Below are 243,175 nucleotides of genomic sequence, written 5' to 3' on the forward strand. Positions count from 1 at the left end.
ATCAAATGGAAGGACCTGCAGTGGTGTTTCCTTGGTAACAGCCATTGTTTTTTTTCTTTTTAGCTTAAGGCTCCTTGGCTGAATTCAGAGAGAACACTGTTATGTTCTTTTTTTCCTTGTCTGAAAACCCAATTGCTCCTTTGGCAGATCAGGGAGAATCTCAAGATCAAGGTAGACTTCCAAGATGGATCACAGCAATCAGTATGATGCCAGACAGAGGAAGTGAGCTTCCACTGAGTTTTGTATCAGTGCTCTGTGCTCTTGGTGGTGGTGTAGCCTAGTACTTGGCTTTTATCTCCTTCCCAACTGGCTCTATTTTCCCTCAGGCGCTTGTTCAGTGAAACCACATTTCCACTGATGTGTCATGAGGCCTATGTTTACACATACAGGAGGACCAGGTAGTACTCCTCAGATAGAGCTAAAATGAACACTGCTGCTTCAGTGCACTGATTGGGTGGAAGTAGGATACATTAGCTCCCTCTGGCTGTGTGGAATCTTTGCCCTCAGAACAGCCTCAATTTGACGGGGCATGGACTCTACAAGGTGTCGAAAGTGTTCCACAAGGATGCTGACTCCAATGCTTCCCACAGTTGTGTCAAGTTGGCTGGATGTCCTTTGGGTGGTGGACCATTCTTGATAGACACGGGAAACTGTTGAGCGTGAAAAACCCAGCAGCATTGCAGTTCTTGACACAAACCGGTGCACCTGGCACCTACTACCATACCCCATTCAAAGGCACTTAAATATTTTGTCTTGCCAATGTACCCTCTGAATGGCAAACATTCCCAATCCATGTCTCAACAGTCTCAAGGCATAAAAATACTTATTTAACCTGTTTCCTCCCTTTCATCTACACTGATTGATGTGGATTTAACAAGAGACATCGATAAGGGATCATAGCTTTCACCTGGATTTACCTGGTCAGTCTATGTCATGGAAAGGCCATATGTTCTCAGTCAGTGTGCTGTGGGACAATCTGGATGATTTCCTGCTGTTCACCAGCTGATAGACATTATTTATTTAGCCAGAAATTCCTTGTGAATGCAGTAGATTCTTACAGACATACAGCAGCTTACTCTCCAGTGAGGATGTGTTAAAGAGATAGATAATAATCTCTGATTTCCTCTGCTGTAATCATAATAATTTAGAGGAAGAAAGAATCTTGGAGGTGGCTTTATATTCTATTGTCTCCCAAGTGGAGGATGAATGAAAGATATTGTCTCTTTCTTGTTTACCTGTTTCCTTGCAGTGGGCAAAGAGATAAAGTAATGAATTTTGACTTGAAGCCAGTGGGCCAGGGCCCCTGCATGCCAATAGGAATCCTATGTAAATGAATGCTTCCTCCTAAGCACCTTCCCATGGGCTCGCTCTGTTGGAATACATTTGTTGATATCCAGAAGGATGCAAGGGTTGAACCCCCCCCCTCCTCCTCCTCCCCCCACCTCTCTTCCCCTGTCTCTTACCATCCCAAGTGACATGCTTTATCATGGCTCTGTGCTCCTGGGGGAAAATGAATCTGCATTGTGAAAATGTGGGCCGTGATTGTGCATACAAATGCGTGGCTCTGGGTCGTGAAAATTGAAAATCTGCTGGAGCCTCTTCAGAATGAGAAATGCTGTCGCAGCAGCTGTGCTGGCTTGGATAGAGTACTTTTGGCAAGTGTTAATAAAGCCTGAAGAGGCACTCGCTATCTGTTCCCAGTCCTTTCTTATAGATAGCAGCAGGAATAAGTGGAGAACAATGGGCATCCTCTGCAATGTTGGAGAACACTCCTCATACCTCAGGGAAAGGTTGTGCTGTTTTTCTGTGTTCTTCTGTTCTCTGTGGTTGCCTATGTGATTTCAGGGGTAAAAACAGGTCAGGGCCAGTTCTTTATATTTTGGGAAAGGATATCAAAGGATAACCTAAATAAATAAACCTTTATATAATATACACTGAGTATACCAAACATTAGGAACACCTCCTAATATTGAGTTGCACCCCCTTTTGCCCTCAGAACAGCCTCAATTTGTCAGGGCATGAACTCTACAAGGTGTCGAAAGCGTTCCACAAGGATGCTGACCCATGTTGACAATGCTTCCCACAGTTGTGTCAAGATGGCTGGATACACACAGGAAACTGTTGAGTTCTTGACACAAACCGGTGTGCCTGGTACCTACTACCATACCCTGTTCAAAGGCACTTACATTTTTTTTGTCTTACCCACTCACTCTCTGAATGGCACACATACACAATCCATGCCTCAATTGTCTTAAAACTTAAAAATCCTTCTTTAACCTGTCTCCTCCCCTTCATCTACACTGATTGAAGTGGATTTAACAAGTGAAATCAATAAGGGATCATAGCTTTCACCTGAATTGACATATATTCTATGTCATGGAAAGAGCATATGTTCTTAATGTTTTGTATACTCAGTGTGGAATAGGAATGTGTCATATTACCCAATTTCTTTAATAAATCTAAAGAAAATGTGTGCTCCGTTTGTGTTGTGCTTTGGCTTTAATGGAAAAATACACTGCATTTTGGGTAATGTCTGTATCAAGTCTTATAGTGGCTTTTTGTCAACATAATACATCCAGTGTATTTTCAACCTCTTGTCATTCCACTCCAGACAACACTGCCAGCATCGTGGCACGGAGGCGTCAGTTCAGCCAGGCGGAGCAGGATCTCTACCAGCTTCCTGTGGTTGTCAGGGATGGAGGGGAGCCCGTCCTGAGCAGCACCTCCACCCTGACCCTCCGGGTGTGTGTCTGCCAGAGAGGAGGTGGCAGCAGTAGCAGCAGCAACAGGGTGAGGGCCTGCCAAGTCCCAGCCTTCCTCTCCACAGCAGGCCTGAGCACCGGGGCCTTTATCGCCATTCTGCTCTGCATCATCATCCTGCTGGGTAAGAGACAAGTGAAGTGGAAGGAGGGGGGAGGTAGTGGCCACGTGGAGGAGAGAAGTTGGGAGAGAAGGGGGAGAGAGAAAGAGAGGGAGGGAGGGAAAGCTGGAGGAGTACCTCTGGCTGATTTGTTTCCAGCAGTAAAAGGCCACAAGTCCACCCTCAAATCACTTTGCAGGTCATTGCCATCAGAGAATCAGGTGTGTGTTTTGAACCTTTAGACTGGTGTAGTGTAATGACATATTGTAAGTCGCTGTGGTCAGTGGTGGAAAAAGTACTCAATTGTCATACTTGAGTAAAAGTAAAGATACCTTAAAAGAAAATGACTCAAGTACTTGAGTAAAAGTCTAAAAGTATTTGGTTTTAAATATACTTAAGTATCAAAAGTAAAAGTAAAAGTATAAACCATTTCAAATTCCTTATTTTAAGCAAACCAGACAGCACAAATACCCAGGGGAACATTCCATCACTCAGACATAATTTACAAACGAAGCATTTGTGTTTAGTGAGTCTACCAGATCAGAGGCAGTAGGGATGACCAGGGATGTTCTCTTGATGAGTGTGTGAATTGGACCATTTTCCTGTCAAAATGTAACGTGTACTTTTGGGTGTCAGGGAAATGTATGGGGAAAAAAGTACATTATTTTCTTTAGGAATGTAGTGATGTAAAAGTTGGCACAAATATGAATAGTAAAGTAAAGTACAAATACCCGAAAAAACTACTTAAGTAGAACTTTAAAGTATTTTTACTTAATTACTTTGCACCACTGGCTGTGGTCTTGTCCCCTCTCCTCTGACATGTCCTGTACTGTAGCCATCGTGGTGCTATTTGTCCTCCTGCGGAGCAAAAAGGGCAAGAAGGAGCCGTTGATCATCTCTGAGGAGGACATCCGGGAGAACGTGGTCACCTACGACGACGAGGGCGGGGGCGAGGAGGACACGGAGGCATTTGACATTGCAGCGCTGCGGAACCCCGCCGGGGCAGAACAGAGGAGGCTGCGGCGGGAGGTAAGGTCTGGGACGGAGGGGTGGCTGGTGGCCTGCGGGCCCCGGAGCCCGTCCCTCGTGCTGCTGGATACAGAGGACATGCACCACGTCATCAGACAGAGAGTGGTGGACGCTGACAAAGACACCAGCGGGCCGCCCTATGACTCCCTCCAGACGTACGCGTATGAGGGCTGCGGCTCTGCCACAGGGTCGGTCAGCTCTCTGGGGCTGGCCCAGGTCCTGCCCCCTGAACCCAGCTACAGTGACCTGGAGGACTGGGAGCTGGAGGGCCACATGCAGGCCAGACTGTTTGGGACAGAACTCTCTGAGACAGAACAGACCATAACCCCCTAATGTAAAAACATCTCTCCTCTTCTAACCGGTTTGTTAACCGAATGATACAAAGCTATTTGAGTTGTACAACTTGTTCCGTTTTGTTGTGGAATTGACTGTCATTTAACACTGGTCTCTGTCAAGTGGAGTGGAGGAAAGTATTAATTATTTTTGAGAAAAACAAATAAACAGAAAAAAATCATGAAGTTGGTATAAAAATAAAACGATTTTCCCAAGTGTATATTTTTATTGATAAATAAAGTGCAGTGATTTCAGATAAGTTAATTTATATGCAAGTCTTGTGTCATGTTGTGTAATGTGTCTGGTCCCATAGGACTCTCCTTAGTACCGTTGTGGTAAGTATCTGGGTCAGTATTCATAAAGCAACTGATCTTTGATCAGGTCCTCTCTGTCCATATGATCGTATTCATTATGATCTAAAAGGCTAAACTGACTCTAGATCAGCACTCCTACTCTGAGACGCTTTATGAATACGGGCCCTGGTCTTCTCATTGTGCTTGCTGACCCCAGTCTTGAAGTACAACAGTAACCTTCCAAGGTCTTTCAACTTTTTCTATAGTTAACCAATAGAAATGTATGTACAGCTCCCCAACAAGAGAGAAACTACATCACAGGAGCAGATCAACTTTTAATTGGGAAACAACACAATTCTATGGATGATAATTGGATCCAAATGCTTTGGTGTACAGCTTTTTATTTCTGCCCTGGGATTTATAAATCAGCTGTGAAAGGGTCTCGTTTCCCACTCAGACTTGATCTATTCCCACGAGAGCCCGGCTCTGTAAATAAAGGAACAATAAACCGTTCCTTAATGTCTTCATAATAACAGGTGATGAGGGGTAACTCACTTGAATTACAGGGCTATTTTTACAATACAATATTAATCAATGTTTAACTTTCTTATGATACACATAAAACAGGGATAATGATCATCAAGTCAGAGCTCATCCATTTACTCACACCATGTCTTATATATTATATTGAAATGATAATGTGTGACTCCCACATCTATCACTTCTTTGAATATGAGAATACAGTCCATAAGACCATTCCATACCCACCTACAATAATACATGTACAATAAATGCTGCATTGCAAACATTCCTATAGTGCCACTTATTCACAGCAAGGTAATTAGGGGATATTCCTTTGTAATGCATTATTTCTTTGAGAACAACTGTGACCCCAACAAAGATAATCATTATGTTGCCATAGTGGTGGTGAAATGATGAATAATGCATTACTATATAATTGCATTCTATCAGAGAAGGGTGTTTAAAGGCTATGGAGGGTAAATAGCATCTCTGCGGCCACCACCACAAATTTGATTACTTACGTCCAGTTCCTTTTACCTTTTACACACAAAGGAAAAAGGAAACCCACCCAATGAACTGTTTTGCTTTAAAGTTGTCGGATCAACAGAGCCAATGATAAAAGGAAAATCCCAGTGAATATATTCAAATACATCCCGTATCTCAGTGTTATCTGATGCTATATACTCCTTCATGACTTAATGATTGTATTTATTTGGCCATTAAAAATACATACAGCTGTTCCAGTATAGCATTTACATACAGGCTACATAATAGTTGTAATGGATTGGATGTTGGCGTGTTATCATTCAATATCGAGGAGAAACAAAACAAATACTGTAGCTACATGTAAAAGGCATACCTATGTTTTTATTTCAGTATGTCCATCCGTCCTAATGAAGATTGTAGAATGAAGCCCCCATAACAGTCAGCTACTGTACCCTCTCTCCATTTAACGTGAATGCAGACTGTGTGATTTGGACTTAACAACCAATGCTAATGCTAATCTTAATTAGCGTTCAAGATACTGACATTTAGGAAGTGAACATAATTATTGTAGGAAAGAATGTACTTTTGCTCTTTTTCATCTTGCACAATTCCATTTAGACTTGAGATCCAGCTTCGCTGCCATACTATAGCTCTAGTGGTGGTATTCATAAGCTCCAATCAGTAGAAAAGTATCCATTCTTTTAATAGGCCTTCTGTTAAATAATTAATGTAGAGTTACAAATCTTAAGCCAAAACAAATGTTTTGCTTGATAAAGTCAAGGTTTTATAAATCCTATAGAAATTCACTTCTGCATTGAACAGAACTTAAAATAGTCACGGTTTCTGAGTTTGTTTACCTAGGGGAATTTAGAAATGTATAGTGCTTTACAGCACCTGTCACTTTACCTCCCTCTCTCTCACAAGACTAGCTGCTGTTGCTCCTGAATCCTGTCTGGCTGAAAAAATATGAAGAATTTCTATCATTTTTCTTTCAGACTGCGCTGTACACTGTAGCTACACACCCTCCTACTGTGCAAAATTGATTAGAAGTGTGTGTAACTACAAAAGTAGACCATAGACGAATGCAGAATGTCACATGGCGTTTGATCCACCTCTGCATAAGTAGTTGGGGGAATCAAACAGTGATGAGCTGTTCTACTACACAGACCAGGGCCGGTGTGCTGTAATTTCCCATGCTGCATTTGACAGCTACAGCGGTGCAGGAGCTAAGGGAAAGACATACTCCATGCTCTGATAGACATGACTGCTGGTATTAGAACTAATTAACTACATAATTGGCCATCGTTATTGATGGATGAGAGGGAAACACTATCCTTCTCTGCAGATACAGGGTTATTACTTACAGGGCGGTCACTGTATCTTGGAGAATGTTGTGTTTCTCCATAATTTTGTTGAAACAACTAACAGAACCACCTGAAAATATATGGTATATCAAGCTATTATTCATGAAAATTAACATGTAAAATGATCATGGCTTTCTACGATCTAATAAGACACACCTACATGGAATGGTTGTGTTCCTAACCAAATACAGTGGTGGAAACTAGGCGGCAGGTAGCCTAGCGGTTAAGAGCGTTGGGCCAGTAACCAAAAGGTTGCTGGTCCAACTAGGTGAAAAATATTTCGATGTGCCCTTGAGCAAGGCACTTAACCCTAATTGTTCCTGTTCTGTCTGCTAAATGACTAAAATGTACAAATGTAAAATGTAATAATTGGGGCTGGCCCACCATTCCAGACACATTATGTTGCTGTTACATGTTGACTCAGCCATGCCATCAGTCTTCAGTGAGGTAATTCATCTGAGGATTGTTTGTATTCCAACCGTCATACTCAATCTGTGAACTCCATTCATCAACACCCACATTCCTTTCCCCATCATATGGAATACCCTGGGGTGGGCTGTTTGAAGCACAAATGGACCTCATAGTCTTGACAAGTTTGACACCGCAGTAAACCTTTGCATAATCCTCACGCATCCCTAAGGCACACCGGCTGAGGAAAACATCTATTAATACCATAAACACCATCTGGGTGAGCAGGATGTTTCTAATGTATACACCTTTTCAATGATCAAACTAGAATGTACAGAAGTGCAGAAAAGGATACGAGCCACTAAGATGTACTGTACGAGATTTGCACAATTTTATCTCACGTAATCTCCATATTTTTGCAGCAGCGTGTGCAGTCAGGCATCACATTAGTGCTATTTCTCATGCTCAACATCTCCAATGAAGTTGTTGCAGATCTAGGCGAGGGCAATAGTTCAAATTATCTGCACATTGTTGATTACAGGGAATCCTGGTGTGCACGGGCTCAGTGTCCAGCCCAAGACAGAGGACTTAGGTAGGAGTAGCCTTCTCTGAGGGGGCTTTGGTTCTTTGATATGGAAGCGTGTGCACTGTGCAGAGTATCCTGCTGCTTCGCCTGAACACAGACAGACACAGGTGCATCTGGGAGAGGAATCAGAAGGATTACTCACTGGCTTGTCTCCACAGCAGGTGAGAGGGATGGAGAGAGGGAGGCACAAGAGCAAGTCAGGTGGTTCAGACAAGATGGTGGTGGAGTCTTTGATGGAGACTGACGCTAGGACAAGAAGACAGCACCTGTCCGGCCCCAGTCCCATGTGGCTCAGTTGATAGAGCATGACACGCACAATGTCAGTGTTGTGGGTTTGATTCCCATGGGGGACCAGTACGAACAAATACAAAAATGTATGGACTCAATACTGTAAGTTGCTCTGGATAAGAGCATCTGCAAAATGATTATAATTAAATGTAAAAAAATACAATAATGGATAGATCACATGGGATACATCACAGTAGCAGGCTCAGGGATGTCAAAGGGTAAGGTAAAATGGTAAGGTAAAATGGTAAGGTAAAAGGGTTCTAAACCAGACTACAAATAGCCGAAGAATAGGTTTCTAACATGGGATGTTGTCTATCTGATGCAAATCTTAAAACATTGATTGGCCATTGCCTGAAAAGATTGATGATACCGGTATCTTTGGCTGATATGAGCTCATTGATGTTATATCAACCTCATTGATATCAAGGTGTACATACTACTAGCTAGAAAATAGCATTTCGCTGCACCTGCGATAACATCTGCAAATCTGTGTACTCAACCAATAAACGTTGATTTAATTTCATTTTGATTTGAGTTCTACCTTTACGTAGTTTACAGACTCTTTGCTCTAGTTTAACAATGTATAAACAGAAAATAACAAACATGAATTATCTTTTAATACAGTATTGTGGTGGCTCTCTGCTCATACCTAAACTAAAAGCTCCATTGTCGTTCAAATCAAATCAAATTGTATTTGTCACATGCGCCGAATACAACAGGTGTAGACCTTACCGTGAAATGCTTACAAGCCCTTACCCAACAATGCAGTTCAAGAAATAGAGTTAAGAAAATATTTACCAGATAAACTAAAGTAAAAAATTAAATAAAAAGTAACACAATAGAATAACAATAACAAGGCTATATACAGGGGGTACCGGTACCGAGTCAATGTGCGGGGGTACAGGTTAGTCGAGGTAATTTGTACATGTAGTTAGGGGTAAAGTGACTATGCATAGATAATAAACAGCGAGTAGCAGCAGTGTAAAAACAAAGGGGTGGGGGGGGTCAATGTAAATGGTCCGGGTGGCCATTTGATTAATTGTTCAGCAGTCTTATGGCTTGTTAAGGAGCCTTTTGGACCTAGACTTGGCACTCCAGTACCGCTTGCCGTGCGGTAGCAGAGAGAACAGCCTATGACTTCGGTGACTGGAGTCTTTGACAATTTTTTGGGCCTTCCTCTGACACCGCCTAGTACATAGGTCCTGGATGGCAGGAAGCTTGGCCCCAGTGATGTATTGGGCCGTACGCACTACCATTTGTAGCGCCTTACAGTCGGATGCCGAGCAGTTGCCACACTGTAGAGCTGTAGAACTTTTTGAGGATCTGGGGACCCATGCCAAATCTTTTCAGTCTCCTGAGGGGGAAAAGGTGTTGTCATGCCCTCTTCATGACTGTCTTGGTGTGTTTGGACCATGATAGTTTGTTGGTGATGTGGACACCAAGGAACTTGGAACTCTCGACCACTACAGCCCCGTCGATGTGAATAGGGGCGTGTTCGACCCTCCTTTTCCTGTAGTCCACGATCTGCTCCTTTGTCTTGCTCACGTTGAGGGAGAGGTTGTTATCCTGGCACCACACTGCCATGTCTCTGACCTCCTCCCTATAGGCTGTCTCATCGTGGTCTGTGATCAGGCCTACCACTGTTGTGTCGTCAGCAAACTTAATGATGGTGTTGGAGTCGTGCTTGGCCATGCAGTCGTGGGTGAATAGGGAGTACAGGAGGGAACTAAGCACGCACCCCTGAGGGGCCCCCGTGTTCAGATGTGTTGTTGCCTACCCTTACCACCTGGGGGTAGCCTGTCAGGAAGTCCAGGATCCAGTTGCAGAGGGAGGTGTTTAGTAGTCCCAGCGTCCTTAGCTTAGTGATGAGCTTTGTGGGCACTATTGTGTTGAACGCTGAGCTGTAGTCAATGAACAGCATTCTCACGTAGATGTTCCTTTTGTCCAAGTGGGAAAGGGCGTGCGATTGAGATTGTATCATCTGTGGATCTGTTTGGGCGGTAGGCGAATTGGAGCCATGACCAGCCTTTCAAAGCACTTCATGGCTACTGACGTGAGTGCTACGGGGCGGTAGCCATTTAGGCATCTTACCTTCGCTTTCTTGGGCACGGGGAATATAGTGGTCTGCTTGAAACATGTAGGTATTACAGACTCGGTCAGGGAGAGGTTGAAAATGTAATTCTGAGCCTATTGTATGTCTGACACAAAGCAAAGAAATCATCATTTTAGTTTTGTGCAAAATCAAAACATGATTCAAACCGTCTTCAAAGGATTCCAGATTTTGTTTTCACTCCATCCCCTGGGATTTTTTTATCATGTACATACCTCATTGAAGTCAAGGACAAATAACAGAATGGCTCTGGAAACTGAGTGGCAACAACTTCAAAGAGAAATGTCAAAGGAATCGATGGGGAACGGAAGGATGCAACGCAATGAAGCAACATAATTGATCTCATTATCATGGAAGTGTTGTAGTTTACACTTTTTTGAAACACAACTTTCACTCGATCTCTCTCTCTCTCTCTTCACTACTGTAACTTCCTGAAAGTTGATGAAAGCAACCGAGACTTTACGAAATCAATTCTGACAGGTGGTGCAGAATATGTATAAAATATGATTTTTTTCCCAATGCTAGATGTTAGAAACTTCACTATCTTTACACATGATATATTTTCCCCCTGTTGTCTCCTATGTCTGAGGAGGACTGATGGGTCTTCTAAGGGAACAAGAGCGGTCTGAATCGATATCAGAAGGAAACCAAATGATAAACTACACTAACTGTACTAAGAAGAATTTAGCTGGGATGTCTTGAGTGCTGGGAATAGAAAAATCCATAACAAGTTCTTAATTATGGAGGGTAATGGAAAGTATTGAATTGACATTTCAGAGAGTGGACCACTTTTGTACATGATTAACATTTCCGCCAGAAAAGAAAAAAAGGGGTTCCATTAGTATAAACAATTTAATCCTTGACTGTATCAAATGCACATCAGGGTGTCTTCCAAATGCCAGTTGTTCTATTGGAGCCTGCCATGACCACCTACAATGTCTCCACAGGAAATCTGGAGACACTGAAAGAACACTATTTGGAGCGATAGTCACATTAAAAGTCTCAAATGCTTAACTGCTGTAGCCTATGTGGTTTGATGTTCTACTTATGAGATTTTTGATTATATGTCTTTAAAGGAAATGGTATAAGTAGATGCACTTATATGTTAAAATAATAATAATATTAATATGCCATTTAGCAGACGCTTTTATCCAAAGCGACTTACAGTCATGCGTGCATACATATGTTCTGAAGCAACAGTCCAATGTGTATAATGGCAACGTATAAATGAAGTGCCTGAATTTTATACAGTGAGCAGTTTTGTTGTGACTTCATTATTGACTGTCGGATCCAGCAGTACTCTTCAACACTGTATAGGCTATTATAGTATAGGCTCCTCTGCTACTTACAGTAACCTACATATAGGTTGAGCAAAGATACTGCAGGGTGGAGGTGTTGTTTGATACTGCATTAAATACATTCAAGGCAATAAATACTGCAGAGAGCACCAGCTTCCAAATGCTGAGCACAGGAGGTGTCTGCATTGCACTGGGCCACGCATGCTGCTGTGCTGTAGCAGACTGCAAGGCAGTGAATTCTAATTCCCCACACTGATCAATAGAAATACTTACACTTTCACAGATGAGATGAGCAGTTAGGCTCCACAGGGGACTACCCGGATCCATTGCTTTGCATACAAATGCTGTCTACTCTGGCATCCACACTGACTGTGTAGGGGCAGTATCATGGAATCATTCAGACATTATTCCGTAAGGTTAAGAGGTGAAAAGAATATAAATTCATGAAACCTAGTTATGATGTTAAGATCCTACACTTTCAATATAAGCAACTTTCACAAGAAACATTTGAATAAATCCACAATATACCCATAGCAGAGAGAATATGGCCTTAAGATTTGATGGATGGGTGTAGTGCAGATATTGGATAGCCTAAGTTCACTGTTGACTGCACCATTTCGTCCTCATATGTAATATTCTCTTTCTGACACATCACATCTAACCCACCTTCCGTGACTTTCTTTTTTATCCATAATACATTTAGGATGAAGTCCTGATATCTGTGATTAACTTTTAAGCATGTCTCAGTTACATTTTAATTACTTTCAGCATGTGCTCAGACAGAAGCTCCATTAGGCCTCATGTAGGCATAATTAAATTCCATGGCCGATTTTGCGATTGGGAAATGAGAGTGAGACTATCATCACACTCAGCTATCTGTCTCAATGCTAATGACTAATTATTGGGCCCCCACTAGCCCTAAAGGACGACTGAAGAAAGTTTCACATCAGGGTTATTTCCTGGTGGCAAAGTCATATTACTAGTGGGGTTCTGTGTAGTGTGTAGTGAGAGCGAGTGCCTGCAGATTTTGGAGCGAGGCAGTTTTTCACCCCGACTGAACGTCTGGGAATGGAATTGGATTATATTATACAGCTAATCAGAGGCTAAATAGAAAAAGTTCCCTCATCAAACATAAAACCCAAAGTGCTCTTTTAACTTTTGCTATTCTAATGTGAATTAACCTAGCAGGAGGAAAATATTGGAATATGCTGATTAAATGTCTCTGCCCCGGATCCATCTGCTATCTTGAAGTTTGTCTCAGCTAGCTATGGCAGTCAAAATATCTGACATCTAGTTACAGTAACACTGTACAGTGCACTATCTTGGAGTTTGTGTCAGCTTGCTATAGTAGGGCAATAAAAAATAACAGACTACCCAATGTACTGAGCATATGAGATATAGTAAATGCATTGGGGGTTGGTGGTATGTCTATGTTCAAACGCTAAAGCTGTCTCTTCCAGAATGGTAAATATTGAATGTGTGGTTAGAGAATGTAGAGAGAGAGGTGGATGTAAAACATGCATCACAGCAAATCAAATCAAATCAAATTGTATTGGCCACATGCACCGAATACAACAGGTGCAGACATTACAGTGAAATGCTTACTTACAGCCCTTAACCAACAGTGCATTTATTTTTAATAAAAAAAGTAGAATAAAACAACAAAAAAGTGTTGAGAAAAAAAGAGCAGAAGTAAAATAAAATAACAGTAGGGAGGCTATATATACAGGGGGGTACCGGTGCAGAGTCAATGTGCGGGGGCACCGGCTAGTTGAGGTAGTTGAAGTAATATGTACATGTGGGTAGAGTTAAAGTGACTCTGCATAAATAATTAACAGAGTAGCAGCAGCGTAAAAAGATGGGGTGGGGGGGCAGTGCAAATAGTCCGGGTAGCCATGATTAGCTATTCAGGAGTCTTATGGCTTGTGGGTAGAAGCTGTTGAGAAGTCTTTTGGACCTAGACTTGGCACTCCGGTACCGCTTGCCGTGCGGTAGCAGAGAGAACAGTCTATGACTAGGGTGGCTGGAGTCTTTGACAATTTTCTCTGACACCGCCTGGTATAGAGGTCCTGGATGGCAGGAAGCTTGGCCCCAGTGATGTACTGGGCCGTACGCACTACCCTCTGTAGTGCCTTGCGGTCGGAGGCCAAGCAGTTGCCATACCAGTTGCCATGTTCCCTTAGTTCCCACTGCAGGTGACATCTCCAAGGGAACTACAGCCTATTTTAGAGGGTTCCTACCAGGGTTGGGGTCAATTCCATTTAGATTCCAGTCAATTCAGGAACTACACTGAAATTGCTTTTCAATTAGGAACATTTTGAATTGGAATTTTGTTTACTTTTCTGAATTGACAGGAATGTAAATTGAATCGACCCCAAACCTGGTTCCTACCTTCACCTTGTCGTCTGCATAGTGCTCAGGGTGCTTATGAAAGTTTAACTGAGGATACATGAATACTACTTGGTATTTGGAGGAAGAACAGAATTGTCTGTTGTTTGTAGAAATTGCTTTGCTGTTAGTTTTGTGGCCGTAGCTTTACCTTTTTCACTTTGTGTGCACAAATGGAAATACTGTAATACACCAGCACACCACAATGACTGAGCATACATAGAAGTGGAACTTTATCAAAGGCATTGTCCAGAATCCTTTTAGCACATTGAAGTAGCCATTTATTCAACCACTGTTAAAGAGAGATATTCAGGAAGGTGCTACCAGACAGACTTGTTAAAAGCAGTACACTTGTGTCACAATTATACAGAAACACACAGTCTAAAGACGTCACTGGAGGATTGTGCTGATGTTCAAGTGTTGTGTTAAATCCCAACACCTGATTCAATCTCCACAATGGATCAGCAGAGCTTGTTCAATCTGCCTCCCCAATCCCTCTGAATACAAAACCGTATCTAACTCAACCAGCAGGCTACCACACTGTGTTCTCAGGGTGGCTCAGAGCAAGAGGAGACAGATTTACAATAAATGTAACATAGACAACAGATCGGAATATTGTATATTGCATTTGTGTAATACTATATTGTGTGAATCATCCAAGTGGTTTTATGTGTAATCAATCAGAAACTAAAATGGATTTCAGAAAATTCGAAATTTGATGTTAAAAGTTAGTCTATCATTCACTCCATTATCACTTGTATAAAACTAAGTGATATCTCATATCACAAATTCTCTGATATCTCAAAATATGTATTAATATATTAGATTTCAAAACATGATCACCCATTGAGTTGTGCCACTCTGCTAAATCAATCAGTCTGTCTGTCACAATACAATCTCATCGTGACACAGACTGTCACCAACACCAGAGATGTACTGTACTCATTCTATTGGTGTGTTCTTCACAACCACCACTCAGATCAGGGTCCGTATCCACAAAGCATCTCAGAGTAGGAGAGCTGATCTAGGATGAGTTTTGCCTTCTAGATCATAATAAATAGGATTATATGGACAGATCCTATATCAGCACTCCTACTCTGAGATGCTTTGTGGATACAGGCCCTGGTCTCACCCGCTTTACATACTTAGGCAGAAAGATTCCACCATCTAGTGCATGATAGGAGCAACTGCATATGAGTATCGTGCATTTACATTTACATTTACGTCATTTAGCAGACGCTCTTATCCAGAGCGACTTACAAATTGGTGCATTCACCTTATAGCCAGAGGGATAACCACTTTACAATATGTTTTTTATTTGTATTTTTTGGGGGGGTGGGGGGGGGTAAGGGGGGGTAGAAGGATTACTTTATCCTATCCCAGGTATTGCTTAAAGAGGTGGGGTTTCAAGTGTCTCCGGAAGGTGGTGAGTGACTCCGCTGTCCTGGCGTCGTGAGGGAGCTTTTTCCACCATTGGGGTGCCAGAGCAGCGAACAGTTTTGACTGGGCTGAGCGGGAACTGTGCTTCCGCAGAGGTAGGGGGGCCAGCAGGCCAGAGGTGGATGAACGCATTGCCCTCGTTTAGGTGTAGGGACTGATCAGAGCCTGAAGGTACGGAGGTGCCGTTCCCCTCACAGCTCCGTAGGCAAGCACCATGGTCTTGTAGCAGATGCAGGCTTCAACTGGAAGCCAGTGGAGTGTGCGGAGGAGCGGGGTGACGTGAGAGAACTTGGGAAGGTTGAACACCAGACGGGCTGCAGCGTTCTGGATGAGTTGTAGGAGTTTAATGACCCAAGTTAAACAATTTAAAGGCAATGCTACCAAATACCAATTGAGTGTATGTAAACTTCTGACCCACTGGGAATGTGATGAAAGAAATAAAAGCTGAAAGAAATAATTCTCTCTACTATTATTCTGACATTTCACATTCTTAAAATAAAGTGGTGATCCTAACTGACCTAAGACAGGGAATTTTTACTAGGATTAAATGTCAGGAATTGTGAAAAACTGAGTTTAAATGTATATGGCTAAGGTGTATGTAAACTTCAGACTTCAACTGTATACTGAACAAAAATGTAAACACAACATGTAAAGTGTTGGTCCCATGTTTCATAAGCCGAAAGAAAATATCCCAGAAATGTTCCATACGCACAAAAAGCTTATTTCTCTAAAAAAGAATTGCACAAATTTGTTTACATCCCTGTTAGTGAGCATTTCTCCTCTGTCAAGATAATCCATCCATCTGACAGGTGTGGCATATCAAGAAGCTGATTAAACAGCATGATCATTACACAGGTGCAAGTTGTGCTGGGGACAATAAAAGGCCACTCTAAAATGTGCACTTTTGTCACACAACCCAATGCCACAGATGTCTCATGTTTTGAGGGAGCGTGCAATTGACATGCTGACTGCAGGATTGTCCACCAGAGCTGTTGCCAGATAATTTAATGTTCATTTATTTAATCCACCTCCAATGTCGTTTTAGAGAATTTGGCAGGACATCCAGCCGGCCTCACAAGCGCAGATCATGTGTAACCACGCCAGCCCAGGACCTCCACATCCGGCTTCTTCAACTGCGGAATCGTCTGAGACCAGCCACCCGGACAGCTGATGAAATTGTGGGTTTGCACAATCGAATAGTTTCTGCACAAACTGTCAGAAGTTGTCTCAGGGAAGCTCATCTGCATGCTCGTCGTCCTAACCAGGGTCTTGACCTGACTGCAGTTCGGCATCACAACCGATTCCATTGGGGAAATGCTCACCTTCGATAGCCACTGGCACGCGTGAGAAGTAGGAGACACTTGAAACCCCACCTCTTTAAGGAATAACTGGGATAGGATAAAGTAATCCTTCTACCCCCCCCTTACCCCACCCCAAAGAGAAAAAAATAAAGAAAAACATTTGTAAATTGGTTGTCCCACTGGCTATCATAAGGTGAATGCACCAATTTGTAAGTTGCTCTGGATAAGAGTGTCTGCTAAATGACGAAAATGTAAAAATGAGAAGTGTGCTCTTCACGGATTAATCCCAGTTTCAGCTGTATCGGGCAGATGGCCGCGTGTATGGTGCCCCATGGTGGCGGTGGGGTTATAGTATGGGCAGGCATAAGCTACGGACAACGAACACAATTGCATTTTATCGATGGCAATTTGAATGCACAGAGATACCGTGACAAGATCCTGAGGCCCATTGTCGTGCCATTCATCCGCCGCCATCACCTCAGCATTTTAATGCACGGCCCCATGTCGCAAGGATCTGTACAAAATTCCTGGAAGCTGAACATTTCCCAGTTCTTCCATGGCCTGGCATACTCAACAGACATGTCACCCATTAAGCACGTTTGGGATGCTCTGGATCGACGTGTACGACAGCGTGTTCCAGTTCCCGCCAATATCCAGCAACTTCACATAGCCATTGAAGAGGAGTGGAAAACATTCCACAGGCCACAATCAACAGCCTGATCAACTCTATGCGAAGGAGATGTGTCGCGCTGCATGAGGCAAATACCTTTTTTTGGGGGGTATCTGTGACCAACATACAGTATGCTAATCTGTATTTCCAGTCATGTGAAATACATAGATTAGGGCCTAACGAATATATTTCAATTGACTGATTTCCTTATATGAACTGTAACTCAGTAAAATCTTTGAAATTGTTGCATGTTGCGTTTATATTTTTGTTCAGTGTAATTTACTTCAGGCTGTGTGTGCAGAAAAATTTAAGAAAGCTCATGTTGTTCTGGAACAGAGTTCTGGCATCCTGCTTCCTGCTTCCTGCTTCCTATTTCACAGAATTGACATAAGTAGGTCCAAGAGTTTTTCCTCACCATGAAATCTAATCAGGAAAAACTCCCTTTAACTGCAGAAAGCCAAACTGTGTTGTCAGAATTGAACCACAAGAGGAACCTAGAGGCCTTCATAATGATCTATAAACGCTCATAAAACCAGTTCACAAAGTGGCCACAAGATGGGGACATTAGATACAAGCAGGAAACAAGAGTATACATTAAAATATACAGTTTTAGATTTTGATACCATCATCCATGGCCTCAACACATGGGAGAATCAGGTGTATGTACAAAACATCTACATCTCATAGTTTTGGACTGGATTGTAGGTAGGTTGTTCTTGAACTGTGGTGGCATTTGCATTCCTTGCCTTCACAACCATGAAAAACACTTTAAAATGACAAATAGTTACACATCATCAATTTTTTGGTATATATTTAACTGTTTATCAATGATAAAACATAATGCAAGTCATTTTGTAATGCAAAACTTTGTTTATACATTGTTTTAAGTACAGATGTATTTCATTTAATATTTTGTTGCTGAGAATTTTTCTGCACTGCAGGAAATGCAGATGAGCTTCCTGATTTACATAAATTCACTGAAAACCCACACGCAGTCTGAATACACAATCCACAGTGCCTTCGGAAAGTATTCAGACCCCTTGACTTTTTCCAAAGTTACAGCCTTATTCTAACATGGATTAAATAAATAAAAATCATCATCGGTCTACACACAATACCCCACAATGACAAAGAAAAAACTGGTTTTTAGACATTTTTGTAAATGTTTTAAAAATAAAAACAGAAATGCCTTATTTACATAAGTATTCAGACCCTTCAATCATCCTTGAGATGTTTCTACAACTTCATTGGAATCCACCTGTGGTAAATTCAATTGATTGGACATGATTTGGAAAGGCACACACCTGTCTACATAAGGTCCCACAATTGACTGTCCATGTCAGAGCAAAAGCCAAGCCATGAGATCGAAGGAATTGTCCATAGAGCTCCGAGACAGGATTGTGTCGAGGCACAGATCTGGGGAAGGGTACCAAAAAATGTCTGCAGCATTGAAGGTCCCCAAGAACATAGTGGCCTCCATCATTCTTAAATGGAAGAAGTTTGGAACCACCAAGACTCTTCCTAGAGCTGGCCACCCGGCCAAACTGAGCAATTGGGGGAGAAGGGCCTTGGTCAGGGAGGTGACCAAGAACCTGATGGTCACTCTGACAGAGCTCTACTTATGTAAATATGATATTTCAGTTTCTTATTTCTTTTAAATTAGAAAAAAAGTGTTTTTGCTTCGTCATTATGGGCTATTGTGTGTAGATTGATGAGGAGAAAAAAACAATTTAATCAATTTTAGAATAAGGCTTTAACCTACCAAAATGTGGAAAAAGTCAAGGGGTCTGAATACTTTCCGAAGGCACTGTATATTGTATAGATCTATACACACAAAGAAGGCTATTTAAAGAAATCCAAATGTACTAGTATAATGTGTGTGTCTCAGTTTTATGTCATTGGTGTTACCACCTTGAAAATCACTGATTAAATTTTCCGGATTGACTGACATTCATGTCTTAAAGTATTGATGGACTGTCGTTTCTCTTTGCTTATTTGAGCTGTTCTTGCCATAATATGGGCTTTGTCTTTTACCAAATAGGCCTATTTTCTGTGTACCACCCCTACCTTGTCACAACACAACTGATTGGCTCAAATGCATTAAGAAGGAAAGAAATTCCACAAATTAACTTTTAACAAGACACACATTGAAATGCATTCCAGGTGACTAACTCATGAAGCTGGTTTTGAGAATGCCAAGAATGTGCAAAGCTATCATCAAGGCAAAGGGTGGTTACTTTGAAAAATCTCAAATATAAAATACATTTAGATTTGTTTAAAACTTTTTTGGTTACTACATGATTCCATATGTGTTATTTCATAGTTTTGATGTCTTCACGATTATTCTACAATGTAGAAAATAGTAAAAAATAAAGAAAAACCCTTGAATGAGTAGGTGTGTCCAAACTTTTGACTGGTACTGTTCAAGGACCTTGAGAATTCTCTGTAGTGGCAAACTGTTATCGGAGTATGGGTCTATATTAAAGAAAATTATTAGCTAATGATTTAGTATGTCATCATTTTTGTATGTCATCAAAGTGTGAATTGGAATTACTTAATTTAATGAAGGGAAATAACATTGTGAGCAAAATTATTAATAATATCACTTCAGCAAATTATTTTTAAAGGGTTGACTACCTTAGATTTGAACATCGGTTGCCTCCATTTAATAAAATCACGAGGTGAGATCTTGCATGGAGCCCCAGACCGAGGGTGATTGACCATCATCTTGAACTTCTTCCATTTTCTAATAATTGCGCCAACAGTTGTTGCCTTCTCACCAAGCTGCTTGCCTATTGTCCAGTAGCCCATCCCAGCCTTGTGCAGGTCTACAATGTTATCCCTGATGTCCTTACACAGCTCTCTGGTCTTGGCCATTGTGGAGAGGTTGGAGTCTGTTTGATTGAGTGTGTGGACAGGTGTCTTTTATACAGGTAACGAGTTCAAACAGGTGCAGTTAATACAGGTAATGAGTGGAGAACAGGAGGGCTTCTTAAAGAAAAACTAACAGGTCTGTGAGAGCCGGAATTCTTACTGGTTGGTAGGTGATCAAATACTTATGTCATGCAATAAAATGCAAATTAATTACTTAAAAATCATACAATGTGATTTTCTGGATTTTTGTTTTAGATTCCGTCTCTCACAGTTGAAGTGTACCTATGATAAAAATTACAGACCTCTACATGCTTTGTGAGTAGGAAAACCTGCAAAATCGGCAGTGTATCAAATACTTGTTCTCCCCACTGTACACCTTAGCCAAATACATTTAAACTCAGTTTTTCACAAATCCTGACATTTAATCCTAGTAAAAATTCCATGTCTTAGGTCAGTTAGGATCATCACTTTATTTTAAGAATGTGAAATGTCAGCATAATAGTAGAGAGAATGATTTATTTCAGATTTTATTTCTTTCATCACATTACCAGTGGGTCAGAATTTTACATACACTCAATCAGTATTTGGTAGCATTGCTTTTAAATTGTTTAACTTGGGTCAAACGTTTCGGGTAGCCTTCCACAAGCTTCCCAAAATAAGTTGGGTGAATTATGGCCCATTCCTCCTGACAGAGCTGGTGTAACTGAGTCAGGTTTGTAGGCCTCCTTGCTCGCACACGCTTTTTCAGTTCTGCCCACAACTTTTCTATAGGATTGAGGTCAGGGCTTTGTGATGGCCACTCCAATACCTTGACTTTGTTGTCCTTAAGCCATTTTGCCACAACTTTGAAAGTATGCTTGGAGTCATTGTCCATTTGGAAGACCCATTTGCGACCAAGCTTTAACTTCCTGACTGATGTCTTGAGATGTTGCTTCAATATATCCACATAATTTTCCTTCCTCATGATGCAACCTATTTTGTGAAGTGCACCAGTCCCTCCTGCAGCAAAGCACCTCCACAGCATGACGCTGCCACCCCCGTGCTTCACGGTTGGGATGGTGTTCTTCGGCTTGCAAGCACCCCACTTTTTCCTCCAAACATAACAATGGTCATTACGTCTAAACAGTTCTATTTTTGTTTCATCAGACCAGAGGACATTTCTCCAAAAAGTACGATCTTTGTCCTCATGTGCAGTTGCAAACCGTAGTCTGGCTTTCTTATGGTGGTTTTGGAGCAGTGGTTTCTTCCTTGCTGAGCGGCCTTTCAGGTTATGTCGATATATGACTCGTTTTATTGTGGATATAGGTCCTTTGCTGTTGTTCTGGGATTGATTTGAACTTTTCCCACCAAAGTACGTTCATCTCTAGGAGACACAACGCGTCTCCTTCCTGAGCGGTATGACGGCTGCGTGGTCCCATGGTGTTTATACTTGCATACTATTGTTTGTACAGATGAACGTGGTACCTTCAGGCATTTGGAAATGGCTCCCAAGGATGAACCAGACTTGTGGAGGTCTACAATTGTTTTTCTGAGGTATTGGCCGGTTTCTTTTGATTTTCCCATGATGTCAAGCAAAGAAGCACCGAGTTTGAAGGTAGGCCTTGAAATACATCCACAGGTACACCTCCAATTGATTCAAATGATGTCAATTAGCCTATCAGAAGCTTCTAAAGCCATGACATAATTTTCTGGAATTTTCCAAGCTGTTTAAAGGCACAGTCAACTTAGTGTTAGTAAACTTCTGACCCACTGTAATTGTGATACAGTGAATTATAAGTGAAATAATCTGTCTGTAAACAATTGTTGAAAAAATCCTTGTGTCATGCACAAAGTAGATGTCCTAACCGACTTGTCAAAACTATAGTTTGTTAACAAGAAATTTGTGGAGTGGTTGAAAAACAAGTTTTAATGACTCCAACCTAAGTGTATGTAAACTTCCGACTTCAACTGTAAATGTAGTATTATGCATTAGTTTATTTTAAGACTGCTCTCACCTTAAAGTCTGGAATCTTGTGATATCTTAACCTGTTTGTATTTCTGCACCTGATTATCATACTGTCAATATTAGTACTGTAAACATTTCAGTGAGGTTATTTTTCTTTATCTTGATGTGAGGTTTCCTCGTGACACTGTACCATACACATACTCTAATGTTATTGTACGATAAATGACATAGCCTATATATTTGAAGAGTTTCATTCCAAAATGCTCTGTATCCATTTTTAGAAATGTTGGTAAATTAACTTTAATTGTTTAAAGAAATTATGAAAAAGATTGGTGTGTTTTTTCACTATCTAATCATGGCATGGGGTTGTTAAATGTATTTGTTTGAAACATATCACTTGATGGTTTCATTTCAGAGAGTCAAATAATCATGTTTTTTGCAAAATGTTATATATCTGCCTCACTCTCAGAGGAATAAGTAGTAGCGCCAGGTATTGGTGAACAGCAGGAAATCATCCAGATAGTACCACAGCACACTAAGTATACAAAACATTAAGAACACCTGCTCTTTCCATGACATAGACTGACCAGGTGAAAGCTATGATCCCTTATTGATGTCACTTGTTTTAATCCATTTCAATCAGCTTAGATGAAGGGGAAGAGACAGGTTAAATAATTATTTTTAAGCCTTGAGACATTTGAGACATGGATTGTGTATGTGTGCCATTCAGAGGGTAAATGGGCAAGACAAAAGATTTAAGTGTCTTTGAAGAGGGTTTGGTAGTAGGTGCCAGGTGCACCAGTTTGAGTGTATCAAGAACTGCAATGCTGCTGGGTTTTTCACGCTCAACAGTGTCCCATGTGTATCAAGAAAGGTTCACCACCCAAAGGACATCCAGCCAACTTGACACAACTGTGGGAAGCATTGGAGTCAACATGGGCCAGCATCCCTGTGGAACTCTTTTGACACCTTGTAGAGTCCATGCCCCCCTGACGAATTGAGGCTGTTCTGAGGGCAAAAGGGGGTACAACTAAATATCAGGAAGGTGTTCCTTATGTTTTGTACGCTAAGTGTATAGCATTTTGCACAAAAAAACAAATTTTCATACACATCTAAAATCAATGAATAAAAAATCTGAGAACAGTAATATTTTACACACACATGAAGGTACACATAAGCAATCATTTCTGATGAAAAAACACAAATGTGAAAAATTGGTGGATACAGCGTTTTGGAAATAAACTTTTCATTTACCGGTGGTGCATAATTAGTATTCAAGAAACAGATACATGAATACTGCATTATGTATAACACACTTCATAGACCTTGGTATTGACTTTTCTCTCCCAGGTGATTATACTAATTGCAGAATCACTCAAGTAAAGTAAAGACTGGAGTCTAACACTGTTCTGCATATCCCTTAGGCAAATGCAGCGATGGTGTTGCTAAGGAATGGGAATGATGTATTCTGCTCCTATTCATATTGTGATTGCACAGTTAGAAATGTACTGTATAGCAACTGTCTTTACACAATTTACCAGGGAAAGAGCACTGTCTGGGGAAGGACACAGAAGTGCAGTCCTATATGTAAGTAGATACCTCTTAAAAATGGATGCTCTGTGTACCAGACAGGTGCGCATGCCTCATTGATGACATGCATCGGCGTGAGCGAGAGAGGGATAAGTGAAAGAAAGAGAAGAGAGAAAGGAAGAGAAAGAGAGCGAAGGCCCAAGTCCACAATGTTTGATCTGTAGATAGTGTGCCACAGGGCTACAGTAGTCTGAATGGCCACTGCAGGATAACACACCCAACAATGGGGATGTGGGTGGAGTGTGTGTGTGTGTGGTGGTCTGTCTGGCTGAGGGAGACCTTACAGTCCACACGTAGCCCCTGTATCTTGAACTCACAGTCTGCTGACCTGCCCTTTGTGGCCTTGTCTTTGGGATCGGTGTATGTGACATGGATATCTCAACGTTTTCCTGAATTCACATACTAACATTAACCCACTCCCATGACCAGGGTTGCCACCCGTGGGGCATGAGTGGTGGTGTCACAATGAAACAATATATGTTTATCTTTGGCATATCTCTTAAAGTCATTGTGAAAGCATGTGTGCCACGTAGCAGGAAGATTTATCATGGAATAAATAGGACATGAATGCATTTTCTTAGAGTACATATCAAATTGACTCTATCTTTTACATTCAAAAGTAAAGTAAAATGCCTGACTAATCTTGAAAAAGTAAAACCTTTGAACACAGGATAAGAAATGCTATGTAACTGCTCTCTCCTCTGTTAATTCCATTTCTGATAGTAAAATACATAATACTCTTGAGACCTAGAGCTAACCTCTTTAAAGGCCAAGTGCAGTCAAAAATGTAATTTTCCTGTGTTTTATATATATTTCCACACTATGGAATAATACTGTGAAATTGTGAAAATGCAACTAGCTCTCACAGACTCACTTCAGAATTAGACGTTCATCCATGTTTCTAAAATGTCAAATTTCGAAGTTGTTGAAAACATCAAATTTGCTTAAGGTTAAGTTTAGGTAGGGTTAAGTTTAGGAATTAACTCCAAAATCTTAAGGTTAGGCATTAACTCAGAATGGTTAAGGTAAGGGTTAAGGTTTGGGATAGGCGTAAAACAAAATCTCAAAAACAACTTTCTATCGCTCGATTCGAACTTGCAACCTTTCGAATCAGAGGCAGACTGTTCACAGTAACTCCGAAGGGTTAAGGTTTGGGATAAGCTTAAAACATTTATTTAAAGAACCAACTTTCTTTCGCTCGATTCGAACTTGCAACCTTTAGAATCAGATACCTGAAGGTAACAGCGCTCACTGTTGCCCCTAGTGGCTGGTTTCAACGCCATCTCCCGACGTCCTCAGGCATGGATGGACGTCGAAAATTATGATAATGTAAAAGCTGTTTGGAAAGACCAACATTTCAGCCTGTTGTGGTGGGATGGAGTTTTGGCCTGCCTGGTTACATCATCAGGCGGTAAATTAGTGAATAGACAAATAAGAAAGACAGTTCCAAACCTCTGCCAATAACAGACGGTGTCACGCCCTGACTCTGCGGACTCTTATTTGTTGAGTCAGGGTGTGACTTTCTATGTTGTGATGTTCTATGTTGTATTTTCTAGGTTTAGATCTAGTACGTCTAGATCTATGTTGGCCGGTGTGGTTCCCAATCAGAGGCAGCTGTCGCTCGTTGTCTCTGATTGGGGACCATACTTAGGCAGCCTATTGGCACTAGTGGGTTGTGGGATCTTGTTCCGTGTTAGGTATGTTGTTTGTGTACCTTGGACTTCACGTTTCGCTTCGTCGTTGTGTTTATAAGTCAAATAAACATGTATGCATATCACGCTGCGCCTTGGTCTGACCCGTTCATGAACGAACGTGACAGACCACTCCCAGACAGTCCTAGCAAAAATTATTGCTTGAGAAATAGCTTTTTTATTTTTTATCTTTTTTATCATTTATTTTTATTTTTTAGGGGGTAGATCAACTATATATATATACAAATTGCTCTTTGCTAAGAAGCTATTTTTGTTTATTTTTGACCATTTTAATTGAAAACACTCACAGTACGGTACTTTATTGTTACCCAGAAATAAGTTGATATTGAAATAAAAACGGCTGCATTAGATCTTTAACTTTCTCTTAGAGGCTGCATAGTTATGTAATATGTAGAAGATGCTATTAATCTCTATCACCTTTTGGGCTCTAGATTAATTTCATAGTGAGAACCCCTAAACACATCTACTTTAGATACAGTATATCCCAAATTACAACTACTCCTATAGGAACGCTGACCTCTCACAATGATGGATGATATTCCCCTGTTTTCACTGTACTGTAACGTATTTTGGCTCCCTTGTTGAGGAGGTGCCTACAGTCAGTGCAAGGCTTTCATAACAGTTTATATTTCCAACATCATAAAAGTTACAGATCACACTACTGGGTCTAGGGGGACGTAGTTGAGATCAATTGTAAACCATCAACTGCCAGTCTGGAACAACAGTAAGGTCACTGAGAGGTCATTGAGAGGTTGTCTGCACATTGTTTTAGCTGGAGTACATCATCTCTGGACAGCCAAAGGAATGCATTTCCCAGAACACGGGGCAATTACAGTATGATCACACAGAAATGACTTGGCTTCTAAGTGTGAGCCCCATGTCACTAAATGGCCTCCAATTTAGGCCTTATTATGTTGATAAATCAGAACAATTACCAGATACGCTGCTTCATCTATTTCTGCATGGATGGATCCCTTGATGTGAAAGATAAGAAAGATTTATTCACAGTAATTCATTGTATCTGATCAATCCAACCCAGCACCACTCTTTTCCAGTTTTTGGCCGTGTACAGTAGCGTATGTGATCTTCCCAACCATACGAGTGGATCGACCTCTTGTATTAACATTGGTTGATTTATTGTCGTTACCTGCTAATGTCATCACCTTCACAAGCACTCAGAGCAGGTGATGATTTCCCCAAGGTTGTAGGGTTCGCCTCGACTAGCCTAATTAATTTCACAATTAATATCAGCATGAACAACTAGGATTAATACGGTTTATGGTGCATGTTGGAACTAGCCCCGTAAGCTTTTATAATGGGAAGAGGCAATGTTTATATTCTGTAAAGGTTGTTGATAGTAAGAATTACATCATATAAAGATGATAGAATAGAATAGAATAGAATGTTGAAGCCGATTGAGCTCTATAGAAAGGAGCATTATGGGTGACCACTGGCCAGAGGCAGTAAATCACAGGAAGTCTCCAGCTGCAGAGGCTCAGAGTACTATCCGGGTCTCATGATCTGGTGGGCGGGCTAACCAGGAACACATGTGTGCACCCTGACCCCTACCAAACCCCTACCTCACCCCCTCACCAGCTGCACACTGCAGCCTCTGCCACCAGTGTCACATTTATAGGGCACTGTGGGATTGCAGCACAACACTCCAATTTCCTGTGAAATCATAAGAGGATAATGGTTTAAAGGACTATATAGTAGGAACTGGGAAATGGTTGAAAAGAACAAAAAAGCACTTAATCAAGTTTAAAGTAGATAATATTCATTTTCAGTGAATTGATCATCTGTTCCGCATACACAGAGTGTATAATACAGCTCCAAGAGACAACTGGGATCCAAGGTAAACAGCCAGGCAGTTGGCAAAAACCACATGCAAAAACCACAGGCTGTTTGTGACTAACTGTACTCTTCAAGTCTCGCTACCCCGGTCTTCTTCAATGGGTCTGTAAATGATGATCATATTAGAATACATTTACTTTCCTTAACTGTTGCATGGAGATCTGATGCTGTGAAAATTGTAGTACTATTGTCTAGTAGGCCTACTATAGTCCCAGCTAACTGCTGTACTGTATAGCTATTTAAGTCTTGCCCTTAAACTGGTCAATGGTGCGTAGGCTCATCTGTAATCCAGGTCACAACCGTGCCTCTGGACAATGCCTGCCATATATCCCAGAATGAAGATAGAATGGATAGAAATGAACATACACATTCATAAAGATGTATGAAGTCATTAAGAATTGATGAGAAACACAGGAATATGATGAGGAGAGGAATGGGTGATTACTAGTCCACAACTGGGGATCTTGATAAGGATGAATGGTTGATTATAACTAGATATTGGATAGACATGTCTGTAAAATTAGGTTACAAAATCAGTGTTAAGTTCATAAATGACATTGCAGCTATACCAGCAAACTAAACCACAATCTCTTGTTTACAGTAGAACAATGATCCTGTTATTGCAGGTCCTGTGAAACGTGTTTTCCCCCTTTCTCTTCTTCGATTCATGATGAAATATGAACATGCAGTTGCCATGGCTACCATCTTCACTGAGCCATGGTGGTGAAAGTGTGGGATTGGTAGAGAGAGAGAGAGAGAGAGAGAGAGAGAGAGAGAGAGAGAGAGAGAGAGAGAGAGAGAGAGAGAGAGAGAGAGAGAGAGAGAGAGAGAGAGAGAGAGAGAGAGAGAGAGACAACAACAACACAATTAGACCCAACCAAATCATGAGAAAACAAAAAGATAATTACTTGACACATTGGAAAGAATTAACAAAAAAACAGAGCAAACTAGAATGCTATTTGGCTCTAAACAGAGAGTACACAGTGGCAGAATACCTGACCACTGTGACTGACCCAAACTTAAGGAAAGCTTTGACTATGTACAGACTCAGTGAGCATAGCCTTGCTATTGAGAAAGGCTCTCAAGAGAAGACAGGCTATGTGCACACTGCCCACAAAATGAGGTGGAAACTGAGCTGCACTTCCTAACCTCCTGCCAAATGTATGACCATATTAGAGACACATATTTCCCTAAGATTACAGAGATCCACAAAGAATTCAAAAACAAACCCAATTTTGATCAACTCCCTTATCTACTGGGTGAAAAATCACAGTGTGCCATCACAGCTGCAAGATTTGTGACCTGTTGCCACAAGAAAAGGGCAACCAGTGAAGAACAAACACCATTATAAATACAACCCATATTTATGATTATTTATTTTCCCATTTGTACTTTAACTATTTGCACATTGTTACAACACTGTATATATACATAATATGACATTTGAAATGTCTTTATTCTTTTGGATCTTCTGAGTGTAGTGTTTACTGTTAATATTTATTGTTTATTTCACTTTGTTTACTATCTACTTCACTTCCTTTGGCAATGTTAACATATGTTTCCCATGCCAATAAAGCCCTTAAATTGAATTGAATTGAATTGAGAGAGAGAGAGAGAGAGAGAGAGAGAGAGAGAGAGAGAGAGAGAGAGAGAGGAGAGAGAGAGAGAGAGAGAGAGAGAGAGAGAGAGAGAGAGAGAGAGAGAGAGAGAGAGAGAGAGAGAGAGAGAGAGAGAGAGAGAGAGAGAGAGAGAGAGAGAGAGAGAGAGAGAGAGAGAGAGAGAGAGAGAGAGGAGAATGAGAGAGAGAGAGAGAGAGAGACGAGAGAGAGAGAGAGAGAGAGAGAGAGAGAGAGAGAGAGAGAGAGAGAGAGAGAGAGAGAGAGATAGATAGTGTACATAGTGTGGAGGGATTATGGAATGTCCTTTTCGCCTGCCTTGCTCGGGGGTCTCTCTTGTCCATCCATCCATCCATCATGCTGAATGTGGTGAAGTGGGTTGATTCACAGTGACACTCTCAGGGCATCCCAGTGCCAGCCAGGCCTGGAGAGCAGAGCAGACAGACAGAATGACAGAGGCCCCATCAATGCTCCTTTTATTGTCTGACAAAGGCTCACACAACCACAGTGTTCCCCTAATGAGGGATCCTCTCCTTCTGGGCCATCCAAAGGGAATTCTTCCTGAGCACCCTGCCAACTCTGTTTGAAGAGAGAGAGACTGCACTTCACATACTGTAGAGCAAGGGAACTCTCTCAGCTCCCCACCAAAACTCCAAATGGTCTGCTATTCCAAATGGTCCCTATCATCTTTAAGATAATGCATCATTTGCATTATTAGGATAATACCTAAAGATATTATTGGATGGTGCTACAATAATGTGTGCTGTTGTGTAGGATAATATAATGATGATGCATCTACATGCATTACACAACAAGAAGTAGAATTCACGTCACTAAACCCTCCCCTGTCTGTATCCAGGGACAGAGGGATTTCAGTCTCAAGCCCCAGGGTAGCTCATTAGTTTAAACAGTCTTTTGCTTGTTGTCTATGTTGTTGATTTGGTATGTTTATTGGTAAATAAGAGACATGTTGTGGTTCATTAGAAGCTCATTTTGAGTACAGGACTAGGTGTAAAGTGATGTATGGCAGCTTTTCAAACACAGCTCTCTCAGGGGCATGCATGAAGTCATGGCTACAGTGTAGATAGAGGAAATGAAAGTTCCATTCCAATGGGCTAACTATGTGCCTGTTTCAGTGTAGTTACTTCTGATAATCTAACATTTTGACATGCAATCAGAGCTTGTTCATTTTGTTAAAAGGATATTCAAACCAGTTGCATCAAATCCATTTGGTAGAGTTAAAGTTCTATTCCCACTAGCCAAAATTACATATTCAATACTATTCCTACCTAGCTATGCTGGACTCCCCTATCAGCTGATAACACTGGCTTCTCTGTAATAATGTTCTGAGAACCTCCCTCTCTCTATGCCATGGCAGAGAGGAGATTAGAGTAGAGAGGAGACCCCACCCTCTGACCCAGCCAGACCTGATACACGACAGGCAGGCGGACTGAGGTCAGGTCTAAAGGGTCAGGGGAGGAGAGATGCCATCTTCACCATGTGATGAATGTTTCAAAAATATACACTTGTTGTCTCTGCATGGGAATGGAGGCAGGTATGTCCTTAGGTAGGCAGGAAATAGCAATGAACTTAAACTTAGATTATCGAGTCATGAGTTGTCACTTTTTAATGCATCTCGGACACAAAACTACTTTTTGGTTGAAACAGTTACATGCAGTACGTGCCTTTAGGAGGCTGTGCTCAAGAGAGTGACTGTGACCTCTAAATAAGAGAGTAAGCCCCTTTCAGTTATACACAAAACAGTAAGGTCCTGCATTTGTTTATTTTCTAAATATGGAATTTATATGACCCCTTTAGAGCTGCATTTTACTTCCCTTCAAAGTTGATGACATTCATCCAAAGGACACACAATACTGTAAAATCCTAAAGAAATCCTAAAGAAATTTAGAATAGGATTCCTTGTATTCCTCCAAGGATTATTTGTATTCCAAGCTCAGCACATTGGTGAGGCTTGAATAAGCTTATAAACTTAAGACAGGAAAACCTGTAATATATTGTCAATGTGTTCTGACTTATCCCACATATGGTCACTGGTGACTGGTGAAACAGACTGCAGTGGCAATATTTCTGTAACCAATTTGTGTAGTAGACATCTGCACCAGGGCCGCCAGCATACCTTTGGCAAGCAGGCATTTGCCCCAGCACTTTTCAATCAGGCAGCGCCCCATCCCTTAAAAATAATATGATTATATATGATTGTTTTTTACGCAAAAGCATTAAAAAGAGAATCAAATGACTGTTTTTTAGACTGACTTGCCTTGCCTCATGATTCGTCAACTTGCGCACAATTAGTGGCCTATGTCCTTCTCATCGGAGTGCTGCAGGGTTTTGGGTAGATGGAGTACAGTTACGGACAGTAGTGATTTTACGTAGTAGGTTAGGATAAGTAAAGCAGCAGTTTAGGATAATTCATGTAGTATATTAGGAGAATTAGGTTAAGGTTAGGAAAATGGTTAGGGTTAGGGTGGGCTAAAATTCCACATGCTAAAAAAGCAACCGCTTTTGCAACGCCCCAATGTAGCTCTTATGTCAGACAACTGGAATTCTTTGAAGTTTGGATGTTTTTATTTTCAAAAATCTCATGCCAAGTGGGGCAACCACAGAGGAGACTCAACTTGCCAGGCTGCCATAAATGCTATGAATTGTCTATCTTACATTTAAACAATGGGGGTGAAAAGGTTTTAGGCTTACTGGAATTCTTTACAGTTTTGTTGTTTTCAGTCAAAACAAACTTTAGAGCAGGCTCAGACTGCTCAGTTCACTTGCACCAGGCAATAGGTAAACTCTTAAAGTCCCTGCTACAACTAGGTTCCGGAGTTTTACCTGGTTACCATCAGGAGAGAAAAAAGTCGCCCCACCACTTTGGGACCTGTGGTTCCAGCCTGGTCTCATAGACTAGACGTAACATAGTAAATGTAAATCTGGGACACTCAAATTAGTATATGTTACGTTTGGTATGGTTACATAAGACAGATGGTTACTTAACCTTCTCACATGTGAGTTCCAAATATCTCTAACGATCGCCCCAGTGTGAGTTGTTTTATGCACGTGATGTCAGAATGCACTCACTGTTCCAAAATGTCACTGTTACGCAACAGGACAGTTAACAAGTGCTGCCTGCTAATTATCTATAGGCTATGTTTCAAATTATTTTCCAACAAGTTGTATTTTCTAACAGTTTGAATTGAGGTGTGTTCCGCCTCCTCGTTAATTCACATAGAAGTAGCCCATTTCAGTGTTGCAGGCAATGTATTTGAGGCTTTACTAAGCCGGACAAACTTCTCTCTTCAAAGAGAGGCCAAGCACTTCACCAATGTTTCCGCATATCAAGTATGCAGACATTTGCGCAGTCTGGCAAATGTTCTGGCTGGCGCTCGCATTGTCTTCCTTGTTATTTTCCTTAAAAATAATAACTTGTGGGCGTTCCTATCAAGGTAAGAGCATTATTTTCTGTATATCGTGTTGTCATTTCTACTGTAGCATACAGTACGTATGTATGTACACTACTGGTCAAACGTTTTAGAACACCTACTCATTCAAGGGTTTGTCTTTATTTTTACTATTTTCTACATTGTAGAATAATAGTGAAGACATCAAAACTATGAAATAACACATATGGAATCATGTAGTAACCAAAACAAGTGTTCAACAAATCAAAATATATTTCATATTTGAGATTCTTCAAATAGCCACCCTTTGCCTTGATGACAGCTTTGCACACTCTTGGCATTCTCTCAACCAGCTTCACCTGGAATGCTTTTTCAACAGCCTTGAAGGAGTTCCCACAAATGCTGAGCACTTGTTGGCTGCTTTTCCTTCACTCTGCGATCCGACTCATCCCAAACCATCTCAATTTGGTTGAGGTCGGGGGATTGTGCAGGCCAGGTCATCTGATGCAGCACTCCATAACTCTCCTTCTTGGTCAAATAGCCCTTACACAGCCTGGAGGTGTGTTGGGTCATTGTCCTGTTGAAAAACAAATGATGGTCCCACTAAGCCCAAACCACACTGGATGGCATATCACTGCCGCATGCTGTGGTAGCCATGCTGGTTAAGTGTGCCTTGAATTCTAAATAAATCACAGACAGTATCACCAGCAAAGCACCCCCACACCCTAACACCTCCTCCTCCATGTTTTACGGTGGGAATTACACATGCAGAGATTATCCGTTCACCCACACCGCGTCTCACAAAGACACTGCGTTTGGAACCAAAAATCTCAAATTTGGACTCCAGACCAAAGGACAGATTTCCACTGGTGCTTTTTTTGGCCCAAGCAAGTCTGTTCTTATTATTTGTGTCCTTAAGTAGTGGTTTCTTTGCAGCAATTCAACCATGAAGGCCTGATTCACACAGTCTCCTCTGAAAAGTTTATGTTGAGATGTGTCTGTTACTGGAACTCTGTGAAGCATTTATTTGGGCTGCAATTTCTGAGGCTGGTAACTCTTATGAACTTATCCTCTGCAGCAAAGGTAACTCTGGGTCTTTCATTCCTGAGAACCAGTTTCATCATAGCGCTTGATGGTTTTTGCGACTGCACTTCAAAATACTTTCAAAGTTCTTGACATTTTCTGTATTGACTGTCTTAAAGTAATGATGGACTGTCATTTCTCTTTGCTTATTTGAGCTGTTCTTGCCATAATATGGACTTGGTCTTTTACCACATAGGGCTATCTTCTGTATACCCCCCCTACCTTGGCACAACACAACTGATTGGCTCAAACGCATTAAGAAGGAAAGCAATTCCACAAATTAACTTTTAAGAAGGCACACCTGTTAACTGAAATGCATTCCAGGTGACTACCGCATGAAGCTGGTTGAGAGAATGCCAAGAGTGTGCAAAGCTGTCATCAAAGCAAAGGGTGGCTATTTGAAGAATCTCAAATATAAAATATATTTTGATTTGTTTAACACTTTTTTGGTTACTACATGAGTCCATATGTGTTGTTTCATAGTTTTGATGTCTTCACTATTAAAAAGTAATTAAAAGTAAAGAAAAACCCTTGAATGAGTAGGTGTTCTAAAACTTTTCAACGGTAGTGTATGTATGGAGCATAATGTATTTACAGTTTTATTCACATTTTCAAGTACTGGTGACAAATAATGCATTCCGTTTATTGCATAGATTGTAATGGACACCTATGATGTGTGTAAAATACTTTTTTGAAGGTTGTACTGATTACAATGAGCTAACGCTAAGCTATTTGCCAGCTATGTTTGGTGCCATGTTTGTTTACATTATCCAATGCATTCTGGGTGTCACGTAAACGTCTGTCAGACCAAAGATGTTATAATGAGATGAAGGGTAAACTTCTGGAAGTGAATGATCGTAGACGACACACCCCCTTCAACATGCATACTGCAAACAGACCAAACTCAACTTGTCTCCTCTTGTTATCTTTGGTTGATGCGAGAAAAAAAAAAAACATGGTGGCATGCACAAACTACCCATCGTCTGATTACTTTCAATTTCTGGAAAGTGTTTTACTCAATTATTTAGATCAATGGTGAGCTCACCCGATGTGATGAATTATAAATAGTAATTGCTATTAGCTAATTCATATTGTGGTTTCTGACAGCCAAGAGTTGTCTAAATGTGACCGCTTGTGTTATGTCAATCTTTCCTCAATTAGCGCTGGGACTAATGTAGCCTACATTTTCCGGTTTGGATGACTGTGTACAGTGCCTTGCAAAAGTATTCATCCCCCTTGACGTTTTTCCTATTTAGTTGCATTACAACCTGTAATTTAAATGGATTTTTATTTGGATTTCATGTAATGGACACACACAAAATAGTGCAAATTGGTGAAGTGAAATGAAAAAAATAACTTGTTTCAAAAAATTCGAAAGAATAAATTAACGGAAAAGTGGTGCGTGCATATGTATTCACCTCCTTTGCTATGAAGCCCCTAAATAAGATCTGGTGCAACCAATTACCTTCAGAAGTCACATAATTAGTTAAAGTCTGCAACACCACTAAACAAGGGGCACCACCAAGCAAGCGGCACCATGAAGACCAAGGAGCTCTCCAAACAGGTCAGGGACAAAGTTGTGGAGAAGTACAGATCAGGGTTGGGTTATAAAAAAATATCAGAAACTTTGAACATCCCACGGAGCACCATTAAATCCATTATTAAAAAATGGAAAGAATATGGCACCACAACAAACCTGCCAAGAGAGGGCCGCCCACCAAAACTCACGGTTCAGGCAAGGAGGGCATTAATCAGAGAGGCAACAAAGAGACCAAAGACCCTCAAAGGAGAACCCCCTGCAGGGACCACTGTAGAATGATCACACCTGTTTGTTGGCACGTGTGAATAGGTTAAGGCAAAAACAAAAGCAGGGTGGTTAGTTGGGGTGTATGGGTGGGTGTATGATGCAACGTCTAGCAATCCAAAGGTTGTGAGTTTGAATCTCATCACGGACAACTTTAGCATTTTAGCTAATTACCATCTTTTCAACTACTTACTACTTTGTAGCTACTTTGCAAATACTTAGCATGTTAGCTAACCCTTTCCCTAACCTTAACTCTAACCTTAACCCCTAGCCTAGCTAACGTTAGCCAGCTAGCTAACGTTAGCCACCTAGCCACCTAGCTGGAAATCGTAACATATCATATGTTTTTCAAATTCTTATCATATTGTACATTTTACAAATTCGTAACATATTGTAGGTTTTGCAAATTCGTAACATATAATGCGAAATGTAATTTGCAACATATCATTCGAAATGGCTGATGGACATCCACAAATTAATACCTACCATACGATACGTAACATATCATACTAAATGCGGTGCGATGTATTTACGTACAGAATAATATGAAACGCTCTGAGACCAGGTTGGTGGTGCCACCTCTGCTCTGGACAATGTATTTGTAGTTTGGAAACGTGCATGAACATTTCTGAATAAGTGTAGGCATATGTGCCATGTGACGATTAGTAAAAGTGAATACATTCCTTTCTTCTTCCATTTAATTTCAATCTACCTGTAAGAAACTGAATCTGATCTTTATCCTTAACTAAATCCCTTACGGAATTCAATGGTACATCTCTTCGGCGCTGGCTAGTGGCTATTGCTAGAAAAAAGCCCTGAATCAGACTACTTTTTATTTCATCAAGTTTGTGTCTTGGCAGCTCAAGTTTCAAGTATGTTGTCTTGCTCATTTGTATGTTTTAGTCAGCTTATTTGGCTCCATCTCATCTTCTTTTAGCTTTACAACTTTTTTGTTAATCAAACTCAACCTTATACAGTGTAATGATCACCATAAATCTTATAAAAACCCTGTTACAGTAGTATGGAATGCATCTCATATAGCTGATTACGGATTTGCTGAATGGCCACATACTGTACAGCAACCTGCAGTTAACATCTAACTATTAACATCAATTAACATCTAAACTGAGCCTCAAATTTGTGGGTAGGAATCACTGAAAGTTGAGATGGTATAGAGATTCCTCCTCTCAAGCTGTTTCTGTCTATATTGCCCTCATGAAATCAGGGTAGAGAGGAAAACCTTGAAATCTCTTTTTATCTGCCAATTCCTCTTTTCCTTCTGCATTCACCCTTCCCCCACATTCTCATTTTATCCATACTGTCTCACACTCTTCTATTTCTCTATTTCATATGTATTCTCTATGCTTTATTCTCTCTGTACATGCTCTCAATTATTCCATTTACTCTCTTCTCTCTCCTGTATTCTATTAATCCCCTCTCCTCCATTCCCTCCCCTTCTCCTCCCCTTCCCTACACCTCTCCTCTTATCTCTACATTTCTGTGCTCTGGGCAGCATGCTCATTCTCATTCCTCTACATAGAGACAGATTTAATTTCACCAGCTCTAACGTTGTAAACAAATGAGTGTGGAGACTGATACAGTACTAGTAATAAAACATTATGCAATTGGGGCACACACATAATTTACATTATGGACGGGCAAACATCATTTGCATTTTCATTGCATATATTATTTTGTTGTGGTTGTTTATACATATATACAGTGCATTCAGAAAGTATTCAGACCCCTTGACTTTTTCTACATTTTGTTAAGTTACAGCCATATTCTAAAATTGATTAAATACAATATTTTTCTCTTCCATCTACACACAATACCCCATAATGACAAAGCATAAACAGGTTTTTATCATTTTTTGCAAATGTATTACAAATACAAAACAGAAATGTTTAAAAAAGGTATAATCTTCGTAAATGATATCATCGGTAGGACTGGTGGAGTTATGTCGCACATGCAGCTAACAAAAACATATGGAAATATCTGCTCTACCCAAAATTACAACCAAATAATTGCAGCATTACCGCAAAAATGGAAGAGGAAAGTGGAAGGGGGAAAATGTAAAGGAACTTGTCTGTCGACCTTGCATTAAAGAACATAATTGGTTAAAGAAAACTGTGATAAATAACAAAGTATACCAGTTTCATTTAAGGACCAAAGGATTGACAGCCGTCCCATATAGATTGCAAAATAGTTGGGAAGAGATTTTTGACGTACCGATCCCATGGCATAGTGTTTATGAACTGATATGCAAAACGACGCCGGATTCAAAACTTAAATTATTATATAAAATTATTGCTACCAATGGAATGTTATTTATATGGGGGATATAATCTTCCCAGCTCTGCAGATTTTGCTGTGAAGAGACAGAATCATTAGATCATTTGTTTTGGTACTGTCCATTTGTAGCTTGCTTTTGGACACAGGTCCAGGAATGGCTAAAGGATTGCAATATATACCTGGAGCTAACCCTGCAGATAGCATTACTGGGTGATCTGAAAAGTCATAGTCAATCGATCAATAATATAATAATACTTTTAGCAAAAATGTTTATTTTCAATTTACAATCTGTAGAAACAATGAGAATAGAAAGGCTCAGAACTTTTGTAAAACCTTACAGTACAGTTGAAATATATATGGCAAATAGAAATCCAATATGGATGGTGTTAAGAGATAGATGGGTGGTGTTGAATGGAGTTGAAGGATGATACTAAGAACAACTACCAACAACTAATAACAACAAGATAACTAATAATGTAAGCATACTGTGTCCATAATAAGTATATAGGTTATAGGGTGAGAGCTTTTGTGAAAGAGCACAGTTAGAAAGATATGGCATATAGAAGCAAACCGGATGGACATCATGAAAATGATCGGAGAGGTTGAGGGTAGAGGAAGTTCAGGAGTAAAAGCAAACAAAATATAATTATTGTAAAATTGACTGTGTCCATAAAATGTATATACATTTTACATATTTAGCAGACGCTCTTATCCAGAGCGACTTACAGTTAGTGAGTGCGTACATTTTTCATACTGGCCCCCCGTGGGAATCGAACCCACAACCCTGGCGTTGCAAGTGCCATGCTCTACCAACTGAGCTACAGGATGCCTTATATAGTATGTATAAACTGGATGTAGAGGCCTAAGCATTGTTGTTCACTAGTTTACTCCAATTAGGGAAGGGGTGGTGGGGTTGGAAAGTAATAAAGGGAAATATATTTAAAAAAAGGAAATGTATATGTATGTATATATATTATATATATATATATATATATATACAGTGGGGGAAAAAAGTATTTAGTCAGCCACCAATTGTGCAAGTTCTCCCACTTAAAAAGATGAGAGAGGCCTGTAATTTTCATCATAGGTACACGTCAACTATGACAGACAAATTGAGATTTTTTTTCCAGAAAATCACATTGTAGGATTTTTTATGAATTTATTTGCAAATTATGGTGGAAAATAAGTATTTGGTCACCTACAAACAAGCAAGATTTCTGGCTCTCACAGACCTGTAACTTCTTCTTTAAGAGGCTCCTCTGTCCTCCACTCGTTACCTGTATTAATGGCACCTGTTTGAACTTGTTATCAGTATAAAAGACACCTGTCCACAACCTCAAACAGTCACACTCCAAACTCCACTATGGCCAAGACCAAAGAGCTGTCAAAGGACACCAGAAACAAAATTGTAGACCTGCACCAGGCTGGGAAGACTGAATCTGCAATAGGTAAGCAGCTTGGTTTGAAGAAATCAACTGTGGGAGCAATTATTAGGAAATGGAAGACATACAAGACCACTGATAATCTCCCTCGATCTGGGGCTCCACGCAAGATCTCACCCCGTGGGGTCAAAATGATCACAAGAACGGTGAGCAAAAATCCCAGAACCACACGGGGGGACCTAGTGAATGACCTGCAGAGAGCAGGGACCAAAGTAACAAAGCCTACCATCAGTAACACACTACGCCGCCAGGGACTCAAATCCTGCAGTGCCAGACGTGTCCCCCCTGCTTAAGCCAGTACATGTCCAGGCCCGTCTGAAGTTTGCTAGAGTGCATTTGGATGATCCAGAAGAGGATTGGGAGAATGTCATATGGTCAGATGAAACCAAAATATAACTTTTTGGTAAAAACTCAACTCGTCGTGTTTGGAGGACAAAGAATGCTGAGTTGCATCCAAAGAACACCATACCTACTGTGAAGCATGGGGGTGGAAACATCATGCTTTGGGGCTGTTTTTCTGCAAAGGGACCAGGACGACTGATCCGTGTAAAGGAAAGAATGAATGGGGCCATGTATCGTGAGATTTTGAGTGAAAACCTCCTTCCATCAGCAAGGGCATTGAAGATGAAACGTGGCTGGGTCTTTCAGCATGACAATGATCCCAAACACACAGCCCGGGCAACGAAGGAGTGGCTTCGTAAGACGCATTTCAAGGTCCTGGAGTGGCCTAGCCAGTCTCCAGATCTCAACCCCATAGAAAATCTTTGGAGGGAGTTGAAAGTCCGTGTTGCCCAGCAACAGCCCCAAAACATCACTGCTCTAGAGGAGATATGCATGGAGCAATGGGCCAAAGTACCAGCAACAGTGTGTGAAAACCTTGTGAAGACTTACAGAAAGCGTTTGACCTGTGTCATTGCCAACAAAGGGTATATAACAAAGTATTGAGAAACTTTTGTTATTGACCAAATACTTATTTTCCACCATAATTTACAAATCAATTCATTAAAAATCCTACAATGTGATTTTCTGGATTTCTTTTCTCATTTTGTCTGTCATAGTTGACGCGGACCTATGATGAAAATTACAGGCCTCTCTCATCTTTTTAAGTGGGAGAACTTGCACAATTGGTGGCTGACTAAATACTTTTTTTCCCCACTCTATATATATATATATATATATATATATATATATATATATATATTTGCGAGAGAAAAAAAAACATATGGGGGATTGGAAGTGATGCAGACAATTACATTGATGGAAGTTACAATCTATCTGCAATATTAAAGCTGATTTACCCCTTAAAAAATAAAAAATGTATAATAATAATAATACCTTATTTACATAAGTATTCAGACCCTTCTCTATGAGACTCGAAATTGAGCTCAGGTGCATCCTGTTTCCATTGATCATCCTTGAGATGTTTCTACAACTTGATTGAAGTCCACCTGTGGTAAATTCAATTGATTGGACATGATTTGGAAAGGCACACACCTGTCTATATAAGGTCCCACAGTTGACAGTGCATGTCAGAGCAAAAACCAAGCCATGAGGTCGAAGGAATTGTGCGGGAAGGGTACCAAAAAATGTCTGCGGCATTGAAGGTCCCCAAGAACACAGTGGCCTCCATCATTCTTAAATGAAAGACGTTTGGAACCACCAAGATTCTTCCTAGAGCTGGCCGCCCGGCCAAACTGAGTAATCAGGGGAGAAGGGCCTTGGTCAGGGAGGTGACCAAGAACCCGATGGTCACTCTGACAGATCTCCAGAGTTCCTCTGTGGAGATGGGAGAACCTTCCAGAAGGACAACCATTTCTGCAGCACTCCACCAATCAGGCCTTTATGGTAGAGTGGCCAGACGGAAGCCACTCCTCAGTAAAAGGCACATGACAGCCCACTTTGAGTTTGCAAAAGGCACCTAAAGAACTCTCAGACCATCAGAAACAAGATTCTCTGGTCTGATGAAACCAAGATTGAACTCTTTGGCCTGAATGCCAAGCATCACGTCTGGAAGAAACCTGGCACCATCCATACGGTGAAGCATGGTGGTGGCAGCATCATGCTGTGGGGATGTTTTTCAGCGGCAGGGACTGGGAGACTAGTCAGGATCGAGGGAAAGATGAACAAGCAAAGTACAGAGAGATCCTTGATGAAAATCTGCTCCAGAGCGCTCAGGTCCTCAGACTGGGGCGAAGGTTCACCTTCCAACAGGACAATGACCCTAAGCACACAGCCAGGACAACACAGGAGTGGCTTCGGGACAAATCTCTGAATGTCCTTGAGTGGCCCAGCCAGAGCCCGGACTTGAACCCAATTGAATATCTCTGGAGAGACCTGAAAATAGCTGTGCAGCGACACTCCCCATCCAACCTGACAGAGGTTGCGAGGATCTGCAGAGAAGAATGGAAGAAACTCCCCAAATACAGGTGTGACAAGCTTTATACCCAAGAAGACTCAAGGCTGTAATCGCTGCCAAAGGTGCTTCAACAGAGTACTGAGTAAAGGGTCTGAATACTTATTTAAATGTGATATTTCTGTTTTTTATTTTTAATAAATTTGCAAACATTTCAAAAAATCTGTTTTTGCTTTGTCGCTATGGGGTATTGTGTGTAGATTGATGAGAAAAAAACTGTTTCATACATTTTGGAATAAGGCTGTAACGTAACAAAATGTGGAAAAGGTCAAGGGGTCTGAATACTTTCCGAATGCACTGTACTAACTGATTGAATTACCAACCTGAAATGTGGTCTCAAATTATTTACAGAAATGGTATTACCAGAGCTCCACAGTCTTAAACTGGGCTGGTGTACCTTCCATCAGAGCATGGATGGGGTGATGTGCTGACTGTACCTATAATGATCCAGAGGAATTCACTGGCAAAGGCACCCGCAAACACAGAACGGCTTACGTAAGCATGAACATAGACAACAAGCAATCAGCCATGTCTCAAAGCTGTAATGAGATGTGAACTGGCATCCAACTCTTCTGTCATCGCTGAGGCAGTGGCAGACAAAGAGGTATTTACTTGTTTTCCTTTTTTGTTTCTTTCCTTCGAATTTGAGTTTGACGATAACCCTCACTCAAGACAGTGCTGACACAAATACAAAGCATTTCGCTACACCCGCAATAACATATGCTAAAAATGTATAACCAACTCTTAGTAAATATTGTTTTAGTTATATAGGTTTCTTATTGACATAAAGTCATTTATTTTGGAGTGAATGTTGTTTGTACCACACAACTTGATTGATGAACCAAAGGTAAATAGTCCCATGTTAAGGGCACATGACTGCAATATAGGCCTTCTATCTGTGCTTAAAATGGAGATGTCTGACCATCAACAGTGGGGTCTCTGTCTCCCTATCTGGGTAAGGCTGACCCCACACAGCCAAAAGGCAACTGACATTTCTATAGTGTGATCATTCAATATATCTAAAATATTGCAAATAAACACAGGATGTACATGTAGGTACAGTCATACCATTTATTTCACTGATAAAATTCCCATCCATCAAATTTGACATGAACGAATCACACAACAAACCTTCCATTTACTACCATTTTAAGGTTTAACAATAATTACCCGCAAGCCTTAAAAATCTATCCAGGTATTTCCAAAAACATTTGAAACATTCTTCAAGATTTCATTTTTCAAGATGACATTCAGAAAAAAACTATTATAACACACATTACTCTGGTCCCTCTGTCAGTGATTTCATTTCAATGGATGGACTTGGATGATATGACATATCACACAACATTTTATTTCACTCTCATGATTATAAGACACAATGATAATGCACTGGGGTGATAGTAGGTAGGTAGTAAATTATGAGTAGTAAAAAAAAGAATCACTTGAATTGCATCTCTTATTTTCAGTATAGACCTGTAATCTAAAGTAAAACACTGATGACGATGTAGATACACAATCCAAAAATGGAAGGCATGGAAAGCATTTAAGGATTACTGTAATTCAAGATTCCATCTCTCGGATAGGTACTGTTTGTGCTTATTGAGAGTAGAAGCCCGGTAGTATTATACTATAAAAGGCCTCTATCTCTGACTGACTGACTGACTGAGTCGGTCATCTGTTATTGCAGGGGCAGGCAGGCAGCTAAATGACATTAATCCGGGGTGATCCTGAGGTTTATCGTCAGGGATTACAGGAGGGGAAGGCAGGCCAGGGGTATAAAGTGTCCATCCATACCAGCGCAATAATCTCATCTACACTGGCTCTTGCTATTAAACTGCATTGGTTTAGATTTGTTTCCTTTCTGTATTCTAGAAATTACTGATTGTTTTGGTTATGGGGTTAACAATTAGCAGATTCTGACAGCAATGCATGGGCTAAAATGGCACACAATGTGTATATATAATCTAGGGGAAAGGTCGGGGATTGGCAATGATGGGGTGATGCATGGCTGTTTACTTGAAGGACCGGCGGACCTTGCGTCCCTTGAGAGGCTGAGGGGGCCGGTAGTTGTCCTGCATGCAGCAAGGTGCCTCTCCATCACCACTGAACATCAAGCTGCGGAATTTACCCATCTGTCGAGAGAGAGAGAGAGAGAGAGAGAGAGAGAGAGAGAGAGAGAGAGAGAGAGAGAGAGAGAGAGAGAGAGAGAGAGAGAGAGAGAGAGAGAGAGAGAGAGAGAGAGAGAGAGAGAGAGAGAGAGAGAGAGAGATAGACCAAAAATGAGAATGATTAGAATCATAGAGTGTCTCTGTGCTCTCAATGAGCAGGATGTGAAATGTAATCCCTGAAACAATACCAATGTAGTACCAATGTTATATCGAGGTCTAACTGATCACAATGAATGAGTATGGAGAGTACAGGACACAATCAGAGAGAGGAGAATCGAACGGTGTGTGCAACGACACCAGCGTGCAGCGGGTGCATCCCTCTCTGATGGAGAATTCAACTGAGCCTCGTGGTAAACCATGTGGGTCCTGCACAGCCACATGCAATAGCATAAACGCTACCCCCACAATACCCACAATTGGGAGCAACGTCATCATTGACATCGATGGATAGCCATAAGCAAGCATAGAGAGTATACATTTCTGTTGCTATAAGCATGACAATGTCTTCTCTAAATTGCTATTACTATGCATGACCAGCTGCATAATTTCAAGAGTCTGTACAGTCTCATTTCCAAGGTTCCAAATATACAGTTACATACACCTTAGTCAAGTACATTTAAACTCAGTTTTTCACAATTTCTGACATTTAATCCTAGTACAAATTCCCTGTCTTGGGTCAGTTAGGATCACCACTTTATTTTAAGAATGTGAAATGTCAGAATAATAGTACAGAGAATGATTTATTTCAGCTTTTATTTCTTTCATCACATTCCCAATGGGTAAAAAGTTAGTACACTCAATTAGTATTTGGTAGCATTGCCTTTAAATTGTTTAACTTGGGTCAAACATTTCGGGTAGCCTTCCACAAGCTTCCCACAATAAATTGGGTGAATTATGGCCCATACCTCCTGACAGAGCTGGTGTAACTGAGTCAGGTTTGTAGGCTTCCTTGCTCGCACATGCTTTTTCAGTTCTGCCCAGAACTTTTCAACTTTCCCTCCTGCAGCAATGCACCCCAACAGCCTGATGCTGCCACCCCCGTGCTTCACGGTTGGGATGGTGTTCTTCGGCTTGCAAGCAACCCCCTTTTTCCTCCAAACATAACGATGGTCATTATTGCCAAACAGTTCTATTTTTTTTTTATCAGACCAGAGGACATTTCTCCAAAAAGTACAATCTTTGTCCCCATGTGCAGTTGCAAACCGTAGTCTGGCTTTGTTATGGCGGTTTTGGAGCAGTGGCTTCTTCCTTGCTGAGCGGCCTTTCAGGTTATGTCAATATATGACTTGTTTGACTGTGGATATAGATACTTTTGTACCTGTTTCCTCCAGCATCTTCACAAGGTCCTTTGCTGTTGTTCTGGGATTGATTTGCACTTTTCGCACCAAAGTACGTTCATCTCTAGGAGACAGAACGCATGTCCTTCCTGAGCGGTATGACGGCTGCGTGGTCCCATGGTGTTTATACTTGCGTACTATTGTTTGTACAGATGAACGTGGTACCTTCAGGCATTTGGAAATTGCTCCCAAGGATGAAACAGACTTTTTTTCTGAGGTCTTGGCTGATTTATTTTTATTTTCACATGATGTCAAGCAAAGAGGCACTGAGTTTGAAGGTAGGCCTTGAAATACATCCACAGGTACACCTCCAATTGACTCAAATTATGTCAATTAGCCTATCAGAAGCTTCTAAAGCCATGACATCATTTTCTGGAATTTTCCAAGCTGTTTAAAGGCACAGTCAACTTAGTTTATGTAAACTTCTGACCCACTGGAATTGTGATACAGTGAATTATAAGTGAAATAATCTGTCTGTAAACAATTGTTGGAAAAATTACTTGTGTCATGCACAAAGTAGATGTCCTAACCAACTTGCCAAAACTATTGTTTGTTAACAAGACATTTGTGGAGTGGTTGAAAAACAAGTTTTAACGACTCCAACCTAAGTGTATGTAAACTTCCGACTTCAGCTGTAGGTGTAGAGCAACAGTATCAATTGACCAACTGTTCAACTTGTTCTCATTTACCGTGAGAACTGAAACCACCTAACACTTCTGAAAGTGCATTAATTTCCTTCATTCTGTGGTCTCAAACTCTGCAAAGATCAACTACAATGGCTTTCTGTGGTCGCTAACCCTCACAGATTTAGGCACGTAGGTGAAAGGCTTTATCCAACACAACATTGCATAAGTACTCTGTCAGAACTGTAAAACTCTCTCCACCCACTTTATTGCTGCCTTGCACTACTGCTTAACTTATCTCAGCAATGCATATGTTTGGAGGTAGCCCTCCCTAAAATTACATGTTATTTTCATCATGACATATGTGGGACAGTGCCTTCGACTGCAGCTTTCACTAAACAAGCCTCCTTGGGGATCCATTTAAATGCTGGCTGGTGAAATTGGACTTGGGGATTTGATATCCCCAAAGGCTCAGCATGGAGATTCAATAATAAGGGGAGGTGTCAGCTTTGTACAGTAGCTTACAATAGCTATGTACTGTAGTTTGTGTATGTTTGGTTGTTATTTTATGGTAGGAAGAACAATTTTCTGTGTAAATTATTTACAGACAGTCACAGAAACTTCTTAGACAACATGGAGAACTAAAAACTGATTTAGTCCATGACCTATACATTACAGGAAGAATTGTAATGGTATATTAATGTGGGTGTAGGCTGCTTTCGTTGGAAGAGGCAAGCTACCCAAACATGATACTAGCAGGAGTTACTAAATAAGCATTATGGGCCACTCAGATAATGTAATCTAAAGTGACAGGCAGCGGGCAAAAGTCTTGACCCTCCCTGTTTTGAGTGAATGGCTGAAACTCCTACTAAAAAGCTTGCTTGGTTAACACAAACTTTGTAGCAATGCTCACCAAGACAGAAAGCAGAAACCTACTGTACCCACAAACAAGTCCTTTAAACAGTATTCTACTGCCAAGAAAAATGTATATTTTTAGTACATTTTACTTTTTTTATTTTTTTACATTTTAGTCATTTAGCAGACGCTCTTATCCAGAGCAACTTACAGTTAGTGAGTGCATACATTATTATATATATAAATATATATATATTTATTTATTTTTTGTACCCGCACATACAGTACTTCTAGCTTCATAAAACATTTGATTATTTTCTAAAATATGTTCTATGACGTCTGACCTGAAACTGACCTCTTTCAATTAACTGAGGCTGATGACGCTGATTAGTGAAAGGAGAACACATTTCCTTGTTATGAAGATACTGTATAAAATTATTGTACCTGGGTAGGGCTGACACTGATCGGTTCCTTCAGGACGATCCAGGTGACACTCTCCAGCAGAGGGGGAGTGGTCAGGGAGCCATCGTATGTCCAGTAGTCCAGTGAGCCAGGCAGCAGAGTTTTGGCATCAAAGTTGGAAAATGTAGTTTGCTTTCCCTAAAGAATGCACAAATTGTGATTGAATACAAAATGATTAAACAAAGTCTTACTTCAACATTCCCAACCAATTCTAGTCATTCGAGACAAGATTCCTAAATTTGATTTCACCTTTGATTTGATGGCCCCCAGAGCATCGAGAACCTTCTGCAGTCTGGGGTTTGCAGCACCAATCTATAGGAAACAAGAATTCACACAGCTAAACAAGGGAATCAGGCTACTTTCAGAATGCAATTAGAAGGAAACAAATAAACAGTATATGAACAAACATATAAATCGTATTAGATCTTCACCTTCAGAAACACTCCAACCACAGCGAGTCCATCTGGTTCACTAGCGGCCTCACCAAAGCTAGGGTACTTGGTGTTCCAGTGCACCAGATGGAGCTTGAAAAACCAAAAGAAGAGATGTCAGGTTTAACTCAGGTAGCCAATGAAAAGACTGATCTGTAGCCATATGGCTTGTCCTGTTGTATAATCTAGGTCTAGGACTGCCTACCTCACAGGGGAACTTGATTCCATTGACGGTGTGCTCAGAGCCCCTGTCATCACTGGCGCCCCAGTGGAAGTGGAACTGCTTCAGCCTGTATGTGCCGGTGATGGGGCCTCCGGTCAGTGCTGTAGATAGGAACACACAAGCACGCACACACACACAAACTTTTAATGTTGCTTTTCAAAATGTTCGATGTTTATGAGCAACTGTGTGTGTCCAAATGCAGTCAAATGACATGATAACTGCCATCAAGTAATGATAGGGTAGGGTAGGAAACAAAAGACAACGACCTGACAACTAGGGTATTTCAGCCCAAAGATACTAAAACCTTTATAATGAACACTTGCCTGCCTGCTCTCACGTCACCTATCATCAATGTTATCTACTGTACAGCAGCCGACGCGCACAATGGACAAAGACAGTGCATCAAGGAAATGAATTCACCACTGTGATTTATATTTGTTTTATGCAAAGCCACTGAAGTTAACATGTAACCAGTTTGCCGCAACCCTCGTTCTCTTGTTGCCACTTCCCCTTTCTATTCCACTCCTCACCTTACTAAATTCCCACCTCAGAACCCATGTGAGAAATGGAGATAAGAATGTATTGACATATTAGCTTTATATAATTATATATTAATTCTAAGGCTTACTTGAACTGTCAGTATCATCCACAAAGCCAACTTGGAAGGAATGACCATTGTTCAGAATGTCTATGGAGTTGGATGGGTCATACTTCAGTTTGAGTGGCTTCAGGGCAGAATCGTAGGAGGTTTGACCAGGAATAATATCAATAGGAGATTGCCTGGGTCCATTAGCAATGGGAAAGCCATTGCACCAGTTGTCAGGTCCTATGATTGAAAATACAGAGGACAGAGTCAAACAGAAGAAAAATACACATGTATCATATTCACTCTATTCTAAACAGTCCAATGATATCTGTGTTCTCACATATACATTTATAAATAATGTAGGGATAATTATGCATTTATTAACACATCAGAAAATATTAACACTTATTTACAGAAGTTATTTCGTTCTGATAAGAAATGTACTGAGCCACTCATGCAACTGTTGAAATTTACAGTTTCAACTAATAGTTCCAAAAGTGGAGTCAGCATCAGATGATAATGTAGAATAGATTCTAGAATGCCTCACCATCAGATGGTCCATATCCCCAACCGTGAGACATGATTATTAACTTGTTCTCCTACGCCAATATAATCCCTTTCAATGGTAAAACCTCGATGCAAGGATCCAGTTTGTGATAACCTTGAAATAATAAGTGTCATGGTTTATATAGACTTCCCCTCCTGACAGTGGTACTGTAGGCCTACCTCAAGTGGGAGTGGGTGGGTTTGGCCTCATGGTTTTAGCGCAGGCTAGTCATCACAGCAGGAGGTGTTCAAGGACCCATCAATAGATGATCAGAGTCACACCTCCACGTTCCCTTGGAGCGCATCGCTCTATCGGTCGACCTTCTATCGGATGGTGAGAATGAAGCAGACCCTGTTGAGTGGGCACACTCACAACGTGTGCATTCCAGACAATATAGTCTTGCCAAAAGCTTTTGTGTTAGTAGACTAACATTACACACGTTATGTGCGGTTTCTTCACCATGGTTTGATTCAACGTTTTATAGTGATATCCCGAAATATATGTTTTTTTTCTTCTGAGAGCGAGGCATGCCAGATTCACTGACCTTGGGTTCTTCCAACGTAGCCTGCGTCTGTAGTAGAAGTAGCCTACTGTATTGCATGTGAGATGTGCAAATGGACACTGTGTTTCGTTCTAAGAACAGAATGAACAAGAAGGAAAGCGAGGTTGCAAATCAAAACGTGATGTATTGTAGGCTATATTTTTCCTTGAACTGCCTATGTCCCTTTGCAGCCTGCGTCAGCGTAAAAACCTAATATTATAAGCGCAATAGCCTCTTCCTCTCCAGTGCATAATTTTAAAGGGGCCACGACAATAGACTGCACTGTGCTGTCAGTCACAAGTAGGCTAGTACAGCTAACTAGATTTGCCCAGATCGCATGAATAAATGGCCAACATGTGTTATTATGCGCCGACCAGTTTATTGGTCACATTATCAAACATTAGGCTAATAAGAGATGTTGTTTATAAACATTAGGCTAATAAGAGATGTTGTTTGGAATGAGTTGATTTAAATGAAACACGTGCTGATGAATTATGGATTACATTTTGTTGGTAATGTGATACATGGTTTTTGGTCATCCAAAATATTCCTTAAAAATATATTTTTCAAGGTTTGGATATTTTATTCATTAATGGTTGTGGATAATGGCATAAAGCAAAATGCTAGAAGTCCAAGAAAATGTTATGTGCATTTGCTTCCATCTACTGGTACAACGATGAAGGCTACCGCAGACATTTGCTTTCTAGTACTATTTTCTTACAAATGACTACACCATGTGGCAGTTGCTGGGTATTGCTTCTTGATTTAGATAATTCCTCCCAAACATTAATGAGATGGTGCGGGTAAATTAAATAGTCGTGAAAATGCTATATGGGATACAGTTTGGGATTATACCAGTTGTGCAGTAAGCATATAGGTTGGAGATGTACATTTTCATGTCAATTCTATACCAGAAAAACTCAATCAGAAAATAAATAAACATTTCATATAATGTTTATAATAACCCAATTTCCTTGTGGTGAATGTAAATTAGCATTTTCATCATATTTTGACACAATCATACGTCTGCCCAGCTAGTTCTTTACAAAGAAACACATTGATGAGTTTGCATGTAAGCCCTGATTGGATCCCCTTATTTGACAGTTGCTTCTCAACATGAAGCTAGTGTTTTTATATCGTTTTTCATCACTGACACATACTCAATGCCTACATTTCCCTTTGTGCATTTTGATTTGCAAAGGCTGGATGAGATGATCCATGATTCACATAGTACAGAACATCTTGGAAGGAGGAAGTAGAATGTCTCTTTTAAGAAAATACTATTTTAATTATGCTTCAGTATTCTTTAACTGTTTCTTATATGGATTTTTTTTGCCACACTTTTTTCACTGCAAATGCACATAAGACAGACACTTCTGTTGGGGTGCGGCACAGAGGGGTAGAAGATTGAGGATTGTAGATATTTTTAATTGTACAATCAGTATCATGTACATCGTTAAGTCATATTAGTGCAAATCATACCGCGACTCATCTTATTCAGACAAATAAACAAAAGGCCTGCATAAGGCCTAACCTTCCATCCTAAGAAAGGCAGCAATAGTCAAAGGCTGTGTGAATACATTAACATAAAAGAGAGGCTCTCCTCTGTAATTAGTTGTACTTGTATTGATATGACCTCCACACAGCCCTCCATTTGAGTAAGTAGCCTAAAGCTACTCAGCACGATTAGACAAAGTCTCAGTGAATAGGAGATAACTCATTATGGCCACAGAAAGAAGGGGTTAATTTCGAACTATAGACTCCACATTGATTTAGAGAGGGGAGGTATTCACAACTGCAAGGAGTCAGATGACAATGCCTTATTGGCTTTATAGTGGGAGAGAGGATGGGGTAGTATTATGTATAAATCAGATAACTAAAATAAAATAAATATGATTTTCAGATGACTGGGACAAAGATCTTACTATTCAGGTGCCCATAGACTGTATAGACAACATAATAAACTAAACCTAGTTAAGGTAGAATAGAACGAAAAGAGAATGGCATTTGCAGAGTGAGTGCACCTAAAACTGCAAATACATTATTCAGTAGTGAGTATTTAGCCTACTTCTCGTTCCATTTTTCACACAGACATCTAATTATGAGATCTTACTTACACTGAATGAGCATGATTATAATTTAAGCATATCAAATACATATTTATCTTGATTTCATCCATTCAGCTCCTGCATGCCTCTTTTTCATCTTTCCAAAAAACACCCTATTTGAGGAACAAAATCAATCAGCAGGAATGTCAGTTCTGAAGGGGTGTGAATTAGCCTCTTTTCATGCCACGGATGTGTGTTTTTGTCCCCAGTTTAAGATGGAAGAGTAAGCCTGAGTATGGGACAATGGCGCAGGAGGCACGGCGGGGTGGGGTGGTGAGCTTTAGGGGGCCCCAAACCAATATAAATGTATTATTATTATTCAGATAGCATGTGAATAAGTCATAAGCCATGGAAACATGTTTAAAATTACACAAAACTAGCTTTAAAACAACATATTTTGCTCTCTGCACAATGGCAAAATGTGTAGAGCTGCAAGAAGTGAGCTGTTTTCCTTGACTCATTCATTTCTCCAAAGATACTTGATTCCTACTCTGATTTCTCTGACTGGCAAGAAATGGCATCAGCAGTCTAACAATAGATGAACAGTTTGACCTTCACAGACAGCCAAGTGGAACGCTTTCCCTCTCATGTTTTAAGGTTCTGTACAATGATCCAAATAAATACAGTGGGGAGAACAAGTATTTGATACACTGCCGATTTTGCAGGTTTTCCTACTTACAAAGCATGTAGAGGTCTGTAATTTTTATCATAGGTACACTTCAACTGTGAGAGACGGAATCTAAAACAGAAATCCAGAAAATCACATTGTATGATTTTTAAGTAATTAATTTGCATTTTATTGCATGACATAAGTATTTGATCACCTACCAACCAGTAAGAATTCCGGCTCTCACAGACCTGTTAGTTTTTCTTTGAGAAGCCCTCCTGTTCTCCACTCATTACCTGTATTAACTGCACCTGTTTGAACTCGTTACCTGTATAAAAGACACCTGTCCACACACTCAATCAAACAGACTCCAACCTCTCCACAATGGCCAAGACCAGAGAGCTGTGTAAGGACATCAGGGATAAAATTGTAGACCTGCACAAGGCTGGGATGGGCTACAAGACAATAGGCAAGCAGCTTGGTGAGAAGGCAACAACTGTTGGCGCAATTATTAGAAAATGGAAGAAGTTCAAGATGACAGTCAATCACCCTCGGTCTGGGGCTCCATGCAAAATCGTGGGGCATCAAAGATCATGAGGAAGGTGAGGGATCAGCCCAGAACTACACTGCAGGACCTGGTCAATGACCTGAAGAGAGCTGGGACCACAGTCTCAAAGAAAACCATTAGTAACACACTACGCCGTCATGGACTAAAATCCTGCAGCGCACGCAAGGTCCCCCTGCCCCCTGTCCAGGCCCGTCTGAAGTTTGCCAGTGACCATCTGGATGATCCAGAGGAGGAATGGGAAAAGGTCATGTGGTCTGATGAGACAAAAATAGAGCTTTTTGGTCTAAACTCCACTCGCCGTGTTTGGAGGAAGAAGAAGGATGAATACAACCCCAAGAACACCATCCCAACCGTGAAGCATGGAGGTGGAAACATCATTCTTTGGGGATGCTTTTCTGCAAAGGGGACAGGACGACTGCACCGTATTGAGGGGAGGATGGATGGGGCCATGTATCGCGAGATCTTGGCCAACAACCTCCTTCCCTCAGTAAGAGCATTGAAGATGGGTCGTGGCTGGGTCTTCCAGCATGACAACGACCCGAAACACACAGCCAGGGCAACTAAGGAGTGGCTCCGTAACTAGCATCTCAAGGTCCTGGAGTGGCCTAGCCAGTCTCCAGACCTGAACCCAATAGAAAATCTTTGGAGGGAGCTGAAAGTCCGTATTGCCCAGCGACAGCCCCGAAACCTGAAGGTTCTGGAGAAGGTCTGTATGGAGGAGTGGGCCAAAATCCCTGCTGCAGTGTGTGCAAACCTGGTCAAGACCTACAGGAAACGTATGATCTCTGTAATTGCAAACAAAGGTTTCTGTACCAAATATTAAGTTCTGCTTTTCTGATGTATCAAATACTTATGTCATGCAATAAAATGCAAATGAATTACTTAAAAATCATACAATGTGATTTTCTGGATTTTTGTTTTAGATTCCGTCTCTCACAGTTGAAGTGTACCTATAATAAAAATTACAGACCTCTACATGCTTTGTAAGTAGGAAAACCTGCAAAATCGGCAGTGTATCAAATACTTGTTCTCCCTACTGTACATCCATGTCATAAAAAAAAAGAAGGAAATATTTAGATCCAGAGTGTACTATAGCGTAATTCGTCAGTTCATACAAAATGAACGCCCATCTCTCCAAAAAGCAAGATTTCATTTCACTGTCTTCAGTCCCAAACTTAAAAACTTTATTACATCATCTTCACAAACTAATTTGCTGTCGTTGCTCACAGTTTTGGCTGATCAGCAGAATTTTTTGGCAAACTAAATTGCATCTGTCAAGGGTTTTCTTCATGTCCCCCTCTGTTTGTAGTGACAGCAGCGTAGCTAATGAGCCACAGTCGTGGACAAGCCCACTCTGTTTTCAAAGCAGATGCCAGTTCCCATTTGATCTCCACTGAATAACCTGCCTTCTCCTCTCCTCCTCTTTGCATGCAGAGTCCCTACATTACCTCACAGGATGGGATGGGAGCGTCTCTTATTGTGTAGTGCTATGATAAGCCGACCCACAGCATGTTGAGCTGTGTGAGCATAGTAAAGTTATAGTATGTGATGTTTCTTTATAAAAATGTGTGTGATATAAGACAGGTAAAGCTATAGCACAGATAGGACATTAACAGTAAATATTGTTTGTATGATGCTATTATGTAAGTATAGTTCTCTACTTTCAATACTGTACAATTTAGGGCTGGAGGACATTGAGTTTAGTATTCCTGAATAGTCCTGATAGTCTTGAAAGTAATCTCTCAGCATTTCACTTTAGCATGTAAAAATTACTTTCAATAATGCAATCATTGCCACATTAGTTACTAACACAGCTACACTGTGTGTAAGATAATTAAAATATTGATGCGAAAAATTGGACACAATCGTTTCCAATTATTTTATTTTCTAAGGGCCCCTAACGCGCAATACACTGCCCCACTATTTCCATAATGCTGGATTATTGGCAATGGAGGGAAACGATCAGCTGTTGCTTTTTAGGGATTATATTGGCTAAAACTCCAGGAAATGCTGTATAATTAGGCTATTAATAGCCCATACCCAATTGCATTTGTTATGTGTAGATGTATGCTGTACATAAACCTGTTTTAGCACAAGTATTTATATCTCTGACTTCAAATGCCTTTTTTTTTACCAGTTCAAAAATCAGGAAAAAAATTTAACAATACATGTTTAGTTGAAAATATGATAGAGCAAATAATTGTTATTAAGTCTGTATTATGTCTCTTGTTATGAACTGAAGGAAAGGGTGCATTTTATAATGAAATATTTTAATTGATAATAAAGAACTATATTCTATTCAATTATATTTTATTCTATTAAATTTGAGTCTATTCCCAACGCAATCGTCTCTATTGCAACAGAGCAGCAGCCTAATTCGTTGTCCTCAGTCATTCTCCATGCCGGGTCTTATTGGCATCCTCATTTTTCCACTATGTGGGTTTTCGTCCTCTCTGCGCTGCAGCAACAGAGCGAGCTGTCAGGTGCATGGAACAGAGGCTCGTGCGGTTTGATACCCAGCTATACAGCCACCACCAGTCGCTCTTTCTTATTATTTCTCATAAAAAACGGTCGTTTCATTTAGGATTTATCGAATGTCACTCCACTCATGAATTCTGATTTGAGAAGACTGAAGGTAAACGTTCAATATTTTCCCGATATGTTGCATGTTTTCATTCATAGCAATAGCGAGTGGTTGATTTGGTAAATTATCACAATACTGATGCTGAGGAATGAACCACATGATTAGCCTACAATTATCTGCCTTATTTGACAATTGTTTGTTGACCGAAATGAATGTTTTTAATGAGGCTACATTGTAACCACAAAGATGACGGTTGTATCAGACATAGTTGTATCACCCTAGCTATGAAATTCCATCATTCTAGCGCCGATACAGCAGCCCACATCAGTTGCACACAGTAGCGCACCATAGGACGCTTGATGAAGACAAAAGGCAATGCATACTTACTGCTCTTTCACATGTCGTGAATAGTCTGTGTGCTATTCGAGTTAAAGCTATCGGTGAATGCATTCATATTTTCCTTAATACAGTATTATATTATTCCCTGGTTTTGGAATTCGGTGCATGCTGCTGTCAATATCTCGTGAATCATTTAACTGTTCAAACAAGTTGTAACAGATTTAGCTATTGTCATCGTAGTGTTTTCAATTAAACCACAGTTTCTACCATTAGTGCATATCAAATAGCCTTCCATTCAAGGGACAAATATAGTATTAAATAGACGGATACTGTTGCTCAATGTCATGGACAGAGATAGACGTTTATCGTCATTCTGACAAAGAGATAAGAGAACATCAGTGTTGCAGATGTATCTATTTAACTAAGATGGTATAGGGAGGATTTTGCCCTCCTAATTTTACATTTTAGTAGTCACTCTTATCCAGAGCAACTTACAGGAGCAATTAGGGTTAAGTGCCTTGCTCAAAGGCACATTGGCAGATTTTTTCACCTATTCGGCTCAGGGATTCAAACCAGCAACTTCCCGGTTACTGGCCCAACACTCTTAAGTGCTAGGCTACCTGCGGTTACCTAAATATCTAGTACCTGAATAATAAATACTATTGATGTTTTCATGGAGCACAGCTGATAGTATTGGGATCATAGTTAGGCTATATGTTGTTACATACAGTACCAGTCAAAAGGTTGGACACACCTACTCATTCCAAAGTTTTTCTTTATTTTTTACTATTTTCTACATTGTAGTATAATAGTGAATACATCAAAACTATGAAATAACACATATGGAAGTAACATGTAGTAACCAAATAAGTGTTAAACATTGGCATTGGAGCAATATTTATAGTACAGTAACTGGAATGTATTGTCTGACATGGTCTTCTTCCAATCTTGGATTGGTGTTTGTTTGAGAGACGACATAAGGCACTAAATCTGATTAAAGGTCAAGAGACAGAGCGGGGGGTAATTTAGTCAAGAGTAAAATAATGAAATACTTAATATCGATGTTGACTTAACTGGCTTCTGTCTGGCACTGCCATTTTCTTTAGAGTTTGTCAATCTACCGAGATGTCACAATTATTTTATGTTGAAAGAAAGAGCTTGAACGTGTTAGGCTTGGCTAGTATCATCCTCGGCCACTTTTGAGCCCATTATCAATTTCACTGGATTAGTATGCCCATTTATGTCTTGTTATTTGACAGGAACAGTAGTAAACACTTGGTTAATGAACTTAGAGACATTTGGTTGTCAACTTCGTTATGCCACACACTCCGAGGGAAGATAGATATTGTATTTCAATTGAGTTAAGACCAAAAATATACTGTTTTTATTCCTAAACATTTGTTTTATATAGTTTGTAGATAAAGTAGCAGTGTCAAAGTTGTCTTAACGTCAAGGGCTGCAGTATCACAGTATCACACAGTGGAACCAATCGTCAAGCGTCAAGCATCCTCCGCATCACAGTCCCCCTCTCACTGTGTCAGAACTATAACAGGATTACAGAGATGTCATTTCTATATAAAAGATAGAGCATATGTACGTAGACACACTCTACCCCCCCACAACCAATATGCTCTTTTAGATGTTTCTTCATCCTACCACAGACTGCCACTGCTGAAAATGAGGTGTTTAGATGTTTCATTCAGATAAACTTGAAGGAAATCTGAAGTATAGATTAATAGTGAGATGTTAAACACAGATATGTTAAACTTGACGGAAATCTGACATCTATAAATATACTACATCCAACTTGAACTCTCTCTGATGACATCACAGTTGCGTACAAAAGAGAGGAGGTTTAGGCTAACATTTAGTCCGACTAGCACTCTGACGTCGTCACAGTGAGTAAAAGATAGAGGAGGCTTAACATTTGGTCTGGTTGCCTAATGCCTGTCAGTGTAGGCTGGTCAGTTTGTTTTAGCCAGTGGTTCGTCATCATCATGCAGTGGGATAGATGACAACCGAGTCCTGAGGAGGAGGGAGGAGAGAGGCCAGTCCAACTGCAGAGGAGGGTGCATAATCAGATTCATTAGAGCACAGCTAGTCCACTGTGTCAAATGAACTGCCGCTATTTCATTTCATCTCTGAACAGCATCAGCTCCACACAGCCAGAAATAGACTCCAGCCGTGGCTTTGCTTTTAGAACTGCAGCTAGCTCTGTCTCTACAACTATAAAATACATGGGATTCTATTATATAGGGCTGGAGCAGAAACGAAAAACAGTCTAGTCTAAATCAGGAGTTGAATCAATGTGGTGTTTTATGTTGTAATTTGTTATCGAGACAATACGTTTCCTCTGATTAAAGCTGTTAGTAAGGCTAAGGTTAAATTGGAATGAGATGTGAAAGCTAATAGGAGACATTTGAAACCCCACCTCTTTAAGGAATACCTGGGATAGGATAAAGTAATCCTTCTAACCCCCCCAAATTGTAAAGTGGTTATCCCACTGGCTATAGGGTGAACGTACCAATTTGTGAGTCGCTCTGGCTAAGAGCGTCTGCTAAATGACGTTAATGTGCCCTTGAGCAAGGCACTTGACCCTAATTGCTCCTGTAAGTCGCTCTGGTTAAGAGCGTCTGCTAAATGACTAAAATGTAAAATGTAAATGTAAGATGGGTACTCTGTAGTAGACTCTGTGATAGACCTTTCTCCGGGAGTGACTGACACTATCTGTGGTCTTCCAGACAGATTTCTGTATGGATCTAAAGGACAAACACTCCTGGAACACATACTGCTGTACACACTCAGTTTTGTATTCTTGTTACAATCACCTGACTGGAATCACTGACTGGTAGAGTCTTGAACAAACTCAATAGATAGGTAACAATAGTGGTTTATATCCTCATGATAGCTAGCCTTGGTTTATTGATCACCCCAACAATTGCCTATTCCTCTCAAACATCCTCCTGCTCCACTAGTCCCTAGAGAGTCCTTCCAATGGCTTCTCCTCTAAACCGTTCAACCACTCGGGAACATCATACAACATTAGATCAGGTGTAAACCACAATCTCTCAGGACAGTTTGACCCTTTTCACACTTCTAATCCAAGCCAAGCCAAAGCAAGCTGTACTGTGCTGTCCTGGTTACCCATCCACCATAGTTGCTGGAACCCTGCTGGAAAGGACCATGTGAAAAGAAAATAAGCAAGGAAGCACAGTGTTTCATATCTGCACTAAAAGGGTGTGAAAAGGGTATTTGATTGACTCCCACAAAGTGGTGTTTACCTGTCCCAGATTTGACCTTTAGATAGAGTGCATCTCTATAAATAGGAAATGGTTGTATAGAAGAAGAGCCATCTTTGCCATAATATTTGACTCTTTCATCAAGTATGTAACAACAAACAACATACAAATAATGTATGGCATAGTATGAAATGTTTTTGTGAAAAGTTTACCTGCAAAACATGTAGGAAAGTGTTTTCAATATTATTAATGATTTCCCTCTGCTTGTGTTGGACTAATATAATATTTGTGATATGCTGGCCTATCCACCCACGGAGGCATTCACTCTGTGCTGCTGAATCTTTGACACAGTTTTCTCTGAGGATGGGGTTTTAATCAATGCTGGGCCTGGTGGTCCGGTTAGTATAACTTTGGATTAAAAGAGACCAAGACGTGATGATGTTTATAAGTGTAGGGAATGCCGGTGTCAAAAAAACGAAGTCATTTTAATCTAACACTGGGAAAGAGGTTCCTGAAGTAAAAGTATCCTTTGATTTAAGTGGAAAAATCATAAAACCGGCTAAATAGCTTAAATGTACAGTATTTGCTTGAGGATTAAGAAAATATGTAAATACATTCAGAACGTTTTACAACAGACCTGCATTAACCTCAGCCATTTTGAATGTTGATTGTGAGATTGGTTGGTTTATGCATTCAAGGGTCTATCTGGAAATGCAAATGAGTTTCTACACATTGCACTGTACACTCTTAGAAAAAATTATTCCAAAAGGGTTTTTCGGCTGTCCCCATAGGAGAACCCTTTTCGGTTCCAGGTAGAACTCCTTTGGGTTCCATGTAGAACCTCTGTGGAAAGGGTTTTACATGGAAGCCAAAGGGGTTCTACCTGGAACCAAAAGGGTTCTACCTGGAACCAAAAAGGGTTCTTCAAAGGGTTCTCCTATGGGGACAGCCAAAGAACCGTTTTAGGCTCTAGATAGCACCTTTTTGTGTGTGGGGCAGTGTTTCCACGGTGACCAGGTGTACTGTTGACCCTATGTGGGAATAATAGACCATTGCATTGATTGCAGAAGTTCCAGGGAGTCTGGGAAAACATCATGGTATGTGGTATAGCAAGCTTTGCACCCCGTAGAGGATAGAAATTGAATAATATACTATTGCATTGAGTGCAGAAGGTCCATAGGGCTGTGAGGGAATCAGGGAAAACATCATGGTATGTGGTCTAACGTGCTTTGCATCGGTATCTCACCCCATAAGCAGTGGATCGAAATTGAACACCTTGTCATGTTTCACATTTAACAAACTGGATCTGCTATCATGAAATGGATCTGTTTGTGCATGGAAAATGTTGATGACCATTTCTATGTATTAAGTCACACTACTGCCTAGCTCTTAAAGACATGGATGAGTCATATTGCACTGAAAATAACTATTCAAGGCACTCCCCTGAGTATGATACAGTGAGGAAAAAAAGTATTTGATCCCCTGCTGATTTTGTACGTTTGCCCACTGACAAAGACATGATCAGTCTATAATTTTAATGGTAGGTTTATTTGAACAGTGAGAGACAGAATAACAACAAAACAATCCAGAAAAACGCATGTCAAAAATGTTATAAATTTATTTGCATTTTAATGAGGGAAATAAGTATTTGACCCCTCTGCAAAACATGACTTAGTACTTGGTGGCAAAATCCTTGTTGGCAATCACAGAGGTCAGACGTTTCTTGTAGTTGGCCACCAGGTTTGCACACATTTCAGGAGGGATTTTGTCCCACTCCTCTTTGCAGATCTTCTCCAAGTCATTAAGGTTTCGAGGCTGACGTTTGGCAACTCGAACCTTCAGCTCCCTCCACAGATTTTCTATGGGATTAAGGTCTGGAGACTGGCTAGGCCACTCCAGGACCTTAATGTGCTTATTCTTGAGCCACTCCTTTGGTTCCTTGGCCGTGTGTTTTGGGTCATTGTCATGCTGGAATACCCATCCACGACCCATTTTCAATGCCCTGGCTGAGGGAAGGAGGTTCTCACCCAAGATTTGACGGTACATGGCCCCGTCCATCGTCCCTTTGATGCGGTGAAGTTGTCCTGTCCTCGTAGCAGAAAAACACCCCCAAAGCATAATGTTTCCACCTCCATGTTTGACGGTGGGGATGGTGTTCTTGGGGTCATAGGCAGCATTCCTCCTCCTCCAAACACGGCGAGTTGAGTTGATGCCAAAGAGCTCCATTTTGGTCTCATCTGACCACAACACTTTCACCCAGTTCTCCTCTGAATCATTCAGATGTTCATTGGCAAACTTCAGACGGCCCTGTATATGTGCTTTCTTGAGCAGGGGGACCTTGCGGGCGCTGCAGGATTTCAGTCCTTCACGGCGTAGTGTGTTACCAATTGTTTTCTTGGTGACTGTGGTCCCAGCTGCCTTGAGATCATTGACAAGATCCTCCCGTGTAGTTCTGGGCTGATTCCTCACCGTTCTCATGATCATTGCAACTCTACGAGGTGAGATCTTGCATGGAGCCCCAGGCCGAGGGAGATTGACAGTTATTTTGTGTTTCTTCCATTTGCGAATAATCGCACCAACTGTTGTCACCTTCTCACCAAGCTGCTTGGCGATGGTCTTGTATCCCATTCCAGCCTTGTGTAGGTCTACAATCTTGTCCCTGACATCCTCTGAGAGCTCTTTGGTCTTGGCCATGGTGGAGAGTTTGGAATCTGATTGATTGATTGCTTCTGTGGACAGGTGTCTTTTATACAGGTAACAAGCTGAGATTAGGAGCATTCCCTTTAAGAGTGTTCTCCTAATCTCAGCTCGTTACCTGTATAAAAGACACCTGGGAGCCAGAAATCTTTGTGATTGAGAGGGGGTCAAATATTTATTTCCCTCATTAAAATGCAAATCAATTTATAACATTTTTGACATGCGTTTTTCTGGATTTTTTTGTTGTTATTCTGTCTCTCACTGTTCAAATAAACCTACCATTAAAATTATAGACTGATCTTTTCTTTGTCAGTGGGCAAACGTACAAAATCAGCAGGGGATCAAATACTTTTTTCCCTCACTTTATATTTAAGCAATAAGGCCCGAGGGGGTGTGGTATATGGCCAATATACCACGGCAAAGGGCTGTTTTTATGCACAACGCAACACAACCCCCGAGGTGCCTTATTGCTATCTTAAAATGGTTACCAACGTAATTAGAGCAGTATAAATAAATGTTTTGTCATACGCGTGGTATACGGTCTGATATACCACAGCTTTCAGCCAATCAGCATTCAGGGCTCGAACCACGCAGTTTATAATATAATGTAAGGAATGCTAAATATGTTATTACACTTCACAGCACCAATCGTGGTGATAATTTCAAGGAATTTCAATATTGAGCAAATTATTGATTTTTGGCTCATTAATAAATAGGCAATTTGAATTGAAATGACCAAAACCTGCATTCATTAAAAAAAAAACTTTTTGAGTCATAATTTATTCATGCCCAAATGTCTGAATCATAGTTTATTAATGTATCTTAGTAAAACGACTTTCCCCACTGTACTGCATGCCTTCATCTTTACTTTGTAATTGGATGTGCCAAAGGCATGGCCTGAATCCTTCCCCAGGTTCCTACACGCCACACTAGCGAGGCAGGAACCGACTGACCACTGGAGCTTGCTTTGCTTTTCATTAATAGCTGGACCTTTGCCAGTCCAGTCTATGACTTCACAATGTTCCTTGGCACCCTGCCAAGTCACCTTTCTCAATCAGATGTCTTGTTATTAAAAATATATATATATATTTTAACCTTTATTTAACTAGGCAAGTCAGTTAAGAACATATTCTTATTTACAATGACGGCCTACACCGGCCAAACCCGGACAACGCTGGGCCAATTGTGCGCCGCCCTATTGCAGATAGATTGTGGCTTCCATCAATGTAATTGTCTGCATCATTTCCAATTCCCCATATATATTTGTGTAAATATACAGTGCATTCGGAAAGTATTCAGACCCCTTCCCATTTTTCAAATTTTGTTACGTTACAGCCTTTTTGTAAAATGGATTAAATAAAAATGTTCCTCATCCATTTACACACAATACCCTATAATTACAAAGCGAAAACAGGTTTCTATGAAAGTTATTAAAAATGAAAAAAGAAATACCTTATTTACATAAGTATTCAGACCCTTTGTTATGAGACTCAAAAATGAGCTCAAGTGCATCCTGTTTCCATTGATCATCCTTGAGATGTTTCTACAACTTGATTGGAGTACATCTGTGGTAAATTCAATTGATTGGACATGATTTGGAAAGGCACACACCTGTCTATATAAGGTCCCACAGTTGACAGTGCATGTCAGAGCAGAAACCAAGCCATGAGGATGAAGGAATTGTCCGTAGAGCTCCGAGAAAGGATTGTGTCGAGGTACAGATCTGGGGAAGGGTACCAAAACATTTCTGCAGCATTGAAGGTCCCCAACAAGTGGCCTCCATCATTCTTAAATGGAAGAAGTTTGGAACCACCAAGACTCTTCCTAGAGCTGGCCGCCCGGCCAAACTGAGCAATCGGTTCTTCTTCTCATTGGTGTCCTTTAGTAGTGGTTTCTTTGCAGCAATTCAACCATGAAGGCCTGATTCACACTGTCCCCTCTGAACAGTTGATGTTGAGATGTGTCTGTTACTTGAACTCTGTGAAGCATTTATTTGGCCTGCAATTTCTGAGGCTGGTAACTCTAATGAACTTATCCTCTGCAGCAGAGGTAACTCTGGGTCTTCCTTTCCTGTGGCGGTCCTCATGAGAGCCAGTTTCATCATAGCGCTTGATGGTTTTTGCGACTGCACTTATCATTTCTCTTTGCTTATTTGAGCTGTTCTTGCCATAATATGGACTTGGTCTTTTACCAAATAGGGCTATCTTCTGTATACCACCCCTACCATGTCACAACACAACTGATTGGCTCAAATGCATTAAGAAGGAAAGAAATTCCACAAATGAACTTTTAACAAGGCACACCTGTTAATTGAAATGCATTCCAGGTGACTACCTCATGAAGCTGGTTAAGAGAATGCCAAGAGTGTGCAAAGCTGTCATCAAGGCAAATGGTGGCTACTTGAAGAAAGTCAAATATAATATAATATAATATATGATTTGTTTAACACTTTTTTGTTACTACATGATTCCATATGTGTTATTTCATAGTTTTGATGTCTTCGCTATTATTCTACAATGTAGAAAATAGTAAAAATAAAGAACAACCCTGGAATTAGTAGGTGTGTCCAAACTTTTCACTGGTACTGCATGAACATTTTATATTTCAGTGTTTTATTTTTAATACATTTCCAAAAATTACTAAAAATCTGTTTTTGCTTTGTCATTATTGGGTATTGTGTGTAGATTGATGAGCGGGGAAAAAAACGATTTAATCCATTTTAGAATAAGGCTGTAACATAACAAAATGCGGAAAAAGTAAAGTGTCTGAATACTTTCCGAATGCAATGTACATATTTCAAATATATTTTCCTCTCTTATTTTCCCCTACACTACCATCCCTCCCCTAATTGGAGTAAACTAATGGACAACAACTCTTAGGCTTCTACAGTGGGGAAAAAATGTATTTAGGCAGCCACCAATTGTGCAAGTTCTCCCACTTAAAAAGATGAGAGAGGCCTGTAATTTTCATCATAGGTACACGTCAAATCACATTGTAGGATTTTTTATGAATTTATTTGCAAATTATGGTGGAAAATAAGTATTTGGTCAATAACAAAAGTTTCTCAATACTTTGTTATATACCCTTTGTTGGCAATGACACAGGTCAAACGTTTTCTGTAAGTCTTCACAAGGTTTTCACACACTGTTGCTGGTATTTTGGCCCATTCCTCCATGCAGATCTCCTCTAGAGCAGTGATGTTTTGGGGCTGTCGCTGGACAACACGGACTTTCAACTCCCTCCAAAGATTTTCTATGGGGTTGAGATCTGGAGACTGGCTAGGCCACTCCAGGACCTTGAAATGCTTCTTACGAAGCCACTCCTTCGTTGCCCGGGCGGTGTGTTTGGGATCATTGTCATGCTGAAAGATCCAGCCACGTTTCATCTTCAATGCCCTTGCTGATGGAAGTAGGTTTTCACTCAAAATCTCACGATACATGGCCCCATTCATTCTTTCCTTTACACGGATCAGTCGTCCTGGTCCCTTTGCAGAAAAACAGCCCCAAAGCATGATGTTTCCACCCCCATGCTTCACAGTAGGTATGATGTTCTTTGGATGCAACAAAGCATTCTTTGTCCTCCAAACACGACGAGTTGAGTTTTTACCAAAAAGTTCTATTTTGGTTTCATCTGACCATATGACATTCTCCCAATCCTCTTCTGGATCATCCAAATGCACTCTAGCAAACTTCAGACGGGCCTGGACATGTACTGGCTTAAGCAGGGGGACACGTCTGGCACTGCAGGATTTGAGTCCCTGGCGGCGTAGTGTGTTACTGATGGTAGGCTTTGTTACTTTGGTCCCAGCTCTCTGCAGGTCATTCACTAGGTCCCCCCGTGTGGTTCTGGGATTTTTGCTCACCGTTCTTGTGATCTTTTTGACCCCACAGGGTGAGATCTTGCGTGGAGCCCCAGATCGAGGGAGCTTATCAGTGGTCTTGTATGTCTTCCATTTCCTAATAATTGCTCCCACAGTTGATTTCTTCAAACCAAGCTGCTTACCTATTGCAGATTCAGTCTTCCCAGCCTGGTGCAGGTCTACAATTTTGTTTCTGGTGTCCTTTGACAGCTCTTTGGTCTTGGCCATAGTGGAGTTTGGAGTGTGACTGTTTGAGGTTGTGGACAGGTGTCTTTTATACTGATAACAAGTTCAAACAGGTGCCATTAATACAGGTAATGAGTGGAGGACAGAGGAGCCTCTTAAAGAAGAAGTTACAGGTCTGTGAGAGCCAGAAATCTTGCTTGTTTGTAGGTGACCAAATACTTATTTTCCACCATAATTTGCTAATAAATTCATTAAAAATCCTACAATGTGATTTTCTGGAGAAAAAAAATCTCAATTTGTCTGTCATAGTTGACGTGTACCTATGATGAAAATTACAGGCCTCTCTCATCTTTTTAAGTGGGAGAACTTGCACAATTGGTGGCTGACTAAATACTTTTTTCCCCCACTGTACTTCCAGCCTATACACACTATATACATTTTAAGGACACTGTACATCTCAAATAGCTATCTTTTGTTTGTTTTTGGTCCCATCCTTCAGCTCCACTCAACCCCTCCCATCTATCTCTGAACACCATCCAGTTTTGATTTCTATTTGCCATATATTTTTCAACTGTGCTGTGATGTTTCACAAAAGTTCTGAACCTTTCTATTCTCATAGATTCTACATATTGTAAATTAAAGATAAACATTTTTGCTAAGAGTATTATTATATTATTGATCAATTGTCTGTGACTTTTTGAATCACCCAGCAGTGCTATTTGCAGAGTTAGCTCCAGGTAAATGTTGCAATTCTTCACCCATTCCTGAACCTGCGACCAAAAACAAGCTACATATGGACATTACCAAAACGAATGATCTAATGATTCTGTCACTTCGCAGCAAAATCTGCAGAGCTGGGATGGTTATATAACTAACATTCTATTGGTTGCAAGAATGTTGTATAATAATTTAAATAGAAAAACTTTTGAAAACAGTGTTGTTTTGTGTATCAGTTCATAAATCATGTGCCATGGAATTGGCACATCGAAAATCTCTTCCCAACTATTTTGCAAACTGTATGGCACAGCTTGGTCCTTAAATGAAACTGGTATACTTTTTTATTTATCACAATTTTCTTTAGCCAATTTTGGTCTTTAATGTAGGGCCGACAGACAAGTTCCTTACTTTCTCCCCCTTCCACTTGCCTCTTCCATTTTTGTGGTAATGCTGCAATTAGTTGGTTGTAATTTTGAGTAGAGCAAACATTTCCATATATTTTTGTTAGCTGCATGTGTGACATAACTCCACCAGTCCTATTTATGATATCATTTACAAAGTTTCTTTCTTTCTTTAAATTATCAAAAAATATTGTTTTTATATCAATTAGTATATTTGAGTTTAACCATAATATTTGTTTTTATATTTGTTCGGTCTTTTCTGGTGGATTAAACTGAAATTGCAACCAACTTTCTATGGCTTTATTTTAAAATAGTGATATTTTGGAGATTATTTAATTTTCAAGTAACCGAAAGTGAGGGGTTGTAATCTGAATAAAGGGAAAAAGGCCATTCTTGAACATGGAGTGAGACATTCTTACTAATCTGCTAGAGAACCATTTCGGATTTAAGTATAACTTTTGCATGACTGAAGCCTTTAGTGAGAGGTCTAATGCTTTAATATTTAATAATCATTTCTGCCCTCCGAATTCATATTCATTACATAAATAGGCCCGTTTAATTTTGTCTGGCTTGCCGTTCCAAGCAAATAGGAAAACTGGGATATGACTAAATATTTGATAATGGTAATTTTTCCACAAATATATAGGTATTTTCCTTTCCACAGTAGGTAATGTAAAAGTTTTAGTTTTTAGTAATCCAATACGTAACATAGTACACATCATAATTTGGTATTCCAGAGAGGTTAGAAAAAGTATCTAGACCATCTATGAGGCTGTGGAGGGATCCAAGTTGTGGATTTAAAAGAAAACAGGTATCCTTACCCAGTTTGAGTTTTATTTGATTTGTTCCAGCTTTGTGTCAAGTCACCTCGGGGTATGTTAACTCTTCCGACTACTTGGTGTTATTGTGAGAAGGCTAATTACATTCCAATTTCAGGCTGTTTTGGAGCATGTGAAAAAGACAAGAGGAGGTTCACTGTCTTGACTCTAATGTGTCATAGCTATTTGGCTATTTTTAAATCCTTTAGTTAAATTATGTGTATACTTTATTTTGTGAAAATCTTCATGCATAATTTCTCATACACTATTTTTCTCTCCCCAAACATATTTTGACCAGGCACTAATTTTCTTCAGAAAATAAAGCATGCAAGTGTGGCTGAGGTGGTTGGGTGAACATGATGAGTAATCCTACCTGAGACCAGAAGAGTCATGCTAGCCCCCATCTCATGCCTTAGCTCTACTGTAGCTCAGTGGGCTATCATTGTCTTGAGTCATACAGACAACGCAGGTTTGTATCTGTAAACCCCAGGACCCCAACCAAAAAGACAAAGCGAAAGAGCGCTGTAGGAAAGAGGTGGAGGGATTAGACCATCTTGTCATTCTCTTAGCATCAGCAGTGGTGACTGTAACCTGTTTATCAGAACTTGGGGAACTGTGTGCTCTGACACACAGAATCAACAGGACATGCTGAGGAACCCAAGGGACTAACTACTGTACCCTGGGTAGGGCTGGTTAAATACATATGTGGTGACACAACAGTAGCCTATGTAAGGAGCTGGAACCCAATCTCCAAATAAAACGTCAACCCGTGGCGTAACTGCAGTAACAGAATTACGCCATGGCTTGACGATTTAATTACAAAATGTGTTGCCGTATTTTAGCTGTCACCAAAAGTGAAACTAAAACGTATGTTCAGGCATTCATTCCAAATGGTTAAGGTTAGGGATAGGGTTAAATTTACGTTTAAGCATTAATTCTGAGTGGTTAAGTTAAGGGTTAATGTTTGGGAAAGGCCCCCCCAAAAACAACGAGTGCTTAGCACTTGGGTTGAACACGCAACCTTCAGAGCTGGAGTCTGTGGCTTAAATGCCCATCCCCCATCACCATCCACCATCCACAACACCCTAGCAAGTCGCAAGCCTACTAGAAAGTAATAGGCGCTCACGTTGCCCCTAGTGGATAGTATAGCTTCCACATTTCACCAGGTCCAAATGTAATCTGGTACCTGCAGAATCGGCACCTCCTGGCATATTCCATAAGAGAATAAACTGAGGAATTAGAAGATAGTCAAATTGATTGCTAACAGATGGTGGCAAATTGACTGGGCAGAATCTGTTCACTTTATTTAATATCCCTGTCATTCACTGTAACAGTCAATTTGCTATCTATTTCAACATTTTAGTGTATAATGTTTTTATGTGTAAACATCACAGAAATCAGTGGAGAGGAAAGGTTTTCCTCGTTTCAGGAGAAGCCAATAGTTCTGACACATTGAAGTGTTTCAGCATGCATTATTGATTCAAATGTACTGTAATGTAAACTTGGAAATTATCACAGTATAAATCAAAGGAAAAAATATTTTACAAATTGGGTCGCAATTCCCTGCAGTTGAATAGATTGATTCAATTATTTGATACGTGTACTTTGAGTTTGAGATGATAAACACATGTAGACTTTGAAATTATCAAATTTGCAAAAAGGTATTTCTGACATTGTTATTCTCTTTTATGTCTATATTAAATGATCATTTTATTGATCTACTTCTTTGACATTCTTTAATCTGTGTACTATGAGAGTTGTTCCATAATGGATTATTCATTTTTCAAATTTCTTGAATCCTCATCTCAACAAGTCCTCTGGGAGAGTGAATAGAGATTAAAATATACAGTGCATTCGGAAGTATTCAGACCCCTTGACTTTTTCCACATTTTGTTACGTTACAGCATTATTCTAAAATGGATTAAATTGTTTTTTTTCCTCCTCATCAATCTACACACAATACACCATAATGACAAAGCAAAAACTGGTTTTTATAATTTTGTACACATTTATAATAAATAAAAAACTGAAATATTACATTTACATAAGTATTCAGACCCTTTACTCAGTATTTTGTTGAATACCTTAGATTTACATTTACATCATTTAGCAGACGCTCTTATCCAGAGCGACTTACAAATTGGTGCATTCAACTTATAATAGCAAGTGGGACAACCACATTTTTTTTTGCGAATGTTGTAGAGCATGAACCTGCAGGATTGGGTCACCCAAGATTCATTGCACTCTGGGAGGAGGACACAATGGAGTTGTCAACCATGATGGCGAGATCATGGAGCGGGCAGTCCTTCCCCGGGAGGAAGAGCAGCTCTGTCTTGCCGAGGTTCAGCTTGAGGTGGTGATCTGACATCCACACTGATATGTCTGCCAGAGATGCGATTCGCCACCTGGTTATCAGAAGGGGGAAAGGAGAAAATTAATTGTGTGTTGTCTGCGTAGCAATGATAGGAGAGACCATGTGAGGATATGACAGAGCCAAGTGACTTGGTGTATAGAGAGAATAGGAGAGGGCCTAGAACTGAGCCCTAGGGGACACCAGTGGTGAGAGCACGTGGTGCGGAGACAGATACTCGCCACGCCACCTGGTAGGAGCGATCTGTCAGGTAGGACGCAATCCAAGAGTGAGCAGTGCCGGAGATGCCCAACTCGGAGAGGGTGGAGAGGAGGATCTGATGGTTCACAGTATCAAAGGCAGTGGATAGATCTAGAAGGATAAGAGCAGAGGAGAGAGAGTTAGCTTTAGCAGTGCGGAGAGCCTCCGTGACACAGAGAAGAGCAGTCTCAGTTGAATGACCAGTCTTGAAACCTGACTGGTTTGGATCAAGAAGGTCATTCTGAGAGAGATAGCAGGAGAGTTGGCTAGAGACGACACGCTCAAGAGTTTTGGAGAGAAAATAAAGAAGGGATACTGGTCTGTAGTTGTTGACATCGGAGGGATCGAGTGTAGGTTTTTTGAGGAGGGGTGCAACTCTCGCTCTCTTGAAGATGGAAGGGACATGGCCAGCGGTCAAGGATGAGTTGATGAGCGAGGTGAGGTAAGGGAGAAGGTCTCCGGAAATGGTCTGGAGAAGAGAGGAGGGAATAGGGTCAAGCGGGCAGGTTGTTGTGCGGCCGGCCATCACAAGTCGCAAGATTTCATCTGGAGAGAGGGGAGAAAGAAGTCAAAGGATAGGGTAGGGCAGTGTGAGCAGGACCAGCGGTTTCATTTGACTTGATAAATGAGGATCGGATGTCGTCAACCTTCTTTTCAAAATTGTTGACAAAGTCGTCCACAGAGAGGGATGAGGGAGGGGGAGGAGGAGGGGGATTCAGCAGGGAGGAGAAGGTGGCAAAGAGCTTCCTAGGGTTAGAGGCAGAGGCTTGAAATTTAGAGTGGTAGAAAGTGGCTTTAGCAGCGGAAACAGAGGAAGAGAATGTAGAGAGGAGGGAGTGAAAAGATGACAGGTCCGCAGGGAGTCTAGTTTTCCTCCATTTCCGCTCGGCTGCCCGGAGCCCTCTTCTGTGAGCTCGCAATGAGTCGTCAAGCCACGGAGCAGGAGGGGAGGACCGAGCCGGCCGGGAGGGTAGGGGACATAGAGAGTCAAAAGATGCAGAAAGGGAGGAGAGGAGGGTTAAGGAGGCAGAATCAGGAGATCGGAGGGAAAAGGATTTAGCAGAGGGAAGAGATGATAGGATGGAAGAGGAGAGAGTAGCGGGAGAGAGAGAGCGAAGGTTGCGATGGCACATTACCATCGGAGTAGGGGCAGAGTGAGTAGTGTTGGAGGAGAGCGAGAGAGAAAAGAATACAAAGTAGTGGTCGGAGACTTGGAGGGGAGTTGCAGTGAGATCAGTAGAAGAACTGCATCTAGTAAAGATGAGGTCAAGCGTATTGCCTGCCTTGTGAGTAGGGGGGGACGGTGAGAGGGTGAGGTCAAAAGAGGAAAGGAGTGGAAAGAAGGAGGCAGAGAGAAATGAGTCGAAGGCAGACGTAGGGAGGTTAAAGACACCCAGAACTGTGAGGGGTGAGCCATCCTCAGGAAAGGAACTTGTCAAGCTCATTGATGAACTCTCCAAGGGAACCTGGAGGGTGATAAATGACAAGGATGTTAAGCTTGAATGGGCTAGTGACTGTGACAGCATGGAATTCAAATGAGGAGATAGACAGATGGGTCCCCACAGCATGATGCTGCCACCACCATGCTTTCCTCCAGACGTGACGCTTGGCATTCAGGCCAAAGAGTTCAATCTTGGTTTCATCAGACCAGAGAATCTTGTTTCTCATGGACTGAGAGTCCTTTAGTGGCTTCCGTCTGGCCACTTTACCATAAAGGCCTGATTGGTGGAGTGCTGCAGCGATGGTTGTCCTTCTGGAAGGTTCTCCCATCTCCACAGAGGAACTCTGGAGCTCTGTTAGAGGGACCATCGGGTTCTTGGTCACCTCCCTGACCAAGGCCCTTCTCCCCCGATGCTCAGTTTGGCCGGGCGGCCAGCTCTAGGAAGAGTCTTGGTGGTTCCAAACTTCTTTCATTTAAGAATGATGGGGGCCACTGTGTTTTTGGGGACCGTCAATCCTGAAGAAATGTTTTGGTACCCTTTCCCAGATCTGTGCTTCGACACAACCTTGTGTCGGAGCTCTACGGACAACTCCTTCAACCTCATGGCTTGGTTTTTCCTCTGACATGCACTGTCAACTGCGGGACCTTATATAGACAGGTTTGTGCCTTTCTAAATCATGTCCAATCAATTGAATTTACCACAAGTGGACTCCAATCAAGTTGTAGAAACATCTCAAGGATGATCAATGAAAACAGGATGCACCTGAGCTCAATTTTGAGTCTCATAGCAAAGTGTCTGAATACTTATGTAAATAAGGTATTTCTGTTTTTTACATTTGCAAAAATGTCTAAAAAACGGTTTTTCGCTTTGTCATTATGGGGTATTGTGTGTAGATTGGTAAGGAATAAGGCTGTAACGTAACAAAATGTGGAAAAAGGGATGGGATCTGAATACTTTCCGAATGCACTTTATTTTCCAAATGAAATACAAATACAATAATTAACTTGGTTCTGCGGTACTAGATATTATTATTTATTTCATCACGTTAGGAATTTATCAAAAGCGCTATAGATCTTTGCCCAGTCCAAAAGTTGTATCAATCCCTGTCTGAAGCTATAAAAGTGCAGTACAAAAGAGAGCTTACTGTAATGTCAGTGAAGGACAAAGCTGGAACCGTTATTTATAGAAATCAGGAAATGGCGAAGAATCAGGTGCTAATTCAGGACCATAGACAGGACCAACCAGAGCGCACCGCTGAACTTGCCCAGTGCAGCGTTTCAAAGTAACTCACTGTTACATTGTTTATCGTTGTGAATGGCTCTCGATAATCAGAATTAAGTTTATATTCAGCTCTCAGTCAGACATTGGTTCCTATCATACTTACTGTAGCTGTTAGCTGTTATTTTCCTCTCTTTGCTCAGCACTCCTCTCCACTGTAGAAGGCTTTTAGAGAATGTTCACATAGTACCATGCTGTGTGAATTATGGATGGATGTACAGTTCAGTAGGTTAGTGTCCCAGCTCACAAGCTATTTCTATATATACTGTTAAGTGTTCAGATTTGTCATACTGGCCTGGTTTCTGTAGGATGTGGGTGGTGGTGTGGTTGTGGTAGTCTTACAGTGATAGATTGTACAACTAGGCTGTGAAAGTTCCACTTTTAGGGTGAACAGGATTTCCCCATGCACTCCCCGCTGTGTTTACGTCTATCCTCTGGAAGAGGAAAGTAGCAATTTTCATAAGTATTTGATACATTTTCACAATGCTTAGTACAAAACTAAAAACAGATCATCAAACAGATCAGCAGTTGTTAGTGTTTCATCTAGAAATACAAGTTTCACATTGCAATACATGTTCATATAAAGTAATTGCTTCTCACAATGCAATGCTCACATTATGTTTGATATGATTGTCATTTCACGCCAGCAGCATACCACCCTTTATCCCACTGCTGTCTTGCCTCTGAAGCTAAGCAGGGTTGGTCCCTGGATGGGAGACCAGATGCTGCTGGAAGTGGTGTTGGAGGGCCAGGAGGAGGCACTCTATCATCTGGTCTAAAAAAATATCCCAATTCCCCAGGGCAGTGATTGAGTACATTACCCTGTGTAGGGTGCTGTCTTCTGGATGGGATGTTAAATGGGTGTCCTAACTCTCTGTGGTTACTAAAGATCCCATGGCACTTATCATAAGAGTAGGGGTGTTAACCCCAGTGTCCTGGCTAAATTCCCAATCTGACCATCATGGCCACCTAATCATCCCCAGCCTCCAATTTGCTCATTCATCTCCCCTGTAACTATTCCCCAGGTTGTTGCTGTAAATGAGAATGTGTTTTCAGTCAACTTACCTGGTTAAATAAATCAAATAAAAATAAAAATTGCTGAAATATACAGTTCCAGTCAAAAGATTGGACACACCTACTCATTCAAGGGTTTTTCTTTATTTTTACTATTTTCTACATTGTAGAATAATAATGAAGAGATGAAAACTATGAAATAACAATACAATACTGTAAAATATACAGTGGCTTGCGAAGGTATTCACCCCCCTTGGCATTTTTCTTATTTTGTTGCCTTACAACCTGGAATTAAAATTGTTTTTTGGGGGGTTTGTATCATTTTATTTACACAACATGCCTACCACTTTGAAGATGTGAGTGAGCATGCATAACTATTCACCCCCCCAAATCAATACTTTTTAGAGCCACCTTTTGCAGCAATTACAGCTGCAAGTCTCTTTGGGTATGTCTCTATAAGCTTGGAACATCTAGCCACTGGGATTTTTGCCCATTCTTCAAGGCAAAACTGCTCCAGCTCCTTCAAGTTGGATGGGTTCCGCTGGTGTACAGTTGTCTTTAAGTCATACCACAGATTCTCAATTGGATTGCGGTCTGGGCTTTGACTAGGCCATTCCAAGACATTTAAATGTTTCCCCTTAAACCACTTAAGTGTTGCTTTAGCAGTATGCTTAGGGTCATTGTCCTGCTGGAAGGTGAACCTCCGTCCCAGTCTCAAATCTCTGGAAGACTGAAACAGGTTTCCCTCAAGAATTTCCCTGTATTTAGCGCCATCCATCCTTCCTTCAATTCTGACCAGTTTCCTAGTCCCTGCCGATGAAAAACATCCCCACAGCATGATGCTGCCACCACCATGCTTCACTGTGGGGATGGTGTTCTTGGGGTGATGAGAGGTGTTGGGTTTGTGCCAGACATAGCGTTTTCCTTGATGGCCAAAAAGCTAAATTTTAGTCTCATCTGACCAGAGTACCTTCTTCCATATGTTTGGGGAGTCTCCCACATGCCTTTTGGCAAACACCAAACGTGTTTGCTTATTTTTTTCTTTAAGCAATGGCTTTTTTATGGTCACTCTTCCATAAAGCCCAGCTCTGTGGAGTGTACAGCTTAAAGTGGTCCTATGGACAAGATACTCCAAGCTCCACTGTGGAGCTTTGCAGCTCCTTCAGGGTTATCTTTGGTCTCTTTGTTGCCTCTCTGATTAATGCCCTCCTTGCCTGGTCCGTGAGTTTTGGTAGGCGGCCCTCTTGTGGTGCCATATTCTTTCCATTTGTTAATAATGGATTTAATGGTGCTCCGTGGGATGTTCAATGTTTCGGATATTTTTTTATAACCCAACCCTGATCTGTACTTCTCCACAACTTTGTCCCTGACCTGTTTGGAGAGCTCCTTGCTTGGTGGTGCCCCTTGCTTAGTGGTGTTGCAGTCTCTGGGGCCTTTCAGAACAGGTGTATATATACTGAGATCATGTGACAGATCATGTGATTAGATTTTTTTCATTTCACTTCACCAATTTGGACTATTTTGTGTATGTCCATTACATGAAATCCAAATAAATATAAATTGCAGGTTGTAATGCAACAAAATAGGAAAAACGCCAAGGGGGATGAATACTTTTGCAAGGCACTGTATGATTACAATCCATGAGCGTCCCACCCTCCTTCAGGCCATGGATGAGTGTCACGCCCTATCTCTGGGGACTCTTATTTGTTGAGTCAGGGTGTGTGTTTTCTATGTGGTGATTGTCTATGTTGTATATTCTAGGATTTGTATTTCTATGTTGGCCGGTGTGGTTCCCAATCAGAGGCAGCTGTCGCTCGTTGTCTCTGTTTGGGGACCATACTTAGGCAGCCTATTGGCACTAGTGGGTTGTGGGATCTTGTTCCAGTTAAGGTATGTTGGGTTGTGCTGCCTTGGATTTCACGTTTCGTTTTGTTTGTTGTTTTGTCATTGTGTTTAATATTTAATAAATATGTACGCATATCACGCTGCGCCTTGGTCCGTCCCGTTCATCAACGAACGTGACAGAAGATCCTACCAAACGAGGACCAAGCAGCGTGTTCAGGAGCAAACGCCGGGAATTCAACAGGAGGTTACATTTGTAGATGTCCTCCTCGGTTGGGGGAAAATTACGGAGGAGGAGGCCGTCCGTTACCGGAAGGCGATGAAGGAGGATGCCCAGGTAGGAGAGGAGAAACGGCGCCAATAGTGCCGACGATGGAGACCCGAGAGGCAACCTCAAGAACATTTTGGGGGGGGCACACGGTGTGGACGACGAGGCAGCAGGAGGTCGTTAAAGGGCGGATCTGCAGGTTAGGAGAGGAGGCCACCATGTTACGGGGGCTATTGGTTCAGAGGGAGCAGGAGTTATTCGGTCAGAGGGAGGCGCTACAGGAGGCTATAAGGGAGAAGGAAAGTGTAGAGGCACGGCAAGAGGAGCTGGTTAGGCAGCAGAAGGAGCGGGGGTTAATAAAGGAACCCAGTCCCGTTCCTCGCACCAAGCAAGTGGTGCGTGTCGCCAGTCTGGTCCGGCCCGTTCCTGTCCCTCGCACCAAGACAGTGGTGCGCGTCGCCAGCCCGGTCCAGTCCTGTTCCTGCCCCTCGCACCAAGCCAGTGGTGCACGTCGCCAGCCCGGCCCGGCCTGTTCCTGCCCCTCGCACCAAGCCAGTGGTGCGCGTCGCCAGCCTGGCCCGGCCTGTTCCTGCCCCTCGCACCAAGCCAGTTGTGCGCGTCGCCAGCCCGGTCCGGCCTGTTCCTGCTCCTTGCACCAAGCTAGTGGTGCACGTCGCCAGCCCGGCCCGGCCTGTTCCTGCCCCTCGCACCAAGCCAGTGGTGCACATCGCCAGCCCGGTCTGGCCTGTTCCTGTCCCTCGCACCAAGGCAGTGGTGCGCGTCGCCAGCCCGGCCTGGCCTGTTCCTGCCCCTCGCTTCAAGCCAGTGGTGCGCGTCGCCAGCCCGGTCCGGCCTGTTCCTGCTCCTCGCACCAAGCCAGTGGTGCGTGTGTCCAGTCCGGCACGACCCGTGCCTGTTCCACCGGTGCCTGGTTCGGCACCGGTCAGCTGCTCTACTCCGGAGCCAGAGACAGTCCGCTCCACCGGTGCCCAGTTCAGCTCCGGTCAGCTGCTCCACTCCGGAGCCAGAGCAGTCCGCTCCACCGGGGTCCAGTCCAGCTCCGGTCAGCGGCTCCACTCCGGAGCCAGAGCAGTCCGCCCCACCGGTGCCTGATCCAGCTCCGGTCAGCGGCTCCAGTCCGGAGCCTGAGCAGTCCGCTCCACCGGTGCCTGGTCCAGCTCCGGTCAGCGGCTCCAGTCCAGACCCAGACATCAGCCCCTCTCCAGGTTCGGGGTCTCCCACACCAGGGTCCAGACAGGGCTTGGAGTATAATAATAATAATAGTAATAATAATAATAATATGCCATTTAGCAGACGCTTTTATCCAAAGCGACTTACAGTCATGCGTGCATACATTTTTTTTTGTGTATGGGTGGTCCCGGGGATCGAACCCACTACCTTGGCGTTACAAGCGCCGTGCTCTACCAGCTGAGCTACAGAGGACCATAGTGGGAGGAAGGAGAGGGAAAGCAACGCGCCGAGGTCTAGACCAGACCAGGGGCGCAACAGGGAGGCGAAGAGTGAGAGGTCGTCACGCCCTGAGCCGGATCCGCCTCCGAGGCGGAATGCCCACCCAGCCCCTACCCTGTTATGTTTATGTTGTGCGGTCGGAGTCCGCACCTTTGGGGGGGGTACTGTCACGCCCTGACTCTGGGGACTCTTATTTGTTGAGTCAGGGTGTGTATTTTCTATGTGGTGATTGTCTATGTTGTATATTCTAGGATTTGTATTTCTATGTTGGCCGGTGTGGTTCCCAATCAGAGGCAGCTGTCGCTCGTTGTCTCTGTTTGGGGACCATACTTAGGCAGCCTATTGGCACTAGTGGGTTGTGGGATCTTGTTCCAGTTAAGGTATGTTGTGTTGTGCTGCCTTGGACTTCACGTTTCGTTTTGTTTGTTGTTTTGTCATTGTGTTTAATATTTAATAAACATGTATGCATATCACGCTGCGCCTTGGTCCGTCCCGTTCATCAACGAACGTGACAATGAGGCATGCAATGACATCAATCCAGAGCTATATCAGGCTTGGATTCGCCATGCCAAAAGGTTTTTCCCCAGGTGCATGAACAATGACGACATTTACTGCGATATCGATGGGAAACTATGGCCAAATGCTCAAGACAGGCTTGATGCAAACTAGTGCCTGCTCAACATGATATTTATTTTATTAATTTAATTAGTTTCATTTGATTACAGTACACCTTTGTTGTAATTATATCTGATCAATTATTTTGGTATCAATGATTGTGAAAGATGTCTTCAACACCTTTGATCACACATGGGATAGAAATTATGGAAATTCGATTTTCAGTCAATTTTGATGTGTAGTGCAAGTGTATTGCCTGATGTGAAAACAGTGTAATGTACTGTCATTTCAAAGGGCAATTTTGAAACATGTATCTTGCATTTATTGCTATTGGAGTAAAACAACTAAAGGTATCATGATGTTGTGTTTTGGTGACTAAATCAATGTTCTCATGGTATTTCACAGTTAAGTTATATTTTGGATCAATGGTTGTGTGGTGAAAGATGTCTCCGAACAATATCAATGTACAAGAAAAGGTTTGGAATACAAGACTTGCTGCGTTACACGTGTTACCAGTTTGGAGTTTTTTACTAAGACTGACAATTCACCACATACCTGTGAAAATAGCACTTAAGCGATTGAAAAAAACTGTAATAAACTTGGAAGTGGGATCTGTTAAGACAAAACTGTGTATTGTTGGAGAGTAAGGTCCTGTGTGTAGTGTTAGAATAAAGTGTGTGTGTGTGTTTGTGTGCGCGTGAATGTGTGTGTGTATGTGTGTGTGTGTGTTTGGAGGCATGCATGTGCGTATGCTCTATGTATGTGGACTAGGGCTGTTATGGTGACCCATATTACCGCCACACCGGCGGTCACGAGTCATGACAGCAGTCAAATTCGACACGGTCACGGTAACTAGGCTTCTCCAAGCTCTGATGCTGCTGATGGTCATTAGTAGCCTACCAAACTTGCTAACTGCCTGGTACTCAGTACTCTATTGTCCCTCTAATCACTCTGGCATCAATGCAAATGTGATCGAAAATCTAATCAAACACTTCATGAGAGCCCATTTCTATTGGCTATGCAATTGCGTGAGAAAACAGTTCAATAGGCTAGGCCTACTATATTTATTTATCAAATTCCTAATATTAAGCACATTGCTTCTCTTTACAACAGGAGTATAGCCTACCTGGCTGACATGAAAATGAACCACGGGAAAAGCTCCTACATTCGCTATTTAAGTGCATAGATTACATGTATTTTTTCCACTGCACCTGTTTCGAGACAGGTGCATGATAATGGTCCATTCTAAATCAAAACAAATGTCACACATATATTATTTAGTATACTGTATGTAAAGACAAGATTAAATCAAGAATAGTCGGATGGGTGGCAATATTAGCCTATCACTTGTGAATTATATATTATCACTTGTGAATGATGCCCGGATTGTGTGCAGTAAGGCAAGAAACAGCGCATGCCTTTTTTTTGCGACTTTTTCAAATCATAGTCACACACCTCATGTAGCCTAGCCCATAGGCTTATATGTTTTGTTAAGGTTTGTATCACAACTAAAGTGGCCAAATAACTTCTTAAAATTAAGAACATTAATCCACTTTACAATCAGTGTAGAGCCTAACTGGCATGCATTGGTGGCACAGGAGTTTTAAGTTTGGGGAAGATCATTTTCACCATAAAAATGCACCTTTATAATAAAGCATTACATGCATAACCGCATTTGTGGTCACTTTTGAGAATGGTGTTTTCCTGCTAATTGATTGCATTTTGGAACATTCGCACTTATAGCCTACTGCCGTGTGCGCATTGTTGCGCTTATAATGTGAAGAAATAGCCTAATAGTTTATGACAATTTTTAGCTAAACTTTCTGATCTGTTGCATCAGCCTCATTGCTTTTAAAAGGTTATTTGATGTTAGTGGTTGTATTACTTGGGATCTATCACATCCCACAACTGTCCCAGACTATGTTTGGAATATTTATTTCACGCACAAAGGACAAGTTGACCAATAGAATAGGTCAACTTTTGTACTATGGGGGATAGTAGATTGACATAGGCTAGTGCTTTTGCTGTTCGTTAGGCCTACTCAGCTTGTTGGCTGACAAAAAGTAAATGTGGACAGTTCTTCCAACATCTTAAATATACGCCCCGGAATTCGATTAGGACTCGCACAGTTGCGTCCCCGATGTGTCTGTCTTCACTTGTAGCCTGTGAGAAGATCCTGAGATGCTGTGAGAAGGACACTATCATGTGACGGCTAAGATTTTTTTTTTTTTTTTTTTATATCTCAATTTTTGGCTAATAAAAATTGAGATATCTGAGAGAGCCATGTGAGTGAGAGTGGCTTCGGAGCACGCAGCCGGGAGAAGGGAATTGTAATGATTATATTCAGCTCAAGGGCACAACGGCCACTGGTCACAAAAGGCATGGATTTTTTTAGGGGGCATTACGGCCACACAAAGGGGATACCGCCGGGAAAATCAAGGCATTATCAAGTGCTTGTCGAATGAGAGATTGATTAAGTGTGTGCAGCCTGCGCAAAAAAACAAAGCAGAGCACATGCCTTTCATGCAACTTTTTTCATATCGTTATTAGAGTCGCATCATGCAGCCTTAGAATGTATTAAAAATCAAAACATATAGCCCAATGTTTGTATCACAACTAAAGTTGCATACAGTGCATTCAGAAAGTATTCAGACCCCTTGACTTTTTCCACATTTTGTTATGTTACAGCCTTATTCTAAAATTGATTAAATTGTTTTTTTTCTCTCATCAATCTACACACAATAATGACAAAGCAAAAACAGGTTTTTAGAAAATGTTTACACAAAAAAAAGGAAATATAACATTTACATAAGTATTCCATCCCTTTACTCAGTACTTTGTTGAAGCACTTTTGGCAGCGATAACAGCCTCAAGTCTTCTTGGGTATGACGCTACAAGCTTGGCACACCTGTATTTGGGGAGATTCTCCCATTCTTCTCTGCAGATCCTCTCAAGCTCTGCCAGGTTGGATGGGGAGCGTTGCTGCACAGCTATTTTCAGGTCTCTTCAGAGATGTTAGATCGCGTTCAAGTCCGGGCTCTGGCTGGGCCACTCAAGGACATTCAGAGACGTGTCCCGAAGCCACTCCTGCGTTGTCTTGGCTGTGTGCTTAGGGTCGTTGTCCTGTTGGAAGGGGAACCTTTGCCCCAGTCTGAGGTCCTGAGCTCTCTGGAGCAGGTCTTCATCAAGGATCTCTCTGTACTTTGCTCCGTTCATCTTTCCCTCGATCCTGACTAGTCTCCCAGTCCCTGCCGCTGAAATACATCCCCACAGCATGATGCTGCCACCACCATGCTTCACCGTAGGGATGGTGCCAGGTTTCCTCCAGATGTGACGCTTGGCATTCAGGCCAAAGAGTTCAATCTTGGTTTCATCAGACCAGAGAATCTTGTTTCTCATGGTTTGAGAGTCCTTTAGTTGCCTTTTGGCAAACTCCAAGTGGGCTGTCATGTGCCTTTAACTGAAGAGTTGCTTCTGTCTGGCCACTCTACCATAAAGGCCTGATTGGTGGAGAGCTGCAGAGATGGTTGTCCTTCTGGAAGGTTCTCCCATCTCCACAAAGGAACTCTGGAGCTCTGTCAGAGTGACCATCAGGTTCTTGGTCACCTATCTGACCAAGGCCCTTCTCCCCCGATTGCTCAGTTTGGCCGGGCGGCCAGCTCTTGGAAGAGTCTTGGTGGTTCCAAACTTCTTCCATTTAAGAATGATGGAGGCCACTGTGTTCTTGGGGACCTTCAATGCTGCAGACATTTTTTGGGACAATTCCTTCGACCTCATAGCTTGGTTTTTGTGGGACCTTATATAGACAGGTGTGTGCCTTTCCAAATCATGTCCAATCAATTGAATTTACCACAGGTGGACTCCAATCAAGTTGTAGAAACATCTCAAGAATGATCAGTGGAAACAGGATGCACCAGAGCTCAATTTTGAGTCTCATAGCAATGGGTCTGAATACTTATGTAAATACGTTTTTCTTTTTTTATTATTATTATTATTTGCAAAAATTTCTAAAAACCTGTTTTCGCTTTGTCATTATGGGGTATTGTGTGTAGATTGATGAGGGGAAAACATTATTTAATCAATTTTAGGATAAAGCTGTAACGTAACAAAATGTGGAAAAGGGGAAAGGGTCTGAATACTTTCCGAATGCACTAAATTAAGCATATAGGAATCAAATCATTTGATTAGCTGTTCAGCAGTCTTATGGCTTAGGGGTAGAATCTGAATCTGTTAAGACGCCTTTTGGACCTAGACTTGGTGCTCCGGTACCATTTGCTGTGCGGTAGCAGAGGGAACTGTCTATGACTAGGGTGGCTGGAGTCTTTGGCAATTTTTAGGGCCTTCCTCTGACACCTCCTGGTATAGAGGTCCTGGATGGCAGGAAGCTTGGCCCCATTGATGTACTGGGCCGTACGCACTACCCTCTGATTACGGTCGGAGGCCGAGCAGTTGCCATACCAGGCGGTGATACAACCAGTCAGTTCGAAAGCACTTCTGATGCCAATGTAATGACCCGGGCTGGGTCATAAAGGAAAAAGAGACGGACACCAGCTGTGCAGGGCAGAACACAGGTTTATTCCTAAACTGGGCTACTGTTCAGGCCACAGCCCACACCGCTAAATTCCAAACATACACAAATACACAATGTCAAGTTAAGTGGCAGATTCATAGGAGAAGATCAGGATCCCGAATAAAAAAAGAGAGAGAGATGAGATGACAACCCCTATTTATGCATTTCAAAACCATGCGGGATTACCCATCATACCCCCCAACCTTTCCGTCTGTCCTGGCATATTTAACCCCTGCTAGCACCCATGAGAACAATAACACACCCACAAACACAGAACACAATACCGGGTCGTTACAGTATATTATCCATGTCGTCGTTCAGCCACAACTCGGTGAAACATAAGATATTACAGTTTTTAAGGTCCCGTTGGTAGGATAGTCTTGAACGGAGCTCATCCAGTTTATTCTCCAATGATTGCACATTGGCCAATAGAACGGATGGTAGAGGCGGGTTACCCACTCGCCAACGAATTCTAACAAGGCAGCTGGACCTGCGTCTCCTGTATCAGTGTCTTTTCTTCATGCGAATGACGGGGATTTGGGTCTGGTCAGGTATCTGGAGTAAATCCTTCGCATCCGACTCGTTAAAGCAAATGTTTCCGTCCAGTTCGAGGTGAGTAATCGCTGTTCTGATATCCAGAAGCTCTTTTCGGTCATAAGAGACATTATGTACAAAATAAGTTATAAACAACGCGAAAAAAACACAAAAAAATAGCACAATTGGATAGGAGCCCGTAAAACGGCAGCCATCTCCTCCAGCGCCATTACTGTTTCTTTGTTAACAGCTCAACACAGAAGAGCCGCATGTGCGCACTCCCTCAAATTGTTTGGAGAAGATATCCTTTCTATTTTATTCAGCTATGTTCAATTGTATTCTTCATACTATAAAATAATATAAAATAATGCCATGGAATTCTAAGCAAATCTTGTCTGCTAAATGAACTAGTGTAGCCCACAGCCATATGGAATAGCCAGTTCCGGGCCTAACATACGGATAGCTCAGTGTATGCTATTCTGTTCCTCTGAAATAGACTACATTTTCTTCATATCATGTTTCTTTAGACATGTCTAAAATAAATAATGGATTTATTGTGATGGTGTAGGCTATGTTAAATGGATTTATTATACTTTTTAAAATGTAGATGTTCCAAAGGTCTGCATTAGTGGCTTGTAGGCTATGTGTGGAAACCAGGAAATGCTAAATGTGTTTATGTTAATTAACGGTCAATTACCGTGAGACCGGCAGTTATTTGCTTGACAATCACCGGCTGACAAAATGTAATGTCTGCCACAGCCCTAGTGTGGACAGTACAGCTTGTCCCCCCCTACTGTGAAGATGTAGCCAGTCAAGCCTCCTTGAAAGAGAAAGTGCAGTGACTGCAGTCAGACCACTTTTTGCAATGCCATGGGCTTAAGCACACACACAGATCAAGAGTGGTTACAGCCCTCACAAAACGCAGTGAAAAATGCATGGGAATGCAGTGATGTCAGAGGAATAATCCGCTAACCGTATCTGGGCCACTGCAGCTAGGGGTGGAGGAACAGAGGAACCTCAGCTACACAGGGAGCTAGGCTCTGTCACAATGGATGGCTGAGTGGGAAGGAAAAACTGAGAAGAGGAGTGTAAAGGGGGTATATGGGGGAGGAGAGGAAAGAGGAGAAGGGGGGGGGTGGATTGCCAGCACCACATTAGCTGTAGTTCTGACTGACAGAGAGTGGCAATGCCAACAGCAGCATTGACTTGAATCACTCCAGGTGACACTGAGAATGATTTGCATCCTATTCCCTATATATATTAATAGGGTGCCATTTGGGACACAACCTGAGACAATCATTAATCAGATCAGTCACCCTCCTAGTGGATATGAACAGGAAGTCAACCTGCAGTGAACAACCTGAGATGAGACAGGGAGAGGGTCTCAGTATGTACTGCAGACAGTAGCTGTTCACTCTCAGCCCAGCTACTTGTGAAAAGGGAGAGCGAGAAAGATCCCTAAAGCTCCTAATCTTATCAGTTTAGCGCAGAAAGGGAGGAAAGTTGGACGATTGCAGCATGCTTAGTACAGAACTTTGGAGAGTTCATAGGAATATGGATGGGTTGATCTGAGGAACAGGCAGACATAACAGAAGTAAATGTTAGATCCATGTTGATCTGGGTTTCAGATTTCTTGTAAAGATTAATTTGTATTGGGTGAAACCTTACTCTACTCAATTGACAGTAATTTACAAAAATTACTTTGCCCCAACAAGTGATCAAACATTATGTTTCTTTAATCTACTATAATTGCATTTGAAGGACTGACATGTGATATGGTTAAATGTTAAATAACAAACACATTTAACTTAATGAGAGTAATAAATCAACAGATTGCCAACAGAGGGCAAAGTAAATTCCTTAGGCCGAGTGATAAAATAGACAAATCTGCATCAATCAATAATGCATGATGTCATTTGATCTAATAAACTGTGATTGAGTAATACTGTTTTTACAAAGTAAAATGAGCAGTTTCTTGGTAAATTGACACGGGACACATTCCAATTTGCATGCTTAAGGAACTTTTAATCTTAATCTAGGATTAAATATGGGATTCTAGGATCAAAAGGAGTTTGAAACAATCAGTTTGGCTTTTACACATTTATTTTATAAAGCATGTGCTCCAGACATCGGCAGTTGTTGCAAATGACGGTGGGGAGCTTTCAGTTTTCAGATAGTGTAGAGTTTTCAGCTTTCCAAACCCTATGACATCACCTCGTCTAGAGAGTATTCATATAATATCAAGGGATCTGTGACATTTACTGATTCTATGCTCAAAGGTCATAGTCAGAGACTGGTAGCAGTCAGGGATTGGTAGCAGTCAGTGTTCTAGGAACAGAAGTCATACAGTATTATTACCTACAGTTGCACTAGGGTTTAGAATGGCTATCTAGGGTTTTGTTTTGAAAACCAACCTTGTCTTGCACTTTTTTTCATCACATAGGCCTATGCTTGTGGAAAATGGTCTATATTGACATTTAGCTCTTAAAAACGCCACATATTTACATTTCGAAATACCTTGACTCATGGCAATTATTCGGGATCAATGTCTAATAATCAGTTACATTGGTGCTGTGACTCTGATCATTCAAAGGAGATGTAGTGTAGGAAGACTTGTGTTAGCTCCCACTGCATTATCCCATCCGGCTACCATGGTCTTGAGTAATGCGGTTTGATAAAACCCTCTTCCTAACCCTAGACTAGTCTAGAGGGATGGCCACTCTACCGTCTGGTTGTGCAGTATTGTTAGGTCACTGCTGCGTTTTACACACTGAAATGATATCTACCGGTCAAGATAATTCGACTTAGTCAAAAACATGACCTTGTGAATAATTTCTCATTTACAGTGGGGAGAACAAGTATTTGATACACTGCCGATTTTGCAGGTTTTCCTACTTACAAAGCATGTAGAGGTCTGTAATTTTTATCATATGTACACTTCAACTGTGAGAGACGGAATCTAAAACAAAAATCCAGAAAATCACATTGTATGATTTTTAAGTAATTAATTTGCATTTTATTGCATGACATAAGTATTTGATCACCTAACAACCAGTAAGAATTCCGTCTCTCACAGACCTGTTAGTTTTTCTTTAAGAAGCCCTCCTGTTCTCCACTCATTACCTGTATTAACTGCACCTGTTTGAACTCGTTACCTGTATAAAAGACACCTGTCCACACACTCAATCAAACAGACTCCAACCTCTCCACAATGGCCAAGACCAGAGAGCTGTGTAAGGACATCAGAGATAAAATTGTAGACCTGCACAAGGCTGGGATGGGCTACAGGACACAATAGGCAAGCAGCTTGGTGAGAAGGCAACAACTGTTGGCGCAATTATTAGAAAATGGAAGAAGTTCAAGATGACGGTCAATCACCCTTGGTCTGGGGCTCCATGCAAGATCTCACCTCGTGGGGCATCAGTGATCATGAGGAAGGTGAGGGATCAGCTCAGAACTACACGGCAGGACCTGGTCAATGACCTGAAGAGAGCTGGGACCACAGTCTCAAAGAAAACCATTAGTAACACACTACGCTGTCATGGATTAATATCCTGCAGCACACACAAGGTCCCCCTGCTCAAGCCAGCGCATGTCCAGGCCCGTCTGAAGTTTGCCAATGACCATCTGGATGATCCAGAGGAGGAATGGGAGAAGGTCATGTGGTCTGATGAGACAAAAATAGAGCTTTTTGGTCTAAACTCCACTCGCCATGTTTGGAGGAAGAAGAAGGATGAGTACAACCCCAAGAACACCATCCCAACCGTGATGCACGGAGGTGGAAACATCATTCTTTGGGGATGCTTTTCTGCAAAGGGGACAGGACGACTGCACTGTATTGAGGGGAGGATGGATGGGGCCATGTATCGCGAGATCTTGGCCAACAACCTCCTTCCCTCAGTAAGAGCATTGAAGATGGGTCGTGGCTGGGTCTTCCAGCATGACAACGACCCGAAACACACAGCCAGGGCAACTAAGGAGTGGCTCCGTAAGAAGCATCTCAAGGTCCTTTAGTGGCCTAGCCAGTCTCCAGACCTGAACCAGTAGAAAATCTTTGGAGGGAGCTGAAAGTCCGTATTGCCCAGCGACATCCCCGAAACCTGAAGGATCTGGAGAAGGTCTGTATGGAGGAGTGGGCCAAAATCCCTGCTGCAGTGTGTGCAAACCTGGTCAAGACCTACAGGAAACATATGATCTCTGTAATTGCAAACAAAGGTTTCTGTACCAAATATTAAGTTCTGCTTTTCTGATGTATCAAATACTTATGTCATGCAATAAAATGCTAACTAATTACTTAAAAATCATACAATGTGATTTTCTGGATTTTTGTTTTAGATTCCGTCTCTCACAGTTGAAGTGTACCTACAATAAAAATTACAGACCTCTACATGCTTTGTAAGTAGGAAAACCTGCAAAATCGACAGTGTATCAAATACTTGTTCTCCCCACTGTATGTATGCACACTGTATACTGCTCTATTCTGGGTTTAATGTGGTGATACAAAGGAATAAAAAAGATTAATATCTGCAAAGCTTTTTTAAATCCCCCCATGGAAAAAAAGAAATGTAGTGTATTTAATCTTTCTGTGACGTCAGGCACTCCCATGCTGGGGACTGTTAATCATTTTAGGCTGCAAAGTGAGGCCCTGCCTAAATGTAACTGATGATACATGTTTTATTTACCTTAATAATACAGTATTGCCAGTGTGGGAGTAATGTCTCATTGTACATAGTCGAAGACTAGCTATTGTCACACCCTGATCTGTTTCACCTGTCTTTGTGAATGTCTCCACCCCGCTCCAGGTGTCGCCCATCTTCCCCATTATCCCCAGTGTATTTATGTTCTCTGTTTGTCTGTTGCCAGTTCGTTTTGTTTCGTCAAGCCTACCAGCGGTTTTCCCCTTGCTCCTGTCTTTCTCAAGTTTCTAGTTTTCCCAGTTTTGACCATTCTCCCTGCCCTGACCCTGAGCCTGTCTGCCGTTCTGTACCTTGTCACACCACCCTGGATTATTGACCTCTGCCTGCCCTGACCCTGAGACTGCCTGTCGTTCTGTACCTTTTGGACTCTGATCTGGATTACTGACCTCTGCCTGCCCTTGACCTGTCGTTTGCCTGCTCTGTGGTTTTGTAATAAACTTTTGTTACTTCGACACTGTCTGCATCTGGGTCTTCTCCTGAAACGTGATAGCTATACAGTTGAAGACCAGCTCAGTCCAAATCATGGACTACCCACAGGCCTTCATAGTCCTATAAGAGTCTATATCCTACATTTCAATTTTCAAGCTTTAATGTCACATGCACAGTGAAATGCCTTTCTTGCCAGCTCTAAACCCAACAATGCAGTAATCAATAATAATGTAATACTAAAAATAACATAAGGTAGAACAAAAACACCCGAGAAATAAAAATATCCTTGTATCGTGATGAAAGTTAATTATTCTACAAAGACCAAGAGATCACCTCTGTGGCCCACACAGAGAGATATTCTGCTCCTAAGAGTGTGACTCATCATTCGGTCTTTTTCTGTATCAGGAGTATGTGAGGTAATGGAGTGTCCCACATGTGGCAGCAGGCAGGCTCAAGTTAGAGCTAATGTGATTAATCAGTGTCTATTACAAGGGTGTGACTCTATGTCCAGTTTGTCTGGAGAGATAGGGGATAGTGGTGAGAATCCATTCAGATTTTAATTTAGGCTACACTCCATAGGATATAACCCTTTTGGGTTCCATGTAGAACTCTCTGTGGAAAGGGTTCTACATGGAACCCAAAAAGGTTCTACCTGTATCCAAACATTTTTCTTTAAAGGTTCTCCTATGGGGACAGCAGAATAACCCTTTTAGGGTCTAGATGGCATTGTTTTTTCTAAGCGTGTATGTTCTCTTATTATGCTATTGGGGAATAATATCACAACTATGAGATGCGAAGCTCTTCTAGTCCTAATTAAGAAGATTAATGTGTTTAAACTAATAGGTACTAAGGGAGTGAGAAGCATTAGGAATGAGTCTTTGGGGACTGGGGGGTCCTTAGTTTCCTTTGGAGTAGCTCTAACCACAACTGACTCTTTAAACTTGGAGAAGGCATTTTATTTGATGGTCGTGGCTTACGGAAAATTCCTTATGGAGGAGGGAAGTATGTCTGTGAGGAAGTGATAGAGTCGTCTGGCATAATTTCCTCAGTGCTTGTCTCTCTGTGGTGGATGAGAGAGAGAGAGCTGCTACCTCTCAGGGGAGCGTCTCAGTCACCATTCATGTTCTCTTCCTCTCCCTTATTTTTGGATACAGCGTGTTTACATAAAGTCAGAGAACCTGGCTACAGCTGCATCACGTCCTGTCTTTGTCATTATTGAACTGAATGAGTCTTCACCATGTAGCCTTGAGCTAGACAATGTTTTCAGGTGTTAAGTTTCGTTCTTGGTCCTGGAGTTGGTTGAAGGAAAGGAAGGATTATGGTATTAGCTGCTCAAGGGTCGAAGGAGCTATAGGCAAATTCTTCCTCAAAGTAAACCTGCTTTCAGATTCAGTTGTAAGGCTTTCTGACATTGGATATTGCATGGCAAATCTCTTCAATTTTCTGTTGATGTTGCGTGTCAATGTTTGGGAAATGTATGTCAGGGAGCGGCCACAGCATGGTCGGGCTGCTCAGTTTACAGACTCCCTAAAGGTAGTAAACTATTTATAGTCTGCCAGCCTGACTGCCTTTTGAGTGTCAAAGCCCACCCTCAGTTTCTAACAGTCACGGTGGTGAAACCATCCCCATCATCCAGACTGTAACATCCCCAGGAGAGGCACCTATTCTCTCTCACTCTTAGTCATCCAGCAGAGACTAAGAGACCTATTGATCCTGAAATCACATTGCACTTCCCCATGGGTCCTTGAGGGTCAGCTTTCTGACAGATCTTCTCCGGATGTTCAGTAAACACCCAACATAACGCCACATAAACTCCCCACTGAATAAACAGCCTTAGCTGTCAGAGAGAACGTGCATGGCTGTGTGTTCTCATTCCCCCATTCTTCTCCTGCTGCTGCTGAACCATATCATCAATGTGCAATGCACAACTCATCTAGCTAGCGGAAATGTGTTTTGTGTTTTGCCGCTGGATGTAACATTTTGTGTTTTTTTTTATTATGTGGTGGAACTTGTGGGGCAAGAATCCCTTTTCATTAGTTTCTATAGTTCACAGGTAGCTCACCTTGTGTCCTTCAAAGGCTAGCTTTCGCATTTTATATACTGACCTATTACATGTTACTACTGTCTGATATTGACTAATTGTATTGTTTATGGGATGATTAACAAACTAATGATGTAAGTGATGTCTTACCTCCATGAATTATGTTAATTGCATCAGTAATTGCTACATGAATCATGCACATTCATTAGCAAAGGGTGGTTAGAAATGCCTGCAGAGCAGAGTACGGGGAAAGGAATTAGAATCACTGATACAGGTTAATCAATAGAGAAGCAGCTAGGCCTACCTTTTCACCATTGTATTTCAACTATATCCGATAACCACATTCTACTATATCCGATAACCACCTATCCGTCTCTATTGTTCATTCACAACGCTTATCAAGGAAATTAATGTAAAATATGCAAATCGTTGTCAGGTAAATTATAGGCAGGAAGATGTGCGTTCGACATGCAAACTCATTGCTAGTGTGTGTTTGTCAGAGTGGTTGGATAAGCCAATTTCAAGTCAACAACTTTGACATTTCGCGTTCGGTTGCAAAAGACGATAGTTTGTTTTTTATTGCCAGTCAAGAGTGACGAATTAACTCTGACAAACAAATTAGTTTGTGAAACAATAGTGCCACAAATCACTTGTGTGCAGATGAAGTGCTGCCTGTAATATCAACCCTGAGGGGAGGGAGAGAGGGAGAGAGGGAGAGAGAGAGAGAGAGAGAGAGAGAGAGAGAGAGAGAGAGAGAGAGAGAGAGAGAGAGAGAGAGAGAGAGAGAGAGAGAGAGAGAGAGAGAGAGAGAGAGAGAGAGAGAGAGAGAGAGAGAGAGAGAGAGAGAGAGAGAGAGAGAGAGAGAGAGAGAGAGAGAGAGAGAGATCTGACTACTTTCAGCACAACGATCCCCGGCATCTGCTATATGCTTGCGTTCATTTCCGTTCTGCTTTTAAACTGCTCTGCCTGCCACATTGCTCTCTCGCTGCCTCCTTTCTCCTCGCCAGCTAATAGTCTAAAATTACATTTTAATTAACTTTGAATATTACCCACCTTATGCTTTCCTGAGGCCATTGCTAAACTGTTCTTTAAACCGCTGCCACGGGAGGTTTAATTTCAAACGCTTCCCACCAACCGACAAACCGAGGCCTCTGTGTGATTTCACATTCACTCATATTGTCACATAACACAAAAGTGAATGCACAGAGGATAAGTGTTACGAGACGGCCATATTGCAACAGCTTAAAGCAGAAGGGCATTAAGGGCAGAGAACAAGTGGATGAATCTCCTTCCGCTTCCATTCCCTTGCCGTCTTCTGACATGGCACACAACAAGAGCTTCTATTACTACTACCTGTAAAGTCTAGCGGAAGTTTGCTTTTGAACACAACCCCAATCTCTTCACTTTACAACACTGTCATCCATTCATTCCTATGCCATAGTAGCAGACCTTCCATCTCCCAGTGAAATGCAACCCGTGTCCCTTCAAATCTGAACATATTGCATTATCCACCCGCAGTCATTTGTTCCCCCTGCCCCTTAGGCAGTGGAATACATTAAGGGCCATGGCTGCTCTGCTCTACTCTGCTCCTCACCGATCCTCTGCTGTATCTTCTCATACTGGTTTAATATTCCCCAGCTTATTCCAGGGTCCTGGTGACTGAGGCTGGCGCTGCAGCAGAGGGAGACAGGGAGAGAGAGGAAGCTGCCTCATCGCATGAGGTAATTGATAGAGGCTCATAAATTATCCTCATCAATTATAGAGCCTTGAGGCTGGGGAACAGGCATAACAATAAGGTCTGCAAATGGCTGACAATTGAATTAGCCCTCTGCTCTATATGCATTCTGACAGCCATGTAACTCTCCACATATTAGTGAAAAGAGGGAGATAGGGAGTCTACTTCCCACCTTGTCAAACGTGATTTTACATTAAGTATGAATTGAATGAATTAAGTGTGATAGAATAGATCTGGTCAAAGCAGGACATGAGAGGGTAGGTTGGAGGTGTGAGGGGGGACTGTTGCAGAGTTACTGAGATAAAAGGTTTTATATACAGTACCAGTCAAAAGTTTGGACACACCTACTCATTCAAGGCTTTTCCTTTATTTTTCCTATTTTCTACATTGTAGAATAATAGTGAAGACATCAAAACTATGAAATAACACATATGGAATCATGTAGTAACCAAAAAAGTGTTAAACAAATCAAAATATATCTCTCAACCAGCTTCACCTGGAATGCTTTTCCAACAGTCTTGAAGGAGTTCCCACATATGCTTAGCACTTGTTGGCTGCTTGTCCTTCACTCTGCCGTCCGACTCATCCCAAACCATCTCAATTGGGTTGAGGTCGGGTGATTGTGGAGGCCAGGTCATCTGATGCAGACTCCATCACTCTCCTTCTTGGTAAAATAGCCCTTACACAGCCTGGAGGTGTGTTGGGTCATTGTCCTGTTGAAAAACAAATGATAGTCCCACTAAGCCCAAACCAGATGGGATGGTGTATCGTTGCAGAATGCTGTGGTAGCCATTCTGGTTAAGTGTGCCTTGAATTCTAAATAAATCACAGACAGTGTCACCAGCAAAGTACCCCCACACCATAACACCTCCTCCTCCATACTTTACGGTGGGAACTACACATGCGGAGATCATCCGTTCACCCACACCGCGTCTCACAAAGACACAGCGTTTGGAACCAAAATCTCCAATTTGGACTTCAGACCAATGGACACATTTCCACCGGTCTAATGTCCATTGCTCGTGTTTCTTGGCCCAAGCAGGTCTCTTCTTTTTATTGGTGTCCTTTGGTAGGGGTTTCTTTGTAGCAATTCGACCATGAAGGCCTGATTCACACAGTCCCCTCTGAACAGTTGATGTTGAGATGTGTCTGTGACTTGAACTCTGTGAAGCATTTATTTGGGCTGACATTTCTGAGGCTGGTAACTCTATTGAACTTATCCTCTGCAGCAGGGGTAACTCTGGGTCTTCCATTCCTGTGGTGGTCCTCATGAGAGCCCGTTTCATCATAGCGCTTGATGGTTTTTGCGACTGCACTTGAAAAAACGTTCAAATGTTCTTGTCACAACACAACTGATTGGAGCAAAGTAATTTATACTACCACACTCCACTGTATAATGCACTCAGTAAACCCATGATGGTAGTAGGTGTGATTACAATGATTTGACATGCCCTTATGCACGCATCCAAAACTATTTGCTATTTTACAAGATGCAGCTAGAATCTAAGTTGTCCTAAGTGTGTGCATGTACATGTACATTTGAGTGTGTGTGCGTGTGCGTGTGGTGTGTGTGTGTGGATAGTGATTCTGATCGTTACAAGCATTTGGGGACATTGAGGGAGATTGGGAATATAAAGAATCACAGCACACACAAGTTTGGCTCATCTGGGAAATTAAACTCATTACATCCTCTTTTTGCTGGCAGTTTACGAGTTTCTGTTATGGAGTCTCATCAAAGATAACATCTAATGATCAAAGCCAATGATGCTTGTGTGTGTGAATAACGATGTTGCCGGAACAGCTTGTGCTGTGTTATATCCTAGGGCTAGGGGGACTGGTGATGTGTAATCAGGGAAATGTTATTTTTTGACCTTGGGCGAAGCTGGAGCTTATCTCAAATTGTACTCATAGCTCCTTCTTCAGAACAAAGGGCTGTGAAGTACGGCTGAAAAAGCCATTTCGCTGTGGTATATCTGTCTGCCCTACTGTAATGTAGCTGGCCAAATGAGCGTGAAGGAATTCAAGTGTCAGTGCGTTTAGCTATGACTTCAGGATTTCTGATTGCACAACTTGCTCGGTGTGACCCCTGTGTCATCTGAACTGAAAATAACCTCAATTGATTTAACTTTTTAAAATGGAAAAATATACAGTGCATTGTTTAATGAGACAGCTCTAATACATCCTAATGAAATGACCCTTTCTGTTTGTTTTCTTTTGTCCTTACCAGTGGACTGTATTGGTGTGAAGGCTTTCCAGACAACAATCTAAGATGGGGAATTGAAGAAGGTGAGTAGGATTATGAACGGCTAATAAAGTGTTTGCTTTGCTTTTATCGACATGCCTACGGAAATCTATACTGCGCTACAAAGGCAAAATGCAGTAACTACGCCAACAGTGAAACTGAGAAATACGGCTTTAAAGTTTTTTTGATGGCCAGTCAAATATGTTGTAGGTAGATAAGTGATAATGGCCTGAATGCCAAGCGTCACATCTGGAGGAAACCTGACACCATCCCTACGGTGAAGCATGGTGGTGGCAGCATCCTGCTTTGGGGATGTTTTTCAGCGGCAGGGACTGGGAGACTAGTCGGGATTGAGGGAAAGATGAACGGAGCAAAGTACAGAGACATCCTTGATGAAAACCTGCTCCAGAGCGCTCAGTACCTCAGACTGGGGCGAAGGTTCACGTTCCAACAGGACAACGAGCCTAAGCACACAGCCAAGACAACACAGGAGTGGCTTCAGGACAAGTCTCTCAATGTCCTTGAGTGGCCCAGCCAGAGCCCGGACTTGAACCCGATCGAACATCTCTGGAGAGACCTGAAAATAGTTGTGCAGCGACACTCCCCATCCAACCTGACAGAGTTTGAGAGGATCTACAGAGAAGAATGGGAGAAACTCCCCAAATACAGGTGTGCTAAACTTGTAGTGTCATACCCAAGAAGACTCGAGGCAGTAATCGCTACCAAAGGTGCTTCAACAAAATACTGAGTAAGGGTCTGAATAATTATGTAAATGTCATATTTCATTTTTTAACATTTATATATTAGCAAAAATTTGTAAAAACCTGTTTTTGCTTTGTCATTATGGGGTATTGTGTGTAGATTGATGAGGGAAAAAACAATTTAATCAATTTTAGAATAATGCTGTAACGTAACAAAATGTGGAAAAAGTCAAGTGGTCTGAATACTTTCCGAATGCACTGTATATGGGTAATGCAATGGCAAAGTGCAGTATCTACAATCTAAATGTGTTTATCCAACTTTCTTGTTGTTTTTCTGTTTGATGGAAACAGTTTGAGAGTTCAAAATACATTCCAACTGTATTTAATGGTTTCATGTAGTAATGTTTTCATGTTTTGAATGTTGTATTGTAGTAACCCTCATACATTTCTTCACCATTAAGGTAAGGACTATTTCAATCACGCATAATGTTTATACTTAAAAAGTAATATTTGATTTTGTGAAGTATCTACAATCTATTAATGTGTTCATCCAACTTTCTTATTGTTTTTCTGTTTGACTTTGTATAGTCATTTATTTGACTTAGTGGTCAAAGGTCAAATCAGTGCTCATGGTTGATATGCATAAAAAAATGACATCATAATAAGATGATACATCAATGCATTCTCACTTGTCTGCCTACAACATATTCGGATGGACAGCAAATAACCTTTAAAGCAAATTTTCTCTGTTTCACTATTTGCATAGTTACTGCTCTTTGCCTTTGTATGGCAGAGCGGGTAACTGCAGTCAAAACATGGTGGAATAGCCAAAGTGCGTTACTGCTGTTTGCCTTGGTTTTTACTTAGATTTTTTAGTTACTGCAAATTTCACACTCCATTTTCTCTGAAACTGAAAATAATTGATGGTGATATTGAGTCGTTTCATCTTACTGTCCAAAAGCAGTGTATGCAGCCGGCAATACACTCGTATCCGCCGTGGACTGGTTCGTACCTAAAACATTCTCCATTTAGTCCCGGAGATTGCGTATCGCTTTTAGCCAATCAGGTTGCAGCAGTCTGTTGTTTACTCCTGGCTGAACGCGGGGCGCAACATCAGCATGGTGGTGGAAAATGGTGTTTCATTTTTAAAAATCCACTTTCTCGCCATTAAATCGAGTTAAGGAGGAAATCAACGCCTTTTCAGCCTGAATGGAGAATGTTTCATGTAAAAACCGGTCCATGGTGGATTGCCAGCTGTACAGTGAGGGAAAAAAGTATTTGATCCCCTGCTGATTTTATACGTTTGCCCACTGACAAAGAAATGATCAGTCTATAATTTTAATGGTAGGTTTATTTGAACAGTGAGAGACAGAATAACAACAACAAAATCCAGAAAAACGCATGTCAAAAATGTTATAAATTGATTTGCATTTTAATGAGGGAAATAAGTACACTGCTCAAAAAAATAAAGGGAACACTAAAATAACATCCTAGATCTGAATGAATGAAATAATCTTATTAAATACTTTTTTCTTTACATCGTTGAATGTGCTGACAACAAAATCACACAAAAATGATCAATGGAAATCAAATTTATCAACCCATGGAGGTCTGGATTTGGAGTCACCCTCAAAATTAAAGTGGAAAACCACACTACAGGCTGATCCAACTTTGATGTAATGTCCTTAAAACAAGTCAAAATGAGGCTCAGTAGTGTGTGTGGCCTCCACGTGCCTGTATGACCTCCCTACAACGCCTGGGCATGCTCCTGATGAGGTGGCGGATGGTCTCCTGAGGGATCTCCCTCCCAGACCTGGACTAAAGCATCCGCCAACTCCTGGACAGTCTGTGGTGCAACGTGGCGTTGGTGGATGGAGCGAGACATGATGTCCCAGATGTGCTCAATTGGATTCAGGTCTGGGAAACGGGCGGGCCAGTCCATAGCATCAATGCCTTCCTCTTGCAGGAACTGCTGACACACTCCAGCCACATGAGGTCTAGCATTGTCTTGCATTAGGAGGAACCCAGGGCCAACCGCACCAGCATATGGTCTCACAAGGGGTCTGAGAAGCTCATCTCGGTACCTAATGGCAGTCAGGCTACCTCTGGCGAGCACATGGAGGGCTGTGCGGCCCCCCAAAGAAATGCCACCCCACACCATGACTGACCCACCGCCAAACTGGTCATGCTGGAGGATGTTGCAGGCAGCAGAACATTCTCCACGGCGTCTCCAGACTCTGTCACGTCTGTCACATGTGCTCAGTGTGAACCTGCTTTCATCTGTGAAGAGCACAGTGCGCCAGTGCGAATTTGCCAATCTTGGTGTTCTCTGGCAAATGCCAAACGTCCTGCACGGTGTTGGGCTGTAAGCACAACCCCCACCTGTGGACGTCGGGCCCTCATACCACCCTCATGGAGTCTGTTTATGACCGTTTGAGCAGACACATGCACATTTGTGGCCTGCTGGAGGTCATTTTGCAGGGCTCTGGCAGTGCTCCTCCTGCTCCTCCTTGCACAAAGGCGGAGGTAGCAATCCTGCTGCTGGGTTGTTGCCCTCCTAAGGCCTCCTCCACGTCTCCTGATGTACTGGCCTGTCTCCTGGTAGCGCCTCCATGCTCTGGACACTACGCTGACAGACACAGCAAACCTTCTTGCCACAGCTCGCATTGATGTGCCATCCTGGATGAGCTGCACTACCTGAGCCACTTGTGTGGGTTGTAGACTTTATCTCATGCTGCCACTAGAGTGAAAGCACCGCCAGCATTCAAAAGTGACCAAAACATCAGCCAGGAAGCATAGGAACTGAGAAGTGGTCTGTGGTCACCACCTGCAAAACCAGTCCTTTATTGGAGTGTCTTGCTAATTGCCTATAATTTCCACCTGTTGTCTATTCCATTTGCACAACAGCATGTGACATTTATTGTCAATCAGTGTTGCTTCCTAAGTGGACAGTTTGATTTCACAGAAGTGTGATTGACTTGGAGTTACATTGTGTTGTTTAAGTGTTCCCTTAATTTTTTTGAGCAGTGTATTTGACCCCCTCTCAATCAGAAAGATTTCTGTCTCCCAGGTGTCTTTTATACAGGTAACGAGCTGAGATTAGGAGCACACACTTAAGGGAATGTTCCTAATCTCAGTTTGTTACCTGTATAAAAGACACCTGTCCACAGAAGCAATCAATCAATCAGATTCCAAACTCTCCACCATGGCCAAGACCAAAGAGCTCTCCAAGGATGTCAGGGACAAGATTGTAGACCTACACAAGGCTGGAATGTGCTACAAGACCATCGCCAAGCAGCTTGGTGAGAAGGTGACAACAGTTTGTGCGATTATTCGCAAATGGAAGAAACACAAAATAACTGTCAATCTCCCTCGGCCTGGGGCTCCATGCAAGATCTCACCTCGTGGAGTTGCAATGATCATGAGAACGGTGAGGAATCAGCACAGAACTACACGGGAGGATCTTGTCAATGATCTCAAGGCAGCTGGGACCATAGTCACCAAGAAAACAATTGGTAACACACTACGCCGTGAAGGACTGAAATCCTGCAGCGCCCACAAGGTCCCCATGCTCAAGAAAGCACATATACAGGCCCGTCTGAAGTCAATGAACATCGGAATAATTCAGAGGAGAACTGGGTGAATGTGTTGTGGTCAGATGAGACCAAAATAGAGCTCTTTGACATCAACTCAACTCGCCGTGTTTGGAGGAGGAGGAATGCTGCCTATGACCCCAAGAACACCATCCCCACCGTCAAACATGGAGGTGGAAACATTATGCTTTGGGGGTGTTTTTCTGCTAAGGGGACAGGACAACTTCACCGCATCAAAGGGACGATGGACGGAACCATGTACCGTCAAATCTTGGGTGAGAACCTCCTTCCCTCAGCCAGGGCATTGAAAATGGGTCGTGGATGGGTATTCCAGCATGACAATGACCCAAAACACACGGCCAAGGCAACAAAGGAGTGGCTCAAGAAGTAGCACATTAAGGTCCTGGAGTGGCATAGCCAGTCTCCAGACCTTAATCCCATAGAAAATCTGTGGAGGGAGCTGAAGGTTCGAGTTGCCAAACGTCAGCCTCAAAACCTTAATGACTTGGAGAAGATCTGGAAAGAGGAGTGGGACAAAATCCCTCCTGAAATGTGTGCAAACCTGGTGGCCAACTACAAGAAACGTCTGACCTCTGTGATTGCCAACAAGGGTTTTGCCACCAAGTACTAAGTCATGTTTTGCAGAGGGGTCAAATACTTATTTCCCTCATTAAAATGCAAATCAATTTATAACATTTTTGACATGCATTTTTCTGGATTTTTGTTTTGTTATTCTGTCTCTCACTGTTCAAATAAACCTACCATTAAAATTATAGACTGATCATGTCTTTGTCAGTGGGCAAACGTACAAAATCAGCAGGGGATCAAATACTTTTTTCCCTCACTGTATACCGTCGTGGTCAAAAGTTTTGAGAATGACACAATTATTGGTCTTCACAAAGTTTGCTGCTTCAGTGTTTTTAGATATTTTTGTCAGATGTTACTATGGTATACTGAAGTATAATTACAAGCATTCCATAAGTGTCAAAGGCTTTTATTGACAATTACATTAAGTTTATGCAAAGAGTCAATATTTGCAGTGTTGACCCTTCTTTTTTAAGACCTCTGCAATCCGCCCTGGCATGCCGTCAATTAACTTCTGGGCCACATCCTGACTGATGGCAGCCCATTCTTGCATAATCAGTGCTTGGAGTTGGTCAGAATTTGTGGTTTTTTGTTTGTCCACCCGCCTCTTGAGGATTGACCACAAGTTCTCAATGGGATTAAGGTCTGGGGAGTTTCCTGACCATGGACCCAAAATGTTGATGTTTTGTTCCCCGAGCCACTTAGTTATGACTTTTGCCTTATGGCAAGGTGCTCCATCATGCTGGAAAAGGCATTGTTCGTCACCAAACTGTTCTTGGATGGTTGGGAGAAGTTGCTCTCGGAGAATGTGTTGGTACCATTCTTTATTCATGGCTGTGTTCTTAGGCAAAATTGTGAGTGAGCCCACTCCCTTGGCTGAGAAGCAACCCCACACATGCTTTACTGTTGGCATGACACAGGACTGATTATAGCGCTCACCTTGTCTTCTCCGGACAAGCTTTTTCCCGGATGCCCCAAACAATCGGAAAGGGGATTCATCAGAGAAAATGACTTTACCCCAGTCCTCAGCAGTCCAATCCCTGTACCTTTTGCAGAATATCAGTCTATCCCTGATGTTTTTCCTGGAGAGAAGTGGCTTCCTCGCTGCCCTCCTTGACACCAGGCCATCCTCCAAAAGTATTCGCCTCACTGTGCGTGCAGATGCACTCACCTGCCTGCTGCCATTCCTGAGCAAGCTCTGCACTGGTGGTGCCCCGATCCCGCAGCTGAATCAACTTTAGGAGACGGTCCTGGCGCTTGCTGGACTTTCTTGGGCGCCCTGAAGCCTTCTTCACAACAATTGAACCTCTCTCCTTGAAGTTCTTGATGATCCGATAAATGGTTGATTTAGGTGCAATCTTACTAGCAGCAATATCCTTGCCTGTGAAGCCCTTTTTGTGCAAAGCAATGATGACGGCACGTGTTTCCTTGCAGGTAACCATGGTTAACAGAGGAAGAACAATGATTTCAAGCACCACCCTCCTTTTAAAGCTTCCAGTCTGTTATTCTAACTCAATCAGCATGACAAAGTGATCTCCAGCCTTGTCCTCGTCAACACTCTCACCTGTGTTAACGAGAGAATCACTGACATGATGTCAGCTGGTCCTTTTGTGGCTGAAATGCAGTGGAAATGTTTTTGGGGGATTAAATTCTCATGGCAAAGAGGGACTTTGCAATTAACTGCAATTCATCTGATCACTCTTCATAACATTCTGGAGTATATGCAAATTGCCATCATAAAAACTGAGGCAGCAGACTTTGTGAAAATTAATATTTGTTTCATTCTCAAAACTTTTGACCACGAATGTACACTGGTTTTGGACGGTAAAATGAAACAACTCAATATCGCCATCTGCCGGCCTTTGGGCTACTCTAGAGGGGAAGAGGGGTGATATTAAGAATCATGGCAGGGACCTATTAGGGCCTGAGGCAGAAATCAGAACTTCCAGTGGAGGTTTAAAGTAACACTTCAAAATGCTAGTAACAGAAAGATGAGGCCAAAGGGACAGGCAGATGGCTGACCTGGCAGTCTGAGCTGTCAGTTTGGCCCAGTGTAACACATGGGAGTGAGAGACAACAGACAGACAACAGGAGCAAAGTGACGCACAGAGGCTCTGCAGCAGCCTGGGACAGCCTGGTAAAAAGTAGTGCAGTAAATAGGGAATAGGGTGCCATTTGAGACACAGAAAGGGAGAGAGGCCAGTGACCTCACACTGCACGTGTGTTTGGATGATCTTCTTCTACGTGCAGTATTGAGCTCTCAGTTCTTTATATCACCGCAACCAATGCCATGAGAATACCAAGTATGATGTTACGTTTTGAAGGGAAGTCTGCTCAAAGGCTGTCTGGTCAGTTTGAAGAACACAGTGGAGTGAACCCATAGGTGAACATCAGAGGGCTTTTCCACTGTCTCATAATACACTCTTCGAAAAAAGGGTTCCAAAAGGGTTCTACAGGCAGTCCCCATAGGAGAACCCTTTTTGGTTTCAGGTATAACCCTTTTGGGTTCCATGTAGAACCCTCTGTAGAAAGGGCTCTACATGGAACCAAGAGGGTTCTACCTGGAACCAAAAGGGTTCTACCTGGACCCAAAAAGTGTTCTTCAAATGGTTATCCTATGGGGACAGCCGAAGAACCCTTTTAGGTTCTAGATAGCACCTTTTTTCTAAGAGTGTACTCACTGCCTCTTTTTAATAGCTGCATACTTAACCTTGATTTTTATGTTGCCCTGCATTGGCAATACCCCATGTGTTTTCACAGCTGACCCCTGTAATTTGGTGTCTGTGCCAAATTAACAGCACACATTTGTGTCCAGAATCTGCCTAAGCATTCCATCAACCTTCCTTATTTTTATTGGGGTCTGTGTTTAAAAAAACGAAAGAAGAAAAAAAAACTCTTGCTTCCAGCATTTTCAGCGGGAATGTTTTTGTCTAAGTGCACCAGAAGGTGAGATACGTGGTGCAAAAGGCACTCACTTGGAATCTGTGCTCCATTTGCCCCTGGCGAAAACACTGCTTATTAAATTTTAAGAGTCATTTCTGGTATTTTTGTGATGTTATTGGGGGGAGGGGCAGAGATCTGATTGTATAGTAGATAGTGGATGAGATGAGAAAGAAGCATGAACAACGTTTATTATTGGATTATACACGATGGAAATCTAGGAGTTTTGGGCTAGTAGTGTAATTACAGTAGACTTAGGGTAGAAGTAGAAGCATGAGGAGTGTAAGTGGAAGCATTCAATTGTAACCTGCCTCTAACATAATTCCAAAACTGTACTCAAGTACTATAGCTTTAAGGTACTGAGGCTAGGACACCAGTCCCAAGACATATTGGTTTGACATGTTGATGACAAGCATAATATGTTACAACTGATGCTGCTCACTTGACTTCCGCTCACTATTTCATATTGGTAAATATTGTATGGTTGAAGGCTGCCTATAGAATACATTAAGAGATTCATAAAAAGTTATTTGTGTCTTCTGTGTCTTCTGTACATGGTGTCTTCTGTACATCGATGACCGCCTATATGCACCTGTGACTGGGATGGGATGCACATGCTCTAATTCTAGTACACTCACTAGAGAATAGAAGGAAGACAAGGATGGGAATCAGCTACCCAGGTAGGGAACTGTACCTCATCTCACAGCTGTGGTGTGACTGTGAAAGCCAATGGGGCTGCTCAGAGCTGTCTGGCACTACAGTTAGTAAGTGGTGAGGTGTGGAAAAATCAGCTCTGTAGGATCATCCATCCAGCTGAAAAGCTTTGTCTGCACACCAAATGACACCCTTCCCTGGGTCGTTCCACGAAAGAGTGCCTTTGCTATTTTAAGTAGATATTGTGCACCAATATTGCATTTAAAAAGCCTGTTATATTAAATGAAGTGCCCTTTAATATAGAATTCAATACATCTGTTTTTTTTAATATATATATGAATAAAGACTTGCTAAAGTGCCAAGATTCAGCATTTTGTCCCTCACATGCTGACTAGACCGGGCACGCACATGCATCCGCGTGCGCCATCGCACGCATGTTGATTTTGTCCACCCACACCAGACGCGATCAGGACACGCAGTTTGAAATATCAAAACGAACTCTGAACCAACTATATTAATTTGGGGACAGGTCGAAACACATGAAACATTCATGGCAATTTAGCTAGCTAGCTTGCTGTAGCTAGCTAATTGATCCTGGGATATAAACATTGGGTTGTTATTTTACCTGAAATGCACAAGGTCCTCTACTCCGACAATTAATCCACAGATAAAAGGGTAAACCTAGTTAGTTTCTAGTAATCTCCCCTCCTTCAGTCTTCTTCTTCTTCTTCTTCTTCTTCTTTGGACTTTATATGGCGGTTGGCAACCAACTTTAAGGTGCATTACCACCACCAACTGGACTGGAGTGTGGACCTCAGTTCATCTTTCAATCACCCACGAGGCAGGACTTGCAGTGCGTCAAGCGTCACAAATAGAACCAAGTTCTATTTTAGCACCTGGCTACGCAGACACTAGTTGTCTCGTGCGAGCAGTGCGGGTACAATGATTGAATAACATGTATGTGTACATTTATTTTGCAGCTCTCCCTCATGAGACGCGGGCGGTGTAGTCAGCATGTCAGTCAACCCTGCGTCCCTTCTAGGAAGATTTTAACCCAATTAACCCCAACATTTTACAAGTTATACCATCATTGTAAACCCTATTTATTTTGTTGCTTTGACAAAGTCATTTCTGAAGATTATAATTTAATTAATGTGATTAGTGATTCATTTACGTATGTCCCTCATTTTAAGGTCAACCATGTTACGTGAACTGAACTCTCGTTTTAATATGGTGAAACATATTATTTTTTAAATATTATTTTTTAAAGAAACATTGAACATCTGATAGTGAAATCATCAGTGTTGTAGTACTCGAGACCGGTCTCGGTCTCGAGTCCTGTCTCGATACCACATATTGAGTTTCTCGGTCTTGTCTCGGTGTCGGATACATTTGTACTCGGTCTTGACTCATCTCGGACAGTGAGGACTCGTAATTTCTTCCCGAGACCAGCCGAGACCAGCGGAGTAAACTCAGACATAATAAGCCAGTAGGTCCTAATCATAAGAATACAAAAACACAACCATTAAGCATTTCCCAATCGAAATGTACAACTATTACTTCCCGTTGCAAAAAGCATTTCACATTTAGCACAAAAAGTAACCTGTGACCTAAAGTTTAAAGTGGGAACTCACAGCGTTTTAACTACTTTGCAGATATGAAACAAACAGACAATCATATCAGTAAGAAATATCAAATTCCCAGTTCATGCTACAAAGCCAACTTTATAAGAGGTTTTAAAAATAGGTTCTATTTGACTCAACATTCCATGACATACACAAAGGCATTGTTGGCAGAATAGATGGATGCAGTTCAATGCATGATTAATATAATTCACCAATACATTTCTTGGTAGTCCCAAAAATATTGCTATCAGTTTGTAATCACAACTGGCCTGGTAAATTTTTTGCTGCCTCTATTTGGGTTTCAGTTTCAATGACTCAATATTCTGGACAAAAACGGACGAATGTAACTAACGCTGGGAATGTCAATACGATCAAACTAGCAAGGGCAATGATAAGAAGTCAGTCTTAATGTGGCTAATAGGTTAGCGTATATATTTATGTAGCAAGCTAAAAACACGGAGCCTAACGTTAGCTAGATAGCTAGCTAGCTAGCTGCTAGAAGGATGTCATATCACTGACTTTTCCCCCTCATATTGTTTTTCGGTGGCTATGCACAGCTAGAGATGCAGGTGTCATTTGGTTAGCTAGCAAGAACTTCAACGACTGTTATCCAGTTAGCATATATTTTGTGTTCACAAATTCACTCTGGCTACTCACTCTACTACGATTTCAGAGCACTCTCGACCTGAGTTTGCCAGAGCGCAGAACAACTGATGAATTTACGAACGCACAACACCCGCTGAATATGACCGGTGTCAGTAAATTTAGGCAAAAAAAGTAATAGTTAGTCAAGAACGCTCCAGATAACATGTAAACAGCCTAACCAGCTCTGCTACGGCGAGTAAAATGGTCAGAGTGAGTTGTTCTCTCATTTGTGTCTGGAAGTAGTTAGCTAACAAGCTAGCCAACTTTAGCCATTTAGCCTGGTGCTTGGTTGGGACAAGCATGCATTGGCAGGCAAGCTGAAGAAGGACGAGGAGGCTACAATTCCCCATCGCTTATCAGTGCAATTTTGACAGCCAACTAGCTGAAAAAGTTTCAGAGGGTTTATCTAATGTTCCTTCGTTTAGATTTTAACTCATCTTGCTCTGGCTAGCATTAGTTGTTGATCTTGTTGTTGTTGATGTGCATAACTGAGGGAGAAAGAGCCTAGCTTTTCATGGTTGTTTGATCAATAGGACTGTAAAGTTCCCAAATGTAAGAGGACTACTGTGGTGTTTACATATTTGCAGAAACCCATTCCGGTGTATTTTGTGGCTTTTGGCAAATGCGTTCTAATGATTTAAAGTCGCTCTGTTGGAACTGCCTGTAAACACACAGTAAGGTTCAAAGTGAATGATGGCAGGCCCGCGTGGAAAATGGCTTGTTTGTATAAAGGCCTACTGTAGCTCTGATTGGCACACCGGTCTGTGTAGACTCTGGTCCTGGACAAGACAGATGTTTTTATTCCGTTTTATTTACTGCAGTGTCTATTAATTGTTCAAACACATGGCCACTTTCCCACTCTATATAGCTATAGAATTTTCACAAATGCCTTAGTGTACATAATTCCCAAACATTCTAAGAATTTATGAAAATATGAAAATGACCATATCTAAGTGGTTGCTTGTCAGAAAATGTTTTTAAATGTGTCATATTCTTCCTGGGGGAGTATATGAACAGATTTTAATAAGATGGCATGTTGCTAAAATGCAGTCAGTTCCACTTTAAATGCAACAATGTTTCACACAAAAGTTATTTTCAACGAGATGGCTAACAACAGCAAACATGCTGCAATAAAAAACACAGTTCCACTCACCAGATGATGATCATTTGAAACTTAACTTCTTGTTGAAAGTGATTCATGAAAAGAGAGAAGCTAACAAATTAGCAACAACATCCTCATTGATAACACCTGCTGCAGTTGCTGCAAACTAGCCGACAACAAAAGCAAGCTAGCTAGACCGTGGGAAAACTACTGCTCGCTATTGCGCAGTGACCTGTTGGCCTTCAAGAAGGCAGAAGTTTCCATACGTTCTTGTAAAAACAGTCCCACCCATTAAGTCAAAATGTGATTGGTTGATTCCACTGTCACTCAAAATGTTTGCCCTAATACAGTTGAAAGGCAGATGCCTTTATCTAGCTTCTGATGGCTTAGCCAATGGCTGACTTAGCTAGCTAGATTTATCACCCCAGAGACCAGCAAAGAAAAATCCTGATTGGATATGTTAACACTTTCCTTTCCCCAAAAAACTGAAGAGATTAAATAAGAACATATATAATTGAAAATAATAATATAATTATTGTTATATTATTATTATCACTATTTTATAAATCCTTAGCCCTTCTCTGAAGGCATAGAAGGTCCATTGTTCCCAACTATGTTTGGGTTAGTAATCATTTGTAGAGTAGCTCAATTTTCCCTCAGAATACATTTTTTATCTGTTCTGAATTTCTAAAGAATCCATATGTGAAATGTGAACCCAGAAATACTGGACATTTTGAACTCATATTATGGTGGTGATTTTACAAAATTACACTTATGGTCTTGAATTTGACTTTTCTGGTCTCGGTCTTGACTCGGTCTCGACCCCCGTCCGGTCTTGGTCTTGACTCTGACTCGATTTGCTCCGGTCTTGGTCTTGAATTGGTCTCGTTTTAGGTGGTCTAGAACACAACACTGCAAATCATAGTGTAACAGCAGGTGAGCTGGTTCTACTCTTTTTGGCAATTTTCTGGTGTTTTGTGGTGGAAAACTGAGCGGGTTGAGCATAACATGTCAACCCTGTTACCCATAGATATCCAGGCTAGAAAGGTTTTAACAATTTCTTTTTTTGTGAAGCTTGCATTCAATTGCCACTCCCTGTTGCAGACAACAAGTTTCCATTCCCCCTGTCACAATGGGATTTATGGCTGATTTAAGATTAAATCCTCAACCCTGTTACGGTCAACCATGTTACTTTATTTGGCACTTAATAGGCACTTACAGTGGGGGGGGAAAGTATTTAGTCAGCCACCAATTGTGCAAGTTCTCCCACTTAAAAAGATGAGAGAGGCCTGTAATTTTCATCATAGGTACACGTCAACTATGACAGACAAAATGAGGAAAAAAAATCCAGAAAATCACATTGTAGGATTTTTTATGAATTTATTTGCAAATTATGGTGGAAAATAAGTATTTGGTCAATAACAAAGTTTCTCAATACTTTGTTATATACCCTTTGTTGGCAATGACACAGGTCAAACTTTTTCTGTAAGTCTTCACAAGGTTTTCACACACTGTTGCTGGTATTTTGGCCCATTCCTCCATGCAGATCTCCTCTAGAGCAGTGATGTTTTGGGGCTGTCGCTGGACAACACGGACTTTCAACTCCCTCCAAAGATTATCTATGGGGTTGAGATCTGGAGACTGGCTAGGCCACTCCAGGACCTTGAAATGCTTCTTACGAAGCCACTCCTTCGTTGCCCGGGCGGTGTGTTTGGGATCATTGTCATGCTGAAAGACCCAGCCACGTTTCATCTTCAATGCCCTTGCTGATGGAAGTAGGTTTTCACTCAAAATCTCACGATACATGGCCCCATTCATTCTTTCCTTTACACGGATCAGTCGTCCTGGTCCCTTTGCAGAAAAACAGCCCCAAAGCATGATGTTTCCACCCCCATGCTTCACAGTAGGTATGATGTTCTTTGGATGCAACTCAGCATTCTTTGTCCTCCAAACACGACGAGTTGAGTTTTTACCAAAAAGTTATATTTTGGTTTCATCTGACCATATGACATTCTCCCAATCCTCTTCTGGATCATCCAAATGCACTCTAGCAAACTTCAGACGGGCCTGGACATGTACTGGCTTAAGCAGGGGGACACGTCTGGCACTGCAGGATTTGAGTCCCTGGCGGCGTAGTGTGTTACTGATGGTAGGCTTTGTTTACTTTGGTCCCAGCTCTCTGCAGGTCATTCACTAGGTCCCCCCATGTGGTTCTGGGATTTTTGCTCACCGTTCTTGTGATCATTTTGACCCCACGGGGTGAGATCTTGCGTGGAGCCCCAGTTCGAGGGAGATTATCAGTGGTCTTGTATGTCTTCCATTTCCTAATAATTGCTCCCACAGTTGATTTCTTCAAACCAAGCTGCTTACCTATTGCAGATGCAGTCTTCCCAGCCTGGTGCAGGTCTACAATTTTGTTTCTGGTGTCCTTTGACAGCTCTTTGGTCTTGGCCATAGTGGAGTTTGGAGTGTGACTGTTTGAGGTTGTGGACAGGTGTCTTTTATACTGATAACAAGTTCAAACAGGTGCCATTAATACAGGTAACGAGTGGAGGACAGAGGAGCCTCTTAAAGAAGAAGTTACAGGTCTGTGAGAGCCAGAAATCTTGCTTGTTTGTAGGTGACCAAATACTTATTTTCCACCATAATTTGCAAATAAATTCATTAAAAATCCTACAATGTGATTTTCTGGAGATTTTTTTTCTCCAATTTGTCTGTCATAGTTGACGTGTACCTATGATGAAAATTACAGGCCTCTCTCATCTTTTTAAGTGGGAGAACTTGCACAATTGGTGGCTGACTAAATACTTTTTCCCCCCACTGTACTATAGTCATTTTTTTATTTTACCATTTGAGATGGGAAAACTAGTTTTTATGAAGTTGAACATGACAGAATGTCAAAGTTACACTTCTCAAAAGGCACCGACTGGAACGACCCCCCTACATATTGCACTACTTTTGACCAGAACCCTATGGTCCCTGGTCAAAAGTAGTGCACTATATAGGGGATAGAATGCCATTTGGGACATGCAGCCTTTGTGTTTGGGAGAATATGACGCAGTCAGAATGGATCTAGCTGTCACAGTAGGTGGTAGCTGATTCTTCAATAGAAAGGATTAGCTAAATATAACTAGGTACAGTTCCTTCGGAAAGTATTCAGACCCCTTGTCTTTTTCCACATTTTGTTACGTTACAGCCTCATTCTAAAATTGATTAAATTCATTTTAATTAATTTGCCTTTTGCAAACTCAGAGCGGGCTGTCATATGCCTTTTACTGAGGAGTGGCTTCTGTCTGGCCACTCTACCATAAAGGCCTGATTGGTGGAGTGCTGCAGAGATGGTTGTCCTTCTGGAAGGTTCTCCCATCTCCACAGAGGAACTCTGGAGCTCTGTCAGAGTGACTATCGGGTTCTTGGTCACCTCCCTGACCAAAGCCCTTCTCCCCCGATTGCTCAGTTTTTCCGGGCGGCCAGCTCAAGGAAGAGTCTTGGTGGTTCCAAACTTCTTCCATTTAAGAATGATGGAGGTCACTGTGTTCTTGGGGACATTTAATCCTGCAGAAATGTTTTGGTACCCTTCCCCAGATCTGTTCCACGTCACAATCCTGTCTCGGAGCTCTACGGAAAATTCCTTCGACCTCATGGCTTGGTTTTTGCTCTGACATGCACTGTCAACTGTGGGACCTTATATAGACAGGTGTGTGCCTTTCCAAATTATGTCTATTCAATTGAATTTACCACAGGTGGACTCCAATCAAGTTGTAGAAACATCTCAAGCATGATCAATGGAAACAGGATGCACCTGAGCTCAATTTCGAGTCTCATAGCAAAGGGTCTGAATACTTATGTAAAAATTTGCAAACATTTCTAAAAACCTGTTTTCGCTTCGTCATTATGGGGTATTGTGTGTAGATTGATGAAATATAACATTTAATTTAATCACTTTTAAAATAAGGTTGTAATGTAACAAAATGTGGGAAAGGTCAAGGGGTCTGAATACTTTCCGAATGCACTGTATGTGCATTTCCGATACAATCATGAATGAGAGATATTATCCATGCATGATTCTGTTCCAAATATTAGTCTGTTGAAAAGCTGCATTGATTTTCTGCATGGAGAGGCCAGCAAAATTGTAGAATTTGGTCTAGGAGTGATAATGTAGCTACAGTGGGTAAAAAATAAATAATAATGTACCCCTTTTTCGTGATATCCAATTGGTAGTTACAGTCTTGTCCCATCGCTGCAACTCCCGTACGGACTCCGAAAGACGACCCTGCCAAGCCGCACTGCTTCTTGACACACTGCTCGCTTAACCCGGAAGCCAGCCGCACCAATGTGTCGGATGAAACACCGTACAGCAGGCGACCAAAGCCAGCTTGCAGGCGACCAAAGTCAGGTTGCAAGCACCCGGCCCGCCACAAGGAGTCGCTAGAGCGCGATGGGACAAGGAAATCCCGGCCTTCCAAACCCTCCCCTATTCCGGATGATGCTGGGTCAATTGTGCGCCGGGGTCTCCCGGTCACGGCCGGCTGTGACACAGCCTGGGATCGAACTCGGGGCTGTAGTGACGCCTCAAGCGCTGCGATGCAGTGCCTAAGACCGCTGCGCCACTCGGGAGGCTCTATACAGTGGGTTTATATGGCACCCCATCCAATCCTCTGTGCACAAAAATAAATCGAAAAAAATTTGAAAAGTGAAAGGGCAAAAGGATGTGTTCAATATCAGAGAGTATTACATTGCATGTCAACAGACTGCTGCTGAGCAGAGTCCGTTCTACAGAGCTGCACAGTATTCGGCAAATGGATTAATCCAAACCATGGGCGAGTAGATAGATGTAGAGCAAAATAAACATGTGATGTAGAGACTAGTGCTTTGTTACAGCACTTCTAAAGAGCCACCATGGTTCACTCCTAACATTAATTAATGGAAGCCAGATTTCTCAGATGTTTAGAGCCACCTGCAGTGCTCCGAACAGGGGGATAAGACTGGAGGAGTGGGTCGTTGTGGATCCACAGGGAACAAACATGCCATTTGATGAATAAATGTTTCCCATAGTAATTAAGATGTGACTCATACTTTTAGGGTCGAGGAGGTGGATTCTTAGTGTGCGTGTGAGTTCCTTAGCTAGCAGTAATTAACAGGCAGGGTGCTGCTCAGAGGCCAGATTAACTCAGACTTTGAAGACTAAAAACCAGAAGGGCTTCTACCCCACTCCTCTCTGCTTGGTCTCTCTTCTTTCTCTTCACCCAGAGTGATTTTACATTTCCTATGTATGTGTTCTTCCTTATATAAATGTGCCTCGTCCGCTAGCTAGGCTACATCTAGCCAGATATGCTAATGATGTGCTGACAGTTTCAGGATTGAAACATGGCTGGGTGCACTGAACAATTAGCTGCAGTAAATTCATCATTAAGTTACTTTTTTAGACTGTTCAATGGATTTTCACAACAAATGTTTTTTTCTGTTCGTTTTTACCAAGTGCAGTTATGACGCGGAGTAAAATTGCTATTCTCAATATGATTTCACAGCCACCCAAGTCATAGACTGTTCTTTCTGCTACCGCACGGCAAGCGGTACCAGAGCACCAAGTCTGGGACCAAAAGGCTCCTGAACAGCTTCTACCCCCAAGCCATAAGACTGCTGAACAGATAATCAAATGGCAACCCTGAATATTTGCATATTGACGCCACACACACACACACTCACTCACACATAGACACACTTTCACACTCTTTAACACTTCACATACGCTGCTGCTACATGTACATATTACCTCAATTACCTCAACTACCTCGTACCCCTGCACATTGACACTGGTACTTCTTGTATATAGTCTCGTTATTGTGATTTTATTGTGTTACTAACTTTTTAACTCTGCATTGTTGGGAAAGGGCTCATAAGTAAGCATTTCACAGTAAAGTCTACACCTGTTGTATTCGGTTTGAATTGATTTACAGACATACTGTATTTATTTAGAGCAGATTATGGACCAAGGACATCTATGTCTTCAATTTTGGGTTTTGTTTCTCTTCTTCTAGTGTTTGTGCTCTTTCAGGAAATGTAAATCAAGGTGGATAGCTAGCACATTTTCCAAGTGAATATTTTAGCACTACAGGCCTTTGATATTTGCTTGCTCTTTGTTTGGTGAGGAGGGAAAGTACGGAAGCACTTTAATGATAGTGCATTCCTTTAGCTAGAACTCTTTTACAACCTAAATAGCCTCAAGGGGGTGTTGGTTGGTTGGTTGGTTGGTTGGTTGGTTGGTTGGTAGGAATTAAATCTCATTGTTGGAAATAAGGGTTTGGTTTCCAATGTGATTCATTGTTAAGGACAACTTTCAAATGATGGAATTTGATTTTCCTCTTTTGAAAGTAATACTGATTATCATAAGTGGATTATGTATGCAGTTGATGGAGTTGTTACCTATACAGTATGAATGTCTTTATATTCTGTTTTCCTGTTCATTCCATTTCCTTCCATATCCTTCAACTGCAGTGTGTTAATGCATGTGATTTAGTTTAATTGCAAATGGTAGATCCAATATGTTTTAATCTATAGATCAAAATCTATAGACTCAGCCAGCCAGCATTCTGTTCCATTGCCAGAAACGAGAATAAAAAAAGTATGTTTGTATTCACATTGATGCTCAGCTAACAATGGACTATTCTACGTGACAGAGGGATTACATATAGAATGTATTTGTGTGTTCAATCTTTACTTAAAACGTATTTCGTCCAGATACTCATCTTTGCATTTTCCAATTCCTCTCAGCATCATAACACCTTCCCTCCACCATCCCTCATCCACACAGCTCTTCCTTCCGTTTGAATGTATGCATATTCATATCTTCTATGAGCAACGTTTAGCATTGAGGTGTAGAAACAGATGGAGGTTCCTCCAGAACAGAATGGCAGGGGAAAGAGGGTTGGAGCTGGCTGTTTTCTGTGTGAGAGAGAAAGCAGGCTGAGCCCACGCTCTGTGCAGGCTGGGCTGAATCATAAGAGTGAGTGGGCGGGAAACGCGTTTCTTTCCTCAGAAAGAGATTCTGCTCTGACGTATATCCCTGGCGTACCAGCCTCCAGCAGGTTTTTCTCAGACATTTTTTTCTTGCACTTTCTCATTTTAATGCAACTGTATGTATTATAGATGTCTGTACTCAAATGGGATGACACCATCGTTGACCTCTGACAACAGACAGGAAGTGTATATGCGTACATTGCAAACACCTGTGTCATAGAAATACACAAACTCCAACACTACCAAACCATTTCCTATCACACAATGCTAGACTGGACAAAGAAGCTGTACTGCAACAGATAATAATTGAGTCTCTCCATCAAACCATGGACTCACACTGACCTGTTCAGACTTGTAATGTACAGGTAAAATACTGTAATGGGATAGAGGAGGGTGTAAGACAGTGTGGTGTGAATGAGGTCAGTGTGCAGAAGACAAGTGATACCGATCCGGAGAGCACTTGAGCAGTGTCCTCATGCCGTTGTCCGCTTTGATTAATGGAGCTGCCATCAGAGCATCTCCTTCCACTGTCGGCTGGGTGATCATCAGTACTCTCCCTCCTGAACACAAATAGCATTGCCTCCTCTGGTATGCCCTTACAGGAACATGGACCTGCTGATTGGATAACAGTGGACTATACCTAGGTTCAGGAGAACAACTAACTATAACGGCCTTGGTAGTGCACTAGAGGACCAAGATAGATCTCCTTACTCTGTGTTGCAAACATTACATTTCCATTTGAGTCATTTAGCAGACGCTCTTATCCAGAGCGACTTACAGTTAGTGAGTGCATACATTTCTTTTTTTTTTAAGGTGTTAGCTGTGAGTGCTTCCCTTGGCAAAGTAATGTAAGAGTTGGGTTTGTATTTTCTCTCAATGCTGTGATTTAAAGACTGTTAAAGATACTATTAGAAAATCCCTTACTTTGGGAAGCAAAATTATATTTTTGTCACCAGGGTTCATTCGGAGGGCACAATATTAGCCTTGAGGGTGTTCAATCAGATTACATTTTTCTTTGAGTGCACACCTTGGAGTGCGTGTCAGCCTTGAACCGTGTTATTCAATGTCTTGGAGTGTTGAGCCTCGAACCACCATAACGTTACACAATGTTATTAAATGTCTTGGAGCGTCAGCCTCGAAACCACCATTACATTGTTGCACCATGTTATTCAATGTCTTAAGAAACAGCCCAGTAGCACTTAATTGACAATGTAGACCAGCGAGAGCCCCTTAGCTCATTTTCATGATTCTGTCTTGCTACTGTAGAAAGGATAGTTTTTTTATTGTAGATCTACTGTAATGCTAAGATTAGATAAGAGATGTGCCTGTCTTGCTGCTTCAGGGTTGGCTTTTGCACATCTAGCCCGTCTACTTGATAGTGATTCTCACAGACAAGCCAGTCATGGGAACAGAACGCAGTGAAAATTGTTCGTTTCCAATGAATTAGCCTTGAATGTTCAATCGCTGTTTCTCTACTCCAAATTCAAAAATGAATGGTTTTGGTGGTGGATATGATCCCAATGATATTGTCACAGAGCCATGAGACTGAGCATTTTAGAATGCACTATTTAGTATTCCATAAAATGTATCTTCCCTGGCTTTGCTTTTCCATCCACTTACTCAGCAGCTTTCCTCTTTCAAACATTCCTCTTTCCTCTTTCAAACATATTAACACATAAACTTCAAAGACAGTAGTCAATAAAGAAAAAACACACTGCTCCCATTCTAAGCACATAGAGGATGCCTCTAGTTCCCACTAAGTTTATGATTTTAAACTCTGTTAATAGTGGGGCTGCTTACCTGAAAAATCTTAAAGAATTGTGCATTTTGTGATAAAAGCATTAGAGGTAGATTTATATACCCTGAAAATATTTAGATTGGGAGCCACCCCAGATTTGGCCCATCTGGGCATGGCAGAATGTTTTTTTAATGGCCACCAGCAGTACCATTATTTTACAATTCAGAAGTACTGTTTTGAGATGAAGGCACCAAATTTGCAACAGTGATTTATAGACACTGAGAAGATGTAGAAGTGGAGCCGCCCCAGATTTGGCCCCTGTGGGCCGAGGCAGCCATCTTACAAAATGGCTGACTATGGTAACACTATTTCACAGTTCAGAAGTACTGTTTTTAGATAAACACACCCAATTTGGCACAGAGATAGAGTTATGTAGCCTGGAAAGACTTAGATATGGAGCCACCACATATTTGGCACCTAGGGGCCTTGGCAGTCATCTTACTGAATGGCCACAGACGGTAATACAATTTTACAGTTCAGAAGGCCTACTTTTTGATAAACACAACAAATATGGCACAGAGGTAGATTTAGGTTCCCTAAAAAGATTAGGATATGGAGCCACCACAGATTTGGCCCCTGGGGACCATGGCAGCCATTGTACTAAAAGGCTGCAGACTGTACCACTATTTTACAAACTTCTAATCCACAAAAAGTAATTTCCTATACTTCTCCAGATTTTTTTTAAGTCATGGCCTATACTTCTTGCCCTGGATCTCCCAAAAACCAAAAGGTTCAACAGTAACACACAGTATAATACAATGAGTACAAAGGGAAACCCAGCATTCATGTTGGCCAAATTGTAGAAAAGTGAAGTGGAGGTGCGTTAGAATGCTCTAGTGATGAGGTAGCCCTGCCTGCATCTTAAAACTACCTTCAGCCTAAGACATAATCTTATTTTGGTCTAATGGATAAGACGTTGGGTTCTGAAGCGGGAGACCTGGGTTCACATCCTACCTGTTACATGAACATGAAAATAAATGGCGACTAAAGCTACTTTGCTATGCCCATATCAGGAGCAAATTCAGACTTAACTACAGCTGTACCTGGGAAACAGGACAATTCTCTCAAGCTGTGCTTTAGTCAGAGCTGTGCCTGGCACACAGAATATTTTACTTTCAACCAGTTTCATGAACAAAAGTATGACACACTAGTTTTTCTATTTCCAGCTGAATATAATGTTCTGCAATTTGAACAAATGAAAGGTCACATTTTAGTATGCCTTGGAATTTTGGTGGTGACTGTTGATCTGAAACAGCATATGGTAAAGGTGTACTTCCTGCACCCTAAGGGACCTCCAAAATCATCATTCAAAATTAATCATTATTGGGTCAGTGGAGGCAAACACACCAATAGACAGAATATACACCCTCCACAAGAGATAAGTAAGTACAGCATCAAAAGCCCTGGAACTAACTAGCTAATTTACTAGTGGCTACTAAGCAAAATGAACTCATGGCCTTGGACCTGACCTGACACCCTCAATTCAAGTGTATGGTCAACCAATGCTGTATATCAACCATTGGCAGTGTAAGGTTCTGTATTTATTTTCTTAGTCAACCTTGTGTTCTTGAACGTAGCCCTGTTTCTTTGTGTTCTTGTACGTAGCCCTGTCTTTCATTTTTGTTCATTGATTTCACCTGTGTTAGTTACTCACCTGGTCTCATCAGCTCCTTATTTAGTTCAGTTCATTCTGTTTGTGCCTTGTGAGGTATTGTTCGTTGTGACTCTACTAAGCCTTTTCCTAGCTCGTTTGTGAGAACCAGTTATAGCCTTCAGTCCTAGTTTTTGTTTCTCCTGCCTGTTTGCCTACCTGTGTATGACCATTGCCTGCCTGTGACCACGATTCCTGCCTTCTGCGAAGGCGAAATAAACACCTGCCGCGCTCTGCGCGTGAATCTACACCTTTTTCTCCCTGAGTTTTCATTACAGGCAGGCATGTTACAAAAATGTTAGAAGATGTACACAAGGGTCTCTAAACTATAACATACAGTATAACATCTAGCCTAATTGGGGTTAAAGGCATTTTGTTAGATGGCTGCCACAGCCCCCATTGGCCAAAGCTGTGGAGCTTCCATATCTACATATTTTTGGAGTACATGAATCTACCTCTGTGCCACATTTGGTGTGTTTATCTCAAAAAAGGCCATCAGAACTGTAACATTTTCAAGAGTGGCCATTGTAAAACGGATGCCACGGCCCCCAGGGGCCAAATCTGGGTCCATAAATCTAGCTCTGTGACAAACTTGGAGCCTTTATCCTGAAATAGTCCTTCTGAATTGTAAAATAATGGTACTTCTGGCTGACATTTTCAAACATAGCTGCCACGGCCCCCAGGGGACAAATCTGTGGTGATGTTACATTCAAAGTATGACTATCTAAGTATGTAGTATCCATCTTGCATGTTGAGCCTGTAGTAGAGCATTATCTGTTGTTAGTGGCAGAGTGAGCTAGGACTCCATGCCTTTTTTTATATTAACCAGTGTCTTTATTGATATCATCCAAAGTTGGCAATGCCACTGTTGGCTATATTCAATTTCAGCCATGTGCAAGCTGTTATTGAAAATATCAGATATATTTGCAGCAATTTTGCAACAAGGTCTATAGTTTTAAAATACATTTTGTTTCCATGGTGACATGTCCTGTCCTTCCTTTAACTGAAGCATCATGCATGTGTTTGCTTACATATACACACACACATGCGCTCATGCACACACACACACACATGCGCTCACACACACACGCCATACTTTGACAACCCATATTAACACCCCAAACTAAATGCCATGAAAATGTGAAAACATGTTACAGTAATGCATCCTTTTCTGTAAACAACATCCACTTGAAATAGACCTGTATCAACTGTAAATGGTATAGTAGTGTGTTATCCTTTTAGTATATTTGATAGAGCCTTTCACAGCCTTGTTTAGATCCATTAACGTCACACAGTCACGCCCCATGGTGAAATACATTTGTCAGGGATGCATAGCTACACTCCGTAGGGGCTGTGGTGGCTTCTGGTTTTCGAGCATTGCATAGTAACTAATTCAGACCTGGGAATTCAAGAGTGTTAATATATCTTCCTAATGTATTACCCTTACTGGAGAAGTATCCAATCAGATGAGACAACCATCAACATTCTGGTCCATGCTACATTCTGGTTCTTATTATTTCAGCTGGAAAATGTATTATCAGTAAATGACCAGTAAACCACATAAAGCTGTGTTATAATTAAGCAATAAGGCACGAGGAGGTGTGGTATATTGGCCATATACCACAAACCCCTGAGGTGCCTTATTGCTATCATAAACTAGTTACCAATGTAATTAGAGCAGTAAAAATAAATGTTTTGTCATACCCGTGGTATACGGTCTGATATACCATAAAGTTTATAATCACATTTAACAACATCTAAATTGTTGAAGCGTTACAGAGAGAAAAAACATTACATGGGCCCCGGGGGCCCTCAGTAGCAAATGACTTCAAATGTGTCAAATTGATCTCATTTATTGATCAGGATTAGTACTGTAACATGTCGGTCAGTTTGTCCCTATATATTTGATATAAAATTATTTCACTTCTGAGGTACATGTAATGGAAATGCATTAGTTCCATAGGTTATGCATCTTAGGGTTAAACCAATGAGTGTTCCCATACAGTACAGGAGAGCATCCATTGATTACACATGTTCTTATGATAATGTCCTACTGAGCAACACTCAAACCATAAAGAGAGCACCATATAGTGAGAAATGTAGAGTCTATGTGGTCTCAATAGTGTTGGCATGCATTTCTGTGACTCAGGCTTTTGTTTGCCGGCTTCCTTAAAGCCAAAAATAACCTGATCTGAGCAGATTCTCTCTCCTCCTACACGAATTCAAGACGTTGGCACAGGCGCTTTGAAAACGATCGTCGAGAGGTTTTAGCTGTCAATCTGATGTATTTTTCTGTCTCAATTCCTCCTTTAGAGAATGCAGTTTGTCTAACATTTAGATATGTTTCCTTAGTGACTTTTTGAACATTCATATCCTGTACATGCTAGTTTGTATTTCCATGTAGTTGTTTTTGCCATCTTGAAAGCACTAGAATGCACAGGCCTAAAGGGTATTCTATTTATGGCTCTGTTATTCCTGTCTGCCTCATATAAGCAGCTCGGGTCCTTTTAAATCAAACGAACCAAATCATACATTACATTTTACATTTACATTTTAGTCATTTAGCAGACGCTCTTATCCAGAGCGACTTATACATCATTTCAGAAAAGCCTTAGACCAATAATATGCTGCTGCAGTGTTCTTACATTGTATACAATGATGTCAGTATTACAGCAGTGTGTTCTTACTTTGTCCACAGTTTACCAAATTTTGCAGGTAAAACTAGTCAAAGGCCCAGTCTTTCCAACAGGCTCATTCACGTACCTTCCCAAACCACTCATAAAACAGGACTACATGTGTAACTACAGTGTAGCTCATGGTCCTTTAGCTTAGTCATCAAATTAACTAAAGTGAAGAAATGAATCAGATTCATCCAATAACAGTTACATTCATAAAGCCAGGTCTACATGCTGCTCATGCAATCAATGTCCCTAACCCTAAGCTAACCCTGACATCTACAGTGAGCTCAAAAAGCATTGGGACAGTGACTTATATTGTAAATAAGAATATAATATGTTTCTAAACACTTCTACATTCATGTGGAAGCTACCATGATTACGGATAGTCCTGAATGAATCGTGAATAATGATGAGTGAGGAAAAAGTTACAGACGCACAAATATCATACCCCCAAAAAATGCTAACCTCCCCTGTTATTGTAATGGTGAGAGGTTAGCATGTCTTGGAGGTATGGTATTTGTGTGTCTGTAACTTTTACAGACACACAAATCCGTAATCATGGTAGCTTCCACATTAATGTAGAAGTGTTTAGAAACATATTCTATTCTTATTTACAATAAAAGTGACTCCAAAATGACACAATAGATTATTTATCATTAATTTCTATTGGCCACAAAATAATCTGAAACACAACCAAAACAAACAGCAAATGTATCCAACAAGTTTGTAGATTCACAAGCTTGATGTAATCATTGTGTGCTAGGAATATGGGACCAAATACTAAACTTTTGACTACACATATAAGTGAATTTGTCCCAATACTTTTGGTCCCCTAAAATGGGAGGACTATGTACAAAATGTTTCCAAACGGTTCACCTGATATGGATGAAAATACCCTAAAACTGACAGTCTGCACTTTAACCTCATAGTCATTGTGTCATTTCAAAGTGCTGGAGTACAGAGCCAGAACAACAAAATATGTGTCACTGTCCCAATACTTTTGGAGCTCACTGTATATCAGGATGGCTTCCCACTGATTTTTTATCTAGGAGTGGTGATGAATGATAGTCAAGGCAAAGTCCAGCCAGGCATTCACTCACAACCTGACAGCACTGTGAATTGGAGACTTTTGAAGGCCATTGACATCAGTGTGTTTCAGTGTGTCACCCAGGCCCAGGCAGCGTCGGAATAGGCCAGAGCAGGGCTGTAGTGACAGGGAGACGGATGAGGAAAAGGCCCTCTCATTACAGACAGGTAGAGCTGTTGAAGTTTAATGGGTTGGCAGAGGATTGTCAGGAGACATCACATGATGGATCTCTGCACTTCAGAAGGGACAAAAGCAAGATATTGAACCCTCAGTGGCCTGTCACTCCTATTGTGGAAGACACCTGAAATATCATGATTCATATCATGACCCTGGAAGAAAGTTAGTCAATGTTGTTGAATTACCTTTTACAGAGTGATAATACCCAGGAAATAGTTACAGAGTAGGTCATTATTTGATTGGTTACAGAAGTTGATACCTTATTGCTGTTATTTTTGTTATTTTGTTATTTCTTTTAGGGAATGGTTAAGCTTCAATATTGCAAATAGACTGTGGCTTCTATCATTGTAATTGTCTGCATCATTTCCAATCCCTCATATACAGTGGGGAGAACAAGTATTTGATACACCGCCGATTTTGCAGGTTTTCCTACTTACAAAGCATGTAGAGGACTGTCATTTTTATCATAGGTACACTTCAACTGTGAGAGACGGAATCTAAAACAAAAATCCAGAAAATCACATTGTATGATTTTTAAGTAATTAATTTGCATTTTATTGCATGACATAAGTATTTGATCACCTAGCAACCAGTAAGAATTCCGGCTCTCACAGACCTGTTAGTTTTTCTTTAAGAAGCCCTCCTGTTCTCCACTCATTACCTGTATTAACTGCACCTGTTTGAACTCGTTACCTGTATAAAAGACACCTGTCCACACACTCAATCAAACAGACTCCAACCTCTCCACAATGGCCAAGACCAGAGAGCTGTGTAAGGACATCAGGGATACAATTGTAGACCTGCACAAGGCTGGGATGGGCTACAGGACAATAGGCAAGCAGCTTGGTGAGAAGGCAACAACTGTTGGCGCAATTATTAGAAAATGGAAGAAGTTCAAGATGACGGTCAATCACCCTCGGTCTGGGGCTCCATGCAAGATCTCACCTCGTGGGGCTTCAATGATCATGAGGAAGGTGAGGGATCAGCCCAGAACTACACGGCAGGACCTGGTCAATGACCTGAAGAGTGCTGGGTCCACAGTCTCAAAGAAAACCATTAGTAACACACCATGCCGTCATGGATTAAAATCCTGCAGCGCACGCAAGGTCCCCCTGCTCAAGCCAGTGCATGTCCAGGCCCGTCTGAAGTTTGCCAATGACCATCTGGATGATCCAGAGGAGGAATGGGAGAAGGTCATGTGGTCTGATGAGACAAAAATAGAGCTTTTTGGTCTAAACTCCACTCGCCGTGTTTGGAGGAAGAAGAAGGATGAGTACAACCCCAAGAACACCATCCTAACCGTGAAGCATGGAGGTGAAAACATCATTCTTTGGGGATGCTTTTCTGCAAAGGGGACAGGACGACTGCACCGTATTGAGGGGAGGATGGATGGGGCCATGTATCGCGAGATCTTGGCCAACAACCTCCTTCCCTCAGTAAGAGCATTGAAAATGGGTCATGGCTGGGTCTTCCAGTATGACCACGACCCGAAACACACAGCCAGGGCAACTAAGGAGTGGCTCCGTAAGAAGCATCTCAAGGTCCTGGAGTGGCCTAGCCAGTCTCCAGACCTGAACCCAATAGAAAATCTTTGGAGGGAGCTGAAAGTCCGTATTGCCTAGCGACAGCCCCGAAACCTGAAGGATCTGGAGAAGGTCTGTATGGAAGGGCTGTGTGCAAACCTGGTCAAGATCTACAGGAAACATATGATCTCTGTAATTGCAAACAAAGGTTTCTGTACCAAATATTAAGTTCTGCTTTTCTGATGTATCAAATACTTATGTCATGCAATAAAATGCAAATTAATTACTTAAAAATCATACAATGTGATTTTCTGGATTTTTGTTTTAGATTCCGTCTCTCACAGTTGAAGTGTACCTATGTCTCACAGTTGAAGTGTACCTATGATAAAAATTACAGACCTCTACATACTTTGTAAGTAGGAAAACCTGCAAAATCGGCAGTGTATCAAATACTTGTTCTCCCCACTGTATATATTTTTTTTATAAATATATGTATTATTTTAAATATATACACTACCGGTCAAAAGTTTTAGAACACCTACTCATTCAAGGGTTTTTCTTTATTTTTACTATTTTCTACATTGTAGAATAATAGTGAAGACATCAAAACTATTAAATAACACATATGGAATCATGTAGCAACCAAAAAAGTGTTAAACAAATCAAATTATATTTTATATTTGAGATTCTTCAAATATCCACCGTTTGCCTTGATGACAGCTTTGCACACTCTTGGCATTCTCTCAACCAGCTTCACCTGGAATGCTTTTCCAACAGTCTTGAAGGAGTTCCCACATATGCTGAGCACTTGTTGGTTGCTTTTCCTTCACTCTGCGGTCCGACTCATCCCAAACCATCTCAATTTGGTTGAGGTCGTGGGATTGTGGAGGCCAGGTCATCTGATGCAGCACTCCATCACTTTCCTTCTTGGTAAACCAGACCTTACACAGCCTGGAGGTGTTTTGGGTCATTGTCCTGTTGAAAAACAAATGATAGTCCCACTAAGCCCAAACCAGATGGGATGGCGTATCGTTGCAGAATGCTGTGATAGCCATGCTGGATAAGTGTGCCTTGAATTCTAAATAAATCACAGACAGTGTCACCAGCAAAGCACCCCCACACCATAAAAACTCCTCCTCCATGCTTTACGGTGGGAAATACAAATACGGAGATCATCCATTCAGCCACAAGGCGTCTCACAAAGACACGGCGGTTGGAACCGAAAATCTTACATTTGGACTCCAGACCAAAGGACACATTTCCACCGGTCTAATGACCATTGCTCGTGTTTCTTGGCCCAAGCAAGTCTCTTCTTGTTATTGGTGTCCTTTAGTAGTGGTTTCTTTGCAGCAATTCGACCATGAAGGCCTGATTCACACAATCTCATCTGAACAGTTGATGTTGAGATGTGTCTGTTACTTGAACTCTGTGAAGCATTTATTTGGGCTGCAATTTCTGAGGCTGGTAACTCTAATGAACTTATCCTCTGCAGCAGATCTAACTCTGGGTCTTTCTTTCCTGTGGCGGTCCTCATGACAGCCAGTTTCATCATAGCGCTTGATGGTTTTTGCGACTGCACTTGAAGAAACTTTAAAATTCTTGAGATTTTCCGTTTTGACTGACCTTCATGTCTTAAAGTAATGATGGACTGTCGTTTCTTTTTGCTTATTTGAGCTGTTCTTGCCATAATATGGACTTGGTCTTTTACCAAGTAGGGCAATCTTCTGTATATCCCCCCTACTATGTCACAACACAACTGATTGGCTCAAACGCATTAAGAATTCCACAAATTAACCTTTAAGAAGGCACACCTGTTAATTGAAATGCATTCCAGGTGACTACCTCATGAAGCTGGTTGAGAGAATGCCAAGAGTGTGCAAAGCTGTCATCAAGGCAAAGGGTGGCTACTTTTTTGGTTACTACATGATTCCATACGTGTTATTCCATAGTTTTGATGTCTTCACTATTATTTTACAATGTAGAAAATAGTAAAAATAAAGAAAAACCCTTGAATGAGTAGGTGTTCTAAAACTTTTGACCGGTAGTGTATGTATTATAGCTCTTTCCAATTATTTATATTTTTATATATTTGTCTATTGAACATGACAATCAAGCATGATTTTCAAGGAGATTGCCTCTCAATCTTGCCATTTCCTCTCCACAAGCGTAATTTGTGTTATTTATAGACATGATGGCTGCATGAAATACTTATAAATCATTACTGTGTGGGCTGTCATTATGTGTTTCCAAAGTTCCCATTGTTACACAAGATGCTCTTAAAATATGACCATTTACACTTTGTTTAAAAGCAGGCAGCTATAGCCAGTGAACTAGCAACTAGCTTATTTTTTTAGTTTTATGTGTGATGTAAGTGCCTTAAGGTGCTTGGACCCCAGAAAGAGTAGCTGCTGCCTTGGCAGGGGATCCCTAATAAATACAAATACAAAACTAGCTGTCTCTCCCACCACAGTGAGTGATATCAGGAACCTGGGGTGTGTTGGGGGCTGGAGCAGCGGCTCAACCGCCAGTACCATTAGAGGATCACAGTGGCCAATAATAGCTCAATAATTACATGGCTGGCTACTCACTCTCTGCCACCCGTTGAGCCCCCTTCCTTCCTGCTGTGTATGGCGCCGCACGGCCCGGTGTGTGCTGCTTCATTTCCTGACGGACGTCACACAATTAACACAGCTGAATGAAGAGCCCCTCCTCCTGCTGCAAGTACTCTGGAGCGCCTTGCATGTCAAAGGAATGAATCGAGCAGATGTTTGTGCTCTCGTATCTTTGGTATTTATCTCAAAGACGTGTGGATTCAAAATACTGCCTCATTGTTAAGTACGTGGTTATGATCTGTTCTGTTGTACAGTGCAATCAGAAGAAGACTCAACAAATATATTCTTGTTGTTAGTGTTGGTTGGTGGAGAGGAGGCTTTTTTATTTGAGTCGGGGGGTACAGGTACATAAACAGTCAAAGAAATGCATACTAAGATAACCCCAACCCATTCCCCCCTCAGTCCCCATCCACACACCTGCATCCTCCCGTCCTCCCCACCCGGAAACCATGTTATAATATTACATGTTTTCTCAACAGTGCTGCCTGCCAGCAGTAATCTTCTCTGATTGATTCAGAGATTCAAGGGGCTATCATTGTTAAGTAACATAATAGATTCAAAGCATTTAATATTTAAATTCATGCACTTCGAACATTTATTTTGTGACTTTGTCCCAGAAGCATTTAACTGCAGGGCACTCCAAAATCATATGAAGGAATGTGCCTACCTGATTTAGGGGACACAGTGAACAGTTGGGAGTTGGGGCCAATCTCATCATAAAACATTTCCTTGGTGTTAAATACAGTCTGTGAACAAACTTAAAATGTATAAATTGATGGTTCGGATTACGGGATGCCAAGGTCATATTTTTCCATATTCTGTTCCATTTAAAGGGTTGTTCAGATTAAATTATATCTGTGGACCATACTTTTTTAATGGCTAGCTCAGAATATGAGCTTTCCAAAAGTTGTTTATATATTATAGAGATCAGTCCTTTCGGGAGCCCTGATAATTTATTTATAAATCCCATCATTGGATGGTTTTGTAGTTGGGTTTCCCAAGGGACTCCATAAATTGTTGCCAGCAGCACAGTTTAAGTCACCAACGCTCTGGATAACATGAAAACTGCCTAACCAGTTCTGCTAGGGCGAGTAAAATGGTCAGTGAGGTGTTCTCTCATTTGTGTCTGGAAATAGCTCGTAAGTTAGCCAATGTTAGCCAGTTAGCTTGGGTGCTTGACTGCCGTTGTGAGGTCAGAATGCTCAGATCAACTCTTCTCCTCGGCCAGAGCGTCCAGTGTGCACGCTGAACACTCCGAGAGCAAAACGCTATGAATTTATGAACAGACAATCTGACAACGCTCTGAATTTACGAACGCCCAGAGCGCACTCTGACCGCTCTCTGGCACTCCAGAGTGAATTTACGAATGCACCCATAGACAAAAGGAGTTGCCTGGTAATGTGTATGTATCTTTCAAATCTTGGAATGTTCTCAAACCATTACAGTCCATGATATCGGTAAGAGTACGGATTCCACATTTGGACCATTGGAGGGATACAAAAGGCCGCCTTCCAGATCACAAGGCATTATTGTGAAATATTGGAGTATGGGCATGCCATTTTTATTCCCAGTTACAATGTTTTAAAATGTTGCGCCAAATAGAAATTGTGTAAGCAATAATAGGACCAAAGCGTTGTTTACATTGTTTAAGGGATATATCAGTGAAAACCACCTCTTCCAGGGCAATATGAGACAACATATTTCTCTCTATACTGAGCCAGGGGGCAGAATAATCATGTCTAAACCAATTTAGGATGGGGCGAAATGCAAGTGCCTGGAAATACGATTTAACGTTTGGTACAGAAAGTCCTCCTACGTCTTTCCCTCTATGTATATTCCAATAGCCAGAAGGGGGAGCTATGGGAAAAATTGAACTACAGAAATTCAGCCGTGGCAATATATTCATTTTGACAATAAATATTCTGCCGGTTAAAGCAACTGGGATATTATTCCATCTACTGAGGTCGGATTGAATTGATTTGAGAGTTCTGTTAAAGTTGGTTTTATCTAAGGAAGGAAGTACTTTTACTCTCAAATATTTAAAATAGGAAACGATTGGGATTCCATAAGTAGAGATGGAGTATTCCATTGGGGTCTTGAGAGGCAGTAGGGCTGATTTGGTTTGATTAATTTTATACTGAACAAAAATATAAATGCAACATGTAAAGTGTTGGTCCCATGTTTCATGAGCTGAAATAAAAGATCCCAGAAATATTCCATGCGCACAAAAAGCTTATTTCTCTCAAATCCTGTGCACAAATTTGTTTACATCTCTGTTAGTGAGCATTTCTCCTTTGCCAAGATAAGCCATCCACCTGACAGGTGTGGCATATCAAGAAGCTGATTAAACAGCATGATCATTACACAGGTGCACCTTGTGCTGAGGACAATAAAAGGCCACTCTAAAATGTGCAGTTTTGTCACACAACACAATGCCACAGATGTCTCAAGTTTTGAGGGAGCATGCAATTGGCATGCTGACTGCAGGAATGTCAGAGAATGTAATGTTAATTTCTCTACCATAAGCCGCCTCCAACGTAGTTTTAGAGAATTTAGCAGTACATCCAACCAACCTCACAACCGCAGACCACGTGTAACCATACCAACCCAGGACCTCCACATTCGGCTTCTTCACCTGCGTGATCGTCTGAGGAGGGGGAGGGGGGAGTGCTGAGGAGTATTTCTGTTTGTAATAAAGCCATTTTGTAGGGAAAAACTCATTCTGATTGGCTGGACCTGGCTCCCCAGTGGGTGGGTCTATGCCCTCCCAGGCCCGTCCATGGCTGCGCCCCTGGCCAGTCATGTGAAATCCATAGATTAGGGCCTAATGAATTTATTTCAATTGACTGATTTCCTTCTATGAACTGTAGCTCAGTAAAATCTTTGAAATTGTTGCATGTTGCGTTTATATTTTTATTCAGTATATAACTTAAGATGAAGCTGGTTTTATCTATGATCCTCAATGTGTTTTGGAGCGATTGAGATACTGTCACGTCTCCTCCTGTTGCTCCCCTCCGATTTGCCGGTCTACTGAGCCACCGGTGTGAGCGCACCACCTCGGCAACACCGGAATGGAAACCCAACGCACCCTAATCACCTCCAGCACACCTGCACCTCATCATCTCATCACCACCCCTATTTAGCCCTGGACTGTTCCTTATGATGTTGTGTGTGATTATTTAGCTTCGTGTCGTGTACTCTATCGTTGTTATTTCTCTTTGTCATTGTTTAAGTAAACCTTGACTTTGTTAATTCCTGCGTCTGCGTCCTGCCTCTTCGTATCCTCAGTACTCGTCACAGAATCACACACCAAACGAAAATGGATACAGCAGGAGTTTCCCAGTGCCTCGACCAGCACCAGCAGCAGCTTGCCCAGTTGAACGCTGCCATGCAGGAAGTGCTCCAAACTCTGCATAATCTGCCCAGCGCTCCGGTTCCACCTCAGGGAGCGGCGAGTGCCCCCAATCCACCTGTTCCCAGACTATCACCCACTTCTGCAGGAACCCTCGCCCTACCGGAGCACTTTGACGGTAAAACTACTAAATGTAGCGGCTTCCTGCTACATGTTTCACTTTATCTGGCGCGTCAGCCTGGGGCATATCCATCTGACCAAGCCAGGATAGCGCTGGTGATTTCACTACTTAAAGGGAAGGCGCTGGATTGGGCCACGGCAGTCTGGGAAGGAGAGGAGGCAGTGGCACTACCTTACCCCACCTTCCTCGCTCGGTTCAGTGCGGTGTTTGATCATCCCACAGAGGGAAAGGAGAGGGTGAGCGTCTCCTCTATCTACAACAGAGAGAGGGGCCTGCGTCCGAGTATGCTCTGAGCTTTCGCATGGTGGCGGCCTCTTCCGGCTGGAATGAGCGTGCTCTTCGCACGGCCTTCAGGAGAGGCTTACGGGAAAACATCAAGATGGAACTCGCATGTCGGGACAACGAGATGGACCTTGATACCCTCATCACCATGTCCATCCGTCTTGACGACATGTTGTGAGAGAGACGGCGTTCCCAACACCTCCCGGAGTCTCGACGCTCACCCCATCTGAGCTATGGAAGCCGCCCTGCTTCCGAGTCCTCACCTATGGAGGTGGGCAGCACCCCCTACACCACCACGGACCACAGATTTCCTGGCGGCTCCCTATCTAGGCGGTATGACTCCTGTCGCCGCTCCGTGAGGGTTACGTCAGCTCCTATCACAAAACCATTGTTTTTAGTTCCCATAACAGTGTCTGGTTATTCCTTCTCTTCCATTTCTATTGCGATGATAGATTCCGGATCAGCGGGGAACCTTATAGATAAGGAGCTGGTCTCTGAATGGGGGTTGCCCACCGTGCCACTGCCATCTCCGCTACACGTCACCTCACTGGACAATAAACCCCTTGGATCAGGCACCATTACGGACATCACTCTACACATCACCATCACCATTCCCACACTACCGGAGCACCACGAGGAGCTGTCATTCCACATCGTCATGTCACCCCTTCACCAGATCGTCTTGGGATTGCCCTGGCTCAGACTACACAACCCCACCATCAATTGGAGCACTAATGGTATCACAGCCTGGTCTACCTCATGCCGGAAGACCTGCCTGCCGGTGGTTTGTTGTTCCACGTCAGTGGAGAGTCTGGAGTCCGCCCTCCAGCCCAACATTCCACGTGAGTATGCAGATCTCTCCGATGTCTTCTCTTCAGTAAAGGCTACGTGTCACCCTCCTCACAGGCCCTGGGACTGCACCATTGACCTGCTGGAGGGACAACACCCCCCGAAGAGTTGCATTTACCCCCTTTCCATGGCGGAGACTGAGGCCATGGAGAAGTATGTGGCGAAGACCCTGAAACAGGGGTTCATCAGACGCTCTACCTCTCCTGCCTCCGCTAGCTTCTTCTTCATGGCCAAAAAAGACGGAGAACTGAGACCTTGCATTGACTACAGGGGGCTGAATGCAGTCACCACCAAGTACCGGTACCCCCCTCCCTCTGGTTCCGTCGGCCATCGAGCAGCTACGAGGGGCCCGGTACTTTACCAAGTTGGACCTGAGGAGTGCCTACAACCTGATCCGAATCCGGGAAGGAGATGAGTGGAAGACGGCATTCAGCACTACCTCAGGCCACTATGAATACTGCGTCATGCCCTACGGCCTCGCCAACGAACCTTCTGTTTTCCAGTCCTTCGTCAATGACGTGTTCCAGAACATGCTGAGTAGACAAGTGGTGGTGTACATCGACAATATCCTGATCTACTCGGCTACGTTCGAGGAGCACATCAGGGACGTCCAAGCTGTCCTACTCCGCCTCCGAGAACACAGCCTGTTGGTGAAGGGGGAGACATGCGAATTCCACCAACAGGCCATCTCCTTCCTGGGATACCGGATCAGTCCTCAGGGGGTGTTCATAGAAGGAATGAAGGTTATGGCCAGTTCCCACCACCGTCAAGGGCCTACAGAGCTTCCTGGGTTTCGCTAATTTCTACCGGCGTTTGATCAGGTCCTTCAGCTCCATAGCCACCCCACTCACCTCTCTCCTTAAGGGTGGGCCTCAGAAGCTGGCCTGGAACCCTGAGGCTGATGTTGCCTTCAAGAGGCTGAAGGTGAGGTTCACCACAGCGCCCATCCTAAAACACCCAGATCCCTTCATCCTGGAGGCGGACGCATCGTTGTTGCCAGATAATTCCTGCGTCTGCGTCCTGCCTCTTTGTATACTCAGTACTCCTCACAGATACATTGTCTAAATATAAACTCAGCAAAAAAAGAAACATCCTCTCACTGTCAACTGCGTTTATTTTCAGCAAACTTAACGTGTAAATATTTGTATGAACATAACAAGATTCAACAACTGAGAGGTAAACTGAACAAGTTCCACAGACACGTGACTAACAGAAATGGAATAATGTGTCCCTGAACAAAGGGGGGGTCAGTATCTGGTGTGGCCAGTCAGTATCTGGTGTGGCCACCAGCTGCATTAAGTACTGCAGTGCATCTCCTCCTCATGGACTGCACCAGATTTGCCAGTTCTTGCTGTGAGATGTTACCCCACTCTTCCACCAAGGCACCTGCAAGTTCCCAGACATTTCTGGGGGGAAAGGCCCTAGCCCTAACCCTCCGATCCAACAGTTCCCAAACGTGCTCAATGGGATGGAGATCCGGGCTCTTCGCTGGCCATGGCTGAACACTGACATTCCTGTCTTGCAGGAAATCACGCACAGAACGAGCAGTATGGCTGGTGGCATTGTCATGCTGGAGGGTCATGTCAGGATGAGCCTGCAGGAAGGGTACCACATGAGGGAGGAGGATGTTTTCCCTGTAATGCACAGCGTTGAGATTGCCTGCAATGACAACAAGCTCAGTCCGATGATGCTGTGACACACCGCCCCAGACCATGACGGACCCTCCACCTCCAAATCGATCCCGCTCCAGAGTACAGGCCTCGGTGTAACGCTCATTCCTTCGACGATAAACGCAAATCCGACCATCACCCCTAGTGAGACAAAACCGCGACTCATCAGTGAAGAGCACTTTTTGCCAGTCCTGTCTGGTCCAGTGACGGTGGGTTTGTGCCCATAGGCGACGTTGTTGCCAGTGATATCTGGTAAGGACCTGCCTTACAACAGGCCTACAAGCCCTCAATCCAGCCTCTCTCAGCCTATTGCGGACAGTCTGAGCACTGATGGAGGGATTGTGCGTTCCTGGTGTAACTCGGGCAGTTGTTGTTGCCATCCTGTACCTGTCCCACAGGTGTGATGTCCGGATGTACCGATCCTGTGCAGGTGTTGTTACACGTGGTCTGCCACTGCGAGGACGATCAGCTGTCCGTCCTGTCTCCCTGTAGCTCTGTCTTAGGCGTCTCACAGTACGGACATTGCAATTTATTGCCCTGGCCACATCTGCAGTCCTCATGCCTCCTTGCAGCATGCCTAAGGCACGTTCACGCAGATGAGCAGGGACCTTGGGCATCTTTCTTTTGGTGTTTTTCAGAGTCAGTAGAAAGGCCTCTTTAGTGTCCTAAGTTTTCATAACTGTGACCTTAATTGCCTACCGTCTGTAAGCTGTTAGTGTCTTAACGACCGTTCCACAGGTGCATGTTCATTAATTGCTTATGGTTCATTGAACAACTTTGGATTTTTACGAATTATCTTTGAAAGACAGGGTCCTGAAAAAGGGATGTTTCTTTTTTTGCTGAGTTTAGTAAAATATCGGCTTTTCTCTTTTGAGTGTGATTAGACTGGGTTGTGGTTAATATTAGAGCTGCATTTATTCCCAGCATGCAATCAGAAGCACCCAAAATAAATAAATCTATCTTCATTAACCTCCTTGCTTATCTCAGGAGATTGCATGTACAGTTGAAGTCGGAAATTTACATACACTTAGGTTGGAGTCATTAAAACTTGTTTTTCAACCACTCCACAAATTTCTTTTTAGCAAACTATAGTTGTGGCAAGTCGGTTAGGACATCTACTTTGTGCATAACACAAGTAATTTTTCCAACAATTGTTTACAGATAGATTATTTCACTTATAATTCAATGTATCACAATTCCAGTGGGTCAGAAGTTTACATATACTAAGTTGACTGTGCCTTTAAACAGCTTGGAAAATTCCAGAAAATGATGTCATGGCTTTAGAAGCTTCTGATAGGCTAATTGACATCATTTGAGTCAATTGGAGGTGTACCTGTGGATATATTTCAAGGCCTACCTTCAAACTCAGTGCCTCTTTGCTTGACATCATGGGAAAATCAAAATAAATCAGCCAAGACCTCAGAAAAAGAATTGTAGACCTCCACAAGTCTGGTTCATCCTTGGGAGCAATTTCCAAATGCCTGAAGGTACCACGTTCATCTGTACAAACAATAGTACGCAAGTATAAACACCATGGGACCACGCAGCCGTCATACCGCTCAGGAAGGAGACGCGTTCTGTCTCCTAGAGATTAACGTACTTTGGTGCGAAAAGTGTAAATCAATCCCAGAACAACAGCAAAGGACCTTGTGAAGATGCTGGAGGAAACAGGTACAAAGGTATCTATGTCCACAGTAAAACGAGTCCTATATCGACATAACCTGAAAGGCTGCTCAGCAAGGAAGAAGCCACTACTCCAAAACCGCCATAAAAAAGCCAGACTACAGCTTGCAACTGCACACGGGGACCAAGATCGTACTTTTTGGAGAAATGTCCTCTGGTCTGATGGAACAAAAATAGAACTGTTTGCCATAATGACCATCTTTATGTTTGGAGGAAAAAGGGGGCCGCTTGCAAGCCGAAGAACACCATCCCAACCGTGAAGCACGGGGGTGGGAGCATTATGATGTGGGGGTGCTTTGCTGCAGGAGGGACTGGTGCACTTCACAAAATAGATGGCATCATGAGGAAGGAAAAATATGTGGATATATTGAAGCAACATCTCAACACATCAGTCAGGAAGATAAAGCTTGGTCGCAAATGGGTCTTGCAAATGGTCAATGACCCCAAGCATACTTCAAAAGTTGTGGCAAAATGGCTTAAGGACAACAAAGTCAAGATATTGGAGTGGCCATCAGAAAGCCCTGACCTCAATCCTATAGAAAATGTGTGGGCAGAACTGAAAAAGCGTGTGCGAGCAAGGAGGCCTACAAACCTGACTCAGTTACACCAGCTCTGTCAGGAGGAATGGGCCAAAAATCACCCAACTTATTGTGGGATGCTTGTGGAAGGCTACCTGACACGTTTGACCCAAGTTAAACAATTTAAAGGCAATGCTACCAAATACTAATTGAGTGTATGTAAACTTCTTACCCACTGGGAATGTGATGAAATAAATAAAAGCTCACAGGTCCTCAACTGGCAGCTTCATTAAATAGTACCCGCAAAACACCAGTCTCAACGTCAACAGTGAAGAGGCGACTCCGGGATGCTGAACTTCTAGGCAGAGTTGCAAAGAAAAAGCCATATCTCAGACTGCCCATCTTAATCTTTTCTTTTTATTGGCCAGTCTGAGATATGGATTTTTCTTTGCAACTCTGCATAGAAGGTCAGCATCCCTGAGTCGCCTCTTCACTGTTGACGTTGAGACTGGTGTTTTGCGGGTACTGTTTAATTAAGCTGCCAGTTGAGGACCTGTGAGGCATCTGTTTCTCAAACTAGACACTCTAATGTACTTGTCCTCTTGCTCAGTTGTGCACCGGGGCCTCCCACTCCTCTTTCTATTCTGGTTAGAGCCAGTTTGCGCTGTTCTGTGAAGGGAGTAGTGCACAGCGTTGTACGAGATCTTCCATTTCTTGGCAATTTCTCGCATGGAATAGCCATCATTTGTCATAACAAGAATAGACTGATGAGTTTCAGAAGAAAGTTATTTGTTTCTGGCCATTTTGAGCCTGTAATCGAACCCACAATTGCTGATGCTCCAGATACTCAACTAGTCTCAAGAAGGCCAGTTGTATTGCTTCTTTAATCAGCACAACAGTTTTCAGCTGTGCTAACATAATTGCAAAAGGGTATTCTAATGATCAATTAGCCTTTTAAAATGATAAACTTGGATTAGCAAACACAACGTGCCATTGGAACACAGGACTGATGGTTGCTGATAATGGGCCTCTGTACGCCTATGTAGATATTCCATTAAAGATCAGCCGTTTCCAGCTACAATAGCCATTTACAACATTAACAATGTCTACACTGTATTTCTGATCAATTTGATGTTATTTTAATTGACCAAAAAAAATAAAAAAAATCGAAAACAAGGACATTTCTAAGTGACCCCAAACTTTTGAACGGTAGTGTGTATAGCTCAGTGTATATATGTGTATATATACAGTATATATGTATATACTGTATACTCCGGACGGATTGTGAAATTAAAAGTGCTGAAAATAAAATGGTCTTTCTCCAAATGGTTCTAGTAGAGTAATGGTCTACCCTGACACATTACAAGGGGATAGGATGCCGTTCCCTCTGCTCCACCATTGATATTCATGGAGATTCACTCATGACAAGCACATCAAAATACCAGACAGCCGGTCAAAACCGTGGGCCCAGGGAAACTAGCTAGTGTCGCAGAGGAAATAAATCACAGCTGAACTGTGACGGAATTCTTGAAGTGAAGCTTTTTACTCCTTGACATGTCCTCTGTGTCTGTCATTCTCTATGATAGGAACCTAATGCTCCTCTAGTTTTGTGAGTGTTTAAATCAAAAGAATCTCTCAGAGACTAATGCTTTACTGACAAAGCAGATTGTGTATGTGTTAAAAAATACTGATTTAGGATCTCAGCTCTCCCCACCACAATCCTAACCTTCACAATTATTAGAGTAGATTTGAGAGATAATATTAGAGTGCATTGTTTTTGAGAGCACTAAGCGCATAAACAAAAGGAATAGAATAAACAGTGTCTACGTTTCCAGTTGTTGTAACAGTTTGTTGTCGTTTCTCCACTCCTGTCTTTACAGCTCCTATCAGGAACATCATCTGCAGCAGTTCCCAGGCTGGCCCACTGTCTGTGGACTGAACAGACACCATGAAGGGTCTATCAAGCAGCCGTAGCCACCACCATTTGGTCAACTGTGACCCTGGTTCCTACGATGCCCTAGGCCATGGCCACCACCCTGACCGCAAGCCCTACCTGATCAACCAGATGGACATGCCCATGTCCCACCCCTCTGACCACCCCTACTACACCCAGGTCCAGAGCCAGCAGAACCAGAGGAACCACACTGCCTTCCCCTCAGACAGTAGTGTGGTGCCCTATGGGACCTTCCCTAGACGACACTACAGCAGCTCACACCAAGAGCTGAAGGATCGGATGGGGATGGAAGAGTGTGCTGTGGTGCCCTATGGTGTGGGTGTTGGTGTGGGTAACATTGTTCCCAACAAGGGTGTCAATGTCCGCCTGCCTGTCAACCTGCTGGACCAGTTTGAGAGGCAGCCGTCGTTCACGCGGGACGGCTACCACACGCTGCAGTACAAGAGGACGGCACTTGAGCAGCGCAACGACAGCCCCGGACGCATCCGCCACCTGGTCCACTCCGTCCAGAAACTCTTCGCCAAGTCCCACTCCCTGGAGGGGCCACACTCCAAGCAGGGAAGCTTAAATAGCAGCAGGAACAGCCCCGAGAGCGAGACGCCCCCCACGCAGAAGCACCGCAAACGCAGCAAGAGCAGGGAGCGCTGCAAGTCGGCTGAGCCCAAGCACAGGAGCCCCACCTCGGGGTACTGGAGCTCAGACGACATCCTGGATGACCGAGACGTCTGCCACAGCCTGTTCCACAGCCCCACCGGAGTCATGACCATGGGCCGCCACCCGGACAAGTCCCAGTCGCAGTACTTTATGGAGGCCTTCAACACCATCAGCGAACACGCCCTGAAAACGTCGCGCAGTAATAACGACGTAGTAAAACACACCTGTGTCCCCTCCCATATCCCCATAAGCATGGACGCCCAGCTCATGAAGAAGAGCTTGTGGTCGTCCAGTCTAACGGTGAGCAGGGCTCGCCAAGTCTACCAGAAGGCCTCAGTAAACTTAGATCATAAAGCGCTAGTGAAATCTGAGGCTTGTCAGCAGGAGCGCTCATGCCAGTTCTTGCAGGTATGCAATTCTTTAAATTCACCCCTAAACCCAAACCCCCCTTATCCACCTACCTACCCCACTGGAGAGGATCTATCCCCCCTCCACTTTCATTTGATTTGAAGAGAGAAGTAAGTGCAAACCAGTAGTGGCCTTACTTCCTTTAATAGCCTTTTTTATTTTAAACCCATCAGTGACTGGCATTATTTCCTGTTTATAAACCTCTTCATTTCATAGATTTCCCAGTTTTTGGGTTCTTTAATTCTTTACTAATAATTTGGTGTGGTGTGTGTGTGTGTGAATGCAAGCATGCGTGTGTACTGTGTGAATATTCTCATGACGTTGTACACGAAGATTATGTTGCCAAACCCATCACCTCTGAAATTCCACTCACAAAACATGAGACACAGTTTGCACAACAGAAGCACAAACAGCACACCTCTAAATAGATCTAAGCACTCAACTTCAACTCAGTTTATTTACAGAAATATCCAAATACTGATTATTAATTATTATGTTCATGTAAATTATATGTATATGTTGTTCTCTACAGTAGTTAATCTCCTGTCTTTCTCACTCTCACTCGTTCTACACTCTAAATGCATTTTCTAATCACTGAATAGGTATATAATGTATAGCAGACATGTAGGAGTGGTTTTATGTATGATAGGCTAATAGAAGACTTTGAGACACAGCTTAGCAGTCAGCGACACTGTGAACCAGCACGTGTGGGCACAAACCTAATTAGTCTGCTTAGATGTTTCCCATGTATTCCCTATTATCCTGCAACAGGTAAAGGATCTTCATTTGATTACCCTGTTGCAGGAGAACGTTCCTGCAATGCAGGATATTTAAAACTTGTAGTGTATTTGAGATTTAAAAAGGCTTCTGAAGTTTGTAACTTCCACTGTGAAATTCACACTTGATTTTCCCATACGAAAAATGTATCAACCACTTCAAAAATGTCCATTAATTATAATCCACATAATAATTCACATTTCCTGCTGTAGCAAACTGGCTCAAATTAAGATCCTACATCTGTATCTCTTTCTGCTGTATATAGTTACTCTGTTACCATAGAAACACCCTCCAACATTAGTGACAGGATTGAGTCGAAGGTTGGGATAGGATAGTGGTAGCTGTGTTATTAGTACAAATGGAGACCAATTACCTATATGTCTGTGAGTCGAGTGCCATGTGAGAAAAGATTTTAAAAAATGTATATGCAGCTTTTTGAAATTCTGTAAAAAAAACTGGAGCTAAGCATTTTGATTTCTCAAATCTCAGATCTAAACTTCTAAATTAGTGTAGTTATTTTGACAGGGATGTTGTGAGTCGATTTGTCGTGTTTAATGTTGGAGTTAGTTATTTTTAAGTTGATATTGATACTGTATTGTGTACATGAATGTCCTACAGGGAAGACCCCAGTGACAAATACACATGCACAGTACCCAATTACTGACATATTCTTGGAATTATTTGCTGCCGCCTTAGCCAATCATCACAACATTTAGATCTTCAAATATTCAGCCCCACACTGTGTACAGTGAACGGTTAGCTATAGTAAATAATAGTAACCAATGCTATACCAGACATGTAGGAGTGGTTTTATATATGATAGGCTAATAGAAGACATTGAGACACAGCTTAGCAGTCAGCGACACTGTGAACCAGCACGTGTGGGCACAGACCAAATTAGACAAAGACATAATCCAAAACTTAAAATACACTGTTGATTTTAGGTGCGTTATAACATTTACTGTACTTTTTGCCGCATTTGTTGATAACGAAATCTGAAAATACTCGGGCTTCATTCAGTAACATGATAAGAATATTATTGAAACATTTTGGGTAGGTGCAACATAACACCAAAAAATTAAAAGAGTTTGAGTGAGAGGTCTAACTGGTGTTTCCAAGGGGCCACACACATTTCAATGCACTTTTATGACTCAAAGAAGAGTTCAACTATAAGGTGCTTTTTTGAGCTCTCCTAGCTGTTCCGTTGAGGAACTAGAGCAAGCAAACTTGTAGTTGTTTTCTTTGAAATTCAGCCCTGCATCCCCGCCTTTACACAATTAATGTTGTTGTTTATGCAATCCAAAGACGGTCCATTAAAAATCGCAATCTGGGTCAGGTGAGCGTAATTTGACAGCTTGTTCTATTGCCAACATGACTAGCTAAATTATAAAATACCATCTTACAGTGTTAGGCTTTCACTAGGCAATTCAGAGAAGCGGATCGTAATTTTAGTGCGCATAGAATGGAGTCGTGAGTGCATTCAGATGTGTGGTCCGCAGCAAATTTTCTTCACAGTACAACAAACGTAGGGTCATTCTGTTCAGGACAACCCATGGTATAACTCCATGTCATCTTGTAACTGTACATCAAACATGGTATACGTTGACACTGTATATTGCATGAGTTTTATGATATGGAAATGTGAAGTGCACATTTGGACTCACGGATGTTTGGCTTGCTTGTATGACATCAAAGCAGTATTTATTATAATCCTCAAAGTCTCATCTTTCAAAATACATCAAGTCCTTGTAATTTGCAGCATTTCCCTCACTCAGACAATAAAACATTTGCAAACTTTCCCCAATTATCTGGAGAGATGGGGGCAACTTCTTGTTGCGCGTGATGCTCATGTTCAGAATGGCTGTCAGTCAAAACCCATACAGAGCTGTGAAGCGGAGACCCTGAGCTCTGACTTCAGATATAGCATTTTATTGTATAGCCACTGCGTTCTCATTTAGGCACTTATCAGTGTCCAAATCTGCTATTTTCAGCCCGTATACGGGAACAAGTGTAAAAGGCTACACCTCAAATACACTACAAGTTTTATATTTCCTGCATTGCAGGAAAGTTCTCCTGCAACAAGGTGATCAAATTAATACCCTACATCTGTAGTGTGTGGGCATGCAGCCGCTCGGCGGTAATAGAGTAACTCTGACTCCACAGCCTCCTTTTATAGTCAACCTGCTCATTTCTGCTCTGACGACAAAAGCCCTAGTAGCCTAGCCTGCCCAGCTCTGGCTGTCTCCCTAGTTACCAAGGCTCCTCTCCCTCTGCAGATTCATGTAATTACTAAGTCTTCGGAGGAGTGGGATTTTCTCTCCTCCAGCATCAACTTAGTCTCCAAAGTATTTTTGAATGCAATATGGTAACTACCCAAATTGGGTATATCATTGGAAGATTAATAGATACTCTCTGGTAACCCATTCTTTCACTGTTTCTGAATTAACCTTATAAAGAAGGGACACCATAATCCCTCTCAGGATGGAGGATGTAGTGGTATTCATATTAGCACATCAACTATTATACAATAAAGAATAGTTTGGAAGTTCGGGTTGTGCTAGTGTTTGTGCCCTAGTTTTACTAATTAGTTTAACCCATATGTCTGGCTACCTCATTGTGTTTCTCCTTCAATCTATTCTTTCCCTCTCACCTATACAAAGCCTTAAAATACTTTGTTTCAGGTTAGCTCAAATGTTATACCACCCTGATGTTGTTGTTTGAGCTCAGACAGACACCCTAGTTCTCTGTGAACATCCTTTTGATAAGTCTGTGTGTGCCCTTAGGGAGACTCCACACTAGCAGATGCCCAGGTTGTCAGGAAGACGTTTTTAGTGTAATCATGTGAACTCACACCAGCCTCTCCCTTAATTACCTATTTATTACCTTCAATACTCAGTATGAGAGTTAGAGAGAGGTAGGGGTCTGACTGTGCGTTGGATGTTGTTGTGACGCTGGGTTGGCCGGACCGGACCAGGTAGATGTGGGTTCATGGCGCCATGCATTCATCCGTGGAGGTGCCTGATGCCCTGTTGTCACCTCCCCCGTCCCCACAGGTGCCCCAGGACGAGTGGAGCAGCTTCTCGCCCCTGGGGGGGAAGGAGGACGACATCCCGTGTCGACGCATGCGCAGCGGGAGCTACGTGAAGGCTATGGCCGAGGAAGAAGACAGTGAAGACTCGGAGGGAAGTCCGAAGCCGTCGCCAAAGGTCCAGGCCCAAGGTCGACGAGCCAGCTATCTCAAAGCCACCCAGCCATCACTGACTGAAATGACCACCTTAAAGTAAGACTCCGCTCTATGACATTTTAAAGTGACTTTAACTTACTTTCATTATCATAGTCCTTATGATTTCACATTCTTTGGGTCATTTAGGTATACACCTTAGTATACCTAAATGACCCGTTTACTGCAGTGGGGGAGAAGCATGAAGAAATCAGACAACTGTGTTAGGATGAGGTCCTCCGACCCCCAGCTTTATTGGTACTTTGGACTGCCTTAAAGTAGTGCAAGGATTTCTGCTGATAATTTGATACCATTATATAGAGAGGCTGCTCATAGCATTCAGTATCACTCTGACATATCTGGGACTTACAGCTAGAATTTGTGAATTCATTAAAGCAGCATCCAATTCAAGAGACAGCCCAGCCCGGTGCCTGTACGTTTTCCCCTGCATCCCGTTCCACTCAGTGAGTAAAGAGTATTAAAGTTTCAAACACCAGGGGAAATGACTGGAAAGTTCTACTGACTGTAGATGAAGTGAGAAACAATTTTTAAATGAGCCTTTCAGTTGAAAAAGTACAGTATATTCTAAGTTATATCATTATATTCTTCTAGGTTTATTATAATCTGCACAATGAACAAATATGTCAATCCCTAAGCATTGAAAACATCTCTCAATTTAAATGTGAAAGGATCTTTGACAAAAGTTGAGCTAAAGGCACTAGCATTGTGTGAAAAGCATCCCTATCCGTGACTGTGATCCGTGTTCTAAATCAGCTTGTATTGGCTTTCTGTCTAAAGCTCTGCATGCCTCATATCGTTTGATAGTGTACTGTGCCTCTCCTAGTTCTGTTGTTCATGTTCTGAACTCCACTAGGCATCTGAAACAGTTTGGCAGGCACTAAGTGATCCTTAGATTACCACATCTGCTGCCCGATGGTTACTGTACTGAATGTGGGCCATGCAGATGTACTACTGCACTGTGGAGTAATGATGTGATCATCCACACTGATGAATCGGCTTCCCAATCAACAAGAACAAGTTTGATTTATTACACGAAAACGAATGTATTTAATGTTTTAGGAAATAGATAAGTGTAATAGTTTTACACTTTTGTTTAATTTTCTCTCTTTGACGTAGGCCTACAGTAGTTCATAGGCTCCATAGACTTTGCACTAACATCATTACATTTACATTTTAGCAGGGATGTGATTAGATTATCCCCAGAAACAAACCAGGCTGTCTCTGTTTTTAATTAAGTACCCACACTGCTAGAGAAGGTATGGTGATTAATTACATTCATTAGCCTGGGGAATTCTCTTTAGAAGTGCTGTACTCACAGAATGGAACTTCATTGCTGTGTTGTTTGACTTGGATTACAGGCAGAGGGTATGTGTCATCATTAATGATATATCCATTTTGATTCAGTTATCATATACAGTTGAAGTCGGAAGTTTACATACACTTTAGCCAAATACATTTAAACTCAGTTTTTCACAATTCCTGACATTTAATCCTAGTAAACATTCCCTGTTTTAGGTCAGTTAGGATCACCACTTTATTTTAAGAATGTGAAATGTCAGAATAATAGTAGAGGAAATGATTTATTTCAGCTTTTATTTATTTCATCACATTCCCAGTGGGTCAGCAGTTTACATACACTCAATTAGTATTTGGTAGCATTTCCTTTAAATTCTTTAACTTGGGTCAAATGTTTCGGGTAGCCTTCCACAAGCTTCCCACAATAAGTTGGGTGAATTTTGGCCCATTCCTCCTTACAGAGCTGGTGTAACTGAGTCAGGTTTGTAGGCCTCATTGCTTGCACATGCTTTTTCTATAGGATTGAGGTCAGGGCTTTGTAATGGCCACTCCAATACCTTGACTTTGTTGTCCTTAAGTCATTTTGCCACAACTTTGGGAGTATGCTTGGGGTCATTGTCCATTTGGAAGACCCACTTGCGACCAAGCTTTAACTTCCTGACTGATGTCTTGAGATGTTGCTTCAATATATCCACATAATTTTCCTTCCTCATGATGCCATCTATTTTGTGAAGTGCACCAGTCCCTCCTGCAGCAAAGCACCCCCACAGCATGATGCTGCCACCCCCGTGCTTCACGGTTGGGATGGTGTTCTTCGGCTTGCAAGCAATCCCCTTTTTCCTCCAAACATAAAGATGGTCATTATGGCCAAACAGTTCTATTTGTGTTTCATCAGACCAGAGGACATTTCTCAAAAAAATACGATCTTTGTCCCCATGTGCAGTTGCAAACCTTAGTCTCTTTTTTATGGTGGTTTTGGAGCAGTAGCTTCTTCCTTGCTGAGCGGCCTTTCAGGTTATGTCGATATAGGACTTGTTTTACTGTGGATATAGATACTTTTGTACCTGTTTCCTCCAGCATCTTCACAAGGTCCTTTGCTGTTGTTCTGGGATTGATTTGCACTTTTCGCACCAAAGTACGTTAATCTCTAGGAGACAGAACGCGTCTCCTTCCTGAGCGGTATGACGGCTGCGTAGTCCCATGGTGTTTATACTTGCATACAATTGTTTGAACAGATGAACGTGGTACCTTCAGGTGTTTGGAAATTGCTCCCAAGGATGAACCAGACTTGTGGAGGTCTACAATTTTTTTCTGAGGTCTTGGCTGATTTCTTTTTATTTTCCCATGATGTCAAGCAAAGAGGCACTGAGTTTGAAGGTAGGCCTTGAATTACATCCACAGGTACACCTCCAATTGACTCAAATTATGTCAATTAGCCTATCAGAAGCTTCTAAAGCCATGACATCATTTTCTGGAATTTTCCAAGCTGTTTAAAGGCACAGTCAACTTAGTGTATGTAAACTTCTGACCCACTGGAATTGTGATACAGTGAATTATAAGTGAAATAATCTGTCTGTAAACAATAGTTGGAAAAATTACTTGTGTCATGCACAAAGTAGATGTCCTAACCAACTTGCCACAACTATAGTTTGTTAACAAGAAATTTGTGGAGTGGTTGAAAAACGAGTTTTAATGACTCCAACCTAAGTGTATGTAAACTTCCGACTTCAACTCTAGACCGGTTAGGATATATATTTTTAAGGTGTTATGGTCATGTTTAATAACAATCGATGTATTGTATGTGTCCCACATTTCTATGTGCATTTGTGTGCGTATTCTTGACATTTATCTGTCTGCCTTTACTGCTTGTTAGATAATGCACCACAGTCATATGATTTATGTTACCAAATGGCAAACAGTAAGTCATAGGGATATATTACCACAGAGGCACAAATATGCTTTGTCATTATTGTACACTGATCCCAATGCTGTCGCATATCATTTAATTTGCTTTGGAAGGATTAAGAGACTTATGACCAATGACCAGTGTGATGGTTTATGTGTTTAATTTGCTATATTAGGTGAAGTGTATTATAGATCCACTATATGATGTACAATTACTGGACTACTGTGAACATTGATTGGGATACCATATGACACAGTGCTATTTCATGCCATTAATGGTACAGTACAGTGAATGTCATAGAAAAGGCTATTGTAAAGGAAAGAGAGAGAGACGCACATATGTCCAAGGACGACACAACCCCAACTCTGACTGAAGCAGAAACATATTGGCTTATTCCACACCAATGACATCATGCATAACCAAATCCCTTAAGATCCCAACACTGAGGCAGCCGCAGCTCTTCCTTCGCCCTTCAAGCACTTTAGGTTCGAACTTTTTCCATTTATTTTGTTCTGCTGGAGTCGGAGTCTAGCTCCCAGAAGGCTTTTGGACCACAGTGGAGTTTCAGTAGTAGCTTCTGAACCAAAAGAACCATGCTGCAGCAGCAGAGTAGACATGGAGTTTAGACATAGAGTTTCTCAGGTGCCAGCCCAACCCATCCCAGCACTGTCCTAGATGTCTATTCTGCTTGGCTTCCCTCACTGCTGCTGCTTAGCCGAGGTGTCTGTCAGTACGGCAGGCGGTAAAGAGTTGCGTGGGCGGCCTTAAGTGAATTTAGCTGTTTCTCCTCAGCACTGTGGTCGCTGGCTGGCCCAACCTGCTTTATGGGAGAGTGCATAATGGAGATAGCTTTGCAGCTGTAACCAGCGTCTATTCCACTAAGCAGTGTATATACACTGAGTGTACAAAACATTAGGAACACCTGCTCTTTCCATGACATAGACTGACCAGGTGAATCCAGGTGAAAGCTACAGTATGATCCCTCATTGATGTCACTTATTGAATCCACTTCAATCAGTGTAGATGAAAGGGAGGAGACAGGTTAAAGAAGGATTTTTAAGCCTTGAAACAATTGAGACATGGATTGTGCGCCATTCAGAGGGTGAATGGGCAAGACAAAAGACTTAAGTGCCTTTGAATGGGGTATGGTAGTAGGTGCCAGGCGCACCGGTTTGAATGTGTCAAGAACTGCAAAGCTGCTGGGTTTTTCATGCTCAACAGTTTCCCCTGTGTATCAAGAATGGTCCACCACCCAAAGGACATCCAGCCAACTTAACACAACTATGGGAAGCATTGGAGTCAACATGGGCCAGCATCCCCGTGGAACGCTTTTGACACCTTGTAGAGTCCATGCCCTGACGAATTGAGACTGTTATGAGGGCAAAAGGGGGTGCAACTCAATATTAGAAAGGTGTTCCTAATGTTTTGTACACTCAGTGTATAATGCATGCAAGGAGCAGAGTGGACAAACATGGAGTCAATCAATCAAGAGATCTTGTTGGATGTATTTAACTTACCACAGTGAGCATTAAGGAAATCTGATGTGAACGTGCACTGAGCATCTTGATGAGAGAGGATCGAACACATTGTTATCATCTATCATCTGGTTTGATTATGTTTTGATGGTGAAAATTAGACACAGCGTGTTATCGAACCAAAATAGACTATACCTCTCAATTGTGGTCTGAAAAAAGATTTGTATCATTTAATGTTCCAGTGTGATGATCCATGGAACCATAATTGTGACACCTGTCCAGCTTGGCAGTTCCCCAGGAACGTCTCTCTTTGAGCTGTCCATCTGACGTCACTACAGCTAACAGTACCATACCTTTGACTGCTGATCAGAGTGAAGTGGACTACAACTCACATGCATCACTAGATGATGATGACATGCACATTCGTCATGAGAGCCCAGGACATCAGAGAGTAGCCTGATACCAGATCTGTTTGTGCTGTCTTGACAACTCCTTGTCAGTGAGTGATCATGCTAACATCAGGAGGCATTATTATTAACACCTGTTTGTTGACTTGTCTTCATTGGCAGGATCTCCACCGAACACTCTCCGAAGCTGCAGATCAGGAGCCACAGCTACCTGCGGGCGGTGAGTGAAGTTTCCATCAATAGGAGCCTGGACACCCTGGACCCCAAAGGGCTCCTGGACCCCAAAGCGCTGCTCTCCTCACCCCAATACCGCTCGCGAAACGAGAGCTACATGAGGGCTATGAGTACCATCAGCCAGGTTGGTGCTCCCAGCATTACGTCACCGTCTCTGGTGCTACGTCTGTGCAAGGGAGGAAAGTCACATCAAGTCAAAGTCCAAGTCAAATCAGCCATGAAATCAGCCACAAATTCATCTCTCAGCTTGAGATGAATTTTATTTCAAACCAGTCTCAATGTCAATGTTCAGCCCTCAACCATCAAGAGTCAACCTAAAGAGGTGAAGTAAAATGGCACTACCATTCCATTTACCATATCTCCTCTCTAGAGTTACACAGTCTGCCTTACAACCAGTATAATAATCCTAGCTCACTGCCTTTAAAGCCAATTGTGAATTGTCTTATAGTATTTAGAAGATAGCATAACAGAATAAATCATTATAAAAACCGAAACCATTATCACTTTACCTCCATACTGTATGTCATACACATTACTTCATGTTACTCTCAGCTAAATAATAATTTAAACATTGATTAAAAGATAATCATCAAAATATTGTACAGCAATCTATTCCAGGGACATTGTAGATAAAAAGTATTTTCCTTACATTTCAGAGTAAACTAGTCACACAAAATATTTCTAATGAGTAACCTTATGCCCTTTGCTTTTCATGTCTGGAATTACAAATATAACTCACTGGACTATCATCTTTCAAATCTGTGAAATCTCCCAAACTAAAATGCGATAAAGTTTTGGATTAAGAATCAGTTTTCACCAACTGTTTCTTGTTTAATACCCACCCTCAGTTATCAGTGAAAATCAGATGGAATTACAAAACATCTCAGCATGAGTCTTGCCAAAAGCCCCTCAAGCTCTCGTCTTTCTGTGTAGGAGTGGTATGCTTTAGACCGTATCCAAACCCTCCTTATCCCACCCTAACCTACAGAATGTTATTGAACCATCTTAGATGCTCTGGTTCTTGTCTTACCTTTTCTCAATTTGTCTTTTCTCGAAGATCCAAGGTTATTTTAATGCATTTTGAAAAGGATCGAGGAGAGAGGATGCCAGAAATAGAGGAAATACAAGTTGAGAAGGGAATGCCCAACTCCTTGCTTCAGTAAATCAGAGCTCTGTTTTAGACCCTGAATGAACTCTCATCATCCCAAACAATCTCTTCATTACACTTGCTTGTTCTCCAATTAACATTGACCCTCACTCTCCCATTCTCTTTGACTCTTCCCATTCTCTTTGACTCTTCCTCCTCTTGCTACTGCTGCATTGTGGTTCCTCTTCTTCTTCTGTATTTCTCTTCCTTTCTTCCTTACTTCTCCTAATGATTTCAGATGTGTTTACTCTGCCCATCAGCATTGAATGTGCACAGCTATTAAACTCTAGGTAAGTGGCTTTTCTATGGTGCGTTCCCCAGGTTAGGATTAGGATACTGATATTTGGATGTACGGTTGTGCTGCACCCCCTCTCTCCCCCATTGTCCCCCACTCCCCGTCCCCTTGCAGGTGAGTGAGGTGGAGGTGAACGGGCAGATAGAGCAGGTGTGTGAGCAGGTGTACAGCGAGATGGAGTCGCAGGCCATGGATGCATTGGACCTGCCCATGCCGAGCTGCTTCCGCATGCGTAGCCACAGCTACGTGAGGGCCATGGACCAGGGCTGCTCAGAGGATGAGGGGACATCCCTGCTGCCCGCCTCACCCCCCAGGACCACCACCACCGTCAGGACCATCCAGAGCAGCACAGGTCAGTCGGTTTATCACTCTTATAATACACACTGAGTAGTCACAGGTCAGTCTAGATCTGTTACTCTGTTTATCTGGCCAGTCAAAATATACACTGCTCTACCATACCACTGTCCACGGTAGCAAATGGCAGTGTCTTCTCTCGATCACCCTTTAACCACCACCAGCAGCAGTACAGATCTACTGGCTAGCAAAAACAAACGCTGCTGCACAGACCAATAAAGGTCAATGTCTCCACTGGATCACCTTCAATACACACCACCACCACTATGGAAACCCTCAAGAGCGCCACAGGTTGGTGTGTTTATCCCTTTCACAACACATATTGATCTACTTTACCAACACTGTCAGGGAAGCACATACCAGCAAAGGTCAATGTCAAGAAATACTCTCTCCACAGCATCACAGTATGTTCACCTGACACCCAAAACATACACCACCCCCACACAACACACTATCATAGCAGCACTAAGCCTGAGGATGCTTGCTGTATTTGTAAGCAGGAGGATTAAGAGCCTGAGGCTTATCACCGCTCTATGTCTTTGATAGGAGATGGGTCTTTGAGTGCTATGGTCAAAACATGGCTTCTTGCCTGGTCCAGGCCACATGAGGAACATAAGCATCTCTCCCTGGTATTTTAAACCATTATTATTATATACAGAACATTTCAAATCAGAGCTGGTGTGTGGAATAGGCTTGGAGAAATGGCACTAATTTCTAAAATGTGGTTAAGGGATCTGAAGAAAATCCCCTTTTATGATTGGTTTTAATCCAGGCATTGTGAACATGCTTACAAGAAGAAGAAAAAAATCATTTTCTGTAATGAATTGCATATTATCTGAGATACAGTATGTGTTTATATGATAAAGACTCTCTGAAATTCACTGTTATCAAGTTATTTATAAAAAATGAAAGTATGTTTTTATAATTTCACTGAAATGCTTCAAGCGTCTTCATCAAACGTAGAGACTGCCCCGTCAGATGAGTCCCAGATGTCAGTGCTGATTTGAGTTGAACTTCCTGCTACCTAGTTTGACTGTTCCTCTGGGAATTCTTAGATTGTTATCCTAGTGGCAATCCACTGACAGCAAGGCTCAGTTTGACATCCCAGGATGAAACGTTAAGAGACATCTGTAGTCCCAGGAAATGACCACCTGGACCCTTTTGCCATATTCTAAATTAAAACAAATGTATTTTTGCAATAATTATTATATTTATAGATAACCATAAAAGGACAGATACCATGCAGAGGTGGAATGAAATAATAACAGAACTGCTAAGGACAGATCTCTCTAACTGATGTTGAGTTGTGTTGTCTTGTGAACATAAAGGAAGGTGGCATTTGCTTATCTTCAGGTTTAGCTCTTGAAACTGAGAAAGCTTGAGTACTGCAACAACAAAGACTTCAGATATGCGTAGTTGATGAAAAATAAGCTAGGAACAATCTTCTGAAACAAATAAATAATAAAGTATGTATTTGACTTCCCCTTCAACTCTTTGCTGGTGCTGCATGTCTGAATTAAGATTGCCACTTTCCATCCTGCTGCTCTGTGCCCGGGGCTAGTCAAGGCAGACATATGGGCTGGACCCACAGGAGAGCTGCTTGGGCGAGTGGAGAAAAGAGAGAAAAATAAAAACAAGGGACATGGGATGAGAGAAAGTGTGGAGGGAAGTTTCTGGACTAGTTAATTTTTCACGATGGCCGTTGGGTCTGAGTGAAAACATCAAGCTGGCATTTGCGTCCCGTCCCGACTCTGCCATCAGCACTCCACAATAACTCTAGATATTTGAGCTGTGTGGGGGATCAGAGGCTGCTCTCATCAGTTTGATGCCCAGATCTACTTTGCATGTTAGAGAATGGACCCGAGAGTGATACTGTTTTTCATTTTACTGTATGTGGGCACAGAGGCAGTATATGTTTTTGTTGTACTCTGTACAGTACAGGTATGTTATTGTCAATGCGTCATACATTTTCATCATTATTTCTCTATAATCTGACCTATGATGTCCTTGTCCACATCAAATAAAAGCAGTCGAAACAGATTTCTAATAAGGCAGCAGAGTAATTAGGCGTTAGGGGAGCATGGCCCTGAAAGGGGTCATCCTCAGTTAAGAGCCAGGCTAAGACATCTAAAGCCTATGCTAATCACTTCCCCTTTCTGGCCCATGCAAATCACTTCCCATTGCATCTCTGATATCCTATTTTCCCACCATTTATAATTTTCCCACCCCATTTCAAAAGGCAGACAAGCCATTTTATTTTTAGATAATTCTGCCTAAAAATATATAATTCTATTGATATGAATACGGGCGTCATCCTTTGATAACCTTGCGTGTGAATTGAAAACAGCAGCAACAACGTCATGAACTGTTTTGTGAGGAGTAGAGACAGAATAGGGAGTCAGCCTCAGAGTACGGCCCTGACAAAACCTTGTGGTGTTGTGAGGAAAAGGGTTTTGGTCCACAAGGTTTTGAGGCAGAAATAAGACAGCCAAGCTCATCAGAGTGAGGCCCTGACATTGACGTGATGCTTGGTGTGGAGTGGAGGGCGTGGTGGAGTGGAGGGAGTGGTGTGGTGTGGACAGAGATGGGCAGTATTTATGTTACATGTATTTGAAATAGTATTTTGTCATTTGTATTATACTGGGCTGAACTACACTCCAATGTGTTTTGTAACAAGATACTTTCAAGAGCTGTAATTTGTATTTTCAAAATACAAAATACTTTTCTATAAAAAAAAAATTATAGCGGTTCACCATTTTGTGGCCCGCTTTCACCCTACGTTGGTATCAGAAGTCTGATGGCACTATAGTGTGAAAAGAACGTGTGTCTGCTAAATTAACTAAATATAAATGTACAGTACCAGTCAAAGGTTTGGACACACCTACTCATTCCAGGGTTTTTCTTTATTTTTACTATTTTCTACATTGTAGAATAATAGTGAAGACATCAAAACTATGAAATAACACATATGGAATCATGTAGTAACCAAAAAAAGTGTTAAACAAATCAAAATATGTTGTATATTTGAGATTCTTCAAAGTAGCCACCCTTTGCCTTGATGACAGCATTGCACACTATTGGCATTCTCTCAACTAGCTTCATGAGATAGTCACCTGGAATGCATTTCAATTAACAGGTGTGCCTTGTTAAAAGTTAATTTGTGGAATATCTTTCCTTCTTAATGCGTTTGAGCCAATCAGATGTGTTGTGACAAGGTAGGGTGGGTATACAGAAGATAGCCCTATTTGGTAAAAGACCAAGTCCATATTATGGCAAGAACAGCTCAAATAAGCAAAGAGAAACGACAGCCAATCATTACTTTAAGACAAGAAGGTCAGTCAATCTGGAAAATGTATATGATGAAACTGGCTCTCATGAGGACCGCCACAGGAAAGGAAGACCCAGAGTTACATCTGCTGCAGAGGATAAGTTCATTAGAGTTACCAGCCTCAGAAATTGCAGCCCAAATAAATGCTTCACAGAGTTCAAGTAACAGACACATCTCAACATCAACTGTTCAGAGGAGACTGCATGAATCAGGCCTTCATGGTCGAATTGCTGCAAAGAAACCACTACTAAAGGGCACCGATAAGAAGAAGAGACTTGCTTGGGCCAAGAAACACGAGCAATGGACATTAGACCGGTGGAAATCTGTCCTTTGGTCTGATGAGTCCAAATTTGAGATTTTTGGTTCCAACCGCCGTGTTTTTGTGAGATGCAGAGTAGGTGAACGGATGATCTTCGCATGTGTGTTTCCCACCGTGAAGCATGGACGAGGAGGTGTGATGGTGTGGGGGTGCTTTGCTGGTGACACTGTCAGTGATTTATTTAGAATTCAAGGCACACTTAACCAACATGGCTACCACAGCATTGGGACTATCATTTGTTTTTCAACAGGACAATAACTCAACACACCTCCAGGCTGTGTAAGGGCTATTTGACCAAGAAGGAGAGTGATGGAGTGCTGCATCAGATGACTCGGCCGCCACAATCACCCGACCTCAAACCAATTGAGATGGTTTGGGATGTGTTGGACGGCAGAGTGAAGGAAAAGCAGCCAACAAGTGCTCAGCATATGTGGGAACTCCTTCAAGACTGTTGGAAAAGCATTCCATGTGAAGTTGGTTAAGAGAATGCAAGAGTGTGCAAAGCTGTCATCAAGGCAAAGGGTGGCAACTTCTAAAATCTAAAATCTAAAATATATTTTGATTTGTTTAACACCTTTTTGGTTACTACATGATTCCATATGTGTTATTTCATAGTTTTATTGTCTTCCCTATTATTCTACAGTGTAGAAAATAGTAAAAATAAAGAAAAACCCTTGAATGAGTAGGTGTGTCCAAACTTTTGACTTGGCGGTTGGTGACGTTTAAGATTAGGGAGGACGATTAAATGTTTTTAATAATCATGGCCTTATTTCTATTACAGCATATTGGATAACTGTCTGTCCTTCATCCAGCTCAATGTAACATCGATAGGTTTAGGCTACTACATGATACTCGAATTTGCCCTATACCCATCATGAGGTTGCTACAACCTAGCCTACAAATGAAAGTTTATAACGTAGGTGCCCAGGTCGAGACAAAAGGAGTAATGAATCTGACGAACAGTGACACATTCAAAACCGCCTTGCACACTCTTGCCTGCATCTAGCAGATCTAGGATGTAATCATTAGTCCAAACAGTTGCAAAATGTTAGGTTTAGCAACTAAAACAAGAGTTTATATTGGACAAATTCAGGTAGGTCCATCCCCGTTTCATTCAGTTTGTTTCTGTTTAAGAAACGTTTTGCAACAAAATTGGCGGAATAAATACACCTATGATCACACAGTTCACTTTTATAGCAGCCATACAAACAGCATCCTCACATCTACGCGCTCTCCTCCACTCACATTTTCCCTTCGCTTGTGGACTTCAGTATACAACACACCAGCTGTCTGTGACCAGTCAAAAAAAACTCTCCAAGCCAAACCTTCATACCATAATCGCTGCACACAGCCTACATCGTTGTCACCATATTAGCTAACGTTATAGTCAACATACAGTATCTACTAGAACTAACACATTAGTAAACCCACAATCCAACCAAATATCTCTCTCTCGTGCTCTCTCTCTCTCTGCTGCATCTCCTTAATTGTTTAAGAAATGTATTCAAAACTGTTCAACTATTGTCTTTCTCTTTGAGTCAACTACTCACCACATTTTATGCACTGCAGTGCTAGCTAGCTGTAGCTTATGCTTTCAGTACTTGATTCATTCTCTGGTCCTTTGATTGGATGGACAACATGTCAGTTCATGCTGCAAGAGCTCTGATAGTTTGGAGGATGTCCTCCGAAATTTGTCATAATTACTGTGTAAGTCTATGGAAGGGGGTGAGAACCATGAGCCTCCTAGGTTTTGTATTGAACCAGAGGAGGATGGAAAATAGCTGTCGTCCAGCTACACCATGGTGCTACCCTACAGAGTGCTGTTGAGGCTACTGTAGACCTTTATTGCAAAACAATGTGTTTAAATCAGTTATTTAGTGATGTGAATGTATTTAGTATAGTTTTATCTAAAAAGCATAACTTTTTTAATGTTTCACTATGTCTATTTTTATGAAATTCACTGAGTAGGATGGTCCTCCCCTTCCTCCTCTGAGGAGCCTCCACTGATTTACATTTAGTTCATTTAGCAGACGCTCTTATCACACCATAGTGCCATCAGACTTCTGATACCAATGTAGGGTGAAAAGATGGTGAACTACTATAATGAAATTGTATAGAAAACTATTTTGTATTTTGAAAATACAAATTACAGCTTTCGAAAGTATCTTGTTACAAAATACATTGGAGTGTAGTTCAGCCCAGTGCAATACAACATACAAAATACTCAGAAGTAATTAAAATACGTACTGTATTTCAAAAGCATGTAACAGAAATACTGCCCATCTCTAAACTAAGGTAGATAAACAACAACATATAACAGTCATAGCAAGTAAACGTTTCTGTAACCATTACTGTGATTGTTGTTGCTGTTCCGGCCGGCTACTTGCAAATTAAATTTCTGTATTTTAAAATACAAAATACATTTGAAAATAGTATTTTATTTTGATACATGAGTATTTTGTCATTGTATTTTGTCATTTTTGCCCATCCCTGGGTGTGGAGTGAGTGGGCAATCCCAATGATAGCTAATCGCCATGCTGCTGTGAGAGAGAGAGAGAGAGAGAGAGAGAGAGAGAGAGAGAGAGAGAGAGAGAGAGAGAGAGAGAGAGAGAGAGAGAGAGAGAGAGAGAGAGAGAGAGAGAGAGAGAGAGAGAGAGAGAGAGAGGAGAGAGAGAGAGAGAGAGAGAGAGAGAGAGAGAGAGAGAGAGAGAGAGAGAGAGAGAGAGAGAGAGAGAGAGAGAGAGAGAGAGAGAGAGAGAGAGAGAGAGAGAGAGAGAGAGAGAGAGAGAGAGAGAGAGAGACTAATCGAGATGAGAAAAGGAGAGGAGGACCGATCACTTATGGGACAGTTAATGGGGAGGAATGTTGGGGCTGACATCAGAGGGCACCTCTACCCCTCGTACATGGCTCTGAGTCTGGCTCCCTGAGACATACCATCTGCCTCTGGGAATGGAAAGCAGGAGATGGGCATAATTGAAAGTTGTAACTCAGGTCTCTAGGTTATTTTAGGTGAATGCAATTTACAAGGAAGCCTTGTTGAAGTCAGATACACTTGGTTCTGTTTATCTGATTAAGTTTTTAAAAAGCACAGAGTAGACTGAGGTAAGTTTTTTACATTCAGCATCATTCTGTCAAGGGAAATAAGGTATTCCTATTAACAAAGATATCTACATATATTTCAGGATGTTGTGTATTCCTGGAAATAATCTGAATTCATGTAAACATTACAGTTTTGAAAACATAGCTTGTCCCAAAAAAGTGGTCTCTTGGCACAACTTACGGGGAAAGTTGAGCAGCAGGACAGGGTAAGTTAAGCTGCCTACAAATTTCTGTACTGAATGAAATATTACCACTACTTTTTACATTTTAGTCATTTAGCAGACGCTCTTATCCAGAGCGACTTAGTGAGTGCATACATTATTTTATTTTTCATACTGGCCCCCCGTGGGAATCGAACCCACAACCCTGGCGTTGCAAACACCATGCTCTACCAACTGAGCTACATCCCTGCCGGCCATTCCCTCCCCTACCCTACCCTGGAGACCCATGGGGCGGCCAATTGTGCGCCGCCCCATGGGTCTCCCGGTCGCGGCCGGCTACGACAGAGCCTGGATTCAAACCAGGCTCTCTAGTGGCACAGCTAGCACTGCGATGCAGTGCCTTAGACCACTGCACCACTCGGGAGGCCATTAAAAAAAAAAAAAAAGTATATCTTTATTTCCCAAACACAATTCAACACAATCACAATCACTTTTTTGTCTTTTAATAATTTTAAGCATATTTTAACACAGGCTTAAGACCTAACAAACACTTTTTTAAACACTTTTAAAATAGGCCAGGCCCTGTTGTTACGTCATAGCATCCCGTGTAGCTCAGTTGGTAGAGCATGGCGCTTGCAATGCCAAGGTTGTGGGTTCGATTCCCATGGGGGGCCAGTATGAAAAATGTATGCACTCATTAACTGTAAGTCGCTCTGGATAAGAGCGTCTGCTAAATGTCTAAAATGTAAATATCCCAGCGATAATGCCTTGCATTATGCCTGGGAAGTAAACACTTCAATTTGCTCAGCTTGCCATTTGCTCAAACATTGTCTCAACTTGCCCCAAGGCAAACATTTTGACTGTATTAGTCCAGACAGTTACAAGGATGCACTTAAAATTATCTACTTTGGTTTAGATACAAGCATCATGAAATTAATTTGACTTACTGAAAATCTGTTATTTTTACCTAACTTGCTTATTACTTTTTCCATGTGATTTCTTCCTTCACAGACTCGATGAAATTATGATCCCTTCCTAAATATTTGGTCAAATTATTAATTTTGTGTATGGTTTCCTAGAAACAAGGGTGGCTCAATTTAACCCTTTGGCTGAACTCTCCGCTACCCATTTCCATGTCATTCTTGATTATTTTTAAAGTCATATTTTACTAGACTCGCGATGCCATCCTTCCAAGTATCGTTAGTCATGTGAGGATGCCTGGAAAGCGAGGCTATATTTGTATATAATGTATGCGGCAGATCAGATTTGGTGCTTCAGAATCCTGTGATACTTTTGAAAGTGTTTTCCATCCATCCTTCCATCCTTAGTAATCTGTGACAGTTGATGTGTGTGAGTGACGTGTTTCCCTAAACAGCTGCGACGATGGGATCCCAAGAGGCCCTTGATGTGTAGCTGCGAGTGGGTTTAGGTGCTGGTGCTGAAAGTAGATGTGTGATTGTACATGACATCCGTGTAATACTGGTGCAAGCTGAGCCCTAGGGCTCTGGCTGGCTCATACATACAGCAGAGGAGAGAGGGAGGAGGAGAGAGAGATGAGAAGAGGAGGGGATAATATTACCGCTCAGGAGTTGTGCAGTCAGAGCTGTTACGAAAGGATGTCTCCTGGAGTAGGACAAGAATAGTGTAGGTACTGAGTGTACTCAGTGTAGGGATCAGTGTTTGGGGAAAGAGACCACTCTTAACACACTAGCTGTTATTGTATTGTGTTTCAGTGACATTTACTGTGTTTCTAGGTGTTTTCTTCAAGAGGCAAAGCATTTACACTAACAAACTACAGTATCTTAAAAATAGTGACCTTCGTCTCCAACAGGCCAAGCAAGGCGCTAGAATACAAATATCCGCCATCTTACCCTAGACTATTATTTCCTCAGACACTGTTATACAGTGTAAACAACACTAGCTATAGCTGGAGAGACACTACATGACCAAAAGTATGTGTACACCTGCTCGTCAAAGATCTCATTCCAAAATCATGGCCATTAATATAGAGTTGGTCCCCCCTTTGCTGCTATATCAGCCTACACTCTGCTGGGAAGGCTTTCCACTAGATGTTGGAACATTGCTGCGGGGACTTGCTTCCATTCAGCCACAAGAGCATTAGTGAGGTCGGGCACGGATGTTGGGCGATTAGGCCTGTCTCGCAGTCTGCGTTCCAATTCAGCCCAAAGGTGTTCGATGGGGTTGAGGTCAGGGCTCTGTGCAGGCCAGTCAAGTTCTTCCACACTGATCTCGACAAACCATTTCTGTTTGGACCTCACTTTGTGCACAGGGGCATTGTCATGCTGAAACTGGAAAGGGCCTTCCCCAAACTGTTGCCACAAAGTTGGAAGCACAGAATCGTCTAGAATGTCATTGTAAGCTGTAGCGTTAAGATTTCCCTTCATTGGAACTAAAGGGCCTAGCCCGAACCATGAAAAACAGTCCCAGACCATTATTCCTCCTCCACCAAACTTTACAGTTGGCATTATGCATTCGGGAAGGTAGCGTTCTGCCAGATGGTGAAGCGTGATTCCTCACTCCAGAGAACGCGTTTCCAATGCTCCAATGGCGGCAAGCTTTACACCACTCCACCCGACGCTTGGCATTGCGCATGGTGTTCTTCGGCTTGTGAGCGGCTGCTCGGCCATGGAAACCTATTTCATGAAGCTCCCAACTAACAGTTTGGAACTCGGTAGTGGGTGTTGCAACCGAGGACAGACTATTTTTACGCACTACACGCTTCAGCACTCGGCGATCCCGTTCTGTGTGCTTGTGTGGCCTACCACTTCGCAGCTGAGCCATTATTGCTCCTCGACGTTTCCACTTCACAATAACAGCACTTACAGTTGACCGGGGAAGCTCTAGCAGGGCAGAAATTTGACGAACTGACTTGTTGGAAAGGTGTCATCCTGTGACGGTACCACTTTGAAAGTCACTGAGCTCTTCAGTAAGGTAATTCTACTAGCCAATGTTTGTCTATGGAGATTGCATGGCTGTGTGCTCGATTTTACACACCTGTCAGCAACAGGTGTGGCTGAAATAGCCGAATCTACTCATTTGATGGGGTGTCCGCATACTTTTGTATATATAGTGTATGAGTCATGTGGGGCCTGTCTCCGTGCTTCATTCCCAGAAAGAAGACCACCATGGACTGAGGTCCTGCCTGTCTGTCAACCACTGTTAACCTCCAGCCTAGCAGAGCATGAATGAGGAGTCAGTCCACGTCCGGCTACTAACTCTGAGTCTGATGAGCCTGTCCTTCCTTCCGCTGACGCTGTATGTGCCAAAACACACAAGAGGGCTCTACTTCCACTCTGACCCTGTCGAGGAATACTTAAATATTCTGCTGAAACTGTGAATCAGTTGACAGATACTTCCTACTGTGTACTGGAGCAGAGGAGAGGAGATGCATATGGGAAGAACTTGATATACACAGCAGAATTTCATATTAGAAATTATACATTTTAAGATGGAATGGCATTAGATTCCTGAATTACAGGCTTTGAACGCATGTAACACAGGATAATCTCTACTATGCATGTTTATTAAAGTGGCTTTATGATGCCAAAGCAGATTATTTTTATAGATGTATGCCTTGGTGGCAGTGGGGATGGGGGCATGTTACATGTTGAAGTCCTTTAGCAGTTTGGAAGTCTTTTAATGCGTTTCTCCATGATTCACATCATCAACTTCTACCATAGCACAACAATGCACATATCCCCTTTCACATTTCACAAGGGCTCACGCTGACAAGAACGAGCTGACATTGTGTGCAATTAAAAGGAAATGGTTGTCATGGCACTTCTTCTTACAATGGATTTGCCTGTCCACAGGGACCTTCAGCGTGGTTTATACCGTACTTGACCGTACTTGACCAACTTCATATTTAGCTTTTACTAGAATTATAATTACCTGTCTTGAGATAAGAAGGCGCTGTGTCATACTCACTCAAGGTCTCAATCCGTTCTCTTGGGTTCTTACTCATAGTCTTAATTCTGTACATTCCCCACACAGTGCTGGTGACAGAGAATAGCAAAGGTAGAGATTAGTCTCAATAACTCAAGCAACAGTGTTTTGTAAGCCGCCATGTTTGTTGTTGTTTTCTATGTAGGACGGTCCTAATTAGAACACTGTACTTGGCTAATGAGCTTTCTCTCCCCTGAAGCCAATAAGGTAGTTCTGTTTTTTATTTTTAATACATTTGCTAACATTTCTAAAAACCTGTTTTCACTTTGTCATTATGGGGTATTGTGTGTAGATTGATGAGGGAAAATAATAATTTAATCAATTTTATAATAAGGCTGTAACGTAACAAAATATGGAAATAGGGGTCTGAATACTTTCCGAATGCACTGTATGAACATACAGTTTGACTCATTTCACATATGTACATACTTCCACCTACACTGCCTGCTGAGTGATCATACATGGCTGAATGCAAGAAATTAAGAATTCAACATGGCTCTCAAGTGTTATACGTCGTCTACCTCTGTGTTTCTGTCTATTCTTGTGTAGCAGGGAGGGAGACATACACACACACACTGTAGGGAGGGACCACACATATCTGAGCTGCCTGTCCGTGAAATGGAGACGGATTGATTAGTCTTCTTGGCAGTGCCGGTGTCATTCACACTGTCCTTTAAGAAAGACCAGGGTTAGTTGGCTCTGCTGAGGAGGCTGCTCTCCCTCTCCTGGCAACAACAACACAAGGCTACTCATCTCATCATACTGATACCCTTTCACACTACTGAGCCAAACTGAGCTGTACTGGGCTGGTCTGCTTATGCATCCACCGTAGTTGCTGAAACCAAACAATGTAAAAAATTTAAACTTACAATTGTAAGGCAACCAGCTGCAATAGGATTGTGCAATAGGATTGTGAGATTGCTCAGCAAAAATGTTATTGAGCAAACTCACAACAAAAAGTTTGTGTGTGAACATTTTGTTGAGGAAACTCACAATCCTATTGCAGCTGGTTGCCTTACATTTGTACGTTGAATCAACAACTTGTTCACTTCATTGTCAAATGTCATACACAACCCTGGAGGGACCTGCTACTAGGAGGCTATTATTAACAGCATCATATCTTTATTCTGCCTCATTGAGTAATGTCTCTACAGCACATTAGGCTTTGATGGACAAATTATGGTTTTGTTATTAGATATATATGTTTTATGTATGTAATATACAGGGAATTGTCATATTATGGTCCTCAATGTATACACACATGCACGTACACCACACACACACACACAAACACACACACACCGACAGTCAAGTTGTTGCAGTAACATCTTCCCCCTACCAACTGGAGAAAGTGCCTCTGTGCTTCTCTATCCATCACATAAAATTTCCATAAACTGACTGTAGACCTCCAATCATGCTTTACATTTTCAGATGATGACAGGAGCCTCACCCAGGACTGTGAGACAGTGTTAGTTCCCATTCCAGGCTTAGAAACAGGCAGTAGGGCCAGGGGAGTCCCGGGGCGGGAGGGTCACACTGCACACACTAATGAGCTCCACAGTCTCAGTCAGATCAGAGCTGGTGTGTGTCTGTGTGATCCCTGCCTCTCCCTGCCAGCCATCACTTATCAAAAATATCTACAGGAGAACTCGCATGGAAAATACAGTAGCTGGCTACCACAGAATCCTTTGCCTCTACTTATAATTAATTCAGATGAGGTTCTTTTGTCTGTCTAATTTAAGAATTTAAGATATGGCATAAAACTGCAGCCGTTGAGATACAGTATGTAGATTTGAAATTAGTTTTATTGTCTTATTTGAAAGAGGAAATGTGAAAGGTATGGGATAGATGGAGGACAGTGTTTTGAAAGGATATAGCTGAATATGACCAAGTTTTTTTGCATAGTTTTAGAACAATCTTCACTTTTTACTTTCCTTGTCAAGGTTAAAGATGAGGCCTACTCTTTTTCACACCATGTTTTAAAATGAAATCCCCAAAATGAGCCAGATTTCTATAATAAAGGTTTGGTTGTTTTAGATGCGGAGATATCAAACGATATCGAATTAGTGGGTGTTTTTTTGATGCACGCATGACTGTAAGTCGCTTTGGATAAAAGCGTCTGCTAAATGGCAAAAAAAATTTTTTTAAAATGTGCTTCACCAGTTACTGTGGATAGAAGTATGGCGTTTGTCTCTGTGATGTATAGTCAGAACAGATACGACCTCTTCCTCTCAGCCTCCCGATGCGCCCCTGGTCTGGTCTGGACCTCGGCGCGATGCTTCCCCTCTCCTTCCTCCTTCCTCCCACGATGCACCAAGCCCTGTCTGGACCCTGGTGTGGGAGACCCCGAACCTGGAGAGGGGCTGACGTCTGGGTCTGGACTGGTGCCGCTGACCGGAGCTAAACTGGAAACCGGTGAAGCGGACTGCTATGGATCCGTTGACCGGGGCTGGATTAGGCACCGGTGGAGCGGACTGCTGGCTCCGGAGTGGAGCCGCTGACCGGAGCTGGACTGGAAACCGGTGGAGCGGACTGCTCTGGCTCCGGAGTGGAGCCGCTGATCAGTGCTGGACCAGGCCCCCGGTGGAACGGGCACGGGCCGTGCCGGACTGGGAACACGCACCACTGGCTTGGTGCGAGGAGCAGGCACGGGCCGGGCCGGACTGGGAACACACACCACTGGCTTGGTGCGGGGAGCAGGTACGGGGCGTACCGGGCTGGCGACACACAACACTGGTTTGGTGCGAGGAGCAGGGACAGGCGTACCGGGCTGGCGACACGCACCACTGGTTTGGTGCGAGGAGCAGGGACGGGCCGTACTGGACTGGGAACACGCACCACTGGCCTGGTGCGGGGAGCAGTTACGGGGCGTACCGGGTTGGCGACAAGCACCACTGGTTTGGTGCGAGGAGCAGGGACAGGCATACTGGGCTGGCGACACGCACCACTGGTTTGGTGCGAGGAGCAGGGACGGGCCGTACTGGACTGGGAACACGCACCACTGGCGGGGAGCAGGTACGGGGCGTACCGGGCTGGCGACACGCACCACTGGTTTGGTGCGAGGAGCAGGGACAGGCGTACCGGGCTGGCGACACGCAACACTGGTTTGGTGCGAGGAGCAGGCACGGGCCGTACCGGACTGGGAACACGCACAACTAGCTTGGTGCGAGACGCAGGCACGAGGTGTACCGGACTGGGAACTGTCGTTAGAGATCTCCGACTGTACCAGTCTTTTACTCTCCGCGCCCAGTCCTCCTCCAGTAAGGACTCCTCCTTGAGCCCCCACGAGTGCAGTGGTCGGGGCTCTTCTCTATCGATCCCCGACCAACCTTTTAGCCCCCCCCAAAAAAAATATATTGGGGCTGTCCCGCAAGCTTCCTCCTCGGCCGACGCCTTCTGTGTTCCTCTCCCGTCTGGGCCTCCTCCTTCGCCCAGGGTCCTTTTCCTGCCAAAATCTCCTCCCATGTCCAAAAACTCTTCCCCACCTGTGTCCAGGGTGTCTGCTGCTCCTGGGCACGCTGCTTGGTCCGTTTTTGGTGGGATCTTCTGTCACGATCGTTGAGAGACGGGTCAGACCAAGGTGCAGCGTGGTATGCGAACATTCTCCCAATCCTCTTCTGGATCATCCAAATGCACTCTAGCAAACTTCAGACGGGCCTGGACATGTACTGGCTTAAGCAGGGGGACACGTCTGGCACTGCAGGATTTGAGTCCCTGGCGGCGTAGTGTGTTACTGATGGTAGGCTTTGTTACTTTGGTCCCAGCTCTCTGCAGGTCATTCACTAGTTCCCCCGTGTGGTTCTGGGATTTTTGCTCACCGTTCTTGTGATCATTTTGACCCCACGGGGGTGAGATCTTGCGTGGAGCCCCAGATCGAGGGAGATTATCAGTGGTCTTGTATGTCTTCCATTTCCTAATAATTGCTCCCACCGTTGATTTCTTCAAACCAAGCTGCTTACCTATTGCAGATTCAGTCTTCCCAGCCTGGTGCAGGTCTACAATTTTGTTTCTGGTGTCCTTTGACAGCTCTTTGGTCTTGGCCATAGTGGAGTTTGGAGTGTGACTGTTTGAGGTTGTGGACAGGTGTCTTTTATACTGATAACAAGTTCAAACAGGTGCCATTAATACAGGTAACGAGTGGAGGACAGAGGAGCCTCTTAAAGAAGAAGTTACAGGTCTGTGAGAGCCAGAAATCTTGCTTGTTTGTAGGTGACCAAATACTTATTTTCCACCATAATTTGCAAATAAATTCATAAAAAATCCTACAATGTGATTTTCTGGATTTTTTTTCCCTCAATTCGTCTGTCATAGTTGACGTGTACCTATGATGAAAATTACAGGCCTCTCTCATCTTTTTAAGTGGGAGAACTTGCACAATTGGTGGCTGACTAAATACTTTTTTTCCCCACTGTACATTCATACTTTGATATGTTGTAACTCTATGACATACTGTGCATGTTTGTTTATGTGTGTGTGTTAAATATCCTACTGCCTCACAAGTACTGTATCTCTCCCATGGTTCCCCACAGTGTCATCATGCATCACCACCTATAAGAAGACCCCACCCCCGGTGCCGCCCCGCACCACCACCTCCAAACCCTTCATCTCTATCACAGCCCAGAGCAGCACTGAGTCAGCCCAGGATGCCTACATTGATGGCCATGGCCAGGGGAACAGGGACAGCCACCCCCGGGGAGACATGACCGTCCAGTCAGCCCTGTCCAACTCCACGGAGAGCATCGACAGCATGAAGGCCCTGACGGCAGCCATCGAAGCGGCCAACGCCCAGGTCCACGGCCCCGCCAGTCAGCATGTCTCAAACAGCAGCATAACCATCACCACCACCTCTGCCCTGGCCCAGATCACTGAGGACAGCAGGAAGGAGCAGGCCAGGAGGGCCAAGTGCCAGCTGTCCATCGGCATCCAGGTCTGTGGTAGACACTACCTCACAACAACTTTTGAGGTGTCCTTTGACATTTAGTTTGATCTGATATGGGAATAATAAGAAATGTATTAGGTGAAACAAGAGCCAGGTTTTGAGAGACTGGATCCCCATCCCCTTTCTGAGTTGACAGGATGTGGTTCTACTTTTGCTCTATACTGTTCTCTAGTGGCAGATGTTTACATTTACTTCAGCCTGGTGTTCTGTATATCAGTTTCCCAACTCCTGTCCTCCATTACCACCGACCAGCACACATTTATGTTGTAGCCCTTGACAAACATGCCTGATTCAATTAATCCAGGGCTTGATGATTAGTTGACAAGTTGAATCTGGTGTGCTTGTTGAGGGCTACAATAAAAATGTGTACTGTTGGGGGTACTGGAGGACTGGAGTTGGGAAACTGCGTGTATATTGTAGTGACTGAGAGATAAATCTATATTTTATCGTTCAATTTCTTTCTTTGATGATTTTATTTCCAGGTGGACGGGCCAGAAGAGGAAGCTTTGGAGATGGAGGACCAGTTCAAGTTCCAATCAATTGGGGTCCAGGTGGAGGACGAGAGGGGGTGAGTCTCTGCCTCTTTGTCTCTGTCTCTCTCTCTCTCTCTCTGTCACCCTCTCCCTGTCTCTCTCGCTCTCTTCTCTCCCCTCTCTCTCAGTCAGATCAGAATGTCAGTCGCTCACTGTTTCTTGCCTTCATGACCTTTTGTGTGAAAGTCCAGAGAAAGGCATCCATTTACAAATGAAGGCCGTTACCAAGGGAGTCATGAGGGATGCTGGGGGAAGAAGACTGAGCCTAGGGTTGTGAATGCAGTGGAACAGTTGTGCTAGTGAAACGGACAGTTGTGTTTGTCTGTTGGCCTCGCCGGTGACACCTCTTCAGTGACTTCAGCTGTGTCCTCTCCAGCTAACCTGCGACTGCAGTCTGACAAGGCAAACCAAACGCCTACACTCTGTAGACTTTTTTTTTCTATGCCGGAGATAGAAGTTAGAGAAATAATCCTGGTAGACTTGCTGCAGCTGGTGTCTCAACTTCTGTTAATGAGGATCACTGACCGCCCACTACAGCAGCCTAGTCATACTAAAGACTGTGGGAGTTTTAATATGAATCAGAGTGAAATTATTCACGTTATAAACCTTATTGTATATTTCTTCCTGGTTCCTACGTGTGTTCTGCTCCACCCTATGCGTTGTACAGGACAAATATAGCATCAATAGTCATCGGCATTGTAAGGCTGTTCTTGGACAGCTCTGCTGTGTGTCTATAGTGTAGGGCGCTCGCTCTAAAGGAATAGTCATGGTGGGTGGTGTTTCACAGTAGTAGCCTGCTCCATGATGACTGCAGCCTAGGGCCTCTTCCCTTCCCTTCCCTCACTCTGTGTCTCTGTGCACCTCCCACACTACCTCTCTATGTGGGATGTTCATTCATGGTGCAATGGATTGGCTCAAAATGTGGTAAAATACACCTTCCATCCATCAGAATGGATTAAATTCAGGGCCTGGGGTTTTTCTGACCACATGATCTGACCCGGAAAAACTCTGGCCCTATATAGGCTTAAACTGGGGTTCAGAGTTTTTCCTGGTCAGGTCACCTCAGACTGGGCACTGATGTCTGTCTCCCCCTGTTGGCAGATACCGGCGGCTCACCCGCTCCAACAGTGTAACAGCCGCAGTACAGGCTGACCTGGACATGCCTGACATGTTAGACAGCCCCCTGGACTCCCCAGAGACAGACCTGCCCTCCTCAGTCTCTGTGTCACACCAGTACTCCCGCGACGCCGCCACCTCGCCAGCCTCCACCGTCAGCATCCAGGGCTCGGGGAACCACTACCACGCCTGTAACTCAGACGACTACGATGACGTGGGCTTCGACCCATCCATCCTGCCCCCGCCCGATCCATGGATCGACAGCTTGACCGAAGACCCCCTGGAGGTGGTCCAGAGGTCCGTGTGTCAGCGGGACGGGCGCTGGTTCCTCAAGCTGCTGCAGGCTGAGACAGACCGCATGGAGGGCTGGTGCAGACAGATGGAGCAGGACGAACAGGAGAACGACCTGCCTGATGACGGTGAGTCTGGCCGGTCCAAAGGCACTTATACCACTACCTATCACAAGTGTGTGTGTGTGTGTCAGTGGAGGCTGGTGCTGCGTACTTGTGCGTAATTGTACCTGTGATAGGTACAATTAGGTGGACTCATTCCAGCCATTACACTGAGCCAGTCCTCTGAGTTCTTCCTCCAACAGCCTCCACTGGTGTGTGTGTGTGTGCTATCTGATATGTGTTTACATTGTCTTCCTCTCCACAGTCTTGGGGAAAATAAGGCTTGCTGTGGGAAGTGCTCAGCTCCTGATGTCACAGAAATTCCAGCAGTTCCGGGAGCTTTGTGAGGAGAATCTGGTGGGTGACTTTTCTAGTTCTCCAGCTTCCTTTGTCCCACTCCCCCTGTTCTTCACATTAAAGCTGAGATAAAACTCTGTTTTGTTCTTCCCCTCTTTACTGATCTGTGATCAGAAGCCCAATGCCCACCCGCGGCCCATCTCTCAGGACCTGGCTGGTTTCTGGGACATGCTCCAGCTGTCCATTGAGAACATCAGCCTGAAGTTTGACGAACTGCACCAGCTGAAGGCCAACAACTGGAGGCCCCTGGACCCCCCGGAGAGAAAGGTAAAACAGGCGTCCAGGACCAGCTAGTGTCTGTTTGTGTATGACACAGAGTACATCATGATACCGACCGGCTGAGACATACTCATCATGCCGAAACAAATCAGTAGCTTTCTAACTCATTGCATGATCTAGTATCGCTGTTGTAACTTCATAATTATTATTTATTAACATACTGTATCAATGTTTTTGGGGGGTTTGGCAACAACTTACTTTTGTCTAGATGGTGAGGGTTTATTAGATGTACCCAATACCTTATTAAGTGCTTTACATGGCATGAGTCACACATTACAACATATACACCATCAATAGTTTTATACACAATCCTATTTTAACACAGTGAAAAACCTCACACCCAAAAGTTGTTGAATGTTGCCGTTTTCCTGTCATGTGTTGTATTAAAGTCAGTAGAGTTGTTTTTACTGTTCTGTATCATGGCTGTTGCATTTTATACTCTTGATTTTCTGACCGCTTCTCCATGTTTTTGTTTTGTTGTTCTTGTCGACAGTGAGCTGGTTTTGAGAAGTCATTCCATCTGGCACGCACCACGAGGCCTGACCTCGCTGGGCCACCGTACCTCATGCAGTCGCTGCATCGCGTGTGGTTGTCTCTCTGTAGCGCTAGCCGTGTGCTGCAATAGGTGTGTGAATGCTGTCTGCGCTCCTGGGAGGTGGCTAACTGACTATTTGTCATCCCTGTTCAGGAGAGACGGATCCCTCCTCCTGTGCCAAAGAAACCCCCAAAAGGTCAGCCTCCCCTGGCCCGAGATAGGTCCCTGGAGAGCTCCGAGAAGCAGAGGCTGGATGCACGAAAGCGCTTGATGGCTGCCAAGCGAGCTGCGTCGGTGAGGCAGAACTCAGCCACCGAGAGCGCAGACAGCATCGAGATCTATATCCCCGAGGCCCAAACCAGGCTATGAGCCCTGTGGCAGGCACACCTTCACCACTACACACACACTCTGGCTCACACACACACACAGATTAACTTACAGTACACCTCACACACCGCTAGAACACAAACACACAGGTAAACACACATAAGCTTTTAACAGTATGGTTCCTGTGGGCAAAAACACAGAGACCTACTCCCACTGATAGGTAAGTGCAGGGTGTTTGTAATATAGTCACACTATTTTCTCTGTAGTGGGAAGAGAAATGCCACCGGTATAGTTGTTTCTCTTACATATTATTATCTGTCTCTCACAAATTTGATCCTGGTCTTGTTTCCATCTATGTAACATAGATCCTCGCCTGAAGATGACCGCTTCGTGATCCTTCTTTTAAAAAGTTGAGCACTTTTACCCACACCTGTGTAACATCCACCATGATCTTGCGAAATGTATAGTGTTCTTATTCAATGTAGACAGCTGTTGATATCTTAACAGAAAGCAAACATAATTATGTTTGAACATTTGGTTTCTTTAGCTCTTTGTACTTTCACCTAAGCATGGGCCAAACAGAATCCCTTGCTTCATGTCCCATTCAACCCTCAATCTTTTTTCTTTGATTGTAACATAATTGGCAAATGAACAGGGTATATTATGCTTAAGAAATATTTGTTTGAAATCAGATCAAGTAAATGTGTAAAACAACTGAACACTTTGGTTTTGAAATCCCATCTGTAAAGATCAGAGATTTGAGACAAAAAGGATGCCTTTATATTTCTGTAGCCAATTCTGTTGGTTTATTATGCTGAAGCTGTCTATTGTTACGACATAGTTGCTTATTCTAGAGAAATATCTGTTTAAACTTTTTAGTAATTCTTGGTACAAGGACAACTATAGACAATATTCTTTGATATATGTTCTTAACTAAACCTGCTTTCCATTTTGTAAAGTCTGATGGGTGTCTAAAGTGGATTTATGACAACTGAGGATCTTTGCGATGATGAGCCACCCAATATGAAATACCCTAAAAACAGAGGTACACTAAGAATGCAAGTAGTTTTATTCCTTAACAATGTTTTTCCAGTAGCAAGTTCAGTGGTTTATTTTTATTAGTAAACTGTTTCTGGGTATATTAGTTAAATCTCAAGTGGGCCAGCGTGATGCTCCTGGAAGGCCATGTGACTGTCTCTGTCATGTGGTTCAGCAGGCTTAGCTCTGTGTTATTTCTCAGGAAGAGATGGAAATTCAGTCTGTCAAATCAGGGTCTCCTAGTGCTGGTGGTCTGTGTGTGTGTTATTGACATGTGCGTGTGTTTGTGCGTGCGTGCCGGTTTGTGGGTGTGCGTGTCGTTTTGTGTGCATCAGTGTTTAGAGGTGAGTGTGTGTGTGTGTGGATGTGGGTCTCATAAAGTGCTTCCTGATTTCCTCGGTTGACATGTTGGCCTTTCTTCAATACGGTCAAGTAGCCTCATGAACATAACTGTACATAGTCAAAACGCCACTTGTACTTGAAAATAACAATTTGTGTGTTTGTACAGAAATGATACATGAGGGTGTTCCAGTAAGCATGCAGACACAATATTAGTATTACAACATCTATACCTAAATTATTTGTTTATTTATTGAACTATTTATTTATTGATGATTTAGTTTTTTTTTACTGTTTCTGTTCAGTGGTCTGTCATGCTACTCTGATCGTATGTTGTATTGTATAGAGATTATATGTGCATACATATGATAAACACAGAATAAAATCATTATGAACACTGTTCTTGGTCTTGACCAGTATTTATTTACACCGACTGATTCAATTTTTCGTCAACCTGATGTACTTTTCCTATCTTGACCACTGGGTGGCACTGATGTGTTTTGAGATATTTTCTTCAATGTGATGCCTCAGCATTTATGATCCACTATTGGACAAAAAAACTGAAATACCTTTTATAGATAAAAAAAATATATGCCCAAAATGTGGATCCACTAAGGAGGAAAAGGGATGCATGCTTTTGTCTTGACATGCAAACAGGTGTGTAATGCCTACACATTATGATAATATCCGTGTTGACCACCAGGAGTTCTCAATGGCAGGAAACAACAGTGGCTTGTTCCTAGAAAACATAACAGAATGTTCAGATTAAAATGTATTGCGTAGAACAGACACAGGCCTACTTTTCTGTTATGAAGCCGACACTCTTAGAAAAAAAGGCTATTCGTTTGTCCTTATAGGATAACCCTTTTTGGTTCCAGGTAGAACACTTTGGTGGTGAAAAAGGTTATACTTAGAAGCTTGTATTAGTGAAAGGGTTCCACTTGGAACCAAAAATAGTTATTTTAGAGGGTTATATGGGGACAATCGAAGAACCCTTTATGGTTCTAGGTAGCACCTTGTTTTCTAAGAGTGTAGAGCAGGGTTCTTCAATTCCGGTCCTGGAGGGCCGAAACACTTCTGTTTTTTATTTCTACCTGGTAGTTAATTGCACTCACCTGGTGTCCCAGGAATGAATTAGCCCCTGATTAGAAGGAGAGGATGAAAAACAGAGGTGTTTCGGCCCTCCAGGACCGGAATTGAAGAACCCTGGTGTAGAGTAAAAATCGTCAGCCTTCACATTAGATTTCTATCTGCAACTTTACTAGGTGCACCCCATTAATGGCTTACTACATGTTGATTTAAATTACTTCATCCAAAGGAACAAAGCAACAAAACGATATGTTTGTGTAAAACTTAAATTGCATGATTTGTCAATAATTAATATTCAGATATCCATATGAACATATCACAACTTGCCTGTCAAGATAGGGGAGAGCAGATGGGTTAAATTTCACATCAGGGGTCAATTTTTCCAAATGTTTTATTTAGGTTAAAATAACCTTGTGCTGTGTTAAATTACACGACATGGCCAAAAGTATGCGGACACTGGCTTGTCGAACATCTCATTCCAAAGTCGTAGCCATTAATATGTAGTTGGTCCCCCCTTTGCTGCTATAACTGCCTCCACTCTTCTGAGAAGGCTTTCCACTAGATGTTGGAACACTGCTGCGGGGACTTACTTCCATTCAGCCACAAGAGCATTAGTGAGGTCGGGCGCTGATGTTGGGCGATTAGGCCTGGCTCGCAGATGGCGTTCCAATTCATCCCAAAGGTGTTCGATGGGGTTGAGGTCAGGGCTTTATGCAGGGCAGTCAAGTTCTTCCATACTAATCATGCTGAAACAGGAAAGGGCCTTCCCCAAACTGTTGCCACAAAGTTGGAAGCATGGAGTCGTCTCGAATGTCATTGTATGCTGTAGCATTAAGATTTCCCTTCACTGGAACTAAGGGGCCTAGCCCGAATCATGAAAAACAGCCCCAGACCATTATTCCTCCTCCACCAAACGTTACAGTTGGCACTATGCATTCGGGCAGGTAGGGTTCTCCTGGCATCCACCAAATCCAGATTCGACCGTTGGACTGCCAGATGGTGAAGCGTGATTCATCACTCCAGAGAACGCGTTTCCACTGCGCCAGAGTCCAATGGCGGCGAGCTTTACACCACTCCAGCCGACGCTTGGCATTGCGCATTGTGATCTTAGGCTTGTGTGCGGCTGCTCGGCCATGGAAACCCATTTAATGAAGCTCCCGACTAACAGTTATTGTTCTGACGTTGCTTCCAGAGGCAGTTTGGAACTCGGTAGTGAGTATTGCAACTGAGGACAGACGACTTTTACACGCTACGCGCTTCAATGGTCCCGTTCTGTGAGCTTGTGTGGCCTACCACTTCGCGGCTGAGCCGGTGTTGCTCCTAGACGTTTCCACTTCACAATAACAGCACTTACAGTTGACTGGGGCAGCTCTAGCAGGACAGAAATTTGACGAACTGACTTGTTGGAAAGGTGGCATCCTATGACGGTGCCACGTTGAAAGTCACTGAGCTTTTCAGTATGGGCTATTCTACTGCCAATGTTTGTCTATGGAGATTGCATGGCGGTGTGCTCGATTGTATACACCTGTCAGCAACGGGTGTGGCTGAAATAGCCAAATCCAATCATTTGAAGGGGTGTCCACATACTTTTGGCCATGTAGTGTACAGTATGTTGTTCACGCCTTGCTTTTTGACAACATTTTGAGAGAAATTCAAGTTAATTGTCTTCCGATGATACCACATCATATGCTATTACAATCAAGATCATGCTAATGATCCCATGACATTTGGTTGAAATATTAATTAACTTTCCGTTTCCATTTTAACAAGGAGGCTGAACAGAGGTTATTGGGGAACAGAATCTAAAACAACACAGGATTATTTTGATCTGGATTAAAACCTGCCCAAGGGCAACCTGAAACTCAACAGTGCTGGGTCTGGTCCATCCCTAGATCGGAGACCAGATGCTGCTGGGTATTGGTATTGGTATTGGAGGGCCAGTAGGGTGCACTTATCGCTCTACACCAACACCCCAGGCCGTGTTGAGGGTTCTGTACTGATCCTCTGTGGTCACTAAAAACTCTAATCCGACACTAATCCCAAGAGTTAGTGATTTAACCCCAGTGTCCTGGCTAGATTCTCAACATGACTGCTCATATTGTGCTCTAATTCCCAGTTAGAAGGCTAATTGTGTCATTCAAATGGTCTACTCTACCCTTCAACTTTTCTTTAGGTTGTTGCTGTAAAATGTGTCAATTTACCTGAAGGGAAGTGAAAATGATAGGTTGATAATAGTGTTACAACAACCTGCGCAAGATTCTATCAAATAATAGCCAATGCAAAATGTATTTATTTGTAGATCCCATTTTCCACACAAAATGTGCATAACATACATACTGTATCTGGCAAAATAATAATATTCCAAATTAATTAAAAGCCAGTTTGAAAAGTTTTAAATTATGGAGGCAATTGAAGCTGTCTCCTTGTGCAGGTGAGACATTACGTTTTTTTTTGTCCCAGCAGCTCATATGTTTATCCTATGTCACACCTGATTTAACTAATCAACTTAAAATGTGGTTAATAACTAATCAACTTAAAATGTGGTTAATGGACATATGTGTTTATTTTGCCTGGATGTCTCTCGATCTGTCTGTCTGATGCTGTGATTGAGCTCTTACACTTTGGGAGAGAGATGGTAAACCTACAGGTTAACACAGGTCACCAGATTACCGTCCTAAAGCCCAGTGTTGATGTACCATGTATCAAATGGTTACCCATATGTCGAGGTAGTTCTTCACTTTTCATTTAATGCCCATTGACTAAATTGCTATAGCTTGGCTACTTATTAAACAGACCGACAGATTTGTTGCAAACGAGACCAACCCAGACAGGAAGCACCAGGTTTCCCGCGTTGTATTAAAAGATTTGTAGGACGCTACCCTAATCTCTCCCTGCGTGAAACAGCCATAACCGCCCCAGGGCTCTGGTCAGAGACTTTCAGATTAGCGCAGAAAAATCAATTAGGCCAAGGAATAGTAAATCAATAATCTTCCTTAATCTCTTTGAGGATATATTTATGATTTACTTAAGTAATTTTTATGTTAATATTTGGTCGACTGAAGAAGGGTGTGTGGGTTGAAGGGGACATTGGGGAGCTTTGATTGGTGGGTCATTTTGCTGCCTGTTAAAGTCCCTGGATTAAATGTTTAATTAATTGATTGAATCATAGACTAATCATCAGATTTGTTGGAAATTATCAGAATAATGATCATCTACACTACATCATAGAAACAAGTCTTTGCTCTGCGTTCTGTGCCTATCATAAGCCTTCAAACATTTAGTTAACAAGTTAGTCATGCTGCACTTGGTGTGCAGAGAACGCCTAAACCGAATATGTCAGTGGAAAATTGGAAGACAATATCTTAAACAAGACATTATTTTAAGAACGTTGTGTGCATTCATTGCTATCAATGACTCAAGTCTCTTCAGACCCCATGAGCACCGTTCTAATTTGTCTGGCAATCTGGAGAGCTAGCGCCCCGCGTGCTATTTCAGTGGCTAGGGCGCATGTGGTGGGATTCCCAGGGAATCCCCAGTGTTCGGCATCTTGCGCATCCAGCTCTCTCTGACATCTGACCTCCTCAATCAGGCCATGAAAACGCATGGTTGTGGTAGTCAATGGCACTTTACCAGCAAGCTTTTCAGGTACCAGGTCACTAAAAATGTGAGATGAAAAGAAAAGCGTGCGAGTAGAATAAAAGCAACTGCATGGCACAAGGCTGGACGTGCGTCTATGGTGCGGGGGCTGACTTCAGCACCACAGGACATCCTATGGGGCTACATTTGGTAACCTGTGAGTCTTAAAATGGAAATGTGAAAAGGAAAATTATCAACTGTAGCTTGTTGACTCTGTCACCATTCGTTTTGTGTGGACTTGTGATGGTAAAACGCATTAGTATGAATGCACTAGTTACAGGTGCTTTTGGTGATATAGGCTAATGGTCACCTGAGAACGTTCATATTTCAGGCTCATATTGAGCATAAATATTTATAGCACCTTTTCTTAACCCAATGTATACATTGTATCTTGATAATTTGTTGTTTTTATAGACTACATGTGCTCTCCAACGCACTCGTTCCAAGTTCTTTATCCGTTTGAATCCGTTTAGTTTGTCATTTTATCTTGATTTTCTCCAATCCTTTGCACACTCAAGATTACATGGCTTTATCCTGACTCTCCACTGTGAGGATTACGTCCACCATTTGCACTGGAGTAGGCTTTTCACTCTCTAAGAAAGAGATGTTCAATATCATAAAGTTTTTTATGCACAGTAGACAGCGAGTAAGTATATGTGAATTTAGAACTTTAGTGAGCGTAAAGCTACTTTGAAAAATCTACAATTCAACTGTAGGCCTACACGTATTGAGTCTTAGAATCATGCATCACTGGCCCTCCCTCACCATGAATTGTAATACACCATGACCTTCGCAATACGACATCTCATTTATAATGTTCACCATTATACCGTCTGTTGAAGAGACCCAAGTGTTGCTGTTCCCATGCCAGCGCTCGCTTTGCAGCGTCCGCTGGCACTGAGATATGTCACACTGGTGAATTGATCGTGTGACGTTGACGGTCACGGTCCTGTCTGCGAGCAATTTGTGAGAGTCCTGCTTAACGACCAGTCAGCGCTCAGGTACCAGTCTGGCGCAACAGACAATCATGCAGACTCGTGGACCAGTTTCTAACGCTGATATATTGAATGTAAACTAATAAATCAAATCGAAAATATTGTTTAGGCCAGTATGACTCAAGCAAATGTGTTGTTTATTTTCATCATGGATTGAGACCAGACTGTCTCATTCCGAAATATATTTGATAAGTGGAAATAGATTATATGTTATATTAGCTCTTCTAACATCAGCGTGTTTTAATTCCAAGAAAAGCAAAATTACATAGAATTATAACAAAATGCGCATGCAAGGTGCAAAGCAGCAGCAGCAGCGCTCATTATTATGGGACGAGTTGCATTGACTGGCTCACCGCGCAAGTGGCGTTATTCCCACGGACTGTGCCTCTATTGCCTCGTGTTGCAGCTTGCGGCGAGGCGCAAGACCCATAGCCTACATTAAAATAAAATAAAATATCCTTCAAGTAACAAAGTGACCCCCTCCATCTCAATCTGAATGGGGGTTTCCTATAGACTCCGACCAGTCAATATTTCAGGTACCAGCGTAATTTGTTGTGAGGTGTCTGACAAACACCCTCTTTGACGCTCACTGTGAGGCCACACTGCCTTTATTCTGACACCAGTTTTCCCATAATAAAACCATACTTGCTGTCATAAGTGGGCTGTCGGTCTCCTTACTGGTGCATTTATTTTTGTTCGTGGAACCACTTAGACTAAATGACTTTTATTATGGTGCTGAATACCTGAAGGATTTAAGTCGAGTTTTTCTTGCAGTATAGCCTATTTGGTATCCCATGTTGAGCACGTTTTTATGCACATTCAGAACTCGCATTAATTTATATAAGCCGATGTAACTAAGCAATGTTGCTTTAAATTCCAGGTTTATCCTTATTTTATACAATTCTGCAGTCTAGAAAAAATCAAAAAATAGCTTAATACATAAACCTCCCTTGAAAATGAAAACTATTCCAGCACACATGATTATATTATATTATATTAGAAGTAGGCTACTTTTAGATAAAGGCAGGTGAATGTGAAAACGGTAACAAAAATGTCAACGAGATTTAAAATTATGCACGTTTTGAACATTGTGCAAGTTAAGCCTGATATTTTGTGTCAGCATGCTGATGTCTGCAAAATAGGCTACCCCATGCCAATATTTAACTAGGCCTACCTTAGATAGGCCTACCTGTTGCGCTATCAGTGTTGAATATGGTTGCATCCTTATCTTTGCGTGAGATCAAACAAAATGAACGATTTATCTGGAGTAGCCTATTGCCATATGTGGTACATTTCAACTCTGCACTGGACATATAATCCCACGGATCATCCCTCATCGAGATGATCACCTCTGGATAATCAATTAATAGGCTTCATTAAAGTCAACAGGTATGATGCAGTTATACAAGTGTTGTCATATCATAAGCATGTATAACCCTCTTAATGTCGTAATATAATCTCATAATTATATGATTATATTATATTATATTATAATTATATTGAGGGATTCTGAGTGGCGCAGTGGTCTGCATCGCAGTGCTAGAGGCGTCACTACAAACCCGGGTTCGATCCCGGGCTGTTGCACGATCGGGAGTCCCATAGGGCGGCACACAGCGTCGTCCGAGTTAGGGGAGGGTTTGGCCGGGGTAGGCCGTCATTGTAAATAAGAATTTGTTCTTAACTGACTTGCCTAGTTAAATAAAAAAGAATGATAATGCTACAGCTATTCTCAGTCTGGAACCTTTCCCCATTATATATAAAGAATGCACAAGACATCATCATAAGGGTTCACATTTTTACAACTAATAAAACATCCCTGTTTGGCAATAGGACAATTATTTCCAACTATTGCATATTTATAATAGACTCATTTAATATCAGAGGAATTTAATATCAGAGGAATTCAATATCATGGTTGAGCTGCAAATTTCAATATATTCATAATATTTTTTGTGGCCGTTTTGTATTGTGCTCTTTTCACCATTTTTAAAGAGAAGAGCCCTTCTTGTCATAAACTACTCGTTTACCTTGACAGAAGGTATGTTGCTGTTGAGAAGCAAGAAACGCCGCTGCTTTATCCGTAAAGTCCTCTCTTATTTTATTTTGATTGTGACAAGCGAGTGTCCACTGCTTAGAGCCAATGTGTAGGCAGAGCGGCGTCGTAAAACCTATGATTGATGAACACATCATTATGTCCGCCTGTCTAACACTAAAATGACGTTTCATTTAAATGACATACAAATGTTTGCTCTGCATTCTATGGGTTCTAATAGGAATTGGAATCCTCCAATATAGCAGGGTGGCCGAGTAATGAAGTGGTCAGACCAAAGGGCTCTACAGTTTGCTGCAGGCACGAGTGGTCGGCTATTGATTGAGGAAGGTACCTGCTTTATGTGCATGCCTTCATGAAGTGTCAGGGGTTTTATCATTGTTATCTGCTCGACCCTTTAATTAGGCTACTATCGAAATATTTTTTTGTTCACTTACACATTGTTTGTCCCAATGGATGCAAGGGTGCATTAAGTGCAAGATAAGCCTACTCAATTCAGACTATGTATGTTCTTGTATAAAGCTCGAAAAGTAGGTTTTGAATAAGAGGAAACCGATTTAGATTGCATTGACAAAAGATCAATGCGATAATTAAGACCTGTAGCCTTGGAAAGGACTCTGATGTTTATTACAATACTTGTATATCCTAATAATAATAATAGCCTACTAGTACTAATATTAACAATAATGCTATATTGTTGTGGAAGCATGCAACCAAATATGGACACTTAGGCTGCAAGTAAATCCTTTTATAATTTTATTGAATCAACATTTACAAAATCTACCGCCCTGAGTTCTCGTTGAAGGTGCGTGGGAATAATGCGATTATGTCAAAGAAAATAAAAAACACCACACTGCTCTTGCTCAAATAAAAAACTTTCACAACAGCTCTGACGAAGGCCAAGAGGCCGACACGTAGGCTAAGCTTTAATAAATACATAAAAAGTGATACTTGCTTTGAAATAATTGTATTGACTAAAAGGTAGGCTACAATGTTAGGGTGGCTGCTTGTTTTGGACTTAGTCGTTGGTCCTGTAATGCTTTGTTTCCCATTTAGCCCTATGTTCGGTTTTCCATGTAGTGCAGGAGGGGGGTAAACGCTGCGCGTTAGAGAGGGGCGGGGTGGTAAGAGATTATCTCTAGGTGCACATTCGACTCCCGAGCATAGTGTATACTCAACGCTGATTGGCTGACGCTTTTGCTTAATGGCACGCGACTATGGATGTAGTTATAAGAGTCCTCGCGTGTCAGCCTTCAACTGAACTATCTCTTGAGCATCCAGAGGCAGCGCAAAGAGCAAACTTGTTGTTACTGGGCAACACGAAAACAACAGCAAAAAATGGACACTGTCTTGGATACATTTACAGGACTGGACTCCTTCTCCTCCCCTTATTTTGACGAGGATGATTTCTTTACTGACCAGTCCTCCAGGGACCACTTGGACACAGATGAGTTTCTGGATGACGATGTCGACTTTCTCACCAGCCATTTCCAAGATTACTACAAGGACAGCAGGATAGCGCACGATGGGGACTACTGTGAAATTGGCAACTTTTCCTTCTCTTCCTCCTCTTCTACCTTCTCGTATGAATGCACTGACAGCACCTCAGAGCTGTCACCTCAGATGGGAGGAGATGTCCCGATGCTAAAAAGGCGGAGGCGGATGAGGTCCGATATGGAGATGCAACATTTACGGCAGGCTGCTAACGTCCGGGAGCGGCGGAGGATGCAGTCCATTAACGATGCTTTCGAGGGACTCCGGTCTCACATCCCCACTCTACCATACGAGAAGAGGCTCTCCAAAGTCGATACTCTGCGCCTGGCCATTGGCTACATCAACTTCCTCGCTGAGCTCGTGCAGTCGGACATGCCCATCCGAAACTCCAACAGTGACGCACCGACTCAACCCAAAAAAGTTATAATTTGCCACAGAGGAACAAGTAAGTATTTCATATAATTAGATAATGATAATGACGTAATTTTGGACTGTATTGTTACTCATTTGTTAAAGACTTGGTTCGTTACTAATAATGTGTCCCCTTCTCAGGATCTCCGTCTCCAAGTGACCCTGACTACGGGTTGCCTCCCCTTGCCGGCCACTCTCTGTCCTGGACAGACGAGAAACAGCTGAAAGACCAGAACATCATTAGAACCGCTAAAGTCTGGACACCCGAGGACCCACGGAAACTGCACATGAAACCCTCCATGAACAACATTGAAAACGAGCCTCCTTTCAGCTTAACCTCAGCCCAATAAATGTTATATTTATGTCTAAAAGTATGTATTTTTATACACACATTGTAAATCCATGTTAATATATAACGTTGTCTGTAACGTTGATTATTTACGTGTAAATATGTATTTGTCAATGTTCTCCTAATTAAGGCAGCTGGCAATCATCTTATACGTAGCAAAATGTATTTAATTGTTTTCATGATAATAAATGTTTTAATTTAACATTGATGAATATACGAAAACCAAACTATTTTTATAATAAATTGTCAAATAATATTTATATTTATATGCAATCTGAGAATAAATGTATCATAAATGATGAATACATTGTGTTGTATGGTCTATACCACTTTCCTCCACATAGGCTCATGCTCACATTCAAGACATTTCATTTTTAACTCCAAGTGGTGAAGATAATATTCATGCTTAACAACAGTGCAAAAAGCAATCAACATGCATAAATCAATCAATCAACGTGCATGAATCAATCAATCAACTAAAGTTATATTTTAGAACGTGGTTGTTCACCTGAAAGTCAGTGATATCCAGCAGTGTAAGTTTAAATGCATGACATATTGGGCCTCTCAACCCAACCCGCATATGCATATACTTAATGAGCAAATAGTCATTCTACTGGGTATCTGATGATGGAGACTGATAACTCCTTTTCTAGAGGACGACGTTTTATAAAGCTGTGGCCTGCATGGGTCTTAGTACTGTAACTTATATACACCCACAAACTTCATTTAAAAAAAAAACGATTTTGGGTATGCAAAGCAGATGTAAATGAAAACAAACATGCAGATACAATTCAATGGCTTAAAATGCCAGGGCCTGCAGCTATAAACCATAGTTGTACTATGTTGGTCTACTATATTGTTTAAAGGGGCATGACTAAACGGATGGCTTGCTGTAAAAGCTGTTTGCATCAATGTGCTGCAGGTGCTTCAAGGCAAAATTTTCCCGTGGTAGCGGCATCCTTCCAACGTGTTCCCTTGCCATTTTTACGTCAGCTCTCCCCCATTTATGTAGTGGTAGCCCAGATATATGCCTATGCCCAAACATGCAAACACACATTCATTCAACCATCTGGCTAAGAGCATTTCGGATAACACTTGCATTTCGGATGGGGAAAAGAGAAAGGTATATTCATTTTCTGTATTAGTCTTTGCATTTCGATTATTTTCTTCTTCCTAGTATTATTATTATTACTATTATTATTACTATTATTATGATGCATAGTTCTCGTATTATTGTTATAGATATTATTATTACCCTACTCGAATTTGTTCCTAAATAATGAGATATGTGCTTTTTTCTAACTTGAAACTCTCCAGTTCAATATTTTGACAAGTTTTCAGTGCATGTGCTTTTTAGGAATCTCAGTGGACCTATAATCCCATCTCTTATTGTATTCTGCCTCATTAACAACGCAGTTATCCGCGTCCTAGACAGCACACAAGAGACCATGTAATCTCATTACATTCATTAGAAAGTCAAATGTTCGCAAGTCAGCCTTAAACTTAATAAAGGACCCAGAAAGTCTTGTAGCTGGTCTTCATCTATTTTGTCGGGGGCAACATTTACATTTAATTTGGTGAAGTGGCAGAGAACAATAAAACAACAGTAGCATCATTGTTTGGTCGCACCTAATGCTATTGAGCGATTGTGGTTTTGTGTGCAAGCACAGTTCAAAACCCCTCAAAACATCCTTTGGTGCAATACCAATCAAGCGGAAGGGAAGGGCTTAAGCAGTGAAACACTTGGGTCTCTATCTTGTCACTCTTGTGCTTGGTCTTGGCAAAGGCTTAAAAGAGCACCATTTACAGGCTGACAGGTTTTATTCCTTTTCTTACCCGGCTAAACATTGGAAAACCATGCCAAGCTCCAATTTGGTTCAGAATAAGTTAGTGAAACTGAAAAGGCTTGCAATTCCCTATAGCATTTGGGTAGCCGTTGACTACCTGTTGCAGACTGGCGGAGGTGCTTTAGCATGCAAGGCAAGTTTATGGTCAGTAAATGTGTCACAAGCCATAGAAAACAGCCGTATGTTATTAGCGCGGTAGTCGTTTAGACCCAAGTAGTTCCACGGTGTCTGTCTGCCCTCTTGGCAAAAAGAAAAATACGAGGTTTATGGATGTGTTATGACATTGTCCACTGTCAATTATATCGACACTCTTCATAATGAACACGTGTTTGTGTATTTTTAAAATTATATATAGCCTATTGTTACCATTTAAAAGTTGTTGCAAAAAAATTGAAATTACGCACAAGGGTGTCCATGACCAAGCGCAGCCCTATGCGCATCCGTTTGCATGCAACTCAGCATAAATTGTAGAAGATCAAAGATATGAAGAAATATATAACAAACTGCTGTGATAGGTTAATAATGACAACAAGTGAGAATTACAAATAATTAGGCTATATTGGAAAACCAACCACTAAGAATATTATTTCATGAAAGTAGGCTACATTATAATATCCAACACATTTCAGTCATATCTCTATTAATCAGATGAAAGTAAAATGGTTAAATGCATTATATTCATCGTCTATAATTCTACAATAATCCCCAGATAAGCGTATGGTAAGCACTGGGAAGGACGCCTAATACGATTCTCATAAACTGTAAATCTGCTCATACTTTGGATTATCGCGCATAAAAATATGGCCTCAGAGTCTGTAAATCCCCCGAACTCCCGCGTTTTCATTAATGTATCTCCACGGTGGCATCGGGGTACCAGCTGCGAGGTTGAGGTTGAACAAACACCAGTTGAGGCTGCCCCATGGGCAGTGTAAACCTCGTGGGTAGCCTTTTAAATCCTGTTGCACCAAGCGCCAAAATGTTCAAATGGCCCAAAATTGTGATTGAAAAACATATGCACATACCAGTGATAATTCAAAAGAGATTATTGTGGTAGTCTGGATGTTAGGACTTGGCTAGCCGACAGGTGTTACACTCTGGATAGAACCAAAAAGGGTTCTATTGCTTGCTTCATATATGACACCCCTAAAGGTTATATATATAACCCTTTTGTAGGGTTATTTGATCATAACCCCATGGGTTCTTCTCACTGAACCAAAATTGTCTCTATATAGAACCCTTCGTATATGGAACCCAATTTCGGTTCTATATAGAACATTAAGGGGTGCCATATATGAAGCAAGCATAGAACCCTTTTTGTTTCTATACAGAATATTTTTTTCTAAGAGTGTAGGACTTGGCCCGGGGATATGAGTACAGAGAGACCCAAGGAGGGGAGGGCGAGGTTGCCAGAGAACGCGCTGCCCAGGCGCCTCTCCTTTTACATGGCGTGGAGGCGCTTTACAATCCAAATTATATCTTTATTACTCACATGTCCTAGGCAGTAACATATCCATCCCCGTTGAGGTTCTTATAGGATGCACCTGGTATTTCAAACTTGTTATTTTTGTGCTTCTGGGTCCTGGACAGCAGCTGCTTAAAACAAGCAAAGAGAGAGGTCCTTACAATGTCTCCAAGACGTGTTGGCATGGTTTTCTCGTCTTTAATGTCCCAAACCATTGTCTAAATACAATATGGGAACTGTAAAGCATGACGTTTTGTTATAATTAAACACATTTTCAATGATACACTTGGATTGAAAGCTTTATTACGATCCAGCAAACATTCAATCTCGTTTTGTCCCCCCGTCTATCTGCAGGCAATTAGACTGCGGCCTTTTGCTGGGCCTTGATAAGCCAATTAAATTTATGTCTGCTAATTTTTCAAGTAGAAAAAAGGACTTAGAGCTAGGCTGGCTCCTAAGGACATTGATTTTCTTACCATCACCTGGCGTTCAAACAGGTTCCATTTACCAACAAGGAAAATGTCAGGCGTTTCATTTGGCGACTCTTGTTACCATAAGGCTCTCTCCATCCTGCGCCATTGTTTTCTCCTGTTAATAACTCATTACCAGGATTTTACAAATCCTCCATTACATATGTTTTGTCTCCATATTTTGATCCGTAAGATTAAGCAGATGTTACGATTGAAAATGGAAAACTCCAGGGCTACTCCTGTCTGAAAGGAAGAGGCGGACTCCGCGCTGAGCTAACAAAGAGGTTGGGGAGATCTTCAGAAAAACATTTACGACCAATAAACAGACTTCAACCTGCTCTATTTCAACCATTGTGGGGTTTTTGAATAATTAAGGTTAATAGGAATAGGTTTGTGTACTTTCAATGCCAAGACCACAGGTGCGGGGTGACATGATGAATGATGTGCCTGATTTTTGCCAAGCTCGAGGGCCCTTCTCTTGGACTTTCAAGCTGATAGAAAATATTGTCATTTCTTTAATTCACAGCATTACTTTCATTCAGGACAAAGCAGGTTGATGAAAAGCTTATGCTGTAATGAAACAAGCTATGGTGGTCGCTTTGCTTCCTGAAAGAAAGGGCGAGTCAATGCCCAGGCGCGCTTTGGTTTGTGCGCAAGTACTCCATCTAAAGCAAATAAAGGACCCTTTCCAACTTTTAAAAGACCGCGTTTTACCTTTATTAAAGCTTCCACGGCTAAATCCATTAAGCATATGGTGCTAAGGCACAAGTCTTTTGTACTGGGGAAGCCCTCGAGATGGTAACTTGTGTGTTTTAGGGGATATTTAACTTCTCAATAGACAAACTTGATCGAGGCAACAAGTGTCCCCAGTGCGCGCGAGTACAATATGGTGCAAGGTGGTGCAAGGTGCAAGGTACATTTGCAACCTTCCCTGAAAAATGAACACCAGTTAATGATGAAAAATATCGTACGCCTAACTGTAGACCCAAAGGGAGGAAAATAAATACTCCAAAATCAGTGACCGTTTTGCGCATGGAGCTATATCCACGGCTATGTATGGATAGGTGAATGTAAGGGTGCTAATGGGGAGCTTCTCTGTTATTTTACGCCCAGAACGATTCTAGACTTAAGTACCCACATGTCTTGTACTTGGTCCTTGTTCGTCAATTGTTCGTTAGTTGCTAACTATTTCAGTTATATAGGCTTTGGTTAGCTAACATTAATTTCCTATACGCAGCAGTAGTAGTGTCAAAGTTACTACATATTACAATAGTCTATAGCCAAAAAAAGTATTTTAATTATGGAGGGTTGGTATTTTAGTTCATGTCATTATAGGTTTATGATGGTTAAATAAAAATACCAATCCAATACTTTTATTTGTAATGGATAGTTCCATAGCCGAATCTTAATATCCACTGAAGTTTGCGCGCACATACCTTAAATTTGGATAATCATGTGCAGATATTAAGGTTATAATAAGCGCACAAATGAGAGGCATCTAAAACCACCCCTCAGCATGTACCGTATTTTAGCATTGTATAACCAATTTAAACAAAGACGTTCAATAAAGAATAATTGAATGTGAGCTTGTACTGACAAAAGACGCTGACTTTTTAAAGAGTGAGTGGCTCATTGGGTGGGTGAAATCTCAGTGAGAGTGATGTTTTATGGAGTGAGAGTGATGTTTGATGGAGTGAGAGTGATGTTTGATGGAGTGTGAGATCAGCGTGAAAATGAGAGGACGTCTTGACTGTAACAGATAAGCAAACACGTGAGGTGAAGCCTAGTCTACATCAGTGAGAGAAACGGACAGAACACATTTCTGTATCAATAATTCTCTCTTCATCTTCTTATGTGGTCTATCTTCTGTTCATTGGCATGTTGATGCTAACCATGTTTTCATGCATGAAAAATATATAACTGTGCGTAAAATTGTAAGGATTTCATAAATCGGGAAGCATATAGGCCCTAGCCCTTTTGCCTACTTGTGTATGATAATAGTACAGCATATCTGAGTGGTATTCCTCTAAACATTCCAATAACATTTAAACATTTATTATTTAGAAAAACTCGACAACCTATAACTCCTCTTTAATTATGTTAGGGATTTTGTTTAACAAAAGTAAATAACTAATTTCTACATTGCAAAATGTTTGAATCAGTAGGCCTATAGCAATATAACAAGCATGAGAGCGTGCGCTCTCCCAATAGCTGGACTATGACAGAGACAGCTGGCTTGGACTCTCGGCTGAAAAAGCCCCCTTGGTGGACCAAACACAACAACACTGACCTTTCCACGGGGGAATGGGAGATGGGCTTTTGACTGAATTAGCCATAAAGACGTCTTGCTATGATCTTTGTTCGACTGAAAGAGTGGTGGATATTGTGCTTAATATGAGAGGCATTTTGCACAGCTTTTGCGTGCCCCATATGAAATATTAGAGTCCTTTCATTGACGCTCTTTCCCACCAAGGATGCAGTGACCGTATGGGTTGGACGTTCACAGGACAACGCGTTTGATTATAAACGCTTATATATTTTCCTATAGGCATATGTCCTATAAAGAATAAAGAGTCATGATAATAATTTTCATGCCATTACATTTTCCATAAGCGTAATTATACGAGGTTGAACTTTTTTGGTAGACCTGATTGATTCCTGACAGTTAGGCTACAAGATTAGTCTACAAACTTAAGGTTTCTGATTCAAAAATAAAATAGAAGTTGGGCTATTATGACATTTCCACAACAAACAGTTTGAAAGTGTCAATAAAAACTAATTTGTTTTTTTTAAAGTGATGCCGAGAACACATTTGCACATATCATCAAACTGAGTTTTTGATAACGTTCTTCCCCTTTGGGGAAACTGAATTGCATGGCTCTCTCCCTCTCTCTTCATTGATGATTGATCTACTTTCATTTAGTCTACTTTTTTACCTTGAATAACGAAACAAAAAGGTTGAAAAAAATGTGATAAATTACAAATATGCTAATTTCATTCATAGGCGATGTAAGTGTGTCTAGCTGAAAGTGAATAACGCCTTGCAGTCAGTCTGAGCGCACTCGGGGAGCCGGGGACTCCAGGGCGCTGATCAAAGAGACCCTTTCTCTTTCATCCCCAGTATTCTCCTCAAAACTATTTCGATACAATATGTTTCCGTGATGCACGTCATGTGCCTGGGACACAAAACTCGTTGCAATCCAGCTAAATGTGTCCAGCTCTTTTGTTCTCCAAGATTTAGTTCTTCAAAGTTTTTTTCTCCCCTCAGTTGCCAGGTTCCAGAAGTGTAAAAGCATGCATCATTTTTCACCAGGTCTCGTTTTAATATTCACAAAAGGAAATCTATGAAACAGGCCCTTTAGTTGTTCGCTGGTTTGAACTTCACTGCTGTCCAACTGATCTCTTTTCCTATTCTAAGCATTGCGCAGCAGGGATGAATTTGCAAGACAAATGCAGCTGAGATTCAAGTGGCACAAAACGTTTGGGATAAATTCAGCTTTATGTGAAAACAAAATGGTTACATTTTAAAAGACAAGATGTTCGGGTTTACAATCTGATAATATGTTAATGGAAGAACTGGTATATATTTACAAAAAGTTATCATTTACATTTCAAAGATATTCAGGAAAGTAGACTATATAGGTTGAATAAAAGATGGTGCAAGGTGTAAATCAATAATAACAAATGCATATATTATTATAATTGGAAGGGATTGTATAACTTGCAGACAGTGGGTCTATTCATCTTGTGCTATAAATAATCAGTTTTTCACATTCTATCCCTAAGAGCTGAATCAAATGGTAAAGCTTGAACTGAGCATTTCTGTACTAAGTGACCATAAGCTGGGGTACTCCTTAAGATGGCTGAGAGCCATGGTGCTGGGAAGGTTTCCAGCCAGCACTTACTCTGATTAACCCTGTATGCTGAAACTCTGCTGGACTCCACCATACCAGCAATTGCTATTTATCCAGCATTTAATGAAAGCAATTACTTTTAAGTCCAACAAAAATACCCCACTTTGTTGTCTTACAACCAATGCAGAAGCTCTGAAAGAGGCAAACCTCCTGAGTAAGAAACCCTCCTGAGACTTTTAAGGGACATAATATATATGCCAACAGTTTCTATGACAACATGGTTACCCTACAGCCCATAGTGTTTAACTGAATGCCAGACTAGAATGTAAATGTGTCTTATTAAAGTCACCAAATGATGGACTGTTGAAAATAACAAGGAGTTAATGCATAATCACATAATGTTTATAAAGAGGACTGTGGCACAGTGAAAGAGAGTCATATTCCAACCATCATCAGTAATAAATGACATCCAATTGAAGGAGAAATTACTAATTGATTATAAGCCTGTCGTTTAACGTCATGAGGTTTGACATGAAAGGGGCCTGCAGCAGCGGACTGTGGGGGTTTGGCTTTTTTTCTGAATGCAGCCTGGGAAAGTGAGATGTGGCTGGCTGGATCAGTGGTGTACCGCAGTTTCGTGGGCCCCCCACGCAAGGTCTGAGCAAGTAGTTAACTTCCTACGATTCTACACATTTTGCCATGAGGCTGAAATAAAATGTTGCTGTTTTAAAACTGTTTTAAAATTAGGCAGACCAATTCTGAACTTTTTTCACTAATTGGTCTTTTGACCATAGATCAGCTCTGAAAAATATCTAATGTGAAAAGATCTGATGTGATTGGTCAAAAGACCAATTAGTGGGAAAAATATCAGAATTGGGCTGCCTGTGTAAACGCAGCCTTAGGCTACTGAAATGCATCAGATATGTATGTAACTTTCTCCTTTGTTTAATTGTCTGTAAAGCAAAAACGTTGGTATAGGTTTGTCATTTTGAAGGAGTGCAGATTGCAGATATGAGGGATGCTGTTTGCCTGGTACGGGATGGAGGGCGAGGAAGAGGAAGAATTCCACACAGCTCCTCTTCATCTCCTGATTCCATCTGGGATTCTAGAATAAAATAACGTGGCATTACTATGTTGGCATCATGGGCTGTAAGTTAAACGATTAAAACAACTGTCATTATGATTGTGATATTATAATTGTTCCAAACCTACAGGATGACATGATTAGGATATATAATCTTGCAATGAAACTCAATGTGTGCAGTAATGCATTTTACAAATGTATACTTTTTTTTTGGCATAGTTTCTTATTTCAAAGATCATTGACACTTTTAGTTTGGACTATTGATCCATCCTTGTGGATTGATTCCCACCTTTACAATGCGTATTTTTATTGTCCAGTCCAACAAATTGTGATTCAAAAGCAGTGGTTTCACCATCCCAAGTAATTTTTTTTAACCAATAAAATGAATGTGGGTACTGCCCATGGGAGGGGCGACATGACATCTCCCTGGCCAATTCTAAACAGGTCACGGACGCTCCATAGACCCCAAGGCAGTGGGAGGGGGAACTTTACTAAACCGTGTAACTGAATCAAACCAGTGGTTACCCCCTTTCAACAGCAGAGGAATGGCCATAACAATACCATTCACATTGCAGCACAGAGGACATGGTCCTTAGGGAGTGACTAGGATACTTTTTATTAACTAGAAAGCCAATGAGGCCCTTGAATAAAGAACACTTAGGCTCTTTGTCTAATCTATTTATTTTTTGTTTATTTGCTTGCTTCTTTTTGTAGTAGTTATTCAAATATGAAAAATGTATATAGGTAAACAATGTTTTAAGACTTGAAAAAGGCAATAAAATGGAAAGGATGCTGAATTGAGAACGGGGCTCTGATGTGCCCTTCTACTGACCTAGAGGTTTCAGGGTGCTTGAACACATCAGAATTCCCATTGTTGAAGTTGATTAATTGAGACTGATAACTTACCATGAACAAAGATTGTAATAGAGTTTAATGCGGTAGGCCTGGGTTTGTAAATGCCTTATTCACATAGCTTTGTACTGAAGCATATGGGGGCCAGACGTATTCACTGACAAAGACGGACAAAATGTATTAGCCTTGTATGTTCTTCTAACAATGCTTTTTTGAGGATATCGTTTGGGGTAAACTCACTTAGCATTTTAAAACAGCTCGCCATGAAAATATAAAATGTGTACCCTTTTAAAATGTTGTTTTAGATACCATCAACTTGTGTGTTTAGATTAAAATGTTCTTGGATTGTTATACAGATTACAAGCAAACACTGGGTCCTTATTGCTAATAATGACAAAAGTATGTTTATAGCTATAGGCATAAATATAATATCAATTTATATTATTAAGAACAACTACAGTTGTATAAGTGACAAACATGACCAACAATTATACAAAATATGTTTATACATTTTCAAATAATACATTTTCAAATCACTGTCTAAAGCTTAGCCTGTATTATGAGCAATTTAATATAAGTCCCTTGCTCATTGGAAGCCCACCACTCACTCAGTATGTGAACCCTTTCCACCCAACTGGTCAGCAATCAAAGAGCACGACACAGAGCACGAGCATGCAACACAGGGCTAAAATCATTCAGACCATCTTAGATTACTGACCCACAGAATAAACATAATCTGATGTGTGACAACAGTGTTTGCCAACTCTTTCTAAGTGTCAAGACCTGTATGATGGCTGGTGCCTTATCTACAATGTTTCAATTATGGAGCGTCAATGGTGATCTATGGGCTGAATTCCCATGGTTTAGTCAGGGGCTGGATGCATGATGTAGAGGTCATTGCCCACGGACCAATCGGTCTGAAGACCAGTGGCTTTTCAACTTTGTCACCCTCCACCATGCTGTTTGTCAGCCATGTTGACTCTACGCTATTGCATCAGCGGGCCCTTTGGACCTCTCACACAAAGCTAGGTCTGTATCAATGGACACTTGGACAGGGCTAGAGCAAGTCATAAAACCTCACAGAGCATACAAATTAACGTACCAATATACAAATTACTTGATATCAAATCTAAAAAAACATGAATTAACACAACTACAACTAACAGTTATACAGCTAATTATAATAAACTATGAATTATAAAATGTATATCCATGTTTGCCATTGAATTTGAGATACATTTAACCAAAAGTTACACAGTGGGCTGTTTAAAACATTTGAATAATATCATATCTCTGACATATAAAAGTGTTCAAGGAAAAGGAGGAAGTAGCCAGTCCTAATGACACAGACATATTTTCTTAGATTATTGGATTGTTAAGGCTACATATTTCAGCAGGACGACAGAGTAATCTATCAGATTAATTTGTTGGCTTCTGTGCATCAGATAGTTCTGTCTGAGAGAGAGCTTTCATTTTGACAGAAGGAATTAAGCCTCCTACTTATCTAGCCTAGTCATGTCTGCTAAGCTCATTAGTGGGGATCCCAATTATCAGAAAGTCAATAGCGCACAAACAGGAAGATTAAAGGGAGCTTAGCCAGGTTGATTCCTGTTTCTGTCACTCCTGATACCACGTTAACAAGGGGATCCCCATCCTAGACATCTGTAATACATTTCCAAAGGCAAATGGACATGTATCTATATAGACCCAAAGTAATTTTTCATCAGGCAAGTTACACTGTGTGTTGGGACAGTAAATATAGGTATTTGCATATAGGTAGTAACCATGTCTCTTTATTGAAAACAATACACCTTCAGGGATATTGAAATAATCAATTCCTGAATGTCTTTTCTAAAGGTATTTAGGTCATTTCTAATTTGACATGTTGGGGCTGAATCCAAACATTAGAAGCACATACTTCAACTTTTGTCTAAATCCTGCATCAATGACAATGGAAGATAAGCTTCAAAGTTTGAGTTATGAATGCATGTCTCAGGTTAGGATTTGGTCCTAGTGGTCGGTTAAATTAGTTACCTGAACAATCTGTTCCTCTGCCACTCAACACACTGATGTCCATGATCTCATCGGTCCTGTCCATCTTCTGAAAACCTCCAGTACCTATGTTGGGCTGACACAGAAAACACTTTTAGCTGAAGAATCCAACACATAAGAAGTTAGAATACATTTTTGCCTTTTTCTTTTGATACAAACCAGAGGTGTCCCTGTGGCATAGCTGCTCGGCATTTTCAATCCATTGTACACAGGACTTTGGTAAGAACCAGCACTGTCCATCTATAGGAAAGAAAATAGACATTTATAATACAAGCTATCTTTATCTTTATAATTGGAGCAGGTTACTGTTTGCAATGGGTTGCATTGATGCTTAGTGATAGGTTTGCAGTGCAGTCAGTGTATAGCATTGTGCAGCTCACATGCATATCATTAGAATCTTGACACCAGTGAGCTTTTAGAGAAACATCTTTAGCTTTCATCTTAATTGTCTTTCTTATGATTGACTGCTCATGGTGAACAGCCATGTGTGGAAAAGAGGGGGAAACAAACAAAAAAGCCGATAAATATTATTAAGCAACTTTCAATTGAGGACTTAATGAGGGGCTAAATGGGGCTGCACCTGTTAAACTCTGATCTGTGTGCTCTGATGTACCCATGTGAAAAACAAGACTGGGTGTGTGTGTGTGCATGTGGGAGTGATTAAGTGAGTGAGTGTGTGTGTTACATAGGTGTTGGTTTCCTCTGGTGATTGAGCCATGGAATTGGGTGACAAAAATCATACCAAAGCCCATATAAATGTTTTGAATGTTATACTCAGTGAAATGTACTGTATCCCTACTACATGATGTTTTCAGATCACTGTACTGTCCTTACCTTTATCCAAATGTATTAATATACATCTTTACATGCACTATCCCTAAAAATCAATCATAAAATCTAATTATAAATGCTTTGTTCCTCACCATGTAGCTGACTGAGGCATGTTGCAGTGAAGCTGCCTGCCGCTGTAACGTTTGTCGCAAGAACATCTCATCTTTGATGGCATGGAAACTTTCAATAGATGTTTGAGAGAAACATTTGCTCAAAAACAACATTTGAATATAATTAAACAAAACGTCAACTGGCTTAATATTCTTATTAATTGAATAAAAGGTACAATTGACATTCTATGATCAATTTGCTATGCGGTAAGTCAAAGTTAAAAAACACATTCATACATACCTCGCCTTCAGAATATCAAATTTCTTCTCCCATATTCCGTTACAGCGAAACAACTGCTTTTGGAGTCTTTGGCAAACAACAAAGTAAAATACAGTGTGAGTGAATGTTGAGCCAGATGCACAGAGTCTGACATGCACTGAGATTAGCATGGTAGGTGATCCTATTATAAATTATTGTATAATAGCAAGGTTGATCTTTAACGCTGCAATCATCAACACTGTAATACTAGTAGATAATGCATTATAACATGTAATTGTCTAACCTATTCATGTCCCTTCTTCCAACCCAAAATTAGATTAGACAAAGTAGATACATACTTCTCTATTTCTTGTTTCTGTAAGGTCTCCATCTTTTTCAGCTCATTAAGTTGTTGGATCAACTCCTCCCCCCCTTTAGCAACCTGAAACTATAGAAATAAATGAGTGATGATTCCAATAATGTGTTCAGCGGTTTTCTTCTACTGTTTTGTTAGCATAAATCATGTAATGTATGTCCATGGATATTGAGGAGAGCAAATCTTACCACAGGCTGTTTTGCTGCTGCTTGAGCTTTTAAGACGGCCTCTTGAGCAAGCATTTCTCTTTTTTGTTTCTCCAATTTCTCATTAACTTCCTTTTCCACAGCACGTTTCTGAAATAAAAACATGGCTATTCAGTTTTGGCAACTCACATTGTTAGCCCTTGACCATCAGTTGCGAAAAAATGATTCTGGAGGCCCTTGTGTGTTTAATCCATTATCAAACTCAATTTAAATGGTTGCCCCAGAGTCATATAGTACTGTGCAGTCGTTGCTGTTTAAGATGAGGGAGGAAAATTATTTTTTTTATGAGCATGGCCTTATTTCTATTACAGCATATTGGATGACTGTCATTCATATTCCATTCACCCAGCTCAATGTAACATCGATAGGTTTATGCTACTACGTGATACTCTAATTTTCCCTATACCCATCATGAGGTTGCTACAACCTAGCCTATGAATTAAAGTTTACAACATAGGTGCACAGGTTGAGAGACAAAATTGAGTAATCAAGGTGACAGACAGTGACACATTCAATACTGCCTTGCAGACTCTTGCCTGCATCTAGCTGATCAAGGGTGTAATCATTAGTCCAACAGTTGCAAACAAGAGTTTCTATTGGACAAATTCAGGTATGTTTATCCCCGTTTGCTTCCGTTTAAGAAATGTTTTTCAACAGAATCGGCGGACTGAATACACCCCTTATCATACGCAAACACAGTTCACTTTCATAGCAGCCACATACAAACAGCATGATCACATAATTCTTTCACACATATACACGCTCTACTCCTCTCACCCTTTCCCGTAGTTTGTGGACTTCAGAGCACAACAAATCATCTGTCTGTGGCCAGGCGAAAAAACCTTTCCAAGCCAAACCTTCATATCATAACCGCTAACAGCGACACACAGCCATATTAGCTAACGTCATAGTCAAGATAGCTACTATAACTAATGCATAAGTAAACCCGCTACAATCATGCAGTACAGTCAGCAAGCAGTTTAGCAGTTATACCGGCAGGACCCGGTGGCAATAAATTAATAAAACCAAAAGCTTACCTTGACTTGGAAGAGTTCCAGTGTTGGATAGCCATAGCCAGCTAACTAACATAGCATCCCTCTCTGTTCGAGCCAGGTGTTTGGGTAGGCTAAAAATACACAACAAAATATAGCTAGCGCGCTCTCTCTCTTGCTTCTCCTTCATTTTTAAAGAAATCGATTTGTTCAAAACTGTTCAACTATTGTCTTTCTCTTTCTTTGAGTCAACTACTCACCACATTTTATGCACTGCAGTGCTACGTAGCTGTAGCTTATGCTTTCAGTACTAGATTCATTCTCTGATCCTTTGATTGGATGGACATTTCATTACATTTCAGTCATTCTTATCCAGAGCAACTTACAGTTAGTGAGTGCATACATTATATATTTTTTTCATACCCCCCGTGGGAATCGAACCCACAACCCTGGCGTTGTAAACCGGGCTACCAACTGAGCTACATCCCTGCCGGCCATTCCCTCCCTTACCCTGGGCCAATTGTGCGCCGCCCCACGGGTCTCCCGGTCACCTACGACAGAGCCTGGATTCGAACCAGGATCTCTAGTGGCACAGCTAGCACTGCGATGCAGTGCCTTAGACCACTGCGCCACTCGGGAGGCCATACATGTCAGTTCATGCTGCAAGAGTTCTGATAGGTTGGAGGACGTCCTCCGGAAGTTGTCATAATTACTGTGTAAGTCTATGGACGGGGGTGTGAACCATGAGCCTTCTAGGTTTTGTATTGAAGTCAATGTACCCAGAGGAGGACAGAAACTAGCTGTTCTCCGGCTACACCATGGTGCTACCCTATAGAGTGCTGTTGAGGCTACTGTAGACCTTCATTGCAAAATAGTGTGTTTGAATCAATTAGTGGTGAGGTGAATATATTTAGTATAGTTTTATTTAAAGAGTATAACTTTTTTAATGTTAAACTATAAAAAAAAAAAAATGAAATTCACTGAGGGGATGGTCCTCCCCTTCCTCCTCTGAGGAGCCTCCACTGATACAGTATATATACAGTGGGAAGAACAAGTATTTGATACACTGCCGATTTTGCAGGTTTTCCTACTTACAAAGCATGTAGAGGTCTGTAATTTTTATCATAGGTACACTTCAACTGTGAGAGACGGAATCTAAAACAAAATTCCAGAAAATCACATTGTATGATTTTTAAGTAATTCATTTGCATTTTATTGCATGACATAAGTATTTGATACATCAGAAAAGCAGAACTTAATATTTGGTACAGAAACCTTTGTTTGCAATTACAGAGATCATACGTTTCCTGTAGGTCTTGACCAGGTTTGCACACACTGCAGCAGGGATTTTGGCCCACTCCTCCATACAGACCTTCTCCAGATCCTTCAGGTTTCGGGGGCTGTCGCTGGGCAATACGGACTTTCAGCTCCCTCCAAAGATTTTCTATTGGGTTCAGGTCTGGAGACTGGCTAGGCCACTCCAGGACCTTGAGATGCTTCTTACGGAGACACTCCTTAGTTGCCCTGGCTGTGTGTTTCGGGTCGTTGTCATGCTGGAAGACCCAGCCACGACCCATCTTCAATGCTCTTACTGAGGGAAGGAGGTTGTTGGCCAAGATCTCGCGATACATGGCCCCATCCATCCTCCCCTCAATACGGTGCAGTCGTCCTGTCCCCTTTGCAGAAAAGCATCCCCAAAGAATGATGTTTCCACCTCCATGCTTCGGTTGGGATGGTGTTCTTGGGGTTGTATTCATCCTTCTTCTTCCTCCAAACATGGCGAGTGGAGTTTAGACCAAAAAGCTCTATTTTTGTCTCATCAGACCACATGACCATCTCCAATTCCTCCTCTGGATCATCCAGATGGTCATTGGCAAACTTCAGACGGGCCTGGACATGCACTGGCTTGAGCAGGGGGACCTTGCGTGCGCTGCAGGATTTCAGTCCTTCACGGCGTAGTGTGTTACCAATTGTTTTCTTGGTGACTATGGTCCCAGCTGCCTTGAGATCATTGACAAGATCCTCCCATGTAGTTCTGGGCTGATTCCTCACCGTTCTCATGATCATTGCAACTCCACGAGGTGAGATCTTGCATGGAGCCCCAGGCCGAGGGAGTTATTTTGTGTTTCTTCCATTTGCGAATAATCGCACCAACTATTGTCAGCTTCTCATCAAACTGCTTGGCGATGGTCTTGTAGCCCATTCCAGCCTTGTGTAGGTCTACAATCTTGTCCCTGACATCCTTGGAGAGCTCTTTGGTCTTAGCCATGGTGGAGAGTTTGGAATCTGATTGATTGATTGCTTCTGTGGACAGGTGTCTTTTATACAGGTAACAAACTGAGATTAGGAGCACTCCCTTTAAGAGTGTGCTCCTAATCTCAGCTCGTTACCTGTATAAAAGACACCTGGGAGCCAGAAATCTTTCTGATTGAGAGGGGGTCAAATACTTATTTCCCTAATTAAAATGCAAATCAATTTATAACATTTTTGACATGCGTTTTTCTGGATTTTTTTGTTGTTATTCTGTCTCTCACTGTTCAAATAAACCCACCATTAAAATTATAGACTGATCATTTCTTTGTCAGTGGGCAAACGTACAAAATCAGCAGGGGATCAAATTCTTTTTTCCCTCACTGTATATATATATATATATATATATATATATATATATACACACACACACACACACACACATATACACATACATATATATATGTATATATACATATATACACACACATACATATATACATATATACTCACACATACACACATACATATATACACACAAATACACACATACATATATACACATACATATATATATATATACACATATATACACACACATACATATATACACACACACATATATATATATATATATATATATATATATATATATATATATATATATATATATATATATATATATATATACACATACATACACACACACACACACAGTGCATTCGGAAAGTATTCAGACCCCTTGACTTTTTCCACATTTTGTTACGTTACAGCCTCATTCTAAAATGGATTAAACATTTTTCCCTCATCAATCTACACACAATACCCCACGATGACAAAGTGAAAACACATTTTAGAAAATGTTTGCGCAAATGTAATAAAAATAAAAAACAGAAATAGCTTATTTACATAAGTATTCAGACCATTTGCAATAAGACTTGAAATTCAGCTCAGGTGCATCCTGTTTCCATTAATTATCCTTGAGATGTTTATACAACTTGATTGGAGTCCACTTGTGGTAAATTCAATTGATTGGACATGATTTGGAAAGGCACACGCCTGTCTATATAAGGTCCCAAAGTTGACAGTGCATGTCAGAGCAAAAACCAAGAACACAGTGGCCTCCATCATTCTTAAATGGAAGAAGTTTGGAACCACCAAGAGTCTTCCTAGAGCTGGCCGCACTGCCAAATTGAGCAATAGGGGGAGAAGGGCCTTGGTCAGGGAGGTGACCAAGAACCCGATGGTCACTCTGACAGAGCTCCAGAGTTCCTCTGTGTAGATGGGAGAACCTTCCAGAAGGACAACCATCTCTGCAGCACTCCACCAATCAGGCCTTTATGGTAGAGTGGCCAGATGGAAGCCACTCCTCAGTAAAAGGCACATGACAGCCCGCTTGGGAGTTTGCCAAAAGGCACCTAAAGGACAAAGACCATGAGAAACAAGATTCTCTGGCCTGATGAAACCAAGATTGAACTCTTCGGCCTGAATACCAAGCGTCACATCTGGAGGAAACCTGGCACCATCCCTACGGTGACGCATGGTGGTGGCAGCATCATGCTGTGGGGATATTTTTCAGCGGCAGGGACTGGGAGACTAGTCAGGATCGAGGGAAAGCTGAACGGAGCAAAGTACAGAGAGATCCTTGATGAAAACCTGCTCCAGAGCACTCAGCACCTCAGACTGGGGTGAAGGTTCACCTTCCAACAGGACAATGACCCTAAGCACACAGCCAAGACAACGCAGGAGTGGCTTCGGGACAAGTCTCTGAATGTCCTTGAGTGGCCCAGCCAGAGCCCGGACATCAACCCGATCTAACATCTCTGGAGAGACCTGAAAATAGCTGTGCAGTGACGCTCCCCATCCAACCTGACAGAGCTTGAGAGGATCTGCAGAGAAGAATGGGAGAAACTCCCCAAATACAGGTGTGCCAAGCTTGTAGCGTCATACCCAAGAAGACTCGAGGCTGTAATCGCTGCCAAAGGTGCTTCAACAAAGTACTGAGTAAAGGGTCTGAATACTTATGTAAATGTCAATAAATGTTTTTTATTTGTAATACATTTGCAAACATTTCTAAAAACCTATTTTTGCTTTGTCATTATGGGGTATTGTGTGTAGATTGATGAGGGAGAAAAAAAAACTATTTAATCAATTTTTAGAATAAGGTTGTAACGTAACAAAATGTGGAAAAATGTTGCTCTGTGTGTATATATATATATATATAGCGAGAGAGATCAAGAGAGAGAGAGTTGGGCCAATGAGGTTTCTCTCTGAACGTTCCGAGAACACCACTTTCTCCTCCATAGCTGTTGCTATAAACGCGTTGTGCTGTTTATTTCTGATAGTTTTTAAAACCTATGAAGATGTCCAGTGAAAGCAGATATGCAATTTATTGACACCACAACACAGTACGAACTTGGATACACATTATCCTGAATCAATAAAAATGTCTTAAATTCGCTGCTTTGTTTCGCTTGTTTATCGAGGGTCATTTTATAGGGAATTGTCGGTGGCGCTCTTGTATTGTTACATCGCCAACAATCCGAGAACACAGGCGCTAACATGGCAGCCGTTTTAAAACCTGGCCGATCTCGCTCTATATATGGCTCTGGGGGGCCCTATGTTTTGTGCCATCCCACTAACTCAGGTCTAACAATGGTTACTTTAAACAAACTAGTGGCCGTTATAATCAGAACCTAAGGCAGCATTGTGAATGGCCATGTTAGCTGATTTAGTGCACATGGTCTGGGCGTGTGAAGGTCAGGTCAAGCCAGGTCACTGTTGGACATCCGCTTTTCTTCATCAAAGGCCAAATTGTGATTCTCAAGACATATCTGGTTGTCTTTTGTATGAAAAAGGCATCTGTAATATCAATAGCCTAACCCTGCCACTTTGTTCTGTAAGCAGAGGGGTGGGGCTGGGGATATGTATGCTCTTAAAAGCATACATTTATTCTTGAAGTTATATTCCTCAATAATTGTTCATTTAAATGCCCATTAAACAGCAGAAAATGTTACATATGGTGCCTTTAAGAGTATGTTCCCATAATCTGAAGGAGTAACTCAGGTCTCAATATAAAGGCTTGAGACAGAGAGCCAGTTGGTTCCAATGTGGAAATGAATGAATAGGGACAGACTAAGATTTGCCATGGTGAGAGGTGGGTGTATTATAGCTGTGTTGTTAGTCTAGTTAAGACAAGGATGTCAGGATGGGGTTTCCATTCTTCTCAGTTTGAGAGAAAAAGAAAGGAAGGCCTTCTTGTCACCTTTCAGAAGCTCAATGTCTTTAGAAAGGGAGAAAAGGCGTAGGTGTTTATCCGTAACAACAGGATGTAGCCTACAGCCAGCCTCATCAACTTGGATAAAGCACCAGACCGTAACAAGAATATCTTACCATATAAATCCATAACATTTTCCAGTTTGATCATCATTGTTTTTTTCATTATTTTATAACCATTTAGGTACTGAGAAAAACTCCCAACAAAATAGTATTGTATGACTTTTGGTGCCTAACAGACAACTCAGCCCATTGCACTGAATCCATATAAAATAGCAGGACCAAACTTGCAGAGCAAACTTGTCAAAAACATGACGGATCCATAATGGTCAGGCACTACGGTCCCTGTATTGTTAAGTCATTGTTTATGAAGTGGACTTTCAACCACTCACTGTGGCGGCCCATTAATCAGGCTAGCCAATCCACTCCAGCCATCCGCGTGTTGTGTCAGCTGCATCTCTCTCTCTCTCTCTCTCTCTCTCTCTCTCTCTCTCTCTCTCTCTCTCTCTCTCTCTCTCTCTCTCTCTCTCTCTCTCTCTCTCTCTCTCTCTCTCTCTCTCTCTCTCTCTCTCTCTCTCTCTCTCTCTCTCTCTCTCTCTCTCTCTCTCTCTCTCTCTCTCTCTCTCTCTCTCTCTCTCTCTCTCTCTCTCTCTCTCTCTCTCTCTCTCTCTCTCTCTCTCTCTCTCTCTCTCTCTCTCTCTCTCTCTCTCTCTCTCTCTCTCACACACACAGGAGCTGTCTGGCTCTATGTGGTCAGTGTGTTGACAGAATGACCCCATCCTCCCCCCCAGACCAAGGGATGAATGAGCAAAAGTGGGAGTGATATGTAGCTGAAGTGCTTCAGCTTTATAGTTGAGTAAACATTTATAGTTAATATAGTCGCGGTGGTGAGATAGGTAGGTGTGTGTGTGTGTGTGTGTGTGTGTGTGTGTCGGGGTGGGGTGGGTGTGGGGGGGTGTATCAAGGTTGGGTGTCAAAATGATCATAAAAAGTGTATAATAAAAAAATGCTGGGGCAATTATAAAGTATATATTTTATGCTTTCAATAAATCCAGCTGTGGTAATGTGAGGGTAGAAGCAATATGGCGTTATGCTATAATGAGGCTGCAGGACTTTAAAGTTGCAACATTCAGCATTATTTTTACGTTTCTGAAACCAAAAAAAGGCATTGCCTACACATTCCTTGTGTCATCTCAAAATAGTGCCACGACAGACACTTTGTTGATGAATGCACTTCACTGTTGACTTATGTGGAACAGGTTGTATTTTAACCCAACTCCCATGGCTAAAATCAATAGGACAGAGACAACACGTGCGCACATTATCCCCTCTCTTTGCTTTATGAGCCTAATGTCTGCACTGATGGACTAACTGTCCTTCACTGGAGAGACCCAGACTTTTAAACATCCTGACACAGATAGCAGCACTTGACCGTGGCACGTTTTTACCTGTAGGGAATTTGGAAATATAATGGTGGCTTCCACGACTCGCGAAACGTGTGCAGCCAGGTCATGCCAGTTACTTACCTCACTCTTGCGGAAGTCTTCAATGATTTGTATTTCTTTTTCCAGCTCTTCTTTTAGAGACTTCATCTGTGAAATGAATAAATGAAGCTGTTACAGAGAAAATGATCCTATTTTCCTTAAAATACATTTTCTGAATGATAAAACAGTACCAAATGGATTATAGATCTAGTCTTGAGAAATTAATTGAATATCATCCATTAGCAACACATGATTATCATCTAAAGAGATTACGAGAGTATAATGATGACGCTGAGTACTTTTGCAGATAATGATTTTAGCGATAAAGCATTTTACGAAAGTCCTTTTTAAAACCCAACCTAATGAAAATGATTCAATTTAGTTCAAAAGGACACTGAAGGCCTTGATTCCTTGATAGGTGTTTGTTAAATGCTATTGTGTAAAACCAACACCCAGGATATATGTTTCTTCAGTTGCATTGACTGAAGAGCCCTCTAAAGACACTGTGGGTGGACGCAAAGATCATCCAGCACAATAATAATGTGGGTAGAGCAAGATAGGACCCACAGACATTTTTACAAGGAGCATAGTTGCTCCTAAGTTAAACACATTAGGAGCACACAAATAAATGTAGGAGCACAATCAACAAATATTTGAGGTATTAATGATAAGAATTGCCAGCAATGACAAAACACAGGGTTTAGGAACACCAGAAGAATATATTTTTAAAATTGAGATATAGCCTACATAAGGCCTATATCATGAATCTTAGCTACTTTTGAAGCTCATCCCCTGAAGAACCTCTTCCTTTTCCTTTCTTTCTGTGCCACCAAATGTTTGCATACTACTGGTAAAGTTCCAACAAAGATTATTGATAACTTTCATCTGTGGTTACCAGGTTCTTAGCTAGCTAGCTAATGCTGTAGCATACGCGCCAAAATGGTCGCACTGTAGAGCCCTGACAGGGTAAGCTAGATGCCAAACTGCACCTGCCTGTATGATGGACCTAACGCCACCCTGCTTTCATGACTGTCCTCACTCCACCTGGCCTAGAATTGGTACAGGGTCCCACAGTATCCCACAGTGAAAAGGTTATTGGACATGGACTCCCTCCCATGGGAGTAAAAGGTTATGTTATGATAGCTAATATCTAAATTCCCCATGTTCTTTGCCCTTCCATATACTGTGGGCAACATTTTTGCGTGAGCAATACACGGGTCAGGATGGCATATTATTACCTGCGAGTTCCAAACACTAACTATTTTATTTTTTTATGTAGCATACAGTCCCAGTCAAAAGTTTGGACACACCTACTCATTCAAGGGTTTTTCTTTATTTTTACTATTTTCTACATTGTAGAATAATAGTGATGACATCAAAACTATGAAATAACAAATATAGAATCATGTAGTAACCAAAAAAGTGTTAAGCAAATCAAAATATATTGTATATTTGAGATTCTTCAAAGTAGCCACCCTTTTGCCTTGATGACAGCTTTGCACACTCTTGGCATTTTCTCAACCAGCTTCATGAGGTAGTCACCTGAAATGCATTTCAATTAACAAGTGTGCCTTCTTAAAAGTTAATTTGTGGAATTTATTTCCTTCTTAATAACTGAGCCAATCAGTTGTGTTGTTACAAGGTAGGGGTGGTATACAGAAGACAGCCCTATTTGGTAAAAGACCCAAGTCCATATTATGGCAAGAACAGCTCAAATGGCGCAGCGGTCTAAGGCACTGCATCTCAGTGCAAGAGGCGTCACTACAGACCCCCTGGTTCGATTCCAGGCTGTATCACAACTGGCCGTGATTGGGAGTCCCATAGGGCGGCGCACAATTGGCACAGCGTAGTCCGGGTTTGGCCGGTGTAGGCCGTCATTGTAAATAAGAATTTGTTCTTAACTGACTTGACTAGTTAAATAAAGGTAAAATAAAAAATAAGCAAAGAGAAACAACAGTCCATCATTACCTTAAGACATGAAGGTCAGTCAATTACGGATAATTGCAAGAACTTTGAATGTTTCTTCAAGTGCAGTTGCAAAAACTATCAAGCGCTATGATGAAACTGGCTCTCATGAGGACCGCCACTGGAAAGGAAGACCCAGAGTTACCTCTGCTGCAGAGGATAAGTTCATTAGTTACCAGCCTCAGAAATTGCAACCCAAATAAATGCTTCACAGAGTTCAAGTAACAGACACATCTCAACATCAACTGTTCAGAGGAGACTGCATGAATCAGGACTTCATGGTCGAATTGCTGCAAAGAAACCACTACTAAAGGACACCAATAACAAGAATAGACTTGCTTGGGCCAAGAAACACGAGCAATGGATATTAGACCGGTGGAAATCTGTCCTTTGGTCTGATGAGTCCAAATTTGAGATGTATGGTTCCAACCGCCGTGTCTTTGTGAGACGCAGAGTAGGTGAATGGATGATCTTCGCATGTGTGGTTCCCACCGTGAAGCATGGAGGAGGTGTGATGGTGTAGGGGTGCTTTGCTGGTGACACTGTCAGTGATTTATTTAGAATTCAAGGCACACTTAACCAGCATGACTACCACAGCATTCTGCAGCGATACGCCATTCCATCTGGTTTGTGCTTAGTGGGACTATCATTTGTTTTTCAACATGATATTGACCCAACACACCTCCAGGCTGTGTAAGGGCTATTTGACCAAGAAGGAGAGTGATGGAGTGCTGCATCAGATGACCTGGCTTCCACAATCACCCGACCTCAACCCAATTGAGATGGTTTGGGATGAGTTGGACCGCAGAGTGAAGGAAAAGCAGCCAACAAGTGCTCAGCATATGTGGGAACTCCTTCAAGACTGTTGGAAAAGCATTCCAGGTGAAGCTGGTTGAGAGAATACCAAGTTTGCAAAGCTGTCATTAAGGCAAAGGGTGGCTACTATGAAGAATAAAAAATAAAAAATAACGTTTTGGTTACTACATGATTCCATGTGTTATTTCATAGTTTTGATGTCTTCACTATTATTCTACAATGTAGAAAATAGTAAAAAAATAAAGAAAAACCCTTGAATGAGTAGGTGTGTCCAAACTGTTGACTGGTACTGTATATACATATTTATTCTCCCCAATTTCGTGATTACGATCTTGTCTCATCGCTGCAACTCCCCAACGGGCTCGGGAGAGGCGAAGGTCGAGTCATGCGTCCTCCGAAACATGACCCACCAAGCTGCGCTTCTTAACACCGGCTCGCTTAATCCGGAAACCAGATGCACCAATGTGTCGGAGGAAACACTGTTCAACTGACGACCAAAATCAGCCTGCAGACACCCGGCCCGCCACAAGGAGTCGCTAGAGCGCAATGAGCCAAGTAAAGCCCCCCGGCCAAACCCTCCCCTAACCCGGACAACGTTGGGCCAATTGCAAACACTAACTCTTGATTGCTTCAGTTGCATCCCAAGCTCTCTCATCCATTTATATGCAGATGATAGTCTTATACTGAGCTGGCCCCTCCCCGGATTTAGTGTTAAACGCTCTACAACAAATCTTTCTTAGTGTCCAACAAGCTTTCTCTGCCCTTAACCTTGTTCTGAACACCACCAATACAAAGGTCATGTGGTTTGGTAAGAAGAATGCCCCTCTCCCCACCGGTATGATTGGGTAGTCACCTCATAAAAGTACTTGGGAGTATGGCTACTGTCCTTCTCTCAGCACATATCAAAGCTGCAGGCTAAGGTTAAATCTAGACTTGGTTTCCTCTATCGTAATCGCTCCTCTTTCACCAAATATATTTATAAAACCCTCTTAGGCCTCACCCCCCCTATCTAAGATACCTACTGCAGCCCTCATCCTCCACATACAACACCCGTTCTGCCAGTCTCATTCTGTTAAAGGTCCCCAAAGCACACACATCCCTGGGTCGCTCCTCTTTTCAGTTCGCTGCAGCTAGCGACTGGAATGAGCTGCAAAAACCCCTCAAACTGAACAGTTTTATATCCATCTCTTCATTCAAAGACTCAATACAGTTGTGGCTGCTTCGTGTTATGTATTGTTGTCTCTACCTTTTTGCCTTTGTGCTGTTGTCTGTGCCCAATAATGTTTGTACCATGTTTTGTGCTGCTACCATGTTGTTGTCATGTGGTGTTGCTACCATGCTGTGTTGTCATGTGTTGCTGCCTGCTATGTTGTTGTCTTAGGTCTCTCTTTATGTAGTGTTGTGGTGTCTCTCTTGTCGTGATGTGTGTTTTGTCCTATATTCTTATTTTTAATCCCTCGTCCCCACAGGAGGCCATTTGCCTTTTGGTAGGCCGTCATTGTAAATAAGAATTTGTTCTTAACTGGCTTGCCTAGTTAAATAAAGGTTAAATAAAATAAAATAAAAATGAAACCCACTGTTTAAACTTAAATTGATTAAACTTAAATAATCCTCTCTTTATCACGCACTTCAAATAAAATTGTGCTGCAGATAATAATGAGTTTTACAGTAGTTTTTGCACAGATCTGTGCTCTTTTGCGTGATGAAAATGTCCCCCTATAGCTCCATATACATTTCTGTTTAAATAAAATGGTGTTCTTACAAGTACAGATGTTTTGTATAATTCCTCCTTGATGCAAGCCAACGTACTGTTGGTGTTCTATGTGATTTTGACATTCAGGGATGAGGGAGTGAGTCTTGAGATGGGTAGCTGAAGCTTACAGCCAGCTGGGCTTTCAGCGGCTAGGCTTTGGCCTCCCATTGGAAGTCTCTCCCTTGGGGCCCTACAGCTATGGAAGAAGCAAATGTTCTGCTTCATTGATCAAAGTCAGCAAAATAATGTGAAAAACGTCCTCTTTCTTTTTCATTTTACATTTTTATGCATAAACACTATAGTAGAACTTAACATTGAGTTTGTCAGTCACAGCACGGGTACAAAAGGCCCAGTAACAAAGACATTTGAAAAGAGGGGCATTTGAATTGTTACACTAAATATGTATAATCCTTTTGACTGATGATTGAAATGACATTAAGGACATCTTTATTAGTAGTCTTTAACTAAAGCTGCTCCTTAAAAGGTGTTTGGATACACACCATCTGCTCCACACACCATTAACCTCTACTCATCCCTGGCTGTTTTGTGTTTATTGAAGTGAAGAGAATGGGGTCTATCAACGAGCCATACTTTTGATCTCTAACCAATATGTTTTTGTTGTTGTATTTCTAATGGTGATCATCCTCTGACCAAGATTGCCAATTAGTGTTGTTTTGATTATGATGACGCCAAGTATCTATGTTCAGATTCCTTTTACTGAGTGCTTTCTCTGATGTTACCTTTCATTTTAACCATTGCACCTACAGGTCCCAAAATGACCTAGGTTATTATTGGATACTAATAATGCATCCTTCAGGTGGACAATTGTTTTGTATTTCCAAAGAAAACTATGATTAGAGGGAGGAGTAGGCCTGCAGTAAATCTCAAGTATTCTGTGATGAATTAACTAATCATTTATACCTCAATTACAATAATCAACGAGGTGAGACTTACTTGAATTAGATTTAAATTATGTATCCTAGCAACCCTATGGGGTTAGAGCAAGGCATTCAATAAAGTGTATTAGAAGTGGCCAAAGTGAGTGTTTGAGTAACACAGGATGTGTTAGCTTTTAGATTCTACCACTGCTGATTAGTATCTTTAAAGTGAAAAGAGAAGGGGGCTGTCAAAACAATTATGACTGGTATATTTGCTTTATCAACAATCGACGTCACCCATTTCTGTGGGCAATGATTGCTAACTTTTGTAAATGAAAAAGCCAAGGGTGTAGTTGTTTTGTAAAAATGAATTTTTTCTACATTGATCAAATGAATAGGACACCTGGTAGGCCCTTTAAATAACCAAGACATATATACTGCAGGGATGAACTGTCCAAAAGAGTTGACAGGCATGAATAGTAGAACTTGCACAATTTCTATAATTTCGAGCACAATTCAGTAAAATGATCTGGCAGAATTCCATTTTTCACACTACATATGACTATTAAACAGATCATCTACCCTTACAGTATCAATAAAGAATAATAAATAATCCTAAACCAACACATCAAAGCATGGCCTTCAAGGCCCATTCGCCAAATGTTATGCCAATGGAACCACACTACCGTGTCAAATATTAACCTTTCTTTTCTCAGTGAAAGCTTGATAGTACCTCATAAAATCATTTAGATTGTCTGCCTCCACTTATCAGTTGCTTTACAGTAAGAGAAATGCAGCATTCTTCATTTTGATGACAAAACTAACAGAACATTCACCTGCACTGAAATCTATCAGGGCTCTTGTCTTACCTGGCATATGCTAACAGGGCTTTTTTCCCACTCTATATGAGTGGACTGCAAACACTGCTAGGAAGACTGCCTCTCAGGTGGTGTAATGTGGATAGAACAGCAGTTCAAAATGGGCAGGGTTGAGGGTGGAGAACTTTGAGACATGTTTTGTAAACATCGTTTTCTCACCAGCCAAATTCAACATGGGATGCACTTGGAGGTTGTAAAGACTGGTGACAAGGGAAAGGATGCTTACCTTCTTGCTGGCGGTGTCCTTCTCAATGCTGAGTTGTACTTTCAGATGATCATAGTCACTGGTCATCTAGAATTAAAATGTGTGTGGGGGGGGGGGAATCACCATAAGCATCTCTCCTAAATCGCTCCACTCTATACAAAACAATGCATAGTGATCCTTTTTGCTTTAAATACATGTTATGCTTTATGTATAGTTGCTAAATACCATTGTTGCATGTACCTTTTGCAGGGCTTTTTTCTCGTCCTCTAACTTTGCTTTCACATCCGTTAGATTATGGGCTGAAACAAGTAAAAAGAGCACTTTGGTTAGCTGAGATGGATAGCAAGAGACAGGAAACACTTCAACTTTCATCTGGCTTTGGGCTATCAGAGGAATAGGGTGGAGGGGAGAGTAGGCCTAAGAGACAGGGTTGTTGGAGTTTGAGAGAGTCGTGTGACATGACGTCCATCCATGAACCATTGTGTTACAGCGGTGGCCTGAGAAAGTCCACTTGAACCCAGAGTGGCCTGGGTCCTGACAGGGTTCTGACCTGGCATTCTGCCCTTGACGAGCTTGGCCTGCCACCAACTGTTCCTCTGGTGACCTAAAAACACAAAGTTCAAGGACCAAGTGTGGGTTTGCAGACTTTGCACCCAACTTATTCAGATAAAGCTCTTATAGTTAGTCACAGCACATACAAAACACTTATTTGATTTGAATGAACGACATATAAAATAAGAGATTCTCTTTGGGCAGACATCACACACCACATTTTAAGAATATGGTTAAGGTCATATTAATGAGGTATGCCCTCTTCAAAACCCCATCCGATATGAATTGTAACATGTAGCAGTCAACGGAGGCCTTGGCGCTATCACATTTTATCAGGTGAGATATGTTTGTGCTCCGTTTGTATCTCTACATCCGGGGGAACATATTCAGATGGTTACCTAAGTTACATAAGCAATTAATGAACATCAAACACTTAGAGAGATAAAACGCTGATCCTTGAAAATACACCTGTGCACTGTTTACTTTATCTTGAAGGACTCCCACACTGTGGACTGGATGGCCAATCTGACAAGTGTCGTCAAACATTACAATCTGACCAATGGCTGCCTTACTGTGAGTTATTAGCTCATGTTTCCAGACAATACCTGCTGCAGGGGGCACATGATTAGCCTAGTTAAAACGGCAATTGATGTAGGAAGTTTGCATATGCGGTTAAGAAATAAAGATTTAGCAATTACACTAGACAGTTCAAAATAGTTATTGAGTCACAGAATTACATCAATATGGATTTTATGATCCAGATTCTATGACTTAACATCTTAAATCCTATAACATTTCAATAAGCAGTGCTTAAAAAACTGCAGGGAATAGGATTTGTTACAAAAAACTAAAAAAGATCCACCACAATACCTAGATCTTCCAACTGCTCCTCTTTAGCCTCCAAGGAATTGCGGACCTGGTCCATGACAATGTGTATGGAGGCAATGTCGTCTTCTAGCTTTTGATTCTCTTGTCTCAGCCATTCTTTCTCCGGGTCATCCACAGCCTCACAGCTGATCTGAAGAAAAAAAATGACAACTCCTTTTTAACCTTTTTTCTTTAATCCGCAAAACAAAAGGCACACAGCTCAAGCTGCGTGGCAAATATGAGTCCTTTTAAGAAACAAAGCAATCGTACAACTTTCTGCCTCCTATGATTTCCCCCTGAATAATAAAAAGCTGAGACACACAAAAAAGAACTCCGGCCATTAGTTTTTTTTTCTCCCCTCTTTGCCCGGAAGAAAGAAGGCAGTACATTATATACAAAGACCATAATTCATGGGGACATTTTTATTGACAGGGATAATACATATCATACTGTTTGTGTGCCCCTGTCATTCAGGTCAATTTATTCTGGAAGTCCAAAGCGGCAGCTGGGCCTTTCCACCCACGGTCTGGGCCCTGGTCTCTAACAACCGCTGCCTGTAACTAGGCAGGGCTGAGGGGGGAGACTGGGGGAGTATGGCTGGGCAACACCAGGGGGTTTGAAGAGTGCACAGCTTCCAGGGGGGGGCTTGTTGCCTTTGTGTCTTCCCTCAGTGGCAGCGCTGCCAGTGTCACCAGGATCACATCACATGTCAGAGCAGTGAAGTTTGCAGACTGGGAGCCGCATGGAGCCCATCAGGTTCCTGTGATATCAACGCAGTTGGCCCTCTCCACTTTGTGCTGCAGCCACCATTCATGCCCTGGACATTAACAGGGCTTTTGCATGCCTGTCACACTTAGGACTGTGCAGTGTGCAGGCGTTCAAAGGCTTTCAAAGCTTCAAGGTCCCCCCCACCCTCCTTTCCCTTGTTTTGTTTCCTCCTCTTGTTTTAGAATGAAAGAAGACAGTACTTTTGTGAGCAGGGGTCATATTTGAGTAAAGAAATCTTACTTTTTAAAATAATATGAATGCCTTTTTGTTGCAGTTGGAATGAGGCCAAAACTGTGCGAATTCAATAGATTTTTGTAACAGAGAGCCACCCAATACATTCAGGTTTGCCAAAAGACACATTTGAATGCAAAAGGAAACACACATAGTTAAAGCCATTCTTCATAAGCTTGACATTTTTAGGAACTGCATGCACTCTACAGACTAACCTATTCTGCTGTATCAGCATTAATCAAATAATGAAAAAACTATTTTGAGGGATTATAAGGTTAGGAGTGCTTGCGTTGCGTGTGACACTGCAGTTTTGACGCCGCGTTAGGCTAAGCTACATGTCATGCCACAGAGGATTACCCAGTTGGTCCTCTCTGTAATCAGCCTGGGCACCGTTCCATCTACCTTGGCACAGCACCGACCCGACCGGCATCAACAGATGATCACCTCGTCATGCACCACCAAACACCATCCATTCCCTCGTCTCTCTCCCCCATCCAAGATAAAGTTAACTAACTATGAGTGACAGCAATAGACAAGTTTTTCTTGTTTTATGGGGGTTCCCTCTGTCTCTGTTTCTCTCTACACAGCTGTATCTAAAACCCAAAACACTGCATGGCTGACTGGGACTGTTTCCACTGGGATGGGATTGAAGAAGAAACACTACTTCCTTTACCTCTGGCTCCACCATCTGCTATAGAGTGGTAACTACGAGTGATTAGCCATGCGGTTCTCCCATGGCCGTGACCACTCTCATTAGCACAAAGAACAAAGGAGCGATTCTCCAGAGATGCAGTCATCTGTTTCACTTTGAGAGGCTGGTTTTGTGTGACTGCTCTCCCCGCCATCTGCCTACAGTAGAGCCCCACTTGTGTTGGACAAAACTAAAATACTGAGGGGCGAGAGAGGACTCGAGAGATAGTGAGGGGCCGCCCGGGCTCATTAAAACAAGGCAATTAGGGGAATACACCTCACCTTTTAACACTAAATATCGAATTAATGTTGATTTCTGGGGGGTGTCACTCACCACATAAAAGGTATGAGTGATGAGAGACTGATGAGAAATTAATACCTTTTAGTAAAACAAAAGGTGTGTATATCACCGCCCCTCTCTTGAATGCATTTTAATCTAACCATGATTAACTACAAACGTATTGTTCACCACTGGCAGCTCTAGCAGAAACTTTGAATATTCTTAATTCTTTAATATTCTTCAACTTCTTAATTTGGAATATTATTAGGCTATATTATAAGACAAAATACAATATGTGACTCACATCACTAGAGTAAGTGGGCAAAGTAAAGAACACACTGATCCTGGCCTACCTTTTTGAAGACTCTCTCCTCATATTCCCTCAGCTGTTCACTCATACACTGGATCTTCAAGTTCTTCTCTTGGATCTCATTCATCAGATCTTTCAGTCTCCCTGTGTCACTAGCAACAGCAGCTATATTGTCTCCTTTTTTAAGGTAGTAATTCTGAAATAAAACAATACAATCAAATCAAATGTTACATACACATGTTCAGCAGATGTTATTGTGGGTGTAGCGAAATGCTTGAAATACACAGTCAATATATCTTGAAAGCATTATAAAAACTTGGTGATAGAGACATGCACACACAGTGCAGAGCAAGTGCTCTTTCGTATTTGGTATACAATAAGAGTTATGACTATACACAGTGAAACATGATCATGTTGTTACACACCGACTAGGCATAATGTTTCCATACCTTGTAGCTGCCTCTGACCACATGGATTGCATCATTTAATTGTTGTTGATAACTTTTCCGAATAACTTTTACTTTCTGTATGAAACAATATGTTTAGTTTAGTTTATAAGCATAATGCAATTTGACTGAGAACACAGTAATTATTTATATAACAAAATAAATTGTACAAATGAAATATCTGTCACCTCCTTAAGATGATTCTCCAAATTCTTCACTTTGTCATTCATGCTAGTATACAAGGACTCTGCCTCTTGCTGAAGTTTGGACTCATAGTGTGCCTGTATGAACTTCATTTTCAAAAAAATATCTTTTTTCAGGGTATCCATATCCTAACAAACAAAGGTAGAGATTACTCAACATGTTTAATGTAGGCATGTTGAGCCAGAGCACATTCCAGCACAATTTATCAACCGAAATGCATCTAGCATTGTTCTTATACTGTAAGCTAGCCGTGGTTTAGTCAAACATCATTCAAATAAATTGAATAGGCCTCTCCAATTAATTTAATGTTCTTATGTATTATAGCTTTTTGACAAATACACATGGCGCAAACACATCAAGACTGTGCTCTTTTCAAGCACAAGGTACATTAGTCTAACTGAGCAGCTAGCATAATCAGCTTGAATCAGTAGGAAGTAGCTACTGTACTCTGGTTTGGTTCCTTCTTTGTTGAATTGGTATCACTTTAAATCTTTGGAGGATGAATACTCCACAAATCTACTAGCCTGCCAATCAATTTGTTTAACTCTGCAGGCAAGGGCAGTCATTGCTGCGCCCTTGCTAACACTCTCTTCCCCACAACAAAGCCTCCATATGCCCTCTCAGCAGGGGACTGGGGGAGATATAAGAGCCACGCATTTAGGCCTAAAGTTATAGGAATTTTTAGATGAAAGGGGATGCAGAGTGAATTGAATCACTGAGCAAATCTAGAGGAATGCACAAGTCACTGTCACTCAGTCGTTTCACTTTCTATGTTGCTGGTCTGATTGCAGTGTTTTTTGTATGTAGCTAAATCAAAAAGGATAAGACTAATAATTGGAGTTGTTTGAAAAGATAAACTTTTCAATTGTATAAATTGCATCTTTATTTATTTTGTAACAAACATGTTATTATATGGAGAAACAAAGTTATTATATAAGCAAGCAATGTACAAAGTAAGTAACCTACCTTTATGAGTTCAGCAGTGTGGTCAGATAGTAATTTGACAGTGGGTAATTCTGAGACATCGGTTTGGACAGAAGCATCTGAACCAAAGAATCCCACCCTCAGTGAAAACCTGCACATTGGGCGCAGCAGCAGACAAACAGGTAAATGGAGAAAACAATGTCAATCATTATCCAGTAAAATATTTAGAAAATAGAACAGGTGCTTGCCCAATATGGTAACTAAGCTATCTAACGTTAACAATATTGAGAGTCGAGAGATAGCTGGGTACCATTAGAATGTGCACGTGTGACAGAAAAAAAGTTGTAGCTAGCTTGTTTGGCTAACGTTAGCTAATTAGCTAGCTACTTACTTGCGAATTTCCTCTATTTCTTTAGAAAATAGCTCCTCTTCGTCCTCATTCATACAAATATTTTTTTGTTTAACAACGAGGTTCATGACTGTGAGTGTCAGACAGACTTTGCGTTTAAAAATCACTTGCTAGCTAGGTAGCTGATTTGTTAGCTTGTTTTTGCCACTCCAGATTATGGTGTTGCTATAGCAACTTGGACACAACTGGGAAACTGGCTCATCAGGAGCAGGTATGATTTTCTACTTGTTTCTATCCTTTCAACTTTAAATGGTCATGGAGTTAGTTATTTGAATGGTAGACGTGTTAAATCACTCCAGACACGATTATCGAACAAATCCAGATTGTTTTATTTTTATTTTTACGTTACATTGGAACTAGCTAGCTGGCTTGCAACCAGTGTTCTATCTGCCCGCGCACGCGCAACACTGGCACGCATTGCCATGAAGGGTCATTACTAGTTACCACAAAGACATAAACCCCGCCTATTTCTACAATTATCTTCTTAAAATCTATAATTTACTCCTTTCCAAATGTGTGACATCCTGCTCCTGTGAAAATAACAATTTGTATCCAGACAGGCTTTACTGTTACCACTCTTGTGGATTTCAGTTTGTCATATTTTATTTGGATTATTGAAATCGAGCCAAATAGGGCAAAATAAGGCCAATTAACTTGTACACATTTAAAATCTGAGATTAGTGAAAAACGTTTACCTCAAAAGGGATCGCTTTACATCTGTGGTGCTCTTTGATGGCTCTATTCAAATAACGGATTGTTTTCACACAATATAAAAAACATTAAAACTGTTGTAATATCCTAGTCTGTCTAAATAGCATAATCTCTTAGAGTCTGATTGAGCAACATAATCCCTAAATCTGAAATGTATTCCCCTGGTAAAGCCCCATCCATAGCCAGTCACAGAGGCAGCAGACTAGGTATGTCTCCACCCCTCCCCCTTTCACTCAGCGTTGCTTACAGTTCATCTGAGTCTGCCCTGAGGGCCAGGCAATATGGCACTTTAATTAATCAAATACAGTTTAGTCCAATGAATAGGAGGTGATGCTATTATTATTTGTTTTTCTGTTTTCACTGGTGAATATAATCCTATTTTCTAGAATGTGAAGTCTTTGTGTGAGATATTCTGTTTTAAGATTCAGTGCCTCAGAGCTGTGTGGTTTTGGAATGGAATCACACTGAAGATCAATACCACACACTTCAATAGGGATATAGCCTAACCGCTGTGGAGACTCAGGGGAGGGATGTGTGGGGGGTGGGGGTTGACCACCACTGAAGCAATTGTCTCAAACATCTTATTTAGCAACACCTCACCTCACAATATACACAGAGATTGTATTATGTATTCATGGTTGTTCACATACAGTATTTGTAAGTTTAACTAACTTAAACAGAATTGAAACCTATTGTTATTGTTTTTTCAGACAGTTGGTTTTGAGGGGAAACTTGTCAGAGTCCATATTTGTCCTGACCATACTGGGTGAGAACAATAGGCCATCTGCAGCCAAGAACAATGTCACATTTTTAAGGAAGAGCGACACTGGGGTCTCCATTCAGTAACACTGGTTAACGACTACTACAGGAAATATAAGTGTCTTATTAAAAAAAAAATGTCACCATGCATTGGAGATTTAAAAATAACTAATTTATTCAACCAATACTTTGTGATAAAAAGAATTTGAACAAAGGATGAATTTTGGGACACATTTGCCAATGTTTGAAAATAATGGATAAAAAAAACATGATCTAATCCTCACAGGTTAGATAGAGCAATTATGCATGCACAATCAAATACATATTGAAAAACAGATTTCACCCCATCAGCTCCTTCAGTAATGCTGGTGATTTCTATTGATGAAGCACATAGGTTACTCATAGTGAATTAATGGGCTGTCCCAGTAATTTGATTTGCTGATTGTGACAGCTTAGTGCACCAGTGGAACAGGACTGGAGCTAAAGGGCCCTTGTGGAGTGTTTGGGAAGTGTGTTTCTTCAATAGAAAAAAACATGAGACATTGTGAACCCTCTGACACTAATTTATATAATTGTTTCTGATGTAATTCAGAGGCATGTAAGAAAAGCATGTTCACTGCAGTTGAAATGCTTTAATTATAATTGACAGTTTAAAGACGTCAAGATTTTGTTTTTCCCTTTGCATAGGCCCTTACTGTTGTAATTCTATAAGTAGACTTTGCTTATGTGTTATAGTCAACATTCATTATAGATGTTGTGTCAGCAACATAATAAATTCTAAACAAATTAAACAACATTGTCGGTTGGCTAGTCCGACATTTCATCTTTCAGAGCAATTGTATTGTTGATTATGCATAGGAGCAAAATTGTACTATGTTTTTTCTGTTCTATTGTGATTTACCTTTCCATTTCCATAGAATTAAAATGGTTCAGCCTATGAATGACTGATATTTTGAGAGATTCTCAATTGAGTGAAAGTCTGTCCTCTCCTCCACTCCTCCGTGAGGAGGTGACCCGGAAAAACTGTTAAGCTGTCGCCATATGTAGGAGAGTGTCAATATGAACGGGGGAGTTTGCTCCTCTTCTTGAATGTCTCCTCCAGCAGAGGATGCTCAGGTGTATCCTACTGCAGAAGAGTTGTTAAATCCACCACACACCTTTTGAAACAGCTGTTGTTTTCTCAGATGAGAAAAGCATGCACACATTTAAAAGCAATATGCTTCTTAAAATGTATAGCACAACTATCTATTTTTTTGTTGTTGCACTTAACACATGTATTTTGGGATTCCACCTATGTGATTGAATTTGCCTGACGACGAGCTAGAGAGAAAGGAGAGTTTCATTTCATACAAGCACATTCTTTTCCAATTTTTCTCTGCACATCTGATTACCTTTTACCTTTTTCAAAAGGAGGCGAGGAGAGGACAGACGAGAGGATGCGAGGAATCGCTGAAATCCAATTTAGATTCTCCCTTTGTAACAGTGATTTGAAGGTGCAGAGTTTTAGAATACGTGTTGCCCTCTAGTGGTGATAGCATAGTAACTCATTGGGGAATTTGATCTTGCAACGATAAACTGCACGTTTATCACATTTTGTTGTTTATTGTGGTAAAGTTAAATGTGTAATCTGTAGGCCTAAGTAACACATTTGTAATGATAATAACCACAACCGCTTGCATGGCATTTGTAATGCAGTACCCCAGTATTAGATATTATTAGTACTCTGTTCTATTCAAGTCAGCAAAGCTGTTGTTTAATACTCCACCAACCAAGGCAGAGTTGGGCACTCAGCCAATTATCCAACAGCACTGTTGCCATAACATAAAGTATATAATTTCCAAGCAGCATAAAAAAATTTATAAAATAAATGTACAATCATCAACATTCATATTTTCAATTTATTACTGTATGATTTAATCAGAATCAAGTGTCATCTTGCTTTGAGACAAAGAATCTGAAACATCCAAAAAAATCACCTCACATAGCTGTAGCCTATAAAATAGACTAGAGAGTAAAAGTTGACATCATAGCTCAAGTGGGGAAAGCCAAGGCATGATGAAATCACTAAATACCCCAGGCAAAAAATAGATTAAGCCTAGCAGCACATGACCCAATCATTCAGAGGCAGACAGAGCCCACAGCAGGCTATGTGTTAAGGGGACAGAGTCAGCAAATGAACCCCATGGGATCACAACATGGTCCACACACAGAGGGCCAGATTGGACAGAAAATAAATCAAAACAAAGCTCTTTTAGGCCAACCCACCCACAACAGCCAGCGACAATAACATCACAACAGAGGAAATGTGTATATTTGGAACAAATGGCGTCCCATACCGAATAATCCGAACTGCGAAGCCTCCATATGCAAATAAATAAAGTAATTACTTAGTCAGAGGTTTAGGAGCATCTGACACTTTGAGGTTTTAATCTGACATATGGTTTGTTTGTGGGAGCAGATGAGTGTTGTCATACAGAAGGTTTAAAACTGATGATTTTAAGGGGCAGAATATTAATTGTATATTATTCAGATTACAAATATTTTAGTTCCATAATATTATATCATCTGTTCCCCCCAACATCATCTCTGATGTCTTATGTGATGACATCACAGGCATAGAAATAGGATATGTAATGGTCACAAGCCTTTTGAGAAGGGGAGCCTCAGTCATATTACAGTGCCTTCGGAAAGTATTCAGACCCCTTGACTTTTTCCACATTTTGTTACGTTACAGCCTTATTCTAAAATTGATTAAATATATGTTTTCCCTCAGCAATCTACACACAATACCCGATAATGACAAAGCGAAACAGTTTTTTTAGAAATGTTAGCAAATGTATTTAAAATAAAAAACAGAAATACCTTATTTACATAAGTATTCAGACCCTTTGCTATGAGACTCAAAATTTAGCTCAGGTGCATCCTGTTTCCATTGATCATCCTTGTAATGTTTCTACAACTTGATTGGAGTCCACCTGTGGTAAATTCAATTGATTGGACATAATTTGGAAAGACACACACCTGTCTATATAAGGTCCCACAGTTGACTGTGCATGTCAGAGCAAAAACCAAGCCATGAGGTCGAAGGAATTGTCCGTAGAGCTCCGAGACAGGATTGTGTCGAGGCACAGATCTGGGGAAGGGTACCAAAAAATGTCTGCAGCATTGAAGGTCCCCAAGAACACAGTGGCCACCATCATTCTTTTTAAATGGAAGAAGTTTGGAATCAACAAGAATCTTCCTAGAGCTGGCCGCCCGGCCAAACACAGCAATCGGGGGAGAAGGGCCTTGGTCAGGGAGGTGACCAAGACCCCGATGGTCACTCTGACAGAGCTCCAGTGTTCCTCTGTGGAGATGGGAGAACCTTCCAGAAGGACAACCGTCTCTGTAGCACTCAACCAATCAGGTCTTTATCGTAGAGTGGCCAGACGAAAGCCACTCCTCAGTAAAAGGCACATGACAGCCCGCTTGGAGTTTGCCAAAAGGCACCTAAAGACTCTCAGACCATGAGAAACAAGATTCGCTGGTCTGATGAAACCAGGATTGAACTCTTTGTCCTGAATGCCAAGCGTCATGTCTGGAGGAAACCTGGCACCATCCCTACGGTGACGCATGGTGGTGGCAGCATCATGCTGTGTGGATGTTTTTCAGCGGCAGGGACTGGGGGACTAGATGAATGGAGCAAAGTACAGAGAGATCCTTGATGAAAACCTGCTCCAGAGCGCTCAGGACGTCAGACTGGGGCGAAGGTTCACCTTCCAACAGGACAACAACCCTAAGCACACAGCCAAGACAACGCAGGAGTGGCTTCGGGACAAGACTCTGAATGTCCTTCAGTGGCCCAGCCAGAGCCCGGACTTGAACCCGATAGAACATCTCTGGAGAGACCTGAAAATAGCTGTGTAGTGACGCTCCCCATCCAACCTGACAGAGCTTGAGAGGATCTGCAGAGAAGAATGGGAGAAACTCCCCAAATACAGGTGTGCCAAGCTTGTAGCGTCATACCCAAGAAGACTCGATGCTGTAATCGCTACCAAAGGTGCTTCAACAAAGTACTGAGTTAAAGGGTCTGAATACTTATGTAAATGTTATATTTCAGTTTATCAAAAAAAAAATTATTAGGAAAAAAATCAGAACCTGTTTTTGCTTTGCCATTATGGGGTATTATGTGTAGATTGATGAGGGGGAAAAAAAGATTTAATCAATTTTAGAATAAGGCTGTAACGTAACAAAATGTGGAAAAAGTCAAGGGGTCTGAATACTTTCTGAAGGCGTTCTTAGTTGAGACCATTACAATGTGCTTCAATTACATAAAAAAACTAGAATGACTCCTAAATGATTATGACACACAACTTTATGCCCAGTCTGTGGAGAAATTGACTGAATTGGCGACACTTTTATATCAGGGCCTAATGGAGAGGAAACACTTTATTTGAATACATTTCCTCCCTTCCTGTCCTTTGTCATTTCTCTGTGATAGTAAACTCTCCTGGACGTATCCATCAGTTTCTGTGGCCAAGAGTGGGAATAAAGTAAATAAACCATAAGCCACTTGGCAAGCAGGAATAAAGGGCCCTCTGTTTCTCTGAGCCCTCCTGAAAATAGCTGAATGGTTTGTTGGTTTCATTCAGAAACCACCAAGTTAATGTTGCATGTAATGTAATGTTTTGGTACTTAAAATATGATTTTACATTGACTGATGAAGCATAGTATATGACTACTCTAAAGTAAAACTGTTGTAATCAGAGGTGAGGCTTCTTCCAACAGCCAATCATTTTAGAAAGGGTTTGAAAAATGTACCAAATATGATACTCATGAATGGCCACACGAGGGCCTCAGAGAGTGCTATGAGAAGACACTTCTTTAAAAAATGCTTGTTCCAGGACCCCACCTTAAATAAGTCATTCAGTATCAATAACAACACCAGAGTAGAGCAACAATTATCTGGTTCTACACAATAGATTTTGGATATGTAAGAATACAGTACATACTTACATTCACTTACATTGAAAAAATCACCCTATAGCCTGTGTGAGCAATGTGCTGTGAAAAGTACAGAATGTGTCACGCTATCAACACCTGTCATTGGCTATTAGCTACATAAAGATGATGTCTAACCCTCAGTGGTATAGATGTTTAAGCATTCCCTATAATGTTTCTGGTGTTTCTATACATGGCTTTATTTAGTTTATTTATTGCCCCATTGTAAAACAGTGCCCACTCAAGTGCCCACCACATACTGGTCATACTACTTGTGCCAGGTCATATTCCTATTACCCGGAAAGCATAGCTAGGGACCTCTGTGTGCTTCCTGGCCTGTGTGTGTGTGCTATTTTTCAGGGCTAGGGAAACCCCCTTGGCCCTTCCTCAGGACATGAAGGGAGAGAGCAGAGCTGCTGAAAATAAACCCCTATTAAAGCCATTCTTGTGCTTCAGAGAATCATGACAGCAGAAAGTGGCTCCCTCTGTAACATGTGGTGGGAGATCTTTTTGGACATTAGCCTGCAAATAGACCACAAACCTATATATGATACAGAGGACAGTTATCTTAATTATTATGATGACAATTATTGATGCATCTAATCAATACGGTCCTATGCCTCTGTATTGCATAAACTGTGTGTACACTTTAGAACATAGTGTTTTAGCATTTAGTAGACTATAACATTTAAATTGGTCTCGGGAAAATTGCACAATGGGTCATTTTGGGGGCAGTGATTTTAACAATAAACATGCTCTACATCTGAAATGATTGTCAGTAAATAAACACTTAGTTGCGACTGTCCTGTTCGTGAATCTAAAATTGAGGAATTATTTGGCTGTGTTTCAGATAGTCTGGGGTCTGTCTTCTCTACTGAAGACAAGAATAGTCTCCAAGCCATGTTTAGCCTACAATTTGAAGGTAAGAATTTCAGTGACCCAGTTTCACCCAACAGAAATGGTTATGGCAGGAGTTACCTTCGATGTTTCAGTGCCATAGAAATGTTAAGTCACCAATAGTTCGGGACTTCTGTTACCAATGCAGAGCTTTCTCATGACCAAATGCCATGGAGCCACTCAGGGCTGTTCCTGTAGTGATGAAGTTTGACCATCCCGTGTCAGTATCATGATGAGGGAACAGTCCAATGGAAGAGTCTCTAATTCCACCACCACTACAGAGATAATCGGTCCCTTATACTATATGATTGAACTGGGTCATTTAACTGTGAAGCGGCCAGGACTTTATAGAGGATAGTAATACAGATCATTTAGTTTAACTCCAGGAGGTCCAGTAGGATAGGGAGAGTGGAGATCACTGGTTTACTGAGAAGCTGAGCCACAGGGCTGAACCACAGTCCATTACCCCACATTTAGGTCCTGTACTGTTGGTTTCTGTGGCTATGAGGAGGAGGATAGTTCCAACCAGCAACACAGACAGATGAATTTCACCACAATAACCTACATATACTCTTTTAATAGAAGGGATTATTTAAACATAATCTACATACGTATGTTTTCTAAATGTGGCCACAGAGAAGGATTAGCGAGTGTGTTCAGTTGATTGACATGATGGCTTTCATTTGTGATTTCCTGGCTCTGTTTATCCGACTGTCACATCCTAATTTTCTTTAGGCTATGGAGGCTGGGAGCATCGCTGGGTCAGTTATAATTCCTGAATGCTCCCGACCCTTCAAACGAGGGCAGGACAGAGGACTTGCTCGCATGGCAGCACATCTGCATTATGTCTCTTGCCCTGTGGTGTTTTTTGAGTGTCTTACACGTTTCAGATTTTTCTGGGTGAGTTTGTTATACTGGGGTTTGATTTTCTAGACGCTTTCATGTCATGTTATTCAGGTGGATTTTGACATGTGGACGCAATGTAAGGTGTTTTATCTGACCTTTTATTGTCAAATAAGGTGTTTTATTTGATATATAACCAGCTTTTTAATTTACTTGTAATATATGCTATTTATTTGTATCCACCTTTTTTTTAGTTGTTACTGTTTTCTGTCATGGCATTTTCTAACACATCCAATCTCTCCTGTCATCTAAACGCACATCAACTGTTTGGATTTTGTCCCAAAAAACCACTCATTATTCTGAGATATTCTAACAATGAACCAATTCCCTGTTGTCTCTATGTAGCCTACCATTATCTTAAATGTCAACTTATCTGTTAGTCTGTCTGTCGGTTTACCTCTATATCTGTAGTCTCTGATGATGTGAACTCTCCACTAACCAGCAAGCAGATTTCCCTGAGGCAGCCTATCAGAGAGCAGAGCTCACTACACTATAGAACATATCTGCCTCTTGTTAGTGAGGCTGTAGCTGCCTGCATGTGCTGGCATCCATGCCTACCCAGCAGAAGCAGGACAACTGTCAAACTGTAATCATCTGTGCTCTCTGCAGCCTTATGCCGTTAATACTGTGTAGGCTAAACATTCCGTGCTGAGATTACCTTCATATTAAGGATGGGTTTTACTTATACCCCTGGTATCCGTTTGACTAGATTAGAGGTAATTTGTCACCAGCGTGGGATCATCTAAGGATCACTTACTATAAGCATGTGAAGAGATTAACTGAAAGAGAGAGAGAGTGAGAGCGAGAGAGAGAGGGACAGCAACAGCAACAGGACAGCGACACAGAGAGAGAGCTTGTAAGGCTTCTGACTCTCCCAATGCAGACTCGCAGACCGTTGTACTGCAAGGCACAGCACAGCAGATTGCACATGTGGAATCATGCTGATGAACTACAGTCTATCTAAGGAGCTGGGCTTTGTCTGAAGATACTTTTTTCTTGTAGGCGACAGACAGCTCAGCCTCCGTGTCCGGTCAAGGCTTGGCACTCTCAGACTACTGAGAGTTTGATTACCAACTGGACTGACTGACTGACAGAAGTGTGTGAGAGAGAGGAGCCAGCCAGAGGGATATACAAGACGTCCTGGAGTATCTGACCGGAATTCTTCTTGGCGGTGGAAAGATGACATCCAAGTCGTCCAGGCTGGGCAGACCCTCATCGGCAGGGTCCAAGCAGCCCTCTCAGAGAAAGGATTGCCCGGCGGGTAACCGCTCCTGTATGCTGCGGGTCGGGGAGAGGCTGATGAGGGCTGGGAGTGAGGGGAACCTACATGTAGTGCGACCCAAACCTGTCCAGCAGACACCCCTGGAGGAGGGACACCAACAGTCCGGCTCCATCACAGCCAAAGGTAGGAACTCTCAAAGTTTCTAAGCTTATAGTCTAAGGCACTTACTACTGTACTGCAAGCCTTTAGTGGTAATTTACTTACTCATTGTTTTCTGATGATGTACTGTATTAGACATAGGATATTGTATTGACATTGTGTCAAAATTTCACTGCACCACAAGAATAGATCTGATGATGTACAGTGTTACAGTGCTACTGTAGCCAACAGTACATGCCTCTGTGCATCAGTCATGATCACCCCATCAACACTCTCACACTCTCACACTCTCTCTATCGCCCTCCCCCACACGCTGACACACACACACACACACAGACACACACACACGCACACGCACACACAGAGATACACATTTACCTTACAGTATGTGGAGGGCTTAGATCACCCTGTCAGAGGGCTATTTTGTATTGTCATGCATTCCTGGGTGAAGCACATGAGTCTGGCCACATTGTTCTGCCTAGCCCCCTCAGCGGCCAGTGGATTAAGCCCTGGGGTCAACCCTTTTAGCTCTCATTGTGCTGATTAGTTACATTCCACCTCTTATCATCACATTCCCTTTCAGTAAAGTTGAGTTAATCTCCTGCCCCGGTTCAAAAGCAACTGCTGCTGCAGACCGTCTGATTGCAAATTGTACCGTTTTGAATTTAACTTTGCCAACTCTGCAGCTGGAATCAGTCGCACAGAGAAAAAACATTTCTCACTCTATCCAGGGTACAAATGAGGCTGTGAGTGAACTCAGGTTCCCTCTAGGTTTAATATATAATCGAGCTGATAAACAATGGCTGCGATACATGAACTATAACTAACAGATGACATTTCCTGTGGCTGTCTATCTATTGCCAGCTACTGCCATTGGCAGACTACACCATGTATTCGTAGAAAGATCTGAACACTAATCCTCTGCTCTCCTCTCAGGACATGATACAAGACTTCCGCTAAACTACCCTTTAACCAGCCTATTTTTTAAATGTCTTCCCTTTCTCCAAATATCGTGACAAACTCGTATTTCTCACACTGAGCCCTCAGCTTAAAATCCTCTCACACTTGCTGTCACATGCAAGTGACATACAGTAGACTTAAAATAGAATAGAATAGTACTGAACCTGGTCTTCTATCGTGAGTGATAGTAGTTTTGCAATTTAGTTGGGAGTAAATAACCTGTTGAGTTTTAGTGTGTATGATTTATCATGAGGGCCATCCCAGCCATCTGTTGTTTATTGTGTTTTAATTAGTATTGTCAATTCTAATATTCAAATGTAAGTTGTAGCTACTCACAGTTCAGCATGTTGCTGTATATTTACTTGGTCATATAATAATCATACCATTTCCACTTTTAATCTAAATCTTTTGGCACATCACAAAGCCTGGCAGTGGACACAGTCTGGTGGCATTATCAGTGCAATTCAAGCATACAGTTGAAATCGGAAGTTTACATACACTTAGGTTGGAGTCATTAAAACTCGTTTTTCAACCACTCCACAAATGTCTTGTTAACAAACTATCGTTTTGGCAAGTCGGTTAGGACATCTACTTTGTGCATGACACAAGTAATGTTTCCAACAATTGTTTACAGACAGATTATTTCACTTATAATTCACTGTATCACAATTCCAGTGGGTCAGAAGTTTACATACACTAAGTTGACTGTGCCTTTAAACAGCTTGGAAAATTCCAGAAAATTATGTAATGGCTTTAGAAACTTCTGATAGGCTAATTGACATAATTTGAGTCAATTGGAGGTGTACCTGTGGATGTATTGCAAGGCCTACCTTCAAACTCAGTGCCTCTTTGCTTGACATCATGGGAAAATCAAAAGAAATCAGCCAAGACCTCAGATTTTTTTTTTTTTACCTCCACAAGTCTGGTTCATCCTTGGGAGCAATTTCCAAACGCCTGAAGGTACCACGTTCATCTGTACAAACAATAGTACGCAAGTACAAACACCATGGGACCACGCAGCCGTCATACCGCTCAGGAAGGAGACACGTTCTGTCTCCTAGAGATTAACGTACTTTGGTGCAAAACGTCTAAATCAATCCCAGAACAACAGCAAAGTGTGGTCCTCTGTAGCTCAACTGGTAGAGCACGGCGCTTGTAACGCCAAGGTAGTGGGTTCGATCCCCAGGACCACCCATACACAAAAATGTATGCACGCATGACTGTAAGTCGCTTTGGATAAAAGCGTCTGCTAAATGGCATATTATATTATTATTATTATTATTATTATTATTATAGCAAAGGACCTTGTGAAGATGCTGGAGGAAACAGGTACAAAAGTATCTATATCCACAGTAAAACGAGTCCTATATCGCATTACCTGAAAGGCCGCTCAGCAAGGAAGATGCCACTTCTCCAAAACCACCATAAAAAAGCCAGACTACGGTTTGCAACTGCACATGGGGACAAAGATGGTACTTTTTGGAGAAATGTCCTTTGGTCTGATGAAACAAAAATAGAACTGTTTGGCCATAATGACCATCGTTATGTTTGGAGGAAAAAGGGGGTTGCTTGCAAGCCGAAGAACACCATCCCAACCGTGAATCACAGGGGTGGCAGCATCATGCTGTGTGGGTGCTTTGCTGCAGGAGGGACTGGTGCACTTCACAAAATAGATGGCATCACGAGGAAGGAAAATTATGTGGATATATTGAAGCAACATCTCAAGACATCAGTCAGGAAGTTAAAGCTTGGTCGCAAATGGGTCTTCCAAATGGACAATGACCCGAAGCATACTTCCAAAGTTGTGGCAAAATGGCTTAAAGACAACAAAGTCAAGGTATTGGAGTGGCCATCACAAAGCCCTGACCTCAATCCTATAGAAAAGTTGTGGGCACAACTGAAAAAGCGTGTGCGAGCAAGGAGGCCTACAAACCTGACTCAGTTACACCAGCTCTGTCAGGAGGAATGGGCCAAAATTCACCCAACTTATTGTGGAAGGCTACCCGAAACGTTTGACCCAAGTTAAACAATTTAAAGGCAATGCTACCAAATACTAATTGAGTGTATGTAAACTTCTGACCCACTGGGAATGTGATGAAATAAATAAAAGCTGAAATAAATCCTTCTCTCTAGTATTATTCTGACATTTCACATTCTTAAAATAAAGTGGTGATCCTAACTGACCTAAGACAGGGAATTTTTACTAGGATTAAATGTCAGGAATTGTGAAAAACCGAGTTTAAATGTATTTGGCTAAAGTGTATGTAAACTTCCAACTTCAACTGTATGTTTCGGTTTTTGTATATATAATTTTCGTCAATCTCTAAGCTGCAAGATCATCCAAAACTGTAGTATTAACCTAATGAGTCCCACCATAATGATGTCGCATTTTGTACCTTCTAACCCCTTTTAAACATTGTCTGTTTAAGCTACAGACCATTGGACCATTGGATTCATGTATTTCTTCTGTATCCGTAGATACCAACCATTAGCCTGTGTGATTAACAGGGGCTGAGCTACAGCAGTGTTTGTGAGACAAGGACGAATCCCGACGGGGCCCGGGCCCGGGCCCGGGTATTTTTACAAAATCGTCTGTAGAGTCCAAATGGTTTGAGCTACAAACTATTAAAAGCTATCTATGAAAGGCTGATAATCTCACAAACATGCACGTTTTGCTCTATGACTCTCACAAGGTACACAAGAGTCGTTAGAAGGTAAGGGGTTCTTCTACATAGAAGATCATAGGAAATCACAGGACATAGTGTCTATAATACTGTAATAAGCTCACATAGTTGCTATCACAAACTCCAAACTCCACACAGTTATCACTGAGTAGTTAGATATTAATTTCCCATTGAGCAAACAACTTCTGTACTTACAGCATTCATATAAATTAAGGTTTTTACAGCATTCATATAAATCAGGTTTTTGCTTTGGCAGACCTTAGTTTTTATTGACATTTGTCAATGAATGAATGTAACTGTTTATGTCAAATTGTTTTCTGTTCTACTTTTCAACCCCTGGTTGTCCTGAAAATAAAACTTATAAAACACTTTATTGAGAGGCTAAATATAAGGGCGGGACATGCAGATAAATGAAAAGCCAATTTGTTGATGGGGTCTTGGGACTGATAGGGTTAAAGCAAAGACAGATCTCAACAGGCTTTCTCAGGTTTCAGCTTCAAAGTGGATGCCTGTTTTTTAGATAAAGATACTGGTATCTTTATCAACACCTTGTTTCCAAAGATAGAGATGGGTTTCTGAACAAGTGTTGGCAGGTTTTAAAGTTTATGCTTTTACACATCAATATTCAGTAGATTAAACTAATCTAATGGATTTATTATCAGAATAATTATCCACTGAAATGTACAAACCTCTTGTGAAATGTAACCCAAGTGCTCTGTCAATTGCTACATGAAGACTGTTTGTCATGATGTGGAGAAGAAATTGATTTAGGATGTGAATTATATTTTTGTTTTCATTACATTGTATCCCTTATTGCAAAAAAAAAACCTTATCTGTGCCTTATTGGACCTAACAGACCTTTTTCGTTTTGACCAAGTCACTTCATTTTCAGTTACCTAACCCTTGTGAGTGTGCTTCCAGAAGTGCTCATGTGATCTGTTAATTATGGCAATCCCTGTGTCATCTCAGGCAGCAGCCTAGCTCACAGACCCTGATTCTGATTTGCTCTGACTGCTGCGTGATTTCAGATCAGACGGAAGTCTGCACGGTCACGTCTGTTCCAACCCCCACCTCCCACCTCTACAGCCTCTACACTACAGCCCTAATGAAATGTATTTTTTTATAGCCACAGCAGTGATGCATGCTTTCATGAACTCAACACAACATCTGAAACAGCTGCTCAGTAGATTTAGACTTTATTTTGATCCCTTGTTGAGAATGATTTAGGCGATACTGGCGTGACATGGCTATTTATGTGGCTTTGGTTTAGTCTCGGGATGAGATGCATACAGATGACATCATCGAGGCCAGTGTTCTCATAAACAATAGAAATTCCTGTTCTCCCATTTGGAAAACCATCCCTAATTCTCCAAATTACCCCCTTATAACTGGAACTGTGCCCCCTCTCTTCCAAGTTTATGATTGACTCAGATTGACTTACAGTAGCTACCCAGATACCCTGCAGATATTTACTTTAAAAGAACCCTTTAAAATGAAAGTTTTCATTGGCATTTGTTTTTCTTCCCTCTGGTAGATTCACAGGCAAATAGAGGAGCGTACATACAGCCTTTCATTATCTGTAGCTGTATGTTATTATGGCTAATAGAGCCATCCAGGCAAAACATTTTTAATACAAATCCTGGATGCCCCTCTCTCTTGGTGTCCATAACCTGTTACAGTAAGTATGTAAGGACATTAATGTTCCATGATTTTATTGTTGTAACGTTTTGTTGCACACCACATGCTTGACAGCCCCCACCAAGACAGTTATTAAAAACTCTCCCCCGCATACTAGTGCTGGGAGCATAATGTGAGATGTAAGTCATGCAAAAAGGATGAACAAGCTAGGGAGAGAAGAAGTAAGCACATTCTGTATAAACGGATTAGCGCGTACCCTAAAGCCATGTTTGTTCAAGTTCACACGAGGTTACTGAAACTATTGTAATTCAAATGTATTTACCTAGTCTTAGTGATAGCATGCCAAATTACCTAAGAAGAAAATGTGTTTGGAAATTGTGGTTGGCAAAGTTAATAACAGCTGATAATGAGCATAATAGGGTATGTATTATTAGTATTAAACTGTAAAGGATCAGTTCAGACTTCTATGCTATTTATAATATGCTACCCTGAACCAAGCAACAGGTTGATGTCATGTGATGTCACGGCCTGACCTATGGAACTCTTGTTTGTTGAGTCAGGGTGTGAATGTCTATTTGAGATCTATGTTAGTCTATTTCTATGTTGCAGATCTAGGTTGATCTTTCTATGTTTGGCCGGGTGTGATTCCCAATCAGAGGCAGCTGTCGCTGGTTGTCTCTGATTGAGGATCATACTTAAGTAGCCTGGCTGCCTACCTTAGTTGTGGGATCTTGTTCGGTTTAGGCTTGTATGTGTATAGCCAGAGGACTTCACGTTACGGTGTTTCTTGTTTTGTTGTATGTTTATTTAGTTAATAAACATGTACGCTTTTCACGCTGCACCTTGGTCTGACCCGTCTCTCAACGATCGTGACGTGAGGCATCTATTATTGTGAAAGTCTGTGTTTATTAGGTGTTATATTGCTACAGTATGCCAACAGTGTTATACTGTATATAGATGGCTATAGGCTATATCAGGCAGCACATCAATTCCATCCTCTCAACATCTTTGAAAACTGACTGAAGGTTCAATCAAGTAAATTACATTGAACACATGTTTTGATTTAAAGCGGGTGTGGTGTACCTCCCCATATATTTACATGAGATGGATACAGGAATAGGTTTTTGATTAAATTGTTGGCCAATCTAGATAATTGAAAGATAAGTGAATTTTCACTTAACAGACACGCCAATGTCCTTCAGGAGTTTAAAACGGGGGAGGGGAAATCCTTGGGATAACTTGTGTTAAAGTCAGTGATCAGTAGTGCTGTATGAGTTGATGGCGCTAGGCTCTTTCCAAATGGCATATACAGATGATAGCCCTATTTGGTAAAAGACCAAGTCCATATTATGGCAAGAATAGCTCAAATAAGCAAAGAGAAACGACAGTCCATCATTACTTTAAGACATGAAAGTCAGTCAATCCGGAAAATTTCAAGAACTTTGAACGTTTCTTCAAGTGCAGTTGCAATTACCATCAAGCGCTATGATTAAACTGGCTCTCATGAGGACCGCCACTGGAAAAGAAGACCCAGAGTTCATTAGAGTTACCTGCCTCAGAAATTGCAGCCCAAATAAATGCTTCACAGAGTTCAAGTAACAGACACATCTCAACATCAACTGTTCAGAGGGGACTGTGTGAATCAGGCCTTCATGGTCGAATTGCTGCAAAGAAACCACTACTAAAGGACATCAATAAGAAGAAGAGACTTGGTTGGGCCAAGAAACACGAGCAATGGACATTAGACGGGTGGAAATCTGTCCTTTGGTCTGATGAGTCCAAACTTGAGAGATTATTGGTTCCAACCGCCGTGTCTTTGTGAGACGCAGAGTAGGTGAACGGATGATCTACGCATGTGTGGGTCCCACCGTGAAGCATGGAGGAGGAGGTGTGATGGTGTGGGGGTGCTTTGCTGGTGACAATGTCTGTGATTTATTTAGAATTCAAGGCACACTTAACCAGCATGGCTACCACAACATTCTGCAACGATACGCCATCCCATCTGGTTTGGGCTTAGTGGGACTATCATTTGTTTTTCAACAGGACAATGATCCAACACACCTCCAGGCTGTGTAAGGGCTATTTGACCAAGAAGGAGAGTGATTATGTGCTGCATCAGATGACCTGGCCTCCACATTCACCCAACCTCAACCCAATTGAGATGGTTTGGGATGAGTTGGACCGCAGAGTGAAGGAAAAGCAGCCAACAAGTGCTCAGCATATGTGGGAACTCCTTCAGAACTGTTGGAAAAGCATTCCTCATGAAGCTGGTTGAGAGAATGCCAATAGTGTGCAAAGCTGTCATCAAGGCAAAGGGTGGCCACTTATATAAAATATATTTTAATTTGTTTAACACTTTTTTGGTTACTACATGATTCCATATGTGTTATTTCATAGTTTTGATGTCTTCACTATTATTCTACAATGTAGAAAATAGTAAAAATATAGAAAAACCCTTGAATGAGTAGGTGGTTCCAAACTTTTGACTGGTCCTGTAAGTATTCACACCCCTGAGTCAGTACTTTGTAGAAGCACCTTTGGCGGCGATTACAGCTTTGAGTCGTCTTGGGTATGTCTGTATCAGCTTTGCACATCTGGATTTGGGGATTTTCTCCCATTCTTCCTTGCAGATTTTCTCAAGCTCTGTTAAGTTAGGTGGGAAGCGGAGGTGAACAGCAATCTTCAAGACTTTCCACAGATTTCCAATGGAATTCAAGTCTGGGCTTTGGCTGGGCCACTCAAGGACTTTCACATTCTTGTTCTGAAGCCATTCCATCGTTGCTTAGGCTGTATGCTTGGGGTAATTGTCCTGTTGGAACGTAAATCTTCGCCCCAGTCTAAGGTTGTTTGCACTCTGAAGCAGGTTCTGATCAAGGATTTGCCTGTATTTGGCTCCATTCATTGTTCCCGCTATCCTTACCAGTCTCCCAGTCCCTGCCGCTGAAAAGCATCCCCATAGCATGATACTGCCACCACCATGCTTCACGGTCGGGATTGTGTTAGACGGGGGATGAGCTGTGCCTGGTTTTCTCCAAACATAGCTCTTTGCATTTAGGCCAAAGAGTTCAATTTGTGTCTCAGCAGACCACAGAATATTTTGCCTTATGATCTCAAGAGTCTTTCACATGCCTTTTTGCAAACTCCAGGCATGCTGTCATGTGCCTTTTTCTCAGGAGTGGCTTCTGTCTGGCCACTCTCCCATAAAGACCAGATTGGTGAAGTGCTGTAGAGACTGTTGTCCTTCTGGCAGGTTCTCCAATTTGGTCGGACGGCCAGCTCTAGGCAGAGTCTAGGTCATTCCATATTTTTCCAATGATGGAGACTACTGTGCTCTTGGAAACGTTCAACACTCTAGAAATTGTTTTATACCCTTCCCCAGATATATGCCTCATCACAATTCTATCTTGGAGATCTACGGACAGTAGACTTCATGGTATAGTTTCTGCTCTGACATGCGCTTTCAACTGTGGGACCTTATATAGACAGGAGTGTCCAAACAATTGAATTGGCCACAGGTGGACTCCAATAAAGTTGTAGTGACATCTCAAGGATGATCAAATGAAATTGGATGCTCAATTTGGAGTGTCATAGCAAAGGGGTGTGAATAGTTACACTACATTACCAAAAATATGTGCTCGTCGAACATCTAATTCCAAAATCATGGGCATTAATATGGAGTTGGTCCTCCCTTTGCTGCTTTAACAGCCTCCACTCTTTCGGGAAGGCTTTCCACTAGATGTGTTAAACTTGCTGCGGGGACATGCTTCCATTCAGCCACAAGAGCATTAGTGAGGTCGGGCACTGATGTTGGGCGATTAGGCCTGGCTTGCAGTTGGCGTCCCAATTCATCCCAAAGGTGTTCGATGGGGTTGAGGTCAGGGCTCTGTGAAGGCCAGTCAAGTTCTTCCACAGCGATCTCGACAAACCATTTCTGTATGAACCTCGCTTTGTGCACGGGGGCATTGTCATGCTGAAACAGGAAAGGGCCTTCCCCAAACTGTTGCCACAAAGTTGGAAGCACAGAATCATCTAGAATGTCATTGTATGCTATAAGATTTCCCTTCACTGGAACTAAGGGGCCTAGCCCAAACCATGAAAAACGGTGCCAGACCACTATTCCTTCTCCACCAAACTTTACATTTGGCACTATGCACTCAGGCAGGTAGCGTTCGCCTGGCATCTGCCAAACCCAGATTCGTCCGTCGGACTGCCAGATGGTGAAGCATGATTCATCACTCCAGAGAACGAGTCCAATGGCGGCGAGTTTTACAACACTCCAGCCATCGCTTGGCATTGCGCATGGTGATCTTAGGCTTATGTGTGGCTGCTCAGCCATGGAAACCCATTTCATGAAGCTCCCGACTAACAGTTATTTTGCTGACGATGCTTCCAGAGGCAGTTTGAAACTCGGTAGTAGTGTTGCAACCGAGGACAGACGTTTTTTTACACGCTTCGCACCTCAGCACTCGGCAGTCCCGTTCTGTGAGCTTGTGTGGCATACCACTTCGCGGCTGAGCCATTGTTGCTCCCAGATGTTCAACTTCACAATAATAGCACTTGTTGGAAAGGTGGAATCCTATGACGGTGCTGCAGTTCTTCATTAAGGCCATTCTACTGCCAATGTTTGTCTATGGAGATTGCATGGCTGTGTGCTCAATTTTATACACCTGTCAGCAATGGGTGTGGCTAAAATAGCGGAATCCACTAATATGAAGGGGTGTCCACATAGTTTTGTATATATAGTGCATGTAAATGAGATATTTCAGTATTTCATTTTCAATAAATAAATCAAGGGGATTGAAGGCACTGTAACCTAATATGCTAAATAATACATGAAACATAAGACCAAATGACAACATTTTTGGAATGTATGCCCATGGTACATGATTTTCTGATTTTACATGTCCATTTAAACCACTGTAAATCCACTCCACAGTAGCCTATCAAACTTTGTCATTGCTATCATGGATGTCCCTAAAATGAACCACACTGAATTTGGTATTGATATCTCAAAACCAAGGAAACTATTAACAACTCATTCTTTGCATATGTAACGCTAAAGCTCAAAATCATCTGCAATCATCTTCTCCTCATGAACCATACATCAGCTTCACTCCAGATTTTGTATTTAGACTCATTACATCAGTCTTTAATGGTTTTGCGAAAAAGGTACCTATAGATGCACGCACTGTACCTATAGATGCATGTTAGCACATATGCTAATGCTAAAAATACTTATTCTCATGATCCATAAATCAGATTGACTCCAGATTTGGTATATACTGTAGAATCAATGCATTAGCCTCTAATGAATTTGATAATGATTAGTTGCTGCATTCCAAGTTGGCCACACTACACCACGAGATGGCACCATATCACACCAGGGCTATAAGAACTGAACCGATGGACATGGGGCCATGACATTTGGTATGTAAACCTAATGTATATGTCCTTAGAAGCTGTGTGAATATAAAGTCACTGTAACATTAGATGGCTGCACCAGACCAGTTGGTGGCACTATAGATGTCATTGGCACCAGTCGCACCATAGGATACTAGAGCAATAACTATTGATCAAGTGGACTTTGTCTCATGCAAATAAATGTTATAATTAAATTATGCAGATGAACAATGTGAAATATCATGAAAATAACGCTGAAAATATGTCACAAATCTAACATAAACCATTAGTCAAATTGACCCAATTGTTGGTATATAAACTCAATATATTAAGTAATGACTTTAAGAATGATTACCTGCTGCATTCAAAGATAGCCAACCTAAACCACTAGACTAAACTTAACTTGTGTCATCCTTGTGGTATTGAGAGATAAACATGGTAATGCTTTCACTGATTACACATAAAGGAAGATAGTTCCTACATTGAGGAATATACAATCTATTTACAACCAATTTATTAGGTACACACGTCTAGTACCGGGTCGGCTCCCCCTTTGCCTCCAGAACAGCCTGAATTCTTCGGGGCATGGAAACGTTGCTCAATTGGTATCAAGGGACCTAACGTGTGCCAGAAAAACATTCCCCACACCATTACACCACCACCACCAGCCTGTACAGTTGACACCAGGCAAGATGGGGCCATGGACTCATTCTGCTTGCGCCAAATCCTGACTCTTCTATCAGCATGACGCAACAGGAACTGTGATTCGTCGGACCAGGCAATGTTTTTCCACTCCTCAATTGACCAGTGTTGGTGATTGCGTGCCCACTGGAGCCGCTTCTTCTTGTTTTTAGCTGATAGGAGTGGAGCCCAGTGTAGTCGGCTGCTGCAATAGCCCATTTGTGACAAGGACCGACAAGTTGTGCGTTCCGAGATGCTGTTCTGCACACCACTGTTGTACTGCACCGGTATTTGCCTGTTTGTGGCCCGCCTGTTAGCTTGCATGATTCTTGCCATTCTCCTTCGACCTCTCATCAACGAGCTGTTTTCGGCTACAGGACTGCCGCTGACTGGATGTTTTTAGTTTGTCGCACCTTTCTCTGTAAATCCTAGACACTGTCGTGTGTGAAAAGCCCCGGAGGCCTGCCGTTTCTGAGATACTGGAACTGGCGCGGCTGGCACCGACGATCATACCAAGCTCAAAGCCGTTTAGGTCACTCGTTTAGCCCATTCTAATGTTCAATCAAACAGTAACTGAATGCCTCAATGCCTGTCTACCTGCTTTATATAGTAAGCCACGGTCACGTGACTCACTGTCTGTAGGAGCGAACCATTTTCGTAAAATGGCCACTGAGTGTACATCGTCATTCACAGGCTTTATTAGGATATGTGTTGATGATGTTGTACCCACAATAACAATCCGGATATATCCCAACCAAAAACCCTGAATGAACTGAGAAATCCGTACCATGCTGAGAAACGGGAAAGGGGAAAGGGGAGACCTAGTCAGTTGCACAACTGAATGCATTCAACCAAAAGGTGTTTTCTGCATTTAACCCAACTCCAGAGCCTGTACTGCAGAAATTCAATGTCAGCAGAACGAACCCCGACAACTCAGTGGCGTGCGACATGTACAAGCAGGTACGAGCTCCGCAAATCTATTAGGGACACAAAAATAAAACTCTATGCGGTACCCACCGAAGCCTCCCTACCAGACGAACTTAACATATTCTATGCTGGCTTTGAGACAGACTACCGAGCCATCCAGGCTGGCTCTCGCTGCTCTGGACGACCAGGTGCTTTCGCTCTCCGAGGCTGAACTCTCAAAAGAGTGAATACTCACAAAGTTGCCGGCCCAGATGGCATCCTTGGCCGCATCCTCAGAGTGCACTGACCAGCTGGCGGTCATCTTCTTGGACATCTACAACCTGTCCCTGTCCCAGGCTGTAATCCCCACTTGCTTCAAGGAGACCACAATCGTCCCAGTGCCCAAGAAAAGCAAGGTGACATGCCCAAATGACTATCGCCCCATCGCACTCACCCTGGTCATCATGAAGTGCTTCGAGAGGCTGGTCACAGCCCACATCAAGGCCAGCATGCCAGGCACACTGGACCCACTTCAATTGCCTTACCGCTCCAACAGATTCACGGAAGAGGCCATTTCCATCGCTATTTACATGGCCCTAACACATCTGGACACGAGGAACACCTACGTGAAAATGCTGTTCATTGACTACAGTTCAGCATTCAACACCATTCTTCCCTCCAAGTTCGCCACCAAGCTCAGAGCCCTGGGTCTAGACACTACCCTCTGCAACTGGATTCTGGACTTCCTGACGGGCAGACATCAGGCTGAAAGGATTGGCAACAACACCTCATCCACACTGACTCTTAACACAGAGGCCCCCAGGGGTGTGTCTTCAGCCCTCTGTTGTACTCCCTGTTCATCCATGACTGCGTGGCTTTGCATGACACCAACTCCATCAGGTTTGCTGACGAGTCAGCCTATAGGGAAGAGGTGAACTGGCATTGTGGTACCAGGACAACAACCTCTCCCTCAACGTCAGCAAAACAAAGGAGTTGATTGTTGACTTCAGGAAGCAGAGGAGGGAACACGTCCACATCAATGGGACTGCAGTAGAGAGAGTCAGCAGTTTTAAGTTCCTCCGCATCCACATCACCAAGGACTTCACATGGACCAACAACAACAGCGCCTCTACTTCCTAAGGCGGCTGAAGAAATTCAACATGCCACCCCGGGTACTCTCAATACTGCTGCTGCACCATCGAGAGCGTCCTGACCGGTTGCATCACGGCCTGGTACGGGAACAGCTCTGTCCACAACCACAAGGCCCTCCAGCGGGTGGTGAAGACAGCCCAGTACATCACTGGGGCCGTGTTAACACCAATCCAGGACATCTACTTGAAACGGTGCCTGAGGAAGTCCCGCAGCATCATCAAAGACTTTACACACCCCAGCCACAAGCTGTTCACTCCATTCGCGTCGGGGAGACGGTATTGGAACATGAGGTCTAATACCAATAGGCTCAGAGACAGTTTCTATCTACAAACCATCAGACTGCTGAACACTTGAACTGAACTGACCACCTGCACTGACTCTCCGCACATTAGTACACATGCACTCACTCACTCACTCACGCACACACCCACACAGATATCCACACATCCACACACACACAAACACACACACACACACACCAGTGGCAGCTCCTCAGAGGAGGAAGGGGAGAACCATCCTCCTCAGTGAATTTCATAAAAATACAAATAGTGAAACATTTAAAAAGTTATCCTTTTTAGATAAAACGATACTAAATATATTCACGTCACCACTAATTGATTAAAACACACTGTTTTGCAATGAAGGTCTACAGTAGCCTCAACAACACTCTGTAGGGTAGCACCATGGTGTAGATGGAGGACAGCTAGCTTCCGTCCTCCTCTAGGTACATTGACTTCAATACAAAACCTAGGAGGCTAATGGTTCTCACCCCCTTCCATAGACTTACACAGTAATTATGACAACTTCCGGAGGACGTCCTCCAATCTATCAGAGCTCTTGCAGCATGAACTGACATGTTGTCCACCCAATCAAAGGATCAGGGAATTAATCTAGTACTGAAAGCATAAGCTACAGCTAGCTAGCACTGCAGTGCATAAAATGTGGTGAGTAGTTGATTCAAAGAGAGAGAAAGACCATAGTTAAACAATTTTTAACAAATTAATTTCTTCAAAAATGAAGGAGAAGCTCTATATTTCGTAATTTTTTTCCTCACTTTCACTTACTTAGCTAGCAAATGCAGCTAGCTACTTTAGCCTATTCAAACACCCGGCTCAAACAGAGGGATGCTGTGTTAGCTAGCTGGCTATAACTATCCAACACAACACTGGAACTTTTCCAAGTCAAGATAAGCTTTTGGTTTTTACAAATGTATTGCCACCGGGGCCCGCCGGTGTAACTGCTGAACTGCTTACTGACTATATACTTTACTGCATGATTGTAGCGGGTTTACTAACACATTAGTTCTATTAGTGATGTTGACTATGATGTTACTTTAGCTAATATGGTAACAACGATGTAGGCTGTGTGTTGCGGTTAGGATATGGTTTGGAAAGATTTTTTAGTCCACAAGCGAAGGGAAAAGGTGAGAAGAGGAGAGCACATACAGTCGGAGGTTTACATACACTTAGGTTGGAGTCATTAAAATTCGTTTTTCAACCACTCCACATTACATTACAGTCATTTAGCAGACGCTCTTATCCAGAGCGACTTACAGTTAGTGAATATATATATTTTTTTATACTGGCCCCCCGTGGGAATCGAACCCACAACCCTGGCGTTGCAAACGCCATGCTCTATCAACTGAGCTACATCCCTGCCGGCCATTCCCTCCCCTACCCTGGACGACGCTGGGCCAATTGTGCGCCGCCCATGAGTCTCCCGGTCACGGCCGGCTGCGACAGAGCCTGGATTCGAACCAGGATCTAGTGGCACAGTTAGCACTGCGGTGCAGTGCCTTAGACCACTGCGCCACTCAAGTTTGTCTTGTTAACAAACTATAGTTTTGGCAAGTCGGTTAGGACATGTACTCTGTGCATGACACAAGTCATTTTTCCAACAATTGTTTACAGACAGATAATTTCACTTATAATTCACTGTATCACAATTCCAGTGGGTCAGAAGTTTACATACACTAAGTTGACTGTGCCTTTAAACAGCTTGGAAAATTCCAGAAAATTATATCATGGTGTTAGAAGCTTCTGATAGGCTAATTGACATAATTTGACTCAATTGGAGGTGTACCTGTGGATGTATTTCAAGGCCTACCTTCAAACTCAGTGCCTCTTTGCTTGACATCATGGGAAAATCAAAAGAAATCAGCCAAGACCTCAGATTTTTTTTTTGGGACCTCAGAAAAAAAATTGTAGACCTCCACAAGTCTGCTTCATCCTTGGGAGCAATTTCCAAACGCCTAATGGTAACACGTTCATCTATACAAACAATAGTACGCAAGTATAAACACCATGGGACCATGCAGCCGTCATACCGCTCAGTAAGGAGACGCGTTCTGTCTCCTAGAGATGAACGTACTTTGGTGCGAAAAGTGCAAATCAATCCCAGAACAACAGCAAAGGACCTTGTGAAGATGCTGGAGGAAACAGGCACAAAAGTATCTATTTCCACAGTAAAACGAGTCCTATATCGACATAACCTGAAAGGCCGCTCAGCAAGGAAGAAGCCACTGCTCCAAAACCGCCATAAAAAATCCAGGCTAGGGTTTGCAACTGCACATGGGGACAAAGATGGGACTTTTATGAGAAATGTCCTCTGGTCTGATGAAACAAAAATATAACTGTTTTGCCCCTGTAGCTCAGTTGGTAGAGCATGGCGCTTGTAACGCCAGGGTTGTGGGTTCGTTTCCCACGGGGGGCCAGTATGAAAATGTATGCACTAACTGTAAATCGCTCTGGATAAGAGCGTCTGCTAAATGACAAAAAAATATAATAATAATAATAATAATAATAATAATAATGACCATCGTTATGTTTGGAGGAAAAAGGGGGTTGCTTGCAAGCCAAAGAACACCATCCGAACCGTGAAGCACGGGGGTGGCAGCATCATGCTGTGGGGGTGCTTTGCTGCAGGAGGGACTGGTGCACTTCACAAAATAGATGGCATCATGAGGAAGGAAAATTATGTGGATATATGGATATATTGAAGCAACATCTCAAGACATCAGTCAGGAAGTTAAAGCTTGGTCGCAAATGGTCTTCCAAAAGGACAATGACCCCAAGCATACTTCCAAAGTTGTGGCAAAATGTCTTAAGGACAACAAAGTCAAGGTATTGGAGTGGCCATCACAAAGCCCTGACCTCAATCCTATAGAAAATGTGTGGGCAGAACTGAAAAAGCATGTATGAGCAAGGAGGCCTACAAACCTGACTCAGTTACACCAGCTCTGTCAGGAGGAATTGGCCAAAATTCACCCAACTTATTGTGGGAAGCTTGTGGAAGGCTGCCCTAAACGTTTGACCAAAGTTAAACAATTTAAAGGCAATGCTACCAAATACTAATTGAGTGTATGTAAACTTCTGACCCACTGGGAATGTGATGAAAGAAATAAAAGCTGAAATAAATCCTTCTCTCTAGTATTATTCTGACATTTCACATTCTTAAAGTAAAGTGGTGATCCTAACTGACCTAAGACAGGGCATTTTTACTAGGATTAAATGTCAGGAATTGTGAAAAACTGAGTTTAAATGTATTTGGCTAAGGTGTATGTAAACTTCCGACTTCAACTGTAGATGCGAGAAGGAATACAACGTTGCTGCTATGAAAGTGAACTGTGTTTACGTGTGATCAGGGGTGTATTTAGTCCGCCGATTCTGTTGAAAAACATTTCTTAAACTCTTGTTTGCAACTGTTGGACTAATGATTACACCCTAGATCAGCTAGATGCAGGCAAGAGTGTGCAAGGCGGTCTAAGTGTCACTGTCTGTCACCTCAAATTTTTCTCTCGACCTGTGTGCACATACGTTGTAAACTTGAATTCATAGGCTAGGTTGGAGCAACCTCGTGATGGGTATAGTATAGGGAAAATTTTTAGTATCCTGTAGTAGCCTAAACCTATCAATGTTACAATGAACTGGGTGAATAGAATATGAATGACTGTCATCCAATAAGCTGTAATAGAAATAAGGCTATGCTCATAAAAAATTAAAAAACGTCCTTCCTCATCTTAAACGGTACCGACTGCCACTGACACACACATATACATTCATGCTACACACACATCACAATTGCTGCTACCAGACTCTTATTTACTATTGCTAATTCAGCACAATTTAAACACTTGCCTCCAAATCCCCCTTTTCTCTAATACATATGTAAATATTGTACTATAAATTGTGCCTTCCTGTATTATACTTATGCTAAAATGTTTATTCTATTCTATTGAGCCATTTACTTTCTGTTCGTATTCTAATATTTTATTATTTCTTATTGTTGTTGCATCCTGGAGAAGGAGCCTGCAAGTAAGCATTTTGTTGGATGTGTATACCATGTGTATCCTGTACATATAACTAATAAAACTTAAAAACTTGAAACTTCCTATATGATAGAGTGCTTGCTTTGTTATGCAACTGATGTTGTGTCCTTTCTGTCTTCCTGTGAACCCCGTTCATTGCTGCTCGCAGCTATATTGTATAGAGTGCTTTTTCATTTTTATCTTGGATTTACAGCGCCTTCAGAAAATATTCATACCCGTTGACTTATTCAACATTTTGTTGTGTTACAGCCTGAATTAAAAATGGATACAAAATAAATAAAAAATATCACCTACAATACCCCATAATGACAAAGTGAATACATGTTTTTAGAGATTTTTGCAAGTTTATTGAAAATTTAAAACAGAAACATCACATTTACGTAGGTATTCACACCCCTGAGTCAATCCATGTTAGAATACTAAATATATTAACATGTCACCACTAATTGATTAAAACACACTGTTTTGGCAGTGATTACAGCTATGAGTCTTTCTGGGTAAGTCTCTAATAGCTTTACACACCTGGATTGTACAATATTTTCACAATTAATTTTTTTTTTGTGTGTTATATTCAAGCTCTGTCAAGTTGGTTGTTGATCATTGCTAGACAGACATTTTCAAGTCTTGCCATAGATTTTAAAGCCAATTTAAGTGAAAACTGTAGCTAGGCCACTCAGGAACATTCAATGTCATCTTGGTAAAAGCAACGGCAGTGTATATTTGGCCTTGTGTTTTAGGTTATTGTCCTGCTGAAAGGTGAATTTGTCTCCCAGGGTCATTTGGAAAGCAGACTGAACCAGGTTTTCTTCTAGGATTTTGCCTGTGCTTAGCTCTATTCCATTTCTTTTTATCCTAAAAAACTCCCTAGTCTTTGTTGATGACAGGTATACCCATAACATGATGCAACCACCACCATGCTTGAAAATATGAAGAGTGGCACTTAGTGATGTGTTGTGTTGGATTTGCCCCTAACATAATGCTTTGTATTCAGGACATAAAGTGAATTTCTTTGCCAGATTTCTTGTAGTTTTACTTTAGTGCCTTATTGCAAACAGAATGTATGTTTTGGAATATTTTTATCAGTAAAGATCTGACCCTCCAGTAGAGGGTGCCATCACCCTTAACTTTTTTATTCTCAGCATTGAGATGCAATTCTCAGAATTGTCATGGTTGTCCTTCTCTCCTTATCTCTACCCTGCGATAAGGATCCAAAAACCCATCCGGAAAAAAATCTTCCTCATAACCATAATTACATTTTCCAGTATTGTGCAAAGCTTTATGTAGTTCAAGCTGAAGCATTCACTGGCTAGCTGTGTAGTGTATGTAGTAGTCAGTGAACCAATGCAGCATGGCAGATCAGAGATCCACCTTCGAGGCAGAAGTGAACTAGATCAATCAGCTCAGCTTTGTCAAAAGGAGAGAGCGAGACTAGGCTTCCTCTCCTCTCCTCTCCTCTTTCTCTGTCTCTCTCTCTCGCCGCTTTTCAATCCACTTGTGTGGACTGTCACACAGTGGATCTTAAGTGTCACATCCACTTGGCAGGCTTTTCATGTTGAATTAATTCAACTGCTGAACAAACATTTTTGGGGTGCCAAAAACCAAAACTGTATAGCTGCCGTATTAGACTAAATGACAAATGTTCTGCTATAGGAAAATATTATTTATGAACATGTAGGCTACATTTCCAATCATCATAATGATGTGATAATATTAATTTGAGCAATTTAATAGCCTAATACAGTACCCCCTTACAGTGCATTCGGAAATTATTCAGACCCCTTGACTTTTTCCACATTTTGTTATGTTACAGCCTTATTCTAAAATGGATTAAATATATTTTTTTCCTCATCAATTTACACACAAAACCCCATAATGACAAATAGAAAACAGAAATCGTTTATTTACATAAGTATTCAGATCCTTTGCTATGAGACTCGAAATTGAGCTCAGATGCATCCTGTTTCCATTGATTATCCTTGAGATGTTTCTACAACTTGATTGGAGTCCACCTGTGGTAAATTCAATTGATTGGACATGATTTGGAAAGGCACACACCTGTCTATATATAGTGGGGAGAACAAGTATTTGATACACTGCCGATTTTGCAGGTTTTCCTACTTACAAAGCATGTAGAGGTCTGTAATTTTTATCATAGGGACACTTCAACTGTGAGAGACGGAAAAATCCAGAAAATCACATTGTATGATTTTTAAGTAATTTAAGTAACAGGATTGTGTCGAGGCACAGATCTGGGGAAGGGTACAAAAAAATGTCTGCAGCATTGAAGGTCCCCAAGAACACAGTGGCCTCCATCATTCTTAAATGGAAGAAGTTTTGAACCACCAATACTCTTCCTAGAGCTGGCCGCCCGGCCAAACTGAGCAATCAGGGGAGAAGGGTCTTGGTCAGGGAGGTGACCAAGAACCTGATGGTCACTGACAGAGCTCCAGAGTTCCTCTGTGGAGATGGGAGAACCTTCCAGAAGGACAACCATCTCTGCAGCATTCCACCAATCAGGCCTTTATGGTAGAGTGGCCAGACGGAAGTCATTCCTCAGTAAAAGGCACACGTCAGCCCGCTTGGAGTTTGCAAAAAGGCACCTGAAGGACTCTCAGACCATGAGAAACAAGATTCTCTGGTCTGATGAAACCAAGATTGAACTCTTTGGCCTGAACGCCAAGTGTCACGTCTGGAGGAAACCTGGCACCATCCCTACGGTGAAGCATGGTGGTGGCAGCATCATGTTGTGGGGATGTTTTTCAGAAGCAGGGACTGGGAGACTAGTCAGGATTGAGGGAAAGATAAAAGGAGCAAAGCACACAGAGAGATCCTTGATGAAAACCTGCTCCAGAGCGCTCAGGACCTCAGACTGGGGCGAAGGTTCACCTTCCAACAGGACAACAACCCTAAGCACACAGCCAAGACAATAGAGGAGTGGCTTCGGTACAAGTCTCTGAATGTCCTTCAGTGGCCCAGCCAGAGCCCGGACTTGAACCCGAAAATAGCTGTGCAGCGACACTCCCCATCTAACCTGACAGACCTTGAGAGGATCTGCAGAGAAGAATGGGAGAAACTCCCCAAATACAGGTGTGCCAAGCTTGTAGCGTCATACCCAAGAAGACTCAAGGTTGTAATCGCTGCCAAAGGTGCTTCAACGAAGTACTGAGTAAAGGGTCTGGATACTTATGTAAATGTGATATTTTATTTTTTTTATTTTTAATACATTGGCAAAAATGTATAAAAACCTGTTTTTGCATTGTCATTATGGGGTACTGTGTGTAGATTGATGAGGGGGAAAAAACTATTTAATCAGTTTTAGAATAAGTCTGTAACGTAACAAAATGTGGAAAACGTCAAGGGCATTACTGTATGAAATTATCTGAAACTACAGTTTCAGGGCTTTGCTCCATGTAAAATCTCAACGTTGCCCAACGGAACATTGAAAATGAGTGTTGATACAGCCTACCAAGAGTGTCTTAGGTTTACCCAACAGTGAAAATGGAATGCATGGAGTTCAAACTGTATCGAGAGGAAATTATATTTTTGTTTTGTATAATTTTGTTCTGTTCTTATGAAAGATCAAATACTAAATGTGACACATTTTAGTCCGCTTACTAACATCTAACGTCAAAGCCTGATGATAGATTTTTCGAATTTACAACAACAAAATATTACTCATCGCTGTGTAGCAATTAGCCTATTTTCCTATGCTTGTTTGCATGGCCTTGGTTTGCAGGTTCACTTCTGATCGAAAATGAATGCTGATTTGAACAATAGACCCAAATAGTAGTTATTTTCAAAGTTTTCATGAAGGAAACTATTGGTGGGGTTTCCAGTTTGGCCATGACTGTGACCTTGACCTCAGTCCAGCTGTGTGAAGAGGGAACAGTGGGAGAGGTTGAGGAAATGAAGGCTAAAATCACCACAGAGGACAGACTAATGATGTCAAACTTTTCTCTATTATTATGAAAAAGAGAAATAGCCAGTTAATTAGTATTATAAGGTAGATACAGTACAGTCAAACGTTTTGACACACCTACTCATTCAAGGGTTTTCTTTATTTTTACAATTTTTTACATTGTAGAATAATAGTGAAGACATCAAAACTATGAAATAACACATATGGAATCATGTAGTAACCAAAAAAGTGTTAAACAGATCAAAATATATATTTTATTTGAGATTCTTCAAAGTAGCCACCCTTTGCCTTGATGACAGCTTTGCATTCTCTCAACCAGCTTCATGAGGTAGTCACATGGAATGCATTTCTTTCCTTCTTAATGCTTTTGAGCCAATCAGTTGTTGGGGGAAGCTGGTTGAGAGAATGCCAAGAGTGTGCAAAGCTGTCATAAAG

General features: G+C 41.9%; 5 protein-coding genes, 1 long non-coding RNA gene and 1 other non-coding gene across 15 annotated transcripts in view; 4 read left to right on the forward strand and 3 right to left on the reverse strand.

Annotated features, from left to right (window-relative positions):
• The window catches only part of cdh18a (cadherin 18, type 2a), a 69,225-nt gene extending 63,954 nt beyond the window's left edge, over nt 1–5,271 (forward strand). For all 4 annotated transcript variants that reach the window (XM_041842119.1, XM_041842121.1, XM_041842118.1 and 1 more), the window contains 2 exons: nt 2,612–2,884; nt 3,696–5,271. In XM_041842119.1, coding sequence (XP_041698053.1) covers nt 2,612–2,884; nt 3,696–4,222 — 800 coding nt within the window. In that variant the 3' untranslated portion in view covers nt 4,223–5,271. The remainder of the gene's footprint in view (nt 1–2,611; nt 2,885–3,695) is intronic.
• Nucleotides 5,272–42,471: 37,200 nt separating this feature from the next.
• Nucleotides 42,472–48,777, reverse strand: cahz (carbonic anhydrase). Its single transcript, XM_041842122.2, has 7 exons — nt 48,647–48,777; nt 48,142–48,339; nt 47,496–47,614; nt 47,291–47,383; nt 47,109–47,171; nt 46,842–46,997; nt 42,472–43,546 (listed from the first exon to the last, which is right to left on the reverse strand). The coding sequence occupies exons 1-7, from the start codon at nt 48,678–48,680 to the stop codon at nt 43,427–43,429; spliced, it is 783 nt and encodes a 260-aa protein (XP_041698056.1). The 5' UTR covers nt 48,681–48,777; the 3' UTR covers nt 42,472–43,426.
• Nucleotides 48,778–54,951: 6,174 nt separating this feature from the next.
• Nucleotides 54,952–168,310, forward strand: dlgap1a (discs, large (Drosophila) homolog-associated protein 1a). 5 transcript variants are annotated; one of them, XM_041842124.1, is made up of 13 exons: nt 54,952–55,105; nt 91,760–91,842; nt 94,084–94,142; nt 134,902–136,037; nt 139,868–140,094; nt 145,302–145,497; nt 146,930–147,167; nt 162,572–162,969; nt 163,464–163,549; nt 164,616–165,049; nt 165,288–165,379; nt 165,494–165,646; nt 166,347–168,310. In XM_041842124.1, the coding sequence occupies exons 4-13, from the start codon at nt 134,970–134,972 to the stop codon at nt 166,560–166,562; spliced, it is 3,108 nt and encodes a 1,035-aa protein (XP_041698058.1). In that variant the 5' UTR covers nt 54,952–55,105; nt 91,760–91,842; nt 94,084–94,142; nt 134,902–134,969; the 3' UTR covers nt 166,563–168,310. The 5 variants fall into 5 exon arrangements, with proteins under 5 accessions (XP_041698058.1, XP_041698057.1, XP_041698060.1 ...); XM_041842123.1 differs by lacking the exon at nt 91,760–91,842; XM_041842126.1 differs by lacking the exon at nt 91,760–91,842 and having other exon boundaries at nt 145,302–145,359; nt 166,347–168,309.
• Nucleotides 168,311–168,350: 40 nt separating this feature from the next.
• On the reverse strand, nt 168,351–181,925 carry LOC121535249. The gene is made up of 3 exons (XR_005994721.1): nt 181,707–181,925; nt 181,258–181,358; nt 168,351–168,636 (listed from the first exon to the last, which is right to left on the reverse strand). It is a non-coding gene; the product is annotated as an uncharacterized LOC121535249 (long non-coding RNA).
• On the forward strand, nt 176,915–177,943 carry LOC121535248 (pancreas transcription factor 1 subunit alpha). The gene is made up of 2 exons (XM_041842128.1): nt 176,915–177,606; nt 177,714–177,943. The coding sequence occupies exons 1-2, from the start codon at nt 177,006–177,008 to the stop codon at nt 177,920–177,922; spliced, it is 810 nt and encodes a 269-aa protein (XP_041698062.1). The 5' UTR covers nt 176,915–177,005; the 3' UTR covers nt 177,923–177,943.
• A 4,459-nt stretch (nt 181,926–186,384) lies between the features above and the next one.
• Nucleotides 186,385–211,780, reverse strand: c21h10orf67 (chromosome 21 C10orf67 homolog). Of its 2 annotated transcripts, XM_041842129.2 has the most exons (17): nt 211,425–211,780; nt 211,076–211,184; nt 210,094–210,237; nt 209,909–209,983; nt 209,503–209,655; nt 207,184–207,331; nt 206,312–206,365; nt 206,002–206,060; nt 205,783–205,848; nt 199,309–199,374; nt 191,247–191,354; nt 191,042–191,130; nt 190,725–190,790; nt 190,466–190,553; nt 189,702–189,782; nt 189,525–189,618; nt 186,385–186,659 (listed from the first exon to the last, which is right to left on the reverse strand). In XM_041842129.2, exons 1-17 carry the CDS (start codon nt 211,508–211,510, stop codon nt 186,538–186,540), a joined length of 1,608 nt encoding a protein of 535 aa, XP_041698063.1. In that variant the 5' UTR covers nt 211,511–211,780; the 3' UTR covers nt 186,385–186,537. The 2 variants fall into 2 exon arrangements, with proteins under 2 accessions (XP_041698063.1, XP_041698064.1); XM_041842130.2 differs by lacking the exon at nt 206,312–206,365.
• Nucleotides 211,781–237,133: 25,353 nt separating this feature from the next.
• Nucleotides 237,134–237,206, forward strand: trnat-ugu. The gene has a single exon. It is a non-coding gene; the product is annotated as a tRNA-Thr (tRNA).
• The last annotated feature ends 5,969 nt before the right edge of the window (nt 237,207–243,175 follow it).

This window comes from Coregonus clupeaformis, chromosome 21 (assembly GCF_020615455.1).
Source record: "Coregonus clupeaformis isolate EN_2021a chromosome 21, ASM2061545v1, whole genome shotgun sequence".
NCBI lineage: Eukaryota > Metazoa > Chordata > Actinopteri > Salmoniformes > Salmonidae > Coregonus > Coregonus clupeaformis.

Coding starts and splice junctions, on each gene's coding strand:
- cahz (XM_041842122.2), bottom strand. CDS start 48,680: ATGTCTCACGGTTGGGGATATGGACCATCTGATG. Junction 47,615..48,141: donor GGATGATACTGACAGTTCAA/GTAAGCCTTAGA, acceptor TCCTATCTACAG/CACTGACCGGAGGCCCCATC. Junction 43,547..46,841: donor TCAGTGTCAGCCCTACCCAG/GTACAATAATTT, acceptor CTCTCTCGACAG/ATGGGTAAATTCCGCAGCTT.
- dlgap1a (XM_041842124.1), top strand. CDS start 134,970: ATGAAGGGTCTATCAAGCAGCCGTAGCCACCACCATTTGGTCAACTGT. Junction 145,498..146,929: donor CTATGAGTACCATCAGCCAG/GTTGGTGCTCCC, acceptor GTCCCCTTGCAG/GTGAGTGAGGTGGAGGTGAA. Junction 165,647..166,346: donor TGGACCCCCCGGAGAGAAAG/GTAAAACAGGCG, acceptor ATCCCTGTTCAG/GAGAGACGGATCCCTCCTCC.
- LOC121535248 (XM_041842128.1), top strand. CDS start 177,006: ATGGACACTGTCTTGGATACATTTACAGGACTGGACTCCTTCTCCTCC. Junction 177,607..177,713: donor AATTTGCCACAGAGGAACAA/GTAAGTATTTCA, acceptor TCCCCTTCTCAG/GATCTCCGTCTCCAAGTGAC.
- c21h10orf67 (XM_041842129.2), bottom strand. CDS start 211,510: ATGAACCTCGTTGTTAAACAAAAAAATATTTGTATGAATGAGGACGAA. Junction 206,061..206,311: donor CGTCAAGGGCAGAATGCCAG/GTCAGAACCCTG, acceptor TACTTGTTTCAG/CCCATAATCTAACGGATGTG. Junction 189,783..190,465: donor ATGCCTCAGTCAGCTACATG/GTGAGGAACAAA, acceptor TCTTTCCTATAG/ATGGACAGTGCTGGTTCTTA.